This window comes from Somniosus microcephalus, chromosome 10, assembly GCF_052327205.1.
Source record: "Somniosus microcephalus isolate GS21.2 chromosome 10, FLI_Smic_1.0, whole genome shotgun sequence".
NCBI lineage: Eukaryota > Metazoa > Chordata > Chondrichthyes > Squaliformes > Somniosidae > Somniosus > Somniosus microcephalus.
Window position 1 is genome coordinate 185,758,728 of NC_140996.1, and position 288,358 is coordinate 186,047,085.

The 288,358-nt window shown below is 47.7% G+C and overlaps 1 protein-coding gene across 1 annotated transcript; it reads left to right on the forward strand.

Moving 5' to 3' along the window:
• Positions 1 to 9,713: 9,713 nt before the first annotated feature.
• Positions 9,714 to 230,031, forward strand: LOC147111927 (relaxin receptor 1-like). Its single transcript, XM_085998301.1, has 19 exons — positions 9,714 to 9,872; positions 13,850 to 13,925; positions 20,276 to 20,422; positions 29,399 to 29,476; positions 37,836 to 37,941; positions 70,534 to 70,605; positions 83,885 to 83,956; positions 107,065 to 107,136; positions 108,020 to 108,091; positions 109,647 to 109,721; positions 109,897 to 109,968; positions 116,352 to 116,423; positions 152,295 to 152,366; positions 152,470 to 152,541; positions 154,387 to 154,458; positions 163,569 to 163,798; positions 166,577 to 166,987; positions 205,015 to 205,233; positions 228,997 to 230,031. The coding sequence occupies exons 1-19, from the start codon at positions 9,714 to 9,716 to the stop codon at positions 229,242 to 229,244; spliced, it is 2,397 nt and encodes a 798-aa protein (XP_085854427.1). The 3' UTR covers positions 229,245 to 230,031.
• Positions 230,032 to 288,358: the final 58,327 nt, after the last annotated feature.

A 288,358-nucleotide genomic window follows, 5' to 3' on the forward strand; every position in this document is an offset into this window, starting at 1 on the left:
TTGCTGGAATACCTCTTTAGCTTCGTCCAATATTCTGGACAACCGTTCAGGTTTGACATCTTCCTTTCCGGAATCTACCGTCATTGTGTTTAGTGAATGCCAGTCTATCTTTATTTTCCTGATCCACTCCCGTCCCAGAAGTGGTGGACCTCCCTTGGGCAGCACATACATGTCCACCCCTTGGTGATCTTTGTCCTTGTATCTCACCTTGACTTTTATCTTTCCGATGGGGTATACTTTGTGCCCCGTGTATGTCTGCAATACTATCTCCGTATACCGTAGGGGAATATGTTTGAATAACTTTTTGTAATCTTGCTTATTCATGACCGTCAACGCCAATCCGGTGTCCACTTCCATCTTCACTTGGACTTTTGCAATCTGTAGTGTGACCCAGATAGTTTGTCGGTCAGCTTCTTTACTCACATTGTGAATCCTCAGACTACCCAGTTCCTTGCTGTTGGAGTCTGAGTCCGAATTCTGTTCATCTGGACTCTTCCCAGTCACCTTATGTACCTTTCTGTACTTCTTCTGCGGTGACTTAATATTGCTGGTCTTCTTTCCTGACCGGCATACCTTAGCTATGTGACCAAGCTTGCCAAATTTTCTACATTCCTGGTTTTTAAACCAGCATTGGTTCTGGTCGTGTGTTCTCTTCCCACAACGATAACATTTCATTGTACCCGAAGTCATTTGATCCACACTGAGTACCGCTGTCTTCCGCTGCATTTCCACCGTGCCTCTCGCTGCGGCTTCGTGCGATGCTGCAATAAGGACAGCCTTATCAAGTGTAAGATCGTTCTCTTCGAGCAGTCGTTTTTGTGTTCCTTCCTTCGACATCCCGCACACGAACTTGTCTCTCAGTGCCTCTGTCAGATTTACCCCAAACTGACAGTATTTTGTTAGCCTACGCAGTTCAACCAGGTACTCCGCGTTGCTTTCCTCTTTTCGTTGCGTTCTCACGTAAAATTTAGATCGTTCCGCTAACATCAGCGGTGCGGGGTTAAAATGATCCTTCAGGACAGCAACAATATTAGCGAAAGACTGATCCGCCGGTTTAGCTGGTGATAGAAGATGCTTCAATAACCCGTATGTCTTCGCACCCATTGAGTTTAGTAAGGTTAGAGCTTTGTCATAATTTGCTATCTTATTGACCTTACAATATATCTCGATGCGTTCTACATACGTGGCCCATTCTTCCACATCGGAATCGAAACCGTTGATGTTACTACGCTTAGGCATCTTCACACTCTTCCTGAGAAACAACAACGAAATATTTCTTTAACTTTTTTTTTTCCAAAATGGCGGTTTCCCGTGCTTGTCTTCTTCCCCGCCTACTGGCGGCTTCCCGCGTTTCTTCCCCTGGTGGGAGGGGTAAGCTTTTCCCTCGGGCGACGACCGCTGGCTTTCGGGGTTCGCAGCCTGCGCGTCGGCTTCAGTGCGTTCCTTGTTCCCTTTTCTCGGCAGGGCAACTGGCGCTGGGTACAACCCGTTGACGGCGAACAGTTTCAGCCACTGGGCTGGATCTCGCTCAGTCTCCCTCGCTCGGGCTCTGTCTCTCCCGCTCGCTCGGGCTCTGTCTCTCCCTCAGCGGCTTCCAATCGCGCCTCCCAGCCCTCTTGCAGTCCGGTGCTTTCCTCCCCGGCTGCGGCTGAGTTCTCCGCGATTTATTTATTTTTATATCTTCCCGCGCCTTACGATCCCGGTCGCAGCACTTCGTGGCCTCGGTCGCTGCCCGGCCTTTTTCACTCCACTCGCGCCTCCCAGCCCTCTCGCAGTCCGGTGCTTTCCTCCCCGGCTGCGGCTGAGTTCACCGCGGTTTATTTATTTTTATATCTTCCCGCGCCTTACGATCCCGGTCACAGCGCCTCGTGGCCTCGGTAGCTGCCCGGCCTTTTTCACCGGTCGCGGTCTAGCTGTCTCACGACGCCGTTGCGTCTCCCAGCCCGCTTGTACCGCGGCTTCCGTGCTCCACGCTGCCCCAGTCTCAGCGCCTCTGGGCCCGACTTCTGTCCGGCTCCTTTCCCCCGACCGTGGTCGAGTTCACCGCCCTTATCCTCCGTTTATTTATTTTTTTTATTTTCCCTTTACTCACAGTCACCGTGGCCGACTTGCTTCTCGTGCTGATCGGCTCACTCACCACCGTGGCAGAAGGGACAATCAGTGCCTGTTGCTGATGGAAGGCTTCGTGTCTGAATTCTTCCTTCTTCCTTGCTCTGCAGACTCGAGTTTTCTCTCAGCAGAACGACGAGGGCGGGTGCCTCTTCTCGACGCTCGTTAACTGCTTCGGAAGTATTGTTGCCGCAGGGTAAGATCGAACTCGTCGCCACTGTAAAGTCTGTAGGTATTATGGCGAATTAATACACAGACTACAAGAGTAACTTTAACAGGACTTTACTATTCGAAGGTCAGGGCGAATCTGCCCAATAAATCCTGACACAGCACTTATATACCGGTGTGGTCACCGTCGGTATTACAGTATACAGCAGCCAAGATAAAGTAGTGCCACACCTAAAATAGTTCTCTTAAAGGTGGACGGTTACATACAATAGTTCCCTTAAAGGTAGAACAGTTACATACACTACACTCTGGTTTTTTATTCCCCCACTGCTACCTTGCTCTATTGCCTTCTCTGCTGACATTTTTATTTTTTGCTCTCTTGAAACCTCCCCCCCACTAATTAGTTTAAAGCCCTCTCTACAGCCCTAGTTATTCGATTTGCCAGGATTCTAGTCCCAGCACTGGCCAAGTGAAGTCCGTCCCAACGGAACAGCTCTCTCCTGTCCCTGTACTGGTGCCAGTGTCCCAAGAAGCAAAACCCATTTCTCCCACACCAGTCTTTGAGCCACGCATTTAACTCTGATTTTATTTACCCTAGCCAAATTTGCTCGTGGCTCAGGTAGTAATCCAGAGGTTATTACCCTAGTGGTTCTGTTTTTTAATTTGGCCCCTAGCTGCTCATACTCCCTCAGCAGAACCTCTTTCCTTGTCCTATCTATGTCATTGGTACCAACATGGACCACGACAACTGGATCCTCCCCCTCCCACTCCAAGTTTCTCTCCAGCCCAGAGGAGATGTCCTTAACCCTGGCACCGGGCAGGCAACACAGCCTTTGGGACTCTCGCTCTTGGCTGCAAAGAACCCTATCTATCCCCCTAATGATACTATCCCCTACCACTACAACATTTCTTTTTACTCCCCCCACTTGAATGGCCCCTCGTTCCACGGTGCTGTGGCCAGGTTGCTCATCCTCTCTGCAGTCCCCACTCCCATCCCCACAGGGAGTAAGAGCCTCGAACCTGTTGGACAAGAGCAGGGACTGCGGCGCCTCCAACACTACCTCCTGGATCCCCGTACCTGCCTCACTCATAGTCACACCCTCCTGTCCCTGACCACGGACTACATCTGAATTAGTTAATCTAATTGGTGTGACTACTTCCTGGAACACAGAGTCCAGGTAACTTTCCCCCTCCCTGATGTGTCGCAGTGTTTGGAGCTCGGACTCCAGCTCATCAACATGGAGCCGGAGTTCCTCGAGCAGCCAACACTTACTGCAAATGTGATCACCGTGAACATCAATGGTGTCCACCAGCTCCCACATATTGCAGCAGTAACACATCACCTGCTCTGCCATTCTATGTAATTAATTAAATTTATTATTATTATTTTTAAATGATATATTTAAGGGCCCTGGTTTACAAACTGTCCTGCTACACCACAGAGACCTTAAAAACTATAAACCACAGAGTTAAAGTTTTAAAAAAGAGAGAAATATTCCCAACCAATCACTTACCTGCTTTGTGGTGACGTCACACCTCGATTACTTTTTACTTCTCTCCCTCTGAGATTGGAGATTGGTACGCTCTGAGGCCTACCCGCACCTCGGGCTTACCTTTTATAGGTCGCTGCCGCTCGGATTCCCGCCGCTGCCGCTCTGAGTCCTACCCGTGCCTCGGGCTTACCTTTTATAGGTCGCTGCCGCTCGGATTCCCGCCGCTGCCGCTCTGAATCCTACCCGCGCCTCGGGCTTACCTTTTATAGGTCGCTGCCGCTCGGATTCCCGCCGCTGCCGCTCTGAGGCCTACCCGCGCCTCGGGCTTACCTTTTATAGGTCGCTGCCGCTCGGATTCCTGCCGCTGCCGCTCTGAGGCCTACCCGCGCCTCGGGCTTACCTTTTATAGGTCGCTGCCGCTCGGATTCCCGCCGCTGCCGCTCTGAGGCCTACCCGCGCCTCGGGCTTACCTTTTATAGGTCGCTGCCGCTCGGATTCCCGCCGCTGCCACTCTGAGGCCTACCCATGCCTCGGGCTTACCTTTTATAGGTCGCTGCCGCTCGGATTCCCGCCGCTGCCGCTCTGAGGCCTACCCGCGCCTCAGGCGTACCTTTTATAGGTCGCTGCCGCTCGGAGGCCTACCCGCGCCTCGGGCTTACCTTTTATAGGTTGCTGCCGCTCAGATTCCCGCCGCTGCCTCTCTGAGATTTGTCCTGCTTTTTGTGAACAGGACATACCTGGGCAGTTTTCCACATTGTCAGGTAGATGCCAGTGTTGTAGCTGTACTGGACAGTTTGGCTAGAGGCGCGGCTAGTTCTGGAGCACAAGTCTTCAGTATGACAGCTGGGATGTAGTCAGGGCCCATAGCCTTTGCTGTATCCAGTGCGTTCAGCTGTTTCTTGATATCGCGTGGAGTGAATCGAATTGGCTGAAGACTGGCTTCTGTGATGGTGGGGACCTCAGGAGGAGTCCGAGATGGATCATCAACTCAACACTTCTGGCTGAAGATGGTTGCAAACGTTTCAGCCTTGCCTTTTGCACTCGTGTGCTGGGCTCCTCCATCATTGAGAATGGGGGGTGTTCATGGAGCCTGCTCCTCCCTTTAGTTGTTTAATTGTCCAACACCATTCACGACTGGATATGGCAGGACTGCAGAGCTTTGCTCTGATCCATTGGTTGTGGGATCGTTTGGCTCTGTCTATAGCATGCTGCTTCCTCTGTTTATTATGCATGTAATCCTGTGTTGCAGCTTCCCCAGGTGGGCACCTCATTTGTAGGTAAGCTCCCCTGGTGCTGCTCCTGGCATGCTCTTCTGCACACCTCATTGAACCAGGGTTGGTCTCCTGGCTTGATGGTAATGGTAGAGTGAGGGATATGCCGGGCCATGAGGTTACAGATTGTGGTGGGATACAATTCTGCTGCTGCTGATGGCCCACCGCGCCTCATGGTGCCCAGTTTTGAGCTGCTAGATCTGTTCTGAATCTATCCCATTTAGCACGGTGGTAGTGCCACACAACACGATGGAGGGTGTCAAGACTGTGTGGTGGTCACTGCTACCAACACTGTCATGGACAGATGCATCAGCGACAGCTAGATTGGTGAGGACGAGGTCAAATATGTTTGGTTAGTAGTGGTGCTACTGAGCCACTCTTGGTGATAAGACATTGAAGTCCCCCACCCAGAGTACATTCTGTGCCCTTGCTACCCTCAGTGCTTCTTCCAAGTGGTGTTCCATGGAGGAGTACTGATTCATCAGCTGAGGGAGGGCAGTAGGTGTTAACCAGCAGGAGCTTTCCTTGCCCATGCTTGACCTGAAGCCATGAAACTTCATGGGGTCCGGAGTCAATGTTGAGAACTCCCAGGGCCATTCCCTCCCAACTGTATACCACTGTGCAACCACCTCTGGTGGGACAGGACATACCCAGGGATGGCGATGGAGGAGTCTGGGACGTTGGCTGAAAGGTATGATTCTGTGAGTATGACTGTCCGGCTGTTGCTTGACTTGTCTGTGAGACAGCTCTCCCAATTTTAGCACAAGTCCCCAGATGTTAGTGAGGAGGACTTTGCAGGGTCGACTGGGTTGGGTGTGCTTTGTCATGTCCGAAGCCGGTGCCGAGGTCGACCGTCCAGCTTTATTCTTATTATTGTTGTTTTTCTGGAGTGGTTTGGTACAACTGAGTGGCTTGCTCAGAGGGCAGTTAAGAGTCAACCTGTGGGTCTGGAGTCACCTATAGACTAGACCAGGTAAGGCTGGCAGATTTCCTTCCCTAAAGGACATTAGCTTTTACAACAATCTGGTAGTTTCATGGTCACCATTACTGATACTGATACTAGCTTTTTATTCCAGGTTTATTTAATTAACCAAATTTAAATTCCCCAGCTGCTGTGGTGGGATTTGAACTCACATCTCTGGATCATTAGTTCAGGCCTATTGGATTATTAGTTCAGTAACATAACCACTATACTACCATCCATAGCTATAGCTATCTGTCCTCAAACTGCAGCTCTTTCAGGGAGCTGGCCAAACTGTTGATGCTTGGCCACTCCATGTCTGAGGATCCCTAACTTGCTTAAATAATTTCCAATTTATTCCGATCTTGGATTTTTCTGTGACAAAGATTACTTTTATCTCTAACATCTTGTGCTGTATCTTTAGCTGTTGGATTTTTCATGGCGTCTTATTTGTCCTAACAGTTTGACTCCATCTTGTCAATCTGCTAGGAGTGAAAGAAGCTTGTCTTCTTGGTTCTTTGATAGTTGGCACTGTTTTTGTAGGAGGTGTAAATAACACATTGCAGCATGTTGAACACCAGGAAATTGAATACTTGGACTTCTCTGTGTATGCTCGTCATATGGAAACATTTTATTAGGATTTCATCCCTTGGCTGTACACAGAAGGAGTCTCCAGATCAGCCACTTTCTTAATTTTCAGCATTAGTAGTTCTGCATCTCTTGAGTGCAATGTAAAGGGTGATTTGACGTGTATAAGTTGTAGTGCACTCTTATCTTGCTAAGTTTAATGTATTCTAATCCATTGGCTTTCCTAAGCCTCCAGCTTAATTCCAATAAAATAGTGAAGGTTCCAGCAGGCAGTGCATGCAAGTCCATGTTTTTATCTCACCACCCTTGTGACAGTCGACATTTTGAAGAGTTTTCCCCAGGGTTCTGCCCACCCTGCCACCATTGGTTGTTGTTGCTGTCACAAATGCATTCACAGGTCTGATCATGAGTTAAGTCACTGGAGTCTGCTACAGAATGGAATGTGTACAATGAGGTCATTCTTATAAAGAAAGTACTTGCTATCATCGTGATTATAACATATAGGCTGAAGTTGTGACATTATAATCCTGTTAAACCTAAGTCATGTCAGTGAGAGCAGGCAGCTTCAGAATTTTGGTTAGAATTTTCCAATTGATCGTGAATAACAGATTCTATCTAGGTAATTTCAAGGTAATCAAAAATCAGTTATGCATGTGGCTCAGTCACACTACAATGTTCAGAAAATTGCAGAGAAAATTGCTTTTACTTCTCTCTCAAAGTTCTTCTAAGGGTATAAAATAACACTGTCAAAAATGAGTACACCAAAAGGACATGATTAAGCCAATCTTCTTCTGCTTAGGCAGTCCCTTGGAACCGAGGATGACTTGCTTCCACATTAAAAATGAGTTCGCAGGTGACTGATAAGTCCAATGCGGGACCTACAGTCTCTGTCACAGGTGGGGCAGACGGTGGTTGACGGCTTTCCCGGATGCTTCTCCTCCACTTTGTGAGGTCTTGGGCCAGGGATTCCCAGGTGTCGGTGGGGAGGTTACACCTTTTCAAGGAGGCTTTGAGGGTGTCCTTGAAGCATTTCCTCTGCCCACCTGGGGCTCTCTTGCCGTGCCGGAGCTCCAAGTAGAGCGCTTGTTTTGGGAGTCTCGTATCGGGCATGCGGACGATGTGACCCATCCATCGGAGCTGATCGAGCGTGGTCAAAGCTTCAATGCTGGGGATGTTGGCCTGAGCAAGAACACTGACGTTGGTGCGCCTATCCTGCCATGGTCCATGTCTCTGAGGCATACAGCAGGGCGGGTATCACTGCTGCTCTGTAGACCATGACCTTAGTGCCAGGTTTGAGGTCCTGGTCTTCAAACACTCTCTTCCTCAGGCGACCGAAGGCTGCACTGGCACACTGAAGGTGGTGTTGGACTTCGTCGTCGACATCTGCCCTTGTTGACAGTAGGCTCCCAAGGTATGGAAAGTGGTCCACGTTGTCCAAGGCCTTGTCATGGATTTTGATAATCGGGGGGCAGTACTGTGTGGCGGGGGCAGGTTGGTAAAGGACCTTTGTCTTACGGATGTTTAGTGTAAGGCCCATGCTCTCATACGCTTCAATGAATGTGTTGACGATGGTTTGGAGTTCGACCTCCGAGTGAGCGCAGATGCAAGCGTCGTCTGCATACTGTAATTCGATGACAGAGGATGGGACGACCTTGGATCTGGACTGGAGGCGACGGAGGTTGAACAGTTTCCCGTTTGTTCTGTAAATTAGCTCCACTCCAGCGGGGAGCTTACTGAGGGTGAGATGGAGCATTGCAGCAAGGAAGATCAAGAAGAGCGTTGGTGCAATGACACAGCCTTGCTTGACCCCGGTTCGTACGTGAATTGGGTCTGTGGTGGAACCGTTGGTCAGGATCACAGCTTGCATGTTGTCGTGAAGCAGGCAGAGGATGCTGACAAACTTTTGAGGGCAGCCGAATTTGAGGAGGACACTCCATAATCCCTCATGATTGACAGTGTCGAAGGCCTTTGTCAGATCAAAGAAGGCCATGTACAGCGGTTGGCGCTGTTCCCTGCATTTCTCTTGTAATTGACGTGCAGTGAAGATCATGTCCATTGTGCCCCTTAGTGGGCGGAATCCGCATTGCGACTCTGGGAGGAACTCTTCGGCCACTGGGAGAAGGCGATTGAGGAGGATTCTTGCGATGACTTTCCCTGTGGCAGACAGCAGGGAAACTCCTCTGTAATTACCGCAATCGAATTAAGCCAATACATTGTCTGAAACTCCAGGAGTACTTCTTGTCAATTCAAAATATACCTCTCATTTTATAAATTGCATACCATTATTGCTGAAAGTCATTAGCAGTGCTGTAGAAGAAATGTCATCTACTGTAAGAATCATAAGCAACCATTGAACGTTGACTGTTCAAGGACTTAACTGCCCCAAAATTCCCAAATTTAATTATAATATCCACTTAAGTTGCTATTGGTCCCTGACCCAATAAGTCATAGTTACTATATTGAGGATTCTGATTTTGTACTTTTCTTTTATAGTCTCTCTATTTGTTACATTTATTGTAATATACATGCAGTAGTAATGATTGCTTTTAGTAGTTGAAGGAATATTGTGCATAATGATGTACTTTTTTCAGATTTTGCACCTCGTTTCAACACCCAAGTGGTCAAGTACATAATAAGCTAGAATTAGGGTAGGTGACTCATTTTAACAAAGGGTTCGCATAGCTGAGCAATATATATCAAGTTCATTCCCACCCTGTGCTGTGTTAAAGGGAATGTTTTAGATAAATTAATCCTCAGTTTCATTATTCCAAATGGTTTTACTAGTGATTCATTAAATTGGACATTTTGCACTACTGAAATCATTATAACTTACAAATCTGTGTTGGAGCAAAGATCGATGCATGCATATAGATATGACTCAAACCAGCGACTAAATCGGGAATTCATTTGTCTCAGTAACTTGTCTTCTGAAACTATAGGTGATGTAGGTAATGTCTCGGCAGTGTGCTTTGGGACTAGGTAGTTATCATGGCCGATAAAACTCAGTGTGGGAAGTTTTGCCAGCCAAACTGATCTGCAGATGTGAAGTACAAATTTAATTGTGTTTGTCAAATGCTGTTCCTGTGACAGTTATCTTGTGTGCACAGATGGGTAGATTTTGACATGGTTGGCCGCCCATTCCAGTGGCGAGGTGACCCCTGTGATTTTGAGGCTATAGCCTCATTTAAATTCACCAAACGAGCTGCGGGGCGCCAATCGGGCATCCCGATGCAGCTTGCCAGTTTGAACACTGGAAATTGGGCTGGATCTACCACTAGCAAGGTAAGTTGCGGGGTGGGGGAGGTTGCAATCATGAAGGGTGGGCATCTCAGGGCAGCAGCAGCACAAATTGGCCCAGTAATTCCGGGCACAACGCGTGAGTAAGGACGGGGTACTCACGCGTGTGCCTGGAGGAATTGCCGGTTTTCAGCATGCACAGTGCATGCGCTGAAAACCGGCATTTCCTGTCCTCTAACCCAAGGGGTTAAGAGGCTGAACGCGTGCGCGGTATCGGGCAGCGCGTGCGACTTGGATTTCCTTTATTTTTAGAGAGTTGCGCGTGTGTAAAGGCCTCCAGTATTTACGCATTGAAAAACCACACGTAAGTACTTAGTTTTACAGGTAAGTGGTCACAGACACAGAATCACAGAAACCCCACAGTGCAGATAGAGGCCATTTCGGCCCATCGAGCCTGCACCGACACATATCCCACCCGATCCCCGTAACCCCTACACCAACACATATCCCACCCTATCCCCGTAACCCCACGTATTTAATCCCCCTAACACTAAGGGTCAATTTATCATAGCCAATCATCCTAACCCGCACATCTTTGGACTGTGGGAGGAAACCGGAGCACCCGGAGAAAACCCACGCAAACACGGGGAGAATGTGCAAACTCCACACAGACAGTCACCCGAGGCCGGATTCGAACCCGGGTCCCCGGCGCTGGGAGGCAACAGTGCTAACCATTATGCCACCGTGCTATTATACAATTGAGACATTTTTTTTCCCCAGGTTTGTTATTTTTAAAGAATTTACAGTAAGGTAAGTTTAGTTTTAGCCCCGATTTTTTATAAATTTTTTTTTTTCAAATTTTAAAATTATTGTTTAAAATAGTTTTTCAGAGTTCTTTATGGTTCATTTAAGTAGTGCAATGTTTTTTTTAATTTTCTTTCAGGTTTAAGTAGTGGTTTGGGGCCAGGAGTCATAGAGTCATAGAGTCATAGGCCTAGAAATTGAGTTGGCGCCGCGCCAGGGCTTTAGCGCCGGAAATTTAGCGCCGGCGCTAAGTCCCCCTGCGCGCGCCAAAAATTCAGTAGCGCCGCGCCCAGACGGCTGCCGGCGCTACTGGCGGGCGTGAGCACCTCCCAATGGGCGCTGACTGCCGCATTGCGGCGCTAATCCGGCGCTGCGGGACCCGATGCGGTGCGGCAGGCTGGGGAAGTGCAGGCCTCCTCCTTCAGTTAAGGAGGAGCTGCCTGCACCCGCCCGCTGTCCGTTCAAATATTGAAAAAAATGAGCCCGGCACCTCGGACAAGTGCCGGGCTTGCAGGCCAGACGCATCTGTTCCGCGGGGGGGGGAGGTGGAGGAGTCCGGGGAGGGAGGTGCGGGCAGGCGGCCGGCGGGAAAGCGGCCGGCCGCCGCGCGACCTTAATGCGCCGGCGCTAACTCGGGGAAGACTCGGTTGAAAAAATCTTAGTTGCGGCTGCCACGGGCGAGGCAGCCGCAACTCAATTTCGGCGCTGGGGCCCGTCACCACGGCAACCGGGACGCTGCGCACACCGATGACGTCATCGGTGCCGGCGCAGCGCAACCGGTGTAACGCCGACGGAAGGGCCCCACTGAATTTTCAAACTGGCCATAACTGCGGCGCTAGGCCCTCCAGCGCCCCAAATGGGGCGCTAAGCCTACTGAATTTTCAGCCCATAGAGTTTTTACAGCACAGAAAGAGGCCCTTCGGCCCATCGTGTCTGCGCCGCCCATCCATCCCTGTCCAGTCTAATCCCATTTTCCAGCATTTGGTCCATAGCCTTGTATGCAATGGCATTTCAAGTGCTCATCCAAATGCTTCTTGAATGTTGTGAGGGTTCCTGCCTCTACCACCCTTTCAGGCATTGAGTTCCACATTCCAACCACCCTCTGGGTGAAAAAGTTCCTCCTCAAATCCCCTCTAAATCTCCTGCCCCTTACCCTGAATCTATGCCCCCTTGTTATTGACCCCCCTACTAAGGGGAAAAGTTCCTCTTTATCTACCCTATCTATGCCCCTCATCATTTTGTACACCTCAATCAGGTCCCCCCTCAGCCTTCTCTGCTCCAAGGAAAACAACCCCAGCCTGTCCAGCCTCTCTTCATAGCTGAGGCGCTCCATCCCAGGTAACATCCTGGTGAATCTTCTCTGCACCCTCTCCAAAGCAATCACATCCTTCCTATAGTGAGGCGACCAGAACTGCACACAGTACTCCAGCTGTGGCCTCACCAGCGTTTTGTACAGCTCCATCATAACCTTCCTGCTCTTATATTCTATGCCTCGGCTAATGAAGGCAAGTATCCCATATGCCTTTTTAACCACCTTATCTACCTGCTCCGCTGCCTTCAGGGATCTATGTACATGTACACCAAGGTCCCTCTGACCCTCTGTACTTCCTAGGGTCCTACCACTCATTGTGTATTCCCTTGCCTTATTTGTCCGTCCAAAATGCATCACCTCGCACTTTTCAGGGTTAAATTCCATTAGCCACTTTTCCGCCCATCTGACCAACCTGTTTATATCATCCTGTAGCCGGAGGCTTTCCTCCTCGCAATTTACCACCCCACCAATTTTCGTGTCATCTGCGAACTTACTGATCATACCTTTTACATTCTCATCCAAATCATTTATGTAGATCACGAACAACAAGGGACCCAGCACCGATCCCTGAGGTACCCCACTGGACACAGGCTTCCAGTCACAAAAGCAACCTTCAACCATCACCCTCTGCCTCCTGCCACTCAGCCAGTTTAGGATCCAACGCGCCAAGGCACCCTGGATCCCATGGGCTCTTACCTTCTTAACCAGTCTCCTATGCGGGACTTTGTCAAAAGCTTTACTGAAGTCCATGTAAACCACATCCACAGCATTTCCCTCATCCACCCCACTAGTCACCCCCTCGAAAAATTCGATCAGATTTGTCAGACATGATTTACCCTTGACAAAGCCATGCTGACTATCCCCGATTAATCCTTGCCTCTCCAAGTGGAGATTAATTTTGTCCCTCAGAATTTTTTCCAATAATTTCCCCACCACAGATGTTAGACTCACTGGCCTGTAATTCCCTGGTTTATCCCTGCTACCCTTCTTGAATAATGGTACTATGTTAGCTGTTCTCCAGTCCTCTGGTACATCCCCTGTGGCCAGAGAGGTTCTGAAAATTAGTGTCAGAGCCCCTGCAATCTCCTCCTTTGCCTCCCACAGCAGCCTGGGATACATCTCGTCCGGGCCTGGGGATTTATCCACTTTTTGGCCTGCTAAAACCGCTAGCACCTCCTCCCTCTCGATGCTAATATGTTCAAGTATGTCACAGTCCCCTTGCCCGATTTCTATGTCTGCATCGTCTTTCTCCATAGTGAACACAGATGCAAAAAATTCATTTAAAACCCCACCTACATCCTCTGGCTCTACAAGTTTTCATGAGTTTGACAGCTCTTACTGTCAAACTCATGAATGAACTTTTGCAACCTCCCATTGGTTGCCCTGTGCTCACGTGATCCCAGCCAGCTCATCGCACTAAGTATGCCGCTGGGTCACGCACGCATAGCGCGGCAGGACCTCAAGCGGGCCAGTGAGAGGAAATGCAATGCGGGCCAGAATTAAAATATCAGCGCGCCGGGTAAGTGAACATCGGGGGCTTGCACGCGCGGCAAGCTCCCGATCCTAATTTCAGGGCCATTATTTTTGTGGGCCTTGGAGAAGCACTTTAGAGGGCCTCTTCTCTTCCATCACCCATGGAACTGATCAGAGCTTGCTGCATTAGTAACTACAAGAGATAAGTCATTTTTATGGCAGGATGGTCATGCCTTCAAAATGAATTCTTCCATAAATACAGAAAAATGCATTGCATTAAAATGGATGATAGAAATATGCAGTCATTGGCATATTAAGTGTGATATTTAGACAATACTTAAGAACATTCATTGTTTATGAAATCTTTTTAGTGTTTATCATGTACTTGCATTTACCTTGGAAAATAAATGACATTTTTCTTGTGTTTTGACAGTCTTTCACCTTGATAAATTATAAAAACTGTGAATACTGGAAAATGGGGCATTTTCCACTTCTGTCTCTCAAGAACAGTATAAAAGTAGTTCCACGCCAGGTGTAGCACAGCTAGATGCAGAGTAAAGCTCTCATTACTCTATTCCAGTAGCATGACATAACATCAATATTGGAGCACCTCCTACCGCACCACAGCAACATTTCCATTTCTCACATTATTAGCTCCGTTGCCTTTTTTATGTTGCAACTGGTGTGAAACTGAAGCACTGAGATTAGTTCCTTCATCGTCGCTGGGTCAAAATCCTGGAACTTTCCACCCCCCTCCCCTCCCTAACAGCACTGTGGGAGTACCTTCACCACACGGACTGCAGCAGCTCAAGAAGATGGCTCACCACCACCTTCTCAAGGGCAACTAGGGATGGGCAATAAGTGCTGGCCTTGCCAGCGATGCCCACATCCCATGAACAAATTTTAAAAAAAGTCTCTGGCTGGTTTCACACCTGAAGCATACTGTTAGACTGACACTGGTTCTAGTCCAGTTCTTTTCACTTATCTTGAATGCTGTGACATGGACATTGTGTTGCAGTGCCTCAAGATGTACAGTCTAACTGCACTATTACACTAATGGTTCTTTACAGCCAGTAGGGAAGCAGAGACTTTCATCAGTATGAGTTGCTTTGGAACATGGATCACAGATGGAAGGATAGGGTTCTAACCTCATAGGAACAGGAGTTGGCCATTCAACCCCTTGAGCCTGTTTCACCATTCAGTTAGACCATGGCTGATCTGTATCTTAACTCCATTTACCCACCTTAGTTCCATAACCCTTAATACCCTTGCCTAACAAAAATCTATCACTTAATTTTGAAATTTGCAATTGACCTATCCTCAACAGCTTTTTTGGGAGAGACTTCCATATTTTCACTAACATTTGTGTGAAGAAGTGCTTCCTGACACCCCTGAATGGCCTAGCCTCAAGGTTATGCCCCCTTGTTCTGGATTCCCTCACCAGAGGAAATAGTTTCTCTCTCTATCTAACCTATCAATTCCTTTAATTATCTTAAACACCTCAATTAGATCACACCTTAAATATATTCAGGCCTAGAAATTCAGTATCGCCACATTTGGGGCGCTACAGTCGAGCGTGCGCTAAATTTAGCACCTGGTGCAACTTAGTGCCACCTTCAGCGAAATTGAGTTGCATCGCCCCAAGAGGTTGTTGCTGCGCTAAAGCAGGTGGTGCACGACTATCCTAAGGCGCTAAGCCGGCGAGCCGAGGCGCTACCACCGAGGGCGGGCGCAGCGCAGGTGCGGCGAGTTATCGATTGCAGGCAGACACGCTGGCGCCGGTCACCTTTTAAAGGGGGAGGGCCGATTTGGCTTGCAGCCACACCCTGCACATTGGAGCCCTGATTCTAGGCCTGGACAGACCTGCTGCGACATCGTTAGGCCTACGACCATGGAGAGGGCCAGGGAGCGAGCGCAGCGCTTCAGTGAGGGGGCCCTGAAGGTTCTGGTTGGCGCAGTGGAGCGCAGGCGACCTATCCTCTTTCCTGACAGTGGCAGCAGGCCGCTGCCCAACGAATATAGAAAAGCTTGGAGGGAGGTGGCACACAGAGTGACCTTCAGCAGCATGGTACCCAGGACCCCAACGCAATGCAGGAAGAAGTTCAACGACCTCACTCGGGTTGTCAGGGTGAGTACCCTTTCCAGTATCCTCTTCATCCCTGCATGTGCACCTCACTTTATGGCCAAAGGGTCCTGAAAGCCCCAATGCCCAGCCCTCATCCAACACCTATGGGCCTCTCATGAAACTCACATGCACATTCACCACTTTACACACTGTAAGGGCTAATCGACCATGGGAGGCAGTGCAGCCAAGATCAGGGCTTGACACTGTCAGGGCTATTCGACCATGGGAGGCAGTGCAGCCAAGATCAGGGATTCACACTGTCAGGGCTATTCGACCATGGGAGGCAGTGCAGCCAAGATCAGGGCTTGACACTGTCGGGGCTATTCGACCATGGGAGGCAGTGCAGCCAAGATCAGGGCTTGACACTGTCAGGGCTATTCGACCATGGGAGGCAGTGCAGCCAAGATCAGGGCTTCACATTGTCAGGGCTATTTGACCATGGGAGGCAGTGCAGCCAAGATCAGGGCTTCACACTGTCAGGGCTATTCCACCATGGGAGGCAGTGCAGGCAAGATCAGGGCTTCACACTGTACTCAGAGCCTGTCCTTTCTCTTGCAGGGCAAGCTGGCCCACAATAGGAGGCAGCAGCAATGGACCGGGGGAGGCCGTCCTGAACTTAAAGACCTCGGCGATCTGGAGCAGCGCGTGGAACGGATTATGTCAGGCCGGCTGATTGGCCCCATCACCACTGGAGATGCCGACCCCATTCTGGACAGCAATGGTAAGGTCATCACCTTTTTGACCTCTTTCCGCTTGTGCCTCACACCAGCATCCTTTGCCTCTATCGAACCAATACAGTGCATTGCAGCACTCATGCCTCCCTCGCTGCCGCCCTGTCCTCACGCTAAAGCAACTCTTGTACCTCCCTGCTTTCAGATGCTGATTCGCCAGGTGAGGAGGCGGGCCCTCAAGCTGCCACTGTGAGTGAATTGGAAGGCGAGGAGGAGGAAGAGGAAGCCGGAACATCAGTGCCACCCTCAGCCGAGGCAGCCCATGGCCATGATGGGGACACGTCTTCCCTGGAGGGGAGCAGGGGGGAAGGGTCTGAGGAGGGCGAAGCTCCGGGGCCCAGCGGGCTGCAGCAACATGGGGGGGGGGTAGGGAAGCTCGGCGGCCTTCTCCCCGGAGGGAGAGTGTGGCCTCTAGCCCTGCTACAGTGAGCGCAGAAGAGGTGCGGCTCCTTGCTGAAATGGGCGCCCAGGCGGCGCGCAGGCACACTGAGCTCATGGCTGCAGTGGCAAGGATGCCTGACTCCATAGAGTCACTGGCAAGGAGTGTACAGGAATTCGGGGCAGCACAGGCAAGGAGTCTGCAGGACTTTGGGGCAGCACAGGTAAGGGAGTCAGCAGGACGTCGGTGCAGCACAGGCAAGGAGTCTGCAGGACTTCGGTGCAGCACAGGCAAGGAGTCTGCAGGACTTTGTGCAGCACATGCGGCTTCCAGCCAAGTGCTTAGTCGTGCCATGCAGTCACTGGCTGCTCTGATGCAGACACAGATCAGGGCCACACGAGCACTAACTGCTGCCACCCTCACTGGATCGGGCAGGATTCGCTGGGGTCCTCGCCGCGCCACAGCAGGCCAGCAGTCTGTGCTTCAGCAGATTGCTGCATGTGCTTCAGTGCTGCCCCGTGCGACTGCCAGTGTCTCATCCGACCAGGGAGTGCCTGTGCTCTGTCAGGTTGGCAGCACTCCTGCTGCCAACATTGTCACTCCTCCACTGCAGCTGCCACCACCCGTAGGACAGACTGCTGCCGCCCAAGCAGAGTTGGAGCAGTCAGCAGCTGCGCCCTCCAGGCCCAGAGCTGGTCCAGGCCGTCCCCAAGGGCATCTGCTGACTCACTATCTGACCCTCAACAGCCTTCCCCCAGCCTTGCTGCAGCCATTGGGGTCCCATTGCGGAGGAGCTGCAGGGCGGGAAGGGGCCAATCTCGCAAGCGAGGCAGATCACCCTCGCAGGCCAAAAAGTAGGAGGTGAGGCAAAATGCTGTGTTTTTTTTTGTGAAGGCCGAGGATCATGGTCATTTTTGTTTAACTCTTTTGTTCATTGTCTCCAGGTTGTGAGAGCCAGTTATGTGTCTGACTGTTTTTTGGGGGTTTCTCTGTATTTGTTTGTCATGCGGGAAGGGCACAGAGTTTGTTAAATAAATAATTGTCTTTATTCAGATTGTGCATGTTTGCACTTTGAACTATTTGTTGCCTTGACCGGCTCAGGGTTTGCGGAGCGGGTCCATTCATGTTCTTTCAATGGCACAAGCCATTCCCTGAGAGGGGGCCTAGAACCGACTTGCAATAAGCCGCTGACGGATGGCCCTTGTACTTTATGCCTCCCTCCCATCTTGGTGCTCCTCCTCCTCCTCCTCCTCTGGTGGTCCTCCAATGTCTGCTGGCAGTGGCTGAGTCCTGAGGATAGTCAGGTTGTGCAGCATGCAGCACACTACAACGAAATGGGAGACTCGCTCAGGCGAGTACTGAAGGGCTCCCCCGGAATGGTCCAGACAGCAGAACCGTTGCTTTAGCGCGCCGATTGTGTGCTCAATTATGTTCCTGGTCGCTTGATGGCTGTCATTGTATCGCTCTTCAGCAGGGGTGCTGGGCGCACGGAGCGGGGTCATCAGCCAGGTGCACAAAGGATAGCCCTTGTCCCCGAGAAGCCAGCCTCCTGGGTGAGCCGGGGCTTCAAAAATGTCTGCCACAGAAATCTGGCGCAGGATGAAGGCGTCGTGGCTGCTGCCTGGAAAGCGGGCATTGACAGCTAGTATCAGCTGCCTGTGGTCACACACTAACTGCACGTTCAACAAATGAAACCCCTTCCGGTTGCGGTAATCCTCGGCATTCTCTAGATGCACCCGCAAAGCCACATGCGTGCAGTCAACGGCGCCCTGGACCATGGGGAAGCCCGCTATTCTTGCAAATCCGATTGCACGCTCCTGCTGCTTGTCCAGGGTCATGGGGTAGGAAATGTACTGACGTCTCCTTTTGAAGAGGGCATTCGTGACCTGGCAGATGCAGCAATGCACCGCAAACTGGGAGACATTGGCAATGTCCCCAGTAGCGGATTGGAAGGAGCCGGTGGCATAGAAGTTGAGAGCCACTGTCACCTTCACTGCCACCGACAGAGACGTCCTGCTCCTCAGCTGAGACTGCAGATCTCTCTGAAGCAGGTGGCAGATCTCAGTGACCACCTCCCTTCTGAATCAAAGCCTCCGAATGCACTGCTCTTCAGACATGTTGAGGTAGGAGAAGTGCTGGCGGTATACCCTGGGAGGGTAAGGCCGTCTGTGCCGACGCCTGTTGGCCCTCCTCCATCTGGCCATGATTGGTACTCTCCCTCGGCGTCTCTGAGCCCTCTCAATGCAATGGAGAAACCCAACGTTTCCACCCATTGCAGCAGCCATTATATGTGGCCACTCAAGGCTATGCACTGAAAAATCAATCCCATTGCAAAGCTCTGGGCTGAAGCCAGAAGTACCTGTGCGAGCGCTGAGTCAAAGCAGAAAGCTCTCTCCCTTTGTCTCTCTGCAAATCTCTCTCTCTCTCACACAGAAGGAGTGGTCCAAAATGGCTACCACAAAGAATGCAGGAAGAGCCCCCTTTAAATAGTGCCCCCCCCAGCCCCACAGCGACTGGGAACCATTCCACTCAACCAGTCGCTGGGAGCACCAGGTGGAAAGAAGGGGGGCGCCACTGAAGTTCCGGTTCGGGGCGCACCAAGGGCGTTGCACCATGAAATGACGTCAGGATCTGCGCGCGCAGCTGAGCGGGCGTTGCGGTTTTGCGCCGCCACTAAATGTTCACTCAAGTTCGCGAGAGGCGCAGATCGCGCCGCGCCCGGGCGCTAGCCGCGCCCGGGCGCTAGCCGCTTCGCGCCCCACTTATCGCCCTCTTAAGGCGCTAGTGGCTGGCGCTACCAACTGAATTTCTCGGCCTTATAGTTCAGAATAAATTAGAAACAAAACTGATCAAATTACAATTTTACTATAGACGCCTGTATTTTTAAAAATATTGACCATTTTTCTTTTAAGAAGTTGAGAAGTGCAAAACTGGAGATTTTTTTTTTAAAAGGATGGTACGTATATTTTTGGGGATTTTCTTCCAAATCTGTTAATGTGGGCTTCTCCAATTGCTCAGTAAAGTGATGCAGAGCAAAGTGTGATACTGAGCCTCATTCATGAATTTACGTTTGCTGAACTAACTGATCTCAGCTGGGGCAATATTAGGGTACTGCCATTTTCCTTGGAATCCTCAGGGCAGAGAGAAAAGAAAAAAACAGGCAGTGCTCCTGCTCGTAACTGCTATTCTGTAACCGAAATAGAAAAATGTGTTTGTGTGTGTTGAAGCCTGTGAGGAGAGTATCTGGCTTGACTGTGATGACTACTGTAAATGAATAGTCTCATACTTGCTATCTAGGCTCACACATGAACCCCAGCAACCCTCAAGTGAGGAGAACAGAAACTGGGAGAAAATTGAAAAAAGAAAAGAAAATGTTTAAATCATTTTGTGTTTTCAAGTGGATTTGTATCAATTTAAAGAGTTGACACTTATCAAACAGTTAGTTCCTTTTAGTATCGGCTTGTGATCTTTGCATTTTGAGATCTTGGCTGGCTTATTCATTTGCTGAAATGCTATTCATATTTCAATCATTTGTAACTCGCTCTTGAAAGTGAGAGAATTTTCACGAGTGGCTCTTTAAGTAAAAACAATTTGTGTTTTATTCTCTCTCTTTTTCCTTTTTAGAACTTGTAATGACAGAAATTATCTCTCAGAATCCTGGTTGCGCAATTGGATTTTTCCCATGTGGCAATCTCTCAGTATGTATACCACAGTCATCGCATTGCAATAAAATTAAAGACTGTGAAAATGGAGCTGATGAGGAGGATTGTGGTAATGTACTTTTTATCATCTGAAATGGAGTAATATGTCAGACTGTCATTTATATTGCATATAATTCTGGTTTGAGAAGATGCATTGTTGGAACAATTATTATAATCTGACATGTTGTTACATGTTTTTTTAATTAGATCTGCTTATTCAGTGGAAATTGCCAATGCTGCGAAGTTGCATGGTTATGAAATTGTGACTACAAAGTAGTAGATTTACCCAGCATAGGATAAATATGGTACTTTTTTGTCCCGTCCCCCCATGAATTTGAATAGATGCAGAACATTTTGTGAAGTCAGCATTAGTGAGTTATCTTTAACTATTATGCCCCTTCATTTTTTAAAACAGGATTTCTGAACATAGTTTTGTCCACACACTCTATTTCATAACATTAATTACATTAATATTAAATAGCTTTAAAATCTTGTCCATTATCTCCAGCATTTTAGACTGATTTTCAATTGTTATTGGAAAATAAGCTTCTACTGGGGCTCAGAATTGATTCCAGAGGGAATGGTAACTGCCATGCTACATCACCAGAGGTGATTCCCTGCGCAGCATTGTTAACTTAAAAAATATATATTTTGCAGTCAACAAATGTTATTTGACCAATGTATGCTAGTAAAAATTATTTTCAGAAATGGAGGTGAAATACACATGGGGGGAGGGGGAACAATTAAACGTAGTTTACTATATTATAGGTCATGTATTGGTGTATTTTAGATTGCACATCTGCACTGAAAGATTTTTGAAGTCTTCCAATGTACCCCTACACAATGGCCCAGAAATTCCAGAACGGGGCTTGCAGCGCGTGCAAGCCCCGTATTTACACTTACCCCGCGCTACTGCCGATCAGCTCCAGGGACGCCTGGAATTGGTGTTTCCAGAAGAAGAATCCCGGGCAGCGTATGACGTCACGCCGCCCAGGAGTGCAGCCAGCGCGAAGTCAGGAGCGTGCAGTACAAGTGAGACACGCCCCTTGAGGTCTCAGTTTCACTGGACATGCCCCCAATGTTTCTGTCAAGCTGCTAACCATTTTTACATGCAAAGCAGCAGTTTAAATAGGTTTTTGGAAGTTTTTTGAAGATTTTGGTAACTTTCATAAACTTTTTAAAATGTTTACATTATTTTGAGTAATCTGAAGTAGTTTTAAAGAGAATTAAAGCAATTTAAAGACTTTTAAAAGCCCTAAAAGAATTTTTTTAATTCCATTTATTTATTTAGCAATGTCGTCGTCATACGTGTCTTCACACTGTTCCCTTTGGGGAACTGTATGAAGTGGTGGAAGGATTTATGGCCATGATTAACGCTCATTCCGTGACCGTAACCATCTTTGAACCAGCCATTAGGGCGGTTAGTCCTATGGCGGGAGGGTTTTACGGGCTCCCACAAGCTATACAAGGAGGGGGGGCCACCCACACCCACGGACGCAAATATCCCACTGGATGTCAACCCAGAATTTAGAGCCGGAGCTCCGACTCCACTTGCCGGGACTGTCTGGAACGGGGTTCGAAACCCTACCCTGATCTGGCCCAGCGGCGGGGATCCTACCGCTATGACAAAGGCCCAATCCAATTAGCAACGTGAAATGGCAGCATAGGGCTCCAGTCACGGGGAGGGAAAAGGCGCAGGAAACGTATGGGTGTCACCTTTTGTGCGGAGTGGGCCTTTTGCATAGCAGTAAGCATCCCCGCCGCTGGGCCAGAAGGAGTAGGGTTTTGAACCCCACTCCAGACAGTCCCAGCAAGTGGAGTCGGAGCTCCAACTTTAAATTCTGGGTGGACATCCAGCGGGATGCTTGCGTCCGTGGGTGTTGGTGGCCCCCCCCCGCTCAGATGGGTTGTGGGAGCCCGTAAAACCCGCCCGCCATAGGACTAACCACCCTAATGGCTGGTTCAAAGATGGTTACGGTCACGGAATGAGCGTTAATCACAGCCATAAATCCTTCCACCACTTCATACAGTTCCCCAAAGGGAACAGTGTGAGGATACGTACGATGATGACCTCTTGCGCAATGCACCTCCTTGGACCCTCAGTCGCAGATGCGAGGGGGCAAGTTGTGCAATTGTTAAATTTTTTATTTTATTGACATGTAAAATGTTGGCCCAGTAATTCCCTTCCAAATGCGCTAGTACGGTCGGGGAACTTACGCATCTGGCCGGATGAAATGCCGGTTTTCAGCATGCACAGTGCATGTGGGGAAAACCGGCATTTCCTGTCCTCTGAACGAAGGGGTTCAGAGGCAGAACGCGTGCGACTGCACAGGCAGCGCGTGCGCAGTATAATTCGCCGCTTTCATTAATGCTTTCAGTGAGGTCCAGTCATTACAACTTACATATGAAAAAAGCATGGGTACAGTTGCTCCAGAGGCTGCGGAGGAAGATACTTCTTATCGTGGAGCTTCTGAAAGTATGTATGTCTGTATATATTCCTTTGCGTGTTATGTATATATTCCTTTACTTATGTGTATGAATGTATTATTTAATTATGACTTTCAGAGAAAGTAACTTATTGGAAAATCATAATTAAAAATATACATTCATACACATTAGTAAAGGAATATAAAACATACATACATATACGTAAAGGAATATATGTGGACATACATACATAACTCATTCTCACATTCCATTCACACAGCCACAATTGCTCCTTCTACCTACCGTTCTGAAAACCCGTTTAAAAAAAAAAAATTAAAGTTTAAAACTTAGTTAAAATTTCTTAAAATAACTTCCCTCCCTTTCCCAAACCTAAATATTGCATTTCATAAGCTCCTCCATAAAATATATCTCCTTCCCCAGCCAATGAACAACTTTACACTTGCTTTTTTTAAGTGCAAGTTCTAGGGACTTACCCTCACTGAATCCATCAGTGAAATCTACAAAGTTCACTGCGCAAGCGCTGCCTGTGCAGTCGCACGCGCTGTGAATAGACCTCGGGTCTGGAAATGCCGGCGTTCCCCGCATGCGCTGTTCCTGCTGAACGCCGGCATTTCCAATGGCCAGATGCGTGAGTGACCCGACCGTACTCACGCTTCTGGCCTGGAATTTCTGGCCCATTGTCTGATGTTCATTCCCCTTGACATTGTGCATAACTCAGCGGAGCTGAGCTCTACAGATCTGACCATGTACATTTGATTGCTGAGCAAGGGACATCAAATATGGACACTATGCCGATGGTTTTCTAATACTCATTGGCCCCACTATCAACATGGAGCCTTGCAAACTTAACTTTTAGGTGTCAGCGTAGAAAAATCTGAAAGTGTGAGCTCACCTCCTAATCTGTGCCTGTGCTGAAATAGCTGGTGCAGCTGTAGTGGTGCTGCTACAATCGATCTCAAAGCCGTGGATATAAAGGGAGGAAAAGAATCATCTAGGTTTTCCACTTCTCTTAACTATCCAATGACCTCTACCAGAAGCACATATGAGTGAGCATTGGGTGAGCACAGGATCGGGGCCACCTATGTGGTGCTCAACTATTGAACACTCACTGTCCAGGCTAATGTGAAAAATTGGAAGTCGAGCAAGGTTGAAAGGGACTGGTGACGCCTGTGGAACCATACCCCAGGGCAGACACATGGGAGTAGGACTACTGCTCAGGTGGAGGATAAACACCAACACGCACTGGTTCGGCTGAAAAAACTACGTCCATGTTGTAATTTCTATGTATCTAATAAGTCAGTCACTGCAGGAGAGGAAGGAAGAAAGGTGGAAAATACTGACGGGGGTGGCGGGGTGGCGGGGGGGTGGAAAGAGGAAAGAATAAAGTTGCCAGTTTAATTTATTCTTCTGATACACTCACTGGGACAGTCAAACTGAATTCTTTCATCCAAGTACTTACAGCAAAAACTGCCCCAAACTAGGGTACGTGAAAGGAGCGCATGGAATTACAATGGTGCATATTGATGTAAGGCAAAACTATAGTGGATCAGTGATTTATATTATATATTTTTATTAGTAACTTATCTTCCATGATTCTAAAGGCTTAAGAAAATCAAATCTGAGAAAGGACTTTAATTCCATTGAAACTCACCCCTCTACGATATTGGCTCAACCATCACTGTTATGTATTGTGTGTTCTCCTCCCACCTGTGGTGGCGCTGTCACAGCAGATAAATGGTTGGGTGTTCTCTTGGTTAAGTTTAGCTCTCTTTGTTCGGAACTCTCCAGAACTTCCCTTTCCCTTCGAATAAAGCACTTCATGTTTGAATCTCTGAGTTCTGAGTTCTAATTGTGTCTAGGTAAAAAAGGTACCGACACAACAAAGTGGCGATGAGGAGCGGATGAATCTGCGTACGTTACGGGTGCAGTGAGTAAACAGAAATATAAATTTGAAACGTGAGATGGCTACTATATTAGGAAACATCGGTGATTTTGATGAAAATGTGGAGCAATGGAGCGCTTATACGGAACGTTTTGACTATCTTGTCTTGGCGAATGCGGTGGCAAACGAAAAGGTCGTGCCTACCTTTTTGAGTGTAATGGGACGGAAGACATTCAATTTACTTCGCAGCCTTGTGCAGCCAGATAAGCCAGGAACTAAAACATATAAGCAACTAGTGGAAATTCTTGGAGCACATTTTTCACCAAAACCTCTGGTTATTGCTGAGAGATTTAGATTTCACAAACAGAATCAAGAGGAGGGGGAATCAGTGACGATGTTTATTGCTGCTTTAAAAAGGCTGTCGGAACACTGACAGTTCAAGGAGGTGCTGAATGACACCATTAGAGACAGACTTGTGTGTGGTCTGCAAAGTGCAGCCACACAGAAGCGCCTTCTTACTGAGGACAACCTTACTCTTGAAAAGGCCATTGAAGTTAGTGTCTCCATGGAGATGGTGGAAAAGGAGGCTCACCAGTTGAGTTCAACAGGGAGAGTTCACAAGGTGTCGTCTGAGCCTAAAGGTGCGCGGAACGGCACATGTTACCATTGTGGGAAAACGGGCCATCACGCTAATGACTGCTGGTGTACGGAGCTGGAATGCTGAAATTGTGGCAAAAAGGGTCACATTGAACGTGCCTGTAGAGGTAAAAAAAGAACAGACAGAGCTGGGAAGCATGGAAGCAAAATGTCTGTATTTGGACAAGAGAGGAAAAAGAGTGTTCATTCAGTGTAGTATGATGGAACAAGCAAAACAGAGGGGAGCGACACCTCTGAGGAGGAAGAGGTGCACATACTGACGGTTGCAGGTGGTTCAAATGGCTACTGGGTGTCACCACTGGTGGAGGGACAATCAGTGCGTATGGAGGTGGACACAGGCGCGGCTGTGTCCCTTGTTTCAGACACTGTCTACAAAAAAATGCTAAAGCATCTTACCCTTCAGCCAACAGACATTGTGCTAAAGACGTATACTGGCGAACCTGTGGCCATGAGAGGCGCCATTGAGGTGACAGTTAAATTGAATGGACAGACTGCAAAACTGCCACTATATGTGGTAAAGGGAAATTACTCATCGCTACGGGGACATGCGTGGCTAGAGAAAATCACACTGGACTGGCCTGCAGTCCGCATGATGTCAAAAGGGGAGTCAGGTCTGACTGCAGTGTTAAACAAACATGCAGAACTCTTCAATGGGGAACTTGGGAGCATGAAAAAGATCAGCGTGAGACTGGACATTAAACCTGACAGCAAGCCGAAGTTTCACAAAGCCCGACCTGTACCCTATGCAATTAGGCCAAAAGTTGAGGCTAACTTGGAGGCCTTAGTTGAGAATGGAGTCCTGGAGCCTGTGAGCGTGAGCAAATGGGCCACACCCATTGTTCCTGTCCTGAAAAAGGAGGGATCTGTTCAAATCTGCGGGGATTTTAAAGTGACTATTAACCCGGTGCTGTCTGCGGAACAGTACCCTCTTCCCCTCATTGATGATCTTTTTAGGGGCCTGGCCGGAGGGCAAAAGTTCAGCAAAATAGACTTATGCCAGGCTTATCTACAAATGCATGTCGATGACAAATCAAAGGAGCTGCTGACAATTGTGACACACAAGGGGCTATACAGGTAATGCCGCCTTCCGTTTGGAATTACGTCGGCCCCCGCTCTATTCCAAAGGGCAATGGATCAGATTTTGAGTGGACTGCCAGGAGTCCAGTACTACCTGGACGACATCCTTGTCACTGGGACAAATGAGGAGGATCATCTTCTGAACTTGGATGCGACACTACAATGACTGAAAGAGTACGGACTCAGAGTTCGTAAAGACAAATGTGAATTCTTTCAGTCTTCAGTTGAGTACCTGGGGCATGTGATTGACGCTACTGGCCTGCATAAGGCGCCGTCAAAGGTCAAGGCGATCGTGGAGGCCCCAGCACCCCAGAATGTGAGCCAGTTACGTTCATTTCTGGGGCTACTTTACTATGGGAAGTTTATTCCAGACTTAGCAACATTGCTGAAGCCGTTACATCAGTTGCTATGTCAAGGCAAAACATGGAAATGGACTGAACTGTGCAACGAAGCCTTCGCCCAAAAAAAGAAAGCATTGCTGAAATCGGAGGTCCTGACACACTTCGACCCAAAGCTACCCGTGCAGCTAGCATGTGATGCATCACCATATGGTGTGGGAGCAGTCATATCCCACATCATGCCTTCGGGTGAAGAGAAACCTATCGCCTTCGCATCACGCACCTTCAACAAGGCCGAGAGTAACTATGCGCAGATCGAGCGGGAGGCCTTGGGAATCGTTTTTGGAATTCGAAAATTTCATCAGTACCTGTTTGGGAGAAGGTTCACACTCCTGATGGACCACCGTCCATTGACTTCAATCTTCGGGCCCCACACTGGAATTCCATCTCTCGCTGCAAGCAGGATGCAAAGGTGGGCTTTACTGTTGTCAGGACACACATACGACATCAAATATCGCAAATTAGACTTGCACGGCAACGCAGACGGTCTCTTGAGGCTACCCTTGCCTGTTACTCCCCCAGAGCCTCATCAGATAGGCATCTTCTACTTTAGACAAGTGGAGGGAGCACCTGTCACTGCAGTTCAGGTGCGAAGGTACACCCGCAATGATCCAGTCCTGTCTGAGGTAATGGACGATGTAATTCGAGGGAGAGCTATAGGAGATTCTCCTAGTTTGAAACCTTACATTTCAAAAAGAAACGAGCTCTCCATCCAGGCAGGTTGTCTTCTTTGTGGACGCCGTGTCATCATTCCGCCACCTCTGAGGGAACCTATACTGCAACAACTTCATACAGGCCACAGTGGGATGGTTCAGATGAAGGAAATGGCAAGAAGCTACTTCTGGTGGCCAGGTCTCGATGGGAATATTGAGGAGAAAGCCAAAACATGTTCCCCATGTCAAAGGGTCCGGAATGTTCCACAGCTGGCAACCCTACACCCCTGGGATTGGCCTGCAGAAGTGTGGCAGCGAGTACATGTGGACTTCGCCGGTCCTTTTGTAGAGAAGATGTTTATGGTGGTTGTGGACGCTCGTAGCAAGTGGCCGGAGGTCGCTGTGATGAGGTCTACCACGGCAGAGAAAACAATTGAGAAACTTGGTGAGATGTTCAGCCGTTATGGCTCACCGGAACAACTCGTAAGTGACAACGGTCCACAATTTGTATCACAGGAGTTTGCAACCTTCCTGCATGTGAATGGTGTCCAACACATCAGATCTGCGCCCTATCATCCCTCTACTAACGGCCAGGCAGAAAGGTTCGTGCAAACTTTGAAGCACGCCTTGAAGGCATCGCAAGGTCAGGGCTCAATCCACCAATGTCTGAACAGCTTCCTGTTGTCCTACAGGAACGAGCCGCATGCCACAACCAAAACTTCCCCCGCTTCGCTCATGATGAAGAGGCAGTTGCGGACAAGTTTTGACTTACTCAAACCTCCAAGGGCAGAGCAGGTTGTCCATCATCAACAACAAGCTCAAGTTGAAAAGAGAGAGAAAAGAGCCAAGGAGAGACGGTTTCATCCGGGAGAGCACGTCCTAGCTCGAAACTACAACACTGGACCGAAATGGGTTCCTGCTATGGTGATCGCGCAGACAGGCCCTGTGTCTTACATGGTTGAGACTGCTGAGGACGTCGTCTGGAGAAGGCACACAGATCAACTGTTGCTAGGAGCAGAGACAGCCACAGAGGCTCCAACGGCTGGTTGGCCTGAACTGTTTCCGGATGATACCGCAAACCAGCATCCTTTGCCACAGTGCTCTTCTCCAACACAGGAAGTCAAAGAGACTGTTCCACCTGTGCAAACTCCTGACTTTCAACTGACACAGGCACCTTCTCCCTCTAGGCCTGTGTCAATGCCTACTGCTGTGGAAGCCAGCGATGACCGCCGGTATCCTGTCAGAGAGCGGCGGCCTCCAAGACGCTTAGATCTGTAGGCTTAGCGACTTACCCACAAGACTGGGGCAGAATAAACCCCTGGGTAAAGTCAGGGGTTGAGGCAGTCTACCTCTACCCTAGGTTAGTTGAGTGCATTGAAAGTAACTTACCTGTTGAGGAATAATGTGGACCTTCCATTTAAGAGGGGAGGAATATGTTATGTATTGTGTGTTCTCCTCCCACCTGTGCTGGCGCTGTCACAGCAGATAAATGGTTGGGTTCTCTTGGTTAAGTTTAGCTCTCTTTGTTCGGAACTCTCCAGAACTTCCCTTTCCCTTCGAATAAAGCACTTCATGTTTGAATCTCTGAGTTCTGAGTTCTAATTGTGTCTAGGTAAAAAAGGTACCGACACAACAATCACGACCTTTAATTGTACTTAGAATTACCCTATTAGTTTTTTGCCTCTTCTTACCTTGTTTGGTAATTATCCATAAATTTAAGCAAAATTTTTTTCCTGGTATACTTGCCACTAATTTCCATTTCTGTCCTCTAGTCAAATGCTCTTTGCTTACTTTGAAGTAATCAAATGATCACTTGTTATTTTAATTTTGATTTTAATCCTGGGATGACAAGCCTTGTGTTACTATATCAGTTTTAAGTACATTTTGTGTCTAAAATTTATTGAAATGTGCTTTGCTATCTTTTCTTTCAGATGATAATACTGGCTGGTCAGATATGTTTGAAATCATCTTTAGTTCAACTCGCAATGAAAACATATCAGAAGATTGCTGTAAGTGATTTAGTCTCAAACTCCTGAGGGGAGAAATTCGGTTGGTAGCGCCAGCGATTAGCGCCTAAAGAGACCGAGAAGTGGGGCGTTAACCAACTAGCGCCCGGGCGCAGCGAACCCTGCGCCTCTTGCCATATTGAGTGGGCTTTTAGTGCCAGCACTAAATTTCTAGTGCCGGCTTGCGGGCGCAGGCAAATCATGACATCATTTCAGTGTGCAACGCCTTTCTGGCGCCCCAGACCGGAAATTCAGTGGCGCTCCCCTCCGTTCCGCCTGGCGCTAATAAAGACTGCTTACCTGGAACGTTCCCCAGTCGCTCTCGGGCTGGGGGGGCGCTCTTTAAAGGGGACTGCTCTGGTATAAAAGCGGCAGCCATTTCAGGAGCACAACTTTTTCGAGACTTTCACAGAGTTGCTGAGCTGCACTCTGAGAGCCATTGCACCAGTGAGCCAGCGCTGGCCAGAGGAACTTCAGCCTTCTGACCATCACCTTGCTGCTGGTGAGCATTTACAACATTAAAAATTTCTTGTGCACTATTATTATGGGGGCTGCATTGGAGGGGAATGTCCTGCTGCTGAACCATCTGGAAAGGGCACAGAGACGCAGGGAGAGAGGGACAGGAATGGCCAGACGGAGGAGGGCCAACAGACGTCGCCACACCAGACCTTACGCTGCCAGGGTTTTCCGACAGCAATTCTCTTACTTGAACATGTCAGAGGAGCAGTGTCTTAGAAGGCTGCACTTCAGAAAGGAGGTAGTGACTGAGCTGTGCCACCTGCTTCAGCCAGATCTGCAGCCTCAGATAAGGTGCAGGACCTCTCTGTCGGTGGCTGCCAAGATGACTGTTGTCCTGAATTTCTATGCGAGCGGCTCCTTTCAGGCCGCAACTGGGGACATCGCCAACATATCGCAGTTTGCGGTGCATTGCTGCATCCGTCAAGTAACAGATTCCCTATTTAAAAGGAGGCGGCAGTATATCTCCTTCCCTATGACACTGGAGAAGCAGCGGGAGCGCGCAGAGGGCTTCACAGCAATAACGGACTTCCCCATGGTGCAGGGCACCATTGGCTGCACGCACGTGGCTTTGCGGGCGCCTGTTTTGAATCCGGAGGAGTTCCGCAACCGCAATTCATTCCTTGAATGTTCAGCTGGTCTGTGACCACCGACAGCTGATCCTCGCAGTCAATGCGCAGTTCCCAGGCAGCAGCCACGACGCCTCCATCCTGCGCCAGACTTCAGTTGCAGACCTATTCGAGGCCCCGGCTCACCCAGGAGGCTGGCTTCTCGGTGACAAGGGCTATCCTCTGTGCCCATGGCTGATGACCCCGCTCCGTTCGCCCAGCACCCCTGCTGAAGAGCGCTACAATGCGAGCCATCAGGCGACGAGGAACATTGTGGAGCACACAATCGGTGTGCTGAAGCAGCGGTTCCGCTGTCTGGACCATTCCGGAGGCGCCTTGCAGTACTCACCAGAGCGAGTCTCCCACTTCGTGGTTGTCTGTTGCATGCTGCATAACCTCGCCATCCTACGCACCCAGCCAATGCCACCAGACATTGAAGCACCAGCGGAGGAGGAGGAGGAGGAGGAGGAGGAGGACCAAGACAGGAGGGAGGTACAAACTGGAAGGGCCATCCGTCAGAGGCTGATAACAAGCCGCTTCTAGGCCCCTCTCATGGAATGCTTGATGCCATTCGAAGAGCAGGAATGGAACCGTTCGGATAACCCAAAGCCTATGAAGGGCAGTATGAATGTAAATAGCAGACATGGCCAATGTAAATAAAAAAAGTTGTTTATTTTGCAAAATGTGCTTCCTTCCAACATGACAAAGCAATGGCAACAGAAAGCAAAACTAACACACTAACGCATAAGTGCCTCGCACACCCGGGAGACTATCCAAAACATTACTAACATTCAGACCAGCATCCACGGCCTTGATTTCTAGACGTCTCAGCAGCACCTTCTACTCTTTCCCCCTCGATGGTGATCTACTTCTCTTGCGAGATCGGCCCCTTCCCTCACTGCAGCTCCTCCGTAATGGGACCCCAGTGGCTGCATCAAGGCTCAGGGAGGCCTGCTGGCTGTCCGAAAGCGCAGATGCCCCTGAGGGACGTCCTGGACGACCTCTGGCCTTGGAGGGCCCGGATGCTGACTGCTCCAACTGTGCATGGGTGGAAGCAGTCTGCCCTGCAGGTGGTGGCAGCTGCAGTGGAGACGTGCCAGCGGTGGCATCAGGAATGCTGACATCCTGAGAGATGACAGCAGCTCCCTGGTCAGCCGACACACTGGCACTCTGACGGGGCAGCACCGCAGCATGCGCACCAATCGGCTGGTCCACAGATTGATGCCCTGCTGTGGTGCTGCAAGGGCCCCAGGTAATTCTGCCTGATCCAGCGAGGGTGGCAGCAGTCATTGGTCGCGTGGCCTCAATATGCGTCTGCATGAGACCAGCGAGTGACTGCGTGGCAGCACTCAGCACTTGCGTGGCAGGTGCCAGTGCTTCGGTGACGCCCTGGACAGTCCTTTCCAGTGCTTCGGTGAAGGCCGGGACAGTCCTTTCCACTGCTTCGGTGAAGCCCTGGACAGTCCTTTCCAGTGATGACCCGATGCCGTGGACAGTCTTTTCAAGTGCTGCCCCGAAGTCCTGGACAGTCCTTTCCAGTGCTGCCCCAAAGTCCTGCGCACTCCTTGCCTGTGCTGCCCCGAAGTCCTGCGCACTCCTTGCCTGTGCTGCCCCGAAGTCTTGGACACTCCTTGCCAGTGTCTCGATGGATTCAGGCATCCTTGCCACTGCAGCCATGAGCTCAGTGTGCCTGAGCCGAGCCTGGGCGCTCATTTCTGCGAGGGAACGCACCTCTTCTGCACCCTGTGCAGCAGTACTCGCGGCCTGACTCGCCCTCCGGGGAGACGGCCCCCGAGCTTCCCTACCCCCCTTGCGTTGCTGCAGCCCGCTGGGTCCTGGAGGTGGTTCCTCCTCCGAGCTATCCCCCCCGATCCCCTCCAGGGAAGTACTATCCCCAGTCTGCAGATGGGCTGGCTCGCCTGAGGGTGGAATGGATGGTCCGGCTTCCTCCTGCTCGTCGCCTCCGGAGTTAGTGGCAGTGGCAGCTTGAGGGCCCGGCTCCCGAGCTGGTGATGCAGCATCTGAAAGCAGGGAGGTTGAAGAGTCGCTTTAGCGAAAGGACAGGGTGGCAGCAAGGGATGCATGAGTGCTGCAATGCTCTGACATGGGTCCAGAGTGAAAAAGCATGCTGGTGGGGGGAACAAATGGAAGGAGAGAGTTGAAAAAGGTGATGACCTTACCATCGCTGTGCACAATGGGGTCGGCAGCTCCAGTGGTGACAGAACCACTCATCCGGCCTCCAACAATCTGGTGGACTCGTTCCTGCAGGTCCGTCAGTGTCTGCAGCTGAGGAGGGCCTCCTCCAGTACGAAGCTGCTCCCTCTGGTTCCTGGCCAGCTTGGCCTGCAGGAGAAAGGATGGGAAGTGATGAAACATGCTGGCCTGAGCTGACATCACATGCCCCCCATGGTAGAATAGCCCTTACATTATGCATTGAGCTGACTGTGCGTGTGTGTTTCCAGAAAGGGCCATGGGTGCTGGCTGACAGATGGCCATTGGGGCTTCGCGCACCCTCTGGCCATAATGTCAGTTGCAGATGGAGGGATGAAGAAGATTGCGAAAAAGGCACTCACCCTAACGACCCGAGTGAGGTCATTGAACTTCTTCCTGCATTGCACAGGAGTCCTGGGCACCATGCTGCTTGAGGTGACTCTTTGACAAACTTCCCTCCAAGCCCTGCAGTACTCGCTCTGATGAGGCCTCCTGCCATTGTCGGGGTACAGCACAGCTCGCCGGCGCTCCACTTCGCCAACCAAAGCATCCAATGCCCCATCGGTAAAGCGCTCCGCTCTCTGCCTCACCCTCTCCATCTGTTCAAAGTTTGGAATGCCACAGAAAGCACAGCGCCGATTTTGAGGCCTACAAGGCGCAGAGTGTGGCTGCTGATCCTAATTGTTCCGCCCCTTTAAGAGCTGGCCGGCACCAGCATGTCTCGGGGTAATCGATTATTGACAGCACCTGCGCTGCGCCGGGCCGCCGACATATTGAGTAGCGCCGCCGGGTTAGCGCCTTAAGACTCCCGTGCAGCGCCTGAATCAACACCGCAATCACCTATAGGGGCGCAGCAACCCAATATCGCTCGAGGTGGCGATAAGTTGCGCCTGGCGATAAAATTTGCGCAGCGCCAATTCTAGCGCCCCAAATGGGGCTATACCCAATTTCTCCCCCGTTTAAAAAATGTTTATCTGTTCTTTGTTTTTTTTAAAAACCTGATAAAACTAGAACCTTATTTTAGACATTAGAGGATTAAAATTCTGGCAACGCCATTGCAGTGCCAGAAGTGCAGCGGGCTGGAATTTCCATTTACCACTTCCACCTTTACTTAACCCCATCGCTGGGGATGGGATCCTTTAAATATTTGGGCAGGCACCCACATATGTAGCGATGCGACGGAGGTGCCTAGCCTACTGAGACAATGCACTGAGTGACATTCTGCCACTCCAAGAGGGAAAGCAAGAGGCCATTTGGGCTGAAGAGAAGATAAAGTAAATTAAGTTCTTGAGCGGTGACATTTCATGCAGAGGGATCGATTGCTGTTTTACCTTTATGTTACTTTGGGGCCACCTTAAGGCTCACATGGGTCTCACTGAGCCTACTGAGGGCACTTCAGGTGGAATTCCCAGGGTAGCCTGGCAACGAGGTAATGTGGCAAGAATTCCACCTGACATTGGCCCAGTAATTCCTGTCACAACGCGTGAGTACGGACGGGGTACTCACGCGTGTGCCAGGAGGAATTGCCGGTTTTCAGCATGCACAGCGCATGCGCTGAAAACCGGCATTTCCTGTCCTCTGACCCAAGGGGTTAAGAGGCTGAACGCATGCGCGGTATTGGGCAGCGCGTGCGACTTGGATTTCCTGTATTTTTACAGATTTGCGCATGTGTAAAGGGCTCCGGTTTTTACGCATTGAAAAACCACACGTAAGTACTTAGTTTTACAGGTAAGTGGTCTTTTAGTACAATTTAGAATTTTTTTTCCACAGGTTTATTATTTTTAAAGAATCTACAGTAAGGTGAGTTTAGTTTTAGACCCTATTTTTTTTAAATTAATTTTTTTCAAAAATTTGATTAATTGTTTAAAATAGTTTTTTTTAAGTTGTTCATAGTTAATTTAATTATTGGGATGCTTTTTAAAATTTTATTTAAAGTTTAAGTAGTGTTTTGGGGTGCCATACTTTTCATGAGTTTGACAGTCTTTACTATCAAACTTATGAATGAAGTTTCCCCTCCCCTGATTGGCTGAACAGTGCTCACCTGATCCCAGCCGGCACATCGCACTAACTACGCCGCTGGGTCAGGTTAGCACAGCGCGCCGAGATCAGAACCGGGCCACTTACAGGAAATCCACTGCGGGCCAGGTTTCAGATGTCGGCGCGCCGGGTAAGTGCACATCGGGGGCTTGCACGCGCGGCAAGCCCCCGACAGGAATTACTGGGCCAATATGTTTGGTAAGCACTTTCCTAAGTCTAATTTTTGTTTTGTAAGACAATCTTGTTTATAAGGCCCTCCCATAGAGCTCTATGTATCCTCAATTTCATTAAGAAAAGAATGGAGCAGTATACTGACGAGAAAAGATCTGTCTACACACTAATCCAAGGGCATCATTTTCCTCTCAATTGCCACCAGGTTTCTGCTATATCTTGTTAATTTTGAGAGGCTTGGAAGAGCATTAATGCTCCTTCTGACCCTTTTACACATTTTTTCTTGTAATTTTTCCACTCCTTTCCCCCCCCCCGCCCTTTCCTTTTGTTTCACTCTCACACCTGGCAGCTATCTCTTGCCCTGCCAGTACACTTTACATCTAACCTCAGCCTATTACCATCTCGTCTAGCTCTTTTGTTTCTTTCACTTCTTTTGTCTGATCGCAGCCCTGCCTTCGATCTGTTTTCTTTTCAGTTTTGAAGAAGGGTTCGACCCGAAACGTCAACTCAAATTTCTTTCCACGGATGTTGCCTGACCTGCTGAGTTTTTCCAGCATTTTCTGTTGTTATTTCGGATTTCCAACATCTGCAGTATTTTGCTATCTTGTTAATTCATTCTGCTCAAACCATGTATAAGTACACCTTTATCCTTACTATAATTGGGAATTAATATGGGATGGGGAGGGGTTACTGTAGTGAAGAGTTGCCTATTTCAATTGTTTTGCATACATCTGGAAGTAAGATTTTAAAAACCTGTTATACCTATGATTGTTTTAGGTAGCTATTGTAATAGGATTTGGTGGGGTTAAGAAGTCCAATTCTAGCTTTAGATTGAGTGGAGGCAAGTTTCAGGTGACCGATTCCACTGGGGAGTTGGCAGGCAGTGCAAGCCCACTGTCTGTCTGATGGAATCTATCCAAGGCCCAACTAACTTTCATGGTCGAGCCTCATTTCCATATTGTCAGCAAGTTGCTTGTGCATTTTGAGCAGCTCGCTGATCAAAGCTGGATGAAAATCTGGCACCTCCAGCATGGAGCCCATTGGTAAAGGTAGGTGAACAAGGTGAAGGCGATCTTGGGGGATGGCTGAGGATGGGTGGCCATCACAGAGGTTGAATTTTGAGAGGCTTGGAAGAGCATTAATGCTTCTTCTGACACCTTAAAATAAAAAATCACTTTTCAACCTTAAGCATACTTGGCTTTTGAGCATTTTGCAGCTAGTTAGGCCACTTATTGTCTGGTATCACTGGTTGGAGCATGTGCGATGCACTCTCCGCAATTGGTATGTCAAAATACAACTGGCATCGGATTCCAATTTAGTAACAACAACTTGCATTTACATAGCACCTTTTTAATGTAGTAAAACGTCCCAAGGAGCTTCACAGGAGTGTGATCAGACAAAAATTGTCACTGAGCCAAAGAAGGAGAGATTAGGACCAGTGACTAAAAGCTTGGTCAAGAGGTAAGTTTTAAGACAGCTGAAGGCATGGTCAACGGTGGTGCAAAGGAAATGGGGGATACAAAAGAAGCCAGAATTGGAGGAATGCAGAGGTCACGGAGGGTTGAGGCTGGAGGGGGGTGAGGTCATGGAGGAACCAACCCCTTCCCCGGGGTGTCTTCCTCTCTTTTCTATCTCCTTCCCTCACTCTCTCCTTCCCTCTCTCTCTCTCTCTCTCTCTCCTTCCCCCTCTCTCTCTCTCCTTCCCCCTCTCTCTCTCTCCTTCCCCCTCCCTCTCTCTCTCTCCTTCCCTCTCCTTCTCTCCTTCCCCCTCTCTCACTCTCTCCTTCCCCCTCTCTCTCTCTCTCCTTCCCCCCTCTCTCTCTCCTTCCCCCTCTCTCTCCTTCCCCCCTCTCTCTCTCCTTCCCTCTCTTTCTCCTTCCCTCTCTCTCTCTCTCTCTCCTTCCCTCTCTCTCTCCTTCTCTCTCTCTCTCCTTCCCCCCTCTCTCTCTTTCCCCCTCTCTCTCTCTCCTTCCCCCTCTCTCCTTCCCCCTCCCTCTCTCTCCTTCCCTCTCTCTCTCTCCTTCCCCCTCTCTCTCTCTCTCTCTCCTTCCCCCCTCTCTCTCTCTCCTTCCCTCTCTCCTTCCCTCTCTCTCTCCTTCCCTCTCTCTCTCTCTCTCCTTCCCTCTCTCTCTCCTTCCCCCCCTCTCTCTCTCTCTCTCTCTCTCCTTCCCTCCCTCTCTCTCTCTCCTTCCCCCCTCTCTCTCTCTCCTTCCCCCCCCTCTCTCTCTCTCTTTCCTTCCCCCTCTCTCTCTCTCTCTCATTAATGTCAATGATAACATTGCAAAATTATAATTCTGCTTGCTACCTCCAAATTCACATAGAAGGAAAACTGTAAAACCTGGAGTATATGGCTACTGGCAATCCCCATTAACAAAAAACGAAGTTAAACAACCACCTCCTGGGTGCTTAGCAAGAGTTCTTCAATCCCAACAGTTTTATAAACATGGCAGAGGGTTCTTCAGTTCCCTCTGCAACGCCGGGTACTCCAGCTAGTATTAAATAAAGCTACTGCCTGTTTTAAGTGGGAGCTCTGGCTGCCCATTTCAAGGTCCGCTCGAAAATCAAGTCCAGTGGGTCTTAGGAGACCAATTGATGGATGTCTTTAAAAAAAAAATTGCTGAATGCCCTGACTTTCAGTGTGAAGAGGGCAGTAGGCAGGCGAAAATCACCCCCAAGTTTTAGTTTAAATTGGACCAGACTGAATGTCAAAACTCTAGTCAGCTTTTTAGGTCTTAATATTAGAATACAGAGAAGAAACTGTACAAAAGTTATTGAACTCTTTTGCGTATGATCAGATATGATACGTACTTGTTTTACAGTACTTCAGCACTACCCACAGAAGTGTGAATGCCAGGAAACAGAAGTGGAATGTGTAGATGTGAACCTACGCCACGTGCCAGAGGTTTCAGTAAATGTGACCTTGCTGTAAGTCAATCCATTATTTTCTTTATTACATTGTGCAGGTATGTCTTTTAGTTTCAATGGAAAACCCTTTATGTACGTTACAACACTTAAAATGTGGGATAGCCATCTATAAAATATTAAAAATAGTGGCTTCATACAGAATCCCTTTAACAGTTTTATATAAAAGAAACATTAATATCAGTTTACAGAATTCTGAAAGAGAACAAACTTTCATAACATTGTAAGAATATAGATATGTTTTTACTTTATTCTCTGTCCTCGGGCTATTGCATTGTTCCAATGAAGCTCAACGTAAGCTCGAGGAACAGCACCTCATCTTTCGATTGGGCACTTTGCAGCCTACCCGGACTCAACATTGAGTTCAACAATTTCAGATAATTATCCCTGCCCCCATTTTTCATGCAGTATGATTTTTGCCATTCCCATTTGCAACATTTTATCTTTCCTGCCTCTTACAAAAGTACAGGATGTTCTTTCTATTTCTTCCTCCCCTCCTAACCCCCGCCCCCCCCCCCCCTCTGTCTCTGTACCTGCTTAATATCTGTTACATCTCCAGCTTTTTCCAGTTCTGATGAAGGGTCCCAGACCTGAAACGTTAACTCTGTTTCTCTCTCCACGGATGCTGCCTGGCCTGCTGAGTATTTCCAGCATTTTCTGTTGTTATTTCAGATTTCCAGCATCTGCAGTATTTTGCAATTATATTATAGTAATGTAGAAAGAATTGGTTTAAACAGTGATCTAAAAAATCCTGTCTTTTCCCCTCCATGATGCTGATAACATTGGAGAAGGATGAATTTCAGCACCGAGGACATTGTACTATAAAGATAGGGACATATAGGGCTGGATTTTGCCAATGGGGAGCTTTTGGAGGCGGGACTCCCACTTGTCGGGTTTTAGTCCCGCCTCCATCAACTTCTGGCCAACCCACGCTATTTTCCCTTGAATGACCTTGTTAAGCCCACCCAGCGGGCTTAGCAGGCCAATTAAGGGAAAGCCGGTTACAGATTTTTGACAGATGAATTTTCATCGTTTGACAACTCTGTGAAGCTGTCAAACACTGACATTCTCTGTAGTTTGATGAGTTCTTGAATTCAAGACTCATCAAACCTCTTTATTTAGCAGAAATTAGATGGTTGCCGCATTGGAGAATGCAGCGGCCATCTGTCATCTCTGCCACGGAGGTGCGAGATTCTCCAGATACCCAACTCTTGAAGCCTGCAGGAAGAAACAAAGGTAAGTAAACTTTTACTAAAACTTTCCACTTACCTCATATACTCACCTCTCCACACTTGCACCCATCACTTACCTCCACAGTGCACTTCTGCACCCCTCCGACCCCCGCAGACCCACTGCTCTACTCGGTGACCCTGGCGGGGTTCAGAGCCTTTGGGAAGCCCACACTTGTTTGGGCAAAATGGGGATAATCCTCTTATCTGCCTGTTAATCCCCTTCCCGCCTCCAAGGAGACAGGACCCGGCGCGGGTCGGCTACCCGCCTCCTGGCAAGATGGCACGGAGGCGGGTTGGGGGCGGGTTTGGCACCCGCCCCCAGATTCTGCCATTTTCCCGGCAGTCCTGCCTCAATACCCGCCTCCCCAGGGCTGGCATGATCGCACCCATAGTTATTCAATAAGTAAGCTAGGTGGATATTATTGAGCTTAAAGGGTTGTTAAGATTGAAACACATCAGAGTAATTAATTAGATTGAAAGGATGTTTTTAAGCAAAATGATGGGGCAGCTGAGAACTGTTGCCTACAATTCCTGTGGCATGTGCAAACTCCAGGATGCTTCATGTGTGCAGGAAGTGCCTCCAGTTGCTCAGTGGCTGGAGTACCTGCAGGACATACAGGAGGCTGAGAATTTCCTGGAGTGCATGTTGCGGGAATCCTGAGCGGCAGAGCGGGGCTATAAAAAGCCCCAGAGACCAGGTAAGGCCTCACAGCGTCGGCGGGAATCCTGAGCGGCAGAGCGGGGCTATAAAAATCCCCAGAGACCAGGTAAGGCCTCACAGCATCGGCGGGAATCCTGAGCGGCAGAGCGGGGCTATAAAAGTCCCCAGAGACCAGGTAAGGCCTCACAGCGTCGGCGGGAATCCTGAGCGGCAGAGCGGGGCTATAAAAGTCCCAGAGACCAGGTAAGGCCTCACAGCGTCGGCGGGAATCCTGAGCGGCAGAGCGGGATATAAAAGTCCCAGAGACCAGGTAAGGCCTCACAGCGTCGGCTGTAATCCTGAGCGGCAGAGCGGGGTATAAAAGTCCCAGAGACCAGGTAAGGCCTCACAGCGTCGGCGGGAATCCTGAGTGGCAGAGCGGGGCTATAAAAGTCCCAGAGACCAGGTAAGGCCTCACAGCGTCGGCGGGAATCCTGAGCGGCAGAGCGGGGCTATAAAAAGCCCCAGAGACCAGGTAAGGCCTCAGTGTGTCGGCGGGAAACCTGAGCGGCAGAGCGGGGCTATAAAAGTCCCAGAGACCAGGTAAGGCCTCACAGCGTCGGCGGGAATTCACCGGCAGCAGCGGGGCTATAAAAAGTCCCAGAGACCAGGTAAGGCCTCACAGCGTCGGCGGGAATCCTGAGTGGCAGAGCGGGGCTATAAAAGTCCCAGAGACCAGGTAAGGCCTCACAGCGTCGGCGGGAATCCTGAGCGGCAGAGCGGGGCTATAAAAAGCCCCAGAGACCAGGTAAGGCCTCAGTGTGTCGGCGGGAAACCTGAGCGGCAGAGCGGGGCTATAAAAGTCCCAGAGACCAGGTAAGGCCTCACAGCGTCGGCGGGAATTCACCGGCAGCAGCGGGGCTATAAAAAGCCCCAGAGACCAGGTAAGGCCTCACAGCGTCGGCGGGAATCCTGAGCGGCAGAGCGGGGCTATAAAAGTCCCCAGAGACCAGGTAAGGCCTCACAGCATCGGCGGGAATCCTGAGCGGCAGAGCGGGGCTATAAAAGTCCCCAGAGACCAGGTAAGGCCTCACAGCGTCGGCGGGAATCCTGAGCGGCAGAGCGGGGCTATAAAAGTCCCAGAGACCAGGTAAGGCCTCACAGCATCGGCGGGAATCCTGAGCGGCAGAGCGGGATATAAAAGTCCCAGAGACCAGGTAAGGCCTCACAGCGTCGGCTGTAATCCTGAGCGGCAGAGCGGGGTATAAAAGTCCCAGAGACCAGGTAAGGCCTCACAGCGTCGGCGGGAATCCTGAGTGGCAGAGCGGGGCTATAAAAGTCCCAGAGACCAGGTAAGGCCTCACAGCGTCGGCGGGAATTCACCGGCAGCAGCGGGGCTGTAAAAGGCCCCAGAGACCAGGTAAGGCCTCACAGCGTCGGCGGGAATCCTGAGTGGCAGAGCGGGGCTATAAAAGTCCCAGAGACCAGGTAAGGTTTACCAGTCTCCAGTCTGGAAGGAGAGAGGTAAAAAGTAATCCAAGTGTGACGTCACCAGAAAGCGGGTAAGTGATTGGTTGGTAAGTATTTCTCCCTTTTAAGCTTAAATCTCTTTGGTTTATAGTTTCTAAGGTGTGATATTCACCATCTAGAATCGGGGCAGAGGATATTTAAGAATAATATCAATAAATTTAATTAATTACATAGAATGGGAGATCAGGCGATGTGTTGCTGCTGCAATATGTGGGAGCTGGTGAACACCATTGATGCTCACGGTGATCACATTTGCAGTAAGTGTTGGCTGCTCGAGGAATTCCGGCTCCGTGTTGAAGAGCTGGAGTCCGAGCTTCAAATACTGAGACACATCAGGGAGGGGAAGAGTTACCTGGACTCTGTGTATCACGAGGTAGTCACACCAATTGGATTAATTAATGCAGATGTAGTCCGTGGCCAGGGTCAGGATGGTGTGACTAGAAGTGAGGCAGGTATGGGGATCCAGGAGGTAGTGTTGGAGGAGCCGCAGCCCTTGCACTTGTCCAACAGGTTCGAGGCTCTTACTCCCTGTGTGGACAGGAGCAGGGACTGCAGGGAGGATGAGCAACCTGGCCACAGCACCGTGGAGCAGGGGGCCATTCAAGTGGGGGGAGTTAAAAGAAATGTTGTAGTGGTAGGGGATAGTATCGTTAGGGGGATAGATAGAGTTCTTTGCAGCCAAGAGCGAGAGTCCCGAAGGCTGTGTTGCCTACCCGGTGCCAGGGTTAAGGACATCTCCTCTGGGCTGGAGAGAAACTTAGAGTGGGAGGGGGAGGATCCAGTTGTCATGGTCCATGTTGGTACCAATGACATAGATAGGACAAGGAAGGAGGATCTGCTGAGGGAGTTTGAGCAGCTAGGGGCCAAATTAAAAAGCAGAACCACAAGGGTAATAATCTCTGGATTATTACCTGAGCCACGAGCGAATTTGGCTAGGACAAATAAAATTAGAGAGTTAAATGCGTGGCTCAAAGACTGGTGTGGGAGAAATGGGTTTTGCTTCCTGGGACACTGGCACCAGTACTGGGGCAGGAGGGAGCTGTTCCGTCGGGACGGGCTTCACTTGGCCAGTGCTGGGACTAGAGTCCTGGCGGATCATATAACTAGGGCTGTAGAGAGGGCTTTAAACTAACTAGTGGGGGGGAGGTTCCTAGAGAGCAAATAATAAAAATGACAACAGAGAAGGTCATAGACTTAGGTAGCAGTGGGGAAATTAAAAACCAGAGCGTGTCAGGAAGGGGCAGAAGGTATGGAGTAAAAGGTAAAGTAATAAAAAGGGCAAAAGCAGGAACTAAGTGTCACAAAACATCTTTGAAAGTTCTCTATCTGAATACACGTAACATTCGTAACAAAATAGACGAATTAATGGCACAAATAACTACATATGGGTATGATCTTGTGGCCATTACAGAAACATGGCTGCAGGGTGACAATGCCTGGGAATTAAACATACCAGGTTATTTAACGATCAGGAAGGACAGGCAGGAAGGAAGGGGAGGTGGGGTGGCTATGTTAATAAAGGAAGGAATCACTGTAATACAGAGAAATGATATTGGGTCAAAAGATTTGGATAATGAAACAGTTTGGGTGGAGGTAAGGAATAATAAGGGGAAAAAAACACAAGTGGGCGTAGTCTATAGGCCTCCGAACAGTGGCAACTCTGTTGGACAGAGTATCAATCAGGAAATAGTTGAGGCTTGTAATAAGGGAACATCTATAATTATGGGGGATTTTAACTATCATATTAATTGGACAAATCAAATTGGGCAGGGCTGCCTTGAGGATGAGTTCATTGAGTGTATTAGGGATGGGTTTCTTGAGCAGTATGTAACTGAACCGACCAGGGGGCAAGCAACCTTAGATCTGGTCTTGTGAAACGAGACGGGATTAATTAAAAATGTCCTAGTAAAGGATCCCCTTGGAATGAGTGACCATAACATGGTTGAATTCCATATTCAATTAGAGGGTGAGAAGGTTGGATCTCAAACAAGCATGCTAAGCTTGAATAAAGGAGACTATGAAGGTATGAGAGCGGAATTGAGTAGAGTGGATTGGGAAAATAGATTAAAGGGTAAGACGATACATGATCAGTGGTGTACATTTAAGGAGTTATTTTACAACTTCCAAAAAATATATGTTCCACTGAGAAGAAAAGGGTGTAAAAGAAAAGACAGCCATCCGTGGCTAAGTAAAGAAATTAAGGATAGTATTCGACTAAAAACAAGGGCATATAAGGTAGCCAAATCTAGTGGGAGGATAGAGGATTGGGAAAACTTTAAAAGACAGCAAAAAATAACAAAAAGACTGATTAAGAAAGGGAAGATAGATTATGAAAGTAAATTAGCAAAAAATATAAAAACAGATAGTAAGAGTTTTTATAGTTATATAAAAAGAAAAAGGGTGGCTAAAGTAATTGTTGGTCCCTTAGAGGATGAGACCGGGAAATTAATGGTGTGAAATATGGAGATGGCAATAACACTGAATGAATATTTTACATCAGTCTTTACAGTAGAAGACACTAAGAATAGCCCAACACTGGACAAACAGGGGGCTAAAGGGGGGGAGGAGCTAAACACGATCAAAATCACTAAGGAAGTGGTACTCGGTAAAATAATGGGACTCAAGGCGGATAAATCACCTGGACCTGATGACTTACATCCTAGCGTCTTGAGGGAAGTGGCGGTAGGGATTATGGATGCATTGGTAATAATTTTCCAAAACTCCCTGGACTCGGCAAAGGTCCCGGCAGACTGGAAAACTGCAAATGTAACACCCTTATTTAAAAAGGGCAGTAGACAGAAGGCTGGAAACTATAGACCGGTTAGCCTAACATCTGTGGTAGGTAAAATTTTGGAGTCCATTATTAAGGAGACAGTAACAGGACATTTGGATAATCATAATTTAATAGGACAAAGTCAGCATGGTTTTATGAAGGGGAAGTCATGTTTGACAAATTTGCTGGAGTTCTTTGAGGAAGTAACATATAGGGTGGATAAAGGGGAACCAGTGGACGTAGTGTATTTAGACTTCCAAAAGGCATTTGACAAGGTGCGCCACACAAAAGATTATTGCTTAAGATAAAAAATCACGGGATTGGGGGTAATATTCTGGCATGGATAGAGGATTGCCTATCTAACAGAAGGCAGAGAGTTGGGATAAATGGTTCATTCTCAGACTGGCAATCAGTAACTAGTGGTGTTCCGCAGGGGTCAGTGTTGGGTCCCCAACTCTTTACAATCTATATTAATGATTTGGAGGAGGGGACCGAGTGTAACATATCAAAGTTTGCAGATGATACTAAGATGGGAGGGAAAGTAGTGAGTGAGGAGGACATAAAAAACCTGCAAGGGGACATAGACAGGCTAATAAGTGGGCAGAGATTTGGCAGATGGAATACAATACTGGAAAGTGTGAGGTTATGCACTTTGGCAGGAAAAATCGTAGAGCAAGTTATTATCTTAATGGCAAGAAACTAGAAAGTACTGAAGTACAAAGGGATCTGGGGGTCCTGGTGCACGAAACTCAAAAGGTTAGTATGCAGGTACAGCAAGTGATTAAGAAGGCCAATGGAATGTTGGCTTTCATTGCTAGGGGGATAGAATATAAAAATAGGGAGGTATTGCTTCAGTTGTACAAGGTATTGGTGAGACCGCACCTGGAATACTGCGTACAGTTTTGGTGTCCATACTTAAGAAAGGACATACTTGCTCTCAAGTCAGTACAAAGAAGGTTCACTCGGTTAATCCCGGGGATGAGGGGATGGACATATGAGGAGAGGTTGAGTAGATTGGGACTCTACTCATTGGAGTTCAGAAGAATGAGAGGCGATCTTATTGAAACATATAAGATTGTGAAGGGGTTGGATCGGGTGGAAGCAGGGAAGATGTTCTTGATGATGAGTGAAACTAGAACTAGGGGGCATAGTCTTAGAATAAGGGGCTGCTCTTTCAAAACTGAGATGAGGAGGAACTACTTCACTCAGAGGGTGGTTGGTCCATGGAATATGCTGCCCCAAAAAGCTGTAGAAGCTACATCATTACATAAATTTAAAACAGAAATAGACAGTTTCCTAGAAGTAAAGGGAATTAAAGGTTACGGGGAGCGGGCAGGAATTTGGACATGAGTCTAGGTTCGGATCGGTCATGGCCCTGTGGGTAGCGGAGCGGGCCCAGGGGCCGTGTAGCCTGATCCTGCTCCTATTTCGTGTGTCTAATTCTGTTAGATTCAGGAGATGGTTCTGTGATAGTGGATTGGCGGTTAGGATCAGATCAGCCATGATCTTATTGAATGGCGGAGCAGGCTCGAGGGGCCGATTGGCCTACTCCTGCTCCTATTTCTTATGTTCTTATGTATGTTCTTATGTAGGAAGTGGTCACCTCGCAGCTACAGAGAGTTCAGAAGGATAGTAAGTGGGTGGCCACCTGGCAGGGTAGGAAGAGGCAGGCAAGACAGGAATCCTCTGGGAATGTGGCATTCTCAAACCAGTTATCAGCGCTGAATACCAGTGAGGGTGATGATACCTTGGGCGGAGTGCAGTCTATAGCACATCCACGGCACTGTGGGGCAAATGACTGCACTTGGGGGTACAGCAAAGTTTAGAAATACAGTGGTCATAGGGGATTTGATAGTAAGGGGGAATAGACAAGCGGTTCTCCAACCAGCGACATGAGTCTGGCACAATGTGTTGCCTCCCTGGTGCCTGGGTAAAGGACATCACTGAGAGGGTGCAGAACATTTTGAAGGGGGAAGGGGAACAGCCAGAAGTCGTGGTCCATGTGGGAGGGCATGACATAGGAAGGAAAAGGGTTGAAGGCCTGCAGTCAGAATTTCAGGAGCTAGGGAGGAAGTTTAAAAAGCAGAACCTCAAAGGTAGTAATCTCTGGATTATGGAATCATAGAAAAATTATGACACAGAAGGAGGCTGTAAAGTCTGTGGGTTGTGCAGTTAATAAATACACAGACTTCAGAAGTAACAAACAAACAGGTCTTTACTATTCGAAGGTCCGGGCGAATCTGCCCCAGCAATCCTGCTACAACACTTATATACTGGTGTGGTCACTATCGGTATTACAGTATACAGAAGCCAAACAAATAGTGCCACACCTAAAGTAGTTCCCTTAAAGGTGAACGGTTACATTCAATAGTTCCCTTAAAGATAGACGGGTACATACACTACAATCCTCCCTTTTTAGCTTATTACTTACAGAGTCCCCGTTAAACATACATATCTTCAACTTCCTATAAAACAAATTACAGATATAATCTCGGTGGAGTCAATGTCATATAAAACAATTTACAAATATAATCTCGGTGGAAACAGTTCACAGGTTCAGTCTCTGCGGAAACAGTTCATAGATTCAGTCTCTGATCTTGACTCGTTCCGAACAACATTTCTTTGGTGTAGCCGGTTCACCTGGCTAGCGTGACTCCTCCATAGCCTTTTTCTTGACGTAACAGCTTGAACTTTCGTCCTGTTGAACTAGCAGTGCGGACTTTTACAACCAACTGGCTGTCTTGACATTTTCCAGTTTTTCAACTAATTTAGCTCCTTTCGTAATGTCCCGCCTGGAATGGTAGAAGTGCTAATATTTTAGACAGTTATTATCTTCTGCTTCTTCTTTTTCTTTTCTGCCTTTTTGAAACTCTCGGAGCTCCTTTCTCGGCTGCCAGCTGTAGCACCACCAACTCTCTATGTTCCTTAGACCTTAAGTGCTTCATCCGGATTTCAGCACTTTGAGAGTTTTCATCACAAGCTGGGCAGACCACATCCTCGTAATATTCAGTGTCACTCAACAGGTCATGGTAATATTCGGGTTCGTCCTGAGTTAGGCCAGCGAGAGAGACTTCTTCTTCCTCCTCACCCGTCTGGACGTTAGCTGACGGTGGTTCCTTCCCTAAACATCTTTCTTGAAAAGCCTTCTTCATGCATTCATATTCATCCCGCTCTTCCTGGGTTATCTGCCATTCCTTCACGACGGACCTCATTTGTGAGTTCAATACCTTCCCTTCCATCGGTAATTGCGTTATCAGGCTATTTAACCCTTCTACTGAAGTAACGGTTTCCACATTCTTCTGTTCACCCTGACGTGATTCAACGTACTTTTGGCATCCTTGTAAAATTTGTGTTGCCACCTCAGCTATCTCCGTGACTTTTGAGAGCTCCGAACTCGTTCCCCCTGAAGATTGAAGCTCGTGTTCAGATTGTTCCCCTTGCAGAGTCTTGTCCTTCAGCATATGAAGGAGTTGGCTGACCGTTAACTCTTCCCTGGGAACACGGTGGATCAGAGTCTTCTCCATTTCATCCACCTCTTTCTCCAATACTTCCACCTTACGTTCCTCTTGAACTTTGGCTTTCAGCGCTCGGAAAAGTTGCGCCCTGATGCTCTCTAGTTCATGTTCAGGGACCATTCTTACAGTGTCCTGTTCTTCCACTGAAAGGATTCCCAGTTGAATCTGTTCTTCAAGTTGTTGAACCTCGGTCATTGCCGCCTCATATTTGTCTTGGGTGTCCTTCAATGTTTTTATAAGTTCTTGGACATCCTGTCTTTCATGCTCTGCCATGATTTTCACCTCTAATTTCTCATCTATGGATGGAACTTCTACCGATGAGTCTGTCTTGGCCTTGAGCTCATCAAGAATTTCCTGCAGCCTTTGGACTTCTTGCTCATGTTCAACCTTTAGTTGTTCATATGCTTCTACTGAAACTAGCTTTTCGGAGGCTGCCGAGTTAACCCCCTCCAGAATTGTAGCCTGGGCCTGTTCATACTGTTCTTTCAACTTCTCACACTCTGCTTGTAAGAAGTCGTAGAGAAGAACTGGAATAAAATCCTGGCTCCCTGAAGATTCCTCTTCCTTTGGTTCGTTCTGTAAATATTCCAGTTCCTGAACAGCATCAGGGGAATGTGATTGGTATTTGACCACGATGGCTCTATGGTCGCTCTCTGCTTGAGCTAGCTGTCTCTGTAGTCTTTCCAGGTTCTCCCATTCGGTGTCCCAGAACTTTTCCATATTTTTCATCTCTTGTACGAGACGGTCACTCAACTGTTCTAATTGTTGTCGTACTTTGACATAAGTTTGCGTCCGAGCTCGGTGTTCTTCCGTCATGGATGAATCCTTTGCTTGAACAGGCTCAGAATTCTCTGTCAACCTGGAGTTCTGCTCTGCAGCTTTATTCTTCTTGGTACCATAAGTCCTTCTGCATGTCTTCGTTTTCTTTCCCATCGTCGGCAAGTCCCTTTTAGCCTTGTCTTCCATATTCGACTTGGTCTTATCATCATCCATTTCAGAATCTGAGCTAATAGCTTGCACCGAGTCCTCCCTCATTATGGCTTTTAGGTAATGCCATTCCATGTCTATTTTCTTAATCCACTCCCGTCCTAGAAGTGGTGGTCCTCCCTCAGGTAATACGTACAAGTTCATTCTTGGGTGTTCTTTACCCCTATCTCTCACCTTGACTCTTATTTTCCCCATGGGGTATACGTTATGCCCCGTGTATGTCTGTAATACGAACTTGGTATTTCTTAAAGGTATGTGAGAGAATAGCCGGTGGTAGTCCCTTCGGTTGATGACTGATAGAGCTGATCCAGTGTCCAGCTCCATTCTTACTTGGACTCCAGCTATTTTTAGTATGACCCAGATGGTCTGTAGATCCGTTTCTTTACCCACATTGTGGATTCTCAGACTACCCAGCTCCTGGTTGTTTGGGTCTGAGTCTGAATTCTGTTCGTCTGAACTCTTCTCAGCCACCTTGTGTACCTTGTTGTACTTTTCTTGTGGTGGCTTCCTTTGATTATTGGTCTTTCTCCCGGACCAGCATACCTTCGTGATGTGACCCAGTTTGCCACATTTCCTACACTCTTGGTTCTTAAACCAGCATTGATTCTGGTCATGCGTTGTCTTCCCACAACGGTAGCATTTTGTTGTGCTTGAAGTAATTTGGTCCACCCCGAGTGCCGCCGCCTTTAGTTGCATTTCCGCGTTCCTTTCGCTGCGGCTTCATGCGATGCAGCTATAAGGACAGCCCTGTCCAGTGTGAGGTCGTTCTCTTCCAGTAGTCGCTTCTGCGTCCCTTCTTTGGACAATCCGCATACGAACTTGTCCCGCAGCGCTTCTGTCAGATTCCCTCCGAACTGGCAGTATTTCGCTAGCCTACGCAGTTCGACCAAGTATTCCGCATTGCTTTCGTCTTTCCTCTGCGTTCTTGCGTAGAATTTGAATCGTTCAGCCAGCATCAACGGTGTGGGGTTCAAGTGGTCCTTCAGCACAGCCACAATCTCTTCGAATGTCTGATCCGCTGGTTTATTTGGTGCTATTAGATGCTTCAAGAGCCCGTATGTTTTTGCCCCCATCGAGTTTAGCAATGTTATCGCCTTGTCGTCTTCCTCTATTTTGTTGGCTTCGCAATAGATCTCTATGCATTCCACGTACGTGGCCCAGTCTTCTATTTCAGAATTAAAGTCGTTAATATTCCCTCGCTTAGGCATCTTTCTTCCCTTGGGAGCAGCACCAGTATTTCTTTAAGTATTCTTATTTATTTGTTTGTTTCTAAGATGGCGGTTTTCCCGCGAAATCGGCGGTTTCCCGCTCTTTCCTTCTCGCCCCGCCCACTTCAATGGCGGTTTCCCGCTCCTGGCGTCTTCTCCGCCTAATGGCGGCTTCCCGCGTTTCTTCCCGGTGGAAGGGGTACGCTTCCCCACAGCGGACAGGTTCAGCCGCTGGCTGGCTTCCGCACAGCTCCCCTTACTCGGCTATGTCTTTTCCTCCCGCCCGCACGTCTCTACCGGCGCTGGGTACACCCCGTTAACGGAGGACAGTTCAGCCGCTGGACTGGCTCTCGCGCAGTCTCTCTCTCCGTACCCGGCTCTGTCGCTCTCTCACCCGCACGTTCGGTGCTACCGGCCCTGGGTACCCCGCTGGTGGAGGACAGCTCAGCCGCTGGACTGGCTCTCGCGCAGTCTCTCTCCCCTTGCTCGGCTCTGTCTCTCTCTCCCACCCGCACGGTTCCTGTTCGCCTCCCAGCCCTCTCGCAGACCGGTGTTTCCCTCCCCGGCTGCGGCTGGGTTTCTCTTCCCGCGCCTCCTCACAGTCTCAGCGCTTCGTGGCTGCAGTCGCTGCCCGGTTTTCCCGCCGATCGAGGTCCGACTGTCTCACGACGCCTTTGGACCCGACTTTCTGACCGGCTCTGTTCCCCCTCGACCGTGGTCGAGTGCACAGCCCTTATCCTCCGGATATTCTCTACACCTTCCCCTACTCACAGTCTCCGCGGCCGCCTTGTTTCCAGCTGATCGGCTCACTCCGCACCGTGGTAGAAGGGTAGTCAGTGCCTGTTGTAGATGGAAGCTTTTATTGCTAAAGTCTTCCTCCTTCCTCCTGCTGCAGCCTCGTGTTTTCTTTCAGCAGCACGACGAGGGCGGTTGCCTCTCTTCGACGCTCTTCTTGCTTTGGTAATCTTGCCGCAGGGTACGATCGGACTCGGCGCCACTGTAAAGTCTGTGGGTTGTGCAGTTAATAAATACACAGACTTCAGAAGTAACAAACAAACAGGTCTTTACTATTCGAAGGTCCGGGCGAATCTGCCCCAGCAATCCTGCTACAACACTTATATACTGGTGTGGTCACTATCGGTATTACAGTATACAGAAGCCAAACAAATAGTGCCACACCTAAAGTAGTTCCCTTAAAGGTGAACGGTTTCATTCAATAGTTCCCTTAAAGATAGACGGGTACATACACTACAGAGGCCATTCAGCCCATTGTGTCTGTGTTGGTTGGAAAAGAGCTACTTATCCTAATCCCACCTTCCAGCACTAGGTCCGTAGCGCTATAGGTTACGGCTCTTCAAGTGCACATCCAAGTACTTTTTAAATGTGATGAGGGTTTCTGCCTCTACCACCCATTCAGGCAGTGAGTTTAGGAGCTAGGGAGGAGCTGTAATTTACATTGGGGAAGGGGAGAAGTTGTAATTTACAGTGGGGAGGGGCAGGACAACTTGAGAAGGCTGTTTTCTTTTACAAAAGCATATGGGATTCTTGATTTATTAATAGAAGAATAAAGTACAAAAGCAAGGAAGTAATGCTAAACCTTGATAAATCACTGGTTAGGCCTCAGCTGGAGTATTGTGGGCACCACACTTTAGAAAGGATGTCAAGGCCTTGGAGAGGGTGCAGAAGAGATTCACTAGAATGGTTTCAGGGATGAGGGACTTCAGTCAGTTTCCTTAGAGCAGAGAAGGTTAAGAAGATATTTGATAGACTTGTTCAAAATCACGAATGGTTTTTATAGAGTAAATAAAGGGAAACTGTTTCCACTGGCAGGAGGGTCAGTAACTAGAGGACACAGATTTAAGGTGATTGGTGAAACAACCAGAGGCGACATGAGGAAACATTATTTTACACAGTTGTTTTGATCTGGAATGCACTGTCTGAAAGAGTGGTGGAAGCAGATTCAATAGTAACATTCAAAAGAGATTTGGATAAATACTTGAAAGGGAAAAAAAATTACAGGGCTATGGGGAAAGAGCAGAGGAGTGGGATTAATTGAATAGCTCTACCAAAGAGCCGGCACAGGTACAATGGGCCAACCGGCCTTTTTCTGTGCTGTATCATTCTATGTTTTTGTGATTTCACATAGGCTTTTAAAACACAGGCTTTTCATCACAGCAAGGGGTAGTGTAAGAAAAGGAGATTGCTGCAATATATTGCTATAGAACATGTATCAAAGGTTGTTTAGAACAAAGCTATAGCTCGGAGAAAGCAATGATAGAGAGTAAGATGAAGCAGATGTCAGGTTGAGAATACAAGTGAGAACCAGGCTGAATATAGAAAGTTCAGAGGGGAAGTGAAAAAGGAAATAAGAGGGACAAAGAGAGAGTAAGAAAATAGATTGGCAGCTAACAGCTGGGAATCCAAAAGTCTTCTCTAGGCCTATAAATAGTAAACGGGCGGTAAGAGATGGGGTGGGACCAATTAATGACCAAAATGGAGACCTACGCATGGAGGCAAAGAATCTCTCCCATTCTGCCGCCCGCAGATGCATCACGCAGGTTTCCGATGCCCTCTTTGCCAAGTCCGCCAATTACATCCACTTTTCCACTGCTGAAGCAAGTGTTACCGAGCAGACGCTAGGCTTTGTCAATCTGGCTGGCTTCCCACTGGTGCAGGGCGTCATCGACTGCACCTATGTGGCCATCAGGGCACCCCTTCAGAACCCAGCAGTATTTGTCAACTGCAAGGGCTTCCACTCCCTTAACGTGCAGCTGGTGCGCAACATGCAGCTGGTGTGAAACCATAGGAAGAGCATTATGCATGTGTGCCAAGTTCCCTGGCAGCTGCCATGACTCTTACATCCTGCGCCAGTCCACTGTCCCTCAGCTCTTTGCACCGCCAAATGAACTTTCCGGCTGGCTCCTTGGGGACAAGAGTTGTCCCCTAAAGACATGGCTAATGACACCGTTGAGGAGGCCATCAAACGAGTCTGAGGAGTGTTACAATCAAAGCCACATTTCCACCAGAAGTGTCATAGAGCAAACAATAGGGTTACTCAAAATGCGCTTCACATACCTGGACAGATCTGGTGGAGCCCTTCAGTACGCACCAGCCAGGGTCTTGAGAATCATTGTTGTCTACTGTGCCCTGCATCCTCGCTGGATGAGGAACAAGGTGCAGAGCGCACAGCCTCTGAGGAGGAGAAGGAGCAGAATGAGGTTCCAGATGAGGAAGACCTGGGGGAGGCAGCTGACCCATTGCGACCAGCATGCGAGCACACTGTTGCCCGTGATGCCAGGGATGGCCTGATCAATGCCAGATTCACCTAACTTTATGCTGCACAGACATGTGGCTGCCACATGCACATGAAGGTTGGCATGATCCCACTTCAACACCATAGAGTATCTCTACAATGAACTGTGCATTCCTTGCACTGTCACCACCATTGCTGGGCATAAAAGGCGCCCTTACCCTTCACTGTGCCACTTCAAATTGTGAGCACACATATGGCAACGAATTCAAATATTCACAAAACATTACTTTATTACAACAAAATAAAAGAACAGAAACTTAACATTCATTTAGAGCAAAACACCCAAGTGACTACCCTTGTGACTATTTATGTGGGAGCTTTCTTTTACGCGTGCTTCTATGTGGTGCTACCCCTGTGGCTTCAGCAGATGTAGAGGCAAGCCTGCTCAGTTCCCTGCTGCACCTGCTTAGACGACTTTGGTGGTCGTCCTCTGGGTTTTGGAACCTGTGAGGCCCCACCAAATTCTGCTCCTCCTGCGGTTCGGTAGGGGCAGACTCGGCCATCACTGTTTGGGGAGGCATCTGGGGCTCTGACCGAGGGGTTGGCAAGGGGGTGGTAGTTTGAGCGCCTGGATGGGAGCCCCTACTTCCATGTCCCATCCCACCATCATCCCTCTCATGGGCCACCCGAACTTCTCTGCTAGCGAATAGCGGAAGAGCACCTTGCTGCACATCCGTGCGTCCATGAGGACCCATGTCTGTACTGACATTCCTCATAACAAGGATGTCCATGAACCTTTGGTTCCTCTCCTCGATAGATGCCCATCTATCCTCCATAGCTGACCATCTATTTAGAAGTGTTACCATGTTCTCCTGAGTCTGGCGATTTATGTCCTCCATGGAGGTTGCCATCCTTTCCAATGGTGATACCTACAGTTGCCAGTGCGTGCATTGCTCATATTTGAGATGGACTCCTCCATTCTCTGCACACTCACAGCCACCATGGTTGCTAGCCCAGTCAGAGCCTCCTGCACTTGTTCCTGAAGCTCCAGGACCACTCTCTTCCTGGATGGCCCACGAGGCTCAGCGTCTACATGCAGCTGAGCAGAGCTTGGAGCATCCTGTGGCCTCCGATGAGGACTCTCCACTGCTGTCCCTGTCTCCACCATCTGCTCTTGCTCACTTGTGACTTGTGATACACCAGGTGACAACACTACTCTATCTCGCATAGCACCCACCAAGGTGTGTGTCTCTGCGCTGGTGCAGGGTGTGCTCACTTCTGCGGACGCTGCTCCCCCAGAGGCTAGAGGATCTTCTGAGGAGTCCTCCTGCTCTTCCTCCTGGACAGTAGGGAGGGGGCCTCTGGATGGTCCTGTGGGAGAGTAAAGACATGAGTTAGATATGTGATATGTAGATTGCAGGCACATCCCATTATGCGCATGATGAGCATTCAATTTCTATTGACATCAGATCCCATGAATGCCAAATAAGATGTATAGTAATCTGGGATGTTATGATTAAGGCTATCCACCAGGTGGTGCTGTAGCTAGTGCTGCTGCTAGCTAAGGTCAGGGGGTTGCTTCCTGTCAAGGTCAGCAAAGGTGGAATGCCAGGATGCAGGATGCAGGCCTGTATGTTTGCTACGCAGTTGTTAATAAAGTATACAGGCTAATTCTAATATCTCGCCTCTTTGAGTTCTTGTTTCACTACATGGATTTATCACAAGATGGATGGAGAATAATTCTCTCACCAGGTTGTTCTACTGAGCCCCTCTCTCTGTCCCCCACTTCAAGCTGGTCAACTGCTCCTGCAATGTCGAGAGCTGCCTCCTCAGCGTGGGTGAGCTGAGCCAACGATGGTGGTCCTCCTCCTGTTCTCTCCCTCTCCCTCTTATTGTGGGCTCTTTTTTCTTGCAATGAGGGAAAGAAGAGTAGATTTAGTGAGAGTGATGGATTGAGTGTAAAGAATGGATAGGATAGATGTTTAGAGGGAGACTATGATGAAATGGGGTGCCAATACCAAGTTGCCTCCTTTTGAGTTGTAAGTTGTTGTCATTGCATAACATTGAGGGTGAGTGTGAGGGGTGCATAGTAAGATGGGGATGTGATTCTGTACATAGGGAGAGAGGGATGGGTGATGGTGCAAGGGATGTTGGGGTGAGTTAGGATGTGCAGGAGTAGGGTTGGCAATGCAGAGTGATGGGGATGTGATGACAGGCACAGCAGAATTAAGGTAAGATTGCTTTTATACTCACTTTTCCTGAAGGCAGGAGATCATTGAACCTCTTCCTACATTGGACCCAGGTGCGAGTAAACACACACCTTGCATTAACCTCCTCAGCTATTTGCAGCCAGACTGCCTTTGTCTGCTGAGGTTTCCTCCTTCCATCCCCAAGAAATAGAACTGTGATGAAATATATGCCTTCATCAGCCCCTGTGTTTTACCTGCTTTGTATTGTGTGAACCGCCCCCTTTTGTTCCTATTGTGTGTATTGGCTACGCCCCTGTCTTTTGCCATATAAAGGTCTCAAGAGCTGCATGAGTCATTTCTACCAGACGAACCCGATGTGGAAAGACCTGCAATGCTGCAATGTTCTTAGTGATTAAAAGCCTTTAGTTGAATCCTTTAAACTCCTTGGGCCAGAAATTCAGTGGGCTTTGCGCCCAGTTACCGCCCAAAGAGGGCTTCTGCGCCAGTAGAGGAGTTTGCGCTGATACTCAGCGCTGCGGTAATGGCGGCGGTAGCCGGTAGCGCTGCGCCGGCACCGATGACGTCATCGGTGTGCGCAGTGCCCCGGTTCCGCCCCGCTACCGGCCTGACCCCCATATTTAGTTGCGGCCGCCTCTTCCGCAGCGGCCGCAAACAACGATGTGAAGACCGGGCCGTGCTGCAGCCTTAGTGGCGCTAGTTAAGGCGGAGGTGCGGCCGGCCGCTTTTTCGGCGGCCGCCTGCCCGCACCTCCTTCCCCGGCCTCCTCCACCCCCCCCCTGCGGCATTGCCGGCTGCTTTCCGGGAGCCCGGCACTTCTCCGTGGTGCCGGGCTCATTTGCCGGCACTAGCAAGCGGCGATCTCCGAGTTGCAGGCACCTCCCCCTTAAGAGAAGGAGGAGGCCTGCAGTACCGCAGCCTGCCGCTCCGCAGCGGGTGGCGCTGCGGCACCTACAGCGCTGAAATTCAGTTTCAGCGCCCCAAGCGGGGGCGGGCACACCCTGGAATAGCGCCCGGTTCCGACTTGGGGCGCAAAAACTGAATTTCTGACGGGCGCAACTGGCTCCGCGCGCAGCGCTAACTTTTGGGCGCTAGCCAGCTGGCGGGGCCAAAGTGAATTTCTAGCCCCTTGTCTTTGAGTTATTGAAGGCACATCAATTTTAATCACTAAAACACCAAGATGGATCGACTCCTGAAACCAGAGCACTTGGATCTGGACCCCCATGCCTCAGACGCAGCCACACAGTTCGGACACTGGTTCCAATGCTTCGAATTTTTCATTGCAAACTCATCCACCACCATAGCAGCCGCAACCGCCACCGGAGACGTGAAACTGGGAATCCTGCGAAACTGGGTGAGCCATCGGGTCTCCCCTCTCATCCAAGATGCCACCAGCTACGGGGATGCCTGCACCATTCTGAAGGCCCACTACGTGCGGCCAATAAACGAGGTGTACGCCAGGCATCTTCTGACTACTCGCACGCAGCGGCATGGTGAGTCACTAGAGGACTTTATGCTAAGCCTAAAAGTACTGGGCAGAGACTGTAACTGTAAGGCTGTGTCTGCCATCGTGTACACGGAGGAGCTGATCCAAGACTCCTTTATTGCGGGCCTCAGTTCTAATTACATTCGGCAGAAACTGTTTGAAAAGGAGGGACTGGACTTAAAACAGGCTATGGGTATAGCGCGATCGCTGGATATGGCCCAGAGGAACTCTGAATCCTGTTCCTCAGGCCACGCGGCCCACTCCGCCTCGTGCGCACTGTGGGGGCCGCCATCTTGGAAGCCATCTTCACCTCCCAGGTCTCAGGCCAGCCCAGCCCCATCGGAGCCCCAGCCTCCACCCAGGAGCCCCACTACTGCCGCGATGCATCGGGGCCCGAAATGCTACTTCTGCGGCCAGGACAAACACTCCAGGCATCTGTGCCCAGCGAAGGGCACCACCTGTTTTAAATGCGGGAAGAAAGGACATTTCAGCAAAGTCTGCAGAGGGAACCCCGCCTCCAACTCCACCACCGCCGCGTTCGCGCCGTGGGGGCGGCCATCTTGGATGCCACCTTGTCCACCCTCATGGAGTCCACCATCTTGCCCCGACTACACGGACCTCCGGGACCCACTGGTGGCCTCGATCACAGTGGATCAATCCAGGCCGCATCCGTTGTCTAAATCGATGATGGACATAGAGGTAAACGGGAACAAGGTTAAATGCTTGATTGACTGCGGGAGCACCGAGAGCTTTATTCATCCTAGCCTGGTAAAACGACTTTCACTAACGATAGTCCCCACACAGGGCAAAATCGCCATGGCTGATAAGACTCATACCTCAAAAATTACAGGTTTCTGCGCGGTTATGTTGTCGGTAAAAGGCACTGATTACAGAGATTTTAAACTATTGATAATGCCAGATCTCTGTGTGAGCGTGATCTTGGGTCTGGACTTCCAGTGCCACCACCAAAGTATCACGCTTACCTACGGTGGGTCCCAGCCGCCCCTCACAGTGTGCAGTCTGGCTACCCTGAAGGTCAAGCCGCCCTCTCTGTTCGCCAACCTCGCACCCAACTGTCGACCCATAGCGACCAAGAGTAGGCGGTACAGCTGGGAGGATAGACGGTTCATTGCGTCGGAAGTAGAAAGACTCAAGCGGGAGGGTATCATCGAATGCAGTACCAGCCCGTGGCGCGCCCAGGTAGTAGTAGTTAAGGGTAGCGAAAAGAAGCGGATGGTGATAGATTATAGCCAGATGGTTAATCTATACACCCAGCTAGACGCCTACCCTCTGCCCCGCATAGCGGATATGGTTAACCAAATCGCGCAATACCGGGTGTTTTCCACCATCGACCTAAAATCGGCATACCACCAGCTCCCCATTAGGCCGGAGGACCGTCCATACACCGCCTTCGAGGCGAACGGACGCCTCTACCACTTCCTCAGAGTCCCCTTTGGGGTAACGAACGGGGTCTCGGTCTTCCAGCGGGAGATGGACCGCATGGTCGATGAGAACCAGTTAACAGCCACCTACCCATATCTAGACAACGTCACCATCTGTGGCCACGACCAGCAAGACCACGACTCGAACCTCACGAGATTTCTGAAAACCGCCCTCAGACTCAATCTCACCTACAACGAGGATAAGTGTGTCTTTAGCACCACGCGCCTCGGTATCCTGGGCTGCGTGGTGGAAAACGGGGAAATCGGTCCGGACCCCGACCGATTGCGCCCCCTACGGGAGCTACCCCTACCAAACACTCCCAAGGCCCTGAAAAGGTGCCTGGGGTTCTTCTCCTATTACGCCCAATGGGTCCCCAATTATTCCGACAAGGCCCGTTCCCCTCCTGAAATCAACGTCCTTCCCGCTCACGGCCGAGGCCCACGTCGCCTTCAACAGCATTAAACACGACATTGAGAAGGCCGCGCTGCAGGCAGTGGACGAAAACATCCCTTTCCAGGTCGAAAGCGATGTGTCCGACTTCGCTTTAGCAGCCACCCTCAACCAGGATGGGCGGCCCGTAGCCTTTTTCTCAAGAACCCTCCAAGGGCCCGAGATCAGGCACTCCTCGGTAGAGAAGGAGGCCCAGGCCATAGTGGAGGCAGTGCGGCACTGGAGGCACTACCTAGCCGGCAAACGCTTCACACTGCTTACCGACCAGCGGCCGGTAGCCTTCATGTTTAACAACAAACGAAGGGGGAAGATCAAGAACGACAAAATTCTCAGGTGGCGGATCGAACTCTCCACGTTTGAGTACGACATAATATATAGGCCGGGGGCCCTCAACGAATCCCCCGACGCCCTATCACGAGGGATGTGTGCCACCATCCAGGGGGACAGGCTACAGGGCCTCCACAATGGCCTCTGCCACCCGGGGGTCACCCGGCTATTCCACTTTATAAAATCCCATAACCTGCCCTATTCCATCGAGGAGGTCCGGTCTATGACCAGGGACTGCCGCACCTGTGCGGAATGCAAGCCCCGTTTTTTCAGGCCCGACCGAGCCCACCTGATCAAAGCTACACGGCCATTCGAGCGCCTGAGCTTAGATTTCAAGGGACCACTCCCCTCCACCGACCGCACTGTGTACTTTCTCAACATTGTGGACGAGTACTCCCGCTTCCCATTCGCCTACCCCTGCCCAGACATGACCAGTGCCACGGTCATCAAGTGCCTCGGCAACCTGTTTTGCACGTTCGGCATGCCTAACTACATCCACACTGACAGGGGGGCGTCATTCATGAGCGACGAACTGCGCCAATACCTGCTGTCGAAGGGGATAGCCACGAGTCGGACCACTAGTTATAACCCCCGGGGTAATGGGCAAGTGGAGAGGGAGAACACGACAGTGTGGAAGGCGGTCACCTTAGCACTGAGTTCTAAAGGCCTCCCCACCTCCCGCTGGCAAGAGGTCCTCCCAGACGTACTCCACTCGATAAGGTCGCTACTGTGTACTGCTACTAATGCCACTCCTCACGAGAAGATGTTTGTTTTTCCCCGCAAATCAACCTCAGGAGTGTCCCTACCCTCGTGGCTCTCCACCCCAGGGACAGTCCTATTACAAAAGCATGTGAGGGGCCACAAAACGGATCCACTCATGGAGGCAGTACACCTACTCCACGCAAACCCACAGTATGCGTACATCAAGCACGCCGACGGGCGTGAGGACACCGTGTCCATAAAGGACCTCACCTCGGCAGGAAGCGACGACGACCCATCACCACCACCCCCAGAAGAACCTCCACCATCCCCAGAGGTATCCTCACCACCCCCAGAAGTACCTGCAACACCCCCAGCACATGGGTATGCCCAGGAGGGCACCACGGACTCCCGGTCGGAACCCGCGGTACTGTTGCGATGTTGAGGAAGGACTATCACACCCCCGGACAGACTAAATCTGTAGAAGGGGTGAATGTGATTAAATATATGCCTTCATCAGCCCCTGTGTTTTACCTGCTTTGTATTGTGTGAACTGCCCCCTTTTGTTCCTATTGTGTGTATTGGCTACACCCCTGTCTTTTGCCATATAAAGGTCTCAAGAGCTGTATGAGTCATTTCTACCAGACGAACCCGATGTGGAAAGACCTGCAATGCTGCAATGTTCTTAGTGATAAAAAGCCTTTAGTTGAATCCTTTAAACTCCTTGTCTTTGAGTTATTGAAGGCACATCAAGAACCTCTCTGTGTCCTCTGACTCCAAGAACATGGAGGGAGTCATCATTGAATCGTGGAGCAGCCTTTGGTCTCTCTGCAGTCATTTCTCAAAGAAGCAGCATCGAATCAGAATGGAGAGCAAATGGGGACATGGCCCCCTTAAGTAGTCCGGCAATGAACTCGTCATCAGAGGACCGCAACAGACCCGCACCCTGTAATTGGGCCAGGTGACTCGCACAACGGGCTTAACAAGCCCAATCAACGCAAAATTGACAAGCCCAATCAACACAGAGTGGCTGGAACCGGGAGCGGGACCAGAACCGGCCAACTAGCTCTCCCGCTGCGAATCCGCCTCCACTGGGAAAATTCAGCCCTATGATCAGAAGTAACAGTATGCTGTGAGAAGACCTGAGGCCTCTGCTCTTTTTTCTGACAATCTGTTCGACAACTGGGTGGTCTTAAAACATCAGAGCGTGTTGCATCCAGCAGGAAGCAGATGATAAAGAAAATGGTATCGGAGAAGCAATGTTTTTACTTAGTTAGTGATACCTTTTGTGACCTTCAAGACAGGGTGGCATGAACAGGCTTGGAGATGCCATTTTCATGGTTACTAATTAGATCCTACGCACATGAGTGTTAAACGTAGGGCTGGCGTGTGCTGTTCTGTATAAGTATTTAAGATGAATGTTTTGTCAATAATAAATGAAGCAAATTATCAGGCATATTACTGTCTCAAGCTTTTTGAATCCTTTAAAAAGTTAAAGGAATTATCCAACAAATATTACTTCCATGCTCCCTCCCACAGACACGAACTCAAATAGTATAATATATTGCATTTCAAGACTGACCCATACACTATTTCTCCTGCACCCATATGCAAACTATGATTTTTTAAAAATCTTTGCATCTTTTTTGCTATAATTGTTTCCCACTGAAAACAATCAAAGAAAATTAGCTTAATGAATTGATTCACCTTGACCATGAGACCTTGTTCAGAAAAGTTACCTTTGTCTCTATTTTAATAGAACAGCCCTAATATGAACAATAGGCCGTAAATTGCTGGAGCGTGGCCTGTCAGTTAGACTTTTTTCTGCACCCTTCAGCTCAAAAATGTTTTGCTCCATAACTTGCTGGAACTGTGAGCTGATAAAGGCATAGCGAGGGCAACGGGGCACCTGGGACCTCTGAATGGTGGGTATTATGTAATGAGAAAGGATTAATTAGCAATCTTGTTGTGCAAGGCCACTTGGGGCAGAGCAATCATAATGTGATAGAATTCTTCATTAACATGGAGAGTGAAGTAGTTGACTCAGAGACTAGGGTCCTGAATTTAAATAAAGGAAACTACGATGGTATGAGGTGCGAGTTGGGTAGGATTGATTGGGTAGGATTGATTGGGGAATGTTACGCAAAAGGTTGACAGTGGATAGGCAATGGCAAACATTCAAAGATCGCATGGATGAACTACAGAATTTGTTCATCCCTGTTTGGCATAAAATAAAACAAAAAAGGTGACTCAACCGTGGCTAACAAGGGAAATTAGGGATAGCATAAGATCCAAGGAGAGGACATATAAATTGGCCAGAAAAAGCAGTAAACCTGAGGATTGGGAGCAATTTAGGATTCAGCAAAGGAGGACAAAGGGATTAATTAAGAGGGGGGAAATAGAGTATGAGAGTAAGCTTGTAGGAAACACAAAAACTGACTGTAAAAGCTTTTATAGATATGTGAAGAGAAAAAGATTGGTGAAGTCAAGCGTAGGTCCCTTGCAGTCAGAATCAGGGGAATTTATAATGGGGAGCAAAGAAATGGCAGACTAATTAAATACATACTTTGGTTCTGTCTTCACAAAGGAGGACACAAATAACCTCCCAGAGATGGCGGGGAACATAGGGTCTAATGAGAGGGAGGAACTGAATGAAATCAGTATTTGTAGGGAAATGGTGTTAGGGAAATTGATGGGATTGAAGGCCGATAAATCCCCAGGGCCTGATAATCTACATCCTAGGGTACTTAAGGAAGTGGCCCTAGAAATAGTAGATGTATTGCTGGTCATCTTCCAAAATGCTATAGACTCTGGAACAGTTCCCATGGATTGGAGGGTAGCTAATGTTACCCCACTATTCAAGAAAGGTGGTAGAGAGAAAACGGGGAAAGCCTGACATCGGTTGTGGGGAAAATGCTAGAGTCCATTATAAAAGATGTAATAGCAGAGCACTTGGAAAACGGTGACAGGATCGGACAAAGTCAACATGGATTTACAAAAGGTAAATCGTGCTTGACTAATCTACTGGAATTTTTTGAGGATGTAACTGGTAGAATAGATAAGGGAGAACCAGTGGATGTGGTGTATTTGGACTTTCAGAAGGCTTTTGATAAGGTCCCACCTAAGAGATTAGCGTGTAAAGTTAAGGCACATGGGATTGGGGGCAAGGTACTGACTTGGATAGAGAACTGATTGGTAGACAGGAAGCAAAGAGTTGGAATAAATGAGTCTTTTTCCGAGTGGCAGGCAGTGACTAGTGGGTACCGCAGGGATCGGTCCTAGGACCCCAGCTTTTCACAATATATATTAATGATCTAGACGAGGGAACTAGATGTCATATCTCCAAGTTTGCAGACGACACAAAGCTGGGTGGGCGTATGTGCTGTGAGGAGGATGCCGAGAAACTCCAGTATGATTTGGACAGGTTGGGTGATTGGGCAGATGCATGGCAGATGCAGTATAATGTGGATAAATGTGTGGTTATCCACTTTGGTGGCAAAAACAGGAAGGCAGATTATTATCTGAATGGCAATAGATTGGGAGAAGGGGAAGTGCAACAAGACCTGGGTGTCCTTGTGCACCAGTCACTGAAGGTAAGTATGCAGGTGCAGCAGGCGATTAAGAAGGCAAATGCTATGTTGGCCTTCGTAGCAAGAGGATTCGAGTACAGGAACAAGGATGTCTTGCTGCAGTTGTACAGGGCCTTGGTGAGACCACACCTTGAGTATTGTGTGCAGTTTTGGTCGCCCTATTTGAGGAAGGATGTTCTTGCCATGGAGGGAGTGTAGCGAAGATGCACCAGACTGATACCTGGGATGGCAGGAATGACGTATGAGGAGAGATTGGGTCGATTGGGCTTATACTCGCTGGCGTTTAGAAGAATGAGAGGGGATCTCATTGAAACTTATAAAATTCTAACAGGACTAGACAGACTAGATGCAGGAAGGATGTTCCCGATGGCGGGGGAGTCCAGAACCAGGGGTCACAGTCTAAGGATAAGGGGTAAGCAATTTATGACAGAGATGAGGAGGAATTTCTTCACCCAGAGGGTGGTGAACCTGTGGAATTCTCTACCAGAGAAGGCAGTTGAGGCCAATTCATTAAATATATTCAAGAAGGAGTTAGATATATTTCTTAAGGCTAAAGGGATCAAGGGATATGGGGAGAAGGCAGGGACAGGGTACTGAGTTTGGATGATCAGCCATGATCTCATTGAATGGCGGAGCAGGCTCCAGGGGCCGAATGGCCTACTCCTGCTTCTATCTTCTATGTTTCTATGTAACCAACAGTGTATCTCCCTAACTAATGAGATTAAAGGATTGAGAAAGAAACAGAGAAACAACTGAGAAGGCGGATGAATTAGAGCGAGTGAATTGGAGTCAAATCAGGTACAGAAATAGAGAGGGAAAGAAAGATTGAATTAAGAGAGAGAGAAAAAAGAGACAGGAAGGAAAAGTAAGAAAATAAAATTACATTCTTAAAATCTCTTGAGAACCATTTATCACCTGAAGTAATGAGACTCCACAGTTTAAATTGTTCAATTTCAGGGCCAGAGAGGTTGATTGGCATTGCCTTAATAATTATCATGTCATTAAAAAGGTACTTGTACTGTAAATTACCAGTCTTAACTTTCTGTGGTGAGTTTAATGGGCAATTAATGTGGAAATCTAGTAAGTTCTTAAAAATAATGGGGAGGCTAAGGATGAGATGTTGTTTGTGTGAAGCCCTTGGCTTGTATTACACCATCCCAAATATACAATAGGCTCCAACTTCCAATTTAAAATCTAATTGTAAAAATCTGTTCGGCCTATATGCCAGCAGGTTTCTGCCATGCCTCAGTGGCTAGAACTCCCGCCTCTGAGTCAGAATGTCGCGGGTTCAAGTCCCACTCCAGAGACCTGAGCACAACATCCAGGCTGACACTGCAGTGCAGTACTGAAGGAGTGCTGCCCTCTCAAGTTGACGTTAAAAGATGCCATGGCACTATTTTGCTGAAGGTTTCCCCGGTGTCCTGGCCAATATTTATCCCTCAACCAACGCACTAAAACAGATTATCTGGTCATTATCACGTTGTTGTTTGTGGGACCTTACTGTGCACAAATTGGCTGCCGTATTTCCTACATTACACCAGTGACTACACTTCAAAAGTACTTCATTGGCTGTAATGCACTTTGGGATGTTCTGAGGTCATGAAAGGTGTTCTAAAAAATGCAAGTTCTTTCTTTCTTCTGTCACAGATAACCACTTAAGTCAAATTAAAGCTGGCATGTAATACAATATAGCTGTAGGTTCTGTATTGTTATTTCTTGAACTTGGTGGCAATCCCTTGTAAACTTGCAAATTTGAAGCCATCATCTGGGCACCAGAAGAATATGCTTATCCAACAAGTGGAGATCAGAAATCACTAAAAGCTAGTGGACAGACACAAAAATTAATAGAAAAGACTAAATGAATGTTGGCCTTTATCTCAAGGGGGCTGGAATACAAATGGATGGAAGTTATGTTCTTTATATAAATCTCTTGTTCGATCCCATCTGGAGTACTGGGCATCACTTCAGGGAGGATCTATTGGCCTTGGAGGTGCAGCACAGTTTCACCAGAATGACACTGGGGTTAAAATGGTTGAATTACGAAGACAGGTTGTATAGACTAGGCTTGTATTCCCTCGAGTATAGAAGATTGAGAGATGATGTAATTGAGGTGTTTAAGATAATTAAAGGAATTGATAGGGTAGATATAGAGAAACTATTTCCTCCGGTGGCAGAGTCCCACTCCCAAAACAAAGGGCATAACCTTAAAATTAGAGCTAGGCCGTTCCGGGGTGATGTCAGGAAGCAATTCTTCACACAAAGGGTAATGGAAATCTGGAACTCGCTCTCCCCAGAAAGCTCTTGTGGCTGGGTCAATTGCAAATTTCAAAACTGAGATTGACAGATTTTTGTTCGGCAAGGGTATTAAGAGTTACAGAACCAAAGCGGGTAAATGGAGTTAAGTTACAGATCAGCCATGATCTAATTGAATGGCGGAACAGGCTTGAGGGGTGAATGGCCTATTCCTGTTCCTATGTTCCTAGAAATTAAAAGCTGCCTTTCATACAATGGGGCTAGTTTGTTTAAGCTATCTGCAACATGACTCCAATTCATCATTTATTCCATGTAACATTACTCTGATCATCATGTATTATATAACAGATTCAGTAACTGAATCCAGTTCTTTGTACTTCTTGCCTCAGTGCTTACTAGTGTGGGTTGCAAGGCAGGGGATAAATTCAGCTGAGAAGGTAGCTGAAAAGTACCAGACAATTCTATCATTTCTTGCCTCACTGGTTATAGATAAGGGGGGTAAATTTCACCTTCACTGACTGGGCGGTTTACCTGGCGGAGCAGATCGCCCATCGTTGTAGAACCCACTTGATTTTCATTCCATTGAATTCAATTTGAGTACAGGATCAAAACTGTTTGTAAATGTATAATATAAAATTCGAGTATATATTATACTAGCAACTTTAATGCACGTCAACTGCCAAATGACAATCTGCACTGGCAGATAGCTGCCACTCAGGGTTCACACATCAAGACTTACATTAAAGGACAATTGACACAACAGATTTTACAATAAATGTCTCAATTTTAACCCTAAAGAACCAGTCAATTTGGCCTCAATATTAACACCCCCCCCTCCCCCCACCACCACAACAGGCAGGAGAGGGTCAGGATGGGGAGGTGTTAAAGACTTAAATACGGGGAACACATCCCCAACAACCCACACCCACTGCCTTTTTTATGGCGGTGGATATCAGGGTGTCCAAGTGTCCCACCATGGAGAGGCTGGACATTTAATTAACGTATTTAAATGAGGCTCCCTCAGTGCAATTGGGAGCCCGATTTAAAATTCACTCATGAAAACCTGGCAGTGAATGTGAGGCAGGAACTCCTCCCCAGCCATGATCACCGACCTTCCTCCCCCTACCGATTGCCCAGGAACGTCCCCAAGGGTCCCTGTCTGCGGCCTCCTGCCGCTGGTGTTCCTTCCCAGCCGCCGGCCAGGCTGTCCATTTAGCTGGCTGCTGGGCAGGAAATGGAAGAAAAGGCAGTGAATGTGAGGCAGGAACTCCTCCCGAGCCATGATCACCGACCTTCCTCCCCCTACCGATTGCCCAGGAACGTCCCCAAAGGTCCCTGTCTGCGGCCTCCTGCCGCTGGTGTTCCTTCCCAGCCGCCGGCCAGGCTGTCCATTTAGCTGGCTGCTGGGCAGGAAATGGAAGAAAAGAATGACAATGAGGTCCTGCTGTTAAATTTGGCAGGACCTCCACGTCCCCAGCCTTGCCAGATTATTCGGCCATTTTCAGCCTACCCTGCAACTTCCCCACCTCCCTGGGCCTAGAAATTCGGTGGCGCCCCATTTGGGGCGCCAAGCTCACCTGGGCGCCGGAATTAATGCTGCGAATGGAGCCGCTTGCGCCCGCCGGAAATTCAGTTGGAGCGCCCCAAGAGGGACGCAGGGCGCTTCTCGAGGCGCCCCGCGTCCCTCTTGGGGCGCTGAAACTGAATATCGCAGCGCAACGTGCCACAGTGCCACACGCTGCGGCACGGCGCGCTGTGGTACTGCAGGCCTTCCTCCCCTTCTTAAAGGGGCGGGGCCTGCATCAGCGCGATGACCGATCGCGAGTGCCGGCAAAAGAGCCCGGCACCGAGGAGAAGTGCCGGGCTCTCGGGACACAGCCGGCACTGCCCGGGGGTCAGGAGGCCGGGGGCAGCGACGCAAGGAGGTGCTGGCAGGCGGCCACTGAAAAAAATGGCCGCCCCGCACCTCCACCTTAATTTGCGCCACTACCGCCACAGGTAGGCCCCGTGAACGGTCGCGATTTGCGACCGGCGCTACGGGGGGGGCGCGACCAAATATCGCGATCGGGGCGGGAGCGGGGCACTGCGCACACCGATGACGTCATCGGTGGCGGCGCAGCGCTACAGGCTAACACCGCCATTAGCGCCCCGCTAAATATCGCGGGAGGTGTGGCCAGTGGCACTAAAGCCACTGAGTGCCCTCTTTAGGCGCTAACTGGTGGCGCAGCCCACTGAATTTCTAGGCCCAGGACCTTTATTTCAGATATAGTTTAAGTTGATTGCCATGTTTTACCTATCTGAAAATGGATAATATATTGAGTAATTCTTTTCTAAAGTTTTTTTATCTGAAATGTCTTTTATTAACTGAAGTAAACTAATCCAAAGTTGAGTGTAACATTCTCCTCTTATCAAAAAGCAGTATTCTTTTTGGGATCACACCAACCATCTGACAGTGCACCCACTGAGGATAATTATATTTTACAGTTCCCGGTAAAAATGGTGATAAATCTGAAGTATGGTGCACAGCAAGTATTATGTTTTGGCCATCTGCTACCTCTGTAGTAGTCCTTTTGCTGCAAAATGTGGTGAGCAGAACATTTCTGAACTCTTCCAAGCATCAGTAGTGCACACCACAGAGCTAAAACTAGCTAGAGAAACAAAGGCCTTGAAATTACATTAGGTTGGGGGAACGGGTATAGATAATTAACATATCAGTTTCAAATTCTTATCTCTATCTTGGCAGGGGCGCTAACCTGTTTAAAATCAATGAGCGAATGCCTGCAGAGAGAGGAATTTCAGATGAATGCAAGCATTCATAAAAAGAGCATAATTGCAAGGCCACAGTTTTGCTGGAATTTTGTTGTATCTTTTAATTCCCTGAGTAAATTTCATTTTGCTACTCAAAAGATTTGGAAAGAATGTTTTTGTGACTTTCTCATTTCATGCAATAGAATAACAAAAATCACAAGATTCTCTGAATCAACCAAACACAGTTATATTCTAATATATCCATCTATCTATAATATATATAAGCAGTACAGTCGTATGCAGTTCCTGCCTGTAATGCTCTGTCATCACACTTATTTTACAGGCAGAACTTTCACTATCCTAACTCACCTGTAACTACACAAACTCAAGAAAATCTACCTGATCTGAAACTCAACCAAAGTGCTTTCAGCTGCCAATAAGTAAAATCTCTAGGTCCTGAATTTACATGGGAGTTCTCCTGATCTTCTGTCGTAACTTAAGGAGATTGGCAGAACCTCTGGAGGCTGAAAAGTTTATTCCATTTCTTTAGGGGTTCCACAGACCTCCTGTTAAAGTCACAGTGGGAGATCAGGATAATCCTTGCAGAAATTTGGAGCCCTAATGCCCAAACTAAAGTTTGTAACATTTTGAAAAATTACATACGAACATTTTTTTTTTAATTACAAAATTGTCTTTTTCGTGCCTTCAAGTACCTTGTAGTCTCATCAGGCATACCTCCCCAACAACTCACAAAAGTGGGGCTCATCTGAGGGTTCAGGCTGGGATTGGAGTTTGAAGAGCCCAAAGACTAGGCCCAAAAAAAAATGCTTCTTATTTGTGAAGTTATTCTGACACCAATTTCGGCCGGGTCACCAGCAGAGTTCAGCGGTGAGTGTGATCCCAACATAACTGGATCGCGTCCTCCTGAGAAAGTGTCGGGCCACTGACACCATTTCTATTCGAAGAGAGATGGCTGAGGAGATTTAAGAGGTTTTTAAAATTATGCAGTATCTTACTGCATAACTTTAAAATTAGGTAAATAGAGAAAGAATATTTCCTCTGGTTGGGAATCAGTATCAAGGAGTCATCAATTCAAAGTTATAAGAATAAGGAGACAGGTTAGAAGAAATTTCTTTGCACAATTATTAGAGCATTGAATGCTTTTCCATAGGGAGTGATTGAGGCAGGTACCATTGTATATTTTAAGGGATAAATGTTGAAAGCAGAGGAAGATGCATGGCTATGGGAAAAAGCAGGGCAGTGGGACTAGTTTTGGATTGCTCTGGCAAAGTATTGTCCTTTTCACACTGAGCTGATTGGCCTTCTGCTTTGCTGTTACCAACTGGTATCCTATTCTGTCAGACAAATTTTAATGGAGTTCTTTGAGGAAATAACTGAGTGTATTGATAAAGGAAATGCAGTGGATGTTGTGTATATGGCTTTTCAACAGGCATTCAATATGGTGCTGCATAGACAGGCTTATTGATTAAAATTAAGGGGCATTATAACAAAGAGAGTGTAGCAGCAGGGATAGGAAGATAACAGAGAGTAGTAGTTAATGGCTGTTTTTTGGACCGGAGAGATGGTGTCATCACAGATCAGAGTTGGGTTTATCTGTATCTATCTGTTTCTATCTCTTTTTTAATCTATCAAATCTATCTATATACAGTATCTCTATCAAATCTATCTAAGCATTTTTGTTGGAAATTTCCTTAGGGCTTCTCCCACTTTGCTGTCGTAACCCCAAGGAAATACCCAGCAATTATATCTGTGTGCACTTGCTGTCTGCATAACTTGACTTTCTGTTGTAATGTTTTGGCACACTTTATATCCGCTTTTTATAGATATATATGTTCACTGTCGTTAACGGTTTTGTTTATATAAACTTGCCATACCGTGTAATTGCACAATTTGGCCTGAAGATGGGGTATGGAGTAGATTTATGATCTGTCTGTCCCAGCTAGGGGGCCTCTACCCCTGGCCTTGCGACCCTCAACAGGTTAAGTGGCTGGTACATTCCTAGCTAAACTGCTGGGATCGCATCCCTGTGGATTTTCTGTGCTCATGTCTTACTTGGTTACTTGAACCTTTGGATTAATGTCATATGTTAAAGATTTCGTATATGTATTCCTTATGCACGTGCCATCGTTAATATATTATTATATTAACACATTTGCATGGCTAACCTGGTGAAAGAAATTTTATACCACACCAATTGCATTTTAAATATTAAAAGTACTTTTCTCCATAATAGGTCTCTGAAGAGCAATAAAATCAAAAATCTGCCTGCTGATGTTTTCATCATATACAATGACCTGGTGGAATTGTGAGTACATTTTCATTTTTTTGTCTATCAAGCATGACTTTCTTTTTATTTTCTTTAACTTCCAAGTTTTATTTATTCTTGTTTCCATGATATTGCTTAGTTTTTAATGTCTATATTGAGGTACTTTAAAGAAATAATTTTTATTTTATTTTTTAATGAGATTAACTGGTCACTATTATCAACTGTTTACAGATTGTCATAAGTATACTGTGGAAAGCCTTAGGGGCTAAAAGTTAGCGCCCCTGCGCCATAAATTCAGTGATAGCGCCCCAAGCAGGAAGCGGGGTGCTACTGGAAGCGCTCCCCCTCCTTCCTGGGCTGCTACAAGTGAATATCGCACAGTGAATAAAAAAGGGGAAGGGGACAGGTGCTGGCAGGCGGCCCAAAAAAATGGCTGCCTGACACCTGCCCTTTAACTTACGCCGCTGCAGCTGCAAAAGCGCCACCCTGACCCTGTCAGACATATCGTCCGGCGATAGGTATGGGGACGCAACTGAAGTTTGCAGCCGGGGCACGAGCGGGGCGCTGCACATGGTGATGATGTCATCGCCGGAGGCACAGCGCCACGGGATGCTACCGCCTCCGCTAACCTCCTGCTGAATTTCACGGGAGGCGTTAGCGGTGCCGCGCCCAGGTGCTACGGGCTTTATGCCCCGTTAGCGCCAAGCAACCCAATTTTTCCCCCTTTTTTATATTTCCTAAAAAAAATGAGAGAACTGAACAATTTTCCTTGGTTTTCTGATCTCTCTACGCCATGCACAATTTCCTGGCCAAACGTGTAGGCAAGTGAACTATTTCAAGCTTTCACCAAAACAAAACAAAGGCCTTTGTTTCACTAGAATTTGTACACCAAATTTACACCTGTAGTGGCATAAATTCAGCAGAAAATTCCCAGTATAAAGCACTTTCAGCAAAGTTAGTGACGGAGCGGGAGCAGCTCCAAGGAAATTCCAGGTCATAATCATTTGTTAGCAGGTGCATAAAAGTGGCTTTTGGTAACTTTCCCCTCCCTCACCAAGAAATATCTGACCTTTGCTCTGCACCTCCCTACAATGGCAAAATTATGATCATGAACTGGCATAGGGGCTGAATTGGGCCAGGTAGCGCCCATTTTATTAGATGCTATGCAGCCACATAAGACTCAAATTGGGTCCAAGATGTGCGCGCACTGTAATGTATATACCTTTATAAGGGGGGAACTATCTTTTACAGCTCATGTATACTGCAGTACCAGCAGTGACCACACCTGTATATAGCACTGAGTAGTAATCTGTACAGATCAGTTCCAGTGTGAGCCACGTTGAGTAAACACCTGTTGTACCGTTCTCCTGCAGTCTGTGTCTTATTATACACGGACACAACATTGGCGACAAGGCAAGTGCGAACCTACCTGCAACTCTGCATCACCTCCCGGGGATTCGTTCCTGGAGATCAGTGGATTGGAGGCTCGGGCGTCGACCACGGGCAACCGCCCAGTCATCCAGCAGAGACTCGAGAATTGCGGGGGAGGCTGTTGAGAGCCAGGCTTGGCTTTCCAGTCGAGGTGGTCCAGCGAAACGGGCTGGCAACAGGTAGTGCGCAGACCCTTCCCGGACAGCGGCGGGCTAGAGCCCGACCGAGCGGCACAGCAAAGGGCCGAGCAGCGTCGACAGGGGAGAGAGAGGGAGAGGGCAGAGCGCACAGGGCGCAGCCGGTGTTCAGGGGCCGAGCAGCGTCGAAGAGAGGGAGAGAGAGACGCGCAGAAAGCTGCGAGGCGCCGCCATTGCCACGAGGACCGCCGAGAGCGGCGTTGGCAGCAGCGCAGGAGAAGCACGCGAAACCTACAGGGCGCCGCCATTGCCACGAGAACTGCCGGGAGCGGTGTTGGCAGCAGCGGGGGAGGAAAGAAAGCGCAGGAGACGCCATTTTAAGCCATTGGGAGACGCCATTTTAAACCACACCCAAAATGCCGAAGAGTGGCAGTATCACCGCATTTGACAATGAAGTCGAAGATTGGACTACATATGCCGAACAAATAGAGGTATACTGCAAGGCAAATGAGGTGTCAGATGACAAGAAAGCGTCGGTATTGTTAAATTTAATGGGTGCAAAGACGTATGGTTTATTACGAAATCTAGTAACCCCAACGAAGCCAGTGGAAAAGAGTTTTGAAGACACAGTAACGATACTACAGGAACATTTAAACCCCACACCGCTGCTGATAGCAGAAAGATTCAAGTTTCACAAATGGAACCAGCATAAGGATGAAAGAAATGCTGATTATTTAACAGAACTGCGCAAACTATCGAAACACTGCCAGTTTGGAGCGGGACTGGCAGATACCTTAAAGGACAAGTTTGTGTGTGGGCTTCAAAGTGAAGGAACCCAGAAACGGCTTTTATCTGAAAAGGACCTTACGCTGGAAAAGGCTTTCAGCATTGCGGTATCATATGAAGCAGCAGCACGGGGCGCTGCAGAGATACAACAGAGACCGCAAGAATATGGCACAAACGAAATGTCATATGGAACAGAGAAGTGCTATCGCTGCGGCAGAACAACACACGACCAGAATGATTGCTGGTTCAAAGACAAAGTGTGCAGACAGTGTGGAAAAGTAGGACACATAGCACGAGTCTGCAGGTCGGGAAAGAAAACCAGCAATAAGAAACCTACCAAAGAAAAGTACAAGAAGGTACATAAGATGACGGAGAATAGTTCAGACGAACAAAAGAGTGATAACGACTGTGAAAGCAGGGAACTGAGTTGTCTGAAATTACATAATGTGATCACAACGGAGGATCACCGAACCATTTGGGTCACTCTCAAGAAAGCAGGAGTCCAGGTAAAGATGGAATTGGACACAGGATCAGCCCTAACAGTCATAAACCGACGGGACTACGAGAGGTTATTCTCACACATACCCTTGAGAGACACAAAAATTATTTTGAAGATGTACACGGGGCAAAAAGTCTACCCCAAAGGAAAAATAAGGGTGACCGTTATATATAACGGTAAGGAAACACCAAAACTACACCTGTATGTATTGCAAGATGGAGGACCACCATTACTGGGACGTGAATGGATCCGGAAAATACAACTGAATTGGCATTCCATACAGGCACTGACTGTGGCTGACAAAAAGGATGACGACGTCACACCTGGGCGACTGTCAAAGATCCTAACTGACGCGAAAGAACTGTTCCAGCAAGTACTCGGAACACTAAAAGGCATGACAGCGACGATTAAAATTGAAGAAAACGCAAGCCCAAAATTTTTTAAGGCCAGACCGTTACCTTATGCGATCCGCCCAGCCGTCGAAGCAGAGCTGGAGAGTCTGGAACATTCAGGTGTACTGTCCAAGGTAGACTGGAGCGAGTGGGCTACACCCATTGTCCCTGTGATGAAAAAGTCATTGAGCAGCACGCCTGGGGAACCAAGGAAGGTTCGCATCTGTGGGGACTTTAAGGTAACAGTGAACCCGGTCCTTCACACCGTACAATATCCACTTCCGCGGATTGAAGATATTTTCGCCTCACTATCTGGAGGGAAACGCTTCAATAAGATTGATCTGGCCCAGGCGTATCTGCAAATGGAGGTAGAAGAAGCATCAAAAAAATACCTCACAATCAACACCCATAAAGGTCTCTACCAATACAACTGGCTGGTATTCGGGGTAGCATCAGCTCCGGCTATTTGGCAGAGGGCAATGGAACAAGTCCTGCAAGGGATCCCAGGGACCCAGTGTTATTTGGACGACATCCTGGTCACGGGCGAAAATGACAGTGATCACCTTGCCAACCTGGAGCAGGTGCTCACTAGATTGCAGGAATATGGGCTCCGAGCTAACCGCCCCAAATGCGAGTTTTTTAGAAAACAGATCTCGTATTGTGGCCACGTTATCGATAAAGAGGGGTTACAGAAGTCCCCAGAGAAGATTGAGGCAGTAGTCAAGGCTCCAGCACCGGAAAATGTGTCACAACTGAGGTCGTTCCTCGGGCTGGTAAACTACTACCATTAGTTCTTGCCAAATTTGTCTACAATACTACACCCACTGAACACCCTACTGCAAACTGGGGTGCCATGGAAGTGGAGTGACGAATGTAGACGAGCTTTCCAGAAGAGCAAAACACTAATCACATCGAAAGAGCTATTGGCCCATTACAACCCAGCATTACCAATTCGGTTGGCATGTGATGCGTCACCCTACGGCATTGGAGCGGTGCTGTCGCACAAATTCTCGGACAGCTCAGAGAGGCCAATAGCCTTTGCGTCACGATCACTAACCTCAGCCGAGCGTAACTACGCTCAGATTGACAGGGAGGCCCTCAGCCTAGTGTGGGGAGTGAAAAAGTTCAATCACTATCTGCACGGGCAGAAATTCACCCTGCTGACTGATCACCAGCCTCTTGTATCCATTTTTAATCCGATGAAGGGTGTTCCGGTGATGACTGCGCAACGACGACAAAGATGGTCACTTTTTCTAGGGGCGCAGCACTATGAGATTGAATATAAGGGCACGAAACAGCATGGAAATGCTGATGGGCTATCACGCCTACCACTGCCTACTGCGGAGGAAGCACCAGCAGTGGATCCTGTCGAAATATTCCATTCGACTATAGTTGAATACCTACCGGTAACTAACGCTTGTATCGAAAAGGAAACCCTAAATGACCGGACACTGTCTCGGGTATATGATTTGACGGTGAAGGGATGGCCAGCACATGGCGACTCACTGTTGCCAGCATTCTCGACAAGGAGAGAACAGCTGTCAGTGTGCCGGGGGACCTTGATGTGTGGATCAAGAGTGGTAATTCCACCCAAGTTAAGGGATAGAGTGCTCAATGAGCTTCATGAGGGTCATCTGGGAGGGGTAAAAATGAAAAGCCTAGCCAGGGCTTATGTGTGGTGGCCGGGAATCGATAAACAAATCGAGGACCTGACCAAGAGTTGCTCAGGATGCCAGAAAGTCCAAAATGCACCACCACAGGCCCCTCTACACCCATGGGAGTGGCCCTCATCTCCATGGCAACGGGTGCATATTGATTTTGCTGGTCCATTCATGGACTCAATGTTTTTAATAGCCGTGGGTGCGCACTCGAAATGGCCTGAGGTCATCAAAATGTCCTCCACCACCACGGAGAAAACTATTGCAGTCCTACGGACCATTTTTGCCAGGAATGGCTTGCCAGAACAGATTTGCTCCGACAACAGACCACAGTTTGTGTCCGAAGAGTTCCGGAGGTTCTTGAAAAAGAATGGGGTAAGGCATTACACATCCGCCCCGTATCATCCAGCCACAAATGGATTGGCTGAGAGATTCGTACAAACCTTTAAGAAGGCAATAAAGGCTATGTACAATGACAACATTCCGCTGCACCACAAGGTGGACAATTTCCTGTTCGCCTACCGGAATGCAACACATGCAGTCACCAACCAGGCCCCAGCCATGATGTTCTTTAACCGAAGGTTAAGATCTCGCCTGGATTTGCTCAGACCAAATGTACGAAGAGATGTTGAGAGTAAGCAATTCCAACACATCCATGAGAAGCCAACAAGGAGCTTCACTGTAGGGCAACCAGTCTTGACCCGTGACTACCGAACAGAAAAATGGCAGCCAGGAACGATATGCACACGGCAGGGCTCACTAATGTACACAGTGGACGTTGGGGAGAGCATCGTGAGACGCCATGCTGACCAGATCCTAGAGTCACAGGAACAAGTCAACCCCATGCTTCGCCCATACGTACCTGGTGATGAACCCGACGTACAGGTTGCATCTACCCCAGAAACAGTAGCATCGGAAGCTGATGAACCAACCGACGACAGGGGGCCAGAATCGCCTCCGCACCAAGAGCAAGACACTCGGGAAAGGCGCTATCCAGAAAGGATCAGGAAGCCTCCCCAAAGACTGAATATATAAATAGACTATTTTCAGCTAATGTTGCATGTTAAAAGTGTTAATTGTAATTAGTTTGATATTTAATTGTTAAATGAGTGTTATGGTACTGTTAATCTAAAAGGGGAGGAATTGTAATGTATATACCTTTAAGGGGGGAACTATCTTTTACAGCTCATGTATACTGCAGTACCGGCAGTGACCACAGCTGTATATAGCACTGAGTAGTAATCTGTACAGATCAGTTCCAGTGTGAGCCACGTTGAGTAAACACCTGTTGTACCGTTCTCCTGCAGTCTGTGTCTTATTATACACAGACACAACACGCATGAACTTCCGACAGTAAGTGCGCAGGACGCCATCTTGGTAAAGGGGTTTGCGTACGTGCATGTCTACCGAGCACCGGCAACCTGCAGAGCAGGCAGATAATGGCACAAATCAGTGTGCAATGCTGATTTAGAGCCACTGCTGCCAATGTCGAACACCACACTCCAACCAACGCCCTGTCTAACCTCACACAGCTGAACACATCGTTAAACAGAATAAAGGGTCCCCCACCAGGGATTTAAAGGGATCATGAAGACTTACAGGTTAGTTGCTAGTAGATTTCTTCTGGATGCTGGTGCAATTGTATGCATTTTTGGAGGTTTCCTATACTTGGCTAAAGTTTGAATAGTCTACAGGGAGTGGTCAGTTTTAGATCCGTGGTTCAGTGGATAAATAATTACACGGATGCTGTACATGAACAAATAACAGGTCTTTACTGGAGGAGGGTAATCTCTAGACTGGGGTACAGAGGCATGCGCAGAGCTTATATACCGGTGTGGTCACTGCCGGTACTACAGTATACAGGAGCTGTAAAAAGTAGTTCTGACTTAAAGCACATACACTACAATTCCTCCCTTTTTAGATTAATAATACCCCCTTAATATTCAAAAGCAATTACATTTTTACATGTACATTCAATAACAAAAGTCCATTTATAGATTCAGTCTTTGGGGCGGCTTCCTGACCCTTTCGGGATAGCGCCTTTCCGGAGGTTCTTGTTCTTGGTGCAGAGGCGATTCTGACCCCCTTTCATCGGGTAGTTCATCGGGTTCCACTGCTACTGGGTTTGACGTAGATACTACCGTTATGTCGGGTTCATCCCCAGGTACTCGAGACATGGGGTTGACGCATTCCTGTGATGCTAAGATCTGATCGACGTGGCGTCTCACAATGTTCTTCCCGACATCCACTGTGTACATTAATGGCCCCTGCCTTGTACATATCGTTCCGGGTTGCCACTTCTCTGTTCGATAGTCCCGGGCCAAGACTGGTTGCCCTACTTTGAAGCTCCTTGTCGGCTTCTCGTTGATGTGCTGGAATTGTTTGTCCTCAACATTTCTTCGCACATTTGGTCTGAGCAAGTCCAGACGAGATCTCAACCTTCGGTTAAAGAACATCATGGCCGGGGTCTGGTTGGTAACTGCATGTGTCGCGTTTCGGTAGGCTAATAAGAAATTGTCCATCTTATGCTGTAGTGGAATTTCCTCATCGCACATGGCCTTTATCGCCTTCTTAAAGGTTTGTACGAACCTCTCAGCCAATCCATTGGTGGCTGGATGATACGGGGCGGATGTGTAATGCCTTACCCCATTCCTTTTCATGAATTTTTGGAACTCATCGGACACAAACTGTGGTCCATTATCAGAGCAGATCTGCTCTGGCAACCCGTTTCTGGCAAATATGGTCCGTAGGACTGCAATCGTTTTCTCTGCAGTGGTTGAAGACATCTTTATCACCTCAGGCCACTTTGAATGAGCATCCACTGCTATTAAGAACATTGAGTCCATGAATGGACCAGCGAAATCAATGTGCACCCGTTGCCATAGAGAGGAGGGCCACTCCCATGGGTGTAGAGGGGCATGTGGTGGTGCATTTTGGACCTTCTGGCATCCTAAGCAGCTCTTAGTTAGGTCTTCGATTTGTTGATCGATTCCCGGCCACCACACATAAGCCCTAGCTCGGCTTTTCATTTTCACTCCCCCCAGATGACCTTCATGTAGATCATTTAGCACTCTCTCCCTTAATTTGGGTGGAATCACCACTCTGGATCCACACATCACTGTCCCCTGGTATACTGACAGCTGTTCTCTTCTGGGTGAGAATGCTGGCAACAGTGAGTCGCCATGTGTTGGCCATCCCCTCACCGTCAATTCATATACCCGTGACAGCGTCGGATCATTGCGGGTCTCCTCTATATCCGCGTTTGTTACTGGCAATCGTTCAATTATCGACGAATAAAATATCTCGATCGGGTCCACTGCTGGTGCTTCCTCCACAGTAGGCAGTGGCAGGCGCGATAGCCCATCAGCGTTCCCATGCTGTCTCGTGCCTTTATATTCTATTTCATATTGATTCGCCCCTAGAAACAGGGACCATCTTTGTAACCGCTGTGCAGTCATTACTGGCACGCCCTTCTTAGGATTAAAGATGGAGACAAGTGGTTGGTGGTCAGTCAGCAAGGTGAACTTCTGTCCATGCAGATAGTGGTTGAATTTTTTTACTCCCCATACTAGGCTGAGGGCCTCCCTGTCAATCTGGGCGTAGTTGTGCTCGGCTGAGGTTAGTGACCGAGACGCAAAGGCTACTGGCCTCTCCAACCCGTCTGGGAATTTGTGCGACAGCACCGCTCCAATGCCGTAGGGTGATGCATCACATGCCAAACGAATTGGTAGTGCTGGGTTGAAATGGGCCAACACCTCTTTTGATGTGATCAATTCTTTACACTTCTGGAAAGCTCGTCTACGTTCATCATCCCACTTCCATGGTACCCCTGTTTGCAGTAGGGTGTTCAGCGGGTGTAATACCGTAGACAAATTTGGTAAGAACTTGTGGTAATAGTTTACCAGCCCGAGGAACGACCTCAGTTGTGACACATTTTCCGGTGCTGGACCCTTGACTACTGCCTCTATCTTGTCAGGGGACTTATGTAACCCCTCTTCATCGATGACGTGGCCGCAATACGAGATCTGTTTCTGGAAAAACTCGCACTTGTGGCGATTAGCTCGTAGCCCATATTCCTTTAATCTGGCGAGCACCTTCTCCAAGTTAGCGAGGTGATCACCGTCATTTTCGCCCGTGACCAAGATGTCGTCCAAATAACACTGGGTCCCTGGAATCCCTTGCAGGACCTGATCCATCACCCTTTGCCAGATAGCTGGAGCCGAGGCTACTCCAAACACCAGCCGGTTGTATTGATAGAGACCTTTATGGGTGTTGATCATAAGGTAATGTTTCGAAGCTTCTTCTACCTCCATTTGCAAGTACGCCTGGGCTAGATCTATTTTGGTGAAGCGTTTACCACCAGACAGCGAGGCGAAAATATCCTCAATTCGTGGAAGCAGATATTGCACCGTGTGAAGGACTGGGTTCACTGTCACCTTAAAATCCCCACAGCTGCCGACCTTCTTTGGTTCCCCAGGCGTATTACTCAACGACCTCTTCATTACAGGAACGATGGGTGTAGCCCACTCGCTCCAGTCCACTTTGGACAGTACTCCTGAACGTTCCAACCCTTCCAGCTCTGCTTCAACCGCTGGTCTGATCGCATAAGGCACTGGTCTGGCCTTCAGAAACTTTGGGCTTGCATTATCCTCTATTTTAATTGTTGCTGTTATTCCGTTTAGTGTTCCTAGTCCCTCCTGGAATACTTCTTTTGCGTCAGTTAGCATTTTTGACAGTCGTCCAGGTGTGACGTCGTCATCCTTTTTGGCCTCCACCTTCAGTGCCTGTATGGAATGCCAATCTAAATGTATCTTCCGGATCCATTCACGTCCTAGCAGTGGTGGTCCTCCATTTGGCAATACATATATATCCATTTTAGGTATTTCCTGACCTTTATATGTCACTTTCACCCTTATTTTTCCTTTGGGGTAGACTTTTTGCCCCGTATACGTCTTCAAGACAATCTCTGTAGCTTTCAAGGGTATGTGTGAAAATAGCCGCTTGTAGTCTCTTTGATTTATGACTGTTAGAGCTGATCCTGTGTCCAATTCCATTTCCACTTGGACTCCGTCTATCTTGAGTGTAACCCAGATAGTCTGGTGATCCTCCATTTCGGTTACATTATGTAGTTTCAGACAACCCAGCTCCTTGCTTCCGGAGTCTGTGTCACTTTTCTGTTCGTCTGAACCACTGTCCATCACCTGGTGTACCTTTTTGTACTTCTCCTGTGGAGATTTCTTACTGCTGGTTTTCTTCCCAGACCTGCAGACTCTTGCTATGTGTCCTGCTTTCCCACACTGTCTGCACACTTGGTCCTTGAACCAACAATCTTTCTGGTCATGTGTTGTTCTGCCGCAGCGATAGCACTTCCCTGTTCCATTGGTCATTCCGTTGGTGCCATATTCTTGCTGTCTCCGTTGTATCTCTGCAGCGCCCCTTGCGGCTGCTTCGTGTGATACTGCCATACTGAAAGCTTTGTCCAGCGTAAGGTCCTTTTCTGATAGAAGCCGTTTCTGGGTTCCTTCACTTTGTAGCCCACACACAAACTTGTCCCTTAACGTGTCTGCTAGTCCCGCTCCAAACTGGCAGTATTTCGATAGCTTGCGCAGTTCCGTTAGGTACTCAGCATTGCTTTCGTCTTTGTGTTGGTTCCTTTTATGGAACTTAAACCATTCTGCTATCAGCAGAGGTGTGGGGTTTAAGTGGTCCTGTAGGATTTCTACTATGCTTTCAAAATTCTTGTTTACCGGTTTCTCTGGGGTTATTAGATTTCGCAGTAACCCATAAGTTTTTGCACCCATGGAATTTAACAGAACCAGTGCTTTATTAGCATCTGGCACTTCATTCACCCTGCAGTACACCTCAATACGTTCCACATATGTCGCCCAATCTTCGACTTCATTGTCGAACGTAGAGATACTGCCACTCTTCGGCATCCTTGGTTGTGCATTAACTATCACCAATGGCGCCTCCCGCGCTTCCCCTTCTTCTCCGCTGGCACAAAATGGTGTCTCCCGCGCTTTCCTTCCTTCCCGCGCTCGCCCGTCTTCTCCGCTGCGGCTTCGCAAAATGGCGTCTCCTGCGCTCTTCCTTCTCCGCGGCTCAATGGCGTCTCCCGCACTCTCCCTGCTTCTCCGCGGCTCAATGGCGTCTCCCCTTGCTTCGCCCCGCAGACCCTGATCAGCCCGTGATCCCTGGCTGTGCTCTGCGCGTTCTTCTCTTGATATTTGTCGACGCCGCTCAGTCTAGAACCTGGCTGTTTCTTACCCTCTCTCTCTCCGGTTTGCAGTATTTTTCCTCAACGCCGCTCGGTGATCAACCCCCGGCTGCGCCCTGCTCTCTTCACCCTCTTTCTTACCCCGTCGACGCTGCCCGGCTCTCTCTCTCTGCCGTCGGTCGGCTCCAGCCGCCGCTGCTCGGGAAGGGTCTGCTCTGGACCTGTCGTCGGTCTCTTACTGCTCGTTGTGGCTGGGGAACCAAGCCCGGCTCTCCACAGCCTCCCCAGCGAAGTTGGATCGCTGCCTGACTGCTGGGCGGTTGCTCGCGTTCGACGCCCGTGTTCCTGGACTCGACTATTTTTTATGTTGCAGGTAGATTCGCATCAACACTCGTCGCTACTGTTAGATCCGTGGTTCAGTGGATAAATAATTACATGGATGCTGTACATGAACAAATAACAGGTCTTTACTGGAGGAGGGTAATCTCTAGACTGGGGTACAGAGGCATGCGCACAGCTTATATACCGGTGTGGTCGCTGCCGGCACTACAGTATACAGGAGCTGTAAAAAGTAGTTCTGACTTAAAGCACATACACTACAGTCAGGCTGGTCTAGCAGTACATTTTTTGTCATATAAAATCTTGTGCTGAAAGAAGTTGCTTCCAGATATGGGTGGCCTGGTAGGGCTTCCTCTGGGAATTGAACATGACTGGAAGAATTAAGAGAGGCCACACAGAGCAGGAAAAAAAGGAGGAGGAGGAAGGGGAGGGGAAGGGCCCTCAGCAAGAGGCCATACCTGCCAAGGGTCTTCAGGGAGCAATTTTCTTGCCTCAACTTCAGCGAGTACCAATGAATGAGATGTCTTCAGTTTACAAAAGATGTTGCGAGTGAAATCTGCCAACTGCTGCAGCCATAACTACCACCTCAAAGCCGATAAGGAGGCTCTTAAAATTAAGCTTTTTTTTTTAGGTGCAAGGGCATTAATAGGCACCTTTCAAAACCTTTTTACTTTACTAAGAAACTGACTACTGTATGCCAGTATAACTAGTAAATGGTTCTGCACAGTTTTTTTAAAGTCACTTTCAGTTATTTAAAATCAACAACAAAAACTTGTATTTATATAGCGCCTTTAACGTAGTAAAATGTCCCAAGGCGCTTCACAGGAGTATTATACGACGACAAATTTAACACCGAGCCACATAAGGAGAAATTAGGGCAGGTGACCAAAAGCTTGGTCAAAGAGGTAGGTTTTAAGGAACATCTTACAGGAGGAAAGAGAGGTAGAGAGGCAGAGAGGTTTAGGTGGGAATTCCAGAGCTTAGGGCCTAGGCAACAGAAGGCACGGCCACCAATGGTTAAGCGATTATAATCAGGGATGCTCACATACACAAATCTTTGAAGGTGGCAGGCAAATCACATGGGATCCTTGGCTTTATAAATAGAGGTATAGAGTACAAAAGTAAGGAAGTTATACAAAGCCTTTATAAATCACTGATGGGGCCTCAGCTAGAGTATTGTCAGGTTCTGGGCACCACACTTTTTAGGAAGCATCTCAAGGCCTTGGAGAGGGTGCAGAGGAGATTTACGAGAATGGTACCAGGGATGAGGGACTTCAGTTATGTGGAGAGATTAGAGAAGCTGGGATTGTTCTCTTTAGAGCAGAGAAGATTAAGGGGAGATTTAACATTGTATGGGGTTTTGATAGAGCACAGAGGGAGAAACTGTTTCCACTGGCAGGAGGGTCGGTAACCGGAGGACAGAGATTTAAGGTAATTGACAGAGGAACCAGAGGGAAGACACTTTATGTTGATATGTTCTGGAGTGTACTGCCAGAAAGGGCAGTAGAAGCAGATTTCATACTTTCAAAAGAGAATTGGATAAATACTTGAAGGGAAAAAAATTGCAGGGCTATGGGGAAAGAGCGAGGGAGTGAGGCTAATTGGATAGCTCTACCAAAGAGCTGGCGTCGGCACGATGGGTCGAACAGCCTTCCTCTGTACTGTATCATTCTATGATTCTATGAGACAGGTGAGATTTACCTTTTGGTCTCCTGAAGTAATGACAAATATAAATTTGAACACAAATATGCCCAAGTTGTTTTCTCTTTTCATGGATAGTACAAATTTGTAATGCCGAATATAATCTTTAACAATGTAACTAAGAAGACAGTTACAATCGTTATTTCATTGCCTTGCAGATATCTGCAGAATAACCGAATCAGATCCATCTCAAAAACTGCTTTTTGTGGACTTTACAAACTCAGACGATTGTAAGTAAACAGTTTATCCATACACAGTGACTTATTTTAATGCTTAGGGATAAGGCTAATAAATATTTGCATGCTTAAACATAAGCACAGGCTTAACATGATTTACTAAATAAAATGTAGCCAGGGCTGCAGTTTAATCCACAGTGTTTCCAGCGGTGATGCATGCTTGAAGAGAGTGTGTTGTCCTATCTCCAGCCCATACACTTTTTGAGCATGACCCCCTACTAGGAGCCTGGAATCCAGAATTTATCATTGTGGTAAGAATGAGTGGAACAGGCTCAGTTTGGATGTTCAGTTCAGCTAAAGATATCGAATTTGTGTTTTACTCACCCCAAATTAAATGATTATGGAGAAAGTTTATTTATTTTAAATTCTGTCTGGATGTGTGGTGGTGCAGCACATTATAATCCAACATACTCTCCCATAGTCTGGTTGAAGGGATAATTACAGTCCTAGCCCTTTTGGGCTACCCCAGAACAGGTGTATTCCCCAGACGTTCACCTTCAACTTAAGTTAGAGATAGCCGAATTCCATAAGACGCTTAAATGGGTCTAAAGGTTCAGGCTATCTCTCCCTAAAGGAAAGGAATGACTAAAGATGTTACCATCCTCGGGATAGTACTTTTAATAAGTTGAACTAGACTGTAACCTTCCGGATATTATGAGGGTCCGGAATATCCCCCAGATTTCTGCAGCTCCTTACAAAAGAGTGTACAGAATTTGTGGGTTCGCGAGTCTATACAGATTCACTCTTTGAGACAATTCTAAAAATATATAGTTTTATTTAAGAGCTGGCATTCAGTTAACATCTGTTGAATCGGTTGCAACATTAACAATTCAAAGTACAATTAGCTTACATTTCTTATTTCTCAGAGATCCTTATTCTCAAATCTTTACTTCGTTATATTTCTTATTTCTTACTTATTTCTAAATCCAGAACATTTCTTATTTCTTATTTCTAAATCCAGAACCTCCACCAAAAATCAATCACTTTGATATACCCGAGACTCATAGATAAAAACTTACAGAGATGCCTCTGGAAGGTTGAGAAATGCCCTGCCCGTTCAGCGTGTTCTGACGTTCTGTTAAAAAGGTCTTATTTTTATACCTTTTTGGCTTTGGTTTCTTCTTTGATGTTCTCTGCTGATGTCAGCTAATTGTCTTTATTGATACGTCTGTTTGAATGGTTTCTATGTTACTATCAATTCAACTATTGCATGCATAATTATTTCTCTACTTTTAGGTGTTCCAAAAAGTATCATTAAAACAATGACAGCTATGGTTTTTGTTTGATGTCATTCTTACCGAAGATTCTTCATTCATTTCTTAATATTGGCTTAACTGCTTTTTAGCAGACATTTTGACTCCGTTCTGCTTCAAGTTTAATACAAACACAATGCAATTGCTTGGTGTCATCTATTGAAGTTATATCTTCAAAGTCTTGTTGGTATGGTTTTTACTATATGTAAATCAAAACCACTTTAACTGTGTGTTTACTTGTTTTCTAGCTATCTCAATTGGTTGCATATTTAATCATGTTTCCTGTCATCCAAGTTTAACATAAAGCTGTCTCTCATCCTGCCAGTACACTTCACACCTAATCCGAGCCGTGTTTTGTCTCCACTGTCCTAGTACCATCTCGTCTGGTTTTGAATACCTCTTAATGTCTCTTTACTTCTTTTGTTCTATCGCAGCCCTGCCTTCGATCTATTTCATTTCCTTTCCAGTTTTGAAAAAGGGTTCACCCGAAACGTCGACTGTAATTTCTCTCCACGGATGTTGCCTGGCCTGCTGAGTTTTTCCAGCATTTTCTGTTGTTATTTAACATAAAACTATTTGACTAGCAGATGTTTCTTTACTTGATGTCATGTTTTCAAAGGCACATGCCTCTTTTAATGTTTGTATTTCTGTTTTATCTTGTTAGTTTTTCACACTTTAAACTGTGTCTCTCATTGTGTTCGTTGCAAACCATAGACCTTTCAGAACCACCAATGGTTTGCTTCAATCTTTCATTGTTTTAGAATATTTAACTAATTCCCATTTCAAAGCTTGTTTACAACTTTGTTATCAATTGATCTTTTCTCAGAAGCCTGTATTTCTGTTTACAGCCTTTCTGCTGAGACTTTTGTCTTTTAAACCCAATATGTCTTTTATTAATAATATTAGAAATCTGTTCATAGTATCGTGTATTTCTCTGAATCATGGCTATTCCTTCACATGGTAAGACACAGTATTCATTTGCACCCATGCTAATGTACAGCAGGACCAGGACAACTAAATGTCAGGTAACATTCATGCCCCTTAAGTGCCAGTCAATGACCACCTTCAACAAGAAAATGCCTAACCACGTCCCCCTGACCTTCAACAGCATCACCCGATTGAGTCTCCCATCATCAACATCTTGGGGGTCAACAACACTCAAGAAGCTCGACAGCATTCAGAACACAGCAGTTTACTTGATCAACACCCTTATCACTTGAGTCCTTATCCACACCCTCCATCGTTGCTGCACTGTGGCCGCAAGATATCCTGCGCCAAATTACCAAACTTACTTTGACAGTTCCTCCCTCTCCTATGACTTCCACCAGCAAGAAGGGCAAGAACAAAAGTGTCATGAGAACATTATCATTTCCACATTCCCCTCCAAGTCTCACACCATTCCTTCATCATCACTGAGTCAAAGTCTTGGAATCTCAAACTTAACATGACCGTAGAGGCACCACCATCACCACAACGACAGCAACAGTTCAATGTCTACCACCATCATTTCAGGGAAACTATAGATGGGCAGTTAATATGGCCTTATCTATGTCACCCACCTGCTAAGAAAGCTTTTTTTCTCCCATGCCATTTTCATGAGATCCCAACCTGCTTCCTTGATGCCCACATTACCCAACTCCTATACACTCAATTACCTTTTCAGTTCTTCATATTTGCCAAATTGTTAATGGCTCCTTTTGATAAGTCATCTTCCCTTCTTTTGAAAACTGCCTCTGCCATCACCACCTCCTCAATAAACCTGTCCATCCTCTCTAGTACCGCTCCATCACTAACCTTTTCCCAAAATCCTTGAACTTGCTACTCCCCAGCTCTGTGCCTATTTCCCCTAAAAATCCTGTTTAAATCTCTTGGGCAAGAAATTGGGCTCAGTAGCGCCCTTTTTTTGGGCGCTACAAGTACCCTTAGGTATCCAAAATGGAGTCATCCACCTGCATGCACGCACACTTCTGGTGCAAAGTGCGCTGGACTCCATCTTGGTGCAGGCGTTAGCGCGCATGCAGTAAATGTCTGTCAGGAAGTATGCAGAGCAGACAGATCATGACATCAATCAGCGCGCAACGCTGATTTGACGCCAGCACTGCCATTTTGCAGCTTAGCAGTCCAGCTGATGCCCTCTCTTAAGCTCGCACAGCTGAACACGTGTTAAGCAGCAGGAAGAACCCCCACCAGTGCTACTTAAAGGGATCATCAACTACTTAGTTAGTTGATGGTTGATTTATTTTTATGGTTGTTGCTACAATTCTACATGTTTTTGGTGTTTTCCATAGTTGTTTCAAGTTTCAAAATTCTACGGGGAGTGATGTGGCAGGTGCAGAAGTAGTTTTTGCTGACTTCAAGGCTTCTGCACAAACTATTGCTCCCAGACATGGGTGTACTAGTAGGCCTTCCTCTTGGAGAATGAGCAAAGGCCCCACAAAGTGCAGGACAAGCTGCTGGAAGAGGGAGGAGGAGGGGGAGAAGGACTCTCAGCAGGAGGCTATGGCCTAGAAATTCGGTTGTTTGCGCCAGCGGTTAGCGCCTAAAGAGACCGAGAATTGGGGCGTAACCTAATGTTGGGGCGGGCGCAATGAAGATAGCGACAACTCCCATATTGACTATACATTTAACGCCTGCGCCAAGTGTTTGCGCGCGCCCGCGAGCGCAAGCAGATCACGACGTCATTTCATTGTGCAACGCCTTTTCGGGGCGCCTGAGCGGATATTGGGTGGCGCCCGGAGCCTTTACGCCTAGCGCTATTAGTGACAGTTCAAAGGAGCGTTAGCAGGCCCTTCTCGGAGTCGGGGGGCGCTATTTAAAGGGGATAGCTCTAGTACAGAAGCTTCAGCCACTTGGCCTGTTCATTGCGATCGTTGGTGGAGAGAGTTGGTGAGCTACTGTGGAGCAGAGTTTTTGGAATTTAGCATTAGAGTACTTGGGACCCTCAAACCTGTCCGGAGCAGTTGGAGCACTAGACCTAACAGCCTTTTGACCAACTGGCATCAGAATGGGAGATGCTTTGGAGGGCCACGGCCTCATGGCCGAACACTATGAAGGGGCAGAGAGACGGCGGGAGAGAGGGCCGGGATTGGCCAGAAGGAGGAGGGGCAATGGAGGTCGGCCAATCCGAGGGCATGCTGCGAGGGTCTTTAGGCAGCAGGTGTCATACCTTGACATGTGTGCAAAGGCTCCAATTCGGGATGGACGTTGTTACTGAGCTGTACCACCTGCTTGCTGAGGATCTGCAGCCGCGTCTACGGTGCATGACCTCTCTGTCGGTGGCCGCTAAACTGACTGTTGGCCTCAATTTTTATGGCAACGGATCCTTTTAGTGAGCCATTGGGGACATCGCGAATATCTCTCAGGTTGCAGTCCACTGCTGCATCCGGCAAGTTACAGCTGCCCTTTATAGGCGAAGGTGTCAATTCATCACCTTCCCTCTGACCCTGGAGAAGCAGGCGGAGGAGGAGGAGGAGGAGGAGCATGCGGACGAGGAGGAGGAGGAGGAGGAGGAGGAAGATGGAAGGGCTCCTGAAAGTGGAAGGGCCATCCATCACAGGCTCATGAGGACTCGTATCGAGGCCCCTCTGGCGGAATGATGAGTGTCTTAACTGCTGTGCACTTTGGATGTTTCAAAGCCTCTGAAGGCCAGCATCACTGTAATTAGTCACGTACACCATAGCACATTTAAACTTCTCTTTATTGTCACAAAAGTCTTTCATTACAGCAAAACAACGTCATGTCAACAGAAACCATAACTAACAAAATAACAGTTAACTCTTCGGCAAAGCCGCCAAACTAAACAAACTATTCCCAACAATTCCAACAGGTGAGGGTCTCCTTGATTTTGGCCAAAGAAACATCTCAGCACCTCCCTCTACTGCTAGCCCCTTGATGGAGAACGACTTCTCTTTCGCACTCGGCCCCTTCCCTCCCTGCTGCTCCTACGTAATTGAACCCCAGTGGCGGGGTGAAGGCTGGGGGATGCCTGCTGACTGTCTGGAAGTGCAGAAGCCCCTGAGGGACGGCCTGGCCAACCTCTGGGCTTGGAGGGTGCGGACGCAGGATGCTTGATCTGAGCATGGCTGGAAGCAGTGTGCACTGCAGGTGGTGGCAGCTGCACTGCAGACGTGCCAGCGCTGGCATGTGGAATGGTCACCTGCCGAGAGAGGACACCTGCGCCATTGTCGGATGACACACTGGCTCTCTGAAGTGACCAGCTCGGCTCATCTACCACAATCGCATGCTCCACTGATTCCTGGCCTTGTATGGGACTGGAAGGGCCCGGGGTGATCCTAGCTGATGCAGATAGGGTGGCTGCAGTGAGAGTTTGCGTTGCCTCAATCTGTGTGTGAACGAGGCCGGCAAGTGACTGCGTGGCAGCAGTGAGGACCTGTGAGCCAGGTGCCAGTGCTTCGGAGAAGCCCTTGACAGTTCTTTCCATTGCTTCGGACAAGGCCGGTGCTGACCGCTCCACTGCCTCGGACAAGCCCTGCACAGACCTTTCCAGGGATTGTCCGAAGCCCTGAACAGTCCTTTCCATAGCGGCCTCGAAGCCCTGGACAGTCCTCTCCATTGTTGGCCCAAAGCCCTCGACAGACCTCTCCATTGTTGCCCCGAAGCCCTGGAGAGTCCTGTCCATTGTTGCCCCGAAGCCCTGGAGAGTCCTCTCCATTGCTGGCCCGAAGCCCTCGACAGACCTCTCCATTGTTGCCTCGAAGCCCTGGAGAGTCCTGTCCATTGTTGCCCCGAAGCCATGGAGAGTCCTCTCCATTGTTGCCCCGAAGTCCAACACACTCTTTGCCAGTGTATCTATTGACTGAGGCATCCTCCCCACTGCAGCCATCAGCTCAGTGTGCCTGAGCCGGGCCTGGGTGCTCATTTCAGCCAGGCGACGCACCTCCTCTGCACTCTGTGCAGCAGTCATCACTACCTGCCTTTCCCTCCGGGGAGACGGTGGCCAAACTTGCCTACCCCCCTTGCGTTGCTGCATGCCGCTTGGTCCGGCAACTGCCTGATCCTCAGAGCCCCCTCCCCTCCCCTCCAGGGAACTACTATCCCCAGTCTGTACATGTGTATGCTCCCCTGAGATTGGAATGGATGGTCCGGCTTCCTCCTGATCCTCGCCTCCGGAGGCACTGGCACTGGCAGCTTCAGCGCGTGGAGCCCCAGTTGGTGATGCATCATCTGAAAGCAGGGAGGTGGAAGAGTGGCTTTAGCAAAAGTACAGGTTGGCGGAAAGGCATGGCACATTGCGGCACACTGAGGAAGCATGCTGGCGGGGGGACCAAGTGGAAGGAGACAGCTGCAAAAGGTGAGAGCCTTACCCTCGCTGTCGAGAATGGGGTCGGCAACTGCAGTGGTAACAGGACCAGACAGACGTCCTCCAAGAATCTGGTGCACTCTCTCCTCGAGATCCGTGAGAGTGACCACTTGTGGAGGTCCGCCACCGGTTCGACGCTGCTCCTTTCGCATCGTCGCCAGCTTGGACTGCAGGGGAAAGAAGGGGAAGTTCTGTAACATGATGCCTTGAGAGATCATCTCATGCCCCCCATGGTGCAAGAGCCCTTACATGATGCCTTGAGAGATCATCTCATGCCCCCCATGGTGCAACAGCCCTTACATGATGCCTTGAGAGATCATCTCATGCCCCCCATGGTGCAAGAGCCCTTACATGATGCCTTGAGAGATCATCTCATGCCCCCCATGGTGCAAGGGCCCTTACATGTGGCCTTGAGTGAAATGTCCATGTGTGTGCCCAGAAAGGGCCATGGGTGCTTGCTGACAGATGGCCATTGGGGCATCATGGCAACAGGGTCCTCGAAGTTAGGTGCAGATGGAGGGAATCAGAAGTTTGCATAACCAACACTTACCCTAATGACCCGAGTGAGGTCATTGAATTTCTTCCTGCACTGAACAGTGGTCCTGGTCGCCATGCTGTTGGAGTTGACCCTCTGAGAAACCTCCTGTGGTAAACCACTGTTATACCTGCCTGTGTGCGTGTTTGTATTCCACTGTGTACATGTCTGTACATGCCTCGGCTGACTCCTCGCACGAGTCCAGGTATAAAGGTGACTGCTCCACAGTCCCTCTGTATTCTGGACTGGTCGACCACTCGAGGCACACCTTCATTCTCTTGTTAATAAAAGCCTGTTAGTTACTCGCTTAACCTCAGTCTTTTGAGTAATTGATAGCGCATCAATTTTATTAACAAGATTTTTTTATAATGGAAAAGATCCTCACACCAGCATGCCTGGACTTAGACCATCGGGAGGCGGATGCATCCACCAAGTTTGCTCACTGGCTTAAGTGCTTTGAAAGATTCCTGATCGCCTCCGCTGCAACGGTCAAATCGAATGAGGACAAACTGGATGTCCTGACCTCCAAAGTGAACCACCGAGCGTACTCGGTCATCCAGGACGCGACCTCGTACATGGCTGCTCTCAAGCTCCTCAAGGACCAGTACACGCGCCCAGTGAACGAGGTGTACGCCAGGCACCTCCTGGGGAGTCGTAAACAACAACCGGGGGAATCGACCAAGGAATACCTTCAGGCACTGTCTGTGCTTCGCCGGACCTGTGGTTGTAAGGATGTAAAGGCCGCCGTGTACACAGAGGAACTTATCCGGGACGCTTTTGTAGCGGGCCACAGGTCCAATTACACCCGACAGCGACTGTTGGAGCAGAGTGACCTCGACCTCAACAAGGCCTCTGAACTCGCACTATCATTGGACGCAGCCTACCGGGGCATGGATGCCTACTCCTCTGCACCGTGGACGCCGCGGGGAACGACAGCCTGGGACACGGTAGGACCGTCTCATAGCGCCGTGCCACCCCAGCCACATCCCAGCAACGGCCCAACTACTGCAGCAGTGTCCCAAGGCCAGAAATGCTACTTCTGTGGCCAGGCCAAACACCCCAGAGCGCGCTGCCCGGCGAAAAATGCGATCTGCTCGGGCTGCGGGAAGAAGGGACACTACGCCAGCATCTGCAGGGCCAAAGCCACCCCGAACACCAGCAGCGCCGCGTGTGGGCCATGCGGGCCGCCATCTTGGGCCTCCCCAGCCATGTGCGAACCACCGGAACAGCAGCCATTTTGGACGCCTCCAGCCACATGGGGATCATGGACGCCGCCATCTTGGATGCCAGCCGGGACGCAGCAGGCCCCCAACACCGCCTCATCTGATACCCGCAGCGACACACTGACCCCTACGCTGGCCTCCGTTACGCTGGACCAAGCGAGACCGCACCAACTGGCCCGGTCCACAATGGACATTAAGGTAAATGGTCACGAAACAACCTGCCTTTTTGACTCTGGGAGCACGGAGAGCTTCATCCACCCTGACACGGTGCGGCGTTGCTCTCTCCCAGTCCTGCCTGCACACCAGCGGATTTCTATGGCCTCCGAGTCCCAGTCGGCGGACATTGGCGGCTACTGCGTGGTGACACTCTTAGTAGATGGGACTGTGTACGATAATTTTAAACTTCTGGTCCTGCCCCACCTCTGCGCTGCCGTTCTACTGGGGTTAGATTTTCAGTGCCACCTTAAAAGTGTTACGATGGCGTACGGTGGACCCCTCCCCCCACTCACAGTCCGCAGCCAGCAGCTTCCAAATTGCCCGCCGCACACCAGGTGCAATCTCTCCACACTCAGAGTCACCCCCCCCCCTCACTGTTTGCTAACCTCACCCCCGACTGTAAGCCCATCGCCACAAAGAGCAGGCGATACAGTGCCGGGGACAGGGTTTTCATTAAAACCGAAGTGGAGCGGCTCCTGAAGGAGGGGATTATTGAGGGCAGCACCAGCCCCTGGCGAGCCCAGGTTGTGGTCGTTAAGACCGGCGAGAAGCAGTGCCTGGTCATCGACTACAGCCAGACAATAAGTTGCTACACCCTGCTGGACACTTACCCGCTCCCCCGCATAGCTGATATGGTCAACCAGATCGCGCAGTACCGCATCTTCTCGACCATTGACCTGAAATCAGCGTACCACCAGCTCCCTATCCGCCCTGAGGACCGCCAGTATACTGCCTTTGAGGCAAACGGCCGCCTCTATCACTTCCTTAGGGTTCCCTTTGGCGTCACCAACGGGGTCTCCGTCTTCCAAAGGGAGATGGACCGGATGGTCGATCAAAATGCGTTGCAGGCCACTTTCCCATATCTGGACAATGTGACCATCTGCGGCCATGACTTGCAGGACCATGACGCAAACCTCGAAAAATTCCTCTGCACCGCCCAACTCCTGAACCTGACGTATAACAAGGAGAAGTGCATATTCCGCACAAGCCGCCTCGCCATCCTTGGCTGTGTTGTGGAACACGGAGTCATCGGTCCCGACCCCGACCGGATGCATCCCCTTATGGAACCCCCTCTGCCACACTGCCTCAAGGCCCTGAAGAGGTGCCTAGGGTTTTTCTCCTATTACGCCCAGTGGGTCCCCTGCTATGCGGACAAGGCCCGTCCGCTGATCAAGTCCACCTCTTTTCCCTTGACGGCAGAGGCCCGCTTAGCCTTCCACCGTATCAAGGAAGACATTGCCAAAGCCACCATGCACGCAGTGGACGAATCCATCCCCTTCCAGGTGGAAAGCGACGCGTCCGACTTTGCCCTGGCCGCTACCCTTAATCAGGCGGGGAGACCCGTGGCCTTCTTTTCACAAACCCTCCAGGGCCCGGAGACCAGACACTCCGCTGTTGAGAAGGAGGCCCAGGCTATTGTGGAGGCTGTGCGTCATTGGAGGCACTACCTGGCCGGAAAACGATTTACCCTGCTCACTGACCAGCGTTCAGTTGCTTTTATGTTTAACAACAAGCAGAGGGGCAAAATCAAAAACGACAAGATCTTGAGGTGGAGAATCGAACTTTCCGCCTACAATTACGAGATCTTGTACCGGCCCGGGAAGTTCAATGAACCCCCAGATGCTCTATCGCGTGGCACCTGCGCCAGCGCGCAGATCGATAGACTGCGGGCCCTCCACAATGACCTCTGCCACCCGGGGGTCACCAGGTTCTTCCACTTCATCAAGGCCCGCAACCTGTCTTACTCCATTGAGGAGGTCAGGACTATGACAAGGAACTGCCAAGTCTGCGCTGAGTGCAAACCGCACTTTTATAGACCAGACAGGGCTCACCTGATAAAAGCCACTCGCCCCTTCGAGCGCCTGAGCGTTGATTTTAAAGGGCCTCTCCCCTCCTCCGACCGCAATGTGTACTTCCTCAACATTATTGATGAGTACTCCCGTTTCCCATTCGCCATCCCCTGCCCGGACATGACCAGTGCCACGGTCATTAAATGTCTGAACGACCTCTTCACCCTGTTCGGTTTCCCCAGCTATATCCATAGCGACCGGGGCTCATCATTTATGAGCGACGAACTCCATCAGTACCTGCTCGCTAGGGGTATTGCCACAAGCAGGACCACCAGTTACAACCCCCGGGGGAACGGACAGGTGGAAAGAGAGAATGCGACAGTTTGGAAGGCCGCCCTGCTAGCCTTAAAGTCTAGGGGCCTTCCGACCTCCCGCTGGCAGGATGTGCTCCCCGATGCGCTCCACTCTATTCGGTCACTGCTCTGCACTGCCACTAACGCCACCCCTCATGAGAAAATGTTTGTCTTCCCAAGGAAGTCCACATCGGGGACATCGCTACCGCCATGGCTGACGTCCCCAGGACCGGTCCTACTGAGAAGACACGTGAGGACCCATAAAACGGACCCCCTGGTCGAGAGGGTCGACCTCCTCCATGCCAACCCCCAGTATGCTTACATTGCGTACCCGGACGGGCGGGAGGACACAGTCTCCATACAAGACCTCGCACCCTCGGGGGCCCCAGTAACCCACTACCCACTACCACCCCCACCCCACGATCCAATATCCAACCCCAGCAGACGGCACGCCTGGGCCCCGCGACCCGCTAGACACCCACGAGGACTACACACCAGCGCCCCAGCCTACGCGGGACTCGACGCCGGAAGCTTCACTACCCCTGCCGTCGCCACGTCGATCACAGCGGCAGACAAGACCTCCGGAGAGACTCCAATACACAAACTTTTAATACACTTCACCCCGCCGGACTCATTTTTAAACAAGGGGTGAATGTGGTAAACCACTGTTATACCTGCCTGTGTGTGTGTTTGTATTCCACTGTGTACATGTCTGTACATGCCTCGGCTGACTCCTCGCACGAGTCCAGGTATAAAGGTGACTGCTCCACAGTCCCTCTGTATTCTGGACTGGTCGACCACTCGAGGCACACCTTCATTTTCTTGTTAATAAAAGCCTGTTAGTTACTCGCTTAACCTCAGTCTTTTGAGTAATTGATAGCGCATCACCTCCCTCCAAGATCGCCGGTAAGCCTTTTGATTCAGCCTCTTGCCATTGTCAGGATACAGAACATCTCAACGGCGCTCAACTGCAGACACCAACTGGTCCAGAGCCTCAGTGCTGAAGCGCTCTGCTCTCTGTCTCACCTTCTCCATCCTCACCAAGTTTCCTGCGCCAGAGAAGGGCGAGCGCCGATTCTGAGGCCTACAGGGCATTGAGTGTAGCAGCTCAGGCTGACTGACCCACCCCTTTAAGAGCCGGCCGGCGCCTGGAAGTCTCGTGGTCTCCGGTAATTGAGATCACCTGCGCTGCGCCCGTCCACGCCGATATTGGGTAGCGCCTGAATTTTTGCGCCTTAGGAGCCCCGTGCAATGTCTGAGTTTGCGCCTCAATCCCCTTTGGGGGCGATGCAACCTAATATCTCGCCAGGCAGCGATAAGTTTCATCTGGCTATAAACATTGCGCAGCGCCAGTTCTAACGCCTCAAGCGGGGCTATACCCAATTTCACAGAATCACACAGAATCACAGAATCCCCACAGTGCAGATAGAGGCCATTTTGGCCCATCAAGCCTATATTCGCCCAGGGTGTTCAGGGAGTAATTTTCCTACCTGAACTTCAGCGACAACCAATGTGTGAGATGTCTGCGCTTTACTAAGGAGGTCCTCACTGAAATCTGCCAACTGCTGCAGCCACAACTCCAACCACAGAGCAGAGCAAGGACTGCATTGTCAGTGACTGTGAAGGTGACCGTGGTGATGAACTTCTATGCATCTAGCTCCTTCCAGGCTGGAGCTGGAGATATTTGCAACATCTCACAGTTTGCCATCCACTGTTGCATAAGGGAGGTCACTGAGGCTCTCTATTCAAAGAGAGCTAATTTCATTTAATTCTCTCCTGCCAGAGACGAGCAGGTAGAGTGAGGGTTTGCTAGGAATGCAGGCTTCCTCATGATGCAGGGTGCCATTGACTGCACGCACATTGCTTTGCAGGTGCGGCATGTCAAGTCTGCCATGTACCGGAACTGAAAGTGATTTCACTCCCTCAACATGCAGCTGGTGTGTGACCATAGGCAGCGCATCATGCAGGTCAATGCCTGGCATCCTGGAGCAGTCATGATGCATTCATTCTGCGGCAGCCTGCTGTGCCCACTGTATTTCAGCCACTACAGCAAACCAAAGGGTGGCTATTGGGCAACAAGGGCTATCCGCTGATGACATGACTCATGACTCTGGTTCCCAACCCACGCACACATGCGCAGCATGCATACAATGAGAACCAGGTAAGGTTCTAGGTAGAAGATCAGCCATGATATTATTGAATGGCAGAGCAGGCTCAAAGGCCCGAATGGCCTACTCCTGCTCCTATTTCTTATGTTCTTATGTTCTTATTAACCATGCTGCCACAAGAAATGTGACAGAGCAGACCATTGGCGTGCTGAAGCAACAATTCCATTGCCTGGAGCGCTGGAGCGCTCTGAAAGAGCCCTGCAGTACTCAGTACTGAGCGGGTCTCAAGATCTGCGGTGGTATGTTGCATGCTGCACAACCTTGCAATCATGAGGGGACGGCCCTTGCCACCATCTATCAGGTGAGAAGCTGGGGAGTGGGGAGCAGGAACATGAGGAACAGGAGGACATGGAAGATGACGAAGAGGAAGGGAGGCAGCAACCTATACAGCTCCTTTCTGCCAGTACGTAAAGAACTAATTCAAATACGATACCAGTAACCACAACCCCAATTCCCCATTCATCAACAGTCTCACACTCCATACCTTCCCTCTGTCACTGACCATCACATCGTCCTCTTGACCACAATACAAAAATAAAAGCCATCACAAAATAAACATTCCAAATAAAATTTATAAATGAAATCATGCCATATTGCTTACAAACATAAACTAATCACCCTTGTGCATTTACTTAGTGCTTGTCTTCCATGTGTCTTTGCCTGTCCTACTGCTCCTACAAAGTACTACCCCAGTGGCTGGTGGAAGACTGCTGACTTTCAGTGGAGGAGACTGCAGGTGGCCTTGGAGGACAACCTCGAGCAGTTCTGCGCCTAGAAGGTGTGGCTTCAGACTGCACCATCTTGGCATGGGCAGCAGCAGTCTGGGCTGGCTGACCGACCGGCAATAGCAAGAGCATTGGTGGAGTGGCAAAGGGGGGAGGACGAATGCTGTCATCCTGAGAGAGGACAGCAGGGTCCTGCTCCTTGGAGCCACTGCCACTGCCCTGAGCAATCCTAGTAATCTTTTGGAGGACCAATTGTTGGACTGCTGTGACACCCTGCAAGCCCCTTTGAACACTGATATCTGCACCCATGATGGCAGCAGTCTGAACTTGCATGGCAGCAAGCTAAGCTTGCATGAGAGCAGTCTGAGCTTGCATGGCAACAAGCTGACCTTGCCTGACTTCAGTCTGAGCTTCCACTGCAACACTCAGACTTTTAGTGGAAGCTTGTGCTGCAGTGGAAACTGAGACATCGGCCATCAGACACTGCATCATGGTTGGGTCCACAAGTGTACTAATGGAGTTGGCCACCACTTCCATGCTGGAAAGGATGGGCTCCAAGCTCTGTACAAAGTCCTGTGCCAAGTTGGTGCTGAACTCGTCCTTGCTCCTTGACATTGAATGCACCCTCTCTGGCAGGCTTCCCAATGCACCAAGCATTTTGTTGTGTATAGCTATCCGCTTTCTTCTGTATCCTGCCCCATCGAAGTCTTCATTTGAGTTCTCTGCAGCAGAACTAGTTTGCGACCTCACCCTCCGACGAGCCGGCACCAGAGTTATCCTTGCCCCCTGCCCTGGCTGTGGCGCATTCGTGTACCACATGCAGATTCCGCCTCTAATCTATATTTTAAGATACGCGCAGTGTCTGTATTTGAGCTTGTGGCTGCAAGTGTGAAATCAAGTGTGTCTTCATCATCACTCTCTTCTTGCTGTTCCTCCACAGCCTGGCCAGATTGTACTTCTTGGGTATCTGAAAGGAAAAATGCACAAGGGTAAGGTTGTAGTGAGGGGAGGGGGCGGGAAGTAAGAGGTGCATACTTACACCATCTGCTGCTTGTAAGTCAGAAGAGATTGTGGGATGAGGAGGAAGTGGGATGTGAGGAGGATTAGGTATGAGGATACTGTCTTCAATGGTTTCAGCCCTGCTGCTGGCCATGGCCTCAGTAATGGCCCTTCCAATAAAAGCCAGCACTGTCTCCTCCATGGGGGTTAGAGCATGCAAGCGCGCCTGTCCCTCTCTGGTTAGTTCCTGCTGCCTTTGGTTGTGTGCGACCTTCTTCTACAAGAGAGAGGGAAATGTGTCAGTGAATGTCATGCAATATGTTTGGATGATGTGGCTGTCATGGTGGAATAGTGTGTGCAAGCTGTGAGATGTGGGTGTGAGGCTTGCAACAGTGCTAAGTGTGTGAGTGTGAGGAGAAGCAGATGCATGTTAGGTATGAGTCCTGATTGATAGAGAGTGCTGGTAGGTGAGTGACTGGATATGGTGATTTGAGTAGTGCCTGAGCCTAGTAGTGCATTTGATATGATATGGCATTTGAAGATGCATTCACTGACCTATCAATCAGGGTGATGCACTATCAACAACACCAAAGACTACGAGTTGAACTTATACGAAGTAGGCTTTTATTGACTAAGAACTGGAGCATGCCTCTGCTAGTGGATCCATCCTAAGAGCTCCCGGGGGAAGGGTGGTGAGTCACCTTTATACCTGGGCTTAGGGGTGGAGCCAGGGGCGGAGACATGCCCGGGCCTGTACAGATTTAACAGTGGTTTACCACATTCACCCCTCGTTTAAAAGAGAGTCCGGCGGGGTGAAGTGTTTCAAAAGTTCGTATACGAAAGTCTCTCCGGGGGTCTTGTCTGCCGTAATGATCTTCGTGGTGCCGGTTGCGGCGGTTCTTTGCCCGCGGCCGCTTCTCGCGTGGGGCGGAGCACTGGCGTGTCGTCCTCTCGGGGTAGGGATGGCACCGGCATGTCGTCAGTTCGTGGTAGACACCCCGGTGGTGCGTCGTGGGTAGTGGTGGTGGGTGGAGGTAGTGGATGGTGATCGATGGTGTTTCGGGTGGTACCTGAGGGTGCGAGGTCTCGAATTGAGACTGTGTCCTCCCGCCCGTCAGGATACGCCACGTAGGCGTACTGTGGGTTGGCGTGGAGGAGGTGAACCTTTTCGACCAGGGGTTCCGTCTTATGGCTCCTCACATGTTTCCTGAGCAGGACGGGTCCCGGAGACGTCAGCCATGGCGGTAGTGATGTCCCCGAGGTGGATTTCCTGGGGAAGACGAACATCTTCTCATGAGGGGTGGCATTTGTGGCAGTACAGAGCAGTGATCGTATGGAGTGGAGCGCATTGGGGAGGACATCTTGCCAGCGGGAGATTGGGAGGCCCTTGGATTTTAGGGCGAGCATGGCGGTCTTCCACACCGTTGCGTTCTCCCTCTCTACCTGTCCGTTACCCCGGGGGTTGTAGCTGGTAGTCCTGCTCGTGGCTATGCCCTTCTCGAGCAGGTACTGACGCAGCTCGTCGCTCATGAATGACGAGCCCCTGTCGCTGTGGATGTAATTGGGGAAGCCAAATATGGCGAACAGGCCGTTGAGGCACCTGATGACTGTGGCGCTGGTCATGTCCGGGCAGGGGATGGCGAAGGGGAAACGGGAGTACTCGTCAATAATATTGAGGAAGTACGTGTTGCGGTCAGAGGAGGGAAGGGGCCCCTTGAAATCGACGCTGAGGTGTTCGAAGGGGCGGGTGGCTTTAATCAGGTGTGCCCTGTCTGGCCTATAAAAATGCGGTTTGCATTCGGCGCAGACCTGGCAGTTCCTGGTCATGGTCCTGACCTCCTCGATGGAGTAAGGCAGGTTGCGAGCTTTAATAAAATGGAAGAACCTGGTGACCCCCGGGTGGCAGAGATCATTGTGGAGGGTCCGTAGCCTATCGACTTGTGCGTTGGCACATGTCCCACGGGATAGGGCGTCTGGGGGCTCATTAAGTTTCCCAGGCCGGTATAAGATATCGTAGTTGTAGGTAGATAACTCGATCCTCCACCGCAATATCTTATCATTTTTGATTTTCCCCCTTTATCTGTTGTTAAACATAAATGCTACTGACCGTTGGTCAGTGAGCAGGGTGAAACGCTTACCGGCCAGGTAATGCCTCCAGTGCCGTACAGCCTCCACTATCGCCTGGGCCTCCTTCTCGACTGAGGAGTGTCGAATTTCGGGGCCCTGGAGGGTCCGTGAAAAGAAGGCCACGGGTCTCCCCGCCAGGTTAAGGGTTGCGGCTAGGGCGAAGTCGGATGCATCGCTCTCCACTTGGATAGGGATGGACTCATCCACTGCGTGCATTGTGGCCTTCGCAATGTCCTCTTTTATGAGGGTGAAGGCCGCACGGGCCTCTGCCGTCAGGGAGAAGGAGGTTGACTTGATGAGGGGCCGGGCTTTGTCCGCATAGTTGGGCACCCACTGGGCGTAGTAAGAGAAGAACCCTAGGCATCTCTTCAGGGCATTTTGGCAGTGGGGGAGGTGTAGTTCCAGGAGGGGGCGCATTCGGTCGGGGTCGGGGCCGATGACTCCGTTTTCCACCATGCAGCCAAGAATAGCGAGGCGCGTGGTGCGGAACATACATTTTTCTCTGTTGTATGTCAGATTCAGCCGTTGGGCCGTACGGAGGAATTTTTCTAGGTTGGCGTCGTGGTCATGCCGGTCATGGCCGCAGATGGTGACGTTGTCTAGATAGGGGAAGATGGCCTGCAGCGCGTTCTGGTCAACCATCCGGTCCATCTCCCTTTGGAAGTCCGAGACCCCGTTGGTGACGCCGAAGGGGACTCGGAGGAAGTGGTAGAGGCGACCGTCGGCCTCAAAGGCCGTGTACTGGCGGTCCTCAGGCCTGATGGGGAGCTGGTGGTATGCCAACTTCAGATCAATCATCGAGAATACCCGGTATTGTGCTATCTGGTTGACCATGTCAGATATGCGGGGAAGTGGGTATGCGTCTAATTGCGTGTATCGATTGATCGCCTGGCTGTAATCAATAACCAGGCGCTGTTTTTCACCGGTCTTCACTACCACCACTTGGGCTCGCCATGGGCTGGTGCTGCCCTCGATAATCCCTTCCCTCAGGAGTCTTTCTACTTCTGATTTAATAAAGCTCCTATCCCCGGCACTGTACCGCCTGCTTTTAGTAGCAATTGGCTTGCAGTCTTTGGCGAGGTTAGCGAACAACGGGGGGGGTTTGACCTTCAGGGTGGACAGGCTGCATACTTTGCGCGGCGCCGTGTTTAAATTCTGCCGTCTGCAGACTGTAAGTGGGGGCAGGGGCCCGCCATATGCCATCGTGATGCTCTCCAGATGGCACTGGAAGTCTAATCCTAGCAGTACGGGAGCGCAGAGCTGTGGCAGGATGAGGAATTTAAAATCTCTGTACTCCACGCCGTTCACTGTCAGAGTCGCTACACAGTAGCCGCCGCCGTCTGCCGTATGGGACTTTGAGGCCATAAAGACCTGGTGGCATGTGGGCATAACCGATAGGGAGTAGCGTCGCACCGTGTCGGGGTGGATGAAGCTCTCCGTGCTTCCGCAGTCGAAAAGGCAATTTGTGGCATGGCCATTTACCTTTACGTTCATCATGGACCTGGCTAGTTGATGGGGCCTAGATTGGTCCAGGGTGATGGAGGCCATCGTCGAGGTCGGTGGGTCACTGTAGTATTCGCCCGCGCCGGGGGCCTGGTCTCGAAATGGTGTCCAAGATGGCGGCTCCCCCGCGGCTGGTGGTGCCCAAAATGGCGGCCCGCATGGCTCACACGTGGTTGGTGGGGTCCAAAATGGCGGCCTGCACGGTTCACACGCGGCGCTGCTGGAATTGGGGGTCGATTTCGCCCTGCACACTCTCGCGTAGTGGCCTTTCTTGCCGCATTTGGAGCAGGTCGCGTCCTTTGCTGGGCATTGCTGTCTGGGGTGCTTGGCCTGGCCGCAGAAGTAGCATTTCTGGCCTCTGGTCATTGCAGCTGTAGTTGGGCTGCTGGCGGCTTGTGGCCTTACCGGATCCCAAGATGGCTGCTCCCGTGACATCCACGTGGCCATCCGGTCAGGGGGGTAGGCGTCCATGTTCTGGAGGGCCACGTCTAACGAGTTAGCGAGGGCCACCGTCTTCTGCAGGTCGAGCCCCCTCTGTTCCAGCAGCCTCTGCTGAGTATAGTTGGACCTGATGCCGGCTACGTAGGCGTCTCGGGTCAGGTCTTCCGTGCATTCCTTGGCCGTCACCGCTTTGCAATTACAGGCCCGGCCGAGGACTCCCAGTGCCAGTAAATATTCGGCGCCCGATTCCCCGGGGCGCTGTTTTCGGGTAGCCAGGAGGTGTCTGGCGTAGACCTCGTTAACAGGCCTCACGTATTGTTCCTTTAGCGTCGCGATGGCGGCCGCGTAAGTTGTGGCGTCTCGGATGATCGAGTAGACTCGGTGGCTCACCCGTGAGTTCAAGACAAGCCGTTTCGCGTCATCTGTAGTGACGGTAGTGCTGGAGGCCTCCAGGAAGGCTTCGAAACAGCTCAGCCAGTGTTCAAAGTTATTGGCTGCATCTGCTGCTTGAGGGTCCAGGTCTAAACGTTCCGCCTTCAAGATTTGCTCCATGTCGAAAATTTAGTCAATAAAATTGATGCACTATCAGCAACACCAAAGACTACGAGTTGAACTTATACGAAGTAGGCTTTTATTGACTAAGAACTGGAGCATGCCTCTGCTAGTGGATCCATCCTAAGAGCTCCCGGGGGAAGGGTGGTGAGTCACCGTTTTACCCGGGCTTAGGGGTGGAGCCAGGGGCGGAGACATGCCCGGACCTGTACAGAGTTAACAGTGGTTTACCACACAGGGCTCATACCTAACATGCATATGTTTCACCTCACCGTTACACATTTAGCACTGTTGCAAGCCTCACACCCAGATTCACTGACTTTGACCACTCGGGTGAGGTCATTGAACATCTTGCGGCAGTGCATCCAGGTCCTCAGGAGTAGACTCCTGGCATTGATATCCATGGCTATATGCTCCCACTGCCTTTTCAACGTGTGTCTGTAGGGCCTCCTGGCCCCTTGTGGATACAGGACATCTTTCCTCCTTTCCACCTCCTCCACCAAGACCTCCAGTGCAGCATCGGAAAACCTGGGTGCCTGCTCTCTCCCATGTTCAGCCATTCTTCTGTCTTTCAAACAGAGGACTTTCACACAGGACTCCCAGCACCTGCTCCAGCCACAATGCATCTCCCCTTTTAGGAGGTGCAGGCTAGCTTTACGTAGTGCAGGCTAGCTTTAAGTAGTGCTCACAAGTATCGATTTTTAGGCCCCCTGCTGATTCGTGCAGCCAATCAACAGTGCGTTCAGCGCTGGCTGCACGCAGCAATCATGCAAATGAGCAGGCAGCATGAATTTGCAGTCAGCAGCAAAGCAAGGGTGCTTGCCGCTGGTCTCGAAGACAGCTGCCCACCTGTGGCAAGGAGTTTGCCTTTTTCAATGTTCAAGTGATTTCAGCGCTCTGTAGTGGGAATCCCTAGTGCAATACTGCTGTGATGTCAACAGGTTGTCTAAGCACCCAATCATATTGCAGAATTCTCACAGACAGGAAACCAGGAAATGAGCAGCTGCTTTTATCCGGACGTTTAAAAAATGTTAGAGGGAAAAAGAGATTGGGTCTCTTACGTGGGGATAAGGTAGAACCTGAAATATCATTGTGATATCCAAGTGGTAAGGTCCGAAACTGAGATAAGCGAGATCTTAAGGAACAAAACCCAACTGTTTATTACACGGTGTAGCAGAGAGACATAGCTCTTACAGGCTGCAAGCAAAACACAGTATTTCTAACTGCACGATGCAAGATGGAGGATTCCCCTCTGAGTCATACCCATAATGCAATGCCACATTACCATACTAACTGGTGTACCAGGACATTACCTTAAACACTGGTGAATATGATCCCTTAATTTTTGGCTCCATCTGATGGATAACTTAAACATTACATCCCAGATTACTATAATCATGAACAAACTTTAAAAATACATTTTATTTCCCATCCTACACTCTTCAATCCTCTGACTCTGGCCTTCTGTACAACCCCTTCCTCTCACCCCACTGTTGTTGATCAAGTTTTCAGCCACCTCAGCCCTAGTCTCTGGAACTCCCTCCTAAACCTGCTCTTTTTAAAACCCATCTTTTTGATCAAGCTCTACTCATCTCTCCTAACTCTCCCACCATAGCTCAGCATCTGTTTGCTTTAATTTTTGCTTTCTACAAAGCACCTTTGGATGTTTTTCGACCTAGATGTATTATATAAATGCAAGTTGTTATTGCTGAGCTGGCCCAGCAATTTAAATGGCTGAACTTTTAATTTTCAATCAAAAGGGGATAAACTTGAGTCTCATGGTTGTCTCACACTTTAACTCATTTATACTTGCTGAATGGACATTGCTAGTTCTCAGCTAGGACCTTCTACATGGAAAACCACTGCCATTGTGGGTGCCATAGTAGGTGGCAGGGAAAATCCAAAACATCAGTTGCTTCACTTGAATTATGCCTTTTGTTGAAGGATCAGAGTAATGCATTGATTGGTGATCTAGGATAAATAAAGAATTAAAACTATTCTGTCCCTCTCTCTTTATGTAGAACTGCCTGCTGGTCAGTCAAAATGATCACTTTTTATAGTTTGATGTGTTTGTACATGTACATTCAACAAGATATAGAGTAGCAGATACTTGACTGAACAAAGTAGGGTTGTAGGCTGGGGCAAGATGCTATATTTAGAACGTAGATGGAAAAAGAGAAGCAACAATTGTAGTTCTGATAAAATAAAGCGAAGAAAGAAGGGTTGCGACACAGAGTGAAGTTGAAATCAGATGTGATCACCTATCAAACCATAAGCTTTTACTGGTCCAAAAAAAATGTTTTGCATCTGAAACCAATGGTTACTGCTGATAGTGAAGGAAAGTGAAAACATCACCCAGAGCAGAGTTGGAATTGGATTTTCTTCTCTCTTCCAAATTGCAGGACAAATTAAGGCTTGAGTCCCACTTCAAAAGGGACAAGAGTTTAGAAGATTTTTGTCCTAATATGTTTGGAATGGTGGTAACACTTATAATGAGTTAGCTTTAATAGCACTTAATGACAGTGAGGGTGATGATTGCTGAGAGCTTTTGTCCCCACATATACTATCTAATGAAACACCAACAGCAACATTGAGCCCTACGAGTGTCCAGCAGGAACTGGTATGCAGGCGGTGGCCTGGTATCACTTACCTTTATGGGATAGCAAGTCTGCTGTTACCCCAAAACTAGCCTCTTTCATTCCTAAAATATCTCAAATAAACTTCAGCATTTTTGGCTCCATCTATTCTGTTTTGTTAGTTATCTTTAAAATAATTGCTAACAGTTTATAATATTTATATTTCTTTGGACAAAGAGTGTCTCTATTGCAGTTTCCTTTGCCTCCTTAGTAAACTTAAAAGGAATATATTTTTCTTTAGGATAGTAGTCAATTAATGACATGTTATTCATCAAGTTCCCCAAGTGTTGCATCTTGCAACACAATGCAATTTAACAATGGGGGCGATTTCGCCAATGGGGGTGCGTTGGAGGTGGGACTGCTGCTTGGTGGGTCGATGTCCCACCTCTATCGATTTGTGGCCAACCCACTCTATTTTCCCATGATCAACCTTGTTAAGTCCACCTAGCGGGCTTAGCAGGCCAATTAAGGGAAGGCCAGTTACAGAGAACGTCAACGTTTGACAGCTCTGCGAAGCTGTCAAACACTGACATTTTCTGTAGTTTGATGAGTTCTTGAATTCAAGGCCTCATCAAACCTCTTTCTTTTGCAGAAATGAGATGGTTGTTGCATTGGAGAATGCAACGGCCATCTGTCATCTCTACCGCGGAGATGCGAGACTCTCCGCATACCCAACTCTTGAAGCCTGCAGGAAGAAACAAAGGTAAGTAAACTTTTTCTAACAATTTCCACTTACCTCACATACTCACCTCTCCACACTTGCACCCATCACTTACCTTCATAGTGCACTTTTGCATCCCTCCGACCCCCGCAGACCCACTACTCACCTCGATGACCCTGGCGTTATTCGTAGCCTTTGGGAAACCCGCACTTGTGTGGGTAAAATGAGGATAATCCTCTTATCTGCCTGTTAACTACCTGTTAACAGGCAGTTAAGTGGCAGTAATCCCCTTCCCGCCTCCAAGGAGACGGGACCCGGCGCGGGTCGGCTACCCGCCTCCTGGCAAGATGGCACGGAGGCAGGTTGGGGGCAGGTTGGGCAAATTCTGCCATTTTCCCGGCAGTCCCGCCTCCATACCCGCCTCCCCAGGGCTGGCAAGATCGCGCCCCATATGTGTTTAGGATGTTTTGTTGTCTTTCATATTTGTTGTAGTCATTTAATATTATCTCCAAATTTTTAATATTTACAGATTTACTGCAAATAATTACAATGGTCTTGTTCGCAAGGCTAGTTAATTGCACATTAGCTTTTGTTTTCTAGGTACATCAGTCAGAATCAAATCACCATTCTGAAGCCAAGAACATTTCAAGATCTTCATAAGCTGGAAATTTTGTATGTATCAACCATTCCTGTAGTACTTCTCTACTGCTGCAGTGTAGTATCATCATTTTTACAATATATGGCTTGATCCTTTCCAATCTATTTTAAATAACTACTTTTGAGGCACTTTTTAATTTACAAGATGTTTTGTATACTAACTAAATGCTTATTAGGATAAACATTTCCTTTTAAATGGAGCTTTCACTACAGGGTAGATTTTATGGATGTGCACTCCTGGTGTGAATCTTTTATCACCAGGAGCCAACATCAGGAAATCACAGGTGTATTTCCCATCCCTTTAATTGTTTTAAATTAATGGACAAAAAACTGGGGAGACAAACCTCTTCACCTGATTTTCCTCTATACACTGCACCCAACAGTTCACTATGCCCAATGCAGGAACAGGAAATTCTGCCGCATGGCACTCACTGTTGCCTCTAACCAGCCCTGAAATGCTTTATGCATCCTACAATACTTGATTATAGCCACAGTAAGGGAGATGGGGAGACCAAAACTAGGGGGGCCAAAAATATAAGATAGTCACTAATAAATCCAATAGGGAATTCAGGCAAAACTTCATTACCTCGTGAATGGTTAGAATGTGGAACTCGCTACCATAAGGAGTATTTGAGGTGAATAGCATAGATGCATTTACGTGGAAGCTAAATAAACACATGAGGGAGAAAGGAATAGAAGGTTATGCTGATAGAATTACATGAAGAGGGGTGGGCGGAGACTCGTGCGGAGCATAAACACTGGCATGGACCAGTTGGGCCGATTGGCCTGTTTCTGAGCTGTACATTCTATGTAATTCTATGTAATGGGCAGCTTAATAAAACCTAATTTTTGCATATTTCGCTTTTCTTGCTGAAATACTGTAATTTGATTTTTTCAGATTTCTTGATGACAACCTAATATCAAAAATCTCACCACGATTATTTATTGGACTAAAGTCTTTGTTTGTTTTGTAAGTACTTTTTTTTATTCTTCCAATTTAGTAAATATTTTGAGGGTTTTCTTTATGAAGAATGTGAATTTATTGCAGTTTGTGTTTTGGAGCTCTTGGCATTCACTCTTTTTTTCAAAGGTATTCAGATGGTTGTCACTGATGTACTAATGTCATTGTTCTGAATAAGTATTTTAACATTTCTGTGTTGTATATAGTGTGCACTGCAGATTGCATAAGTATATAAGATGTATATAACTCACATAAAAGAAATGCATTGAACTCAATACTGCTGATTAGACATTTTGCTCATTCTCTTGGAATAACTTATTCTGCTGTTACTGCCTTTACATGACATGCACGCTACTGTGCCTACCAAATAAGTATTCAAACATACCGTCCAACCTTTTGAGAAGTGGGCAGTTACCTCTCTCTCCTGCTTGCCTTTGCAACCATGACCAGGGCAAAGCAGTATCATCTGGGATTCAACAATACCGCTTTCTTCCTCCAATCACAACCTGCCTCAGGAAACCACATTGGAGGCCTGAAGCCAGCAATTTGAAGTTTGTGCATACATCAGCCAATTTGTTTCTCCTCTGTTGCAACCCCCCCTCCCATTCCTGTTGCAACACCCAATCCTTCTGTATAGGCATATTATGCACCAAAATTAGCAGGCATAGTTGATGTTTATGCAAACATGCCAAACTATAAAACTAGCAAAAGCTGGCACAGCCTCCCAACAAATTATAAATCAAAGATAGCCCTGATAATAAAACTATGATGAGCAGTGTAAATTAAGCTGAAGATATAACTAATATTCCTTCACTTTATTGGAAGAATAAAACAACATAACTTAATAGAATTATCTAGAAATTACAACATGAAAACAGGCCATTTGACCCAACCAGTCCGTGTTAATGTTTGTCCTCCATGCAAGCAGTAGTCGAATTCCATATGCCTGCCTTGTTCCCATATCCGTTTATCCTTTTTTCCTTCAACCACCAACTAACCTATTGTTAAATGTTGACATGGTCTTTGCTAATATCAGTAGTGCATTCCCCAGTCTCACAACCCTCTGCGCAAAAGTGTTTCTCCTGCTCCCCTTTCTAAATCATTTACATTTAATCTTGTAACTTTGTCCCCTCATTAATCAACCCTGCAACTACTGGAAACAGTCTGGGGCAGAAATTGGACCTTGATGCGCCCATTTTATGGGTGTAAAATGGATGCAATGAGGGCCAATTTCAGGGACCAATTTTCCGTACCCAGGAGAGGCATGGAAGACATCCGACCCAATATTGGGTCAGGCCATTTTTTCAGGCGTCGCTGGCGGCCACCTAAAACAAGCGTTAGGCCCCTTACATATATAACTGGGAAATTGAAGATGGCAGAATTAATATTAATGATGCTCTGTGTGCAGCACCCATTTCAGGCCCGAAAACGAGGATGGGTCGAATGGCTTTCCTCATCTGCATTTGTGATCTTGTGCTTCTTTGTTCTGCAAGTGAGTGACAAGTGGGAGAAGGTTTAGTTTCCTAGCTCAGCGTACTGTAGTAAATCTGTTTTTTTTTTCTAGATCCATGGTTAACAATTTACTGGAAAAACTGCCAAAGAGAACGATATGCACTGAAATCCCAAGCGTGTATTGGCTGTGAGTGAATACATTTTCTACTTGTTTATAAAGTTAATGAGTATTTTTCATTCTGATGTAACTTATTTCTTCAGCTATTAGTATTTACTATTGATTTTTTAAATACTTATTATGGCCCAATTCATCCTATTATGTCTGTGCACAAATTTATTTTGATACCAATTGTTTTTTTTAGGGATTTTGACAGTAATCGCATCAAGTCTTTAGGTTATTCAACTTTCCTGAGATGTGATAAACTGATTGTGCTGTAAGTATATTCATGCAGCCAAATCTATTTCTAAGATAAAGACAATGGGAGAAGCCCACAAAATAGTAAAGTCTATTCTTCCACATTGTTATCTGTTGACACAATCACAGGGATTAGGATGTGGACTCTGAGGGGGAGAAATTGAGTATAGCCCCGTTGGGGGCGCTAACCTCGCCAGGGCGCTAAAAGTAGCACCCTGGAAACATTCGCGCCCCCACACCGGAAATTGGCCGTTTGCACACCAAAGCGAAGTGCGGCGCTACTGGAGGCACCCCACATCCCTCTTGGGGCGCTGCGAGTGGCGCTGTGGCATGTCACGCTGCGGTATTGCAGGCCTTCCTCCCCTTCTTAAAGGGGAGGGGCCTTGTGAAGCGCGATCTGGGGCCCAGCTGGGCCCCCGAGGATCGGGAGTGCAGGCAAAAGAGCCCGGCACCGAAGAGAAGTGCCGGGCTCTTGGAGCGCAGCCGGCACTCCGCGGTGGTGGGTTCAGGAGGCTGGGGATGGGAGCGCAGGCAGGTGCTGGCAGGCGGCCAACAACAGAAATGGCCGCTCCGCACCTCGCCTTTAATTTGCATCTCCCCGGCCGCAGGTAGGCCCCTCTGACCCCGTCAAACATAGCGTCCGGCAGTAAATCGGGGGTCGCTGCCGAATATCGCGGCCGGGGCGCTGCGCACGCCGATGACGTCATCGGCAGCGGCGCAGCGCTAACAGTTAGCGCCACCACTAACGTCCCACAGAATTTAGCGGGAGGCGTGGGCAGTGCCGCGCCCGGACGCTAGTTGGCTTGCGCCCCACTTAGTGCCCTCTTAAGGCGCTAATGGGTGGCGCAACCAACCGAATTTTTCCCCCTGAGAGTTCACTATCACAGCCATTGATTTATGGTGGCTGAATAATTCAAATTCATTTTTATTACATGGGGTTCTGGGATTTTTAACCAGTGTTTTTGGGGTTGCATTCTGCAATTTTGTCCATCCATAATTTGGTGTATTGGCTTATCCTGACTAAATAAATCAAATGCTATCTTTATTACACAGGACTGTGGGATTTTATGGAAACTTATCTGGTGTTTTGAGGATCATATTCCATTCATTTTTCAGTGAAAACTGCAAGTCAGTGTCTTTGAACATAATCCATGGTATTTTACAATTATATCTGATGGAGGAGGGCGTATAATTCTGTCAACTTTTTTGAGATTGTTCAATCTATGGTTTTAGAGGGCAGTGACCTCCTCCTGTTCTACTATTTCAATATTGCAGCGATCACACCCATTTTGACGTTCCTGAAAGGGGTGGTAGCAGTTAAATGCAAAGATATAGTGCAGAAGTTTGAGGATGGTAGTTTATATGCCAATCCACAGATTGCAGCATAAAAAATTTAAATTAACAAATAAATACAAAATCTGACAAGTAGAATTTTGTAATGAAAAGTCATTTTATTCCCTCATGATCCCAGAGGCGCAGCAACTCTCGGGTATCTCAAGAGACTACCCATTCTTGTGTGGCTGCATATTATGGGGTAGATTTTCAAGACTTTTCCTGGCATAGAACTGGTTCTGCAATGTGGCTTAAGAGCATTAAAAGAAAATGCTGCTAAATCTCTCACTTCAATCTATCCTGCCAGGTAAGGGAGTCATGTGATTTAGGAGTGGTTGCTCTTAGGCTGAGATGTACTCTTGTTCTTTGCAATACCTGCCTTGTTTCCCACATAGATTTCCTTTTATTTTCATTGTGTTTCTTACCCATTTTGTATATCCCACCTGGTTAGGAAATGTGGTGGTGTCGGAATAACCTTGGTGAGTTGCTGCAATGCATTCTATAGATAATACATACTGCAGCCACACTGCCCCAGTGGTGATGGAGGTGGGTATTGAATTCAGTGTCAGGGACATTAATCATGAGAACTGTTCTGTCCTGGATGGTGTCAAGCTCTGGATGAGTAGTGAGTATTCCATCACACTCCTGACTTCAGCTGAATAGATTGTAATAAGGATTTGAGGCATCAGGATGTGAGCCATTCACTGTAGAGTACCCAGCATCTGCCCTACTCTTGTAGCCACAGTGTTGATATGGCTGGTCCAATAAGCTCTGGTCAGTGGTGACCGCCACCCCACTGTTGAAGGTCAGAAGGTGATTGGGCTTTCTTGTTGAAGATGGTCATTGTTTGGAACTTGTATGACACAAATGTTACCTGACAGCACTGTGGGAGTACTTTCACCACACGGACTGCAGCAGTTCAAGAAGGCGGCTCACCACCACCTTCTCAAGGGCAATTAGGGATGGGCAATAAATGCTGGCCTTGCCAGCGACGCCCACATCCCATAAACGTGTTAAAAAAAACTTGCTCAAGCCTGGATGCTGTCCCAAGTCTTGCTGTAGGTTGGTATGGGCTGTCTCATTATCAGAGGAATTGTAAATGGAGGTGAACTCTGTGGCATTGTCAGCGAATAAGCCCAACACATAACCTTATTCCTCCCTGAGGGAAGGTCACTGATGAAATAGCTGAAGGTGGTTAGTCCAAGGACACTTCCATGAGGAACTCCTGCAATTATGTCCTGGAGCTGTGATAATTGACCTCTAACAACCATGACCATCTTCTGATGTATAAAGTACGGTTCCTCACCAAGTGCTTCTTGGTGCCATACTCGGTCAAATGTTGCCTTGAGGGTAGCTAATCCCACCTCTTATCTGGGATACAGCTCTTGTGTCCATGTCTGTATCAAGGTTGTAATGAGGTCAGGAGCTGAGTGGTACTGGCAGAACCCAAACTGCATATTAGTGAGCAGGTTATTATGGAGTAGGTGTTGCTGGATGGTATCATTGATGACCCCCTCCATCACTTTTTACTGATGGTTAAGAAAATGCTGATCGGGCGGTAATTCTCAGGTTAGATTTAGAAACATAGAAACATAGAAGATAGGAGCAGGAGTAGGCCATTCGGCCCCTCGAGCCTGCTCCGCCATTTAATGAGATCATGGCAGATCATCCAAATTCAGTACCCTGTCCCTGCTTTCTCCCCATATCCCTTGATCCCGTTAGCCTTAAGAAATATATCTAACTCCTTCTTGAATATATTTAATAAATTGGACTCAACTGCCTTTTCTGGTAAAGAATTCCACAGGTTCACCACTCTGTATATTCAAGAAGGAGCTAGATATATTTCTTAACGCTAAGGGGATCAAGGGATATGGGGAGAAATCAGGGACAGGGTACTGAATTTGGATGATCAGCTATGATCGCATTGAATGGCGGAGCAGGCTTGAGGGGCCGAATGGCCTGCTCCTGCTCCTATCTTATATGTTTCTATGTTTCTCTGGGTGAAAAAGCTCCTCCTCATCTCTGTCCTAAATGGCTTACCCCTTATCTTTAGACTGTGACCTCTGGTTCTGGACTCCCCCGCCATTGGGAACATCCTTCCTGCATCTAGTCTGTCTAGTCCTGTTAGAATTTTATAAGTTTCAATGAGATCCCCTCTCATTCTTCTAAACTCCAGCAAATATAAGCCCAATCGACCCAATCTCTCCTCATACGTCATTCCTGCCATCCCAGGTATCAGTCTGGTGAATTTTCGCTGCACTCCCTCCATGGCAAGGACATCCTTCCTCAGATAAGGCAACCAAAACTGCACACAATGCTCAAGGTGTGGTCTCACCAAGGCCCTGTACAACTGCAGCAAGACATCCTTGCTTCTGTACGCGAATCCTCTCGCTATGAAGGCCAACATACCATTTGCCTTCTTAACCGCCTGCTGCACCTGCATGCTTACCTTCAGCGACTGGTGCACAAGGACACCCAGGTCTCGTTGCACTTCCCCTTCTCCCAATCTATTGCCATTCAGATAATAATCTGCCTTCTTGTTTTTGCCACCAAAGTGGATAACCTCACATTTATCCACATTATACTGCATCTGCCATGCATCTGCCCAATCACCCAACCTGTCCAAATCATACTGGAGTTTCTCTGCATCCTCCTCACAGCACACATGCCCCCCCAGCTTTGTGTCGTCTGCAAACTTGGAGATACTACATCTAGTTCCCTCATCTAGATCATGAATATATATTGTGAATAGCTGGGGTCCTAGCACCGATCCCTGCGGTACCCCACTAGTCACTGCCTGTCACTCGGAAAAAGACTCGTTTATTCCAACTCTTTGCTTCCTGTCTGCCAACCAGTTCTCTATCCAAGTCAGTACCTTGTCCCCAATCCCATGTGCTTTAACTTTACACGCTAATCTCTTATGCGGGATCTTATCGAAAGCCTTCTGAAAGTCCAAATACACTACATCCACTGGTTCTCCCTTATCTATTCTACCAGTTACATCCTCAAAAAGTTCCAGTAGATTAATCAAGCACAATTTACCTTTTGTAAATACATGTTGACTTTGTCCGATCTTGTCACTGTTTTCCAAGTGCTCTGCTATTACATCTTTTATAATGGACTCCAGCATTTTCCCCACTACCGATGTCAGGCTTACCGGTTTATAATTCCCCATTTTCTCTCTACCACCTTTTTTAAATAGAGGGGTTACATTAGCTACCCTCCAATCCATGGGAACTGTGCCAGAGTCTATAGAATTTTGGAAGATGACCAGCAATGCATCTACTATTTCTAGGGCCACTTCCTTAAGTACCCTAGGATGTAGATTATCAGGCACTGGGGATTTATCGGCCTTCAATCCCGTCAATTTCCCTAACACCATTTCCCTACAAATACTGATTTCATTCAGTTCCTCCCTCTCATTAGACCCTATGTTCCCCGACATCTCTGGGAGGTTATTTGTGTCCTCCTTTGTGAAGACAGAACCAAAGTATGTATTTAATTGGTCAGCCATTTCTTTGTTCCCCATTATAAATTCCCCTGATTCTGACTGCAAGGGACCTATGCTTGACTTCACCAATCTTTTTCTCTTAACATATCATAATCACGTATTTTGTGGATAGGACATACCTGGGCAATCTTATGCCTTGTCAGCCAGATGCCAGTGTCATAGCTGTGCTGGAATGGTGTAGTTGGGGGAGCAGGTATTCAGCAGTACAGCCAGGATGTTGTTGGGGTCTTTGCTGTGTCTAATGCACTCAGTCACTTCTTAAATCTCATGGCGTGAACAGAATTGGCTGCACATTAGTGGTGGGGACCTTGGGAGGAGGGTAAGTAGGATCATCCACACGGCATTTTTGGCTTAAGTCACTTGCAAATACTTCATCCTTGTCTCTTGTACTCACATGCTAGGCTGCAGCATAGTTGAAGATGGGGATATTCATGGAGTCTTCAGCTCCTGTTAGTTGCCTGAAAGTCCACTACCATTCTCAATTGTAGAGCTTGAAAGCTTTATTCTGATCTTTTGATTATGGAACCACTTAGCACTCTCTAGCCTGCTGTTTTTAGTGTTTGGCATGCAGGTAGTCCTGTGTTATAGCTCCACTAGGTCACTCCTACCAGTCCTTTCATGGACAGACATGTCTGCAACAGGTAGGTTGGTGAGGATTAGGGGAAGTGGGCTACTTTCTCATGTTGGTTCCTCACCACCTGACACAGGCCTATTCTGATGGCTATGTCCTTTTAGGATTTGGTCAGTGGTGGCACTAACAAGCTACTCTTGATGGTGACATTAAAGTCCCCCATCCTTAATATATTTTATGCTCTTGCTTCCTGCAGGTGTTCTCAGTGTGGATGAGTACTGAATCATCAGTTGAGGGGGTGTGGTGAGTGGAAATCGGCAAGAGGCCTAACGAGGGTAGAAAATGGGAGGCTGGCCAGGAGAGCATTGGAATAGTTGAGTCTTCAGGTGACAGACATGGATGGAGGGTTTCAGCGGAAGATGGGCTTAGGCAGGTCTGGATATTGTGCAGGTGGAAATAGGTGTTTTTTGTGATGAAGAGCATATGGGGTCGGAAGCTCAGCGTGAAGTTGAATACGGCGCCAAGGTAGGGTAAGCTTTTGAAATATACTTGCCTGAACCTGAATGTGGAGCTGGAAGGAGCCCCACATTTAAAGAACGCGGCCATGACTTTGCACCACCCCCACCCCGCCCCCCTCCCCACCAGCTGCCACTGCTCTCTCCGGCACAGCTTCTGATCTCCCCCTGCAGTCCCCGAGCTCTCTTCCCGCCCTCCGATCATCACCGTCCCCCCGGCAGAGAGGATTAGGGAGGAAAATTCGAGAGCTGAGGGCCTGAATATCTAATGGCACGGCCGCTAATGGTGGCCAAAGGGCGTGGGGGGTGCACAAGAGGGCAAAATTGGACAACAAAGAACTTGAATGTCTGAAATAACTCTATTGTGCATGAAGGTTTAAGCCTATAATAATTGCAGGAAACACTAGAGTTTAAAGACAATCATACCAATTTGATTATGTAGAAACACATTTGTGATTTTTTTTCTTTGGCAGGTACATTCAGCGGAATGAAATTACTACCATTTCAGAAAAGACATTTGCTCCACTACATAATTTGATAGAATTGTAAGTCTGCATGCTTTCTAATATCATCTATGCAACTTTGCTTTATATATGAAAGCTTCTGACTTTTGAAATACTAGCTGAAGTGTCTAGATTTTACTCTTGGTGATAATGCCAGCATGCTTTTTATTTATCAAAGCAATAAAAAGACTTTTCCACTTCAGTAAAATGATTCACCCTAGGTTATAAGGTGATGGGTAGAATTGGATAAACAGGAATGGGTGAGCAGTCATTTAGCAAAACAATGCTATTTTTATTGCTTTCTTTTCTCTCATTACCATTACATTTCTGACCTAAATATCACCTGCGATGGTAAATGAATAGTTCAATTTGGCCAACATCAGAAGAAAATGGGCCAAATGGTATGTAAGCACAATTACTGCCAATGCGAGAAAATAAAAGAAGGAAAGACTTGCATTTATACAGCACCTTCCATGGCCACTAGGCATCCCAAAGTGCTTTACAGCCAATGAAGTACTTTTGAAGTGCAGTCACTGTTGTAATGTAGGAATCTAGCATTGGGTCTCAAAACTGTTCACCTTTAAATATACCAGAGATTTGATTAATTTTGAAGTACAGCCTAGTTCTTGAGCATTTTTAATCTCTGCAGGAGATTTATCTGTCAGTTGCTTGTCATCTTTGTAACTTAAAGGCTTTTGGTCAGCTTACACAAAGCCATATATAAAGATTTCAGTCACCATTGTGTAGTAGGAAACTCTCTTTTTACCGGCACCTAAATAACCAGAAATCTCTCTTAACCGGCAAAATTCAGGAGTAGGTTCAGGTAAGTTTTACTTCATATTAGTGGCCGTGTAACCGGGGTTCCTGTATCTGTGGCCGTGTAACCAGGGTTCCTGCACCTGTTGCCATGCAACAGGGATGCCTGGATCTGTGGCCGTGTATGGGGCTCTCGTACCTTAGTAAGTATACCTCTCTGTAATCTGGACTTTTTGATCAACCGGCACCACGCTGGTCCCGTCAGTGCCGGATAAAAAATAGTTTCCTGTAATAAGGATTTAATTTCCTATTGTTGTCTACTCTTAATTTGGTACCAATTGTCTAAAATCCTGGTGTTTCCAAAATCTGAATCTATGCTTAGAAAATAAGCTCTTCAAATATTTGTGTATAAACACTTAATGAATGTATAAGAACATAAGAAATAGGAGCAGGAGTAGGCCCTACGGCCCCTCCAGCCTGCTCCGCTATTCAATAAGATCATGGCTGAACTTTTACATCAACTCCACATTCACGCCTTATCCCCATATCCCTTGATTCCCTTAGTACCCAAAAATCGCCTTTTACTGCTATTTTTATGGAGGCGCTAACTCATTTAAAGGGGTTAACAAATCTTTTAAAATGGAAATATGAATGTGCAAAACATTTAAATAGTAAAGGCCCGATTTAAACCCTGCCCATCTGGCAGAAAGGAAGCAGGCGTATGATTAAAATGATGGTCACGTGCTTCCCGATGTGTCCCCAATGTGCTCCCGCCTGCTGTCATTTTAACCACACAGGTTTTTTTGATTCAAGAGAGGTACTGCCACAGGCAGGTGACAGCCTTGTAAATATATTTAAATTGAGTTCCTATGATGCAGTTCGGACCCTGACGCCATTTTAACTAAAACCGGGGAAGTAATGTCCAGTGCCTGACCCCCCAGTGAAACCTCAGTTTCATAAGAACATAAGAACATAAGAAATAGGAGCAGGAGTAGGCCATTCTGCCCCTCGAGCCTACTCTGCCATTCAGTAAAGTCATGGCTGATCTTCTACCTCAACTACACTTTCCTGAACTATCCCCATATCCCTTGATTCCCCTAATATCCAAAAATATATCGATCTCTGTCTTAAATATACTCAACAACTGTGTTATGAATCTTATGATCCATGAAGAAAGACTCATGAAATAACACTGGACGGCCAGCTGGTGGCGCCGTCTAAGGAGTATAAATAGTCGGGCGTGGGCCCAGCTTGCCAGGGACATTTTGTAAACAGGAACTAGTGAAGTACAACTAGACCGCCATGTTTTGAAACAAGTTGATTAAAGCCTTGCTTTATGCTCAAACCAAGTGCGCAGTGAGTTTTATTACGTCAATTTAATCAACTTGATATCGACTCCACGCTCTGGGTGATTTCGGGAACAGCCAGCTACGACTCGAACCGTAGAAGGGAACTCAGACAAGTAATCGATCCATCATGGAGAAACTACTCAGACCTGCCCGTCTCAACCTGGACCCGAATTTACTTACAGCTGCTAAGGTATGGAAACACTGGTATCGTACCTTTAGCAACTTCCTTGAGGAGTGTGGTGAGAATGTTCCTAATAAGTTACGAATGCTTGCTAATTATGTATCCCCTCATGTGTTTGACTATATCGAAGACTGTGTAGACTATGACGCCGCTATCCAAATACTACAGCAGCTATATGTCAAGTCCCCAAACGAAATTTTTGCTCGGCATCTACTGGCCACAACTCGACAACAACCTGGGGAATCACTTGACGAATTCCTTCAGAAACTTCACAGGCTCAGCAAGGATTGTAATCTTAAAGCTGTTACAGCTGAGCAGTACCAGGAGGAGTTAATTCATGATTCCTTTATTAATGGGATTGCGTCTCCCTTCATACGTCAGCGTCTGTTGGAGAATAAAACCCTCAAGTTACAGGCTGCCTATGACCAGGCATGTTCTCTGGATTTAGCAAAGAGGAATGCAGATACCTATCTTTCACCACGTACACGGGCTGCCGCTATCACTTTTAGTGACTCCTTCGATAGGCCTCAGGCAGAAGCCCTCACGGATGATGACTCCAACCTGGCTGATGACAACCCTGCCCTAGCGGCATGTTGGCAATCTGGAAGGAAGTGTTTCTTCTGTGGAGGTGCGTTCCATTATTAGAAATTTTGTCCTGCTCGTAATGCAACCTGCAATCATTGCAGCAAGAAAGGTCACTTTTCTAAGGTATGCCAGTCAAGAGCCTCTGTTAATAAGAAAATCCACTTTTCTAAGGTATACCGGTCGAGAGCTCCTATTAGTTTTACAGCTGCTATCTATGAAACTGCTCCTCCCCCAAGAACCACTACTAAGGTTACAGTTGTCAAGGGTAAAACTGCCCCTCCTCCCAACACAGCTGTTTTTCCCCAAAGTCTGTCCCATGCAGCCACGAAGGTTTCGGTAAATGGACACATTCTGAGCACACTAATCGACTCATGCAGCTCTGACAGCTTCATTAGTGAGCGGGCTGTCAGTAAGTTAAAACTGCGTATTTACCCCTCGGACAGGGAAATTGCAATGGCTCTGACAACACTGACCACCAATTCTTCCGGCTTTTGTCTTGCCGACCTTATTCTCAATGGCCGCACTTATTTCTCCACCCGGCTCGGGGTGCTCAAAAACCTATACAGTGATGTGCTCCTGGGACAGGATTTCCAGAAACAACACAAAAGACTCACTTTCGAGTTTGGAGGGTCAAAGCCGGAGCTTACTATTTCCAAAGTACTGTTTTGTGCGCTTTCGGCGGCTTTGCGCGACGAACCCTCCTTGTTTGCCAATCTTTCCCCCCGATGTAAGCCCATAGCCGCTAAATCACGACGTTTCAGCCAAGATGATCGATCCTTTATCGAGGCAGAAATCTCTCGCCTTCTAGCTGATGGTATCATTGAGCCATGTTCATCTCCCTGGCGGGCTCAAGTCATCGTTGTTAAAAATCCTTTGAAGCAACACAAGAAACGTCTTTGCATCGATTACTCGCAAACTATTAACCAGTATACCGACTGGATGCCTACCTACTACCACGCATCAATGACATGGTCAATAACCTTGCCAACTACAAGGTATTTTCAACTTTTGATTTAAAGAGCACATACCATCAAGTACCGTTAAAGGACTCTGACAAAAAGTATATGGCCTTTGAGGCCAATGGTCGGCTTTACCAGTTTTGTTGCCTTCCATTTGGGGTCACCAATGGGGTGGCCGTCTTTCAACGGGCAATGGATAGCCTAGTCAAACAGGAGAACTTAACGGACACTTTTCCATACCTAGATAATATCACCATTGCTGGTCATGATCAAAAGGAGCATGATGCCAACCTCTAGAAATTTTTTGACGTTCTCCGTCGTCGCAACTTAACCTTAAATGAGTCCAAATCTGTGAAATCAGTACCATCAGTCAACATCCTTGGCTACTGGGTGGGCAACGGTGTCATCAAACTGGACCCGGAGCGACTTCGTCCGCTTCAGGATCTCCCTCCCCCTAGGAATCTTGGCCCTCTTCATCGGGCACTCGGCATGTTCGCCTATTATGCGAAGTGGATACCCCACTTCTCCGACAAGATCCAGCCCCTGCTTCACGCGAAGTCATTTCCGTTGGAGGCAACGGCTATTTCAGCTTTCAACCTCCTCAAGCGATAACTGGAAAAAGCCACGCTTCGCTCCATTGATGAAAATCTCCCTTTCGTGGTCGAATGCGATGCATCGGAGGTGGCGATCTCGGCTACCTTGAATCAAGGTGGTCGACCTGTTGCATTTCTGTCCAGAACTTTGCAGGGTACCGAGCTCCATTATCTTCCTGTCGAGAAGGAGGCTACGGCCATCATCGAAGCTGTATGTCAATGGAGTCATTTTCTCGCTCGTCGCCATTTCACATTTATAACCGATCAGTGCTCCGTGGCCTTTATGCTGGATAACCAGAAACGCACTAAGATCAAGAATAACAAAATACAACTCTGGAGGATGGAATTGGCCGCCTTTGGATACACCATACATTATCGACCTGGCAAAGAGAATGTGGCCCCAGATACCCTCACGCAGGCATTCTGCTCTTCTATGTCAACTTCGACTCTTGCGGATCTTCACACTGACTTATGCCATCCTGGCGTTACCCATATGCTGCACTTTGTGTGATCTAAAAATCTCCCATTTTCTACGGAAGATATGAAAAGAACATGCTCCTCCTGTAGAATTTGTGTGGAATTAAAACCGCAATTCTTCCGTCCATCGGATGGCTCGCTCATACATGCTATGCAGCCTATGCAGCGACTCAGCATTGACTTTAAAGGGCCATTGCATTCCGCAACACGAAACACTTACTTACTTACTATGGTGGACGAATATTCACGCTTTCCCTTTGCTTTCCCCTGTCCCAATATGCTTACTTCCACAGTGATCAAATGCCTCGATCAAGTCTTTTCCCTTTGCGGTACGGCCAATTTCATCCACTCTGATCGGGGTCCCTCCTTCATGTCAAGCGAACTCAAAAGTTATCTTTCCCAACGGGGAATCGCCACAAGTAAAACGACACCGTATCATCCCATCAGTAGCAGACAGGTTGAGAGATACAACGCTATCATTTGGAACGCTGTTCGTCTTGCACTGAGGTCACGCAACCTACCAGACCAGCAGTGGGAAACTGTGCTCCCTGACGTGTTGCATTCCATCAGGTCTCTTCTTTCCACGTCCACCAACGTCACGCGTCACAAGCGATTCTTCAGGTTCCAGCGTTGCTCCACACATGGGATGTCTCTACCATCATGGTTGGCAGCTCCCGGCCCCGTGCTGCTCCGAAGATTCGTCCGATCTGCCAAAAACGATCCCCTCATCGACGAGGTGGAGTTAATGGACGTTAATCCCACTTACACGCACGTGCGGTACCCTGATGGCCGGGAGTCCACCGTTTCGCTCAGAGATCTGTCTCCCTGTCCAACCGGTCCCACGGACCCAAATGATAGAGGGTACCACGGTAATGATGCCGACACTCTGCGCACCTTTGAAGATGACGCCCTACCTGGGACATCAAGAGACCTGCCGGCTACTCCACCGGATCAACTCAGGGAGCTGAGCGCTCCCCATGGGATGGCCACCCGAAGCCAGGACGCCAGTGAATTCCCGGCTATCAAACAAAATGAAGCCAGCTCTGCGCCTGTGGGGACCCGCACCCGGAGTCATGATCTCCCCAGTCTCCCTCGGGTCAATCAAGGCGACACGGGCCCTGTCGACCTACCAGTACGGATCAAGCGACCCAGGGACCCAGACACGGTCTGGGAAGACGTGCCTTCTAGCCACAAGCGAAGAGCTAAAAGACTGCAGCTATTCGTGGTCTGGCTAATCCGTTAAAAGGAAGTCATCGGACTTCCAAATCATTAGGGAGGAAGAATGTTATGAATCTTATGATCCATGAAGAAAGTCTCATGAAATAACACTGGACGGCCAGCTGGTGGCGTCGTCCAAGGAGTATAAATACTCGGGCGTGGGCCCAGCTTGCCCAGGACATTGTGTAAACAGGAACTAGTGAAAGATAACTAGACCTCCATGTTTTGAAACAAGTTGATTATACTCAAACCAAGTGCGTAGTGAGTTTTATTACGTCAGACTGATCCTCCACAGCCCTCTGGGGTAGAGAATTCCAAAGAGTCACCACCCTCTGAGAACAAATTTCTCCTCATCTCAGTCCTAAATGGCCGACCCCTTATTCTGAGACTGTGACCCCTGGTCCTAGACTCCCCAGTCAAGGGAAACATCCTCCCAGCATCTACCCTCTCAAGCTCTGTAAGAATTTTGTATGTTTCAATGAGATCACCTCTCATTCTTCTAAACTCTAGAGAATATAGGCCTAGTCTACTCAATCTCTCTTCATAGGCCAATCCCCCATCCCAGGAATCAGTCTCGTGAACCTTCTTTGCACTCCCTCTATAGCAAGTATATCCTTCCTTAGGTAAGGAGACCAAAACTGTACACAATATTCCAGGGGGGAGAAATTCGGTATCGCCCCGTTTGGGGTGCAATTATCGGCCGGGCGCAAAATTTAGCGCCTGGCTCTAATTATCGCCTCCGACTGCAAACTTGGCTTCTTTCACCCTTGGAGGTGATTGGTGCGCTAAATCAAGCACTACACACCTCTCTTAAGGCACTAACGCTGAGGAGCGAGGCATTACCTCAGAGCGCTGGCGAAGCTCATGTGATGTCAGTCAGCAATGGAACACAGACACACTGGCGCCGGCCAGTTCTTAAAGGGGAGGGTCGATCTTGCTCTCCATCCACACCCTGCTCATTGCAGCCTTGAATCTTGGCCTGGAGAGACCTGTACATCAATTCTGCTGGAAAGAACAATGGAGGGGCCCAGGGAAAGAGCTCAGAGTGCAGCCCCCATAGTCTCTTCTAAATCGATGCAAGGAAGGTCAAATCAAAATGAACCTGCAAAGTGCTGCTCAGTACCCAAAACTCCTTCACACAGCGTTGAATTTCTCCAGAAGTCTCTCTCTCTCTCAGAATGCGTGGTGCAAAAATGCCGCCGACAAAAAAAGGCAGAAAGCGGTCACCTTTATATAGCGTTCCCCCAGTACCTTCCCGACTGCAAAATGCTCCCCTCAACCTGTCATTGCTAGCGGCAGGCGGTAAGGCAGGGAGCAACACTCAATATCCGGTCTGGGGCGTTGCACGCTTGACTGACGTCACGATCTGCGGGCGCAGGAGATCGTGGCGGTAGTGTTTAGCGCCGCCGCAAAATGTCTGGTCAATTTCGCGAGCAGCACAAGTATCGCCGCACCCGGGCGCTAGTTGCTTTGCATCCCATTAGCACCCTCTTAGGGTGCTAACGGGAGGCGCAAAGCAACTGAATTTTTCCCCCAAGATGTGGTCTCACCAGGGCCCTATACAATTGCAATAAGACGTCTTTACTCTTACAGTCAAATCCTCTTGTAATAAAGGCCAACATACCATTTGCTTTCCTAATTGCTTGCTGTACCTGCATGTTAACTTTCAGTGATTTGTGTATAAGGACACCCAGGTCCCTCTGAACACCAACATTTACCAATCTCTCACCATTTAAAAAATACTCTGCTTTTCTATTTTCCTACCAAAGTGGATAACTTCACATTTCTCCATATTATATTCCAATTGCCATGTTCTTACCCACTTACTTAGCCTGTCTATATCCCCTTGAAGCCTCTTTGCATCCTCCTCACAACTTACATTCCCACTTAGCTTTGTATCATCAGCAAACTTGGATATATTACAGTTGGTCCCCTCATCCAAATCATTGATATAGATTGTGAATAGCTGAGGCCCAAGTACTGATCCTTGCGGTACCCCACTAGTTACAGCATGCCAACCCGAAAATGACCCGCTTATTCCTACTCTCTGTTTTCTGTCTGTTAACCATACCTCAAACAATGCTAGTATATTACCCCCAATCCCATGAGCCCTAATTTTGTTTAATAACCTCTGTGTGGCACCTTATCAAATGCCTTCTGAAAATCCAAATACACCACATCCATGGTTCCCTCTTACCTAATCTGCTAGTTACAACCTCAAAAAACTCTTAACATATTTGTCAAACATGGTTTCCCTTTCATAAATCCGTGTTGACTCTGCCCAATCCTATTATTATTTTCTAAGTGCCCTGTTACCACGTCCTTAATAATAGATTCTAGCATTTTCCCTACTACTGATGTCAGGCTAACTGGTCTGTAGTTCTCCATTTTCTCTCTCCAGCCTTACTTAAATAGTGGGGTTACATTTGCTACCTTCCAATCCATGGGAACCGTTCTAGAATCTATAGAATTTTAGAAAATGACAACCAATGCATCCACTATCTCTATAGCCACCTCTTTTTTAAAACCCTAGGATGTAGGCCATTAGATCCAGGGGATTTATTCGCTTTCAGTCCCATTAATTTCTCCAGTACAGTTTTTTTACTAATACTAATTTCTTTCAGTTCCTCATTCTTGCTAGACCCTTGGTTCTCCACTATTTTCAGGAGGTTTTTTGCGTCTTATTCCATGAAGGCAGACACAAATGGCTTGATTTTAATGGACCTCAGAGGGCGGGTTTGGAGGCAGGTCGGCAGTGAAAATCGGAAAAAATGCCGGTTGGCTGCGAACCCACCTCCAACCCACTCCCACTGTAAGATTTGGATCACAGGTCACACATAGATTACCCAAAGAGTCTTAGGAGTTGTAAGGCTTTTTATTAAAGAGCTAGGCCTAGAAATTCAGTCTGGACACTTTTGGGGCGCTAAAGTCGGGCGTTCGCTAAAGTTAGCGCCCGCCGGAAAGTGTAGGCCACATCGCCGAAATTCAGTAGAGTTGGCCAAGAGTTTGGCCGAGCGCTGAAACTGGCGTTGCAATGCTCTCTTCAGGCGCTAAGCCGGCGATGCGGCCTGATAACGCCGAGGCCGGGCGCAGCGCAGGTGCGGTCATGTTTTGATTGACAGCAGACACCCTGACGCCGGCCAGCTCTTAAAGGGGGAAGGGTCGACTTTGACTGCTGCCACGCCCTGCATACTGGAGCCCTGCAGCTAGGCCTCAACACTGCTGGTGGGCCAAAATAGCGCCTGGAGCCATGGAGAGGGCCCGTGAACGAGCGCAGCGCTTCTCAGAGCATGCTCTGAGGGTGCTGATTAATGGTGTCGAAAACAAAAGAGAGATCTTGTGCCCGGACAGTGGCAAGAAGGCTCCCAGGAGCCAGTACAGGAAAGCCTGGAGGAAAATCGCCCGCAGGGTGTCATCCACCTGCGATGTCCCCAGGAGTGCGGACCAATGCCGCAAGAAGTACAACGACCTCACTCGGATGGTGAAGGTGAGTACCCTTTCCAGTGTCCTCCTCATCCTTGCATGTGCACCTCACATTATGGGCAAAGGGACCTCAAAGGACTAATGGGCAGCCCTCCTCCCGCAGCAATGGCACTGGCATGATCATCAATAGCACTTTCTGCACTTACCACACTGGCCAAGCTATTCGACCATGGGAGGCAGTGCACACAGCAACAGGGCACCACACTGGCCAAGCTATTCGACCATGGGAGGCAGTGCACACAGCAACAGGGCACCACACTGTACTTAGAGGCCGTCCTTTCTCTTGCAGGCCAAGCTGGCGCGGAATTTGAGGAGCCAGTCTGCCACCGGGGGAGGCCGTCCCCAGTACCAGGCGCTCAGTGAGCTGGAGGAGAGCGTGGCTCGACTCATGCGTGCCCGGGTGACTGGCCCTGTTGCGATCGGAGATGCGGACCCTGTACTGGGACCCACTGGTAAGGACATGACCGGTTGGACCTCTGTCATTGCCCTTGCGCTTCAGATCTACATCCTTTCGCACTGACCGACAAATGCGCATAATGCCACCACTCAGGCCTCCCTCGCTGACGCCCTGTCCTCACTCTAAAGCTACTCTTGTGCCTTCCTGCTTTCAGCTGGTGAGGAGGAGGTGGTCCCTGAAGCTCAGAGTGCCAGGCCCTTGGAGGAGGAGGACGACGAGGACCAGGAGGAAGGCGGCACATCGGGGGAACCCTCATCCGCGCCAGGGGATGGCAATGGAGGGGAGATGTCTGGCCTGCAGGAGAGCCAGGGGGAAGTGTTGCAGGGGAGGGCAGATCCTGGGCCCAGTGGGCTCGAGGCACGCGGGAAGGGTCCGGCAGCACGCCGGCCTTCTCCCCAGAGGGGGGAGGTGTTGCAGGGGAGGGCCAGCTGCTTCACAGAGATCTGCGTCCACAGCTGATGTGCAGGACGTCTCTCTCGGTGGAAGTGAAGGTCACGGTGGCTCTGAACTTTTATGCAAGCGGCTCCTTCCAAGCCGCTGCTGGGGACATAGCGAACATCTCCCAGTTCGCCGCGCATCGCTGCATCCGGCAGGTCACCGATGCACTTTTCGCGAGGAGACACCAATTCATCTCCTTCCCCATGACCCGACAGAGGCAGGAGCAGCGTGCAGTCGGATTTGCCAGGATTGCGCGCTTCCCCATGGTGCAGGGCGCCATTGACTGCACGCATGTGGCTATGCGGGCACCTATCCACAATGCCGAGGATTACCGCAACCGGAAGGGCTACCATTCCTTAAATGTACAGCTGGTGTGTGACCACAGGCAGCGCATCCTAGCTGTCAATGCCCGCTTCCCAGGAAGCAGCCACGATGCATTTATCCTGCGCCAGACTACTGTGGCTGACATGTTCGAGGCACAGCCTCCACCAAGGGGATGGCTTATCGGGGACAAGGGCTACCCTTTGTGTACATGGCTCATGACCCCGCTCCGCGCGCCCAGGACCCCAGCGGAGGAGGCATACAACGAAAGCCATCAAGCCACAAGGAACATCATAGAGCAAACGATAGGCGTCCTCAAGCAACGGTTCCGCTGCCTGGATCGTTCCGGCGGATCTCTACAGTATTCGCCGGATAGAGTCTCCCAGTTCGTCGTCGTGTGCTGCATGCTGCACAACCTGGCTATCCGCAGGACTCAGGCACTGCCACCTGACATTGCACCACCACCTCAGGAGGACGAGCAGGAGGACCATCAGGAGGAGGAGGAGGAGGAGGAGTACCAGCCCAGGAGGGAGCCACAAGGTCCAAGGGCCGTCCGCCGGGGGCTTACTGATCGACACTTCTAGGCCCCCCTGTCAGGGAATGGGCTGTGGCAATGAACGCACCTGAAGGCAGCCGCACCGCAAGCCCTCAGCCGGTTAACGCAACAACCACTTGAAACCTGAGACGTGGACATGCTGAATAAATAAAAAGCTTTATTTCACAAACTCAGGGCCCTTCCCACATGAAACAGAAAAACAGACAAGACCCCCAAAAAACAGTCAAAAACATCTGTCACTCCCAAAACCTGGGGAGGACTAACAAAACTTGCCCATCCAAATGGCCTTCATCATCGGCCTTACAAAAATAAGCCCCCCCTCCACAACACAAACACCCCCATAAAAACAAAAAATGCCTTGATCCTCGGACTTACCAAAATAATGCCCCCCCAGAACACAAGCCCCCCAATATAAAAAAAACCGCTATCACCACACTCTAATGGGTGCGCCGAGAGGGCGAGTCCTTAGACAGGCTTCTCTGGCCCCTGCCCGACCTGCTGCTCCGCCTCAACCTGGGCCCTGCACGTGTGGCAAGGCTGGGGGAAGGCTCATGAGGGCCACAATGCGTGTCGGCGGATGCCCTTGGGGGTCGGCCTAGACGAGGCCTGGCCCGGGAGGGGCCGGCTGCTGACTGCTGCAGCTGTGGCTGGCCAGCATCAGTCTCAGCAGCAGCTCGTCGCACCTTGGCTGGGGGAGTGGCAGTGTCGGCTGCACCAATGGGGGCAAGCTGGCTGATGGCAGGCACGCGCTGCTCGCCAGAGACACTGGCACTCGGCCAGGCTGGCAGTGCAGCAAGCACAGCAATCTGGTGGAGGCCAGACCGCTGTGCTGCAGCAGGGCGGCGGGTGCCCTGGCGATGCTTCCGCGCCACAGCGAGTGTGGCAGAAGTGAGTGCCTGAACTGCCCTGGTATGTGCCCGCATCAGCTCTGCCAGTGTCTGGACGGCACCACTCATCTCGCGAGTCGCGTCCTGGGCTGCCGCGAGTTGCTGGACACCCCTGTCATGCGCTGCCGCGAGTTGTTCGACCCCCCTGGCCTGTGATTCCCCGAAAGCGACCACACTATGAGCCAGGGACTCAATGGCCTGAGGCATCTGTTGCACAACCCCCATGAACTCCTGGTGGCGCCGCTCAGACGCCGCCGACATCTCATCGAGGAGGCGCACCTCCTGGGCGAGGACCATCTCCGGACTGGAGGGCGGACTCTCCCTCTGGGGAGAAGGCCGCCGAGCTGGCCGACCCTTCCCGCGTGCCTCGAGCCCACTGGGCCCAGGATCTGCCCTCCCCTGCAACACCTCCCCCCTCTGGGGAGAAGGCCGGCGTGCTGCCGGACCCTTCCCGCGTGCCTCGAGCCCACTGGGCCCAGGATCTGCCCTCCCCTGCAACACTTCCCCCTGGCTCTCCTGCAGGCCAGACGTCTCCCCTCCATTGCCATCCCCTGGCGCGGATGAGGGTTCCCCCGATGTGCCGCCTTCCTCCTGGTCCTCGTCGTCCTCCTCCTCCAAGGGCCTGGCACTCTGAGCTTCAGGGACCACCTCCTCCTCACCAGCTGAAAGCAGGAAGGCACAAGAGTAGCTTTAGAGTGAGGACAGGGCGTCAGCGAGGGAGGCCTGAGTGGTGGCATTATGCGCATTTGTCGGTCAGTGCGAAAGGATGTAGATCTGAAGCGCAAGGGCAATGACGGAGGTCCAACCGGTCATGTCCTTACCAGTGGGTCCCAGTACAGGGTCCGCATCTCCGATCGCAACAGGGCCAGTCACCCGGGCACGCATGAGTCGAGCCACGCTCTCCTCCAGCTCACTGAGCGGCTGGTACTGGGGACGGCCTCCCCCGGTGGCAGACTGGCTCCTTAAATTCCGCGCCAGCTTGGCCTGCAAGAGAAAGGACGGCCTCTAAGTACAGTGTGGTGCCCTGTTGCTGTGTGCACTGCCTCCCATGGTCGAATAGCTTGGCCAGTGTGGTGCCCTGTTGCTGTGTGCACTGCCTCCCATGGTCGAATAGCTTGGCCAGTGTGGTAAGTGCAGAAAGTGCTATTGATGATCATGCCAGTGCCATTGCTGCGGGAGGAGGGCTGCCCATTAGTCCTTTGAGGTCCCTTTGCCCATAATGTGAGGTGCACATGCAAGGATGAGGAGGACACTGGAAAGGGTACTCACCTTCACCATCCGAGTGAGGTCGTTGTACTTCTTGCGGCATTGGTCCGCACTCCTGGGGACATCGCAGGTGGATGACACCCTGCGGGCGATTTTCCTCCAGGCTTTCCTGTACTGGCTCCTGGGAGCCTTCTTGCCACTGTCCGGGCACAAGATCTCTCTTTTGTTTTCGACACCATTAATCAGCACCCTCAGAGCATGCTCTGAGAAGCGCTGCGCTCGTTCACGGGCCCTCTCCATGGCTCCAGGCGCTATTTTGGCCCACCAGCATTGTTGAGGCCTAGCTGCAGGGCTCCAGTATGCAGGGCGTGGCAGCAGTCAAAGTCGACCCTTCCCCCTTTAAGAGCTGGCCGGCGTCAGGGTGTCTGCTGTCAATCAAAACATGACCGCACCTGCGCTGCGCCCGGCCTCGGCGTTATCAGGCCGCATCGTCGGCTTAGCGCCTGAAGAGAGCATTGCAACGCCAGTTTCAGCGCTCGGCCAAACTCTTGGCCAACTCTACTGAATTTCGGCGATGTGGCCTACACTTTCCGGCGGGCGCTAACTTTAGCGAACGCCTGACTTTAGCGCCCCAAAAGTGTCCAGACTGAATTTCTAGGCCTACATGTCATTAAGTTAAGTATAATAGACATACAACCCGTGACAGTAGCAAGCGATCTACGACTCCCGAAGCAGAATGCCACGACCGGACGGACGGGCGGTTAGATGCTCGATGAGACAGCGTGGAGGTCTCAGGTCAGCAGATCTCTGCAGCCTGTAGTAGCAGTCACTCGAGCTGTTAGGCCGTCAGCCAGCATTGATTCACCTCAGAGGCTAAACTTGATCAAGGTGTTACATAGAAACATAGAAACATAGAAACTAGGAGCAGGAGTAGGCCATTCGGCCCTTCGAGCCTGCTCCGCCATTCAACGAGATCATGGCTGATCATCCAAACCCTAGCACCCGGTCCCTACACCGACAGCCATCCCACCCAAGCCCTATCCCCGTAACCCCGTAACCCCTCATATTTAATCCCCCCTAACACTAAGGGCCAATTTTTATCATGGCCAATCAACCTAACCCGCACATCTTTGGACTGTGGGAGGAAACCGGAGCACCCGGAGGAAACCCACGCAAACACGGGGAGAATGTGCAAACTCCACACAGACAGTCACCTGAGGCCGGATTTGAACCCGGGTCCCTGGCGCTGTGAGGCAACAGTGCTAACCACTATGCCACCGTGCATAAGCCAGCATTGATTTCCACCTCGAGGAACCTTCGCCCCTAGCTGTCTGTTTTCCTCTCTCAGTCATCTGTTTTTATACCTTATTTCGATGGGCTGGTGGATATCTGGTGTCAATCATTTTTACCCATCCCATTGTCCAATTACAAGGGAGAGGCTACCTATGACAGCCCCCTCCCAACCTCATAAGGTCATTTTCCTCCTTATCTCTGTTCTAAAGGTCTTGTTGCCCTCTCGTCGACAGCTTGTTTATCTTACAGCTCCTTTCTGCATCCCTTATCAGGCCTAGCTATGCCCACTTGAAGGACTGTTTTTGTGTTCTGACCTCGTAATTCAGCTCTCTGTACAACACTTTTCCTGACATGACTGGAATCTTTCTGTCATCAACTTAGGCAAACTGCTGATTTAGGGAACCCGTAACAGAATATTATTTCATTCAATCCACGATTTTTTACTCCACGCTAATTTCGTAAGTGTCAGGTCAGCCACTCCCAAACTGACCCGACAGCAAATGGCGGGACAGGCAGTTAACAGCCTGTTAACTGCCTTGCTAATCCTATTTTAACCTGCAATTCCGATTTTGGTGTTTTTAGCTCCTGTTTCCCGTCTTCCGAGAAACACGCCAGCTGCATTGAGTCGAGTGTCTCAAGGACATGATTTGTTATCAATTGCTGCAGCCGCTTAAAAGTGCTCCTGTAACATGGCTGACATTCAAATGCCACAACTTTATTGTTGGAGGTTTGGGATAAGATTTTACAACACTACTGACCTTGTGACCATTCAAACTGACAGCCATCTGCAGTGTGATCTGATTTGAATAATCTCAGGCCATTTTTACTGTGCGCTTCCAAGCTTCTTGCCTCAATTGAAATCTATAGCAATGGTATGGGAACCATTTATATCCTCTCATCCTGGTCGTCAGATTTGGAGGAAGAGCAGCCGCAGCAGCACCACAACCAGCCACAACAGCAGCACCAACACCAGGAGCGTCAACCTCCTCCTCACCCACCTGATGCTGCACAGGGCGGAGGGCATCAGTGCAGGGCTGCACCTCGCCACAGGAAATACTCCCAACACATGGTTTACAGGCAGAGGATCAGCTTCCTCAGCATGACTGAACAGCAGTGCCAAAGGAGGCTGAGACTTTCAAGAGACGTAGTCGCTGACATCTGCGCAATGCTGCACCAACACCTGGAGCCCAGAGGAGTGGGTGGACACTCCTTACCAGTGGCTGTCAAAGTCACTACCACACTCAACTTCTTTGCTTCGGGCTCCTTCCAGGGATCAGCTGGAGACATCAGCGGCATCTCCCAGTCAGCCGCACACACCTGCATCACGCAGGTCACTGATGCCCTCTTTGCAAAGGCCCACAATTACATACACTTCTCCACGGATGACCCAAGTGTGACCGTGTGTGCGGTTGGCTTTGCCAGTATGGCAGGCTTGCCAATGGTGCAGGCTGTCATAGACTGCGCACATGTAGCCATTAGGGCCCCCTATCACAACCCAGCTGTATTTGTCAACCACAAGGGATTCCACTCCTTGAACGTCCAGCTGGTGTGTAACCACAGGAAGATCATCGTGCACATTTGCGCTAAGTACCCTGGCAGTTGCCATGACACCTTCATCCTGCACCAGTTTACCGTGCCTCAGCTCTTCCATCTGCCAACCCAACTTTGCGGATGGCTACTTGGCAACAAGGGCTATCCCCTGAAAAAATGGCTTATGACATCAATGAGGAGGCCAACAAACGAGGCTGAGGAGCGTTATAATGTGAGTCACTTATCCACCAGAAGCATCATCGAGCAAACCATCGGCTTGCTCAAAATGCGCTTCTGATGCCTGGACAGATCTGGTGGAGCCCTGCAGTATGCATCAGCTAGGGTGTCCAGAATCATCGTGGTCTGCTGTGCCCTGCACACATCGCACAGCAGCGTGGCTTAGTGCTGCCAGACGAACAAGTGGCTCAGCGCACACACTTCTAGGACAAGGAGGACGACGAGGAGCACGTGACCACATTGCTGGCTGTCTGGCAAGGGAAGCACTCATCCATGCCAGATTCGCATAAGCTTATGCGTCAAACACAAGCGGCTGGCAGATGGAGATGAATATAAGGCCGACATTCTCAAAACCTCATGCATCATCTGTCCAATAAACAGTGGTGTCCGCTCACTCTCACCACCATCATTATAAATGGAATTAGCCCTGAGCCCTCACTCTTGAACTTCCATTTCCCAGAACACATAGGCCAGAATGTCAACTCTTTGCCATCACATTTGTTTAATTACATCACAAAAGGATGACTCTCGATATTTAACAAAACTATAAAACACCCTTGTGACTACCCTTGTGACTATTAGTGCTTTACTTCCGATTACGCGTGCTCTTATGTGGTGCTTCCCCTGTGGCTTCAGCAGATATAGAGGCAACTTGCTCACTTTGGTGCTGCGCCTGCTTAGACGCCTTTGGCGGGCGTCCTCTGGGATTGGGAGCCTATAAGAGCTTCTCCACAGTCCACTCTTCCTGTGGCTGTGCAGGGGCCGAGACGCCCATCTCAGTTGGGTGAGGAAACTGGGGCTCTGACCGAGGGCTCCGCAGTGGCATGGTCGTGTGAGCGCTTGGAGAGGAGCCCACATTTCCTTGTTGTTTGCCGCCAACATCCCTCTCATGGGTCACCCGCACTTCACTGCTAGCAAGTGGCTGGAGCGCAACCTGCTGCACCTCAGTGGGGCCATGTCACAGTACTGACAGTCCTCATAATGGGGACATCCATGTACCTTTGGTGTCTATCCTCAATAGATGCCCATCTATCCTCCATAGCAGACCATCTATTTAGAATATTGCTCTATTGAGTGTGGCGACTTATGTCCTCCAAGGAGGTTGCCACCCTCTCCATGGTGGCACGTTCATGCGCCATTGCCTCCACAAAGGCAGTGCTCATGTTAGAGATGGGCTCCTCCATTCTCTCCACAGTCGCAGTTACCCTAAATACAAACCCTGTCAGAGACTCCTGTACTTGTTCCTGGAGTTCCAGCACCACTCTCTTTCTGGATGTCCCCAGAGGCACAGCGTCTACATGCAGCTGAGCTGAGCTAGGAATGTTCTGCGACCTCCGACGAGGACTCTCCACTGCTGTCGCTGTCTCCAGCATCTGCTGATGCTCACTTGTGAGCTGTGATACACCAGGTGACAACACTACTCTATGTCACGAATGACCCAGCGAGGAGTGCGTATCTGTGCTGGTGCTGGGTGCGCTCAGTCCTGGTGACGCTGCTCCCTCAGAGGCTCCAGCTTCCTCTGGGGATTCGTCTGGCTCTTCCTCCTGGACAGTGGTGGGGGGGGGGGCGTGGGGCTCTCGATGTTCCCGTGGGAGAGTAAAGGCATGAGTTAGACATCAGATTTGGAATTAGCAGACACATCCTATTGTGCAGATATTCAGAAGTAAATCTCTATGAGCAAGATATGCCATTGCAGTCAATCAGGAATTGTAAAAGCGAGGGATGAAAATGCATTCTGTCACCGGCTTCTTCTAGTGCACCCGTCTCTCCGTCCCCCACTTCCAGCTCCTCGCCACCTCCCAAGATGTCGCGAGCAGCCTCCTCAGCGTGAGTTAATGTGGCGTGTGATGGTGTGCTCCTCCTGTCTTGGCTCTCTCCCTCTTATTGTGGGCTATATTTTCCTGCAAGGAGGGACACAAGTGGAGTCTCAGCGAGAGTGATGGAGTGAGTGTGAAGAATCCGTAAGGTAGAATCTTAGAGGGAGGCCAGGATGGAGTAAGGTGGCAAGAGGAAGGAGCCTCCCTGTGTATTGTTAGTTGTTGTCATTGCATACTAGTGAGAGCAAGTGTGAGGGCTACATAGCAGGATGTTGAAGTGATTCAGTACAGAGAGAGAGATAGAAAGGTAAGGGTGCAAGGGAAGTAAGGCTAAACTAGGATGTGGAGGAGCAGGCTGACAATGCAGAGTGCTGGTGATGAGAAGAGAAGGGAAGCAGGGTGAAGGTAAGTGTGATGTGAAACTCATTTTTGATGTTCGGACAAGATCATTGAAGCGTTTGCAGCACTGGCGCCACACAGCGACCTTGCGCTGACCTCCTCAGCTATCTCCAGCCAGGCTACCTTCGTCTGTTGAGGAGGCTTCCTACGGCCATCGGCAGGGAACAGAATGTCCCTGTGCCCTCTTACTCCCTCTACAAGAGCTTGCAGGGAGTTGTCATTGAATCTAGGAACAGCCTTCTTCCCTGTGGTAGCACTCATGGTGAGCCTGGCCCTTTCCAGCAGCAGCAGCAATGAGAAATGAGAGGCTGAGGCTACATGGAGCCCTTAAAAACAAGTGCAGCAGAGACCTCATCAGCGCAGACCAACAGACCCGCTACAACTCATTGCAGCAGGCAGCGCGCCGACGAGACTAATTGAACCAATTAACTCAAAATGGGAAACCGGGAGCATCTGAAACCGGCAGTGGGTCCAAAACCTGCCCACCAGGCAACCCGACTCCATCCCGCCTCCTCCATTAAAATCGAGCCCAAAGTATTTGTTTAATTTCACTGCCATTTCCTTATTCCCCATTATAATTTCTCCTGTCTCAGCCTGTAAGGGACCCATGTTTATTTTCGCTAATCTTGCCTTTTTACATACCTATAGAAGCTTTTACAGTCTGTTTTTGTGTCTCTCGCAAGTTTACTCTCATATTCTATTTTCCCTTTCTTTATCAAATTTCTGGTCCTCCTTTGCTGAATTCTAAAATCCTCCCAATCCTGAGGCTTATTACTCTTTTTGGCAACATTATAAGCCTCTTCCTTTGATCTAATACTATCTTTAACTTCTCTTGTTAGCCACGGTTGGACCATTTTTCCTGTGGGGTTTTTGTGTCTTAAAGGAATGTATATTTGTTGTAATTTATGTATTAATTCTTTAAAAGCTAGCCGTTGCTTGTCTACTGTCATACCTTTTAATGTAGTTTCTCAATCTACCTTAGCCAACTCACCCCTCTACCTACATAGTTTGCTTTGTTTAAATTTAAGACACTAGTTTTGGATTTAACTAAATCACTTTCAAACTCAATATAAAATTCTATCATATTATGGTCACTCTTCCCTAAAGGCCCCTTTACTACAAGGTTATTAATTAACCCTTTCTCATTGCACAATACTAGATCTAAAATAGCCTGTTCCCTAGTTGGTTCCTCAACATGCTCATCTAGAAAACTATCTTGTACACATTCCATGAACTCGTCCTCCACACTATTACTGCAAACTTGGTTTGCTCAGCCTATATGTAGATTAAAGTCCCCCATGATTACTGTATTACCCTTGTAAGAAGTCACACAACACCAGGTTATAGTCCAACAGCTTTATTTGAAATCACAAGCTTTCGGAGCGCTGCTCCCTCTTCAGGTGAAGTGGAGAAATGCATAAAGACACAGCTTATATAGTCAGAGAATCATGTCAGATGTTTACAGGTAACCTTTCCAACTGCCATTTATCACATCTCGGCAGAGAGATAATCACAGCAGTCAAAGGTGTGAATGGTGTCCAAACAGGTCAGTCAGGGAAACATTACATCAAAGAACAATGAGGTGGGGTCACAAGGGGTCAAATATTGCAGATGCTGGGGTCTGTATGAAAAACAAAAAACAGACAAAAAACATTTTTTTTTTGGCTGGAAATCACAGCAGGTCCGGCCGCATCTGTGTAGAGAGAACAAGCCAATGTCGACTCGAGTCTGGATGACCCTGCATCAATTCGCACCCCAATATGCAAACATCTTCATGCACAAGTTCGAGCAAGACTTCTTCGCTGCACAGGATCTCCAACCAACGCTATACACCAGATACATCGACGACATTTTCTTCCTATGGACCCACGGCGAAGAATCACTGAAAAGACTACACGATAACATCAACAAGTTCCATCCCACCATCAAACTCACCATGGACTACTCCTCAGAATCAGTCTCATTCCCGGACACACGAATCTCCATCAAAGACGGACACCTCAGCACTTCACTCTACCGCAAGCCCACGGACAACCTCACGATGCTTCACTTCTCCAGCTTCCACCCTAACCACGTTAAAGAAGCCATCCCCTGTGGACAAGCCCTGCGAATACACAGGATCTGCTCAGACGAGGAGGAACGCGATGGACACCTACAGACACTGAAAGACGCCCTTGTAAGAACGGGATATAACGCTCGACTCGTCGATCGACAGTTCCAACGGGCCACAGCGAAAAATCGCATAGACCTCCTCAGAAGACAAACACGGGACACAACCAACAGAGTACCCTTCGTCGTCCAGTACTTCCCCGGAGCGGAGAAACTACGCCATGTTCTTCGCAGCCTTCAACATGTCATCGATGACGACGAACACCTCGCTAAGGCCATCCCCACGCCTCCACTACTCGCTTTCAAACAGCCACCTAACCTCAAACAGACCATCGTTCGCAGCAAATTACCCAGCCTTCAGGAGAACAGCGACCACGACACCACACAACCCTACCACAGCAACCTCTGCAAGACATGCCAGATCATCAACACAGATACCATCATCACACGTGAGGACACCACCCACCAGGTACATGGTACATACTCATGTGACTCGGCCAACGTTGTCTACCTCATACGATGCAGGAAAGGATGCCCCGGAGCATGGTACATCGGCGAGACCATGCAGACACTGCGACAACGGATGAACGGATACCGCACAACAATCACCAGGCAGGAGTGTTCCCTCCCAGTCGGGGAACACTTCAGCAGTCAAGGACATTCAGCCTCCGATCTTCGGGTAAGCATTCTCCAAGGTGGCCTTCGAGACACACGACAACGCAAAATCGTCAAGCAGAAACTGATAGCCAAGTTCCGCACCCATGAGGACGGCCTCAACCGAGATCTTGGGTTCATGTCACGCTACATGTAACCCCTCCTGATGCAGGGTCATCCAGACTCGAGTCGACATTGGCTTGTTCTCTCTACACAGATGCGGCCGGACCTGCTGTGATTTCCAGCCAAAAAAAAATGTTTTTTGTCTGTTTTTTTGTTTTTCATACAGACCCCAGCATCTGCAATATTTGACCCCTTGTGACCCCACCTCATTGTTCTTTGATGTAATGTTTCCCTGACTGACCTGTTTGGACACCATTCACACCTTTGACTGCTGTGATTATCTCTCTGCCGAGGTGTGATAAATGGCAGTTGGAAAGGTTACCTGTAAACATCTGACATGATTCTCTGACTATATAAGCTGTGTCTTTATGCATTTCTCCACTTCACCTGAAGAAGGAGCAGCGCTCCGAAAGATTGTGATTTCAAATAAAGCTGTTGGATTATAACCTGGTGTTGTGTGACTTCTTACATTTGTCCACCCCAGCCCAACTCCGATATCTCCACACCATGTATTACCCTTGTTACATGTGCCTCTAATTTCCTGATTTATACTCTGCCCTACTTTAAACTACTGTTTGGGGGCCTCTAAACCACTCCCACCAATGTTTTCTGCCTCTTGCTGTTTCTTAGCTCCACCCAAACTGATTCTACCTCTTGATTTTCAGAGCTAAGATCCTTTCTCTCTGTGATGAAATATTCCATTCATCACTCATCAGTATTTCTCTGCCTGTGACTGTGGTTGGTTTCAGTTTCATTTCCATTGTATTGTACTGTGTGTAGGGCTCCGCCCATACCTGGCTCCTATGTAAGCTGGCCCAGCCTGCAGCACATCCAGTACGGCAGACCTCTGGATGGAAGATACATTCTCCTCTGTGTGTTACCTTCTAAGTCAATAAAAGCCTTGTTTTGTTTCGCTAACATCGAGTCTCGGATTTATTGAGGCACATCAATTTTATTGACTTAATTTTCAACACAATGGATCAACTCTTGAAACCCGAACGTTTGGATTTGGACCAGCATGCTTCGGACGCATCGGCACGCTTCGGACACTGGTTTATGTGTATGGAATTCTTCCTGGACAATTCCGCAGCCGTCAAAGACGCTACGGACGCTGCGAGTATGAAACTCGGAATTCTGCGGAATTGGGTAAGCCACCGGGTTTACCCCCTCATCCAAGATGCCGACACGTACCCGGCCGCCTGCGACATCTTAAAGGCGCATTACCAGCAGCCTACGAATGAGGTGTATGCTAGGCATCTGCTCGCTACTCGCGCACAGCGACCTGGGGAATCGGTGGAGGAGTTCCTAGGCACCCTGAAAACGCTTGGCAAAGACTGCAAGTGCCAAGATGTAAAAGCCGCAGTGTACACTGACGAGTTTGTTCGCGATGCCTTTATCACAGGCCTCAGCTCCACTTACATCCGGCAGAGACTGCTGGAAAAAACGGGATTGGACCTGAAACAGGCTGCGGACACAGCACGATCCCTGGATGTGGCCCAGAGAAACTCGGACGCCTACCCTTCAGCCCGCGCCGTCCACGCCGCCACGTGTGCACCAAGGGCGCCGCCATCTTGGAAGGCATCTTCCCCGCCCGGCAGCCCAACACCGTCGGGGCCCCGCTCTCCCCTCAGAAGCCCTACGACAGCCGCAACGCGTCGGGGACCCAACTGCTACTTCTGCGGGCAGCCGAAGCACACCAGAAACCTGTGCCCGGCGAAAGGCACCACCTGCTTTAAGTGCGGTAAGAAGGGGCACTTCGGGAAGGTGTGCAGAGGGAACCCCGCCGGAAAACCCGCCACCGCCGCGTGTGCGCCGTGGGAGCGGCCATCTTGGACGCCATCTTGCCCGACCTCGTGGGGTCCGCCATCTTGTGAGCAGACAGCGTGGATGCCATCTTGTCTCGATCAGGGCCCTACAGTGGCATCGGTCACAGTGGACCAGACCAGGCCGCACCCGCTATCCAAATCAATGGTGGACATCGAGGTAAACGGGTGCAGGGTTAAATGTTTAATTGACAGTGGAAGCACGGAGAGTTTTATCCACCCTGAACTGGTACAACAACTCTCCCTAAAGGTGGTCCCTACTCGGGGTACCATCTCTATGGCTGATAAAACCCAGACATCGACCATTATGGGTTACTGCACGGTACAATTGTCCGTTAACGGAACTGTATACGATAATTTTAAAGTATTAATCATGAAGAATCTATGTGCGAGCGTGATCTTGGGCCTGGATTTCCAGTGCTACCACCAAAGCATCACGCTCAATTACGGTGGGTCCCAGCCGCCCCTCACAGTGTGCGGTCTGGCTACCCTGAAGGTAAAGCCGCCTTCGCTATTCGCGAACCTTACCCCTAACTGCCGGCCAATAGCGACCAAAAGCAGGAGGTACAGCTGGGAGGACAGGCGGTTTATCGCGACCGAGGTAGACAGGCTCCTGAAAGAGCGCATTATTGAACGCAGCAATAGCCCGTGGCGCGCCCAAGTGGTGGTGGTAAGGGGTAGCGAGAAGAAATGGATGGTGATCGACTATAGCCAAACGATCAACAGGTACACCCAACTAGACGCCTACCCGCTACCCCGCATATCAGAAATGGTGAACCAAATCGCCCAATACCGGGTGTTCTCCACCATCGACCTCAAGTCAGCGTACCACCAGCTCCCTATCAGACTAGAGGACCGCCCGTACACCGCCTTCGAGGCGAACGGACGCCTCTACCAATTCCTCAGAGTCCCCTTTGGGGTGACGAATGGGGTCTCGGTCTTCCAGAGGGAGATGGACCGCATGGTCGATGACCACCACTTGCAGGCAACCTTCCCCTACCTCGACAACGTCACCATCTGCGGTCACAACCAGCAGGATCACGACTCGAACCTCGAGAGGTTCCTGAAAACCGCACAAAAACTCAACCTCACCTACAACGAGGACAAGTGCGTTTACAACACCACGCGCCTCTGCATACTAGGCAGCGTGGTGGAGAATGGGGAAATCGGACCAGACCCCGACCGATTGCGCCCCCTACGGGAGCTGCCCCTGCCCAACACTCCCAAAGCCCTGAAAAGGTGCCTGGGGTTATTTTCTTATTATTCCCAATGGGTCTCCAACTACTCCGACAAAGCCCGCCCCCTCTTGAAAGCATCCTCTTTTCCGCTCTCTGCTGAGGCCCATGCCGCCTTCAAAAGCATTAAGCAGGATATTGAGCGGGCCACGCTACAGGCAGTGGACGAGAACACTCCCTTTCAAGTGGAAAGTGATGCGTCTGACTTTGCCTTGGCGGCCACCCTCAACCAGGCGGGGCAGCCCGTAGCTTTCTTCTCGAGGACCCTCCAAGGGCCCGAGATCAGACACTCCTCCGTAGAAAAGGAGGCCCAAGCCATCGTGGAGGCAGTGCGCCACTGGCGCCACTACCTAGCCGGCAAACGCTTCACCCTTCTTACCGACCAGCGGTCGGTAGCGTTTATGTTCAATAATAAACAGAGGGGGAAGATTAAAAATGATAAGATTCTTAGGTGGCGGATCGAGCTCTCCACCTTCGATTATGACATCATTTATCGGCCAGGGGTCCTTAACGAATCCCCCGACGCCCTCTCACGAGGGATGTGTGCCAGCGCCACCGGGGATCGGCTACAGACCCTCCACAATGACCTCTGCCACCCAGGGGTCACGCGGCTGTTCCACTTCATAAAGTCCCGCAACTTACCCTACTCGATTGAGGAAGTTCGGTCCCTGACCAGGAACTGTCACACTTGCGCTGAGTGCAAGCCTCGGTTCTACCGCCCAGATAGAGCCCACTTAATCAAAGCTACACGGCCCTTTGAGTGGCTCAGCTTAGATTTCAAGGGCCCCCTCCCATCCATCGACCGCAATGTTTACTTCCTGAACATTGTGGACGAATACTCTCGTTTCCCATTCGCCTTCCCCTGCCCAGACATGACCAGCGCCACGGTCATTAAATGCCTCAACAGCCTGTTCTGCCTGTTCGGTATGCCGAGCTACATCCATACGGATAGGGGGGCGTCCTTCATGAGTGAAGAGCTACGCCAGTACATGCTGTCCAGGGGGATCGCCATGAGCCGTACCACCAGCTACAACCCCCGGGGTAACGGTCAAGTGGAGCGAGAGAACGGGACAGTATGGAAAGCAGTCACTCTAGCTCTAGGGACCAAAGGCCTCCCTATCTCCCGCTGGCAGGAAGTCCTCCCAGATGTGCTCCATTCGATACGGTCGCTATTGTGTACTGCCACTAATGCCATGCCTCACGAGCGAATGTTTGTCTTTCCCCGGAAATCCACCTCAGGCGTATCCATGCCGTCATGGCTCTCCACCCCAGGTCCGGTATTCGTGCGAAGGCATGTGAGGGGCCACAAGACGGACCCTCTCGTGGAGTCAGTGCACCTACTCCACGCCAACCCCCAATACGCGTATGTCCGGCACGCCGACGGAAGGGAGGACACCGTGTCCATAAAAGACGTCGCCCCAGCCGGTAACGACAACAACCATGACAACAGCAGCAACAACGACCACAGCAACTCTTACCCACCCACTACTCTTTCATCACCCCCGGAAGAACATCGACCAACGGTACCCCCACCAACTACCCCTTCAACAACCCTGGCGGCACCCCCGGCAGAGACCCAGGAGGCCACCGGGGACACCCAGCCGTCACCCGCGGCACCACAACAGCCACGTCGGTCGCAGAGGACTATCAAACCCCCGAACAGACTAAATCTATAGAAGGGGTGAATGTGATGAAATATTCCATTCATCACTCATCAGTATTTCTCTGCCTGTGACTGTGGTTGGTTTCAGTTTCATTTCCATTGTATTGTACTGTGTGTAGGGCTCCGCCCATACCTGGCTCCTATGTAAGCTGCCCCAGCCTGCAGCACATCCAGTACGACAGACCTCTGGATGGAAGATACATTCTCCTCTGTGTGTTACCTTCTAAGTCAATAAAAGCCTTGTTTTGTTTCGCTAACATCGAGTCTCGGATTTATTGAGGCACATCACTCTTGACTGTCTTTATCCCATCCTTTATTATCAGGGCTACCCCTCCTCCTTTTCCATTTTGCTTATCTCTTCTAAAAGTAAAGTATCCTGGACTATTTAGTTCCCAACATTGGCCACTTTGCAACTCCGAAATGGCTATTAGATCAAACCTATTAATTTCTATCTGAGCTATTAATTCATCTATTTTGTTGCGAATTCTTCACGCAATCAAATATAGTGCCTTTAGCTTTGACTTTTTTCTATTTTTCCCTGATGTCACCTTAGTCACTGATGCCTTATTACCTTTGTTACTCTCTCTGTCCCTTCCTGAATGACCCTGCTTATTTTTACCCAAAAGTCTACTCTGCTCTAGAGCCTTGACATTTCTCTTGCTGCTTTTAAATTTATCTTTCCTGAATCGCCGCCCCCCCCCCCACCCGCCCCGCCAACCCCCACCCCCCACCTTCATTAGTTTAAAGCCTTGCCTACTGCCCTAGTTATTCGGCTTGCCAGGACATTGGTCCCAGACCGGTTTAAGTGGAGCCTGTCTCATCGGAACAGCTCCCTCTTTCCCCAGTACTGGTGCCAGTGCCCCATGAACAGGGGGATTGTGATATACTTGAACAAATTAATATTGAGAGGGAGGAGGTACTAGCAGTTTTAGCGGGCTTAAAAGTGGATAAATCCCCAGGCCCGATGGGATGTATCCCAAGCTGCTGTGTGAGGCAAGGGAGGAGATTGCAGGGGCTCTGACACAAGTTTTCAGAACCTCTCTGGCCACAGGGGATGTGCCAGAGGACTGGAGAACAGCTAATGTAGTACCATTGTTCAAGAAGGGTAGTAGGGATAAACCAGGGAATTACAGGCCAGTGAGCCTAACATCAGTGGTAGGGAAATTATTGGAAAAAATTCTGAGGGACAGAATTAGTCTCCACTTGGAGAGGCAGGGATTAATCAGGGATAGTCAGCATGGCTTTGTCAGGGGGAGATCATGTCTGACCAACTTGATTGAATTTTTCAAGGGGGTAACTAGGTGTGTGGATGACGGTATGTAGTCTACATGGACTTCAGTAAGGCTTTTGACAAAGTCCCACATGGGAGACTGGTGAAGACGGTAAGAGCCCATGGGATCCAGGGCAATTTGGCACATTGGATCCAAAATTGGCTTAGTGGCAGAAGGCAGAAGGTGATAGTCGAGTACTTTTCCTTCCCTTTTATAAACCTTTATAAGTTGGTAAGTTCAATTAAATAGAGGTGTGATATTCATCATCTAGAATTGGGGCAGAGGGTATTTAAAAATAATAATAAATTTAATTAATTACATAGAATGGGAGAGCAGGTGATGTGTTACTGCTGCAATATGTGGGAGCTGGTGGACACCATTGATTTTAACAGTGATCACATTTGCAGTAAGTGCTGGCTGCTCGAGGAACTCCGGCTCCGTGTTGATGAGCTGGAGTCCAAGCTTCAAACACTGCGACACATCAGGGAGGGGGAGAGTTACCTGGACTCTGTGTTCCAGGAAGTAGTCACACCAATTAGATTAACTAATTCAGATGTAGTCCGTGGTCAGGGACAGGAGGGTGTGACTATGAGTGAGGCAGGTACGGGGATCCAGGAGGTAGTGTTGGAGGAGCCGCAGCCCTTGCTCTTGTCCAACAGGTTCGAGGCTCTTACTCCCTGTGGGGACGGGAACGGGGACTACAGGGAGGGTGAGCAACCTGGCCACAGCACCGTGGAACGAGGGGCCATTCAAGTGGGGGGAGTAAAAAGAAATGTTGTAGTGGTAGGGGATAGTATCATTAGGGGGATAGATAGGGTTCTTTGCAGCCGAGAGCAAGAGTCCCGAAGGTTGTGTTGCCTGCCCGGTGCCAGGGTTAAGGACATCTCCTCTGGGCTGGAGAGAAACTTGGAGTGGGAGGGGGAGGATCCAGTTGTCGTGGTCCATGTTGGTACCAACGACATAGATAGGACAAGGAAAGAGGTTCTGCTAAGGGAGTATGAGCAGCTAGGGGCCAAATTAAAAAGCAGAACCACAAGAGTAATAATCTCTGGATTACTACCTGAGCCACGAGCAAATTTGGCTAGGGTAAATAAAATCAGAGAGTTAAATGCGTGGCTCAAAGACTGGTGTGGGAGAAATGGGTTTTGCTTCTTGGGACACTGGCAGCAGTACTGGGACGGGAGAGAGCTGTTCCATTGGGACAGACTTCACTTGGCCAGTGCTGGGACTAGAGTCCTGGCGAATCGAATAACTAGGGCTGTAGAGAGGGCGTTAAACTAATTAGTGGGGGGGAGGTTTCAAGAGAGCGAAAAATAAAAATGTCAGCGGAAAAGGCAATAAAGCAAGGTAGCAGTGGGAGAATTAAAAACCAGAGCATGTCAGGAAGGGACAGAATATATAAAGATAAAGGTAAAGTAGTAAAGGGGGTAAAAGCAGGAATAAATTGTAACAAAACATATTTAAAAGTTCTTTATCTGAATGCACGCAGCATTCATAACAAAATAGACGAGTTGACGGTACAAATAACTACACGTGTATGATCTGGTGGCCATTACAGAAACATGGCTGTAAGGTGACCATGACTGGGAACTAAACATCCAGGGGTATTTGACTATTAGGAAGGACAGACAGAAAGGAAAGGGAAGTGGGGTGACTATGTTAATAAAGGATGGAATCACTGCAATAGTGAGAAATGAAATTGGGTCAAAGGATCAGGAGAGTGAAACAGTTTGGGTGGAGATAAGGAATAATAAGGGGAAAAAGTCACTGGTGGGCATAGTCTATAGGCCTCCTAGCAGTTGCAACTCTGTTGGTCGGAGTATAAATCAGGAAATAGTTCGGGCTTGTAATAAGGGAACAGCTATAATCATGGGAGATTTTAACTTTCATATTGACTGGACAAATCAAATTGGGCAGGGCAGCCTTGAGGAAGAGTTCATAGAGTGCATTAGGGACGGGTTCCTTGAGCAGTGTGTTACTGAACCAACCAGGGGGCAGGCAATCTTAGATCTGGTCCTGTGTAATGAGACAGGATTAATAAAAAATGACCTAGTAAAGGATCCCCTTGGAATGAGTGACCATAACATGGTTGAATTCCAAATTCAGTTGGAGGGTGAGAGAGTTGGATCTCAAACCAGCGTACTAAGTTTAAATAAAGGAGACTATGAAGGTATGAGAGCAGAGTTGACTAAAGTGGACTGGGAAAATAGATTAAGGTGTAAGATGGTACATGAGCAGTGGAGTACATTCAAGGAGATATTTCACAACTTTCAAGAAAAATATATCCCACTGAGGAAAAAGGGGCGTAAAAGAAAAGACAACCATCCGTGGCTAAGTAAAGTAATAAAGGATAGTATCCGACTGAAAACAAGGGCATATAAAGTAGCCAAATCTAGTGGGAGGATAGAAGATTGGGAAGCATTTAAAAGCCAGCAAACAATAACTAAAAGATTAATTAAGAAAGGGAAGATAGATTATGAAAGTAAACTAGCAAAAAAATATAAAAACAGATAGCAAGAGTTTCTACAGTTATATAAAAAGAAAAAGGGTGGCTAAAGTGAATGTTGGTCCCTTAGAGGACGAGACCGGGAAATTAGTAGTGGGGAACATGGAGATGGCAAAACGCTGAACAAATATTTTGTATCAGTCTTTATAGTAGAGGACACTAAAAATATCCCAACACTGGACAAACAGGGGGCTATAGGGGGGGAGGAGCTAAACACGATTAAAATCACTAAGGAGATGGTACTCGGTAAGATAATGGGACTTAAGGTGGATAAATCCCCTGGACCTGATGGCTTACATCCTAGGGTCTTGAGAGAAGTAGCGGTAGGGATTGTGGATGCATTGGTGGTAATTTTCCAAAACTCCCTGGATTCAGGAAAGGTCCCAGCAGATTGGAAAACTGCTAATGTAACGCCCTTATTTAAAAAGGGAGGTAGACAAAAGGCTGGAAACTATAGACCAGTTAGCCTAACATCTGTGGTTGGTAAAATGTTGGAGTCCATTATTAAGGAAGCAGTAACAGGACATTTGGATAAGCATAATTTAATCAGACAGAGTCAGCATGGTTTTATGAAGGGGAAGTCATGTTTGACAAATTTGCTCGAATTCTTTGAGGACGTAACAAACAGGGTGGATAAAGGGGAACCAGTGGATGTGGTGTATTTGGACTTCCAAAAGGCATTTGACAAGGCGCCACACAAAAGATTACTGCACAAGATAAAAAATCACGAGATTGGGGGTAATATACTGGCATGGGTATCTAACAGAAAACAGAGAGTTGGGATAAATGGTTCATTCTCGGGTTGGCAATCAGTAACTAGTGGTGTTCCGCAGGGGTCAGTGCGGGGACGCCAACTCTTTACAATCTATATTAATGATTTGGAGGAGGGGACCAAGTGCAACATATCCAAGTTTGCCAACGATACAAAGATGGGAGGGAAAGCAGTGAGTGAGGAGGACATAAAAAACCTGCAAAAGGACATACACAGGCTAAGTGAGTGGTCAGAAATTTGGCAGATGGAATATAATGTTGGCAAGTGTGAGGTTATGCACTTTGGCAGAAAAAATCAAAGAGCAAGTTATTATCTAAATGGAGAGAAACTGCAAAGTGCTACAGTACAAAGGGATCTGGGGGTCCTGGTGCATGAAACACAGAAGGTTAGTATGCAGGTACAGCAGGTGATCAGGAAGGCCAATGGAATCTTGGCTTTTATTGCAAGGGGGATGAAGTATAAAAGCAGGGAAGTCTTGCTTCAGTTATACAGGGTACTGGTGAGGCCACACCTGGAATACTGCGTACAGTTTTGGTTTCCATATTTAAGAAAAGATATACTTGCTCTCGAGGCAGTTCAGAGAAGGTTCACTCGGCTGGGAGGATGTTTCCACTGATGGGTGAGACTAGAACTAGGGGGCATAATCTTAGAATAAGGGGCTGCCCTTTCAAAACTGAGATGAGGAGAAACTTCTTCACTCAGAGGGTAGTAAATCTATGGAATTTGCTACCTCAGAGAGCTGTGGAAGCTACGACATTAAATAAATTTAAAACGGAGATAGACAGTTTCCTAGCTGATAAGGGAATTAGGGGTTACGGGGAGCAGGCAGGGAAGTGGACGTGAGTCTAGGTTCGGATCAGCCATGATCCTATTGAATGGCGGAGCAGGCCCGATGGGCCATATGGCCTACTCCTTCTCCTACTTCTTATGTTCTTATGTTCTTATGTTCTTATGTCGAAGGTTGTTTTTGTGACTGGAAGCCTGTGTCCAGTGGTGTATCGCAGGGATCGGTGCTGGATCCTTTGCTGTTTGTAGTGTACATTAATGATTTAGATATGAATGTAGGAGGTATGATCAGTAAGTTCGCAGATGACACGAAAATTGGTGGAGTGGTAAATAGCGAGGAGGGAAGCCTCAGGCTACAGGATGATATAGACGGGATGGTTAGATGGGCAGAACAGTGGCAAATGGAATTTAACCCTGAAAAATGTGAGGTGATGCATTTTGGGAGTACAAACAAGGCAAGGGAATACACAATGAATAGTCGGATCCTAGGAAGGATAGAGGATCAGAGAGACCTTGGTGTGCATGTACGTAGATCCCTGAAGGCAGCAGGACAGGTAGATAAGGTGGATAAAAAAGCATATGGGATACTTGCCTTCATTAGCCGAGGCATAGAATATAAGAGCAGGGAGGTTATGATGGAGCTGTACGAAATGCTAGTTAGGCCACAGCTGGCACACAATACTGTGTGCCGTTCTGGTCGCCACACTATAGGAGGGATGTGATTGCATTGGAGAGGGTGCAGAGGAGATTCACCAGGATGTTACCTGGGCTGGAGCGCTTCAGCTATGAAGAGAGACTGGACATGCTGGGGTTGTTTTCTTTAGAGCAGAGAAGGCTGAGGGGGGACCTGATTGAGGTGTACAAAATTATGAGGGGCATAGATAGGGTAGATAGAAAGGAACTTTTCCCCTTAGTAGAGGGGTCAATTACCAGGGGGCATAGTTTCAAGGTATGGGGCAGGAGGTTTAGAGGTGATTTGAGGAAAAACTTTTTCACCCAGAGGGTAGTTGGAATCTGGAACTCACTGCCTGAAAGGGTGGTAGAAGCAGGAACCCTCACAACTTTCAAGAAGCATTTAGATGAGCACTTGAAACGCCATAGCATACAAGGCTACGGACCAAGTGCTGGAAAATGGGATTAGAATAGACAGGGCTTGATGGCCGGCGTGGACACGATGGGCCGAAGGACCTCTTTCTGTGCTGTATAACTCTATGACTCTATGACTAACTGAAACCCCATCCTCCCACACCACTCTTTAAGCCATGCATTTAAATCTCTAATCTGTTTGTCCTTATGCCAATTTTCGTGTGGCTCAGGTAACAATCCAGAGATTATTATCTTATTATCTTTGAGTTTCTGCTTTTTAATTTGGATCCTAGCTCCTCAAACTCCCTCAGCAGAACCTCATTCCTAGCTACTCAAACTCCCTCAGCAGAACCAGAACCTATGTCGTTGGTTCCTACGTGGACCACGACAACTGGATCTTGCCCCTCCAACTCCAAGTTCTTCTCCAGCTGCAAGGAGATAGCCTTAACCCTGGCACCGGGCAGGCAACATGGCCATCGGTACTTCCTGTCATGGCTGCAGAGAACAGTATCTGTCCCCCTGACTATACTGTCGCCTACCACTACCACATTCCTTTTTGCTCCCCCCACTTGAAAGGCCATCTGTACCACAGTGCCATGGTCAGTTTGCCCATCCTTCCTGCAGTCCTTGTTCTCATCCATACAGGCAGCTAGTACCCCTCATACCTGTTCGATAAGGTCAAGGGCCGAGGCTCCTCCATCACTATATCCTGGGTCCCCATACCTTCCTGACTCGCAGTCATCCCCTCCTGTCCCTGACCATTGACTAACTCTAAAGCATTGCTTAACCTAAGGGGTGTGACTGCCTACTGGACAGATTTGTCGGATTTTAGTCCTGCCTCCATCAACTTCTGGCCAACCCACGCTATTTTCCCTTGATTGACCAGCCAGCTTAGCAGGCCAATTAAGGGAAAACCGGTTGCAGAGAACGTCAACGTATGACGTTTCATCTGTCAAAAAATGTTGACAGATGAATTGTCATCGTTTGACAGCTCTGTAAAGCTGTCAAATAGTGACATTCTCTGTAGCTTGATGAGGTCTTGAAGATCTCATCAAACATCTTTCTTTTGCAGAAATGAGATGGTTGTTGCATTGGAGAATGCAACGGCCATCTGTCATCTCCAACGCAGAGGTGCGAGACTCTCCGCATACCCACCGACTGAAACCTGCAGGAAGAAACAAAGGTAAGTACACTTTTACTAACACTTTGCACTTACCTCAGTTACTCACCTCTCCACACTTGCACCCATCACTTACCTTCACACCACACTTTTGCTCCCCCTCGACCCCCGCAGACCCACTGCTCGCCTCGGTGACCTGGCAGGTTTCGGAGCCTTCTGGAAGCCCGCACTTGTGAGGGCAAAAAGGGGATAATCCTATTTTCTGCCTGTTAACTACCTGTTAACAGGCAGTTAATTGGCTTTAATCCCTTCCCGCCTCCAAGGAGATGGGACCCGGCGCAGGGTCGGCTACCCACCTCCTGGCAAGATGGCACGGAGGCGGGTTGGGGACGGGTTGGGCACCCGCCCCCAAATTCTGCCATTTTCCCGGCAGTCTTGCCTCCATACTCGCCTCCCCAGGGCTGGCAAGATCGCGCCCAAAGTGTCCAGGCAATTCTCCCCTTCCCTGATACATTGCAATTTCTGCAGCTTGGACTCCAGCTCAACAACTCTGAGCCAAAGTTCCCTGCAGGCACTTACTGCAGATGTGGTTATTCAGGCTCAAATTGGTTTCCACCAACTCCCACATGCTGCAGTTACGACACACCACCTGCATTGCCATCTCTATCCTTATTTTATTTATATAATTAGTTACTGTATTTATTCAAATGATTTTTTACTTTTAATTTTTAGTTTTAATTAGTTAATTTAGTTTGTTATTAATTCAATAAAGTTATAGTAGTTAATACTCTCCCAGTTCTGAATTTAATCCATGTACCTAACCTAGAGAGCAAAAGGGCTGTATTACTCACCAACCAATCACCTACCTGCTGTCCTGTGACATCACTCCTTGTTTTTTTATTTTTTTAAGTCGCTGCTGAGCTCCCTTTAAGTTGCTACCGCTCCCGCTCACATCCACGCTGTGTCCTGGGCCTTCTCCGGTGCTCCCTTTAAGCTGCCGCCACTCTCGCTCAGATCCACGCTGTGTCCTGGGCGAGATCCTATGATCCACTCACCTGCAGCGGAGTGCCCCTTATATATAGCCACTGAAGCTATATATAAGGGGCACTCCGCTGCAGGTAAGTGGATCATAGGATCTTTTTGCTGTCAGGTTTTCCAGGAGAGTTTCCAGCTACCAGATAACTTCTTTCCCACCAATTTGACTGTATCACCCTCAGCAAGTTTTCCACGCTCGTTATGGCTGCAATTATAACTGGTTTCTTTTGGGTGGAGGAACACTTGGCAACCAGCACCAGCTGTGCCCAACAGAAGACAACAGGTGAAAGGGGGCTGTTTGTTGGAGTCCATACCCAGCACACAGAGTGTACTGCTTCCTGCAAAAGGACCTGCTGGATGAAGAGGCATGCTTTACCAGGCATGGGCAGCAAATGCCGGCCTTACCGGCAATGCACACATCCTGAGAATGAAAATAAAAATTGTATATACAAATAAATAATCTAAAGATAGTAGAAGGTTTCACTGCTGGTGCCCTCCAACACTGACCACCCCCACTGTAGTTTGCAGGATTATTAGCAACCATTTTGGTTTGCTAACATTGCCTGGGCACTAAATTTAGTGCGGGCCAATTTTGCAGGCGGGCTGAAAACAGGGCGCTGCCACACCTGCGCAGCGGAGCGGGGTACTACCGGTTACCGCTGCCGTTAGACTCCCACTGAATTTAGCGGGAGTCATTAGCAGCGCTGCGCCCGGGTGCAAATACTCCAAATTTCTAGCCCAAAGTGTTTTATATACAGAAAAAGGAAGTGCAGCTCAGTTATCTTTGGAATTGATTTAGATGGTTTCATTTGGCCTAATATCTGAACCATTGATTTCTTTTGTTGATGCTAAACCTTCAATGTTAATAATTTTGCTTCCAATGTACAAATAATTTTTTAAGTTTTATTGTCCTATGAAGTTACTGTGCTTTGCTGAATAAGCAATATAACCAACAATTTTATGATCACTCATTTTGTATTTTTCTCAGGGAATTGGCATCAAACAAGATTCAGGAACTACCCAAACATCTTTTCAAAAATGTTAAGTTACTGATAAAATTGTAAGCAAAACCAGTTAATGTTACCATAATTGATGCATTATTACTTAATATAATTTGCATTTTGTATCTCTATAATAAAAATAATCATATTAACTTCTTTCAGGAATATATCCGACAATCCCCTCAAGTTTATTCATCTCGATCAGTTTGACGCTCTTAACCAACTTCAATCTCTGTAAGTTAATTGTAAAATTTAGATTAATATAAGCTACTGTTTTTGTGGAATTAAATAAAATGTTATACATCATCTCTAAGATGTAGCTCATAATCTAATCAGTTATTTAGTTTTACCCTGGTCCACTCCTCAATCACCCCTAACAGCCCTTCCCCTTCCCAGGGCACCTACCTGTGCAAGTGCAGGAGATGCAACACATGCCTTTTACCTCCTCCCTTCCCACTGTCCAGGGTCCTAAACACCCTTTCCAGGTGAAACAGCGATTTACTTGTACTTCTTGCAATTTAATATACTGTATTTGCTGCTCACGATGCGGTCTCCTCTACATTGGGGAGACCAAATGCAGATTGGGCGACCGCTTTGCGGAACACCTCCTTTCAGCCCGTAAGGGTGACCCTGAGCTTCCAGTCGCCTGTTACTTTAATTCTCCGCTTCACTCCCACTCTGATCTCTCTGTCCTCGGCCTATTACATTGTTCCAATGAAGCTCAACGTAAGCTCGAGGAACAGCACCTCATCTTTCGAATAGGCACTTTACAGCATTCTGGACTCAACATTGAGTTCAACAATTTCAAACTATAACCCCTGCCCCTATTTTTCATGCTGTATGATTTTGCCATTCCCATTTGCAACATTTTATCTTTCCTGCCTCTTATATAAGCACAGTATGTTCCTTCAATTCCTTCCTCCCCTCCTACCCCCCCCGCACCCCCCCCCCCCACCGTCTCTGCACCTGCTTAATATCTGTTACATCTCCAGCTTTTTCCAGTTCTGATGAAGGGTCCCAGACCTGAAACGTTAACTCTGTTTCTCTCTCCACGAATGCTGCCTGGCCTGCTGAATATTTCCAGCATTTTCTGTTGTTATTTTGATTTAATTTTATATAGTTTGGCTTGAGTTCATCACATGGACAAAATAGTTTTTGAGATCAAACAAGTGGGCAACTACATATTTCATATTGAAAGAAAAAGGGGGAAAAATTCAGTTGTTTGCGCCTCCCGTTAGCGCCTTAAGGGGGCGCTAATTGGGGCGCAAAACAACTAGCGCCCGGGTGCGGCGATGTTTGCGCCGCTCACGAAATTAACTAGACATTTTGCGGCGGCGCTAAACACTACCGTCATGATCTCCTGCGCCAGCAGATCGTGACATCAGTCGAGTGCGCAACGCCCCGTTAGCGCCCCCGACCAGATATTGAGTGGCGCCCCCTGCCTTACCGCCTGCCGCTAGCAATGACAGGTTGAGGGGAGCGTTTTGCTGTCAGAAAGGGACTGGGGGAGCGCTATTTAAAGGCGACCGCTTCCTGCCTTTTTTTGTCGGTGATATTTTTGCACCACGCATTCTGAGAGAGAGAGAGATACTTCTGAAAAGATTCAACGCTGTGTGAAGGAATTTTGAGTACTGAGCAGCACTTTGCAGGTTCATTTTGATTTGCCCTTCCTTGCTTCGCCAGCGCTCTGAGGTAGCACCTCGCTCCTCGGCCTTTGCGCCTTAAGACAGGTGTGAAACGCCTGATTCAGCGTTCCAATCACCTCCAGGGGCGATAAAAGACAAGTTTGCCGTCGGAGGCGATAATTAGCGCCAGGCGCTAAACTTTGCACATGGCCAATAATGGCGTCCCAAATGGGGTGATACTGAATTTTTCCCCCAAAGTACTGTTCATGTGTGTCATGAGACTTTACTGTTCGAAAAGAAGTTCGGTATATCTTCATGCATGTTTTATTTAATAAAATGCATTTGGAAAACCACAATAAATGAATAAGTTCCTAGCATTTTTCTGTTTTTTACTTAAGGATCTATCTTACTGTTTAACTTGAGGTTAATTGTTGTTTTCATTTTTCTTTAACAGCGGTATTGAAGGAATAGAAATTACAAACATAGAAAGCAGAATGTTCAAACCTATGACAAACTTAGAACATATGTAAGTGCAGAGCTGAAGATTCACCACATTGTATCTTTTTACATTAAATACTGATGTATTTAGCTATCATTAAATATGCATTAGAAAGTAATAATGCTTTGATATGAGTTGAAAGTATTTGTTGAGATTTGTGTAGAATGATTCATCCAACTGTTTGCAAATCTATTTCTGAAGAAAAAAACAGAATTTGGTGCACTGATGGGCTTTGAGAAATGGAGCTACAAATGCAATAGATGGGACAAAGGAGGCACACCATGCTGCCAACACATTAACCCCACACAAGCTGAGATTGGGATAAAGGAAGGGGGCAAAACAAGCCCCCACACCCAGTGAGTTATACTGGCTTAATACAAAAGGAAATTATTCCATAGCCAATCCTGCATTACCAGTGACAATGAAGGTCAACACTGCCCTCAACCATTATACCACAAGGCATCCACAGGGGATATCACAAGAGTCAGTCACTTCGCTGGTTTGGCTTTTGGACACCTGACACGTTCTTTTTTTCACAAGAAATAATGGTAGATTGCAAGATATATTTGGGGAAATTTTGATGAAGCTTGCTGGCAGAAATGGGATGGTAGCACCCCAAAAATTGCAGGGAAGTACTTACAGCCTAGATTTTGTCGCTGCAGTGGCTGTTGCTATTTTTCTGGGGTCCTTGAAATAAGTGGACTGGGCAAGCATAGCTAATTTAGGTATTGAAATAGGTGGACTGCAGCAAACGTAGGTCATTTAGGTATTTAAATTGGGGTCCTATTATGTTAATAGAACCCCAATGCCATTTTAGGACTCAACTGTGTGGCGCATGCTCTGCCCAGTATAAGCTGACAGTCCAGCTGAAGAGGAGCCCAAAGGTAAGTACTTATTTATATTTGTAGGGCCAGGATTTATATTTGTAGGTCCAGAAACAATAATGCTCCCCTGAACTCCACAAAAATAACCTGTGCTGTTGCCCCACCACCTTTCCACCGTCCGCCCCACCTCCCGCCGCCCCCGCAGCCCCACCCCCCACACCTCACCCCCTAAGTTATCTTTTTCTGGGCCCGGAGGCAGGCCTGGTTTCCTGATATTGTGGTGGCCTAGAGCCAGCGGGCTGTCCCAGGTCACTGATTTTTCTTCCATTGTCCTCAAAATGTACCAGGCCTCTACCGATCTGCCACCTAAAATCCGCTCAGACCAAAGATCTACCTCATTAAAATTAATTAATTTTAAGCTTTTGCTTGAGATGTATTTGATTAATTTGTTTTGCCATGCATTATCTCCTTCTGCATTGTGAGCTCCGTTTTGTGAGCCTGTGTGCACTACTCTGGGGAGTAGCGATGTTGCATGTCTGCATAATTGACTAGTGAGCTACAAGAGATACTGCAAATGTAAGAACATAAGAAATAGGAGCAGGAGTAGGCCATTCAGTCCTTCAAGCCTGTTCTGCTATTCAATAAGATCATTGCTGATCTTCTACCTCACACTCCACCGTCCCGCACTATTCCAATATCCCTTGATTTCCTTAATATCCAAAAATCTATCGATCTCTATCTTGAATATACTCAACAACTGAGCATCCACAGCTGTCTGGGGTAGAGAATTCCAAAGATTCACAATCCTCTGAGTGAAGAAATTTCTCCTCGTCTCAGTCCTAAATGGCCACCCCCTTATTCTGAAACTGTGGCCCCTAGTTCTAGACTCCCCAGCCAGGGGAAACATCCTCCCAGCATCTACCCTCTCAAGCCCTGTAAGAATGTTATGTTTCAATGAGATCACCTCTCATTCTTCTAAATTCTAGGGAATATAGGCCTACTCTACACAATCTCTCCTCATAGGATAATCCCCCCCATCCCAGCAATCAGTCTGTTGAAACTTCATTGCACTCCCTCTAAGGCAAGTATATTCTTCCTGAGGTAAAAAGACCAAAACTGTACACAGTACTCCAGGTGTGGTCTCGCCAAAGCCCTATATAATTGCAGTAAGACTTCTTTACTCTTATATTCCATTCCTTTTGTAATAAAAGGCTAACATACCATTTGCTTTCCTAGTTACATGCTGTACCGGCATGTTAACTTTCAGTGATTCATGTAAAGAACACCCAGGTCCCTCTGAATACCAACATTTCCCAATTTCCAAACCTGCTATCTGTATCTGTGATGAAGCCTGACAGATCAGTGCTGGGGTATCCTTTGCTGGGGGCTCATTGCGTTCAGAAGCAGTGCCTACTTGTCATTGTGCATGTTGTCAGCTGCTCATGTGTTACTCTGTGCATGGCACTGCTCAAGGGCATATTCACATGATCCTCACTGGGCATAAAACAAATGGCATCAATAAGGGCTTGGGATCACACTTTCATGTAACAGTTGAAGCTGGCTATAATTGTCTCTTGGAGTTTGGTCCTCAACATTTTCATAATAGTATTGGGAGCATTAAAGAGAACTGCTGCTACTTTGTTTATGGCCTGCATAACTGATAATGGGACTTAAGGCGGATAAATCCCCTGGACCGGATGGCTTACATCCTAGGGTCTTGAGAGAAGTAGCGGTAGGGATTGCGGATGCATTGGTGGTAATTTTCCAAAACTCCCTGGATTCAGGAAAGGTCCCAGCAGATTGGAAAACTGCTAATGTAACGCCCTTATTTAAAAAGGGAGGTAGACAAAAGGCTGGAAACTATAGACCAGTTAGCCTAACATCTGTGGTTGGTAAAATGTTGGAGTCCATTATTAAGGAAGCAGTAACAGGACATTTGGATAAGCATAATTTAATCGGACAGAGTCAGCATGGTTTTATGAAGGGGAAGTCATGTTTGACAAATTTGCTCGAATTCTTTGAGGACATAACAAACAGGGTGGATAAAGGGGAACCAGTGGATGTGGTGTATTTGGACTTCCAAAAGGCATTTGACAAGGTGCCACACAAAAGATTACTGCACAAGATAAAAAATCACGGGATTGGGGGTAATATACTGGCATGGGTGGAAGATTGGCTATCTAACAGAAAACAGAGAGTTGGGATAAATGGTTCATTCTCGGGTTGGCAATCAGTAACTAGTGGTGTTCCGCAGGGGTCAGTGCGGGGACCCCAACTCATTACAATCTATATTAACAATTTGGGGGAGGGGACCAAGTGCAACATATCCAAGTTTGCCAACGATACAAAGATGGGAGGGAAAGCAGTGAGTGAGGAGAACATAAAAAACCTGCAAAAGGACATAGACAGGCTAAGTGAGTGGGCAGAAATTTGGCAGATGGAATATAATGTTGGAAAGTGTGAGGTTATGCACTTTGGCAGAAAAAATCAAAGAGCAAGTTATTATCTAAATGGAGAGAAACTGCAAAGTGCTACAGTACAAAGGGATCTGGGGGTCCTGGTGCATGAAACGCAGAAGGATAGTATGCAGGTACAGCAGGTGATCAGGAAGGCCAATGGAATAAGAACATAAGAACATAAGAAATAGGAGCAGGAGTAGGCCAATCGGCCCCTCGAGCCTGCTCCACCATTCAATAAGATCATGGCTGATCTGATCCTAACCTCAAATCTTCTATCACTCTGCATCCACCCGAACCCATGTGATCTCCCGGGAGAGGCAAAAAACCAGATAAAGACCCAATGGCCAATTTGGGAGAAAAAAATCTGGGAAATTCCTCTCCGACCCATCTAGGCGATCGAAATTCTTCCAGGAGATCACTCTGTCCCTATATTTTCTACAGTACTTACCTTCTGTAAAGGCGATCTCCACCCCAGCCAGGAACAGGAATAAAACCATCTCCTGAAATCTAACAGAATTAGAACACAGTAGGAGCAGAACAAGGCTACACGGCCCCTGGGCCCACTCCACTACCCACAGGGCCATGACCATTCCGAACCCAGACTCATGTCCAATTTCCTGCCCGCTCCCCGTAACCCTTAGTTCCCTTTACTTCTAGGAAACTATCTATTTCTGTTTTAAATTTATTTAATGATGTAGCTTCCACAGCTTTCTGGGGCAGCAAATTCCACAAACCTACCACCCTCTGAGTGAAGAAGTTTCTCCTCATCTCAGTTTTGAATGAGCAGCCCCTTATTTTAAGATTATGCCCCCTAGTTCTAGTTTCACCCATCATTGGGAACATCCTCACCGCATCCACCCGATCAAGCCCCTTCACAATCTTATATGTTTCAATAAGATCGCCTCTCATTCTTCTGAACTCCAATGAGTAGAGTCCCAATCTACTCAACCTCTCCTCATATGTCCATCCCCTCATCCCCGGGATTAACCGAGTGAACCTTCTTTGTACTGACTCGAGAGCAAGTATGTCTTTTCTTAAGTATGGACACCAAAACTGTATGCAGTATTCCAGGTGTGGCCTCACCAATACCTTGTACAACTGCAGCAATACCTCCCTGTTTTTATATTCCAACCCCCTAGCAATAAAAGCCAACATTCCATTGGCCTTCTTAATCACTTGCTGCACCTGCATACTAACTTTTTGAGTTTCGTGCACCAGGACCCCCAGATCCCTTTGTACTACAGTACTTTCCAGTTTCTTGCCATTAAGATAATAACTTGCTCTATGATTTTTCCTGCCAAAGTGCATAACCTCACACTTTCCAGTATTGTATTCCATCTGCCAAATCTCTGCCCACTTACTTAGCCTGTCTATGTCCCTTTGCAGGTTTTTTATGTCCTCCTCACTCACTACTTTCCGTCCCATCTTTGTATCATCTGCAAATCTTGGCTTTTATTGCAAGGTGGATGGAGTATAGAAGCAGGGAAGTCTTGCTTCAGTTATACAGGGTACTGGTGAGGCCACACCTGGAATACTGCGTACAGTTTTGGTTTCCATAGTTAAGAAAAGGTATACTTGCTCTCGAGGCAGTTCAGAGAAGGTTCACTCGGTTGATTCCGGAGATGAGGGGGTTGACTTATGAGGAAAGGTTGAGTAGGTTGGGCCTCTACTCATTGGAATTCAGAAGAATGAGAGGCGATCTTATCGAAACATATAAGATTGTGAGGGGGCTTTATCGGGTGGACGCGGGGAGGATGTTTCCACTGATGGGTGAGACTAGAACTAGGGGGCATAATCTTAGAATAAGGGGCTGCCCTTTCAAAACTGAGATGAGGAGAAACTTCTTCACTCAGAGGGTAGTAAATCTATGGAATTTGCTACCTCAGAGAGCTGTGGAAGCTGCGACATTAAATAAATTTAAAACGGAGATAGACAGTTTCCTAGCTGATAAGGGAATTAGGGGTTACGGGGAGCGGGCAGGGAAGTGGACGTGAGTCTAGGTTCGGATCAGCCATGATCCTATTGAATGGCGGAGCAGGCCCGAAGGGCCGTATGGCCTACTCCTGCTCCTACTTCTTATGTTCTTATGTTTATCTCCACTACAGATGTTAATAGTGTTGTCACATGCTCAATAATAGAGGACATTGCAGATAATTATTGGTTAACTCTAACCATACTTTCTTCTAGGGCCACATGCTGCGGCATGTTGCGCCGCGGTATTGCAGGCCTTCCTCCCCTTCTTAAAGGAGAGGGGCCTTGCGCAGTGTGAGCCAGAGCCCAGCTGGGCCCCCGGGGATCGGGAGTGCCGGACTTTTTGAGCGCAGCCGACACTCCGCGGGGGGAGCGGTTCAGGAGGCCAGGGACAAGAGCGCAGGCAGGTGCTGGCAGGCAGCCAGCAACAAAATTGGCCGCCCCGCACCTCATCTTTAAATAGTGCCTCCCTGGCCGCAGGTAGGCCCCCCTGACCCTGTCGAACATAGCGTCCAGCAGTAAGTCAGGGGGCACTCCCGAAGATCGCGGGTGGGGTACGAGTGGGGCGCTGCGCACGGCGATGACGTCATCGCCAGTGGCGCAGCGCCATAGGACGCTCCTGGTTAGCACTGCCGCTAACCTCCCACTGAATTTCGCGGGAGATGTGGGCGGTGAAACGCCCAGGTGCTAGTTGCTTTGTGCCCCATCAGCGCCCTCTTAAGGCTTTAATGGGAGGCGCAAAGCAACCAAATTTTTATCCCCTGGGCCTAGAAATTCGGTGGGCTGCGCCACCAGTTAGCACCTAAAGAGGGCACTCAGTGGCTTTAGCGCCACTGGCCGCGCCTCCCGCGATATTTAGCTGGGGCGCTAATGGCGGCGTTAACCTGTTGCGCTGCACCGCCTTCAATTACGTCATCGGTGTGCGCAGCGCCCCGCTACCGCCCCGATCTCGATATTTGGCAGCGACCGCCTCTGTAGCACCGTTCGCAAATGGCGCCTGGTTCACGGGGCCATCCTGTGGCGGCAGTGGCGCAAATTAAGGTGGAGGTGTGGAGCGGCCGTTTTTTCCGGCGGTCGCCTGCCAGCACCTCCGTCCCCGGCCTCCTGATCGCCCCCCGCGGCATTGCCGGCTGTTTTCCGAGAGTCCGGCACTTCTCCTCGGTGCCGGGCTCTTTTGCCGGCACTCGCGATCTCCGATCGCGCTGGTGCAGGCCCCTCCCCCTTAAGAATGGGAGGAAGGCCTGCAGTACCGCAGCGCGCCATGCCTGTGGCACTGCGGCACGTTGCGCTGCGATATTCAGTTTCAGCGCCTAAGAGGGGCGTGGAGCGCCTCGAGCCTCACCCCGTGTCCCTCTTGGGGTGCTCAAGCTGAATTTCCGGCGGTCGCTACTGCTCCAAACGCTGCGCTAAATCCGGCGCCCAGGCGAGCTTGGTGCCCCGTTTGTGGCTCCACCCAATTTCTCCCCCCTAATGTTTTAAGTATGGAGGCAAATAACTGTGGAACACTGTCTTGTGCTCTAACAGCCTCTGTTGAAAAGTATGCCCATCAAATTCTATATACCATACAACTCATGATTTACACTCAGCATGATGGACCTTTTTCCCTCTGCCTGTTGATTTCTCATCAACCTCCACCACCATTTCATCACAAATGCTTGGTTCCTAACTCTATGTTTCCTCCTCAAAGTTATTACCTTCTCTCATAGTGTATTTATCTGTGCTGGTGGCTGCCTCAAATAAGGATGGTAATTGTTGGTGCTCAGCTGAGTGGTGTTCTTTGAATGCATATGACCATCTTTTGGATCTCCTTGCTCTATGAAGAAAGGAAATTGCATATTATAAGGACATAAAAACATTTTTGTCTTAAGATTTAGCTTGGTGTTGGTTCTTCAATTCTGTCACAGTACATATGAAATTAAAAACCAACTTCACCCACATTAAAATATTCAAGCTCATTCTAGGAACATAGGAACAGGAGTAGGCCATTCAGCCCTCATGTCTGTTCTACCGTTCAGTCAGATCATGGCTGATATGTACCTCAAATCCATTTACTTGCCATTGCTCCATAACCCTTGATATCTTTACCTAACAAAAATCTATCGATTTCAGTCTTAATAGTAGGTTCTCTGTTCATTCCCTGTCCAATTTGCAAAATTTTACTTTGAAATTGCCCCAAGCGAAAACACTCTCAAGGCTCACCTATGAACATAGTCTGAAACTTGGAAGAAAATTTTTTTTGAGTAAGAAAGGGGTAAAAGAAACCTAAAAATGTAATGAACACATTTATTCATCTGAATTATTCATTGTCATTACATGTACTATTATGTAGATCTGCACAGTATATAATATAGTACATACAAGTAGTTTTGTGCACCACTCCAATCTCCACAGTCCAGATGCCTTCCAGACTCACGTCTGAGTAAACCAACTACAGTACTGCTTTCTTGAATTGCATTAATTAGTTAAATTCAGAGAGACAACCATGTTGTGCTTGTTTCTTATTTGCAAGTTCTGCTTTAAAAATGAGCAGTGGGGATCAAGGCAGCAGTTGGGAATTTCCTCAGGCGTTCTCCCAATTGGCCACCATAGCTTCGGTGAAACTCTGTTTACACATCTATCTACAGTTTCCACCTGTCTTCCTCCAAAATGATAGTGGCTGATTAGGAGAACCCCCAAGGAAATTCCTTGCAAAAGATATTTAGCCGATGGAAATTCCTTCCTGCGGTACATTCTTTCCCATCATTGATTGTGTAATATAAACTGCATTACCATGCTAGTTTCAATTATGCTACCTTGCTTGTTACATCCTTGCTGTGTCAATGCAGCATTTTTGCTTAGTCTTTAACAAATATTACTTCCTTTATGTCCTTATGTCCTGTGCTGCTACTTTATACTAACAGGTCAACTCAACACTCTCAATGCTGAGCTGTATTCAAAGGAAAAATCCTTTAGGGGGGAAAAATTCAGTTGTTTGCGCCTCCCGTTAGTGCCTTAAGAGGGTGCTAATGGGACGCAAAGCAACTAGCGCCCGGGCACGGCAATGTTTGCGCCGCTCGCAAAATGAACTAGACATTTTGCGGAAGTGCTAAACACTACCGCCACGCTCTCCTGCGCCAGCAGATCGTGATGTCAGTCGAGCGTGCAACGCCCCGGTAGCGCCCCGGACCGGATATTGAGTGGCGCCCCCTGCCTTACCGTCTGCCGCTAGCAATGTCATGTTGAGGGGAGCGTTTTGCAGTCAGAAAGGGACTAGGGGAGCGCTATTTAAAGGCGACCGCTTCCTGCCTTTTTTTGTTGGTGACATTTTTGCACCACACATTCTGAGAGAGAGAGAGAGAGAGAGAGAGAGAGACTTCTGGAGAGATTCAACGCTGTGTGAAGGAGTTTTGGGTACTGAGCAGCACTTTGCAGGTTCATTTTGATTTGCCTTTCCTTGCTTCGCCAGCGCTCTGAGGTAGCGCCTCGCTCCTCGGTCTTTGCGCCTTAAGACAGGTGTGAAGCGCCTGATTTAGCACTCCAATCACCTCCAGGGGCGATAAAAGCCAAGTTTGCCTTTGGAGGCAATAATTAGCGCCAAGCGCTAAACTTTGCGCACGGCCGATAATGGTGCCACAAAAGGGGCGATACTGAATTTTTCCCCCTTAGTGTTAAAAAGGAAAAACTAGATATTGACCATTGTGTTTGATTGATGCTTTGCATTCAGGCAGGAGTAAAAAAAACAAATTTGAAACTTTGGAGGCTTACTATGGTTTCCACAGAAATTTTAATACCACTTCATAGACTCAATGTACAATGCCTTTTCTGACAAGATGTGCAATAATGTAACAGCTAATAGTGGACATACTTATTACTGTAATGTCGTTTGTGCTATTTTTCTTCACAGATACTTCAATAAATTTCAGTACTGTGCATATTCTCCTCACGTACGCAGTTGTAAACCAAATACAGATGGCATATCTTCCTTTGAAGACTTACTAGCAAACATCATCCTTAGAGTATTTGTCTGGGTCATAGCTTGTCTCACTTGCTTTGGAAACATTTTCGTCATTTTTATGAGGTCACTTATTAGAGCTGAAAACAAACTTCATGCTATGTCCATAAAAATTTTGTGCTGTAAGTATCATTTCGTTTTGAAGTTTTAACTGCCTTGTAAAAAAAAAACCGGTAAAGCTTTTACTCTTGCAGATCTGTCACATTATCCCCCCATCTGTCAGTTAGTAACACTGGGCCTGAAATTCTGGTCATTCTGGCACACTTCTACTACAACTCCAGTGGAAGTGTGGTGGAAAGGGCCAAAAAAGATTAGGACCTGGAAACACTAGTATCCATGCGGCTTTATAAAAGGTGGAACCTCTGTTCACCTTTACAAGGGCACCCATGTCAGAGGGGGCAGAGGTGTGGCTGGCGGCGAGGACTCTACATTGGGAGTTCCTGCATCCTTGACCTTACATGGACTTGGAATAACTTTGGAGGCTGGTAGACCATGTGCAAAGAGGAATACCGGCCATTTGAAGGGTGCAAATGGGGACCATTATGGGCATCCAGGCCAAGAAGTGGGCCGGATCCACGAGGAGCTTAAAACTTTTTTTCGGATAATGCCATCTTAGATTAGGTAATGAGTAATGAGCCTGAAATAGTCAATAATCTAATGGTAAGGGAGCACCTAGCTAACAGTGACCATACTTTGATAGAATTCGATATTAGGTTTGAGAGGGAGAAGGGTGAGTCATTAACCAAGGATTTAAATTTAGGTAAGGCTGACTTTGGAGGGATGAGGCAGCAATTGACCACAATAGATTGGGCAGAACTATTAATGGATAAAACTACGGATGAACAGTGGGAGGTATTCAAAATAGTATTTGGTAGAATACAAGACCTGTAAATACCCCTAAAGGGCTCTAATTGTGTAATTAAATAACCTTGGTCAACAAGGGAAGTGAGAGATAGTATAAAACTAAAAGAAAGGGACCAAAGGCAAAGAACAGTAGAGATCCCACGGACTGAGAGAGATATAAAGAACAGCAAAGGGATACAAAGAAAGTGGTAAGAGCTGCAAAAAGGGAATACAAGAAAAAGCTTGTGAGGGATATTAAAGACAACACTAAAGGTTTTTACAAATATATTAAGAGAAAGAGGGTGGCTAAGAGTAATGTGGCCCCTTAATAAGACGCAGATAATATTGTAATTGGAAATCAGGAAATGGCAGACTTACTAAATAGTTATTTTGTATCGGTCTTCACAATAGAGGATCTGGATAAAGTATCAGGGATAAAACGAAAAATAAAAATAAATCAAGGGGGGAACTAACAAGATTCAATATAAGTTTTAAAAAATGGTGATTGAGAAACTCTTGAGATTAAAGATGGACAAATCTCCAGGATCTGATGGTTTCCACCCCAGTGTATTAAAAGAAGTAAGTGAGAAAATTGTTGATGATGTTTTAGTCATGATCTTCCAAAACACTCTCGATTCAGGAATTGTCCCCTTGGATTGGAAAACTGCCAATGCCACTCCATTTTATAAGAAGGGTAGGAGAGATAAACTAGGAAATTCTAGGACTATTAGTCCAATGTCCGTTGTGAGGAAGTTACTAGAATCTGTTATTAGAGACAGAGTGATTGAGCAATTGGCCAAATATGAGTCATGGATTTGAAAAGAGCAAGTCATGTCTAACGAACTTAGTTGAAGTTTTTGAGGAGGTAACTAATGTGGTAGGTAAGGGAGTGTCTATGGATGTTATTTATATTGACTTCTCAAAGGCATTCAACAAGGTCCCACATAAGAGACTGTTAACAAAAATGAAAGTGCATGGAATTGGAGGCAACCTATTGGTGGCCCTTGGAGTTTCAGGGTCACTGTTAGTTTTTATCAAATGACAGTAATCACACCACGTAAAACAACTTTAAAGCTCTGATATTTAATTTGATCTATTTGTTTTATTCAAAATTTAAAAGATACAGAAGACTGGATGGTGTAGTTGGTTAGTATACTGACCTTTCACCTCTACGATCGGTTTCAAATGCTGCACAGACTGATAAGACAGAGGTCTCCTCTGTCTGCTCACTCCTAAGCAGAATGAGTCTGGAAATAGCAATCCAATTCATAGTGAACTTAGGCCCACTTGCCAAAACTGCCATTAAACTGGAAGTCTTGCTCAGAGAAATTACATGGATAGAAATGGAACTGTCTCATTAGGAAATAAGGGCTTGTTTTCTGAAGACCTGTCATCAATTACAGAAATTAACATAAAAGGCAAATGGAGAAATATTGGGACAAAAATTCTTACTTTAAAAAAGAAATGACCAAAATGCCTGTTTTTTTTTGTCAAGATTAACAACTACTAATTAAATTATTTGTATGTTTTGCTATGTGCAATTTCCGACAATGCAATCCATTAGCAGCAACTAAAAACTACAGTTATGCTTCAATATTTTTCAAAGCACTTAATCAATATACTTGTCAGGAAATCTCTTAATCTAGTCATGGAATGAGACATTTTTGCAAAGAATGGCTCTATCAACAGCAAATCTGGGTATGCCCCCTCCTACCTCATTGCCATGGGAGCCTTTATCCTGTGCCTATAGTAAGTGCAGGCACTTCATCTCTCTCTTCCTTGGGAAACCCAATTAATCCTGGAGCAATTTAAGGGGGTGGGGTGACAGGAGCAGACCCAGCATCACCAGTCTCCAAACTTTTTTCTGTGCTTTGTGCTCAGGGAACAAGTGTTCTCAGAGACACAGGTGACCAGCCCAAAATACCTAGAGGACTGATAGATAATGAAAATTTGTACAATTCCTCTCTTTTTACTAAAGTTTGTAACTGATGATATTGATACAAAATACAAATATCTCCTATTTAGAAGATGTATGTCTCCCCTTTTTTGTATACAAGGTGCTGATTGCCTGATGGGAGTATATCTATTCTTTGTTGGAATTTTCGATGTCAAGTATCGTGGGGAGTACAACAAACACGCACAGCTATGGATGGAAAGTGTCCAGTGTCGAATGATAGGATTTCTGGCCATGCTTTCTACTGAAGTCTCAGTTCTGTTATTGACTTACCTGAGTCTGGAGAAGTATATTGTCATAGTCTTCCCATTCAATAACATCAAACCAGGAAAGCATCAGACTTTGATAATACTCATTACCATTTGGCTTATTGGATTTATTATTGCTATAATTCCACTCTGGAATGAAGACACATTTGGGAATTATTATGGAAGAAATGGAGTTTGCTTTCCTCTTCATACAGACCAAATTGAAAATGACGCTGCAAAAGGCTATTCTATTGGAATATTCCTTGGTATGAATTTATAAATAATTAATTATAAATTTTATTGTCTGGACAGGGCAAGTAGAAATATTACAGCAGGCAAAAATGTACAAGACACAAGTAAAGCAAAGATTCTCAAACATGGTTAACAGTTGCATCTGACAAATCCATTGTTGGGGCAACAAGCTATATATCATTAGATAGTAAGGAGAGGTGAGGTACTCCCAGGCAAGAACCTCTTTGGCCTGCAAACTGACTTTAGAGCTAGCACTGCAGTGCAATACTGAGGGAATGCTGCATTGTCAGAGGTATCATCTTTTGGCTGAGACATTAAACCAAGGCCCTGTCTGCCCTTTCAGGTGGACATAAAATATATTGTGGCACTATTGGAAGACGAGCAGGTGAGTTCTCCTGGTATCCTGGCCAACATTTATCCCTCAAACAACATCACTAAAACTGATTATCTAGTCATTTATCTCATTGCTGTTTGTGGGACCTTGCTGTGCACAAATTGGCTGTTGTATTTGTCTATAGTACAACAGTGACTACACTTCATTGGGTGTGAAGCATTTTGGGATATCCTCAAGGTGTGAAAGACACTATAAAAATGCAAGTTCTTTCTTTCTTAACATGAAAACACATGAGCCCTGAAATTACACTGTGGAATACAAGTATATAAAGCCTTAAAGTATTCATCTGAAAATTCTCTCCCAACTATTTTAGCAGAGACATTAAAATAAGCTTTCATTAAATAGCAGATGAAGGAATTTCAGATGAAAACATTAAAGCATTCGGACACAGTTAAATTTGACTCTAAATTTGTTTTCCTGATGGTTTTCAAATTCTGTCAAAATGATGTCATGACTGTGATGTAAATCTAGCTACTCTCACCAGAATAAATTTCTAATAATATAGTTCTTATAGCATGATATGCTAATATTTCTGCATTTCCCACTAGGAGACTCAAGCTTGAAACCAATTATCATGTTTTAGCTTCCTGTGGAGGACAATTTCATCGTGTAATCAAGGGAGGGAGAGAAAACTACAGTGGTTCCATCCCAAATGGCTCCATCACTGCTGTTCATGGTGGGTCAAACAAGGAGCAGTATTCAACAACATCTGCGGAAATATTTATGAGATGGACCATCCCGCATTCTTAATCAAAAACCCGCATTTTTGATCAAAAAAGATAATGTATGTGGTGAGGGAGAGCGGGAACTGGGGAGAGGGATGAAAACGTGCAAACAACAATAGACTTGATGTCACAGATTTGGCAATTTGTCAGGTTCAAGCCCCACTTTAGAACTTGGGCACGTAACCTAGGGGTACTGCATTGTCAAAGGTGCTGTCTTTCAAACGAGACATTAAACTGAGATCCTTCCGCCTGTTGAGTTGGAATTACAGAGCATGGAATTCTTTTTATTACATTTGCCCCTCAACTAAATTGACTGCCACATTAACCAACATAAAAGCAGTAACTTCACTTCAAAAAGTAATTTATTTGAAGTGGTTTGAGATGTACATCAGAGACATAAGACACTAGACATAAAATGCTAGAATCCATTATAAAAGATGTAATAGCAGAGCACTTGGAAAAGAGTGACAGGATCGGACAAAGTCAACATGGATTTACAAAAGGTAAATTGTGCTTGACTAATCTACTGGAATTTTTTGAGGATGTAACTGGTAGAATAGATAAGGGAGAACCAGTGGATGTGGTGTATTTGGACTTTCAGAAGGCTTTCGATAAGGTCCTGCATAAGAGATTAGCATGTAAAGTTAAGGCACATGGGATTGGGGGCAAGGTACTGACTTGGACAGAGAACTGGTTGGCAGACAGGAAGCAAAGAGTTGGAATAAACGGGTCTTTTTCCGAGTGGCAGGCAGTGACTAGTGGGGTACCGCAGGGATCGGTCCTAGGACCCCAGCTATTCATTCACAATATATATTAATGATCTAGACGAGGGAACTAGATGTAATATCTCCAAGTTTGCAGATGACACAAAGCTGGGTGGGCGTGTGTGCTGTGAGGAGGATGCCGAGAAACTCCAGTATGATTTGGACAGGCTGGGAGATTGGGCAGATGCATGGCAGATGCAGTATAATGTGGATAAATGCGAGGTTATCCACTTTGGTGGCAAAAACAGGAAGGCAGATTATTATCTGAACGGCAATAGATTGGGAGAAGGGGAAGTGCAACAAGACCTGGGTGTCCTTGTGCACTAGTCGCTGAAGGTAAGCATGCAGGTGCAGCAGGCGGTTAAGAAGGCAAATGCTATGTTGGCCTTCGTAGCGAGAGGGTTCGAGTACAGGAACAAGTTTGTCTTGCTGCAGTTGTACAGGGCCTTGGTGAGAAAACACCTTGAGTATTGTGTGCAGTTTTGGTCGCCTTATCTGAGGAAGGATGTTCTTGCCATGGAGGGAGTGCAGCGAAGATTCACCAGACTGATACCTGGGATGGCAGGAATGACATATGAGGAGAGATTGGGTCGATTTGGCTTATACTCGCTGGAATTTAGAAGAATGAGAGGGGATCTCATTGAAACTTATAAAATACTAACAGGACTAGACAGACGAGGTGCAGGAAGGATGTTTCCGATGCCAGGGGAGTCCAGAACCAGGGGTCACAGTCTAAGGATAAGGGGTAGGCCATTTAGGACAGAGATGAGGAGGAATTTCTTCACCCAGAGAGTGGTGAACCTGTGGAATTCTCTACCACAGAAGGCAGTTGAGGCCAATTCATTAAATATATTCAAGAAGGAGTTAGATGTATTTCTTAAGGCTAAAGGGATCAAGGGATATGGGGAGAAGGCAGGGACAGGGTACTGAGCTTGGTTGATCCGCCATGATCTCATTGAATGGCGGAGCAGGCTCGAGGGGCCGAATGGCCTACTCCTGCTCCTATCTTCTATGTTTCTATGACACTCTGACCTAGAAATCCCCCGGTGTAGCGCCAGCCATTGAGGCCAGTTTTGTTGAAAAAATGGCGGCCGCCTCGCTTCCAGCACATGACATGGCGGCCGCCATTTTGGTGAGGGCCATAGTGCTGCCGTTGACAGCACAGGCCTCTCAAATATAACTAAGCAGATTGTGACGTCAATCGGCATGCAACGCCTGAGTTAATGCCATGACTGCTATTTTGGACATTCTCGCACGCCATAACGCCCTGTCATAACTACGCACAGAGAATCGTGTGTGGATCAGCCCTGCAGAGACACTTTCAGCACTTCTTAAATGGACACACACATCTTTCAGGTAAGTTTTGATTTCAGCTTTGTTATATTTTATTGAAGTAATGGATTTGACCAATACATTTAAAAAGTTATTAAAGTGTGCAGGGAGTGCTGCTGGATGCTTGCAAGGCTTTGGATGGTAAAGGAGGGTCTCTGAGAAGACAGAAAATGATGGAAACACTCAGCAGGTCAGGCAGCATCCATGGAGAGAGAAAGAGAGTTAATGTTTCAGGTCGAGATGCTGGCAGCCGTGCTGAGTATTTCCAGCATTTTCTGCTTTTATTTCAGATTTCCAGCATCCGCAGTATTTTGCCTCATAGAAAACTACTTGCTCACAGTCCTGGGCACATGACGATGAAGCAGAGGCAGCAAAGGGGGCAAGCAGCTCACAGAGGGAAGAGGAGGAAGCAGAAGAGGAGGAAACAGAAGGAAGGATGCAACCCAGATAGACCCTTGCTGGCCGGGATATCCAGGTTGAAATCATCCACCTGCGGCACCAGTGACCACAACCCCAAATCCCCTTTCTACGTTAGTCCCACACCTTACCTTCCCTCTGTTACTGACCATCACAGCATCCTCTTGGCCATAATGCTGAAATAAAAGCTACCACAAAGCAAACTTTCCAATCCAACTTTATACATCTATCGATCCAATATGACATCAAGAAATCAACTAATCACCTTTGTGCATTCCCTTAGTGACTGTCTTGTGTGTGCCTTTGCTTATGCTCTCTCAGTGGCTGCAGCATGGCTGGTGGAAGGCTGTTGACTTTCAATGGGGTACACTGCAGATGGCCTTGCAGGATGACCTCAAGGAGCTGGTGGCTGGGAGTGTGACATCGAGTGACAGTGTTTCTTTTTCATCTTCTTCACTCTCCTCTCCCTCTTCTTGGTCAACCACTGTCTGGGCAGGTTGGATTTCTTGGGTGTCTGAAATGAGGAAGGCACAAGTGTAGGGTTGTGGTGAGGGGAGGGTGGGAAAGCAAGAGCTGCATGCTGACACTATGCACAGCTTGTACATCAGAAGATATTGTGGGATGTGAGAAGGAGGATAACATATGAGGATACCAGCATCTTGTATTCTTTCAGCCCTGCCGCTGGCCAAGGGCTCAGCCATGCCCCTGCCAAGAATGGCCAGCACTGTCTCCTCCAAGGGGGTGAGGTGAAGCTAGGAATGTGAGGTGTGCCTTGTGTTTGGTAGGTGAGTGATGGGCGGGTGGGTTGGGGGGGGGAAGGGAGCAGTGTGTGAGGCTAGTGGTGCAGTTGGTAGGAGACAGCTTTTGAAGTTACATTCACTGACCTTGACCACTGGTCTAAGGTGATGAAACTTCTTTGGGCATTGGAGCCAGGTCCTGGGGGCGACACTGCTGGCAGTGATGGCCTCGGTGATCTGGTCCCACATCTTTCTTTCTGAAGGGCCTCCTGGCCCCCTGTGGGTAGAGGACCTCTCTTCCAGTGATGACTCCCTGCACAAAGCTGGAGTACTGCATGCGAAACCCTGGGTATGCCTACCCTGGCTTGTGTGAGCCATTTGTGCTAGTACTGAAGCACTTTTACCATAGTTTTAGTTGCAGAAGGCAGTTCCGCTTTAAGAGCTGAAGACTGCCATTTGGAAATTATTTTTAATGTTTATTTTTTAATCAGTAGGCAGTTGAGCTCTAAGGGCTATTTTTAAATGATTTTTATTTTTTTCATTTTAGAAGGCAGTTCCCCTTTAAGGGCTTGAGACTGCTTTCTAAAATGACAGGCTAGCTTTAAGACAACGCTGCCTCGCTTAAGGGACGCTACGGCCACGCTACATTGAGCCTCCTGCTGAGCGTACCACCCAAAACATCACATTGCATGTAGGTTCTGTGCTCCAATCATTTCAATCATCAGGCAGCATGAAAATAATGGTGCTGCCTGCGCTGTTTTTACTGACGGGAGTTAATCTCGCCCCACGGTGGCACTGGCTGTTTTCCCTGTGTTAGCAAATTTTTAGGCCTCTGTAAACACAAGTCTTTCTTTGTCGTAAATTTTTCTAAAACATTTGTCAGTTAAGATCAGCCACTGTTAGTAAGAAAGACATGTCAATTTGTAAAGAAATATTCTGAATCCTAATGTGATTCAAGATAGCATATTAAAATGACAATCATTACAATACTGTCTTAACAGTTGAATTTTTTACCTTTAAGAGTAGCATGTACCTTTTAATGTAGCCAAATAATGACTATAGCTATCATCTTATTTCTACCATCTTATCGATAGTAAACTTCTTCTTCTTATCGTGTCCACGGACAGTCTATACATAGCCCAGCCAGAACTGGACACATTTTTGCGCCTTGTTGTTGGATTCGGCAAGATCTGCAACAGTGCAGGGTTCCTCTAACGATGGGCATTGCAGGAGATGTTGCATAGTCTGTGCCTCAGTTCCATATTCACAAGTTGTCGGGCTGGTTGAATATCCCCATTTGCTTAGTGACACCTTTGAGCAACCTACACCGGTCCTAAGTCTGTTAAGGCACTTCCAGATTGCCCAGTTGCAATTAGCTCCTGGAGGAAGGCTTCCATCAGGTAAAATTTCCATCGCTGGGGGTTATTCAAGACTGGCGATGCGGGCTTCAGATGAGGTTGATTGTAATGGAACAACACTGTTCATGAAGCTCTTCCTTGACTTTAGGCGGCTGGGTGTAGGTGTATGACAATGCAGAGGGTGCCTCTCATCTGATGGTTGACGGAGTCGCTCTTTCTTGCTGGCTACCGTTCTTCTTATATCAGGGGGAGCGATACCCGCCAGGATATATAGGCTGTTGGTGTTTGTTGGTTTTAAGCAACCTGTGATAAATTGGCAGCTTGCATTCAGAACGGCATCCATCTTCTTGGCATGAGTAGACCTTTCCCATGCAGGGCAGGCGTATTTAGCAGTGGAATAGCAAAGAGCAAGTGCACTGGTTCGCAATGTTTTCGGGCTTGCTCCCGATCTTGTGTTAGTGAGCTTATTCAGGATGTTGTTTCGTGCGCTCACTTTTGCCTTTGTCTTCTCGATGTGGTTCTTGAAGGTGAGGCATCGGTCAAGGGTGACTCCTAAGTAGATAGGGTGCTCGCAATGCGTCAGTGTTGCTCCACACCAGGTTACTTTCAACTGGCATTTGGCTTCACGGTTTCTGAGGTGGAATGCACAAACTTGCGTCTTTGATGGGTTTGCGCGAAGGTGGTTTTCTTCATAGTAGGATTTTAGTCCCTCCAAGGCCTCAGAAAGCATTTTCTCCATGGTGTTAAAATCAGTGCTTTGGGCAGTGACACATAAGTCATCAGCATATATAAAACGGCGTGTGACACCGTCTATAGGTTGGTCATTCGTGTAGATGTTGTACAGCAGCGGTGCAAGCACACTTCCCTGAGGAAGACCATTCTTCTGAATACACCACCTGCTGCGCTTCCCACCTAGTTCAACATAGAACCGGCAATTCTGAAGCATGCTTTCTAACAGCTCTGTTAAGTGAATGTCTTTTGTCATCTCTAGAATCTTGCAGAGGAGACGTCTATGGTTCACTGTATCGTATGCTGCTGACAGGTCTACAAAAACAGCACCTGTTACCATCCATTGCTCAAAACCATCTTCGATGTGTTGTGTGAGGTTGAGCAGTTGGCTTGTTGTTGATTTGCCGGGGCGGAAACCTGCTTGCTCTGGAATGATCTTCTCATCTACAGTTGGTGCTATCCTATTGAGTATCAGGCGTTCAAACAGCTTATAGGTGTGGCAAAGCAGTGAAATTGGCCGAAAACTCTTAGGATCTGAGGGATCTTTTCCAGGCTTTAATAGTGCTATTACATGTGCCTTCTGCCAGATATTAGGTGGCTTGTGTGTTGCCAGACAGTGGTTGAACAATTGTAGGAGCCACTTCTTTGCTTGCTGTCCAAAATGCTTTATCTGCTCCGTTGCTATGTTGTCAAGACCAATTGCTTTCCCGTGTTTTAGATTAGATGTATCAGTTTCCAGCTCTTCCATGGTGAATGGTCTAGTGAAGCCAGGATCATCGCTGTACTTCTTCCTATCTAGTTGTGCTCTTGGTTGTTTCTTGTTGATTTTTCCATTTAGGAGCAACTGGTGTGCAACTTGGTTAGCAGACACATTTGGATGTTGGGCAGCTTTCTTGGGATCACCTCCAAGTTTGCGTATGAGAGACCATGCCTTCTTGCTGTTTTTTGTAAGATCTGTTGTCTCTATCAAGGTGTTCCAGGTGTTTTGACATTCTTGAGAGATACTTAACATCACCCTCTCACCGGTAGATATTGTTTCCTCTGAGAAGGGGTCAGATTCAAACATTGAGACATACTCCCAGTAGAGTTCAGCATTCTCCTTGGTGAGACCAGCAATGTAGTGTACTCTGCAACCTCGGGGGATCTTCCTTCTAGCTGTTTTTTGGACAGCTTTTGCAAAGAGGTTGTAGTGCTCAGGTAGTGGTTTAATACGTTTAACCTTGCGGTCAAGTGCTCGTGTGAAACCGTTCCAATCGGCCTTCTTGAAGTTGAAGCGCCTTTTGAATGGTATGACGGTTGGTAACACTGCTGCATTTACCTGGATACCAATAGGACGGTGTTGTGTCTGTGGTATTGGGTCTGTGACAAGCTTCTTGCAGAGGCCAGCGATGTCGTTGCTGGCAATGGCAAGATCTGGATTATATCTACACTTCCAGCGGGCACTGTGGAAGGAGGCTGGCAATTTAGGATCATGGATGAGACTAAGCTGGTTAGCGTCCATCCATTCTTCGACTGCTTCTCCATCGTTGCTAGTCTCCTTGTACCCCCATTGGGTACTGTGGCTATTAAAGTCTCCAATGATGATCTGTGGTTTATTGTGCAGGTTGGGTACAGGGTTAGAGAAGCTGAAATCTGTGCCAGGTGGCTTGTACACTGAGGTCACTCCTACTTTGCTCAGCTCTACGGTTAGAATTTCGATGTTGTCCTCCTCTGTTTTAGAAGTGGCTTCTACAACTGAACCAGCTCTAACAAATACAGCACTGCCATATTGTCGATGAGGTCTTTCAATAGCCAGGACCATTCCTGGTATTTTTGGGCAGTTGTTCTCACTTCCTCTATGTGTCTCCTGCAGGCAGAGGACATCACACTCCAACTCATTGCATAACGTAGCGAGGATGTTTTGTTTAGCTATAGAGAACCCTTCAACATTAGCAGATATAACAGTCAATGCCGGTCTTGAAAAAGACCCGTGTTTCTGACATCGACGACTACTTCCGTCTTCAGGCATCATGTTGGTACTTGATCAAATTAGCGGTACGAAATCGATGTATACATTACTTGCTGTGCGTGGTGGTGGTAGAATTGGTTGAAACAGGGCCGCGACGTGAACGCTTCTACCTTGACCCCATCGATAGTAAACAACTCTGATAAAGTGCTCACTTTTAACTCATGTATGCATTTCAATATCTACTCTTCATTCATAGAGAAATATTAAATATTATTTAATGCAACTACAACACTTAGCAAAATACTGTAAATTTTGATTTGTGATTATTCTGACAAAGATGAAACATTTTTGCCTAGCCTTTGGCAGTTGTTTCATTAATTCAATCACATTACATAAGGATTTGAAATTCAGCTACATTCAGAATCATGTCCCCAGCCTAAATCAATACAAATGATTTGCAGACAGTTTGGTTGTCTTCGAGGTTGTTGGCTTGGGAAAAGGAGCCAAGCCATACATTCAAACACAAACAAATGTGTGACTTGTTCACTTGTGTTTATGACTGGAAGCTCCTTTTCAATTTAACTACGAACATACAAAAATGATGGACAGGGAAAAGACCAGCTGGTCCATTAAACCTGTCCCAATCAGTCTCAAGCATCATGATCCCCCAATACTGCCCACCAACCAGCAGCCATGTAATCTGCTGGGAGATAAAAAAGATAAAAAAACCATAGGCCAATTCAGGGGACAAAAGAATTCTGAGAAACTTCTCTCCGACCCCCAAAATCGATCAAAACGAGTTCCAAGAGACCACAGTGACCACAAGGCACATTACCCAACATCCTTTTGTACGCAGTGATACCAGCCTCATCTGGGAGCTTGTCCAGCTCCATTTTAAAGCATGGATTGAGGGATGGTTAATGGACAGAAAACAGGGAGTAGGAATAAATGGGTTATTTTGGGTTGGCAGGCTGTAACTAGTGAGGTACCGCAACGATCAGTGGTTGGGCCTCAGCTATTCACAATCTATATCAATGATTTGGATGAGGGGACCATATATAATATATCCAACTTTGCTGATGATACAAAGCTGGGTGGGAATGTAAGTTGTAAGGAGGACGCAAGGAGGCTTCAAGGGGATATAGACAGGCTAAGTGAGTGGGCAATGTTATGTTCATTAATAACTAGACATTCTTATTATGAACACAGCTAGCTTTTGCTAGACACTTTATTGAGCACATGTGGACCGGTACAGTATCTGTAGAGGCTTCCATCTTGACTGCTGCCTTGTGGGTAGCCTAGCCTCATGGGTAATGTAGTCTTAATATATATATAGCTGGGTAGTGTAGTTTTATACATACAGCTACATACAGCTCTACTGCTCCACCTAGTGTCCACCACAGAATGACATGTTATTGATCACTACATCCCCCTTTCTTTGGAGGTTTAACAAAATCAATATCAATCAACTTTCAAGAAAACAATAAAGATAATATCAGTAACACTTTTGTTAGTGCTCTATAAACATAAACATTTTTAAAACAGTCAACACATTTTCAAAGCTTTACATTGTACTCAAAGATTAAGTCTATCAGGCTCTTTTACTTCATGTGTGGATCTTCTCAACACGGGTAAGTCTGATGTGTCTTCATGAGATTGTTCTGGCGGTGAATGACAAGATGCAGTTGCGGCATTGTCATCAATCTGCTCTTGTATAGATCGAGGTCTCCTTGCGATCTTTGCTTGGAGAGAGTTTCAGTGTTTCCTTCACTCTTCATGCCATAACTCTCAATGTAGTCAATGCACTCTCGAAAAACTGCTGGCAGCTGGATCCCATCATACAGCATAGTCCTCTCAGCAGCCTCGGCTAATGGAACACCAAAGATTGGCCTGAGGGAAGAAGGAATATCCACTGGAACTGCTTCCTGCTCTGGTGCAGGCTTCTTCTTTTTCTTTTTCTCTTTCCACTGCTTAACAACATCTGTTGCGGTTATATCTTTGGACTTTTTCTCCTTGTGTTTTTCCTCTTTGTGCTTTTCTTCCTTTGGCTTCTCTTTGACCTTAAAGTCTTTTTCTTTCTTCTTGGAGAAACTAGGCTTTTTGAAGACATGGATACCCTTTGGCCTTTTCATCCTTGATGGGCTCTCTGCTTCATCAACTGAGTCATCTGGTCTGCTTATGGCACAGTTTATACGGTAAACTCTTTTGACCAGTTTTAAGTCCTCACAAGCTTTGTCACCTAATAGTGAATCAAGTCTTTCAGCCACAACAGAAAACATGAGATGATGCACTTTGTCTTTGACTGTCACTTTAAGTCTGCATACACCTAAGCTATCTATTTTCTGTCCATTATAGTCCTTCAGTAGTACTGACTTTTTCTGTATTTTGGGCTTTTCTTTCATATTGTTAATGTCACTCATACTGATTAAGTTTGCTTTTGCCCCAGTGTCCAGTTTCAATGTAACTAATGCTCCATTCATCTGCAGTGGGATCATCCATTTGTCCTCTTTTACTGCATTAACTTTATGTTCAGCATTGTCTATTTCTGAGGGCTGCACATTTTCTGTATCTTTTTTGATATCGTCACATGACACCATTCCTACAAAAAATGTCTCACTTAAATCAGTGTCCTCAATCACATTAACTTGTTGCCCTTTCGTTGTTTTTACTTTTGAAAAGCATTGTTTGGCAAAGTGATTCTTTCCACTACACTTTGTGCACATTTTTCCAAACGCTGGGCATTGTCTTAACTGGTGTTTGTAACCACAGCGTTTACAATTAAAAATGTCATCCTCCGATTGCTTTTCATTTCTGTTCTGCCCACGTTTCTTCCCCTTGTAGGACACAGCACTGACAGCAGCACTTACTACAATCGCATCATTATTGATTTCACTGAAAGTCTTCGCATGCTTTTGAGCTAGCTCGCTGGCTTTGCATATTGTCACAGCATTTTCCAATGTTAGTTCGGTTTCTCTCAACAGACGTTCCTTGACTTTTTTATCATGAATACCAAACACAATCTGGTCACGAATCATGGATGCTTTGAGCTCAGAGAAATTACATGTCTGTGCTTTCAGTTTCAGATCAGTTATAAAGCTATCAAAAGTCTCATTTTGTTGCTGTGTCCGAGAACGGAAGATGTATCTTTCATACGTCTCATTCTTTTTGGGAGAGCAATGTGCATCAAATTTTTTTAGCACATCTTCTAATTTTCCTCTGTTCTCCTCTGGATTAAATACAAATGTATTAAATACCTCTATCACCTGTGGGCCTGCAACCGTGAGCAGCAACGCTATCTTCCTTGCGTCTGGCTTCGTACCGAATCCGATGGCTGTAATGTAGAGTTCGAATTGCTGTTTAAAAGTCTGCCAATTGTAGTCGATTTTTTCTGTGAGATTCAAACGCTCTGGTGGCTTCAAATTCTCCATGTCGCTTTTCACAATTTTCAGCAGATCTTCACCACCCTGGTACCATGTTATGTTCATTAATAACTAGACATTCTTATTATGAACACAGCTAGCTTTTGCTAGTTACTTTTATTGAGCACATGTGGACCGGTACAGTATCTGTAGAGGCTTCCATCTTGACCTTGTGGGTAGCCTAGCCTCATGGGTAATGTAGTCTTAATATATATATAGCTGGGTAGTGTAGTTTTATACATACAGCTATATACAGCTCTACTGCTCCACCTAGTGTCCACCACAGAATGACATGTTATTGATCACTACAGGCAAGAACATGGCAAATGGAATATAATGTGGAGAAATGTGAAGTTATCCACTTTGGTAGGAAAAATAGAAAAGCAGGGTATTTTTTAAATGGTGAGAGATTGGGAAATATTGGTGTTCAGAGGAATTTGGTTGTCCTTGTACACAAATCACTGAAAGTTAACATGCAGGTACAGCAAGCAATTAGGAAAGCAAATGGTATGTTGGCCTTCATTACAAGAGGATTTGAGTATAAGAGTAAAGACATCTTATTGCAATTGTATAGGGCTCTGGTGAGACCACACCTGGAGTATTGTGTACAATTTTGGTCTCCTTATCTAAGGAAGGATATACTTGCCATAGAGGGAATGCAATGAAGGTTCACCAGAGTGATTCCTGGGATGGGGGGATTGTCCTATGAGGAGAGATTGAGTAGCCTAGTCCTATATTCTCTGGAGTTTAGAAGAATGAGAGGTGATCTCATTGAAACATACAAAGTTCTTACAAGGCTTAAGAGAGTAGATGCAGGGAGGATGTTTTCCCTGGCTGAGGAGTCTCGAACCAGGGGTCACAGTCTCAGAATAAGGGGTTGGTCATTTAGGACTGAGATGAGGAGAAATTTCTTCACTCAGAGGGTGGTGAATGTTTGGAATTCTCTATCCGAGAGGGCTGTGGAGACTCAGTCGTTGAGTATATACAAGACAGAGATCGATAGATTTTTGAATATTAAGGGAATCAAGGGATATGGGGATAGTGCAGGAAAGTGGTGATGAGGTAGAAGATCAGCCATGATCTTATTGAATGGCAGAGCAGGCTCGAAGGGCCAAATGGTCTACTCCTGCTCCTATTTCTTATGTTCTTATTGTCTTGTTTTGCACACTTTGTACAAAAATAATAAATTGCAGGACAACGGAGTATTACAGTTTAAACTCTTTTAATGAAGCATCAGGTCTGTAAGCTTTCTCAATCAATACAGCACCGTGTGGACAAGATGGAGTCAGGACCCTGGGTCCTCCAAAACAATAGCAGTCCTTATAGATGCCTGCAGGCCAATGACAACTCAGCATATGATCACATGTGAATATAATAGGTATTCCTTACAGATGCCTGCGGGCCAATGATAAATCAATATGCAAATGTTACATCCCCTTTTAAAAGAAAAATGTTATGCATTACTTTTGAACCTTCTACATAATGTTCTCAGTAGCATCAACATATAAGTAAACTCAACATTTAACTAGCACTGAAAACATCTCAACGTTTCAATAATGATGTACAGTTATATTTTTTTAGGGCAGCGATCCGCCTACACCCTTTGGCAGTTCACAAGTCAAGGATAACTCTAGGCTTGACCTCTCGTCCCGACCTTGTGTGGTATGGAACTGATCCTCTCATCAGAATGATGGTGTTGTTCCTTGGTGTTCAGGAGGTGCCTGCGATTGCGGCAGTACACCTGTCCTTCTGGGGTGCGGACATGATACGATCGCTCAGTGTCAGCTGGCTGGATGATGACTGCTGGCTTCCAGTAGTCATGCTCCTGGATTCTGATGGATTCTCCATTGTGCAGTGGTGGCAGTAGTCTAGCTGACCTGTCATAGTATCTCTTTTGGTGTTGCTGTCTCTGTACACGTTTTGCATGCACTTGCTTGCAGCTGACGACCTGCCAGGGCCTGACTGGGATACGGTGAGGTATCATGGGCTCTTTGACATTTGATGGGCGGCGTTCTAGACAAATGGAACATTTTCCGACAATGTCCTCAATGTGTTTGCACATTCCGGGCCAAAACATAATGTCACGTGCTCTTTGTTTGCATTTTTCCATGCATGAATTTTTGTCAACATCTCTTCTCTGAGACTGGTAGGAATGATGATTTTCTCCCCTTTGAAGATGATTCCGTTGATTTGTGACAGTTCATCTCTGTGGTTCCAGAATTCAGATATGCTCTGAGGGCATTTCCTCCTTTCCTCAGGCCATCCTTCATGTATGATTTTGCTCAGCAGTGTGAGTTGTGCATCTTTCTCTGTTTCTGCTCGGATCTCCTTCAGTTTTGAGTCACTCACAGGTAAGCTGTTGTACACCATGTGCACCTGCACATCCATGCCTTCACTGAGGCTGCTGTCCTGGTAGCTAAGAGACTTTCTGGAGAGCGTGTCTGCGACAGGAATGTCTTTGCCTGGATGGTGAATGATTCAGAAATCACACAGAAACCCCACAGTGCAGATAGAGGCCATTTCGGCCCATCGAGCCTGCACCGACACATATCCCACCCGATCCCCGTAACCCCACGTATTTAATCCCCCTAACACTAAGGGTCAATTTATCATAGCCAATCATCCTAACCCGCACATCTTTGGGCTGTGGGAGGAAACCGGAGCACCCGGAGGAAACCCACGCAAACACGGGGAGAATGTGCAAACTCCACACAGTCACCCGAGGCCGGATTCGAACCCGGGTCCCTGACGCTGTGAGGCAACAGTGCTAACCACTATGCCACCGTGCTGCCCCATCATTCTCTGTAGACAAAGGATCATTCTCTGTAGCCTTGGTGGGGCTGCGGCTCGTGGTTTCCTCATGATTGACTCGAGGAGCTTGTGGTCGGATTCCACAATGACTTGTCGGCCATAGACGTATTGGTGGAAATGCTTACATCCAAACAGAATTGCATATAGCTCTTTCTCAATTTGAGCATAGTTGATTTCACTGTCTGTGAGAGATCTGGAAGCGTAGCCGATGGGCTTTCCTTCTTGCAGTAATACTGCGCCTAGTCCGTACTTTGACGCGTCCACTTGTAGTCTGAGCTCTTTGTTGGGGTCGAAGTAGGCAAGAACTGGTCCTGGTTCTCTGGTGATTAGGTCTTTCATTTTCTGAAATGCTGTGTCATGTTGTTTGTCCCATAGGAATTCATTGGATTGTTTGAGCAACTGACGCATGGGTGCGTTGATTTCGGAGAGGCTCGGGGCAAACTTGGCTAAGTAGTTAACCATGCCTAGTACTGTCTCTAGCTCTGCGCGGTTCTTCGGCGGCTCCATCTTCTTGATGGCGGAGATTTTCTCTGGATCCGGCTTAATGCCATCAGTTGAGAGGCGATGCCCGAAATAACTGATCTTGGTGGATCCGATTATGCTTTTCTCGGGGTTGAGCCGGATGCCTTTCTCCTGTGATCTTTGTAGCATCGCATGGAGGTTCCTGTCATGTTCCTCTCTATTCCTGCCATAGATGAGGATGTCGTCTACGATTGTGACTACTCCATCGAGGCCTTCATAGGTTTCATCGATCTTCTGCTGGAATTCATCCTGAGCTAAGATAAGACCAAATGGTAAATGCAGAAATCGGTAGCGTCCAAATGGTGTGTTGAATGTTGTTAGCATAGATGACTCTTCCGTGAGCTTGATATTCCAGTATCCTGATCATGCGTCCATTACACTGAAGTAACGTGCTCCCACTAGCTTGGGTGTGATGTCATCTAGCGTTGGTAGATGGTAGTGAGGGCGCTTGATAGCTTTGTTCAAATCTCTGGGGTCGAGACAGACTCTGAGCTTGCCTGTACGTGGTTTCTCAACCACTACTAACGCGTTGACCCACTCTGTCGGTTCTGTTTCCCGGACGATGATTTTTGTATTCTCCATGCGCTGCAGCTCCTCCTTCAGGCGACTACATAGAGCAAGGGGTATCCTTCTCGGTGGGCAAACCATAGGGGTTGCTGCTGGGTCAAGGTGAATAGTGCATTCACCTGGGAATAGTCCGATTCCTTTGAAAACATCAGCAAACTCCTCCATGACTGACTGCTTCTCAACTGGTGCTGTCAATGATAGCATTAGCTTGACGAGGTCCATGTCTAAACATGCCTTTAGACCTGGCACTGGAGGTGCTTGAGTGTCAATAATGTAAAAGTCCAGCATCATGTCACTTTCTTTGTAAAAGGCACATGCGTGATGAAATGCAAGTACAATGAGCTGCTCACCCCCATAGCCGGTCAGTCTGCGTGAGGAGGGCTATAGCTCACACTCATCCTTCAAGCTGTGATACTCAGAGGAATTACGTTAACCTGAGATCCAGTGTCTAGTTTAAACTTAAGCTCTTTGCCCTGTTTTCCTATCTCAATATCGGCATAGGCTTGCTCAGTCCCTGAAATCTGTTTTTTCTGTGAGACAGAATCAATAAACAGTTCCTCTGCATTTGGCTCTCTATCTGGCATTTGGCTGTCACTCACTGTGTGTACTGCTTTTCCGAAAACAGTCTTGCAAACTTTAGCAAAGTGGTTCCGTTTACCACATTTAGTATATTGCCTTCCTTTGGCAGGGCAGTACTCCTTTTCTCCATGCCAGTTGTTTCCACAATATCCACAGTTTTTGAAGCGTTTTACGTCTGTGTCGCCCATTTTTAGAACTCTCGCTGTTCTTTCTGTTCTGAAACACGCTCTCTGGGCAGTGTTCTTTGGTGTGTGTCTATTAACTGCGTGCACTGTCTGTTCACTCGAGCTGCTTGTGGCACCGGTTATGGTTTTCAACTGTGTTTGGGCTATCTCGTGCGATCTAGCTAAGTCATAGCTTTGTCCAGCGTTAGCCCGGACCCAACATTCAAAAGTTTCTATCTCACGTTAGCTGAATGTATTCCAAACGTGATGCGGTCTCTGACCATCTCATCTTTATCTGCATATACACGGTCTTTTACCAGCAGTTTTAACTCAGTCACGAACTGTTCAAATAACTCACTAGCTCCTTGTACTTTCTCCTGAAACTTGTACCTAGCGAATATCGTATTTGTCTTGGGCATCACATATGATTCAAAACGGTCAAAATAACTTTTCAGTACCTTTGCTTCATCCGCGGTGAGAGACCATGTGTTAAAAAAGTCTCTCCCTTTTTCTCCGATCTACAGGAGTAGGTAGCTGCATCTTGCTTCCTCCCCTTTGCTTTTCAGTGGACCCAAGAACATCAATTCCACGTGTTGCTTGAACTTGCACCATTCTCTATGTAAGTTCAAAGATCCCCAATTCATTCGAGGTAAGGGAGCTCCAACGATGTCCATTTCAAATCCCTGTTCTGACACCATGTCTTGTTTTGCACACTTTGTACAAAAATAATAAATTGCAGGACAACGGAGTATTACAGTTTAAACTCTTTTAATGAAGCATCAGGTCTGTAAGCTTTCTCAATCAATACAGCACCGTGTGGACAAGATGGAGTCAGGACCCTGGGTCCTCCAAAACAATAGCAGTCCTTACAGATGCCTGCAGGCCATTGACAACTCAGCATGTGATCACGTAAATATAATAGGTATTCCTTACAGATGCCTGCGGGCCAATGATAAATCAATATGCAAATGTTACACTTATGACCCCCAAAAATGATCAAAACAAGTTCCAGGAGACCACAGTGACCACAGGGTACATCACCCAACATCCCATTACCTTTTGTACGCAGTGATATCAGTTTCACCTGGGAGCTTGTCCAGCTCCCTTTTGAACACACAGTGAACCTACACTCATTGCATCAGCTGGCAACTTGTTTCAGAGGTCGATGATCCTCTATGATAAGAAAAACCTACTGACATCTAACTTAATTGTATGCTTATGTAACTTGTATGCATGTCCTCTGGATCTCCCTAACCTGGTTCTCCCTAACCTATCTACTTCAAATAGCCTTCATCATTTTAAATACCCCTATAAAATCTCCCCAAAATCTATGCTTTTCTACAGTAAAAAGACCCAGCTCACTAAGCCTTTATAACGAAAGAATGTTTAAACTCATTGTCAATCTAGTGCCACCGCTCTGAACTTTTTCCAAAGCTTCTATATCACTTGTTATTTGAATAACTGTTAACTGACAGTTATTTAAATTCATGAAGCTCCAGCAACTGTTTTGGGGTTATTAATTAGCGTGTGCTATCCAAGTGCAAGAGAGTCGACAAATCAAGCCAGTTAGCTCCAGTGGTAGGTAAGAATATACACTTTATAAAATATAATTTGATATGAGATTCTGAATCATTTTATTATTTTCTTTATTTTGAAGAATTAGTAGTCTCATGTCTACTTCAAATGTATATTAGTGTTATTTATTCACTTGATCATCTATTGTACAATAAATGTGTTTGGTAAATGAGCCAGAATCAAAGGGCTCAATTTTGCCAGGCCCGAGGAGGCGGGATTGGAGGCGTGTGAGGTGTTAAAATCGCAAAAACTGGCGGACGGGCCCGATCCCGCCTCCATCCCGCCTCCGAGCAATTTTCCCACCTGCGAGATTTCTGACCCCGTCTCCATCCCACCTCCAAGAGGTGGAATAGACCCTTAAGGCCCTTAACAACCAGTTAAGTGCCACTATAATCCCATTTTGAGAGGCCTTTCTGAATTTAACACTTTTCCCACGTGCTGCACGCCTCCTCTGAAACACGCCAATGAAATCTGGCGGCAGCACAAGTGGATTGCTTACTAACAGCTGCAGCTCCACCATTAAAAAGGAGTTTTCACTAATCTTCATTTGCAGGTAGCAGAACTTTGTTGTCTCAGGTCTGGGGGAACTTTTAACAGGCCTGCTCATTGTTGTGGAAGTTTGGAGCCTGACACCCATCTCCAGTGTGACCTCCTGGGAAACCCCTCTCCCCACCTTGAATGAGCGCTTCCTCAACTGAGGTATATACCAGAAGAATGGGAACCATTTATTTCCTTTCCTGGACATCAGATTCAGACGAAGACCAGCCGCGGCAGCAGCAGAACTCTAATCAACAGCAGCACCAACTGCAGGAGCAACAGCAGGAGCTCCAAGCTGCTGCTCACCCACCTGAAGCTGCACAGGCCAGAAGGCGACAGCGCGCGACCACATTGCTGCCCGGGATGCAAGGGATGCACTCATCTTGGCCAGATTTGCTTAGCCTGCACAATCAAACACTTTTGCCTCGCACATTCTTATCAGACCATCGACAATCACCAAGAACCTGCGGATTCCTATCACTCTGACCACCATACTGGCAATTGCAAGTTGCCCTAAGCCCTCAATGTGGAAGTCCCATTTGTGATATTACACACGCCACAACTGCAACAGTTTGCCATCAGAATTTTTTATGACATTAAGCAAGTGATAGCATTTTAAAAATAAAAACACAACATTACACCCAAGTGACTACCCTTGTGACTACTTGTGCATTATCTTCCTCTTACACGTGCTCCTACGTGGTGCTTCCCCTGTGGCTTCAGCAGATGTGGAGGCCCCTTGCTCACTTTCTTGCTGCTCCTGTCTCGACACCTTTGGCGGGCGTCCTCTGGGGTTGCGAACCTGTGAGGGCTCAGCAACAGTCTGCTGCTCCTGCGGCTGTGCAGGGGCTGAGACGCCGATCTCAGTTGGGTGGGGACTCTGGTGGGACTCTGACCGAGGGCTCTGCAGTGGCATTGTCATGTGAGCGATTGGAGAGGAGCCCCCACTTCCTTGTTGTATGCCACCAACATCCCTCTCATGAGTCAGCCCCACTTCAGAGCTAGCAAGTGGCTTGACAGCACCTTGCTGCAATTCAGGGGGGCCATGAGGACCCGTTTCTGTACTGGAAGTCCTACTCCCGAGGACTTGCCTGAAGGTCTGGTTTGTTTACTCAATAGCTGACCATTGCTCCTCAAGAGATGTCAGTCTATTCTGAACAATGACCATTGTAGTGTATGTAACCTGTACCACCTTAAGAGGATACCTTAAGGTGATGGACTACTTTCTGATGGCTCCTGTACATTGTAGTACCGGTGGTGACCACACCGGTATATAAGCCCTGTGGAGCAAAGTGTATTTCAGTTCAGCCCTGACCCTCAGTTACTAAAGACCTGTTTAAGTATTCTGTAGTCTGTGTCCAGTTATTCAGCATAACTACATTTGAAAGCACAGACTCAACAGTGGCGACGAGTCTGATCGTACCTAGCGGCAGTTTTGCATCCAAGGAAGCTTCGTCCTCAGAACGGGCGTCGAAAAGGGACATCCGCCCTCAACATCCTGCTGAGCACTGCATCGCACGGGAGGCCATCGGGAACCCGGGTTGGTTTGCTGGCCACGAAGTCCACCATCAGCAACAGGCAGTGATCATCCCTTCTACGACAGCGGCGGGTAAGCCCGATCGAGCGGCACGGAGGGGAAGTCGGCCGAGTTGTCAGTGGAAGAAGGGGAGGGAAAATGAAGAAAAGGGCGGAGAACACGACCGCAGCCGGTGTCAGGGGCCGGACTGCAATCGGGGCAGAGACGCGCAGCAACTAGAAAAGCGTTGATGTCCACGAGGACCGCGGGAGCGGCGGGGAACAAGACCAGCAGCGTCGGGGGAAATAAAGGACCGCTGGGAGGCGAGAACAGCAACAGCACGGTAATCGCCATTGTTAGTCGGCGGCGGAAGAAGACAAGCGCGGGAAAAGCCGCCAAGCGCGGGAAGCCGCCATTTTGAAAAATAAAATAAAATAAAGGAAACTCAACAAGGATGCCAAAAATGGGTAACATCACTGCTTTTGATAGCGATGTGGAAGATTGGGCCACTTATGTGGAATGCGTTGAAGTTTACTGTACAGCGAATGAGGTACCGGTGGATAAGAAAGCACTAACCCTATTAAACTCGATGGGTGCGAAGACGTACGGGTTATTAAGGCACCTTGTAACACCAGATAAACTGGTAGGAAAGAGTTTTGCGGATATTGTTACTATCCTACAAGAGCATTTAAACCCCATGCCGCTGCTGATAGCGGAACGATTTAAATTTTACAAAAGAATTCAACTTAAAGAGGAAAGCAACGCTGAATTCTTAATCGAACTGCGCAAGTTATCAAAGTACTGTCAGTTCGGTACAGGACTAGCAGACGCTCTGAGAGATAAGTTTGTGTGTGGGCTACTAAGGGAAGGAACCCAGAAGCGACTGCTAGAGGAAAAGGATCTTACGCTGGACAAAGCTTTCAGCATTGAAGCATCGCACGAGGCAGCAGCACGAGGCACTGCAGAAATGCAGCAAAGGCCATTGGAATTCAGCACCAATGAAATGGCATTGGGCGCAGTAAAGTGCTATCGTTGCGGAAGGACAACGCATGACCAGAACCACTGCTGGTTCAAAGATAAAGAACGCAGGCAATGTGGCAAACGTGGTCACATAGCGAGAGTATGCCGGTCAGGAAAGAAGACCAGCAGCAAAAAGTCGCCACAGGAGAAGTACAAAAAAGTACACAAGGTGACAGAGAACAGTTCGGATGAACAGAAGACGGATTCAGACTCCAGCAGTAAGGAACTGGGTTGTCTAAAAATACATAATGTGGGTAACACAGCAGACCACCAAACTATCTGGGTCATGCTTCGGATAGCAGGAGTCCAAGTGAAGATGGAATTGGACACTGGATCGGCATTGACAGTCATGAATAAGCAAGATTACAAAAGGTTATTCTCACACATTCCCCTGAGGGATACGGAGATTGTATTGAAAACATACACGGGGCAAAGAGTATACCCCATCGGAAAGATAAAGGTAAAGGTGGTCTACAATGGTAAAGAAAGTCAGGAAATGGACTTGTATGTGTTACCTGAGGGAGGTCCGCCACTACTGGGACGGGAATGGATCCAGAGAATAAATGTGGACTGGCATTCCTTACAAGCACTAACTGTAGATTCCTGTAAAGAGGACGACGTCAAACCTAAACGACTGTCCAAAATATTGGACGATGCTAAGGAGGTGTTCCAACAGGGACTGGGAACACTGAAAGGAATTACGGCAAACATCAAGGCTGAAGAACATGCAAACCCAAAATTTTTCAAAGCCAGAGCGGTACCTTTTGCGATACGACCTGCTGTGGAAGCAGAGCTGGAAGGGCTAGAACGTTCAGGAGTACTGTCAAAGGTGGACTGGAGCGAATGGGCCACACCCATTGTTCCCGTCATGAAGCGTTCGTTGAGCAACAAGCCGGGGGAACCTGGGAAGGTTCGCATCTGTGGCGATTTCAAGATCACTGTTAATCCGGTTCTTCACACGGTGCAATATCTGCTTCCGCGGATTGAGGCTATCTTCGCTTCGCTTTCTGGCGGGAAACACTTCACCAAGATAGACCTGGCGCAGGCGTACCTACAGATGGAAGTTGATGAAGCGTCACGTCAGTATCTCACGATCAACACACATAAGGGCTTATATCGGTATAATAGACTGGTTTTTGGAGTGGCATCGGCTCCAGCGATTTGGCAAAGGGCCATGGAGCAGGTATTGCAGGGAATTCCAGGCAATCAATGCTACCTGGACGACATTCTGATTACAGGAGATGATGATAAGGAACACCTCGCGAATTTGGAGCAGGTGCTCACCAGATTGAAAGAATATGGACTCAGAGTTAATCGCCAGAAATGTGAGTTCTTTCAGAAGCGAATCTCGTACTGCGGCCACGTCATTGACCAGGAGGGGCTTCATAAGTCACCTGACAAGATCGAAGCTGTTGTGAAAGCTCCTGCTCCAGGAAATGTATCCCAGTTGAGGTCGTTCCTTGGGTTGATTAACTATTACCACAAGTTTCTTCCAAATTTATCCACGGTGTTACACCCGCTGAACGCTCTTTTGCAAATGGGAGTACCATGGAAGTGGAGCGAGGACTGTAAGCGGGCTTTTCAAAAAAGCAAGGCACTGATCACCTCTAAGGAAGTGTTGGCTCACTTTAACCCAACGCTGCCTATTCGCTTAGCTTGTGATGCTTCTCCATATGGTATCGGGGCAGTGCTCTCACATAAGTTGCCAAATGGCTTGGAAAGACCAGTCGCGTTCACATCCAGATCATTGACCTCCGCAGAGCGCAACTATGCTCAGATAGATAGGGAGGCTCTCAGCCTCGTGTGGGGAGTTAAGAAATTTAACCATTACCTGCAAGGCCAAAAGTTTACGCTGCTGACAGATCACCAGCCGTTGGTTTCCATTTTTAACCCTAAGAAGGGTGTTCCGGTTATGACGGTGCAGAGGCTTCAGAGATGGTCCCTTTTCCTAGGGGCACATCAATATGATATAGAATTCAAAGGTACAAAGCAACATGGTAATGCTGATGGGCTGTCGCGCCTGCCACTACCTACAGCGGAAGAGGCACCGGCAGTTGACCCTGTCGAGATATTTCACTCGACCATCATCGAATGCTTACCAGTCACCAATGCGAGTATTGAGAGAGAGACCTGAAATGACCCGACACTGTCTCGGGTCTACGATTTAACAGTGAAGGGATAGCCAGCACATGGCGAACCACTGTTACCTGCATTCTCAGCCAGACGAGAACAGCTGTCCGTCTGTCAAGGAACATTGATGTATGGAACAAGGGTGATTATTCCTCCTAAATTAAGGGAGAGAGTTCTGAAGGAACTGCATGAAGGTCATCTGGGGGGAGTCAAGATGAAAAGCCTTGCTAGGGCTTATGTGTGGTGGCCAGGTATCGACAAACAAATAGAGGATCTGACTAAAAGCTGCTCAGGGTGCCAAAAAGTTCAAAACGCACCTCCAATTGCACCACTGCATCCGTGTGAATGGCCTTCAACCCCATGGCAACGTGTGCATATCGACTTTGCAGGTCCATTCATGGATTCCATGTTTTTGATAGCGGTAGACACACATTCTAAATGGCCAGAAGTGATTAAGATGTCGACCACTACCTCTGAAAAGACGATCGCAGTTCTAAGAACCATATTTGCAAGGAATGGGTTGCCGGAACAAATATGTTCAGACAACGGACCACAATTCGTGTCAGAAGAATTCCAGAAATTCATGAAAAAGAATGGGGTGAAACACTATACATCTGCCCCATATCATCCGGCTACCAATGGGTTGGCCGAGAGATTTGTACAAACGTTCAAAAAGGCGATAAAGGCCATGAGCGAAGACCATATTCCACTACAGCACAAGGTGGACAACATATCGAAACGCCACGCATGCAGTGACAAATCAAAGCCCTGCCATAATGTTCTATAACAGGAGGTTGCGGTCCCGGTTGGATTTGTTAAAACCCAATGTGCGTAGGGAAGTCGAAAACAAGCAATTCCAGCACGTAAATAACAAGGCCACTCGGAGTTTCAAAATAGGACAACCAGTGTTGGCCAGGGACTATAGGAATGATAAATGGCAATCCGGAACAATTCGTGCCCGACAAGGACCCTTGATGTACACGGTAGACGTTGGTGAGAACGTAATACGACATCATGCTGACCAACTTGTGGAATCGAGAACAAGGGTCGACCCCATGTCTACGGCAGAGACACCAGTTGAAGAAGTTATTGAGCCTGTAGCATCTACCGCAGACTCGAACGTACATGATGATGTTCAATCCATAGGAGATCAAATGGATGAGTCACCCCAGCAACGAGAACCAGAGACCCCTGAAAAGCGTTATCCGGCCCGGATCAGGAGGCCTCCTCAGAGACTGAATCTTTGAACAGTTTTGTGTGAAAGTTGTATATATGTTATCCATGTTATGTTTAAATTGGGGTGTACACTGTTAAGCTAAAAGGGGAGGAATTGTAGTGTATGTAACCTGTACCACCTTAAGAGGATACCTTAAGGTGATGGACTACTTTCTGATGGCTCCTGTACATTGTAGTACCGGTGGTGACCACACCGGTATATAAACCCTGTGGAGCAAAGTGTATTTCAGTTCAGCCCTGACCCTCAGTTACTAAAGACCTGTTTAAGTATTCTGTAGTCTGTGTCCAGTTATTCAGCATAACTACATTTGAAAGCACAGACTCAACAACCATGTTTCACGACCCTGGTGACTAAGCTCCTCCATGGCCATAGCCATCCTCTCCTCTACGGTAGCCATCCTTTCCACGGAGGTTGCCATCCTTTCCGTGGTGATGCATTCATGCGCCGACTCCTCCATAAAGGCTCTGCTCATGTTAGTGATGGACTCCTCCATTCGCTCCACACTGGCAGCGACCCTGGAGACAAAACCTGCCAGAGACTCCTGCACCTCTTCCTGGAGTTCCAGCACCGCTCTTCTTCTGGATGGACCCGGAGGCAAAGGGTTGACATGCAGCTGAGCCGAGCTGGCAGAGTCCTGCGCCCTCCGACTAGTACTCTCCACTGCTGTCCCTGTCTCCACTATCTGCTGATGCTCACTTGTGATCTGTGATACACCAGGTGACAACACTACTCTATCTCGCCAAGGTCCCACCGAGGTGTGAGTGTCTGCGCTGGTGCTGGGTGCGCTGAATCCTGCTGACGCTGCGTCCTCAGAGGCTGCAGCCTGGATAGTGGGGACGGGGGCTTTCGATGGTCCAGTGGAGGAGTAAAGGAAAGAGTCAGAGATGTGAGGCCAAGGTTACATGCACATTGAATATTGCAGATGATCAAAAGTCAATCTGTTAGAGCATCAGAATCATTATCAGTGACTCATGCAATGTCAATGAGAGATGATAAACTATTCTGTCACCAGCTTGCTCTGATGCACCCGTCTGTCCTCCTCCACTCCCATGATCTCCAGGGCCGCCTCCTCCGAGGTGGTGAGCTGGGCTACTGAGGGTGGCCCTCCTCCTGTCCTCGCTCTTTCTCTCTTATTGTGAGCTCTCTTTTCCTGCAATGAGGGAGACAAGTGGAGTTTGAGTGAGAATGAAGGAGTGAGTGTAGAGATTCCATATCATTGATGGTTAGAAGGAGACAAATATGGAGTGAGGTAGCAAGACCAAGGGCCCTCCCTGTGTGTTGTAAGTTGTTTTCATAGCATCACAGCGATAGGGAGCGTGAGGGCTGCATAGTCGAATAGTTAGGTGAATGTGACCATAGAGAGAGAGGGAATGGGTAAGGGTGCAGGGATGTCAGTATCAAGTGGGATATGGAGGAAGAGGTTGTCAAAGCTGGGTGCTGGTGAGGAGAGGCAATGGGTCATGAAACCTCTTCCTGCACTGCAGCCAGGTTCTGCGGCACATAGACAAAGAGTTGACCTCCTGGGCCACTTGCATCAACACATCTTTCATCTGCTGGGGAGGCTTCTTCCTCCCTGAGGAAGGGAAGAGCAACTCCTTATTTCCTCTTGCTCCCTACACCAGAGCTTGCAGGGCAGCGTCATTAAACCTTCGTGCAGACTTTGGCCTACTGCTGGACATATTGGCTGGAGGAATCTATCACAGCAAAGGGCATAAGGTTTGCAGTCTGCAGAAGAAGCAAGACTGCTTGCAGGCCTTAAATCCACCAGCACTGATGACGTCATCGGAGGCGACTTTCAGGGTGGAAAGACTAAGTGGGCCAGGGGTTCCCACACGCTGGAAATCAATTGCCCAATTAGGTGAAAATCGCATATTTTTCCCACATCAAATTGGAGTCGGGTGGCTAACACGAAAAGCAGCTGACACGCCCCCAGCCCATCCCAATGGCAAAATCGAGCGCAAAGTCTGTTGATACTATTATTCTGCTATTTTCAAAGATGAGTAGAATTCTGCAGAAACACAAGATAGATCAAATTCTACTAAAAACTTACCTATATATCAGAGCCAGTGAAGGTACCTATGATGCCATAGGGAACTAACTGGTCGAGTTTAACTTTTGGGAGACTAATTGGTAGTGCATGCCAGCAGCCTGCCCATTCTGGCAGAGAAGAGATCAGAGCCATTTTGAGGCTCAGGCCTCATTTAAATGGCACCAGCAAGTTGTTTGCCTCAATTGGGCATCCTGATGCAGCACGCTGGAATCAGATGGCCAAATATTGAGCAGCTCAGAGGCTGCTGCACTTGCAGCAAGCTAAGTCAGGGGAAGTGTTGAGATTGCAGGGTGGCTGGTGGGGGCGGTGGGGGATAGGTACCCAGTACAGCATCGACCACAATATTTTGTGGGTCCAGGAACTGGTGGACTCCCACCTTGAATTTTGGGTGAGTAGACTAATTTTCCTGACTACGATGAGATACATCTACATGTTGGTGTAATTAATGTCTTCACTGCTGAGGTGGTAATCTGACGGAATGGATCAACCATCCTTTAAAGAATCCACCCAATTCTCATTCGAGCGCGTGATCCGCTCTGCTAGATTACTGCCCAGGTGGTGAAGATAAACATCTACCCTATTGATTTTGGTGCAATTCTGTTTAATATTGATTGATTTATGAAGATATAATCAAAATAAATGGGATAGATACTTCCATTTTACCAAAAATGAGCTAGCTGTGTGCGTTAGAAAACTAATATATCTAGTCTGATGTAGCTCCAGGCAAATCTATACATCTACCCTCCACTTGTTATATATCCATATATAAATATAAATACACTGTATGATGTGTCATATGACAAGGAATTTTCTGGCAGTTCTATCTGATTAAAGCAAAATAAATTATACTGTTCCTTCTTGGATCTAAAGAAGGGACATCTGAGTGACCATGAAATGCTATGACCCTACATTCTTTAGTTGGTTTAGTCAGCAGGTCTTTCATATTGAAATCACGTAACTTAAAATGACATGGGCCCAGAAATTCCGTTCGCAGCCCTCCTGCGATTTGGAAAAATCTCTGCCTGGACCGGAGGGCTCCCGGGAGGCGCAGAGTTCCATTGCTGTGCCTCTTCAAACTGCCGGTGTACAGGGCACGCATATCCCAGGGGCGCAGGTAGTTCACAGCGTCCCTGCGATCACGTAGGCCATGGGGAGCCAATCAGAGTAGGGAATCTCCATTCATAGATTTGACAGGAAGACTTGTGCCTACTTTTACAGGCGCAAGAATTGTAAGTGTTTCCTGCGGGCGGAGGGTCTCCAAAAAACGGAACCCCACCAACCCTCCCCGCCCCCCGCAGAGGCCCTGCACCCAGCTTTCTTGACAGACCGGAAATGCCGGTTTCCAGCGCATGCACAGTGCATGCCTGAAACCAGCATTTCTGATGTCCCTACAGGTGAGTACACAGCGCGTACTCACCCGTAGGAATCGGAATTTCTACCTTGTTGTGTCTGTGTATAATAAGACACAGACTGCAGGAGAACGGTACAACAGGTCTTTACTCAACGTGGCTCACACTGGAACTGATCTGTACAGATTACTACTCAGTGCTATATACAGGTGTGGTCACTGCCAGTATTGCAGTATACATGAGCTGTAAAAGATAGTTCCCCCCTTAAAGGTATATACATTACAATTCCTCCCCTTTTAGATTAAGAGTACCATAACACTCATTCAACAATTAAATATCAAACTAATTACAATTAACACTTTTAACATGCAACATTAGCTGAAAATAGTCTATTTATATATTCAGTCTTTGGGGAGGCTTCCTGATCCTTTCTGGATAGCGCCTTTCCCGAGTGTCTTGCTCTTGGTGCGGAGGCGATTCTGGCCCCCTGTCGTCAGTTGGTTCATCAGCTTCCGATGCTACTGTTTCTGGGGTAGATGCGACCTGTACGTCGGGTTCATCACCAGGTACGTATGGGCGAGGCATGGGGTTGACTTGTTCCTGTGACTCTAGGATCTGGTCAGCATGGCGTCTCACGATGCTCTCCCCAACATTAGTGGGCCCTGCTGTGTGCATATCGTTCCTGGCTGCCATTTTTCTGTTCGGTAGTCGCGGGCCAAGACTGATTGCCCTACATTGAAGCTCCTTGTTGGCTTCTCATGGATGTGCTGGAATTGCTTACTCTCAACATCTCTTCGTACGTTTGGTTTGAGCAAATCCAGGCGAGATCTTAACCTTCGGTTAAAGAACATCATGGCTGGGGCCTGGTTGGTGACTGCATGTGTCGCATTCCGGTAGGCAAACAGGAAATTGTCCACCTTGTGCTGCAGCAGAATGTTGTCATTGTACATAGCCTTTATTGCCTTCTTAAAGGTTTGTACGAACCTCTCAGCCAATCCATTTGTGGTTGGATGATACGGGGCGGATGTGTAATGCATTACCCCATTCTTTTTCAAGAACCTCCGGAACTCTTCGGACACAAACCGTGGTCCGTTGTCGGAGCAAATCTGTTCTGGCAAGCCATTCCTGGCAAAAATGGTCCATAGGACTGCAATAGTTTTCTCCGTGGTGGTGGAGGACATTTTGATGACATCAGGCCATTTCGAGTGCGCATCCACGGCTATTAAAAACATTGAGTCCATGAATGGACCAGCAAAATCAATATGCACCCATTGCCATGGAGATGAGGGCCACTCCCATGGGTGTAGAGGGGCCTGTGGTGGTGCATTTTGGACTTTCTGGCATCCTGAGCAGCTCTTGGTCAGGTCCTCGATTTGTTTATCGATTCCCGGCCACCACACATAAGCCCTGGCTAGGCTTTTCATTTTTACCCCTCCCAGATGACCCTCATGAAGCTCATTGAGCACTCTATCCCTTAACTTGGGTGGAATTACCACTCTTGATCCACACATCAAGGTCCCCCGGCACACTGACAGCTGTTCTCTCCTTGTCGAGAATGCTGGCAAAAGTGAGTCGCCATGTGCTGGCCATCCCTTCACCGTCAAATCATATACCCGAGACAGTGTCGGGTCATTTTGGGTTTCCTTTTCCATACAAGCGTTAGTTACCGGTAGGTATTCAACTATAGTCGAATGGAATATTTCGACAGGATCCACTGCTGGTGCTTCCTCCGCAGTAGGCAGTGGCAGGCATGATAGCCCATCAGCATTTCCATGCTGTTTCGTGCCCTTATATTCAATCTCATAGTGGTGCGCCCCTAGAAAAAGTGACCATCTTTGTAGTCATTGCGCAGTCATCACCGGAACGCCCTTCTTCGGATTAAAAATGGAGACAAGAGGCTGGTGATCAGTCAGCAAGGTGAATTTCTGCCCGTGCAGATAGTGATTGAACTTTTTCACTCCCCAAACTAGGCTGAGGGCCTCCCTGTCAATCTGGGCATAGTTACGCTCAGCTGAGGTTAGTGATTGTGACGCAAAGGCTATTGGCCTCTCTGAGCCGTCCGAGAATTTGTGCAACAGCACCGCTCCAATGCCGTAGGGTGACGTATCACATGCCAACCGAATTGGTAATGCTGGGTTGTAATGGGCCAATACCTCTTTCGATGTGATTAGTGTTTTGCTCTTCTGGAAAGCTCGTCTACATTCGTCACTCCACTTCCATGGCACCCCAGTTTGCAGTAGGGTGTTCAGTGGGTGTAGTATTGTAGGCAAATTTGGCAAGAACTTATGGTAGTAGTTTACCAGCCCGAGGAACGACCTCAGTTGTGACACATTTTCCGGTGCTGGAGCCTTAACTACTGCCTCAATCTTCTCTGGGGACTTATGTAACCCCTCTTTATCGATAACGTGGCCACAGTACGAGATCTGTTTTCTAAAAAATTCGCATTTGGGGCGGTTAGCTCGGAGCCCATATTCCTGCTATCTAGTGAGCACCTGCTCCAGGTTGGCAAGCTGATCACTGTCATTTTTGCCCGTGACCAGGATGTCATCCAAATAACACTGGGTCCCTGGGATCCCTTGCAGGACTTGTTCCATTGCCCTCTGCCAAATAGCCGGAGCTGATGCTACCCCGAATACCAGCCGGTTGTATTGGTAGAGACCTTTATGGGTGTTGATTGTGAGGTATTTTTTTGATGCTTCTTCTACCTCCATTTGCAGATACGCCTGGGCCAGATCAATCTTAGTGAAGCATTTCCCTCCAGATAGTGAGGCGAAAATATCTTCAATCCGCGGAAGTGGATATTGTACGGTGTGAAGGACCGGGTTCACTGTTACCTTAAAGTCCCCACAGATGCGAACCTTCCTTGGTTCTCCAGGCGTGTTGCTCAATGACTTTTTCATCACAGGGACGATGGGTGTAGCCCATTCGCTCCAGTCTACCTTGGACAGTACACCTGAACGTTCCAGACTCTCCAGCTCTGCTTCGACAGCTGGGGGGATCACATAAGGTACTGGTCTGGCTTTAAAAAATTTTGGGCTTGCATTTTCTTCAATTTTAATCGTCGCTGTCATGCCTTTTAGTGTTCCGAGTCCTTGCTGGAACACTTCTTTCGCGTCAGTTAGGATCTTTGACAGTCGCCCAGGTGTGACGTCGTCATCCTTTTTGTCAGCCCACAGTCAGTGCCTGTATGGAATGCCAATCCAGTTGTATTTTCCGGATCCATTCACGTCCCAGTAATGGTGGTCCTCCATCTTATAATACATACAGGTCTAGTTTTGGTGTTTCCTTACCGTTATATATAACGGTCACCCTTATTTTTCCTTTGGGGTAGACTTTTTGTCCCGTGTACATCTTCAAAATAATTTTTGTGTCTCTCAAGGGTATGTGTGAGAATAGCCGCTCGTAGTCCCGTCGGTTTATGACTGTTAGGGCTGATCCTGTGTCCAATTCCATCTTTACCTGGACTCCTGCTATCTTGAGAGTGACCCAAATGGTTCGGTGATCCTCCATTGTGATCACATTATGTAGTTTCAGACAACTCAGTTCCCTGCTTTCGGAGTTGTTATCACTCTTTTGTTCATCTGAACTATTCTCCGTCATCTTATGTACCTTCTTGTACTTTTCTTTGGTAGGTTTCTTATTGCTGGTTTTCTTTCCCGACCTGCAGACTCGTGCTATGTGTCCTACTTTTCCACACTGTCTGCACACTTTGTCTTTGAACCAGCAATCATTCTGGTCGTGTGTTGTTCTGCCGCAGCGATAGCACTTCTCTGTTCCATATGACATTTCGTTTGTGCCATATTCTTGCGGTCTCTGTTGTATCTCTGCAGCGCCCCGTGCTGCTGCTTCATATGATACCGCAATGCTGAAAGCCTTTTCCAGCGTAAGGTCCTTTTCAGATAAAAGCCGTTTCTGGGTTCCTTCACTTTGAAGCCCACACACAAACTTGTCCCTTAAGGTATCTGCCAGTCCCGCTCCAAACTGGCAGTGTTTCGATAGTTTGCGCAGTTCTGTTAAATAATCAGCATTGCTTTCATCCTTATGCTGGTTCTGTTTGTGAAACTTGAATCTTTCTGCTATCAGCAGCGGTGTGGGGTTTAAATGTTCCTTTAGTATCGTTACTATGTCTTCAAAACTCTTTTCCATTGGCTTCGTTGGGGTTACTAGATTTCGTAATAAACCATACGTCTTTGCACCCATTAAATTTAACAATTCCGACGCTTTCTTGTCATCTGACACCTCATTTGCCTTGCAGTATACCTCTATTCGTTCGACATATGTAGTCCAAACTTCGACTTCATTGTCAAATGCGGTGATACTGCCACTCTTCGGCATTTTGGGTGTGGTTTAAAATGGCGTCTCCCAATGGCTTAAAATGGTGTCTCCCCCACTTTCCTTCCTCCCCCGCTGCTGCCAACGCCGCTCCCGGCGGTTCTCGTGGTAATGGCGGCGCCCTGTAGGTTTCGCGCGCTTCTCCTGCACTGCTACCAATGCCGCTCTCGGCGGTCCTTGTGGCAATGGCGGCGCCCTGTAGGTTTCGCGCGCTTCTCCTGCGCTGCTGCCAACGCCGCTCTCGGCGGTCCTCGTGGCAATGGCGGCGCCTTGTAGGTTTCGCGCGCTTCTCCTGCGCTGCTGCCAACGCCGCTCTCAGCGGTCCTCATGGCAATGGCGGTGCCTCGTGGGTTTCTGCACATCTCTCTCTCCCTCTCTTCGACGCTGCTCGGCCCCTGAACACCAGCTGCGCCCTGTGCGCTCTGCCCTCTCTCTCTCTCCCCCGTCGACGCTGCTCGGCCCTTTGCTGTGCCGCTCGGTCGGGCTCTAACCCGCCGCTGTCCGGGAAGGGTCTGCGCACTACCTGTTGCCAGCCCATTTCGCTGGACCACCTCGACTGGAAAGCCAAGCCTGGCTCTCGACAGCCTCCCCCGCAATTCTCGAGTCTCTGCTGGATGACTGGGCGGTTGCCCGTGGTCGACGCCCGAGTCTCTGGCCTTGACCTCCAATCCACTGATCTCCAGGAACGAATCCCTGGGAGGTGATGCAGAGTTGCAGGTAGGTTCGAACTTGCCTTGTCGCCAATGTTGTGTCTGTGTATAATAAGACACAGACTGCAGGAGAACGGTACAACAGGTGTTTACTCAACGTGGCTCACACTGGAACTGATCTGTACAGATTACTACTCAGTGCTATATACAGGTGTGGTCACTGCTGGTACTGCAGTATACATGAGCTGTAAAAGATAGTTCCCCCCTTAAAGGTATATACATTACAATTCTCATGATTTTTTTTAAAGGAAATCTTTCTAATGCCATAAATCAGACCTATGGAGCTGATTATTTGCATTGGTGTGTGGCTTCACAGTAGAGCAATTAAAAAGAAATAAGCTTGTTTGTAGAGACACACGTCATAAATTGGACATTTATAATTGCATACAATCTAATTGTTTGTTGCTGAATCACTCCTGTTATATTTTACATTGCCAAAATAAGTAATTGATTGCATTAGTTCAGTAATAGCATCCCTAGAGTAATAAGACTTATTTTGATACTGGAATTCTATGCACACCAAACTAGATCCAGGCCATGCTATTGCAGGAAGTGTTATGCATTGGTTAGGTGCTTCCCCATCTATCCATATCTTACAGTTGTGGGCATTTCCTGTCACACTTTTGTGTCAACTTTTTCCTATTATAAATTCCAACTTTCCTATTATAAATTCCAATGTCCACATTTAATATGGGTTTTGCCTCTGTAAACTAATCATTCTGACTGTGCAATCTGGCTACTGGGCTCCCGTATATCACTAAAAATGCTTTCTGAAAATATTTTCATAGCCATCTGTTTTCTCAGTAACTGAATTTCTAATAGAAAAAGATTGTGCATTTTTATACCATCTTTCACAAAGTACTTTTGAAGTGTAGTCATTGCTGTATTGTAGGGAGCCACAACAGCCAATTTTCACACAGCAAGGTCCCACAAACAACAATAAGATAAATGACCAGATAATCTCTTTTTAGTGGTGCTGGTTGAGGGACAGATTTTGGCCAGGACGCCAGGAAAACTCCCCTACTTTTCTTTCAATAATCCCATGGGATCTTTTACATCTACCTGAAAGGACAGATGGGGCCCTGGTTTAACGTCTCATCCAAAATATAAGGGTTTAAAATAAGTTTTCAAATTTAAAAAAAAATTAAAATAACATATTTCACAATAACATGATTACATTTATGCATTTGTGACTTTTAATACCTTCATTAAGTTTGTTATTTGAAGGCCTCAGCTTCTCCCAAACGTCTGGGCTTGGAGTTTATATTTTTGCCCTAACCTGTGATTGATTCTGTGAGCCGAGTTTGGATTTTGTAATCTGAACATGTGAAGTGCACCTAATTTCCCAGGATGCTTCAATACCATTCAGTCAGTTCTACTGATGGAATAATTTTCTTTCTTAATTTCTGGAACTTTCCAGTAGTTTTCCTTCCAATAATTTTGAAAAACAAGAGGACAAATCTGAAAAGCTTAATTGAGGTAGAATTTATATTATTTAAAGAGACTATGGGGTAGATTTTCCCGAACCTGTCGGGAAGAAGGCGGGACTTCCCCTTTCGGGTTTTTGACTCGCCTACTTCGACGTCCAGCCAATCCGCGTGATTTTCCCTTGATTGACCTTGTTGAGCCCACCCAGCGGGCTCAGCAGGCCAATTAAGGGCCACCCGGCAACAGGTGACGTCACAGACTGCAATTTCATCTGTCAAGAGTTTTTGGCAGATGAAACATCAGCGTTTCACAGCTGTATGAAGCTGTGAAACACTGACAGTCTGAGTTCTACCATGAGTCATTCTGCACAGACTCAGTTAGAACTCACACCAACACTCAAAGCTGAAGGCTGTCACAGATCGCAGCCATTCAGCTTTAAGTTCCGGGTGAGTAATGGGCTCCCGACGGTTACAGGAAGAAAGGCTGTAAAGGTAAGTACAGGTAAGTAAAAGTTCTTTACACACTTTAGACACACCAAACACACTTACCTTTGCACTCATGCACCCATCACTCACCTGAGCACCGACATCGCGACCCCTCCAACTCCTTCAACCCGACGGCCCGCCTGCTCTAACCTGGCGTGGTTTGGAGCCGTCGGGAAACCCACACGATACCCCTCAAAATAGGGATCAGGCTAAAAACTGCCTGTTAACTACCTGTTAACAGGCAGTTAATTGGCACTAATCCCTTCCCGCCTGGTTTCAGCGGGTCCCAGTGCGGGGCGGGTACCCGTCGCCCCTGAAACTTATGTGGGGCGGGGTTTTGGGCGGGATGGTGTCGGGACCCCCAAATTCGGGATTTTCCCCCCCCCACACGCCTGAAACCCCGCCTGACGGCTCCACGAAAATCTAGCCCATGTCTGTGTGAGAAACTGAGGGGAAAAATGAGTGTATTAATTTACACACCTGCTGTAGCTTTCCTTTTCTGTTCCACAAACTTCAGAAAATGTACTAAGCTGAGAAAGAAAGACTTGCATTTATATAGTGCCTTTCACAGCCTCAGGACGTCCCAAAACGCTTTACAGCCAATGAAGTGTTTCTGAAGTGTAGTCACTGTTGTAATGTAGGAAAGAGCAACGGAGGTGAGACAGAGGGGTGGGACAGAATACTTGATCGGGCCAATGTTCAATTTTTTTTTTAAGTTACATTTTGAAGCCAACTAATTATCTCTACCTGTTTTTGTTGACAATCAGTAAAGGTTAATGTTAATAGTTTATACCTGTGAGACAGAAGTTTTCATTTCTAACACATAAAAGACAGGGTAAGAGAGATAGAGACACAAATTGAGAGGAAGCCATCAGGCAGTTTATTTTCTCATTCTAATTTGATTTTTTAAAGTTGAATTTTCAAAGAAACAAAAACTCATTGTGGGGAAACAGATAGGGAGGATAGAAGGGAAAGTGAGGGAGTGAAGATCAACAGAGCAAGAAAGTTGAAAGAGAGGAGGTTGAAGTAGGGAGTGGGGGTTGAGACAGAGAAGTATTGAATTTTGAAAGCAAATAAAACCTCGTAGAGAAACAGGAAGAGATGATGGGAGGGGCAGGGGAAGAGAAGAGTGATGGCGCTCTGGCCTCTCACTACCTGCTGTTTGTAGGAGTGAGTGGAATGGAGGGAGTGTGGATGGCGGGTTAAAGCTGAGGTGACTGGATAGTGAGGTAAGCAGGAGGGGATAATACAGGGTAGTTCTTAAAAATAGGGGTAGTTATCAATGGTTGGAAGTGAGAGGATAGTAAGAAGGTGAAGGGGTAGAGAATGTGATGAGATGGATGGTGGAGATGCACAAGCAATTGGGGGAGGGGATGGTAAAGGAGCCCCATATTGTCTTGTATCTTCTTGCTGTTCCCTTAGGATTAACAGTCTGACAGGCCACGAAGTTAACACTCATTCCATGGCCATAACCACCTTTATACCAGCCGGTAGGGTGGTTAGTCCAATACGGCGGGTGAGTTTTATGGGCTACCAAAACCCACATGATGACGGGGTGGGGGGCAACCCACACCCCCACCGGACGCGAGTATTCCACTGAATGTCAACCCAGAATTCGAAGCCGGAGCTCCGACTCCACTCGCCGGGACTGTCTGGAATGAGGTTCGAACCCTGCACTTTCCTGGCCCAGAGGCAGGAATGCTACCACTGCGCCAAAGGCTCACTTCCATAAGGGAGCCTACGAGGCCCATATTTTCCCCGCCACCCTCACCCCAAATGTAGCTTGCAGCCATTGATGGCTTCTTTCCCCATTTACCACCCTCCATCTCCCACTCAAAAAACAAAGAAAAGAAAGAAGCAGACAAGAATAGAAAGAGAAGCAAACGGAAATTAAAGAGAGAGAAGCATGAAAGAAAGAGGCAGAAGAGGTGACAGAGAGAAGGCATTAGAGACAGGTCAAAAAGTGACAATATTCTCTAACTTTTCATGTGCAGTGCAATGAGCGATTAATTAGTAATATATAAAAAAAGTTACGTCTGCACGCATTACCTACCAAATTTTTCCATTATAAATCCCTATGTTCTTATAATGGGAATTGCCTATGTAACCTTTTCATGCTGTAATTATACCTTCCTGCAGTACTGCCATCGGCAGGAGAGTACATTTACTGTGTGACAAGTTTATATAGATAGTTTCCATTACTAGTGTGGAGATTAGAATTTATAATGGAAATATAAAAATAAGGACAGAATATATGACTTTAAAATTGAGACTGAATGACACCTGCATATCCTGGTCCAATTACCCCCAGGCTTTAGGGGGAAAAATTGGGTTGATTTGTGCTTCTCATTAGCGCTCCTGGGGGTGCAAATCCCCTGGTGCCCGGGTGCGGCGCGGCTAACACATCCCGCAAAATTCAGCGGGAGGTTTGCGGCGGCGGTAGCGCCCTGTGGCGCTGTGCCATGTGCAGCGCCCCGACCGCAACTTTGGGTTGTGCCCCCATACCTATTGGTGGATGATATGTCCAACAGGGTCAGGGTGGTGCTTTTGCAGCCGCAGCGGCGCTACTTAAAGGGCAGGTGTCGGGCGGCCATTTTTTTGGGCCGACTGCCAGCACCTACCCCCTTCCCCTTTTTCCTTCGGGGTACCGGCCGCGATCGCTCAGCTCAGCACTCCTCTAGAGAGGGAGGCCTGCAATGACGCAGCGCTACGTGGTGACGCACCTGGCTCTGTTGCACGTAGCGCCACGAAATTCATTGGTAACACCCCAAGAAGGAGGGGGAGCGCTTCCAATAGTGCCCCGCCTCCTGCTTGGGGCACTACTACAGAATTTACGGGGCGCTAACGTTTTCGGGGCATTGGCGACGTTAGCGTTCCAAAGGGGGCACCACCGAATTTTTCCCCCTAATCCTACTTCACCTAAAAACTACACTAGGTCTTGATTTCTCATTAAAGCTACCTTTGGTTGATTTCTCACGTGTAACACCACAGATAAACTCACTGTTCCTGTGATCCTGGGTTGCTGTTAGATATATCCTAGTCGCTAGCTTTATCAGTAACATTAGAAAGGCCTTGCACTAGATCACCTGCTTATGTCTTGTATGCCCAGGGAGCAATAGATGGGAGAAAAATAAGTGAATAAATATAATCATCATTATTTCCTCAGATACCAACTTATGCGGCATTTCCTTTTTCTTTTCTGATAGGTTTGAATCTGATTGCCTTCGTCATAATTGTCTTCTCTTACACCAGCATGTTTTATTCCATTCACAAAACTGGAATCCAGACACCAGAAATGAAAAGACACATTCGAAGTGAAGTTGCAGTGGCTTACAGATTTTTCTTCATAGTGCTTTCTGATGCCCTCTGTTGGATTCCAATTTTTCTCTTAAAAGTCCTTTCATTGATTCAGGTGGAGATTCCAGGTATCTCTTACTGCTGTTACTGCTGCTTTCCCTTAAAGAGGCACAATATTTTGTTTGTTACAGAAAGATAGGTTGAGTTTCTTGATCACATATGTATTCATTTTGCTGCATTTGCCTACCCATATTTCTGGTTAATAGTTTTATTCCTGGAAGTTGACCAATACGTGTATAATTATATCTGCGCACTGCAACTGTGTCAACTTTCAGTGTTTCAGGTTTTCAAAAGGAAAAAGAAACAATATAATTAGTATGTTTCAATGGGGCTTTTAAAGAAAAAAATGAATTAGATTAGATTAGGTAGAAAAAAAGTTAAAACAAAAACTAAAAATAAAAAAGACAGATACAATGGCCGCGATTTTGCCGACCGAGGCGGCCGGGGTCAGTAGCGCGGTCCCAGCCCGCTGCCTGCTCTAGCCCACTCTTTCCAAGTGATTTTCCATTGATTGGGCTTGTTAAGCCCACCCAGCGAGGTTCCCGGCCAGTTAAAAGAAGCGGGTCTGATGACGTCATTTGATGACGCATCAGCAGCCAGTTTCCTTAAAGGGGCCATGCCCAAATTGTTTCTGCCACATGATGAGTGTGCAAAGAAGTGTTTGGTAGGGATGGTTTATGGTGTTGGTGTGGGGTGGTGCCAACCTGTCGTATCATGTGGCAGCCAGGGTTTACAGCATCAAGTGAAGTAAATCTGGCCATGGTGAGGTCATCCCTGGCATCCTGGGCAATAATGTGGCCGGGTGCTAATGCCCTGTGTCCTGTGCAGTACCAGCTGATTGCCGAGAAGGTTGGTGTTGTTGTTGGAGCTGCTGGTGTTGGGGCTGATCATGGTGGGATTCTGAGGACAAGGTGAGATTTTTTCAAGGGCACCAATGCTGATGGAATAGATGGCAGGTGAGGTTGAGATGACAGAAGCATAGGAACATAAGAATTTATAAAACTTACATGGCTTATATCACTGGGCTAGCAGGTTGTCTAAGGATTAACTGAAAATCCTCAGGATTTAACACAGCAGTAAACAATTGATCATCAATGGACTGAAACACCAACTAAGACAACAGTTAGGGCAGATACTAGCAACAGCTACATTTCTGATATTAAGCCTTTCATAAAAAGTGAGCTATATGTCACATTTAAATCATGGTTTAATACCACTGACAGTTATAGGTCAATGCATTTATGTCAGAACTTATGCATAGTAGTAAGAGTACAGTGAATATTTAGACCGTACTGTTGCTGCTGATAGATCATCAAAGAAACTCTGTACCCTCGCCATTAATTCCATTCCCCTCCCAGGTTGTCCCTAACTCTGCGCAACCTTGGCATTCTATTTAACCCTGAGCTGAGCATCTGACCGAAATCCTCTCCGTCACAAAGACCACCTTACTTCTACCTCCATAATATCGCCTGCCTCTGCCCCTGACTCACCTCATCTGCTGCTGAAAGTCTCATCCATGCCTTTGTCACCTCCAGGCTCAACGACTCCTGTCTAGCCTCCATCCTCAAAACTGTAAATCAGCTCATCTAAAACTCTGCTGCTTATATTCTATCCTGCACCAGGTTCCACTCACCCATAATTCATGACCTTGCTTACCTCCATTGGCTTCCAGTCCCCAACGCATCTAATTTAAAATTCTCATCTTTGTTTAACTCCCTTAATGACCTCATCCTCCTTATCTTTGTAACCCCCTCCAACCCTGGAACCCAAGAATTATCAGCTCCTCTGACGCTGCTCACTTGTGCAGAACCAGATTAAGAATTCTTGAGGCCCTGGGCACCAAGAACATTTGGGGCCACTCTGCACCCCTACCCCCTGCACAACCCCCGTCTGATCCATTAAAACACAAATGTGTAGCAAAATTCATGAATAGGCCTGTAAAATGTTCACACTGCATTAATAATAAAGCAAATCACATCACAAGATATTACACTTAAATGAAACTGCTTAATTTTACCGGTGGCCCCATATTTGCATAGTGCTCTTGGCAGCAGCATCATACTTATCTGTGCCCCATGGTTAGGCCTGTGCATTAATCCATCCTTGCTCTTGTGCATTCTCCTCCTCCCTTCACTCTATCATTTGTGGCCATACCATCAACCATCTAGGTCCCACACTCTTGAATACCCTCCCTAAACTGCTCCACCTCTCTATCTCTCCTCCTTTAGACCATCTTTAAAACCACTTCTTTGACAAAGCTTTTGGTCACCCCTCCTACTATCTCCTCCTTTGGCTCAGTACCACTTTTATCTGATTACGCCTCTGAAGTGCCCTGGAACGTTCTTCTACATTAAAGATACTGTATAAATGCAAGTTTTATTATTGTAAAGAAAGCCTCAAAAAACAGGGGGTTTTCTTACTTTTAAGAAAAAAGAGTTTAAAAGGACATCCAATAAGAGTTTTAAAAATTATGAAAGGTTTTCCGAGGGTGAATTTTTTTTTCCAAGAATCAGAATTGGTTGGCAAATCAGTAACAATGGATCATAAATTCAGAATTATCACCAGAAAAAGAAAGGGGGCAGTTGGAAGATTTTTCTTCCACCCAAAGGTGCTTAAAATATGAATGCTTTGCCACAGCAGGCGATTGAACCATAAACTTTGGTCTAAATTTTCTGGAGTGGGGCATTTGGCGGCGCACTCCATTTGTTAGATTTTTTTTCCTCACCCTTCAGCTCAAAAAATGTTTGCGCCACTAATTGCTGGAATTGCAAGCTGATAACGGCAAGCTCAAAGGGGCAACTGGGAACTTGGTGAACAATCAGACCAGCAGTCTTATCACCGTAACCAATGAGATTTAAGGATAGAGAAAGAAACAGAGGAATAACCGAGAAGGGAATAGGGCAAATTAGAGACAGAAAGAGAAATAAAGGGAAAGAAAGATTGGATTAAGAGAGAGAGAAAAAAGAGACAGAAAGGAAAAGTAAGAAAATAAATTACAAACCTCTAGGAACAACTTACTACCTGCAGGAATGAGACTCCACAGTTTCAATTGTTCCCTTTCTGGGCTGGAAAAGTTAAGTGGCATTGCAGGAACATAAATTAAAAGGATCCTTATGTCATTAAGTACCAGCCCTAACTTTCTGCGGCAAGTTTAATTTATTTTAACAGCGCAAATGCAGCAATTTCTTGAAACTGACAGCGAGCTTCCATTTTCGGGAGGCTAACGGTGGAGCGGCACAAAGCATCCAGCAATTTGTGGTGATTCACAACTCACGGCATATCTCTTCCTCACCACAAATTGCTGGGTTATTCACACACTAATAATGCCATGCGTATTAAACTTGCTGTTATTTTCCCAGCAAATTCTGGGTCTATAATATCCCCATTTAAAATGGAAGTAGGTTTGTATTTGCATTACAAGTGTTTACAACACAGAAGGAGGCCATTTCTCTTTTCAGGTCTGTGCCGGCTTCTTTGTTAGAGCAATCCAAAACTAATCACCACTGCCCGGCTTTTTCTCCATTGCCCCGTATCTTCCTGTGCTTCAAACATTTATCCACTTTTCTCTTAAGAGACACCATAGTCTCTGCCTCAACTGTGTGGCAAAACATTCCATGCTTCAACCACTCCCTGTGGAAAGAAACTTTGCCCAACCTCGTTTCTCACTTACAGTGACACCTTTAAATGCAGGACCCATTATCACTGACTCCGCAATCATTGTCTTTCCCTGCCCCGATACCTGGAAGACAACACACCATTTAGAACTCTCTGTTACGGCCTCAAAAGCACCTGTCTATGGAATCACAGAAACTCCTGGTATGTCTTCCCACATGTACTGACCACTCATCTGCTGCTGGGTGTTCTGCATGTTTCTCTTTTTGTTCTTCCATTACTCATTGCTGCTGCTGATTCAAGTTAATTGCAATGCCTTTGTCCATGACAATATTATGCAGTATCTATCATATGGTCAACTACTTTTGCCCACCTTCTCTGGAGCATATTGTAATGCACCCTCTGAATGATCTAGACATCTAAAGATTTGCTTGAGCAACTCATTGTTTCCTCAGTAAGAACATTTCGTCACATATATGAATCACTCTAAACTTCAAAAATAATCGTGCCTTTTAATCTGACACTGCTACTTATTGCATCAGTGTGCAGCAGTAGACGGCATAACAGTTGATTCACGTGATGTTCCCTGTGGAGGCCTGGAAACTTCTTGTGACATGTTTATTGAATGCAGTGGTAACTGCTACAGAAAAGGTTGCATTAAAAGTTGATTGCATTTATAGCTGGAAAATCGTGGGCAGTTCATGCCCAAATATCTGATATACGCTGTCAGTTGACAAGGCTCCCCTCTAACGGTACAAAAATCAGAAGACATCACAACTTTGTCACAATTACCATTATGTGGGTGATTTTGCCAATGGGGGCGCGTTGGAGGCGGGACTGCTGCTTGTTGGGTTTTAGTCCCGCCTCCATTGACTTGTGGCCAACCCACGCTATTTTCCCTTGATTGACCTTGTTAAGCCCGCCCAGCGGGCTTAGCAGGCCAATTAAGGGAAAGCCAGTGACAGAGAACGTCAGCCTATGACGTTTCATCTGTCAAAAATTTTTGACAGATGAATTGTCATCGTTTGACAGCTCTGTGAAGCTGTCAAACACTGACATTCTCTGTAGTTTGATGAGTCCTTGTATTCAAGATTCATCAAACCTATCGGCTGAGCAGAAATCAGATGGCTGTTGCATCGGAGAATGCAGCAGCCATCTGTCATCTCTGCCAGTGAGATGTGGGAGTCTCCAGTTCCTCAACTGTTCAAGCCTGCAGGAAGAAACAAAGGTAAGTAAACATTTTCTATCACTTTCCACTCACCTCACATACTTAACTCTCCACACTTGCACCCATCACTTACCTCCACAGCGCACTTTTGCGTCCCTCCGACCCCCGCAGACCCACTGCTTGCCTCGGTGACCCTGGCGGGGTTTCCCGACGTCGGGAAGCCTGCACCCCTGGTGGAAAAATGGGGATAATCCTCTTAACTGTTTGTTAACTACCTGTTAACAGGCTGTTAAGTGGCTGTAATTCCCTTCCCGCCTCCAGGAGATGGGACCCGGCGCGGGTCAGCTACCCACCTCCTGGGAAGATGGCATGGAGGCGGGTTGGGGGGCGGGATGGGTACCCGCCCCCAGATTCTGCCATTTTCCCAGCAGTCCTGCCTCCAAACCCACCTCCCCAGGGCTGGCAAAATTGCCCCATGGAGTCTGAGCCTCATCAAACACTGCCCATTCATGAAAAACTGCACTTTTCCCAATTAACCTTCTTCCTACAGTAGTTTGTGTTTGGTACGATTATTCTTTCATGAAGTCTCACTTTCAGGCCACTGTACACTTCCGATGGCAATACACATGCAGATAGTCTAAAAGGGGCATTTGACTCATTCTCCTGAAGGCCACGGATTAAAAAATCTATTGAAGTTACTATCTAATTGTTCAATTAACTCCAGCTCAGCAGATGACATATTTCCTAACTGGATGGGAAGGGAAAAAACAATCTGTGAACCCCCACCCCACCTCCCTCACTGACAACCAGTACATAAAAATTGGTTGCCTTATTCACAGTTACAAAGGGAAAAAATTAATCCGACTAGCTGGATACAAACCTGCAATGACATACTACTGTCATTAGCTGTCTGCACATTCTGTGCTCAGTGAGTGCTCCTGATCCAGTGTTAATATATGTTGATGATCTTGTTACAAATAGCAAATAGAGAAACCCTACCCCCAGTCATTATCATTTCACCCAGCTGAAATTTCCTCGTAATATATCATTAACAAGGCAATGTTCAATTTTGTCAGGTCTTTTTTAACCAGCAAAATACTCAAGCATTATTACCAGCAGCAAACACTGTTGCAGCATTTTACCTGGTTTTCTACCACTTTAAGCACATTAATCAATGGCTGTTAACTTTAACTTTCACACAGCAGAAAATATAGCTATAATGTGTTTTAATTAGAGGAAAAGACTGAGAGGAGACATATCCCATGTTTCTCAATTGCTGCAAAAATTGGATAATCTGAATTCAAGCAGGTTACTTAACTTGAATTATGAGCATGGAATTAATGGACACAAGTACAAAAAGACAAGCCTGAAATAAGACCTGTTCTTGGAAGGAATTGCATTTATATAGCACCTTACTGTGTCTTTCGGAAATGATCCAAAGCAGTTTACAAACAAAGTTGTGGATATATGAAATAAAATCCTAGCTAAACTAGTTAACGCTGTAAAACAAAAACAGAAATGCTGGAAACACTCAACAACAAAAACTTGCATTTATATAACACCTTTAACGTAGTAAAACATCCCAAGGCACTTCACAGGAGCATTATCAAACAAAATTTGACACCGAGCCACATAAGGAGATATTAGGGCAGATGCTTGGTCAAAGAGGTAGGCTTTAAGGAGCGTCTTAAAGGAGGAGAGAGAGGCAGAGAGGCGGAGAGATTTAGGGAGGGAATTCCAGAGCTTCGGGCCTTGGCAGCTGAAGTCACAGCCACCAATGGTGGAGCGATTAAAATCGGGGATGCGCAAAAGGCCAGAATTGGAGGAGCGGGAATATCTCAGAGGATTGTAGGGCTGGAGGATGTTACAGAGATAGTGAGGGATGAGGCCATGGAGGGATTTGAAAACAAGGATAAGAATTTTAAAATCAAGGCATTGCTTAACCAAGAACTAATGTAAGTCAGCGAACACAGAGGTGATGGATAAATGGGACTTGGTGCAAGTTAGGACACGGGCAGCAGAGTTTTGGATGACCTTACGTTTATGGTGGGTGGAAGAAGGGAGGCCGGCCAGGAATGCATTGGAATAGTCAAGTCTAGAGGTAACAAAGGCATGGATGAGGGTTTCAGCAGCAGGTGAGCTGAGGCAGGGGCGGAGTTGGGTGATATTATGGAGGTGGAAGTAGGCGGTCTTAGTGATGTCACGGATATGTGGTCGGAAGCTCGTCTCAAGATCAAATACGGCCCCACGGTTGCGAACAGTCTGGTTCACCCTCAGACAGTTGCCAGGGAGAGGGATGGAGCCGGTGGCTAGGGAGTGGAGTTTGTGGCAGGAACCAAAAACAATGGATTTGGTCTTCCCAATATTTAGTTAGAGAAAATTCCTGCTCATCCAGTACTGGATGTCGGACAAGCAGTCTGACAATTTAGAGTCAGTGGAGGGGTCGAGAGAGGTGGTGGTGAGGTAGAGCTGGGTGTCATCAGCGTACATGTGGAAACTGACGCTATGTTTTCAGATGATGTTGCCGAGGGGCAGCATGTAGATGAGAAATAGGAGGGGGCCAAGGAAAGATCCTTGGAGGACACCAGAGGTAAAGGTGCGGCAGCAGGAAGAGAAGCCATTACAGGTGATTCTCTGGCTACAACTGTATAGATAAGAATGGAATCAGGCAAGTGCAGTCCCACCCAGCTGGACGATGGTGGAGAGGCGTTGGAGGAGAATGGTGTGGTCAACCATGTCAAAGGCTGCAGACAAGTCAAGAAGGATGAGGAGGTATAGTTTACCTTTGTCATAGTCACATTGGATGTCATTTGTGCCTTTGATAAGTCAGCAGGTCAGACAGCATCTGTGGAGAGAGTAACAGAGTTAACATTTCAGGTCAATGACCTTTCATCAGAACTAGAAGATTTTAAAGCTGAACAGCTTTTAAGCAAGTGCAGACCCAGGGAAAAGGGCGGGGCAGGGTGTAGGAAAAGAACAAAAGTGAGAGATCTGTGATAGGGTGGAGAGCAGGAGTGATTAAATGGCAAAAGTGATGATGGCGCAAGACAAAATGAGGTAATAATGAGACAAGTATAAATGGTTACAGCAGAATAGCAGACGAGGATGGAAGCATGGAAAATCTTAGTTTTATGCTTGTAAAACAGGCCCGGTGTCAACCAGTATTTGGCCCAAGTTTCTCCAGTCTTTCCTCATAACTCAGGCTTCAACTATCTAGGCTGTAGCCTCTGAAATTCATTCATTAAACCTCTCCTTTACGACCCTCCTTAAAACCCACTTCTTTGACCAAGCATTTAGTCACCATTCCTAATATCTCCTTCTTTGGCTTGGTGTCCATTTTGTCTGATTATGTTTCTGTGAAGCACCTTGGGTGTTTTTCAATGATAAAAACAATATATAAATGCAAATAATAATAATGGTAGTAGTAACTGTTGTTGTTATTACTCAGACCCCTGACATTAGGGATCAACCTCTGCTGTTCTCTGCATTGTCTCCAGTGCTTGCATGTCTCTTCTTTCTTCGCGACTAGAACTGGACACAATATTCAAGGTATAGTCTGACCTGGCCACTATTCAGTTTGATCACTACTCTGACTTATATTCTGCTGTTTTGGCTATGTAATTCAATATCCGATTGACTTTATTGATTGCTGTTCTGCCTTGGTTGGACATGTTTAGCATTGAGTCTACTAAGACTTATAAATCTCTTTCAGCTCATCTTTAGCTATTTCAACAGCATTCATGGAGTACACGTGTCATCTATTTTTCTCCTATGTGTAGCACTGTACACTTGTCTGCATTACATGTCATTGCTATTGCACTGCCCACTTTTGTATCTTGCCGAACTCATTCTATAATTTCTAAGCTGCCTCTTCGAATTACACTGTCTCTCCTAGTTGGATATCATCTGCACATTTGACCACTTTGCACTGAGTTTGTAAGTCCAGATCATTTATGTAAATTAGAAACAGACCATATGTTCATATATACCATGCCAGGAAGATGCTATTTGTAGAATGACATGAAGGCCATCTTAAAGGGAATATTAAAAATAATATTCTGGCACTGTAGCTGATGTACCATTCAATCATTAGGATAGCCATATAATGACCATTCTTCCCGTATCTGCACAGCCAATGAGCCTGTAGAATTGAATGGATCTGTTTCTCTGCTCTACGTGGTTCATGCCATTTTTGATAAATTCAGAAAAGGCTAGCTGTCACTTGACAAATGCAGGCCCTAACAGCTCCCTGTTGATATTACATAGATCACACATGGCAAACTGGAAAGATCTGGAGCCATAAAAATTCAGCGCTGTTGTGACCTTCATCTGTACAAAGAACGCTCTATGGGCAGTTGACTGTGGCTTGAAGTGTTCCTTCACAATGTCACGCAGGTGGTGTATAGCTTCCTTGAAAAATTGCAAGTCTGCTGATGCACAGCTCATCAGAAAGGTCTTGGTACGACCTTTGCTGCTTTGGGTGGGGTAATAGTGAATAGGTTGCTGCTTTCTGCCATAATGCCTCACTCTGTAGCCTCTTGCCTCTGCTGTTCCTCTGCCTCCTCCATTATAATAGGGTACAGAGGTATGCCCATACCTGCTTCTCAGTTGTTCTAACAGTATTGAGAGGTTCAAGGGTCCAATATGTCTCTGGTGCAGAGAGATTGACAGTACTGTAGTAATGTATCGCACAGGTCTCAATGAGGAAATATTTTTAAGTATCGCTAGGAAACTCGCAAACAAACTGCAGAAATCCAGCAAAAAGATTGGGGATTCTTCGGTGCTCAAACTCCGCAGATACATCAAATTAAGATGACGGGGACTGTGCTATGCCTCTTACAGTATATCCAAACGTAAATCCATGCCAGTGTATTGGTGGCGTTAAAGCAGGAATCCCATGTCAGCTGTGTCATTAGATGGGGGAGGAGCTATGGAAAAGGGTTTGACAAGCAGATGGTGTGAGCAGCCAAAAAGAGCAAGGGATCTCACATGTAGTGCTTTTTAAGCATAAAAAGTAGCTGAAATCACTTGCACACAAATTTCCTTGTTAAAAATTGGCACTACAGCACTTGCACGCCATAGTTATGGCGATAAATATGAGAAAATTTCAGGCCTATATTTTTGAACTTCAGCTTTATTTTTACATACTATATAAGTTTCTGTGTTCTTTGTAAAATGTTTATATTCATCATTTCTTTATCCTAATCCTTTCTTTTCTTTGTATAAAAGTAGCAGATCTGCACCAAATTGGTACTCTATCCTTACATGGCTTAGAACCATAGGGGGTGATTTTCTGAATGGGAAGCTTCTGGAGGCGGGACTCCCACTTGTCGGGTTTCAGACCCGCCTCCATCAGCTTCTGGCCAACCAGTGGGATTTTCCCCTGATTGCCCTTGTTAAGCCCGCCCGGCGGGCTTAGCAGGCCAATTAGGGCGAAGGCAGTTGCAGAGCACGTCAACGTATGACGTGTCATCTGTCAAGAATTTTTGAAAGAAGAAATGTCATTGTTTGACAGCTCTGTGAAGCTGTCAAACACTGACATTCTGTGTAGTTTGATGAGTCTTTGGGCTCGATTTTGCCATTGGGGCAGGCTGGGAGCGTGTCAGGTGTTTTTCGAGTCCTGAACCCGACTCCAGTGTGATGTGGGAAAAAAGTGCGATTTTCCCCTAATTGGGCAATTAATTTCCAGCGTGTGGCCCAATTAGTCTTTCCATCCTGAAAGTCGCCTCCAATGATGTCATCAATGCTGCTGGATTTAAGGCCTGCAAGCAGCCTTGCTTCTTCTGGAGACTACAAACTTTATGCCCATTGCTGTGATCGCTTCATTCAGCAACTATGTCCAGCAGTAGGCCAAAGTGTGCTCCACAGTTCGATGACGCCACCCTGCAAGCTCTGGTGGAGGGAGCAAGAGCAAATAAAGAGGTGCTCTTCCCTTCCTCAGGGAGGAAGAAGCCTCCCCAGCAGACTAAAGCTGTGTGGATGCAAGTGGCCCAGGAGGTCAACTCTATGTCTATGTGCCGCAGAACCTGGCTGCAGTGCAGGAAGAGGTTTCATGACCTCCTGCTCACAGGAAAAGTGAGTATGACTTTCATATCACCCTCAATCTGATCCCCATCGCCTCTCCTCACCAGCACTCTGCTTTGACAACCTCTTCCCCCACATCCTACTTGACACTTACATCCCTGCACCCTTATCCATTCCCTCTATCTCTATGGTCACATTCACTTAACTATTCGACCATGCAGCCCTCACACGCTTTATCACTGTGATGCAATGACAACCTACAACACACAAGGAGGGCCTGTTGTCTCCTAAGTATCTATGCTATGGAATCTCTACACTCACTCCTTCATTCTCACTCAAACTCCACTTGTGTCCCTCATTGCAGGAAAAGAGAGCTCACAATAAGAGGGAAAGAGCAAGGACAGGAGGAGGGCCACCCTCAGTAGCCCAGCTCACCACCTCAGAGGAGGCGGCCCTGGAAATTGCCGGGATCGAGGAGGATTCCCAAGTGGGGAACGGACAGGCAGGCGCATCACAGCAAACTGGTGACAGAATAGTTTGGCATCTCTTTCATTGACATTGCATGAGTCACTGATAATGAATGTGATGCTCTAACAGATTGACTTATGATCATCTGCACTATTCAATGTGCATGTAACCTTGACCTCACATCTCTAACTCTTTCCTTTACTCCCCCACAGGACCATCGACAGCACCTGTCCCCACTGTCCAAGAGGAAGAGCCTGAACTTCCAGACTCCTCAGAGGAAGCTGCAACCTCTGAGGGCGCTGCGTCAGCAGAATTAAGCGCACAAATCACCAGCGCAGACACTCACACCTCGGTGGGACCTTCGGGACATAGAGTAGAGTTGTCACCTGGTGTATCACAGCTCACAAGTGAGCATCAGCAGATGGTGGAGACAGGGACAGCAGTGGAGAGTCCTCGTCGGTGGGCGCAGGATGCTCCCAGTTCGGCTCCGCTGCATGTCGGCCCTGTGCCTCCAGGTCCATCCAGAAGGAGAGCAGTGCTGGAACTCCAGGAACAGGTGCAGGAGTCTCTGGTAGGTTTTGTCTCCAGGGTCGCTGCGAGTGTGGAGCGAATGGAGGAGTCCATCGCTAACATGAGCAGAGCCTTTGTGGAGGCATTGGCGCATGAACGCATCACCACGGAAAGGATGGCAACCTCTCTGGAAAGGATGGCTACCTCCATGGTAAGGCTGGCTACTGTAGAGGAGAGGGTGGCTACGGTAGAGGAGAGGATGGCTACGTCCATGGAGGAGCTTAGGTGCCAGGGTATGGAAAACATGGTAATTGTTCAGAATAGACTGACATCTCTTAAGGAGCGATAGTTAGCTATTGAGCAAACAAACCAGACCTTCATGCAAGTCCTCGGGAGTAGGACTTCCAGTACAGAAATGGGTCCTCATGGCCCCCATGAAGTGCAGAAAAGTGCTGTCAAGCCACTTGCTAGCTCTGAAGTGGGGCTGACCCATGAGAGGGATGTTGGTGGCAGACAACAAGTAAGTGGGGGATCCTCTCCAAGCGCTCACACGACTATGCCACTGCAAAGCCCTCGGTCAGAGCCCCACCAGAGTCCGCACCCAACTGAGATCGGCGTCTCAACCCCTGCACAGCCACAGGAGCAGTAGACTGTTGCCGAGCCCTTACAGCTTCGCATCCCCAGAGGACGCCCGCCAAAGGTGTCGAGACAGGAGCAGCAAGAAAGTGAGCAAGGGGCCTCCACATCTGCTGAAGCCACAGGGGAAGCACCACGTAGGAGCACGTGTAAGAGGAAGATACTGCACAAGTAGTCACAAGGGTAGTCACTTGGGTGTAATGTTATATTTAATTTTGAAAAGACATCAGTTGGTTATTGTCATTAAAAATTCTGATGGCAAACTGTTGCAGTTGTGGCATGTGTCGTTTCGCTAATGGGACTTCCACATTGAGGGATTAGGATGACTTGCAATTGTTAGTATGGTGGTCAGAGTGATAGGAATCTGCAGGTTCTTGGCGATTGTCGATGGTCTGATAAGAAGATGCGAGGCAAAAGTATTTGATTGTGCAGGCTAAGCAAATCTGGCCAAGATGAGTGCGTGCCTTGCATCCTGGGCAGCAATGTGCTCGCATGCTGCTGCCACTGGTTGATGCGCCTCTGCAAGCTGTTTGTTGTTGCTCTCCTCCTCCTCCTCCTCCTTATCTGAGGAGGCTATGTGATGAGCCACTTGTTCCTCAGGCATCTGCAAGCCACAATGCTGTGCCGTGTTGTGAAGTGCACAGCAAACCATGACCATTCTGGAGATCCTGGCTGCTGAGTACTGCAGGGCTCCATCTGATCTATCAAAGCATCTGAAGCGCATCTTCAGCAAGCCGATGGTTTGCTCGATTATGGACCTGGTAGAAATGTGGCTGGAGTTGTAGCGCTCCTCAGCTTCGGTGGATGGGCTCCTCAACGACGTTATTAGCCACGTCTTCAGGGGATAGCCCTTGTCTCCAAGTAGCCATCCGAAAAATTGGTCTGGCGGACTGAAGAGCGGAGGCACACTAGACTGGCGCAGGATGAAGGAGTCATGGCAACTGCCAAGGTACTTGGCACAACCATGCAAAATTTCCTTCTTGTGGTCACACACCAGCTGTACGTTGAGGGAGTGGAAGACCTTGCGGTTGACAAAAATACCTGGATTGTGATGGGGTGCCTTAAGGGCCACATGTGTGCAGTCAGCGATGCCCTGCACCCTTGGAAAGCCTGCCAGATTGTCGAACCCAACCGCACGCACAGTTATACTGCCTTGATCCTTGGAGAAATTGATGTAATTGTGTGTGATGGCAAAGAGGGCATTGGTTACCTGCGTGATGCAAGTGTGTGCGGCCGCCTGGGAGACGCCACTGATGTCTGCTGCTGATCCCTGGAATGAGCCTGAAGCAAAAAAGTTGAGTGCGGTGGTGACTTTGACGGCCACTAGTAAGGGGTGTCCACCTGCTCCTCTGGGCTCCAGGTCTTGCTGCAGCATTGCACAGATGTCACCCACTACCTCTCGCAAAAGTCGGAGCCTCCTTTGGCACTGCTGCTCAGTCATGGTGAAAACTCCTTTTTAATGGTGGAGCTGCAGCTGTTAGTAAGCAATCCACTTGTGATGCTGCCAGGATTCACTGGCGAGTTCCAGAGGAGGTGTGCAGCACGTGGGAAAAGTGGGAAAATCAGAAAGGCCACTCAACATGGGATTATAGAGGCAATTAAGTGGTTGTTAAGGGCCTTAAGGGCCTATCCCGCCTCTTGGAGGCGAGATGGAAACGGGGTCAAAAAGCTCGCATGTGGGAAAATTGCTCGGAGGCGGGATGGAGGCGGGATCGGGCCCGCACGCCATTTTATGCGATTTTACCACCTCACACGCCGCCAATCCCGCCTCCTCGGGCCTGGCAAAATCGTGCCCCTTGTGTTCAGGACTCATCAAACCTTTCTACTTTGCAGAAATCAGCTGGCTGCTGGATCGGAGGATGCAGCAGCCAGTCTGTGATCTCTACAATGGAGATGTCGGGAACTCCGGCTCCACAGCAGCTGAAGGCTGTAGGTAGAAACAAAGATAAGTTAACATTTTCTAACACTTTACACTCACCTCACATACTTACCACTCCACACTTGCACCCATCACTCACTTCTACATCGCACTTTCAGTCCCCTCCGACCCCCGCAGACCCACTGCTCGCCCCCTACACCCTGGCGGGGTTCCCCCAGGTCGGGAAGCCTGCACTTCAGCACGAAAAATGGGGATAATCCTATTTTCTGCCTGTTAACAGGCAGTTAATAGGCTTTAATCCCTTCCTGCCTCCAAGGAGACGGGACCCAGGGCGGGACAGCTTCCCGCCTCCAGGCAAGAGTGCACGGAGGCGGGTTGGGGGCGGGTTTGCCACCTGCCCCCAAATTCTGCCACTTTCCCGGCAGTCCCGCCTCCATACCCGTCTCCTCGGGACTGAGAAAAGCGCCCCCATAAAATCATAAAATGGTTACAGCACAGAAAGAGGCCATTTGGCCCGTCGAGCCTATGCCAGCTCTCTGTAAGAGCACTTCAGCTAGTCCCACTCCCCTGCCCTTTCCCCATAACCCTGCACAGTTTTTTCCTACAAGTACTTCTCCAATTCCCTTTTGAAAGCAGTGATCGAGTATGCCTCCACCATCCTTTCAGGCAGTGCATTCCAGATCCTAACCACCCGCTGCGTAAAAGAGTTTTTCCTCATGTCACCTTTGGTTCTTCTGCCAATCACCTTAAATCTGTGTCCTCTGGTTCTCGACCCTTCCGCCAATGGGAACAGTTTCTCTCTATCTACTCTGTCTCGACCCTTCCTGATTTTCAACACCTCTATCAAATCTCCTCTCAACCTTCTCTGCTCTAAGGAGAACAACCCCAGCTTCTCTAGTCTTTCCACGTAATTGAAGTCCCTCATCCCTGGAACCATTCTTGTAAATCTTTTCTGCACCCTCTCTAAGGTCTTCACATCTTTCCTAAAGTGCGGTGCCCAGAATGGGACACAATACTCCAGTTGAGGCTGAATCAGTGTTTTATAAAGGTTCATCTTAACTTCCTTGCTTTTGTACTCTATGGGGGCGATTTTCCCACTGAAGGCGGGTTGGAGGCGGGTTTCCGTTTGGGTGGGTTCCAAACCCGCCCCCACTGATAGGTTTGAAAAAACTGCAATTAGCCAGTTGATTTCAGAGGTGTGGGTTGCCCTCGGTCAATTAGTGTTTTGGGATTGAAACTCGCCTCTGCTGACATCACTTTTCCAGCCTCATTTAAGGTCTGCTTGCTGCCTTGGATCATTCCACTGGATTTCTGTCGATGCTGCACCACCTGCAACATATTTTAAGAAACCACTATGTCCAATTCCAAGGCAAGGGCCTCCCCGAGGTTCTCGGATGAAGCGCTGCAAATGTTGGTTGAGGGGGTGAGGGCTAGCAGAGAGGAGCTCTTCCCCTCATCTGGGAGGAAGAGGCCGCCCAAAGATACCAAGGCTGTGTGGGTCCAGTTGGCAAGGGATATAACCTCCAGATCTGTGTGCAGATTGGGTGAATGTTTATGCGTATTGATGAAATGCCATCCCTGTTGGAAAGCATTAAAATTATTTGATGGCAAAATGTTGGCGTGATGGCATCTGTTCTTTCACCTTAGGCAGCTCCACATTGCGGGCTGCACAACACTTGCGTTGTCAGGTTGGTGGCCACAGTGAAAGGAGGCCAGAGAGTCATGTCCATTGTCTGTGATGTCTTAAGATGGAGCCAAGGACATAGAAACATAGATACATAGCAGATAGGAGCAGGAGTAGGCCATTCGGCCCCTCGAGCCTGTTCCACCATTTAATGAGATCATGGCTGATCATCCAAATTCAGTACCCTGTCCCTGCTTTCTCCCCATATCCCTTGATCCCTTTAGCCTTAAGAAATATACCTAACTCCTTCTTGAATATATTTAATAAGTTGGCCACTCTCTGGGTGAAGAAATTCCTCCTCATCTCTGTCGTAAATGACTTACCCCTTATCCTTAGACTGTGACCCCTGGTTCTGGACTCCCCTGCCATCGGGAACATCCTTCCTGCATCTAGTCTGTCTAGTCCTGTTAGAATTTTATAAGTTTCAATGAGATCCCCTCTCATTCTTCTAAACTCTAGCGAATATAAGCCTAATCGACCCAATCTCTCTTCATACGTCATTCCTGCCATACCCAGGTATCAGTGTGGTGAATCTTCGCTGTACTCCCTCCATGGCAAGAACATCCTTCCTCAGATAAGGCAACCAAAACTGCACACAATATTCAAGGTGTGGTCTCACCAAGGCCCTGTACAACTGCAGCAAGACATCCTTGCTCCTGTACTCGAATCCTCTCGCTATGAAGGCCAACATACCATTTGCCTTCTTAACCGCCTGCTGCACCTGCATGCTTACCTTCAGCGACGGGTGCACAAGGACACCCAGGTCTCATTGCACTTCCCCTTTTCCCAATCTATGTGCCAACCTATGCAATCTGGCCAGGATACGTACATCCCTTGCATCACGGGCAGCCATGTGCTCGCGTGCTGCCGCTGCTGCTGGTCGATAGTCCGGCGCTCGGTCCTCCTCCTGCTCCTCCTCCTCATTCTCCTCCTCATCCTCATCTGAGGAGGCTTGGAACTGAGCCACTTGCTCATCAGAAAGCTGCAAGCCATGACGCTGTGCCATGTTGTGCAGTAAACAACAGACCACGACCATGCTGGAGACCCTGTCTGCTGAATACTGCAGGGCTCCACCTGATCGGTCAAGGCATCGGAAGCGCATCTTCAACAGCCTAATGGTTTGCTCGATGATGGATCTGGTCGAAGTGTGGCTGGTGTTGTAGCGCTCTTCTGCCTTGTTAGCTGGCCTCCTGATCGGCGTCATTAACCACTTCTTCAAGGGGTAGCCTTTGTCACCAAGGAGCCATCCGTTAAGTTGGTGTGGCAGATTGAAAAGCGGAGGAACACTAGAGTTCCGCAGGATGAAAGAGTCATGGCAACTATCACAGAACTTGGTGCAAACATACAAAAACTCCTTCTTGTGGTTACACACCAGCTGTACGTTGAGGGAGTGGAAGCCCTTGTGGTTGACAAAGATAGCTGGGTTGTGATGGGGTGGCCTAAGAGCCACATGTGTACCATCTATGAAGCCCTGCACCATTGGCAAGCCTGCCATATTTGCAAAGCCAACTGAATGCGTGGTTATACTTGCTTGATCCCTTGAGAACTGGATGTAATTGTGCGCCTTTGCGAAAAGGGCATCGGTAACCTGCGTGATGCAACTGTGGGTGGCCGACTGGGAGATGCCGCTGATGTCTGCTGATGATCCCTGGAAGGAGCCTGAGGCAAAAAAGTTGAGTGCGGTGGTGACTTTGACAGGCACTGGTAAGGGGTATCCACCCGTTCCTCTGGGCACCAGGTGTTGGTGCAGCAATGCGCAGATGTCTCAGACAACCTCTTACGAAAGTCTCAGCCTCCTTTGGCACTGCTGCTCACTCATGTTGAGGTAGCTCATCCTCTGTCTGTAAACCCTCTGTTGGGGTTATCTCCTGCGGCAAGGTGCCTTGAGGCGCTGGTGCCTCCTGCCCTGTGCAGCATCAGGTGGCTGAGCAGGAGGTTGGGGCTCCTGTTGCTGTTGCTGCTGAGCTGCCTGGTTTTGCCATGGATGCTCCTCATCCGAATCTGATCTCCATGGTGAAAGGAAATGAATGGTTTCCATGCTGCTTGAAGATGCCTCTGTTGGGGAAGCGCTCATTCCAAGTGGGGAGAGGGTCTTCCAAGGAGGTCCCACAGTTGATAGATAGAAGCTGTAGCACCTCCGACATCGGTAGGCCTGCTAAAAGTGATGAAAGACCTTTTAAAGCAAAGTTCTGCCACCTGCAACTAATCCCTGATGAAAGCTCCGTTTTAATGGTGGAGTTGCAGCTGTGAGGAGGCCACCCACTTGTCAACCCACCAGGTTTAGCTAGCGTGGTTTAGGAGGGTCGTGGAACACGCTGAAAATGTGGAAAAATAATGAGGGCCTCTCTAATCCTATATCAAAATAGGATTAGAGAGGCCCTTAACTACTATTTAAGGCTCTTAACAACCTCTCTGGCCTGCTGGAGACGGGACCTTTTTGCACCCAGCAAAACCGCCTCCGGCAAAATTGCGTGGAGGTGAGTTGGAGGCAGGTTCTGAACCCGCACTCTCTTTTTTTGATTTTCCTGCCTTTCCCGCCTCCAAACCCACCTCCTCGGGGCTGGGAAAATCGCCCCACTTGCCTCTATTTATGAAGCCCAGGATCCTGTATGCTTTTTTAACTGCTTTCTCAACCTGCCCTGCCACCTTTAACGATTTGTACACATATACCCCCAGGTCTCTCTGTTCATGCACCCACTTTAGAATTGCACCCTTTAGTTTATATTGCCTCTCTTTGTTCTTCCTACCAAAATGTATCACTTTGCACTTTTCTGTGTTAAATTTAATCTGCCACGTGTCTGCCATTCCACCAGCCTGTCTATGTCCTCTTGAAGTCTATCATTAACCTCCTCTTTTCTGTCATCTGCAAATTTTGAAATTGTGCCCTGTACACCCAAGTCCAAGTCATTAATATATATAAAGAAAAGCAGTGATCCTAGTACCAACCCCTGGGGAGCACCACTGTATACCTTCCTCCAGTCCGATAAACAACCCTTCACCACTACTCTCTGTTTCCTGTCACTTAGCCAATTTCGTATCCATGCTGCCACTGTCTCTCTTATTCTATGGGCTTCAACTTTGTTGGCAAGCCTATTATGTGGCACTTTATCAAACGCCTTTTGGAAGTCCATGTGCACCACATCAACTGCATTGCCCTCATCAGCCTTTCTGTTTCCTCATTAAAAAATTCAGTCATGTTAGTTAAACATGATTTGCCTTTAACAAATCCATGCTGGCTTTCCTTAATTAATCCACACTTGTCCAAGTGACTGTTAATTTTATCCCTGATTATCATTTCTAAAAGCTTCCCCACTACTGAGGTTAAACTGACTGGCCTGTAATTGCTGGGTTTATCCTTACACCCTTTTTTGAAGAAGGGTGTAATATTTGCAATTCTCCAGTCCTCTGGCACCACCCCCGTATCTAAGGAGGATTGGAAGATTATGGCCAGTCCTTGCACAATTTCCACCTTTACTTCCCTCAGCATCCTAGGATGCATCCCATCTGGCCCTGGTGACTTATCTACTTTAAGTACAGCCAGCCTTTCTACCACCTCCTCTTTATTAATTTTTATCCCATCCAGTATCACAACTACCTCCTCTTTCACTATGACTTTGGCAGCATCTTCTTCCTTGATAAAGACAGATGCAGAAGAAGCTTTTGAAAAGTTTCTATGATTATCTAACCAATGTGACTCTAATGCTATCTTTTTATAATACAGTCCCCACCGCTTATAGCGGGGGTATTGTGCTAACTCAATTTACCCGTTATACGCATTGGACAGTTTATATAAATCTATATTGTTTATTTATAACCTTGTATAATACTTCAGATGAATAATTTTCTCACTTTTGTTTCTATGGCATCTAATAAAACTGAACATTAAGCTAAGAAGTCTTATGCAATGTTCACTTGTTACATGCAAATCTTGACATGTTCCTTTCTGTGTGAGTAAATGAGAGGAACTGAAGGAGTAAACTCTCGACATAGAATTATTTAAATCGAGAAGTACCGAAAGGGAATGTGGCTTTCGAATAATACCTTAGCATGTGAAGTTCTCTATTAGTAACTAACTAAAAAAAACTGAGGCTTGAAAGCTGACCCTGTTCACACATTTTTGAAGCACTATGTTCACAATTTCTTCAGACACCACATCTGTGCTGGATTTAAGCTCCATTCTTTTCAGGGTGTGGTTTTAAATCCCCCCGGTGACAGAATTTGTGATGGTGTTCACTTTGGCCTCTTGGTCAAAAATCTCTGAGATAGATAGATTTTTATTAGGTAAGGGTATCAAGGGATATGGAGCAAAGGTGGAGTCGAGGTGCAGATCAGCGTAGCTAGCCCGAGGAGCTGAATGGCCAACTCCTGTTTCTATGTTTCTCTGGATATCCCAAACGGCTTCACAACCAATTAGTTACTTTTGAAGTGTAGTCACTATTGTAATATAGAGAAACGCAGCAGCTAAATTGCACACAGCAAGGTCCCACAACCAGCAATGAGATAAATGACCAAGTATTCTGCTTTAATGATGTTGGTTGAGGTATAAATATTGGCCAGAACACATACCTTGCTCTGCTTTGAATAGTAGCACAGTACATCTGAGAGGGCAGACAGGGCCTTAATTTAACATCTCATCTGAAAGATAGCACCTCCAATACTGTAGCACTACTGCAGTAGTAGTCTTTCTCAGATCCAAAGTAGACGACCTCACATTTCCCCATATTGAAATCCATCCGCCAAAGTTTTGTCCACTGTCTTAGTCTGTCTATGTCCCTTTATAACTTCCTTTTCCCATCTATACAACTTATGGTGGATGTACAACTCTATTCCTTCATCCAAGTCATTAATATATATGATGTAAAGCTGAGGCCCCAATACAAATCCATGGGGAACACCACTTATCACATCCTGCCAATCAGAGAACAAATCCTTTATCCCTACTCTCTGACTCTTACCTCCCAACTGATAACCAATGTCTCAAGGTTATCTCCAATTCCATGCGCCCTCATTTTTGCTGCTATTCTATTGCGCTGAACCTTATCAAATGGCTTCTGGAAGTCCATATAGACAACATCCATAGGAACTCTCCTATCTACCATACTAGTGACCAGCTCAGAATATTCAATTAGATTAGTCAGATCCTTCACAAATCCATGCTGACTCTCTTTGATCAACTGATATTTGTCCAAGTGTTCAGTCAATCTGTCTCTGATGATAGATTCCAGTAACTTCCCCATAATTGATGTTAAACTGACAGGTCTGTAGGTAACCAGTTTCTCTCTCCTTCCCTTCTTAAATAATAAAATGACACTTGCAATTTTCCAATCCAAAGCCACCATTCCTGAATCTAGAGAGCTTTGGCTAATTTTGACTAATGCACCTGCAATTTCCTCACCTGTTTCTTTTAATACTCTGAGGTTCTGAAAGGCACAATATAAATGCAAGTTCTTTCTTTAAAAGTTAATGGCCTAGAAATTGGGTTGGTAGCGCCGGCGCTGAGCACCTAAAGAGACCTAGAATTGGGGCGAAGCGCTATGTTGGGGCGGACGCTATGAAGATAGCGCCAACTCGCTAAGTGTTTGCGCGCGCCCGCGAGCGCAAGCAGCTCATGACGTCATTTCAGTGTGCAACGCCTTTTAGGAGCGCCTGAGCGCATATTGGGTGGCGCCCGGAGCCTTAGCGCCCAGCGCTATTAGTGACAGTTCGAGGGAGGGCTAACAGGCCCTTCTCGGAGTAGGGGGGCGCTATTTAAAGGGGACAGCTCTACTGCAGAATCTTCTGCCACTTGGCCTGCTCATTGCGCTCACTGCTAGAGAGAGTTGGTGAGCTAATGTGGAGCGGAGTTCTGGGATTTGAGCTTTACAGTACTTGGTACCTTCAACCCTGTCCGAAGCACTTGCACCACTACACCTAAAAGCCTTTTGACCAACTGGCATCGGAATGGGAGCTTGTTTGGAGGGCGACGGACCTCATCTGCACTCTGTGCAGCAGTCATGACGACCTGCCTTGCCCTGCGGGGAGACGGTGGCCGAACTTGCCTATCCCCCCTGCGTTGCTCCATGCCACTTGGTCCGGCAACTGGTTCATCCTCAGAGCCACCCCCCCTCCCCTCCAGGGGACTACTATCCCCAGTCTGCAGATGTCTCCGCTCCCCGGATTCTGCAACGGCTAGTCCGGATTCCTCCTGGTCCTCGCCTCCGGTGGCACTGGCACTGGCAGCTTCAGCGCGTTGAGCCCGAGTTGGTGCTGCTTCATCTGAAAGTGGGAGGTGGAAGAGTGGCTTTAGCAAAAGGACAGGTTTGCTGAAAGGCATGCCAGATTGCGGCAAGGCTCTGACATGGCTGCACACTGAGGATGCATGCTGGCGGGGGGACCAAGTGGCAGGCAACAGGTGGAAAAGGTGAGAGTCTTACCCTCGCTGTCGGTAATGGGGTCGGCAGATGCAGTGGTAACTGGACCAGACAGACGTCCTCCAAGTATCTGGTGCACTCTCTCCTCCAGATCCATGAGAGTGACCACTTGTGCAGGTCCGCCACCGGTTCGACGCTGCTCCTTTCTAATCTGTGCCATCTTGGACTGCAGGGGAAAGAAGGGGAGGTTCTGTTACATGAGGCCTTGAGACCTCATCGCATGCCCCCCATGGTGCAAGAGCCCTTACATGAGGCCTTGAGACCTCATCGCATGCCCCCCATGGTGCAAGAGCCCTTACATGAGGCCTTGAGACATCTGTCCATGTGTGTGGCCAGAAAGGGCCATGGGTGCATACTGACAGATGGCCTTTGGCGCATCATTGCAGCAGGGTGCCCGAAGTCAGCTGCAGATGGAGGGAAGCACAAGTTTGGTAAACCATCACTCACCCTAACGATCCGTGTGAGGTTGTTGAATTTCTTCCTGCACTGAACAGGGGTCCTGGTCGCCATGCTGCTGGAATTCACCCTCACAGCAACCTCCCTCCAAGATCATCGATAAGCCTTCTGATTTGGCCTCTTGCCATTATCCGGATACAGGACCTCTCGACGGTGTTCAACTGCAGCCACCAAGTGGTCCAGAGCCTCAGTGCTGAAGCGCTCTGCTCTCTGCCTAACCTTCTCCATAATGCACAAGTTTCTAACGCCAGACAAGGGCGAGCGCCGAATCTGAGGCCTACAGGGCGTTGGGTGTTGAAGCTCAGTCTGACTGACCCGCCCCTTTAAGAGCCGGCCGGCGCCTGTAGGTCTCGTGCTTTCCCGTAATTGAGTTCACCTGCGCTGCGCCCGTCCGCGTCGATATTGAGTAGCGCCTGACCTTTTGCGCCTTAAGAGCACTGTGCAACGGCTGATTTAGCGCCTCAATCCCCTTTGGGGGCGATGCAACCCAATATCGCGCCAGGCGGCGATAAGTTTCGTCTGGCAATAAACTTTGCGCATCGCCAGTTCTAACGCCTCAAGCGGGGCTATACCCAATTTCTAGGCCACTAATTGTTACAAAGTGCACCAGAGTCACTTGCTGGTATAGAATGGTACTACTAAATATTAATTGAAATTCCAGTGCTACATCACTATGCAAATATGTCAACAAACTGATGAAAATTGTAATAGTTTTCTATGGTTGAATAAAAATCTATTTTTAAAGCAAGATTTCATTCATTTTATAGCCTTTTAATCAACATTTGGGTTTATTCAAAAAAATAAATACAATATTGGGTTGACTCTCTAAAGAAATTAGAAGATGGTCTGCAGCTTTTCTTTGCATCAATATTTGCAATATTCAGATCATTTTATTATATTTTCCTAAATAAAAGCAGTATTTCAGTCCATCAATATTGTTAAAAATATAAATGTATTCTTATTGGTGTTTTCTTGATTTTTCAGGAACAACTACATCATGGGTAGTTATATTCATACTCCCAATAAACAGTGCCTTGAACCCAATTCTCTATACACTCACAACCAGTTTCTTCAGAGAAAAGATGAAACAATTTCTGTGCAAACATCAACAAAGTAATGGAAATAACATGTCGACAGAGAGTTCTTCAAGACAGTCATCTTCATCAGTTAAACTTGGATTTTTAAAAAGGGTATCTGCCATAGAAAATGTAATGAATTCAAGACATCGCTGACACTGTGGAACATTCTTACCATCAAGTATGGAAGCACAGTTTACAAGGAAAGCACAGACTAGATTATTCAGGAGGTCACTGAATACAGTAATTGTTGCCTGTATTTTAAGAGTGTGCCTTCATTACTACAGTTCAAAACTTGCAGAATTTACAGAAGGCAGGTGTCTTTGGTAGTTATCTAGCAGTTACGACCTGAAAATGGTTTCTCGTAAAGCTTTAAATACAATGTTGCTGATTAGTATTATTCTCTTTTCTTCAATATAAAGAAAGAAGTTCTACAGAAGCAGCAAAAGAAAATGGAAATACTATTTTAACAAGAGTCATTTTAAATTCAATTTGACTGTTTTGTTATTTTGTGAATATCTTGTTTAAATGAGTAAGCAGTGAAAAGAATGGGAAGCCTTTGCTACAGTTATTCAATTGTGATATGTTGCTCCAAGCACAGTGTTTTATTTGTACCCTACAGAGCATCAACAGCTCTGAGGAATTAAAGGCTCTTTCAGCTAGCAGAAATAAACGCTAGTATTACATAATAAAGCCACCCAAATGTCTGGCATAACTTTCTGTTTGTAATATTAACCCTGCACTGCTAAAATAAACACTAATTTTCAACTAATTTTAATTCTGTTCACACTTTCCTTTTTTCATTATTCTCCAGGCTTTCCCATTCTTTCTTCTATTTACTTTATTTTTCCTTTATTTCTAATTTACCTCATTTTATCTATTCTGTGCCTTTTTATTCCTAAAAATAATACTTAAAATACCCACTTATCTAGTTTCCTTTATCTCTTGGGCTTCAATTTTACAGATGAGAACCAGAGGGAAAAAAGTAGCATCAGATTGGATGCAAAATATCCCTCATGGTTGTTTTGTTAGCCAATTGAGGCCTAGAAGATTGGCATGCTTGTGTGTAAAAGCATCAAATTAGGATGTACAACTATATCACAAGTTATTTCAGCTGTGGTGTAGCAATCTAATGGTTAAGAATTATAAACAATCCTAATGCAAGGATTTTTTTGAAAAAAGCATCCCAATTATCAAATGATTTCTGCATTTGCAATGTTTCTTTTCAAAGGGATATTGATCCCAAATTTTTGTGGGAGCTCTGCTGGTCTCTGCTTCAACTCTGGAGGAATGCAGTTGGAACACCCAGGAAAATGATGGAGACCCAGTTGTGTCAGGCCTCCATCATTTCCAGGAGTTTCCTCATGTATTGTAAGGAGTGAAATCTCTGTCCACCCCTTCTAAGGCAAATGACAGGCAGATGCTCACTAAGGTGGGAGTTCCTGCTCCTCAGACTCTAAGGTAACCTGACATAGTAGTACCAGCGTGATTGGAGGTGTACCGGCCTCCACAAGTGGCCCTATTGGTGGGGAAGTGGCCTGGAGCCACCCCGCCCCCCACCACCCCGCAACCCCCCACACCAGCAAAGAAACAGCAGGTCAGCTTTTGAAGATCAGCCCCCTAGCTCAACAGGTATTGGGGAACTTAAAGTCCATTTAAAAGGGGATATTGCAGCTTTAATGGTTTAATTTAAACTAGGAATTTGAACCATCCTCTCATCTGAACACACATTACCTGCAATAAACTATGCTTAAACATTATTGATGTAGTCAGTGCAGAAAAGTGAAAATAAGGTAGTTTGTTTCAGATAATATTCCAGTTCCATAATACACCAGCTGTCATGCAGAAAATTTATAATTACACAAAAATGCTGGATCTTGTCACAAGTCACTAGCATACAGAAGGGCTAGCATCATGAAGTTAAAAATGTTAGTGCATCGTTATTATTAATGGAGTTGTATTAATTATCATTATATATTGATACCGTAAAACAACAGTTTAATTTTGCATTACTGGAATTTCCAGATGTTTTCTGGTAAGCCCAGGGTGGATGTCTAATCTTACCTTTATTATAATTTTTATTATCTTAATCACTATTCAGCACAAAAAAATCTCTATCCAAGAGTGTTAAAGTATCGTGGCCTAGAAATTCAGTTGCGTTCGCCAGCCGTTAACGCCATAAGAGGGGTAGATTTCCAGCACTAGGCACTTAGCGCCCGGGCGCAGAACGAACTGCGCCTACGCCCAACTTCAGTTGTCATTTAGCGCCGGCGCAAAGTGTTTGCACCCGCTCAGCTGCGCGCGCAGCTTATGACGTCATTTCGTCGTGCAACGCTGTTTGTGCGCCCCAAACCGGAAATTCAGTGGCGCCCGCCCAATGTGGGCGTGGCGCTGTTAAGAACTGTGAAGTGGAATGCAACAGAGGCCCTGCGGGCCTCGGGGAGCGCTAATTAAAGGGCACTTACACTGACCTATAAAGCCCAGCCATTTTGCTGCAATGACTTTAGTGCTTTGGATTTCTGGACAGAGACCAAGGAACAGAGCTTACTGATTTGGGACAACATAGGAGAGGTATTTTTGGCTTCTGGCCAGAGCTTGGAAATTTGATTCATTGTGATTTCACTGTTTGCAAGTTTATTATGGGGGCTGTATGGGGTGGCAACCCTCAGTTGCAGCATTATGTGCGAAGGGCTCGCAGACGCTGTGTGAGAGGGCCAGCCATGCCTAGACGCAGAGGGGCCATCAGGTGTCAGCAACGTAGGCCTTACCCACTCAGGGAATACCGGCAGCAGGTGTCCTATCTCACCATGACTGCCGCGCAGTGTGTTAAGAGGCTGCGCTTCAGAAGGGAGGTGGTTGCAGAGATCTGCCAGCTGCTTCACAGAGATCTGCGTCCGCAGCTGATGTGCAGGACGTCTCTCTCGGTGGAAGTGAAGGTCACGGTGGCTCTGAACTTTTATGCAAGCGGCTCCTTCCAAGCCGCTGCTGGGGACATAGCGAACATCTCCCAGTTCGCCGCGCATCGCTGCATCCGGCAGGTCACCGATGCCCTTTTCGCGAGGAGACACCAATTCATCTCCTTCCCCATGACCCTAGAGAGGCAGGAGCAGTGTGCAGTCGGATTTGGCAGGATCGCGGACTTCCCCATGGTGCAGGGCGCCATTGACTGCACGCATGTGGCTATGCGGGCACCTATCGACAATGCTGAGGATTACCGCAACCGGAAGGGCTACCATTCCCTCAATGTACAGCTGGTGTGTGACCACAGGCAGCGCATCCTAGCTGTCAATGCCCGCTTTCCAGGAAGCAGCCACGATGCATTTATCCTGCGCCAGACTACTGTGGCTGACATGTTCGAGGCACAGCCTCCACCAAGGGGATGGCTTATTGGGGACAAGGGCTACCCTTTGTGTACATGGCTCATGACCCCGCTCAGGGCGCCCAGGACCCCTGCGGAGGAGGCATACAACGAAAGCCATCAAGCCACAAGGAACATCATAGAGCAAACGATTGGCGTCCTCAAGCAACGGTTCCGCTGCCTGGATCGCTCCGGCGGATCTCTACAGTATTCGCCGGATAGAGTCTCCCAGTTCGTCGTCGTTTGCTGCATGCTGCACAACCTGGCTATCCGCAGGACTCAGGCACTGCCACCTGACGTAGCACCACCACCTCAGGAGGACGCGCAGGAGGACCATGAGGAGGAGGAGGAGGAGGAGGAGTACCAGGCCAGGAGGGAGCCACAAGGTCCAAGGGCCGTCCGCCGGCGGCTTATTGAACAACACTTCTAGGCCCCCTGTCAGGGAATGGCTTGTGGCAATGAACGCACCTGAATGCAGCCGCTCCGCAAGCCCTCAGCCGCTTAACGCAACAACCACTGGAAACATGACACCTGGACAAGCTGAATAAATAAAAAGCTTTATTTAACAAACTCAGGGCCCTTCCCACATGAAATAGAAAAACAGACAACACCCCCCAAAAAACTGTGAAAAGAATATCTCACTCCCACAACCTGGGGAGGAATAACAAAACTTGCCCATCCAATTGGCCTTCATCCTTGGCCTTACCAAAAGAAGCCCCCCCACAACAGAACACAAGCACCCCCATATAAAAAACCATTGGCCTTCATCCTCGGCCTTACCAAAAGAAGGCCCCCCCACAACACAAACACCCCCATATAAAAAACACCGTTGCCACCGTACTCTACTGGGTGTGCCGAGAGGGCGAGTCCTTGTGCAGCCTTGTGCGGCCCCTGCCCGACCTGTTGCTCCGCCTCAACCTGGGCCCTGTGGGTGTTGCAAGGCTGGGGGAAGGCTCCTGAGGGGCAGAATGCGTGACGGCAGATGCCCTTGGGGGTCGGCCTAGACGAGGTCCGGCCCTGGAGGGGCCGGCTGCTGACTGCTGCAGCTGTGGCTGCGCAGCATCAGTCTTTGCAGCAGCTCGTCGCACCTTGGCTGGGGGAGTTGCAGTGGCGGCTGCAGCAATGGGGGCAAGCTGGCTGATGGCACGCGCTCGCTGTTCGCCAGAGACACTGGCACTCGGCCGGGCTGGCAGTGCAGCAAGCGCAGCAATCTGGTGGAGGCCAGACCGCTGTGCTGCAGCAGGGCGGCGGGTGCCCTGGCGATGCTTCCGCGACACAGTGAGTGTGGCAGAAGTGAGTGGCCGAACTGCCCTGGTCTGTGCCCGCATCAGATCAGTGAGTGTCTGCACGGCACCACTCATGAACTCGCGACTCGCGTCCTGCGCTGCCGCGAGTTGGTGGACACCCCTGTCCTGCGCTGCCGCGAGTTGGTGGACACCCCTGTCCTGTGCTGCCACGAGTTGCTCGACAACCCTGTCCTGTGCTGCCGCGAGTTGGTCAGCACCCCTGGCGTGTGCTGCCGCGAGTTGCTCAACACCCCTGGCCTGTGATTCCCCGAAAGCGGCCACACTATGAGCCAGGGACTCAATGGCCTGAGGCAACTGTCCCACAACCCCCATGGACTCCTTGTGGCGCCGCTCCGAATCCGCCGACATTTGATCAAGGAGGCGCACCTCCTGGGCGAGGTCCGTCTCCGGACTGGAGGCCGGACTCTCCCTCTGGGGAGAAGGCCGCCAAGCTGGCCGACCCTTCCCGCATGCCTGGACGCCACTGGGCCCAGCAACTGCCCTCCCCTGCAACACTTCCCCCCTCTGGGGAGAAGGCCGCCGTTCTGCCCGACCCTTCCCGCGTGCCTGGACGGCACTGGGCCCAGGAGCTACACCCCCCTGCAACACTTCCCCCTGGCTCTCCTCCAGGCAAGACGTGTCCCCTCCATTGCCATCCCCTGGCGCAGATGATGCTTCCCCCGATGTGCCGCCTTCCTGTTGGTCCTCGTCGTGCTCCTCTTCCGAGGGTCTGGCACTCTCTGCTTCAGGGACCTCCTCCTCACCAGCTGAAAGCAGGAAGGCACAAGAGTAGCTTTACAGTGAGGACAGGGCGTCAGCGAGGGAGGCATGAGTGGTGGCATTCAGCGCATTGGTCAGACAGTGGCAAAGGATGTAGATCTGATGCGCTAGGAGAACGAGAGAGGTCCAAACGGTCATGTCCTTACCATTGGGTCGCAGCACAGGGTCGGCATCTCCAGTGGCAACAAGGCCAACCACCCGGCCACGCATGAGTCGAGCCACGCTCTCCTCCAGCTCACTGAGCTCCTGGAACTGGGCACGGCCTCCCCCGGTGACATTCTGGCTCTTCAAATTCTGGGCCATCTTGGCCTGCAAGAGAAAGGACGGCCTCTAAGTACATTGTGGTGGCCTGTTGTTGTGTGCACTGCCTCCCATGGTGGAATAGCTTGGCCAGTGTGGTGGCCTGTTGTTGTGTGCAGTGCCTCCCATGGTGGAATAGCTTGGCCAGTGTGGTGGCCTGTTGTGTGCACTGCCTCCCATGGTGGAATAGCTTGGCCAGTGTGGTGCCCTGTTGTTGTGTGCACTGCCTCCCATGGTCGAATAGCTTGGCCAGTGTGTTAAGTGCAGAAAGTGCTATTGAGGATCATGCCAGTGCCATAGCTGCGGGAGGAGGGCTGGCCATTAGGCCTTTGAGGTCCCTTTGCCCATAATGTGAGGTGCACATGCAAGGATGAGGAGGACACTGGAAAGGGTACTCACCTTGACCATCCGAGTGAGGTCGTTGTACTTCTTGCGGCATTGGTCACCAGTCCTGGGGACATCGCTGTTGACTGACACCCTGTGGGCGATTTTCCTCCAGGCTTTCCTGTACTGCCTCCTGGGAGCCTTCTTGCCACTGTCCGGGCACAAGATCTCTTTGTACCTTTCCAACCCCCTAACCAGCACCCTCAAAGCATGCTGGGAGAAGCGCTGCGCTCGTTCACGGGCCTTCTCCTTGGCTTCAGGCGCTATTTGGGTCCACCAGCAGTGTTCAGGCCTAGCTGCAGGGCTCCACTATCCAGGGCGTGGCTGCAGACAAAGTCGACCCTTCCCCCTTTAAGAGCTGGCCGGCGTCAGGGTGTCTGCTGTCAATCAAAACATGACCGCACCTGCGCTGCGCCCGGCCTCGGCGTTATCAGTCCGCACCGCCGGCTTAGCGCCTGAAGATAGGAGTGCAACGCCAGTTTCAGCGCTCGCCCAAACTCTTGGCCAGATCTACTGAATTTCGGCGAAGTGACCTGCAGTTTCCGGTGGGCGCTAACTTTAGCGACCGCCCGACTTTACCGCCCCAAAAGTGGCTATACTGAATTTCTAGGCCCTTATTTTGTGTCACCCAGCAGAATGCACAATCATACTTTAGAATTCTTCCCTGATATTTTGATAATGTTACCCACACTTCAGTTCCTAATATTCTTTGACTGAAGCAGCTAAAACTGCCTTTGCTCCAATTAATCTGCCCTCCCTATATTTTTATTACTAAGGTGTCGTGAGAACAATTGTGAATTTTGTCTTAAATTATGCATGCTTGTACTGTACAACAGAAATGAAACTTGCTTTAATTAATGGACACTTTTGGAGAGATTTAACCAAGCAGCAAAATAGTTTATCAATTTGGCTGATTTACATGGGAAATTATTACTCAAACATTTTGAACTGAATGTGTATCTTAAAGTTAACTTATAAATACAGATGAATTGAAAAGCCATTTATTGTTGTCATCTTTGTTTTAATCCAGGTCAGTAATCATGCTGACACCAGAAATTACATGTAGCCATGCCAGGTTTTTGAGAACCATTATTTTAACTTCTTCGTACAAAATCTAGGCTAGCACTCTAATGCAGTGCTGAGGGAGTGGTGCACTGTCGAAGATGCAGTCTTTCGGATGAGATGTTAAACTGAGGCCCCATCTGCCCTCTCAGGTGGATATAAAAGATCTTATGGCACTATTCGAAGAAAAGCAGGGGAGTGCTCCCCAGTGTCTTGGACAATATTTATCCCTACAGCAACAACAGATTATCTGGTCATTATCACATTGCTGTTTGTGGGACCTTGCTATGAGCAAATTGGCTAACGTGTTTCCTACATTACAACAGTGACTACACTTCAAAAGTACTTCATTGGCTGTAAAGTGCTTTGGGACACCCTGAGGTCGTGAAAGGCGCGATATAAATCTAAAGTTCCTTCTTCTTTCTTTGTAGTAAATTATAATGAGTCAGATCACATAAATGTATTACTACAGCTATTTGGCTTATTTATTCAAAAAGGGTAAAGATTTTCAGATGTCATTATATATTAGAAAGGAGAAACAACTTCAGGATGTCCCAAAACACTTTACAGCCAATGAAGTACTCTTGAACTGTAGTCGCTGTTATAATGTAGACACATACAGCAATACAGGGGCTCATAGGGTTGAGGGTAATATCTTAGTATGGATAGAGAATTGGTTAACGAAGGAAAACAGAGAGTAGGGATAAAGGAGTCATTTTCCGGTTTTCAGGCTGTAACTAGTGGAGTGCCGCAAGGATCAGTGCTTGGGCCTCAGCTATTTACAATCTGTACGAATGACTTAGCTGAAGGGACCAAGTGCAATGTATCCAAGTTTTCTGACGATACAAAGCTAGGTGGGAAAGTAAGGGTGAAGAGGACACAAAGGGGGAGAAATTCAGTTGTTAGCGCCACCCGTTAGCGCCTTAAGAGGGCAATAAGTGGGGCGCTAACCAACTAGCGCCCGGGCGTGGCGATAACTGCGCCTCTCGCGAAATTGAACGGACATTTAGTGGCAGCGCTAAACCATACCGCCCGCTCTCCTGCGCACGCAGATCTTGACGTCATTCCAGAGTGCACCGCCCTTGGGGCGCCCCGGACCGGAAATTCAATGGCGCCCCCCCCCCTCCTTTCCGCCTGTCACTACCAACGACAGGTTGACTGGAACACTTCCCAGTCGCTGTGGGGCTGGGAGGGCGCTATTTAAAGGGGGCTCTTCCTGTCTTCTGTGTGGTAGCCATTTTTGGACCACTCGTTGTGAGAGAGAGAGAGAGAGATTTGCAGAGAGACAAAGGGAGAAAGAGAGACTTCTGCATTGAGTCAACGCTGTCTGAGGTAGTTTTGGCTTCTGACCATAACTTTGTAGTTGCTTTGCTTTTTCACCGGCATAACTTTGATTGCCCACATATTATGGGGGCTGCAATGGATGGGAACGTTGTGCTTCTCCATCACATTGAGAGGGCACAGAGACACAGAGAGAGTGGCAATCATGGCCAGACAGAGGAGGGCCAACAGGCATCGGTACAGGAGACCTTACCCTCCCAGGGTTTTTCAACAACAGTTCTCATACATCAATATGTCTGAGGAGCAGAGTTTGCGAAGGCTACGATTCAGCAAGGAGGTGGTCACTGAGCTCTGCCACCTCCTTCAGCCAGATCTGCAACCTCAACTGAGGAGCAGGACATCTCTGTCGGTGGCAGTGAAGATAACAGTGGCTCTCAACTTTTATGCCACCGGCTCCTTTCAATCTGCTACTGGGGACATTGCCAATATCTCCTAGTTAGCGGTGCATTGCTGCATCCGTCAAGTCACAAATGCCCTCTTTAAAAGGAGACGAGAGTACATCTCTTTCCCCATGACCCTGGACAAGCAGCAAGAGCGCGCAGCGGGCTTTGCAAGAATAGCGGGCTTCCCCATGGTGCAGGGCGCCATTGACTGCACCCATGTGGCTTTGCGGGCGCCGCAAGAGAATGCCGAGGATTTCCGCAACCAAAAAGACTTCCGTTCCTTGAACGTCCAGTTGGTCTGTGACCACAGACAGCTGATACTCGCTGTCAATGCCCACTTTCCAGGCAGCAGCCACGATGCCTTCATCCTGCGCCAGACTTCTGTAGCAGACCTTTTCGAGGCCCCGCCTCATCCAGGAGGCTGGCTTCTCGGGGACAAGGGCTATCCTCTGTGCACCTGGTTGATGATCCCGCTCCGTTCGCCCAGTACCCCTGCAGAAGAACGCTACAACGAGAGCCATCAAGCTACCAGGAACATCGTTGAGCACACAATCGGTGTGCTCAAGCAACGGTTCCGCTGTCTGGATCACTCTGGAGGAGCCCTGCAGTACTCGCCTGAGTGAGTCTCCCGCTTCGTTGTCGTGTGCTGCATGCGGCATAACCTGGCAATCCTCCGGACCCAGCCAATGCCACCGGGCCTTGGAGCACCAGCAGAAGAGGAGAAGGAGGAGCAGCAGCACCAAGACGGGAGGGAGGCACAAAGTGCAAGGGCCGTCCGTCAAAGGCTTATAGCAAGTCGCTTCTAGGCCCCCTCTGAGGGAATGGCTTCTGCCATTCAAAGAACCTGAATGGAACCATGCCGCAACCCCTAAGCCGGTCAAGGCAACAATGAGTGCAAAGAGCAAACATGTACATTTTGAATAAAGACAATTCTTTATTTACAAAACTATATCCTTCCCGCATGACAAAGTAATGGAAAGAAACATACAATGAAACAGTCAATCACATAACTGGCTCTCACAACCTGAAGACAATGTCCAAAACAGTAACAAAAATATGACCACGATCCTCGGCTTTCAATAAAACAATGAACAACATTTTGCCACACATTCTACTTTTTGCCCTTCGAGGGTGATCTGCTTCCCTTGCGAAATTGCCCCCTTCCCACCCTGCAGCTCCGCCGCACTGGGACCCCAGTGGCTGTAGCAAGGCTGGGGGAAGGCTGCTGAGTGTCAGAAACTGAGACTGCAGATGCCCTTGAGGGACGGCCTGGACCAGCCCTGGGCCTGGGGGGCCCGGCTGCTGACTGCTCCAACTCTGCATGGGCGGCAGCAGTCTGTCCTACAGGTGGTGGCAACTGCAGTGGAGAAGTGACAGTGCTGGCAGCAGGAATGCTGTCATCCTGAGAGAGGACAGCAACGCCCCGTTCGACCGACACACTGGCACTCCCACGGGGCAGCACTTCAGCATGCAGAGCAATCTGCGGGAGCACAGATTGCTGGCATGCTGCGGCGCGGGGAGGGCCCCGGGGAAACCTGCCCGATCCAGCAAGGGTGACATCAGTTAGTGCTCGCGTGGCCTCAATCTGCACCTGCATGAGACCAGCCACTGACTGCATTGCAGCACTTAGCATTTGCGTGGCAGACGCCTGTGCTGCACCGAAGTCCTGGATACTCCTTGCCAGTGACTCAATGGATTCAGGCATCCTTGCTACTGCAGCCATGAGCTCAGTGTGCCTTTGCTCCGCCTGGGCGCTCATTTCAGCGAGGAGCCGCACCTCTTCTGCGCTCACTGTAGCAGGACTCAAGGCCATACTCTCCCTCCGGGGAGAAGGCCCCCAAGCTTCCCTACCCCCCTCGCGTTGCTGCAGCCCGCTGGGTCCTGGAGCTTCACCCTCATCAGACCATTCCCCCCCCCGCTCCCCTCCAGGGAAGGCGTGTCCCCAGTATGGCCATGGGCTGCCTCGGTAGAGGGTTGCGCTGATGGTCCGGCTTCCTCTTCCTCCTCGCCTCCAGATTCACTCCCAGTGGCAGCTTGAGGGCCCGCCTCCTCACCTGGTGAATCAGCATCTGAAAGCAGGGAGGTACAAGAGTGGCTTTAGCGTGAGGACAGGGTAGCAGCAAGGGAGGCATGAGTGCAGCGATGTACTGATTTGGATCGAGAGTGTCAAAGGATGCTGTTGTGAGGAACAAGTGGAAGGAGAGAGGTCAAAAAGGTGATGACCTTACCATTGCTGGCCAGAACGCAGTTGGCGTCTCCAGTGGCGACGGGGCCAAGCATCCGGTTTGCCACAATCCGGTGGACTCGCTGCTCCAGATCGGTCAGGGCTTGAAGGTGAGGCCGGCCTCCCCCGGTCCATTGCTGCTGTCTCCTATTATGCACCAGCTTGCCCTGCAATAAAAAGGATGGGGTCTGAGTAAAGATGCAGCCATGATCTTGGCTGAAATGCCTCCCATGGTCGAATAGCCCTTACTGTGTGCATCCATGATCTTGGCTGAAATGCCTCCCATGGTCGAATAGCTCTTACTGTGTGCAGCCATGATCTTGGCTGAAATGCCTCCCATGGTCAAATAGCCCTTACTGTGTGCATCCATGATCTTGGCTGAAATGCCTCCCATGGTCGAATAGCCCTTACTGTGTGCAGCCATGATCTTGGCTGAAATGCCTCCCATGGTCGAATAGCCCTTCCTGTGTGCAGCCATGATCTTGGCTGAAATGCCTCCCATGGTTGAATATCCCTTACTGTATGCAAAGTACTGAATGTGCATGTGAGTTTCCTGAAAGGGCCATAGGTGTTGGAGGAGTGCTGGGCATTGGGGCTTTCAAGACCCTTTGGCCATAAAGCAAGGTCGAGATGGAGGGATGAAGAGGTTTCTGAAAAAGGCACTCACCCTGACGACCTGAGTGAGGTCGTTGAACTTCTTCCTGCATTGCACAGGGGTCCTAGGCACCATGCTGCTGGAGGTCACTCTGTGAGCCACCTCCCTCCAAGCTTTTCGGTACTCGCTGGGCAGAGGCCTCCTGCCACTCTCCGGGTACAGGAGAGATGGCCTGCACTCCACCGCACCAACCAGAGCCTCCAAGGCCCCCTCGCTGAAACGCTGCGCTCGCTCCCTGGCCCTCTCCATGGTCCTTGGCTGCAGGATTTGGCAACAGGTCTGTCCAGGCCGAGATTCAGGGCTCCGATGCGCAGGGTGCGGCTGCAAATCAAGATCGACCCTCCCCTTTAAGAGCTGACCGGCACCAGCATGTCTGTGTGCAATCGCTAACTGACAGCACCTGCGCTGCGCCCGCCCTCTGAGTTAGCGCCTCGCTCCTCCGGCTTAGCACCTTAAGACAGTCGTGCAGTGCCTGATTTAGCGCTGCAATCAGCTCCAGGGGCGAAACAGATCAATTTCGCAGTAGGTGGTGATAATTTGCGCCGGGCGCTAAACTTTGTGCCCGGCCGATAATTGCGCCCCAAATGGGACGATACCGAATTTCTCCCCCTTAGAGCCTGCAAAGGGATATAGACAGGTTAAGTGAATGGGCAATAAGGTGGCAGATGGAATATAATGTGGGGAAATGTGAGGTTATTCGCTTTGGTAGGAAGAATGGAAAAACAGAATATTTTTAAATGGTGAGAAAGTAGTAAATGTTGGTGTTCAGAGAGATTTAGGTGTCCTCATACAGGAAACACAGAAAGTTAGCATGCAGGTGCAGCAAGCAATTAGGAAGACAAATGGCATGTTGGCCTTTATTACAAGGACGTTGGAGTATAAGAGTAAGAAAGTCTTACTACAATTGTACAGGGTTTTGCTGAGGCCACACCTGGAGTACTGTGCGCAGTTTTGGTCTCCTTATCTGAGGATGGATATACTTGCATTAGAGGTGGTGCAACGAAGGTTCACTAGATTGATCCCTGGGATGAGAGGGTTATCCTATGAGGAGAGATTGAGTAGAATGGGTCTATACTCTGTGGAGTTTAGAAGAATGAGAGATGATCCCATTGAAACATGTAAGATTCTGAGGGGGATTGACAGAATAAATGCTGCGAGGTTGTTTCCCCTGGTTGGAGAGTCTAGGACTAGGGGGCATAGTTTCAGAATAGGGGGTCGACCATTTGAGACTGAGATGAGGGGGAATTTCTTCACTCAGAGGGTTGTGAATCTTTGGAATTCTCTACCTCAAAGGGCTGTGGATGTTGAGTCGTTGAGTATATTCAAGGCTGAGAGAGACAGATTTTTGGACTCTAGGCGAATCAAGGGATATGGGGATCAGGCGGGAAGGTGTTGAAGCCGAAGATCAACCATGATCCATATGGCCTACTGCTGCTCCTAATTCTTATGTTCTTATTTGTGCACAAACAGCAGTGAGATAATAACCAGGTAATCTATTTTTTTGTGATGTTGATTGAAGGATAAATATTGACCAGAACACCTCCCCTGCTGTTCTTCAAATAGCGCCATGAGACCTTTTATGTCCACCTGAGAGAGCACTCAGTTTAACGCCTCATCTGAAAGACAGCACAGTACAACACTCCCTTAGTACTAAACTGAAATATCAGACTAGATTATGTGCTCAAGTCTCTGGAATGGTACCTCAACCTGCAATCTTCTGAATCAGAGGTGAAAGTCCTACCACTGAGCCAAAACTGACACCTAGTGGAGCAATAGTGCTGTTTTCCACTGTGAGTTGGAGGGTGTGCAGTTTCATAATTGCGTGCACATTATACCATGCAACACAATAGCCCAGAAATTCTGTTCCCTATGGGTGTGTACGCGCTGTGTACTCACCCGTAGGGCCAACGGAAGTGCCGCTTTTAGGCATGCACTGCGCATGCGCTGGAAACCGAACTTCCGTTCTGTGAAGAAAGGGCTTGACAGGTCAAACGCCTACGCCGGATAGGCAGCGCGTATGGCTGAAACTTCCGTTTTTTTCACAGTTGCTTCAGTCCAGGTAAGTCGGAAACAGCTGCGCCTGGAAAATCAGGTGTACAGCCGGCAGCTCCTAGGCGCAAGGCCTGCTTTTACCAAGCTAAGATTTGAAGAAAGTTAAAAAAAAAAAATTTCCACTGATTTATCATTTTAAAATACTTTAAAGAAAGGTAAGTTTATCTTTAGCCCTGTTAAAAATTTTAATTATTTTTTTCAAAAATTTTAATTTTTGTTTAAAATAGTTAATTTATATAATTTAGTCATTTTAAAAATGTGATTTAAAAAAAAAATTATTTGTAGTTTTACTTATGTTTTGGGGCTGATCTCTATTCATATATTTGACAGGTCTTCCTGTCAAATCTATGAATGAAGATTCCCTGCTCTGATTGGCTCCCCATGGCCCACATGATCCCAGAGACGCTGCGAACTACATGCGCCTCTGGGATACGTGTGCCCTGCACACCGGCAGTTTGAAGAGGCACAGCAACGAAATTCTGCGCCTCCCAGGAGCCCTCCGGTCCAGGCGAAAAATTTTCCAAATCGCAGCCCTCCGCCCGCGGAAGGGCTGCAAACGGAAATTCTCGGCCTTGAAATTAATATTATTTGACAATATGAGCTTTGAGGTTTGTGATGTAAGAAACATGGTTTGACACATTTCTAAAGGGTGATTAATGGGAGTTCATCCAGAAATAATTTTCAGTTGATAACCCACAAATTCTATCTCTAACACATGGAAGAGTATGCGTACAGTAAGATTATGATTAAACAACACTTTTTTTTAATTCAAATTGGCCACTGGTTTTACCAGAGGTTGGGAGAATGAGGAGGAAAGTGTAGTACAGATGAAAAAATATGAATTTAATATTGGCAGGACTAATCTGAAGTGGTTTACACTGTAAGTTGTATTTCAATGATGTGTCCAACCCAGGATGTATACAGTGAAGAAATATCTTGGGTGTCCTTTTAACTTTTATCACCAGACGAAAAACAGGAGATAGTGAATCGGCCGCTTGCATTACACCTGCCCGATTTTCCTTTTCATTGACTTAAATAAAATAAAAAATCGGGCAGGGTGTAAATCGGGCAGCCAATTCACTATCACCTGTTTTTTGCCTGGTGATAAAAGTTAAAACTCACCTGACATCAGTGGTGTACCACAATATGTATTGCTAATAATATTTTACAAAATTTAATCTGATGGCAGGATATAATTGCCAAACTGTGATTAAATAATGGGACTGTCTGATGTGTTTAAAATGACTGCAGACAATGTAATATATTTATAAAAAGCGAGGCTTTGTATAGGCAGAGTAACTTGACTTGATTGCTTCACAAAATTTTCACAAAGAGAGAAGAAAGGATAGTTTATAAGACTTACCAAATATGGTTTTTGGGAGTGGAGATACTGATCATTGGAACTTCATCAGAAGTTAAACAGTAATGAGGTCGTGCATATGTGTGGCCCCAAAAGTATCATGAAGGAAGGACCAATAGAAATAAGCAAGCTCGAGGAAGGACGCAAAGGTCAGGCCCAAGGTGCCGGGGAGAGGATATGCCTCTGAGGGAAAAACTTGCTGGAACCATTTCCAACAGGACGTAAGTAAGTTTACTTGTCTTTTGTGAATTACTGAATTATTTAAACTTGTTATCCTCACCAAGAATAGAAGACTAACCATCAAGACCACAAGCCTGAGACAGTCTATTAAGGAGGTTAAACGTGGTGAGGCTACAACACAGGAATACACGTATCCTAAACAGCAGAAGCAGCATGTTATAGACATGAGCTAAGCAATCCAACAACCAACGGATCAGGTCAAAGGTCTGCAATCCTGCCACATCTAGCTGTGAATGCTGGTGGACAATTAAGCAACTAACAGGAGGAGGATTCTCCATGAACATCCCCATCCTCAATGATGGCAGAACCCAGCATGTTAGCACAAAAGACAAGGCTGATGTGTTTGCAACCATTTTCAGCCAGAAGTGCTGAGTGGATGATCCTTCTCGGCCTCCTCCTGAGGTCCCCAGCATCAAAGATTACAGTCTTCAGCCAATTCAATTTACATCAAGAAATGGCTGAGCACACTGGATACAACAAAGGCTATGGGCCCTGACAACATCCCGGCTGTCGTGCTGAAGACCTGTGCTCCAGAACTAGCCATGCTTCTAACCAACCTGTTCCAGTATAGCTACAACACTGGCATCTAACTGACAATGTGTAAAATTGCCCAGATATGTCCTATCCACAAAAAGCAGGACAAATCCAAACCAGCCAATTACTGCCCTATTAGCCTATTCTCAATCATCAGCAAAGTGATGTAAGGAGTCATCAACAGTAAGTGGCACTTACTCACCTGAAAGGATTTGCAAATTTCATGTCTCCCCCCAAAGATTTACTTTTGGTTTAGTAAATAAACCCTGGTTGGACTGAGTTTAAAATCCAGGGCTCAACAAGATGGCTGCGGTCAGCCTCATGGCCAAGGCCTGTAAGTTTCAGTTTGGACTCACAAACTTGGATTCCGATGACTGTGAGAAGGAACTTTCCAGAAACTCGAATGCAGACAGACCTTCTGCATTTATGCATGAGAAGCAAACCCAGTGGCATTCGGGCCTCTGATTAAAACCCATCAAGGTTGTTTACACAAACAATCAAGAGCAGGCAAGGCCTATTCAATATGTAATGGGACAAGCTTAGCTACTTCCAGACCTCCGTTAGAAAACATCGACACTATTTACAAAATGATCAACGGGGCATTCAGACTGGAATGGCCCCATCACGAAACCAGTTGGACAAAGGGGAACACTGATGAGACGTTTAAAACTGATTAACCGGCCATCCAGGTCGATGGGCCCAGATCGGTACCCTTTGTATGAGTTTTAACACGTCCAGATCAGACAAAGAAATGAGCTGATCTGGCAGGAGATAAGGGCTACCGGGAAGGGTATAACTAGTCCCTCGGGAAGCCATCTCTCTCTCTCTCTCTCTCTCCCTCCTCGGCTCCGGTGCCCTGCCATATCATCAACCCAGCGAGAAGATCGTCGACGAAGAGTCCATCCAGGGAAGTAGAATACCCGCAGTTACGTTTCAAACACTGGGGTATCTCTACTTTGGGCAGTGAAAACCTAAAACATCGGCAGGCAACAGGGCACGGAGCAGGCGTTTCAACATCCGAGACTGGTGAGCATCAATTTTCTGGCCCATCACAAGGCAACCTAGATAGGTGTAAAGGGTGGGAGTTAAAGGGGAATTGCTAAAGTGTCATTTTAGTCACTTTCGCTCGATGTGTCCATTTCTCCTCCCCCGTTAAGTGTAATTGTGTTGCATCCATAGTGATTTTTCTCTGTATAGTAATTGTTTCTCTATTTTAATAAACATTGGTTTTCTTTGCACCAAACCACTGGTCTCGTTTGTCTATATCGCTACTTGTAAATAAGTCCGGTGGTCAGAACCAAAGGGGAAGCGATTCGAACTGCACGGGGCTGGAGCAGCTCAGATACAACTGACTGGCCAGACACAAACCCCAAACCAAAACCCCCTACACACCGATAACCTGCTCACCGATGATCAGTTTGGGTTCTGCCAGGACCACTCGGCTCCAGACATCATTTCAGACTTGGTCCAAACATGGGCTAAAGAGCTGAATTGCAGAGGTGAGGTGTGAGTGACTGCCCTTGACATCAAGACAGCATTTGACTGAGTGTGGCACCAAGTAGCCCTCATAAAATTGATGTCAATACGGATCAGGGAGGAACCCCTCCAATGGCTAAGATCATATCTGGCACAAAGGAAGATGGTTATGGTTGTTGGATGCCAATCATCTCAGCCTCAGGACATCACTGCAGGAGTTCCTCAAGACAGCGTCCTATGCCCAACTATATTCAGCTGCTGCATCAATGACCTTCCCTTCATCATAAGATCAGAAGTGGGGCTGTTTGTTGATGATTGCACAGTATTTAGCTCCATTCACAACTCCTTAGATAATAAAGCAGTCTATGTCCGTATGCAGCAAGACCTGGACAACATCCACGCTCGGACTGATAAATGGCAAGTAACATTTGCGCCACACAAGTGTCAGACAATGGCCATCTCCAACAAGAGAGAATCTAACCACCTACCCTTTACATTCAATGCCGAATCCCTCACCATCAACATTCTGGTGATCACCATTGATCAGAAACTCAACTAGACCAGTCACATAAATGCCGTGGCTACTAGATCAGGTCAGAGGGTGGGTATTCTGCGGCGAAAGGCTTACCTCTTGATTCTCTAAACCCTCTCCACCACCTACCAGGCACAAATTAGGAATGCGATGGAATACTCTCCACTTGCCTGGATGGACAAGCCCGTGACCTCACCCGTAGAAGGACAGGGGCAGGAAGTGCATGAGAACACTATCATCTCCAAGTTCCTCTCCAAGTCACACACCTTCCTGACATAGATATATATCACCGTACCTTCATTGTTGCTGGGTCAAAATCCCTACCTAACAGTATTGTGAGAGCAACATCACAAAACGGAGTGCAGCGGTTCAAGAAGCAGGCCCACCAGAATCTTCTCAAGAGAAACTGGGGATAGGTAATAAATGCCAGCCTTGCCAGCGATACCCATATCCTGACAATGAATATTTTTAAAAATCCCAAGGGAGTGATGTTCACTCAATCTTACTTTCTATCTTCCCTTCCTGCAGATCTACCACATCAGCAAGCAGTTCAAGTGTATTGCAGCAAATAACTCGATCTAGACATTGGAGAATTAATACTTCCTTTTTACATAGGATGTGAAATTTGAAAAGTTCTTAGTGCAAGAAACCAGTGTCCACTTTGAAGAAATTATGGAATATTGTGAAATTATGGAATGCTGTGAAAAGCCCAGATGGCTGTAGTTTAAGGCATGTTTATATCATATACCTATATATACAATAGGGCAAGGAGACAACAAATAGAAAATTGGAAGCATTGGCTGCATTAACTAGTATAATAAAAAAAATATATATACCTGCACTGCATTATGGGAACAGTGAAGCAATAGTCAAAAAATGATCAATTCTGTGTATAAATGTAAGTTTGTTTGTTCATGCATATAATATGGAAAGAAAATAGATTTATTGCAGATTTTGATTTCCATGGAAATCGAAGTAGGGCATGATTTTTGACAAATTTTATTAGGGGGTTGTTGCAAATTTTATCATAAATAGCATCTGAAATACTATTCTCTGCAGAGACAGTTTTTGTGCTTTATCAATGAACTAAGGCAAACAAATCTCTCATCTGCTGATTAAGAGGGTTGGAACCAAGTAAGTTGCCAAGCAAACTAACATTGTCATTACAACACGGTGGCATAGTGGTTAGTACTGTTGCCTCACAGCGCCAGGGACCTGGGTTCGAATCCGGCCTCGGGTGACTGTCTGTGTGGAGTTTGTACATTCTCCCCGTGTTTGCGTGGGTTTGCTCCGGGTGCTCCGGTTTCCTCCCACAGTCCAAAGATGTGCAGGTTAGGTTGATTGGCTATGATAAATTGACCCTTAGTGTTAGGGGGATTAAATATGCGGGGATAGGGTGGGATATGTGTTGGTGTAGGGGTTACGGGGATCGGGTGGGATATGTGTCGGTGCAGGCTTGATGGGCCGAAATGGCCTCTATCTGCACTGTGGGGTTTCTGTGATTCTGTGAATGACTACATTTCAAAAAAGTACTTCAATGGCTGTAAAGCATTTTGGGGTGTCCTAAGGTTGCTATATAAATGCAAGTTCTTTCTTTCTACTATTTACATCTCCACTTTCAATGTTTGAATCTCCACATTATACTCTCTGAAGCCCAGAGAGCATGATTTATCCAAAGTTATTATCAACACTGCTCCTAACCAGTCTTGTTTCACCAGGTAAGGCATTCCATCTAATAGCTCATCTGAGAAATTATGAAACTTGTACAGAGCACAAATGAATTTGAAAGTCACTTATAATGTGGGGATTGAAATCAAAGCTCTGTGAATAGGAGCCATACTATCTGCCATTAAACTACAAGTTTCACTGAATAAATATAGATTCTACTATAATAAAAAATGATACTCCATATTGAGGCATTGTTACTGTTCTGATGTTTGATTCACTTTTTCTCTATTAGAAAATTAGCACTGTAATGATCAAAATATTAGTACAGGGAAATTAACACTAAATATTTTCTATCAACATATTGCACCATGAAATTATAAATTTGGTCACCATGCACTGCTTGAAAATTTATCACTGATAGCTTATTTTTTTCTTTTTTGGGTGCATTTCTTCTTCTAGGCTCGTTGGAAATATCTATTACTTCACAGTTCAATATGTAAGATCTTTAATCTGTGCTACACCTCACCTTTCGCAAGAAATACACACACGTGTGTGTGACAGAGAGAGAGTTAAGTGGTACGAATTTCCTGTGGTACACATATAATGGAAAAGGCACATACATGTAGTAATATATTTAGAAACATTTTTTGTTAAAACTTTTGCTCCAATATTTGTTCTTTCCATAATCCAACATTTTGTACATAGAATGAGTCTGCAATGTCTGTGAAGAAAGTGTTTATTTATCTTTGGTTTAATGTCCAGGAAGAAGCTCAGACTGCCACCATTCAATAGAGACTATAATATTGCTGCTACTATGGTTACGAGTCCCTTCAATCTACCAAGAAACTTCCCGGGGTCTGTGTTTGTATTTATTATTGGAATGGTAATCTGATTCTAGAAAATAGTTTCACAAATTCTTAAATATAACATTTGTACACACCCACTTGTGAAAGTTGTGACTTCAGTAAGAACATGAGTAACCTTTGACTCGTAATTCTGTTGTACAATCCTTGTAAACATAGAAGATAGAAGCAGGAGTAGGCCATTCAGCCCCTCGAGCCTGTTCCGCCATTCAATGCGATCATGGCTGATCATCCAAATTCAGTACCCGGTCCCTGCTTTCTCCCCATACCCCTTGATCCCTTTAGCCTTAAGAAATACAGGTAGACTATCCTTTATCCGAAAACCTCGGGACCAGCCGAGTTTCGGATAAAGGAGAATTTCGGATTTCGGAAGGTGGGTCGGCGGGGGTCCGCGGGGGGGTCGGCGGGGGTCGTGCGCACGACTTACGCTGATGCTCAGCGTAAGTCAGTCGGGGTCGGCGGGGGTCGGGGCCGGTGGGGTACGCGGGGGGGGTCGGCGGTTGTCAGTGCTGGCGGGGTCCGCGGGGGGGTCGGCTGTTGTCGGGGCTGGCGGGGTCCGCGGGGGGGGTCGGCGGTTGTCGGGGCTGGCGGGGTCCGCGGGGGGGTCGGCGGCTGGCGGGGTCCGCGGGGGGGTCGGCGGTTGTCGGGGCTGGCGGGGTCCGCGGGGGGGGGTCGGCGGTTGTCGGGGCTGGCGGGGTCCGCGGTTGTCGGGGCTGGCGGGGTCCGCGGGGGGGTCGGCGGTTGTCGGGGCCGGCGGGGTCCGCGGGGGGGTCGGCGGCTGGCGGGGTCGGCGGTTGTCGGGGCTGGCGGGGTCCGCGGGGGGGTCGGCGGTTGTCGGGGCTGGCGGGGTCGGCGGTTGTCGGGGCCGGCGGGTCCGCGGGGGGGGGGTCGGCGGTTGTCGGGGCCGGCGGGGGGGTCGGCGGCTGGCGGGGTCGGCGGTTGTCGGGGCTGGCGGGGTCCGCGGGGGGGTCGGCGGTTGTCGAGGCTGGCGGGGTCGGCGGTTGTCGGGGCCGGCGGGTCCACAGGGGGGGTCGGCGGTGTCGGGGCCGGCGGGGTCCGCGGGGGGGTCGGCGGTTGTCGGGGCCGGCGGGGTCCGCGGGGGGGGGTCGGCGGTTGTCGGGGCCGGCGGGGTCCGCGGGGGGGTCGGCGGTTGTCGGGGCTGGCGGGGTCGGCGGCTGGCGGTTGTCGGGGCTGGCGGGGTCGCCGGTTGTCGGGGCTGGCGGGGTCGGCGGTTGTCGGGGGGGTCGGCGGGGGGTCGTGCGCACGACTTACCCTTTATCTGAACTTCCGCAACCGGAACCCTCTAAAAACCGAAGGTTTTTTCGTTCAGCGTAAGTCGTACGCACGACTTACGCTGAACGAAAAAACCTTCGGTTTTTAGAGGGTTTCGGTTTTCGGAAGTCCGGATAAAGGGTAGTCTACCTGTATATCCAACTCCTTCTTGAATATATTTAATGTATTGGACTCTACTGCCTTCTGTGGTAGAGAATTCCACAGGTTCACCACTCTCTGGGTGAAGAAATTCCTCCTCATTTTTGTCCTAAAAGGCCTACCCCTTATCCTTAGACTGTGACCCCTGGTTCTGGACTCCCCGACCATCGGGAACATCCTTCCTGCATCTAGTCTGTCCAGTCCTGTCAGAATTTTATAAGTTTCAATGAGATCCCCTCTCATTCTTCTAAACTCCAGCGAGTACAAGCCCAATCGTCCCAATCTCTCCTCATATGTCATTCCTGCCATCCCAGGTATCAGCCTGGTGAATCTTCGCTGAACTCCTTCCATGGCAAGAACGTCCTTCCTCAGATAAGGCGACCAAAACTGCACACAATACTCAAGTTGTGGTCTCACCAAGGCCCTGTTCAACTGCAGCAAGACATCCTTGTTCCTGTACTCAAACCCTCTCGCTACGAAGGCCAACATACCATTTGCCTTCTTAACTGCCTGCTGCACCTACATGCTTACCTTCAGCAACTGGTGCACAAGGACACCCAGGTTTCGTTGCACTTCCCCTTCTCCCAATCTGTTCTTCTTCTTCTTCTTAGGCAGTCCCTCGGAACTGAGGATGACTTGCTTCCACATTAAAAATGAGCTCGCAGGTGGCTGATTAGTCCAATGCGGGACCTACAGTCTCTGTCACAGGTGGGGCAGACGGTGGTTGAAGGGGCGGGTGGGTGGGGTGCTTGGGTTGACGTGCGCTCCTTGCGCTGCTTGTGCTTGGCTTCCGCTTGCTCCCGACGAAGAGACTCGAGGTGTTCGACGCCTTCCCGGATGCTTCTCCTCCACTTTGTGCGGTCTTGGGCCAGGGATTCCCAGGTGTTGGTGGGGATGTTGCACTTTTTCAAGGAGGTTTTGAGGGTGACCTTGAAGCGTTTCCGCTGCCCACCTGGGGCTCTCGTGCCGTGCCGGAGCTCCGAGTAGAGCGCTTGTTTTGGGAGTCTCGTATCGGGCATGCGGACAATGTGACCCGTCCATCGGAGCTGATTGAGCGTGGTCAGAGCTTCGATGCTGGGGATGTTGGCCTGAGCAAGAACACTGACATTGGTGCGCCTATCCTGCCAATGGATTTGCAGGATCTTGCGGAGGCAGCGTTGGTGGTACTTCTCCAGTGCTTTGAGGTGCCTGCTGTACATGGTCCATGTCTCTGAGGCATACAGCAGGGCAGGTATCACTGCTGCCCTGTAGACCATGAGCGTAGTGCCGGGTTTGAGGTCCTGGTCTTCAAACACTCTCTTCCTCAGGCGACCGAAGGCTGCACTGGCACACTGAAGGCGGTGTTGGACTTCGTCGTCGACGTCTACCCTTGTTGACAGTAGGCTCCCGAGGTATGGAAAGTGGTCCACGTTGTCCGAGGCCTTGTCGTGGATTTTGATAATTGGGGGGCAGCACTGTGTGGTGGGGGCAGGTTGGTAGAGGACCTTTGTCTTACGGATGTTTAGTGTAAGGCCCATGCTCTCGTATGCTTCGGTGAAGGTGTTTACGATGGTTTGGAGTTCGACCTCCGAGTGAGCGCAGACGCAAGCATTGTCTGCATACTGTAATTCGATGAGAGGATGGGACGACCTTGGATCGGGACTGGAGGTGTCAGAGGTTGAACAGTTTCCCGTTTGTTCTGTAAATTAGCTCCACTCCAGTGGTGAGCTTACTGAGGGTGAGATGGAGCATTGCAGCAAGAAAGATTGAGAAGAGCGTTGGTGCGATGACACAGCCTTGTTTGACCCCAGTTCGTACGTGAATTGGGTCTGTGATGGAACCGTTGGTCAGGATCACGGCTTGCATGTCGTCGTGAAGCAGGCGGAGGATAGTGACAAACTTTTGAGGGCAGCCGAATTTGAGAAGGACACTCCATAATCCCTCACGGTTGACAGTGTTGGAGGCTTTTGTGAGATCAAAGAAGACCATGTATAGTGGTTGGTGCTGTTCCCTGCATTTCTCTTGTAATTGACGTGCGGTGAAGATCATGTCCATTGTGCCACTTAGTGGGCGGAATCCGCATTGCGACTCTGGGAGGAGCTCTTTGGCCACTGGGAGAAGGCGATTGAGGAGGATTCTTGCGATGACTTTCCCTGTCCCAATCTATTGCCATTCAGATAATAATCTGCCTTCCTGTTTTTGCCACCAAAGTGGATAACCTCACATTTATCCACGTTATATTGCATCTGCCATGCTTCTGCCCAATCACCCAACCTGTCCAAATCATACTGGAGTTTCTCGGCATCCTCCTCACAGCACACACGCCCACCCAGCTTTGTGTCATCTGCAAATTTGGAGATATTACATCTAGTTCCCTTGTCTAGATCATTAATATATATTGTGAATAGCTGGGGTCCAAGGACCGATCCCTGCGGTACCCCACTAGTCACTGCCTGCCACTCGGAAAAAGAGCCGTTTATTCCAACTCTTTGCTTTCTGTCTGCCAACCAGTTCACTGTCCAAGGCAGTACCTTGCCCCCAATCCCATGTGCCTTAACTTTACACGCTAATCTCTTATGCAGGACCTTATCGAAAGCCTTCTGAAAGTCCAAATACATCACATCCACTGGTTCTCCCTTATCTATTTTACTAGTTACATCCTCAAAAAATTCCAGTAGATTAGTCAAGCATGATTTACCTTTTGTAAATCCATGTTAACTTTGTCCGATCCTGTCACTGTTTTCCAAGTGCTCTGCTATTACATCTTTTATAATGGACTCTAGCATTTTCCCCACTACCGATGTCAGGCTTACCGGTCTGTAATTCCCCGTTTTCTCTCTACCACCTTTTTTGAATAGTGGGGTAACGTTAGATACCCTCTGTAGTATCCGTGTGTTAATGGAGACACGGAATGCAGGAGCTGGTTTAACAGGTGTTTACTGAACAAAGTCTGGAGGTGAACTAAAAGATACAAGACACTATACAGGCTTATATAGCCCGAGTGGCCACTACCAGCATTACAGTACACAGGGGCTCTTAAAGGCACATACACCACAATTCCTCCCCTTTTAGACAACCAGTACATAACATTTTAAGTAATCATTAATTAACATGTTTACAAGAACAATAATCTACACATTTGCTGCAGTTAATCAATTATAAGTCAGTCTCTCTGGAGGCTTCCTGACTCGGTCCAGATAACGCCTCGGTGGCGTAGTAGTTTTCGGTGGTGTAGTAGGTTCTTTTGGCAAGGTCGATTCAGCTTGAATGCCAGTGTCGGGTTCATCTGGTTCCAGTATCACCGGATCGGAGGTAGATACTATGGGTACCTCTGCTTCATCATTAGGCGTATAGAGTTGTGGTGTAGGTTGTCCCTTTTCGGATGACTCTATGATCTGGTCAGCATGGCGCCTTATTATGCTTTCTCCAATGTCCACGGTATACATCAGCGGTCCTAGTCGTGTGCAAATAGTTCCAGGCTGCCATTTCTCGGTACAGTAGTCCCAGGCCAAAACTTGTTGACCTATCTGGAAGGTTCTAGTTGGCCTTTCATTCATGCCTTGAAATTGCCGGTTCTCTACGTCCCTTCTGATGTTTGGCTTGATCAAATCCAGCCGGCATCTTAGTCTTCTATTGAAAAACATCATGGCGGGAGTTTGGTTTGTAACCACATGTGTTGCATTCCTGTATGCAAACAAGAAGTTATCTACCTTATGCTGTAGATTTATGTCTTCATTACCCATGGCCTTTATGGCCTTCTTGAAGGTCTGGACAAACCTTTCAGCCAATACATTGGTAGCGGGATGGTATGGGGCGGACGTGTAGTGCTTAACCCCATTGTTTTTTAAGAACTTCCTGAATTCTTCGGACACAAATTGCGGTCCATTATCAGAACAGATCGGTTCAGGCAGCCCATTCCTGGCAAATATGGTCCTTAATACTGTGATGGTTTTTTCCGTGGTGGTGGAGGACATCTTTATTACCTCCGGCCACTTGGAGTGTGCATCAACCGCGATTAAGAACATTGAGTCCATAAATGGACCAGCAAAGTCGATGTGTACCCTTTGCCATGGAGATGAGGGCCACTCCCATGGATGTAGAGGGGCTTGTGGTGGGGCGTTTTGGACCTTCTGGCATCCTAGACAGCCCTTGGTCATTTCTTCGATGTCTCCATCGATACCTGGCCACCACACAAACGCTCTGGCTAGGTTCTTCATTTTCACTCCACCCAGATGCCCCTTGTGAAGCTCCTTTAGCACTTTATCCTGGAGTTTGGGTGGAATCACCACTCTGGATCCACACATCAAGGTTCCTCGGCACACTGACAGCTGTTCTCTTCTTTGCGAGAATGCTGGCAACAGTGGTTCGCCATGTGCTGGCCATCCCTTCACCGTTAAATCGTAGACTCGTGAGAGAGTCGGGTCATTTCTTGTTTCCTTTTCAATGGTAGAATTTGTTACTGGTAGACATTCCACTATGGTTGAGTGGAACATCTCCACTGGGTCCACTGTAGGTGCCTCTTCTACCGTTGGCAACGGTAGACGCGATAAACCGTCAGCATTTCCATGCTGTTTTGATCCTTTGTATTCTATGTCATATTGATGTGCCCCTAGGAAAAGGGCCCACCTCTGTAGCCTTTGCGCTGTCATAATGGGCACGTCCTTTTTAGGGTTGAATATGGAGACGAGGGGTTGATGGTCAGTCAACAAGGTAAATTTTTGTCCGTGTAGGTAATGGTTGAATTTCTTCACTCCCCATACCAGGCTGAGTGCTTCCCTGTCGATCTGGGCATAGTTACGCTCAGCTGAGTTCAATGAGCGTGACGCAAAAGCTATCAGCCGCTCCGAGCCATCAGGGAATCTATGCGATAATACCGCTCCTACGCCGTAAGGGGATGCATCGCACGCCAGTCTGATTGGCAGTGATGGGTTGTAATGAGCCAAAACTTCCTTGGACATGATCAAGCCTTTGCATTTATCGAAGGCACGTTTACAGTCTTCGCTCCATTTCCAATTTACTCCCGTTTGTAGCAGTTCGTTCAGAGGGTGCAGAACAGTTGACAAGTTCGGTAAAAATTTATGATAGTAATTTTTCAATCCCAGGAATGACCTTAATTGTGAGACATTTTCAGGTGCTGGGGCTTTTATGATCGCTTCAATTTTTTCAGGTGACTTATGCAACCCTTCTTTGTTAATTATGTGGCCACAATATGATATTTGTTTCTGGAAAAATTCGCACTTGGGGCAATTTGCTCGTAGACCCCGTTCTCTCAGCCTAGTGAGCACCTGCTCCAAATTGGCAAGGTGCTCGTTGTCGTTTTCTCCTGTTACAAGGATGTCGTCCAGGTAGCATTGCATCCCCGGAATCCCTTGCAGGACTTGCTCCATAGCTCTTTGCCAGATAGCTGGAGCTGATGCTACTCCGAAAACCAGTCGATTGTACTGGTACAGGCCTTTGTGTGTGTTTATCGTGAGATACTTTTTAGAGGCCTCCTCAACCTCCATCTGTAGATATGCCTGTGCCAAGTCAATTTTGGTGAAACGTTTCCCTCCGGATAGTGAGGCGAAAATATCTTCTATCCTCGGAAGAGGATACTGTACCGTGTGAAGGACCGGGTTTACAGTCACCTTGAAGTCCCCACAGATGCGAATTTTTCTCTGTTCTTCAGCTTTATCATTATTCAACGTTTTCTTCATGACCGGGACGATGGGTGTTGCCCACTCGCTCCAATCTATCTCGGATAACACGCCTGCCTTTTCCAAATTCTCCAGCTCTGCCTCGACTGCTGGACGAATTGCGTATGGCACCGGCCTTGCCTTAAAAAACTTGGGAATTGCCGCATCTTCCACTTTTATTGAGGTGGTGACGCCTTTCAAGGTTCCTAGTTCCTGTTGAAACACTTCTTTGGCGTTGGCCAAGATGTCTTTTAATCATTCAGGTATGACGTCATCATCATTTTTTTTCTTACTGGTCACCGTCAGTGCCTGAATGGAGTGCCAGTCTAAACGTATCTTCCTGATCCATTCACATCCCAACAGCGGTGGACCACCATCTTGCAGAACGTATAAATACAACTTCTGTATTTCCTTGCCGTTGTATACAACAGGCACCCTTATTTTCCCTCTGGGGTATACTTTCTGCCCCGTATATGTTTTCAAGATAATGGATGTGTCTTTCAAAGGTATATGCGGAAATAGCCGCTCGTAATCCCGTCGACTTATGACGGTCAGAGCTGATCCTGTATCTAGCTCCATTTTAACTGGGGACCCCGCTATCGTGAGGGTAACCCAAATGGTCTGGTAATCTTCTTTGGCAATTACATTATGTAATTTGAGACAGCTTAGTCTCTTGTTTCCGGAGTCGCTATCGCTCTTCTGGTCTTCGGAGCTACTGTCCGTCATCATTTGTACCTTTCTGTACTTTTCCTTATTGATTTTTTTTTTGTCAGTGTATTTTTTGTTTCCAGATCGGCATACACGTGCAATGTGTCCCATCTTTCCGCATTACCTGCATGCTTTGTCCTTGAACCAGCAGTCCCTCTGGTCATGGGTGGATCTGCCGCAGCGATAACATCTTTCGAAACCCTGTGTCATTTCATGGGTGCCGAAGTCCTGTGGCTTTTGCTGTATCTCTGCAGCTCCTCTTGCTGCTGCTTCGTATGATACAGCCACACTGAAAGCCTTGTCCAGTGTTAAGTCTTTCTCAGAAAGTAGCCTTTTCTGTGTTCCTTCACTTAGGAGACCGCAGACGAATTTGTCTCGAACAGAATCTGCCAGTCCTGCCCCGAATTGGCAGTGCTTTGACAGCTTTCTTAATTCGGTGAGGTAATCAGCGTTACTTTCATTCTTGTGCTGATTCCTCCTGAAGAATTTGAATTGTTCCGCTATCAGCAGTGGTGTTGGGTTTAAGTGCTCCTGTAGGGTATCAACAATCTCTTTAAAATTCTTGTCCATCGGTTTGGCTGGAGTGATTAAGTTTCGTAACAGCCCGTATGTCCTTGCGCCCATTAGATTTAGAAGTACCGATGCCTTTTTATCATCCTCTATTTCATTCGCTGTGCAATATACCTCCACTCTTTCCACATATGTGGTCCAATCCTCTACATCACTATCGAAAGCAGTAATATTGCCAGTCTTAGGCATCCTGAAAAAAAATGGCGCCTCCCGCGCTTTCCTTTCTTCCCTGCCGAGAAAAAATGGTGTCTCCCCGCGCTTTCCCGCCGCTGCCGCTGCTGACAACGCTGTTCTCCGCGGTTTTTATTTATACAGATATTTTTAATAGTTGGAGACTCGTTCCCGCCGGACTCTCTGGGACTTTTCCCTCCCTCTGCTTGGTCCGAACGCCAACCTGCTTTGCAGCGCTGGCCGTCTCCCGAGTGCTCCACCCTCCGTCTCTGTTTGCCTCCGCCTTCGCTGCTCGGCCCCGCTGCAGAGCCAGCCGATCGAGCCCCAGCCCGCCACCCAGGAAGGATTATTGCAGTACCTGCCACCAGCCCGGCTAGCTGGTGAAACCAGAGTTATTTTTTTTTTTTCCGACCTTCGTCTGAGGAATCGATCTCCTTGAGGTGCTGCCGAATTGCAGGTAAGTCCGTTTCCAATTCGTCGCCACTGTTGTATCCGTGTGTTAATGGAGACACGGAATGCAGGAGCTGGTTTAACAGGTGTTTACTGAACAAAGTCTGGAGGTGAACTAAAAGATACAAGACACTATACAGGCTTGCTCTCGAGTCAGTACAAAGAAGGTTCACTCGGTTAATCCCGGGGATGACGGGGTGGTCATATGAGGAGACGTTGAGTAGATTGGGACTCTACTCATTGGAGTTCAGAAGAATGAGAGGCGATCTTATTGAAACATATAAGATTGTGAAGGGGTTGGATCGGGTGGATGCGGGGAAGATGTTCCCGATGATGGGTGAAACTAGAACTAGGGGGCATAGTCTTAGGATAAGGGGCTGCTCTTTCAAAACAGAGATGAGGAGAAACTTCTTCACTCAGAGGGTGGTAGGTTTGTGGAATTTGCTGCCCCAGAAAGCTGTGGAAGCTACATCATTAAATAAATTTAAAACAGAAATAGATAGTTTCCTAGAAGTAAAGGGAATTAAGGGTTACGGGGAGCGGGCAGGAAATTGGACATGAGTCTACGTTCGGAATGGTCATGGCCCTGTGGGTAGTGGAGTGGGCCCAGGGGCCGTGTAGCCTGGTTCTGCTCCTACTGTGTTCTAATTCTGTATTAGATTTCAGGAGATGGTTTTATTCCTGTCCCTGGCTGGGGTGGAGATCGCCTTTACAGAAGGTAAGTACTGTAGAAAATATAGGGACAGAGTGATCTCCTGGAAGAATTTCGATCGCCTAGATGGGTCGGAGAGGAATTTCCCAGATTTTTTTCTCCCAAATTGGCCATTGGGTCTTTTATCTGGTTTTTCGCCTCTCCCGGGAGATCACAAGGGTTCGGGTGGATGCAGAGTGATAGAAGATTTGAGATTAGGATCAGATCAGCCATGATCTTATTGAACGGTGGAGCAGGCTCAAGGGGCCGATTGGCCTACTCCTGCTCCTATTTCTTATGTTCTTATGTTCTTATATAGCCCGAGTGGCCACTACCGGCATTACAGTACACAGGGGCTCTTAAAGGCAGATACACCACACCCTCCAATCCATGGGTACTGTTCCAGTAAAGGGCAGTTTTAAAAGAGCTGATCAACTGACCCAGGTATAAAAGATAATTGTCAAAGAATGGAAATGTGAAATGAGAAAGAGAGGTGTGTTGGTAGATCTGTTAACCTTATTGCTTTGTTGAATGAGTTAAAATATGAGGTCCTGTGGACAGCATAAGTGAGTACAGCTGTACAAGAATACTGTTTGGAAAATTAAATTTCAAGTATGCCAATCTGATGTTATTGCTGTTATCACACCTATATTTTCGAGGATTTATTTTAAAAAATGTAAATGCTATTGTATTTTAAAATATGATTACTAGATACAGTGGCCTTTCACCTCGGAGACATGAGTTTGAATCCAGCCAGATTGGTGGAATAAAAAGGTCCTTTGTCTTGGCTTTAAGAGTATAACGTCAAAGGGATTTTGGGAATCCCCAATCCAGATCTTAGTGGACGTGGGCACACAAGACAAAATTGCCCTTAATTTGGAACTTAACTGGCACAAAATTGGCAGTCTCGTTCAGAGATGCCACATGTAGACTGGAAAATGAAAATTATTACTCGGGTGCAGTGCTGGATGTTCTTCTGGGACTGGGATTAAAGCATGTTATTAAATCAGAATAAAGGCAATTGACTTGATCAAAATGTGCTACTACTCGAAGTAATTGATACAATCGCTGAGTAATCAAAAATGGGAAAGTATTTCGGTTTGCAAGGCTTAACCTTGGTGAGCAGAAAGTCTATTAACTTTTAAAAAAAAATATCCTCAATATGGGGACGGGGGGGGCGGGGGTCCTAAAAAGCGTGTGCGCTCTGTATGATTAAAACAGAAGCTCTTGTATGGATTTCTCAGTAACTTGGCTTGAAGAATCGTGCTGATGGATTTCCGCACACCTGAAAGCAGCCTGTCGAGCCCAAAGTTTGCTACAGTCATTCTATACCTTACAAACATCAGATTGCCGTTACAACAGGATATCCCAGCAGTGGTAATGTACACTTCGGTGGAAAGGAAACCATGCTTCGCGGGCTTTAGGACCTAGGAGGAACGTTTGTCTTGGCGCGACTGGCTGAAAGACGGCGACAACAATTAAAACGCGAAGGCGGAAACTATTCGCTATTAACCATTCAAGTGAAAGACGAAGTTTTCAATAGCCAATGAATGGAGCGAGTAGGCGGTCACTCCGCTATCAGGTTAAGTTGCGGGGAGAGTTGGGAGTCTCGGTGGTAGCTGTGGGGACCGCAGCAGCTGGAGTGCAAGCAGTGACAGGTAACGGTCTGCGCGAGACTCAACGATGGTGACAGTTGGGAACAACGGCCAAACGGTATGGAACTACATCTTACTGTGTCTCGCACAAATAAACTGCCAGTAAATCTTTATTTATATATAGAAATATTCAATGTTTAGTCGAACATTTCTCTTATCCTGTTTACTATTTTTGGGAGGAAAGGTTTATAATCAACGCACATTTTTTTTTATCAGTTTATAGTTTTGTGGGAACAATTAGATCATTTACCACTCTGATAAATTCCCGAGAGAGAGAGAGCGCTTATAGTCGGTTCTCCTGTTATCTTGTCCCAATTCATTGTTTTAAATCTCAAGTGTTCAGATGGGATTTTCGTTTCCCATATTATCCTCTTCCCTCACCTCCCCGCTCCAAAAAAGAAAAAAACGAGGATAAAGCTGTTCATGAATAATAAATATTGCTTTCATCCTCTGTGGTTACATTATTTAATTAAAATATATTATTGAACAGTTTTAGCGCTCTGTTCTTTGCAGTTTACTTTTTTCATTAACAGAAACATGTCTATTAAGTAAGTGTGAACAAAAAACAATTTCGATCGAATTCTTAATGATTTCTGAGCATGTTATTTCTTATAATATTAAAGATGCTCGGTAAAGTTGATTTTGACAGTTGTTTTGTTCCGTTTTTGCTTCTTCCCTACACTTTTCTGGCATTGAGCTCCAAATTGCTTTTCTGGTGCTTAATTAATTTCCTTATAGTTGTGCATTGCCACTAGAATAAAGAATGAAAAATGAAAGTGCACTTGATGCAGAGATAATAATTGTTAAAACAGAGTTTTAAAAGGATTACAGGAACTTGTTAGCGGCAGCAAGAACTTTTAGTTAGTGAAAACTAGAGGTATTTGCCGAATTCAAATTTTTTTATAGCTGTGAAGCGCTTTGGGATGTTCCAAGTTCATGAAAGGTGCCATATCAATTCAAGTTCTTTCTTCTATATAAATTGCTTAATGGGCCAGATTTTGCTGTCAAAATAACAGTGAGGCTAATGGTACTGACCGTTATTTATGCACCAGTGGTGCAGCAACTTCAGGCATGGAGCAGATGCGCATTTAAATGTCAATATGCAAAAGTTGCTGTCCGAAATGCGCCACTCCATTAGTTTCGCAAAAACTGCATTTTGTTATCTGCCTCACCATTGATGAGCATTGAATGTCGTGAAGTTGCTGTATTTGCGCGGTAGATATGAACTAAACTCGCCACAGAAAGTTAAGTCTTGTTATTTCAAGTGTAAGTATCTCTTTAACGATGTGATAAGTGTTAATTACTGCCAACCTGGGGAAGCTGCAATACAGGATTACATGCATGCTAAAAAGCGGAAGCAGCATACTATAGACAGGGCTAAGGGATCCCACAATCAACGGATCAGAACAAAGCTCTGCAGTCCTGCCACATCCAGTCGGAATGGTGGTAGACCATTAAACAACTAGAGTTATACAGCACAGAAAGGCACTTCGGCCCATTGTGTCCACGCCGGCCATCAAGCCCTATCTATTCTAATCCCATTTTCCAGTACTTGGTCTGTAGCCTTGTATGCTATGGTGTTTCAAGTGCTCATCTAAATGCTTCTTGAATGTTGTGAGGGTTCCTGTCTCTAGCACCCTTTCAGGCAGTGAGTTCCAGATTCCAGCCATCCTCTGGGTGAAAAAGGTTTTCCTCAAATCCCCTCTAAACCTCCTGCCCCTTACCTTGAAACTATGCGCCCTGGTTATTGACCCCTCTACTAAGGGGTAAAGTTCCTTTCTATCTACCCTATCTATGCCCCTCATAATTTTGTACACCTCAATCAGGTCCCCCCTCAGCCCTCTCTGCTCTAAGGAAAACAACCCCAGCCTGTCCAGTCTCTGTTCATAGCTGAAGCGCTCCAGCCCAGGTAACATCCTGGTGAATCTCCTCTGCACCCTCTCCAATGCAATCACATCCTATAGTGTGGTGACCAGAACTGCACACAGTATTCTAGCTGTGGCCTAACTAGTGTTTTGTACAGCTCAATCATAACCTCCCTGCTCTTATATTCTATGCCTTGGCTAATGAAGGCAAGTATCCCATATGCCTTTTTAACCACCTTATCTACCTGTCCTGCTGCCTTCAGGGATCTATGTACATGCACAGCAAGGTCCCTCTGATCCTTTGTCCTTCCTAGGGTCCTACCATTCATTGTGTATTCCCTTGCCACGTTAGTCTTCCTAAAATGCATCACCTCACACTTTTCAGGATTAAATTCCATTTGCCACTGTTCTGCCCATCTAACCAACCCATCTATATCGTCCTGTAGCCTGAGGCTTCCCTCCTCACTATTTACCACTCCATCAATTTTCGTGTCATCTGCTAACTTACTGATCATACCTCCTACATTCATATCTAAATCATTAATGTACACAACAAACAGCAAGGGACCCAGCACCGATCCCTGCGGTACACCACTGGACACAGGCTTCCAGTCACAAAAACAACCTTCGACCATCACCCTCTGCCTCCTGCCACTAAGCCAATTTTGGATCCAATGTGCCAAATTGCCCTGAATCTCATGGGCTCTTACCTTCTTGACTAGTCTCCCATGTGGGACTTTGTCAAAAGCCTTACTGAAGTCCATGTAGACTACATCAACTGCACTACCCTCATCCACACACCTAATCATCCCCTCGAAAAATTCAATCAAATTGGTCAGACATGATCTCCCGCTGACAAAGCCATGCTGACTATCCCTGATTAATCCCTGCCTCTCCAAGTGGCGACTAATTCTGTCCCTCAGAATTTTTTCCAATAATTTCCCTACCACTGATGTTAGGCTCACTGGTCTGTAATTCCCTGGTTTATCCCTACTACCCTTCTAGAACAATGGTACTATGTTAGCTGTTCTCCAGTCCTCTGGCACCTCCCCTGTGGCCAGAGAGGTTCTGAAAATTTGTGTCAGAGCTCCTGCAATCTCCTCCCTTGCCTCACACAGCAGCCTGGGATACATCCCATCAGGGCCTGGGGATTTATCCACTTTTAAGCCCACTAAAACCACTGGTACCTCCTCCCTCTCAATACTAATTTGTTCAAGTATATCACAATCCCCCTGCCTGATTTCTATGCCTACATCGTCCTTCTCCATAGTGAACACAGATGCAAAGTATTCATTTAAAACCTCACCTACATCTTCACACAGATTGCCACTTTGGTCCCTAATGGGCCCTACTCTTTCCCTGGTTATCCTCTTGCCCTTAATATACTTATAAAGCACCTTGGGATTTTTTTATTTTGCCCGCCAGTGTTTTTTCATGCTCCCTCTTCGCTCTCCTAATTTCTTTTTTATGTACCCCCTGCACTTTCTATTCCCCTCTGGGGCTTCCACTGTTTTTAGTCCTTTGTATCTGCCAAAAGCCTCCCTTTTTTCCCTAATCCATTCTTGTATATCCCTTGACATCCAGGGTTCCCTGGGTTTGTTGGTCCCACCCTTGACCTTTTACAGGAACATGTTGGCGTTATACTCTCTCTATTTCCTTTCTGATAGACTCCCACTGCTCTGATGTGGATTTTCCTACAAGTAGTTGATCCCAGTCCACTTTGGCCAGATCCTGCCTTATCATATTAAAATTGGCCTTCCCCCCAATTTAGAACCTTTATTTCCGGTCCATCTTTGTCCTTTTCCATGATTACCTTAAATCTCACCGAATTATGGTCACTGTCACCAAAATTTTCTCCTACTGACACTTTTACCACTTGCCTGGCTACATTCCCTAGAATTAGGTCCAGTACCGCCCCCTCTCTTGTAGGACTTTCTACATGCTGGCTCAAAAAGCTCTCTTGGATGCACTTTAAGAATTCCGCACCCTCTAAGCCTTTCACGCTCTGACTATCCTAGTTAATATTGGGGAAGTTGAAATCCCCTACTATTATTACCCTATTATTTCTACACTTCTCTGAGATTTGCCTACATATCTGTTCCTCTATCTCCCCCTGACTGTTTGGGGGCCTACAGTACACTCCCAGCAAAGTGCTTGCCCCCTTTTTGTTTTTAAGTTCTACCCATATGGCCTCATTATAGGAACCTGCTAAGATATCACCCCTCCTTACAGCAGTAATTGACTCCTTGATTAATATTGCGACACCCCCTCCTTTTACACCCCCCTCTATATTGGAATATTGAGCTGCCAGTCCTGCCCCTCCCTCAACCATGTCTCTGTGATAGCAACAATATCATACTCCCATGTGTCCATCAACATCTTCAATTGATCTGCCTTACTCGCAAGACTCCTTGCATTAAAATAAATGTCATCCAACCTTGCCATAATCCCTTGTGCTGTTACATATTTGCTCTGCCTTCCAGGCTGACTTGTTTTTTCCTCTATATTTGGCTGTGCATCACCCCATACTATAGCTCCACTCCATATCCCATCCCCCTGCCAAGTTAGTTTAAACACCACTGCCACCAACCCTCCCCCACCGCCAGCCCCCCCCCACAGTACTAGCAAATCTCTCCGCAAGGATGTTGGTTCAGGTGCAACCCATCCAACTTGTACAGGTTCCACCTTCCCCAGAAGCAGACCCAGTGATCCAGAAAAATAAAGCCTTCACTCCTGCACCAACTCTTTAGCCACGCATTCATCCGCTCTATCCTCCTATTCCTATACTCACTAGCATGTGGCACCAGGAGTAATCCAGAGATTACAACCTTTGAGGTCCTGCTTTTTAATCTGCTACCTAGCTCCCTAAATTCTTGTTGCAGGACCACATCCCTCTTTCTACCCATGTCATTGGTACCAATCTGAACCATGACCTCTGACTGTTCGCCCTCCCCCTTCAGAATGCCCTGCAGCCGTTCAGTGACATCCTTGACCCTGGCACCAGGGAGGCAACATACCATCCTGGTGTCACATCTGCGACCACAGAAACATCTATCTGTTCCCCTTACAATAGAATCCCCTATCACTTGCTTTCCCACTCTTTTTTCCTCCCCTCCTATGCAGCTGAGCCACTCATAGTGCCACAGACTTGGCTCTTGCTGCATTTCCCTGCGAAACCATCTCCCCCATCAGTATCCAAAACGGAAAATCTGTTGGAGAGGGAGATGGACTCCTGCACTACCTTCCTAGTTCTTTTACTCTGTCTGGCGGTCACCCATTTCCTGTCTGCCTGTGCACTCTTTACCTGCGATGTGACCACCTCATTAAACATGCTATCCACGAAGATCTCAACTTTGCGGATGCTCCACAGTGACTCCAGCCGCAGCTCCAGCTCCAAAACATGGATTTCGAGTAGCTGCAGCTGGAGACACTTCCTGCACATGTGTTTGCCCTGGACACCTAAAGTGTCCCTGACTTCCCACATAGCACAGGAGGAGCACTCCATGCAGCCGAGCTGCTCTGCCATGTCCTACCCTTAATTTACTCCCTTTACTTCCTTTAAATTAAAGAATATTAAATACACTAGGGACCTTGCTTCCCTTTAAACACTACTTACTCTAAACTAGAGACCTTACTTTGACTTTAATGACTGGACTGTAGAAATACTGATCAGGTCCTACTTACCAATCAGCTCCTTCCCTGGTTGTGACGTCACGTTAGTGGTTTCGCAGTTGTTGTTGTTTGACAGCTCCCGCTTTCGGACTCTCCTTGGTGTAAAGCAAGAACCAATTTCCAACTCGCAGCACTCTGTTTAAACCACACTAAGTTTGCTTTGTTTAGATTTAAGAGCCTAGTTTCAGACTTAACTAAATCACTTTCAAACTCAATATAAAATTCTATCGTATTATGGTCACTCTTCCGTAAAGGTCCCTTTACTACAAGGTTATTAATTAACCCTTTCTCATTGCACAATACGAGATCTAAAATAGCCTGTTCTGTAGTTGGTTCCTCAACATGCTGATCTAGAAAACTATCTTGTAAACATTCCCATGAGCTTGTCCTCCTCACTATTACTGCAAATTTGGTTTGCCCAGTCTATATGTAGATTAAAGTCCCCCATGATTACTGTATTACCCTTGTTACATGTGCCTCTAATTTAATGCTTTATACTCTGCCCTACATTACAACCACTGTTTGGGGGCCTATAAACAACTCCCACCAATGTTTTCTGCCCCTTGCTGTTTCTTCGCTCCACCCAAACTGATTCTACTTCTTGATTTTCGGAGCAAAACTCCTTTCTCTCGACTGTCTTTATCCCATCCTTTATTAACAGGGCTACCCCTCCTCCTTTTCCATTTTGCCTATCTCTTCTAAAAGTAAAGTATCCTGGAATATTTAGTTCCCAACCTTGGCCACTTTGCAACCGCGTCTCCATAATAGCTATTAGATCAAACCTATTAATTTCGATCTGCGCTATTAATTCATCTATTTTGTTGCGAATGCTTCACGCATTCAGATATAGTGCCTTCAGCTTTGACTTTTTTCTATTTTTCCCTAGTGTCACCTTAGTCCTATTACCTTTGTTTCTCCATCCCTTCCTGACCCACTCTACTTATTTTTACCCAAAACTCTGCTCTGCGCTAGAGCCTTGACATTTCCCTTGATGCTTTTAAATTTACTCTTTCCTGAATCCTCCCATTACCACTCCTCCACCCCTTCATTAGTTTAAAGCCCTGCCTGATGCCCTAGTTATTCGATTCGCCAGGACATTGGTTCCAGAGGACCCAACTACTGTTAATATAGGGAAAATGTAGTGTTTCAACTGTAAATAGTTAACTGGATTAATAAGTAACCTTTTGGCAGGAAATATGCTTTATGCTCTTACTTCATTTTGTAATTTCTTGCCCTATGCTCACTAACACTTGTGGTTGGCAGAATGGCATGCACACCAATCTCGCCATTGCTAACTTACTCCAAAATTTCTTGGCTTTCTAATTAGAATATGCCACAGTGAGCATCGTGGCAAATCAGAAGCGGCACAGATAATGTTTGCTACAGTTCATTCAGTGATGGTACTAAATCTTACAATGTGATTGTAACTCGAGGGGAAGAAATTAGTGGATTTAATGTAAGTTTAAAAAATGGTAATTGTGAAAGTAATGGAACTTAAAATAGACAAATCTCAAGGACTCAATGGTTTCCATGCCAGGATATTTCAAGAAATAGGTGAGGAAATTGCAGATGTGTTGGTCATAATTTTCCAAAGCTCTTGAGATTCAGGAATTGTGCCTTGGATGGCAAAATTGCTAATGTCACTCCTTTTATTTAAGAAGGGAGGGAGAAACCAAGTAACTACAAACCTGTCAGTTTAACATCAATTGTAGGGAAGTTGCACAAGTATAGCTGATCAGAGAGTTAGCATGGATTTGTGAAAGGTAGGTCAGGTCTGACTAATGTAGCTGAATTTTTGAGGAGGTCACTAGCATGGTAGATAGGGGATTGTCTACAGATGTTCTTTATATGGGCTTCCAGAAAGCATTTGGTAAGGTTCTGCACAACAGATTATTAGCAAAAATTAATATTGTAGGTAAACTTGTGACATGGGTCAGTAATTGGCTGGGAGATAGGAGACCGAGAGTAGGGATAAAGGGTTCGTTCTGATTGCCGGGATGTTACAAGTGGCATTCCCCAGGGATCTGTACTGGAGCCTCAGCTTTTCAACATATATATATTAATAACTTGGATGAAGGACTAGAGAGTTGTACATCCAGCTTTGCAGAGGACACTAGTTAGGAGGCAAAGTAAGTTGTGTGGCTAGCCATGAGGGGGAAGTTACAAAGGCCACCTAAGTGCGTGGGCAAAACTATAGCAGATGGAGTTCAATATGGGGAAGTGTGAGTTCATCCACTTTGGATCTGAGAAAGACAAATCAGAATATTTTCTTAATGGTGAGAGACTAGGAGCTGTGTTTGATAAAGCTCCTGTGAATGTCATTGGGATGTTTTATTGTGTTAAGGGCACTATAAAAATGCAAGTTGTTGTTGTTGAGCAAAAGGATTTCGGTCTCCACAAACACAAATCACTAAAGTTATCTCTTTGCAGCAGATTAGCCTTTAATATTTCTTAATGTATTTTATCAAGTCATTCTGCCTTGATAATTTTGCTAAAATTCATTTCTGGGTTTTGGCAACAGTCTAATCTTCTTTGCAGTTTTTCTGTAAAACTGTGACCAAACCAAAGGCCACGTTCTGGGCTCTAAAGCCAATCCATGTTAACTGCACAATTTAAAATCAGTGTATGCAAATTTGATGAAGCAATAAACTGAAAAATGTACTTTAAAAAGGCAATACATTAAACTGCATCATTGTGCTTAATAAATTTCAGCACGGAGTTGTCTGCCTTGTGAACACCTTTCAAACCCTGTAATCTCAGTAATAAATGGCCATTAACTAGATGAGTTATGATCATGGCTATTTATTAGGCTAATGTCACTCGTGTCTCTAATAGCCGTCATGCAGCTAATTGGGACTGCACTCACCTGGTTCCATTCTATTCTATCTAATCATAGCCAGAGAATCACCTGCAATGGCTTCTCTTCCCGATCCGGCATCATTACCTCTGGTGTCCCCCAACGATCTATCCTTGGTCTCCTCCTATTTCTCATCTACATGCTGCCCCTCGGCAACCTCATCCGAAAACACAGCGTCAGTTTCCACGTGTATGCTGACGACACCCAGCTCTACCTCACTACCACTTTTCTCGACCTCTCTGCTGTCTCTAAATTGTCAGACTGCTGGTCCGACACCCAGTACTGGATGAGCAGAAATTTCCTCCAACTAAATATTGGGAAGACCGAAGCCACTGTCTTCGGTCCCTGCCACAAACTCTGTTCCTTAACCACCAACTCCATCTATCTCCCAGGCATTTGTCTGAGGCTGAGGCTGAACCAGACTGTTCACGACCTTGCTGTCATATTTGACCCTGAAATGAGCTTCCGACCACACATCCGCGGCACAACTAAGACCATCTATTTCCACCTCCGTAACATTGCTTGACTCCACCCCTGTCTCAGCTCATCTGCTGCTGAAACCCTCATCCATGCCTTTGTTACCTCTAGACTTGACTATTCCAACACACTCCTGGCCGGCCTCCCACGTTCTACCCTACGTAAACTTGAGGTCATCCAAAACTCTGCTGGCCATGACCTAACTTGCACCAAGTCCCGTTCAACCATCACCCCTGTGCTCTCTGATCTACATTGGCTCCCGGTTAAGCAACGCCTCAATTTTAAAATTCTCATCCTTGTGTTCAAATCCCTCCATGGCCTCGCCCCTCCCAATCTCTGTAATCTCCTCCAGCCCCACAACCCCCCGAGACATCTGCGCTCCTCTAATTCTGACCTCTTGAGCATCCCTTATTTTAATCGCTCAACCATTGGCGGCCGTCTTTCTGCTGCCAAGGCCCTGAGCTCTGGAATTCCCATCCTAAACCCCTCAACCTCTCTTTTCTCCTTTAAAGACGCTCCTTAAAACCTACCTCTTTGATCAAACTTTTGGTCATCTGTCCTAATTTCTCCTTATGTGGCTCGGTGTCATTTTGTTTTATAACACTCCTGTGAAGAAGCGCCTTGGGATGTTTTACTACATCCAAAGATGTGCGGGTTAGGTTGATTGGCTATGATAAATTGACCCTTAGTATTAGGGGGATTAAATACGTGGGGTTATGGGGATAGGGTGGGATATGTGTTGGTGTAGGGGTTACGGGGATCGGGTGGGATATGTGTCGGTGCAGGCTCGATGGGCCGAAATGGCCTCTATCTGCACTGTGGGGTTTCTGTGATTCTGTGATCTGTGAAAAGCGCTATATAAATACTACTTGTTGTTGTAAATACAAGTTGTTATGCTACAATTAATTCTGTCACCTCAAATCAATGCATGAATTATTTTCCTCAAATAAATTATTGAAAACAAATTAGAATGTTGCTTTTGCTGGTATTGTTTCCTTGCGGGTGCATTGTTCAGGTTAATTTTAATTCATTGTGTAATCAAATTCAAGGACATCCTCATGTATGTACAAAAAATAATAACCATAGTCAATGAAACAATAATTCTAACACTTAGGAAATGCTATGAGTGTAAAACCTAATGAAGTTAAACAAATGGCTCTTTTTTTAACAAAGCCGATTGAATCCGACATCTGGGTTTCCCGACCAATTAACTAGAGCGGGTCTGATGGCGTCACGGATGACTCGACTTCAGCTGAGATATTTAAAGGAGCAATGAACATATGCCACTTGAAGGCTGGTGGAGGTGGAAGCCAGATTGTGACAGAGGGGAATTGTTTGTGCTATAACACTTTGACAATACTAAATCCTTAATTATATAGAGTCAAAGGCAGAAAGCAGCCCCCAGATTTAGTGATGTCTCCTTGGAGATATTACTCCAAGGAGTGAGTGCCTGCAGGGACATACTGTTGATGGGAGGAAGAGGACAATGGCGCTGACCAAAACTGCATGGCTGGAGATAGCGGAAGAAGTGAGCAGCAAGAGTGTTGTTCAAAGGACATGGACCCAGTATAGAAAATGTTTTAACGACTTCGAGGTCAGGAAAGGTGAGTACAATGCCACATTGCCCTACATCCTGATGTGTGTGTCACCCCAACCCCCTCATCCTGCCTTCCCAATCCTACTCCTGCATATCACTCCTCACACCAACCTACCTTGCAGGTGCACCCATCTCTCACTGTCTATGCACTTACTCACATCCCCATCTGACCATCCACCACTGGCACTCACCCTCATCTTAATGCAATGTTATGCCTCTCCCTCATAGTCACTCTCAACAGATGTTGCCCATCCACTCATTCCATCACTCTCACTCAAAGGTCTCTTGTTTCCCTCCTTGCAGGAGAAGAGAGCAGAGAACACCCAGGAGAGGCAGCGATCCTTTGGTGACCCAGCAGTAACCACACTGTTGGCTTCAGCAGAGGAGGAAGCCCTGGAACTGTGCGGCATTGCAGAGCTGCTGGCGGTGGGAGATGGAGAGAAGGGACCTGCCAGCTACCTGGTGACAGAATTAAATATCATACAGCCACGTGGCATACAGCCAGAGGAGGAAGACAACTCCTCAGAGGAGGTCGCAGACTCTGAGGGTACACCGTTACATGACCCATGCACAGCAAGCACCAGCGCAGATACACACACGTTGGTTGGTCCAGTAAGAGAGAAAGTAATGTTGTCACCTGATGTCTCTCAGATCACATGAGCAAGAGCAGATGGTGGAGACAAGGACAGCAGTGGAGAGTTCTCCTCAGAGGACATGGATGCTCTAAGCAGCATTCAGCTGGACAAAGATGCTGAACCTCGGGGGGGCCGTTTGACAAAGCGGATAATTCTTGAGCAACAGAAAGTGCAGGAGGCTCTGGCAGCTTTTCCAGCCACGATGTGCTCGATTTTAGGGAGAATGGAGGAGCACGGTGTCGCAGGCCATGGCTATGATGTGTTCCTCTATGGAAAGAGTGGCTACCTGCATGGAGCTTGAAATGCGCCAGTCAAACGAGTGCATGCTTGCTGTGAACAACAGCTTGCAGACTCTAATTGCAGTCATATCCCGGATGGATAGCAACCTAGAGTTGGCCCTTCATCGCCCTACTGATGTGCAGCAAAGTGCTCTCCAGCTCCTTGCTAGCAGGGAAGTGCGGGAGGGATCATGGTGAGCGGGGACATGGAAGTGGGGGCTCTGCTAAAAGCACTCGCACTTCTCCTCTGTTGCCCACCCCCCCCCCCCCCCCCCCGGTCAGAGCCCCACATACTGCCTCGTATGTCATTGGCCAAGTCTGCCCCTGCACAGATGCAGGAAGAGCAGTCTTTGGCGGGGCCCTCCTAGGCTCCAAAACCCAGAGGACACCTGCAAAAGTGTCTAAGCAGTCAAAGCAGGGAAGTGAGCAGCCTGCCTCTACCTCTGCTGAAGTCACAGGGGTTGCACATTGTAGGAGTTGTAGAAAGAGAAAGAAGTCTCCATTGTAGATGCACAAGGGTATGAACGTGGGTGTTATAAAATGTTAGATGGTTAAGTTTCTGTTGAAGTTATGAGCCACGTAAAATTATTTCTCTGCACCACTTTCCCATCTTGTCCACTTTTGCCTGCTGCCTGGCAAGTAGCCTTGTCAGTTAGTGACTCATAAGACATTACTTAACCTTGAGCAATCAGTGTGTGTGACAGGAATGGTTTGGTCATTTTAGGACTGCTTTGTAGTGGTGGGGTTTGCAGGGGAAGTTGGTTCAGCATCTGGGTGCCATATGGGTGCACAGGTGCAACTTAACTAAATCGTACCAAAATGAGGCCATCCCGGGCCTCCCAGGCAGCAATATGTGCCACTGCTGGTGCCATGTCCACTTCAGGCTGCACATCCTCCGAAGAGGCTCTGCGCCTTGCTCCTCCTGCAGCTCCAATCCTGACTGCTGCGCTCCGTTGTGCAGCGAGCAGCATATGATGATCATTCTGGAAACCCTGGCTGGTGCATACTGAAGGGCTCCTCCAGATCTGTCCAGGTATATAGAGTCATAACAGCACAGAAGGAGGCCATTTGGACCATCGAGTCTCTGCCGGCTCTCTCTAGAGCAATCCAGTCAGTCCCATTCCCCCGCTCTATCTCCATAGCCCTGCAAGTTTATTTCCCTCAAGTGCCTATCCAGTCTCCCCTTGAAAACATTGAGTGTCTCCGCTTCCACCACTTCCGTCTGCAGCGAATTCCAGGTTATCACCACTCGCTGTGTAAAAAAAGGTTTTCCTTTCAATCCCCCTGTATCTCTTGCCCAAAACCTTAAATTGGTGTCCCCTAGTCCTTGTACCATCAATTAGTGGGAACAGCCTTTCCCTGTCTAGCCTATCTAAAACCTGTCATAATCTTGTACACCTCTATCAAATCACTCTTCAACCTCCTTTACTCTAATGAAAACAAATCCAGCTTCTCCAACCTGTCCTTGTAGCGAAGATCCCCCCTCCCCAGAACCATTCTGGTAAATCTCCTCTGTACCCTCTCAAGTGCCTTCACATCCTTCCTAAAGTGTGGTGACCAGAACTGGATGCAATACTCCAGTTGTGGCCTAACCAGCACTTTATAAAGGTTCAGCATAACTTCTCTACTTTTGTACTCAATACCTCTATTTATGAAGCCCAAGATTCCATATGCTTCATTAACCACTCTCTCAATATGTCCTGCCACCTCCAGGGACCTATGCACAGTACAGGAAACTTTTTTTTTTATCCGGGACCGACGTGGTGCCGGTTCATCAAAAATTCCGGATAACCGAGCGCTGTAGTAAAAGATACGGAGAGCTGAGAGCTCCATATAAAGCAACAAACCCTGTTGCTTAGCAACAGGTTCAGAACAATGGCCACAAGTTCCAAGCGTCTCTGTAGCTTAGCAACAGCTGCAGCCACACCCTTGCACAGCAACAAATCAAGGAAGGCAAGTCCAATATGAGGTAAAACTTACCTGAACCTACTCCTGAATTTTGCCGGTTAACCGAGATTTCCGGTTATTTAGGTGCCGGTAAATCGAAAGTTTCCTGTAACTCCCAGGTCCCAAAAAATACTCCCCAGCTACTCACCAATCAGCTCTTTCCTTCTATTTAATAGGCTATTAACTAACTTAGCAGAAATAAACTTTAAAAAAATATTCACACTCACCAGCTACTCACCAATCAGTTCCTTCCCTTGTGCCGATGTCACTTTTTTACTCTGACGTCACTTTGACGTGAAGCGCATTTTCAGCATCCCGATTGCTTTCTCTATTACACATCTCATCATCTGGTTATGATTGTAACGCTTTTTGGTCTCATTGCTTGGCCTCCCCAAGGGTGTCATCAGCCACTTCAGTGGATACTGGTTGGAGGTGCGAAGAGCTGAAGGGCAGGGGTTGGGGTGGTGGATGGCACAGGATGAATGAATCAGGACAACTCACTGGGAATCTGGCACACACATGCATGATTACCTTTGTGTGGTTGCAGACAGTCTGCACATTGATGGAGTACAGTTCACGAACAATCCTGGGTGATCTGTGGGGGTGCCTTGATGGGCACATGGGTGTAGTCAATGATGCCCTGCACCTGTGGGAAGCCAGCAAGAGCTCTGTCACACTGGCTTCATCAGTGGCAAAGTATACATAAGTGCCTGACTTGTCAAACATAGTATTGGCCACCTACCTGGGTGATGCATTTGTGGGCGGCCGACTGAGATCCTGCAAATGTCTCCTGTAGATCCCTGGAAGGAGCCTGAGGTGAAGAAGTTGAGGGTGATGGTGACTTTGACAGCCACTGGTAGCACGTGTCCAGTTGGCAGCAGGTCTTCTTCCAGCAGGCTACAAATGTCTGCCATGACCTGACGTGAAACCCTGAGCCTCCTGAGGCACTGGTGTTCAGTCATGTTCAGGAAGCTGATCCTCTGCCTACATACCCTGTGTTGGGGGTATTGCCTCCTGCAAGGTTCACCTTGTGCTCATCCCCTCTCTCCTGTGGAGCAGCAGGTCAGTGAAGAGAAGGCTGCTGCTGGTGTTGTTGCTGCTGGGGCTCATCTTGGTCTGAATCTGAGGTCCAAGGTGAAACACTATAAGCGGCACCCATGCTGATCTGATAGATGCCAGGTAAAGTGGAGATCACAGGCACAATCCTCCAATGTAGTGAGAGTGACTTCCAATGTAGTGAGAGATTCCAAAAGTTGTAGAAATCACCTGCAAACTCCTGAAAGCAAACTCTCAGCGCGACTGGTGTCAGCAAGAGCCTTTCCCTTAGGCAAGGAAGCAGGTGTAAGGTGTAAGTATTTGTGATTTTTTTCCCTCAATTGTCAATTGCTCAACTCCCACAATGGCCGCGGTGCTCTTGCCTTGCTTTCATTGGCGAGGTTCAACAAGCCCAAGAATCCCGTGGACAGCCAGTAAAAGCTGCAACATCAGGTTAAAATCGCTGTTAATAGCCTCTTAACGAGCTCTAAACTGCTTTAATTAGGTCACAAGCCTCTCCCGAGCAGGTCTCTGTAGCGCTGACTAATGCGCCCGAGTTAAAGGTGGAAGCCGGCGGGTTGAAGCCAGCTTCTTGACGCGCTGTCAATTTCAGCGCTTTTAACTGCCTACCCGCACACTTCAAAGTAAAAATTCAGCACGTTGTGTTTTGTGGCCTAGTTAACAGCAGTCATCTTGGATTCAGAAGGGAAAGATACTGCCTAACCAAGCTTCTTGACTTATTTGAGGAAGTGACAACCCAAATAGACTGTGATAAACCCTATGAAGTGCTGTACCATGACTTTCAAAAAGCTTTTGATAACATTCCACCTGTAGTGTATGTGCCTTTAAGGCAGAACTACTTTTGCAGCTCCTGTATACTGTAGTACCGGCAGTGACCACACCGGTATATAAGCTTTGCGCATGCCTCTGTACCCCCAGTCTAGAGACTACCCTCCTCCAGTAAAGACCTGTTATTTGTTAATGTACAGCATCCGTGTGATTATTCAATAATAGCATATCCACTGAACCACGGATCCAACAGTGGCGACGAGTGTCAATTCGAATCTACCTGCAACATAAAAAAAAAAAATAGTCAAGGCCAGGAACACGGGCGTCGACCACGAGCATCCGCCCAGCAGTCAGGCAGAGATCCAACTTCGCAGGGGAGGCTGTGGAGAGCCGGGCTTGGTTCCCCAGCCACAACGAGCAGTAAGAGACCGACGACAGGTCCAGCGCAGACCCTTCCCAAGCAGCGGCGGCTGGAGCCGACCGACGGCGGAGAGAGAGCCGAGCAGCATCGACGGGGTAAGACAGAGGGTGAAGAGCGCAGGGCGCAGCCAGGGTGTGAACACCGAGCGGCGTCGAGGAAAATAAAACAAACCGGAGAGAGAAAGGGTAGGAAACAGCCGGGTTCTAGACTGAGCGGCGTCAAAAAATATAAAAAGAAGAACGCGCAGAGCACAGCCAGTGCTCACGGGCTGAACCGGGTCCGCGGGGCAAAGGAAGGGTAGATGCCATTGAGCCGCGGAGAAGAAGGAAGAGCACGGGAGGCGCCATTGAGCCGCGGAGAAGGAAGAGCGCGGGAGAAGCCGCAGCGGAGCAGAAGGGCGAGCGCGGGAAGGAAGGAAAGCGCGGGAGACGCCATTTTGTGCCAGCGGAGAAGAAGGGGAAGCGCGGGAGGCGCCATTTGTGATGGTTAACGCACACCCAAGGATGCCGAAGAGTGGCAGTATCTTTACGTTCGACAATGAAGTCGAAGATTGGGCGACATATGTGGAACGTATTGAGGTGTACTGCAGGGCGAATGAAGTGCCAGATGCTAATAAAGCACTGGTTCTGTTAAATTCCATGGGTGCAAATACTTATGGGTTACTGCGAAATCTAATAACCCCAGAGAAGCCGGTAAACAAGAATTTTGAAAGCATAGTAGAAATCCTACAGGACCACTTAAACCCCACACCGCTGCTGATAGCAGAACGATTTAAGTTCCATAAAAGGAACTAACACAAAGACGAAAGCAATGCTGAGTACCTAACGGAACTGCGCAAGCTATCGAAACACCGCCAGTTTGGAGCGGGACTAGCAGACACGTTAAGGGACAAGTTTGTGTGTGGGCTACAAAGTGAAGGAACCCAGAACGGCTTCTATCAGAAAAGGACCTTACGCTGGACAAAGCTTTCAGTATGGCAGTATCACACGAAGCAGCCGCAAGGGGCGCTGCAGAGATACAACGGAGACAGCAAGAATATGGCACCAACGAAATGTCCTGTGGAACAGGGAAGTGCTATCGCTGCGGCAGAACAACACATGACCAGAAAGATTGTTGGTTCAAGGACCAAGTGTGCAGACAGTGTGGGAAAGCAGGACACATAGCAAGAGTCTGCAGGTCTGGGAAGAAAACCAACAGTAAGAAATCTCCACAGGAGAAGTACAAAAAGGTACACCAGGTGATGGACAGTGGTTCAGACGAACAGAAAAGTGACACAGACTCCGGAAGCAAGGAGCTGGGTTGTCTGAAACTACATAAGGTAACCGAAATGGAGGATCACCAGACTATCTGGGTTACACTCAAGATAGACGGAGTCCAAGTGGAAATGGAATTGGACACAGGGTCAGCTCTAACAGTCATAAATCAAAGGGACTACAAGCGGCTATTTTCACACAAAGCCTTGAAAGCTACAGAGATTGTCTTGAAGATGTATACGGGGCAAAAAGTCTACCCCAAAGGAAAAATAAGGGTGAAAGTGACATATAAAGGTCAGGATATATATGTATTGCCAAATGGAGGACCACCACTGCTAGGACGTGAATGGATCCGGAAGATACAATTAGATTGGCATTCCATACAGGCACTGAAGGTTGAGGCCAAAAAGGATGACGACGTCACACCTGGACGACTGTCAAAAATGCTAACTGACGCAAAAGAAGTGTTCCAGGAGGGACTAGGAACACTAAAAGGAATAACAGCAACGATTAAAATAGAGGAAAATGCAAGCCCAAAGTTTCTGAAGGCCAGACCAGTGCCTTATACGATCAGACCAGCTGTTGAAGCAGAACTGGAAGGGTTGGAATGTTCAGGAGTACTGTCCAAAGTGGACTGGAGCGAGTGGGCTACACCCATCATTCCTGTAATGAAGAGGTCGTTGAGTAATACGCCTGGGGAACCAAAGAAGGTCCGCATATGTGGGGATTTTAAGGTGACAGTGAACCCAGTCCTTCACACGGTGCAATATCCGCTTCCACGAATTGAGGATATTTTCGCCTCGCTATCTGGAGGTAAACGCTTCACCAAAATTGATCTAGCCCAGGCGTACTTGCAAATGGAGGTAGAAGAAGCTTCGAAACATTACCTTATGATCAACACCCATAAAGGTCTCTATCAATACAACCGGCTGGTGTTTGGAGTAGCCTCGGCTCCGGCTATCTGGCAAAGGGCAATGGATCAGGTCCTGCAAGGGATTCCAGGGACCCAGTGTTATTTGGACGACATCTTGGTCACGGGCGAAAATGACGGTGATCACCTCGCCAACTTGGAGAAGGTGCTCACCAGATTAAAGGAGTATGGGCTACGAGCTAATCGCCACAAGTGCGAGTTTTTCCAGAAACAGATCTCGTATTGTGGCCACGTCAGCGATGAAGAGGGGTTACATAAGGCCCCAGACAAGATTGAGGCAGCAGTCAAGGCTCCAGCACCGGAAAATGTGTCGCAACTGAGGTCGTTCCTCGGGCTGGTAAACTACTACCACAAGTTCTTACCAAATTTGTCTACGGTATTACACCCGCTGAACACCCTACTGCAAACAGAAGTGGGATGACGAACGTAGACGAGCTTTCCAGAAGTGTAAAGAATTGATCACATCAAAAGAGGTGTTGGCCCATTTCAACCCAGCACTGCCAATTCGTTTGGTATGTGATGCATCCCCCTACGGTAGTGGAGCGGTGCTGTCGCATAAATTCCCAGACGGGTTGGAGAGGCCAGTAGCCTTTGCGTCTCGGTCACTAACCTCAGCCGAGCGCAACTACGCCCAGATTGACAGGGAGACCCTCAGCCTAGTATGGGGAGTAAAAAAATTCAACCATTATCTGCATGGGCAGAAGTTCACCTTGCTGACTGACCACCAACCACTTGTCTCCATCTTTAATCCTAAGAAGGGCGTTCCAGTGATGACTGCACAGCGGTTACAAAGATGGTCCCTGTTTCTAGGGGCGAATCAATATGAAATAGAATATAAAGGCACGAAACAGCATAGGAACGCTGATGGGCTATCGCGCCTGCCACTGCCTACTGTGGAGGAAGCACCAGCAGTGGACCCTATCGAGATATTTTATTCGTCAATAATTGAACGATTGCCAGTAACAAGCGCGGATATAGAGAAGGAGACCCGCAATGATCCGACGCTGTCACGGGTATATGAATTGACGGTGAGGGGATGGCCAACACATGGCGATTCACTGTTGCCAGCATTCTCATCCAGAAGAGAACAGCTGTCAGTATGCCAGGGGACAGTGATGTGTGGATCCAGAGTGGTGATTCCACCCAAGTTAAGGGAGAGAGTGCTAAATGAGCTACACGAAGGTCATCTGGGGGGAGTGAAAATGAAAAGCCTTGCTAGGGCTTGTGTGGTGGCCGGGAATCGATCAACAAATCGAAGACCTAACTAAGAGCTGCTTAGGATGCCAGAAGGTCCAAAATGCACCACCACATGCCCCTCTACACCCATGGGAGTGGCCCTCCTCTCCATGGCAACGGGTGCATATTGATTTCGCTGGTCCATTCATGGACTCAATGTTCTTAATAGCAGTGGATGCTCATTCAAAGTGGCCTGAGGTGATAAAAATGTCTTCAACCACTACAGAGAAAACGATTGCAGTCCTACGGACCATATTTGCCAGAAACGGTTTGCCAGAGCAGATTTGCTCTGATAATGGACCACAGTTTGTGTCCGACGAGTTCCAAAAATTCATGAAAAGGAATGGGGTAAGGCATGACACATCCACCCCGTATCATCCAGCCGCAAATGGATTGGCTGAGAGGTTCGTACAAACCTTTAAGAAGGCGATAAAGGCCATGTGCGATGATTAAATTCCACTACAGCATAAGATGGACAATTTCTTATTAGCCTACCGAAATGTGACACATGCAGTTACCAACCAGACCCCGGCCATGATGTTCTTTAACCGAAGGTTGAGATCTCGTCTGGACTTGCTCAGACCAAATGTGTGAAGAAATGTTGAGGACAAACAATTCCAGCACATCAACGAGAAGCCGACAAGGAGCTTCAATGTAGGGCAACCAGTCTTGGCCCGTGACTATCGAACAGAGAAGTGGCAACCCGGAACGATATGTACAAGGCAGGGGCCATTAATGTACACAGTGGATGTCGGGGAGAACATTGTGAGACGCCACGTCGATCAGATCTTAGCGTCACAGGAACGCGTCAACCCCATGTATCGAGTACCTGGGGATTAACCTGACATACCGGTAGCATCTACTTCAGACCCAGTAGCAGTGGAACCCGATGAACTACCCGATGAAAAGGGGTCAGAATCGCCTCTGCACCAAGAACAAGAACCTCTGGAAAGGCGCTATCCCGAAAGGGTCAGGAAGCCGCCCCAAAGACTGAATCTATGAATGGACTTTTGTTGTTTAATGTACATGTTGAAATGTTAATTGTTATTTGAATATTAGGGGTATTACTAATCTAAAAGGGGAGGAATTGTAGTGTATGTGCCTTTTAAGGCAGAACTACTTTTGCAGCTCCTGTATACTGTAGTACTGGCAGTGACCACACCTGTATATAAGCTTTGCGCATGCCCCTGTACCCCCAGTCTAGAGACTACCCTCCTCCAGTAAAGACCTGTTATTTGTTAATGTACAGCATCCGTGTGATTATTCAATAATAGCATATCCACTGAACCATGGATCGAACACCACCTGAGGCTGTAAATTAGACTCAAAGCTGTGGGGATTCAGGGTAAATCCTGGGAATGGATAAGAAACTGGCTGAAGAGTAGGTACGACATGTAATCGTTAGAGGAGTTATGTTGCAGCAGGGGAAGTATTGCGTGGCATCTCTCGGGGCTCATTGCTCGGACCACTATTGTCTCTAAGTTGCATAAATGACCTGGATTCAGAGACTCAATGCAAAACAGTCAAATTTGCAGATGATACCACGCTCTAAGGGGCAGTGAAATTAAAGGAGTAAGCTCAAATTACAGAAGGAGTTGCACAAAATATGTAAATGAGCAGAACAATGACAGGTGAAATTTGATGCAAGCAAGTGTCAAGTGCTACACTAAAGAAAGAAGAATAGATGATATGCATACCTCATGAATAGTGTTGAAATAGCCATGAATAAAGCTGAAAGAGACCCAGGAATATTAGTAGATTTGACAGTAAACACGTCCAAACAATGCAGAGCAATAATCAACAAAGCTAATAGAATATTACACTACATAGCCAAAACAGTAGAATATAAGCCTGATAACTTTATAGTGCTATGGTCAAATTACACCTTGAATATTGTATTCTGAGTTATGATAACCTGGACAGGAGACATCGGCGAGGTAATCTTAGAGGTATGTAATATTATTAAAGGTATAGAAAAGAGTAACAGAACATGGTAGATGGAATATAATGTGGAGAAATGTGAAGTTATCCACTTTGCTACAAAAAATAGAAAAGCAGATTTTTTTTAAATGGTGAGAGATTGGGAAATGTTGGTATTCAGAGGGACCTGGATGTTCTTGTATACGAATCACCAAAAGTTAACATTCTGGTACAGCAAGCAACTAGGAAAGCAAATGGTATGTTAGCCTTTTATTACAAAGGAATTGGAATATAAGAGTAAAGAAATCTTACTGCAATTATATAGGGCCTTGGTGAGACCACACCTGGAGTACTGTGTACAGTTTTGGTCTCTTTACCTAAGGATGAATATACTTGCCTTAGAGGGAGTGCAATGAAGTTTCACCAGATTGATTCCTAGCATGGGGGGATTATCCTGAGGAGAGATTGTGTAGAGTAGGCCTATATTCCCTAGAATTTAGAAAAATGAGAGGTGATCTCATTCAAACATATAAAATTCTTACAAGGCTTAACAGGGTAGATGCTGGGAGGATGTTTGCCCTGGCTGGGGAGTTTAGAACTAGCGGGTCAAAGGGCAGGATTTTCATTGGGCCGTGGAGGCGGGATTGGAGGCGTGTGGGGGGTTAAAATCTCTAAATCGGGGGCACGAACCCATCCCACCTCCATGCCAGTTTCAAAGGAAGCGGATACCCGACCTGTGCTGGGACCCGCCTCCCCAAGGCGGGAAGGGGATTCGTGCCAATTAACTGCCTGTTAACAGGTGGTTAACAGGCAGTTTTTAGCCTAATCCCTATTTTTATTGCTGAAGTGTGGGATTCCCAATGGCTCCAAACCACGCCAAGTTAGCGAGGCGGGCCGTAGGGCTGAAGGGCTTGGAGGTTTCGAGATGTCCGGTGTTCAGGTGAGTGATGGGTGCATGAGTTCAGAGGTAAGTGTGTTTGGTGTATGTAAAGTGTTTAAAGAAGTTTTACTTACATTTACTTACCTTTATAGCCTTCCTTCCTTCAGGTCTCGGGAGTCCCTCATCTCACCGGCACAGAAAGCAGAATGGCCGCGAGCTGTCAAAAGTTGCAGCATTCAGCTTTCTGTTCTGGAGAGATCTCTAAATCAGCCTGAGAGGAAGGAATTAACTTGGAGTACAGATTGTCAGTGTTTGACAGCTTCAAACAGCTTTTGACAGATGAAATGTCAATCTGTGACGTCGCCTGTTGCCAGGTGGCCCTTAATTGGCCTGCTGAGCCCGTTGGGTGGGCTCAACAAGGTCAATCAAGTGAAAATCGCGTGGGTTGGTCACAACTCGATGGAGGCAGGACTACAACCCCGAAAGTTGTAGTCCCGCCTCCTACACGCCTCCTCAATCAAAATCTAGCCCAAAGTCTCAGAATAAGGGGTCGGCCATTTAGGACTGAGATGAGGAGAAATTTCTTCACTGAGGGTGGTGAATCTTTGGAATTCTCTACCCCAGAGGGCTGTGGAGGCTCAGTCATTGAGTATATTAAAGACAGAGATCGATAGACTTTTGGATATTAAGGGAATCGAGGGATATGGGGAGAGTGCGAGAAGGTGGAGTTGAGGTAGAAGATCAGCCGTGATCTTATTGAATGGTGGAACAGGCTCGAAGGGCTGAATGGCCTACTCCTGCTCCTATTTCTTATGTACTTACATCATGCACAACTGCACAGATGCAAATAATGGACTCTGTCACAATCACCCCCAGACCTAGGAGGGCATTTTGCACATCTCTAAGTGGCTTCATGAAACATTCATGCTTAGGTGAAAGGATTATTACTCGTCCCAGATCAAGCGTATTCCTCAGACGTTCACTTTCAACTAAAGTTTGAGGTAGCCGAATCCTAAAGACACTTAATTGGGTCTAAAGGTCCGGACTATCTCTCCCTAAAGGAAAGGAACAACCTGAAAATGTTACCGTCCTCCAGATAGCACTTTTAATAAGTTTAGCTAGATTGTAACGTACAGGATATTATGAGGGTCCGGAAAACTCCCCCAGAATTCTGCAACTCCTCACCAAAGAGTGTACAGGGATTGAGTTCACAAGTTTGATACAGAAGTATTATGTGAGACAATTCTAAAAATATATAGATTTATTAAAGAACCAACATATAATTTACAGTTGGTGAGTCAATCACAACATTAACAGTTCCAAAAAGAGAAAGCTTTACAATTCTATTAGCAGAGAACCTACTCTCAAATCTTAATTTTGCTACAGTTTTACAGTTCTTAAAGTTTATTCAGGATATCCACCAAAATCAAATACAGTACCTTGATCCCCGAGGTACAAAGAGTTGTAGACTTAGAGCTAGCCCTGAAGCCAAGAATCGCATTTCAGAGTTCAATATTTATACCCTTTTTCCAGTGGTACTTCCTTTTAAGGTTTTCTGCTGATGTAAGCTAATTATCTCTAGTCATTTTTCTGCTGACCCTTGCAGTTCTTAGTCACCTCAGCTGGTAGCAGTACAGAACTATGGGGGAAAAATTCAGTATTGCCCCGTTTGGGGCGCCATTATCGGCCGTGCGCAAAATTTAGCGCCTGGTGCTAATTATCGCCTCCGACGGCAAACTTGGCTTTTATCGCCCCTGGAGATGATTGGAGTGCTAAATCAGGCACTACACACGTCTCAAGGCACTACACACACCTCGGAGCGTGGGCGCAGCGCAGGTGCTGTCAGTTACCAATTGAACACAGACACACTGGCGCTGGTCAGTTCTTAAAGGGGGGGTCGATCTTGCTCTCCAGCCACACCCTGCTCATTGCAGCCTTGAATCTCGGCCTGGACAGACCTGTGCCTAAATCTTCCAGCCAAGGACTATGGAGAGCTACCTGGACTACACTTCCTCCCACCCCGCCTCTTGTAAGGACTCTATTCTATTCTTCCAGTTTCTCCGTCTCCACCGCATCTGCTCCAACGATGCCACCTTCCACACCAGTGCTTCCGACATGTCTTCCTTTTTCCTCAACCGAGGATTCCCCTCTACCGTGGTTGACACGACCCTCGACCGTGTCCGTTCTATCTCCTGCACTTCTGCCCTCACCCCTGCCCCTCCCTCCCGGAACCACGATAGGGTTCCCCTTGTCCTCACCTTTCACCCCACCAGCCTTCACATTCAACGGATCATCCTCCGCCATTTCCGCCACCTCCAAAGTGATCCCACCACCAAACACATCTTCCCCTCCCCTCCCCTTTCAGCATTCCGTAGGGACCGCTCCCTCCGAGACACCCTAGTCCACTCCTCTATCACCCCCAGCACCCCTTCCCCTTCGCCTGGCACCTTCCCGTGCAAGCGCAGGAGATGTAACACCTGCCCTTATACCTCCCCCCCTTCCCACTGTCCAGGGCTCCAAACACCCCTTCCAGGTGAAACAGCGATTTACTTGTACTTCTTGCAATCTAGTATACTGTATTCACTGCTCACGATGCGGTCTCCTCTACACTGGGGAGACCAAACGCAGATTGGGTGACTGCTTTCCGTTCAGTCCGTAAGGGTGACCCCGAGCTCCTGGTCGCCTGTCATTTTAATTCACCGCCCCATTCCCACTCGGACCTCACCGTCCTTGGCCTCTTGCATTGTTCCACGGAAGCTCAACGTAAACTCGAGGAACAGCACCTCATCTTCCGATTAGGCACTTTACATCCTTCCGGACTCCATATAGAGTTCAACAATTTCAGATCATAACCTCGGCCCCTATTACATTTTTACTTATTTTTTATCCACACCTTTGTTTTGGTTTTTCCCTTTTCTCTCTCCCACATGGCAGCTGTTTCCCATTCTGCCAGCGCATTTCACACCTAATCTAGAGCTGTCTTTTGTCTTCACTAGTCCTATCACCATCTCGTCTCGTTTTGAAAACCTCTTAATGTCTCTTCTCTTTTGTTCTCTCCCAGCCCGGCCTCTTAATCTATTTCATTCCCTGTGCCTCTTTAGTCTTGACAAAGGGTTTTGACCCGAAACGTTGACTCTAATTTCTCTCCACGGATGTTGCCTGGCCTGCTGAGTTTTTCCAACATTTTCTGTTGTTATTTTGGATTTCCAGCATCTGCAGTATTTTGCTATCTGACTATGGAGAGGGCCAGGGAGTGAGCACAGTGCTTCAGCGAGCGGGCCTTGGAGGCTCTGGTTGGCGTGGTGGAGCGCAGAAGATCTATACTGTACCCAGAGAGTGGCAGGAGGCCTTTGCCATGCGAGTATAGAAGAGTGTGGAGGGAGGTGTCTCAGAGCGTCTCCTCAAGGAGTATGGTGCCCAGGACCCATATCTAATGCAGAAAAAAGTTCAATGACCTCACTCGGGTCGTCAGGGTGAGTGGCTTTTTTTCAAAACCTCTCCATCCCTCCATCTCAACCTTGCTCTATGGCCACAGGGTCTTAAAAGCCCCAATGCCCAACACTCATCCAACACCTATGGCCCTTTCATCAAACACACATGCACATTCCACACTTTGCATACAGTAAGGGCTATTCAACTATGGGAGGCACATCAGGCAAGACCATGGCTGTATATTGTAAGGGCTAATCAACAATGGGAGGCACATCAGGCAAGACCATGGCTGTATATTTACTCAGTGATGCACCATCAATTACTCAAAAGACTGAGGTTAAGCGAGTAACAACCAGGCTTTTATTAACTAAAGAATGAAGGTCTAGTCTCGAGTGGTCGACCCGTCCAGAATACTAAGGGACTGGGAGGTAGTCACTTATATACCTGGAATAGTGGGAGGAGTCAGCTGAGGCATGTCCAGACCTGTACCTAGTGGAATACACATACACATACAGACAGGTATAACAGTGGTTTACCACATTCACCCCTTGTTTAAAAATGAGTCCGGTGGGGTGAAGTGTATTTAAAAGTTCGTGTATTGGAGTCTCTCCGGAGGTCTTGTCTGCCGCTGTGTTCGACGTGGCGATGGCAGGGGTGGTGCAGCTTCCGGCGTCGCGTCCCGTGTAGGCTGGGGCACTGGAGTGTAGTCCTCGTGGGTGACGGTCCAAGGCGAGCCGGCTGCTGGGGTTGGATATCGGGTCGTGGGGGGGGGGGTGGTAATGGGTAGTGGGTTACAGCGGTCCCCGAGGGTGTCGTGGGGGAGGGTGGTAATGGGTAGTGGGTTACAGCGGTCCCCGAGGGTGCGAGGTCTCGTATGGAGACTGTGTCCTCCCGCCCGTCCGGGTACGCAATGTAAGCGTACTGGGGGTTGGCGTGGAGGAGGTCGACCCTCTCGACCAGGGGGTCCGTTTTATTGGTCCTCATGTGTCTTCTCAGTAGTACCGGCCCTGGGGACGTCAGCCATGGCGGTAACTCCCGATGTGGACTTCCTTGGGAAGACAAACATTTTCTCGTGAGGGGTGGCATTGGTGGCAGTGCAGAGCAGTGACTGAATCGAGTGGAGCGCATCGGGGAGCACCTCCTGCCAGCGGGAGGTCGGAAGGCCCCTAGACTTTAAGGCTAGTAGGGCGGCCTTCCAAACTGTTGCATTCTCTCTTTCCACCTGTCCGTTCCCCCGGGGGTTGTAACTGGTGGTCCTGCTTGTGGCTATACCCCTAGCGAGCAGGTACTGGCGGAGTTCGTCGCTCATAAACGATGAGCCCCGGTCGCTATGGATATAGCTGGGGAAACCGAACAGGGTGAAGAGGCTGTTCAGACATTTAATGACCGTGGCACTGGTCATGTCCGGGCAGGGGATAGCGAACGGGAAACGGGAGTACTCGTCAATGATGTTGAGGAAGTACACATTGCGGTCGGAGGAGGGGAGAGGCCCTTTAAAATCGACGCTCAGGCGTTCGAAAGGGCGAGTGGCTTTTATCAGGTGGGCTCTGTCTGGTCTATAAAAGTGCGGTTTGCACTCAGCGCAGACTTGGCAGTTCTTGGTCATGGTCCTGACCTCCTCAATGGAGTAAGGCAGGTTTCAGGCCTTGATGAAGTGGAAGAACCTGGTGACCCCCGGGTGGCAGAGGTCATTGTGGAGGGCCCTCAGCCTATCGATCTGCGTGCTGGCGCAGGTGCCACGCGATAGGGCATCTGGGGATTCATTGAGCTTCCCAGGCCGGTACAAGATCTCGTAATTGTAGGTGGAAAGTTCGATTCTCCACCTCAAGATCTTGTCATTTTTGATTTTGCCCCTCTGCTTGTTGTTGAACATAAAAGCAACTGAACGCTGGTCAGTGAGCAGGGTAAATCGTTTTCCGGCCAGGTAGTGCCTCCAATGACGCACAGCCTCCACAATAGCCTGGGCCTCCTTCTCGACCGCGGAGTGTCTGGTCTCCGGGCCCTGGAGGGTTCGTGAGAAGAATGCCACAGGTCTCCCCGCCTGATTAAGGGTGGCAGCCAGAGCGAAGTCGGACGCATCGCTTTCCACCTGGAAGGGGATGGATTCGTCCACTGCATGCATGGTGGCTTTGGCAATGTCCTCCTTGATACGGTGGAAGGCCGAGCGGGCCTCTGCCATCAGGGGAAAAGAGGTGGATTTGATCAGCGGACGGGCTT

Coding starts and splice junctions, on each gene's coding strand:
- LOC147111927 (XM_085998301.1), top strand. CDS start 9,714: ATGGTTGGCCGCCCATTCCAGTGGCGAGGTGACCCCTGTGATTTTGAG. Junction 9,873..13,849: donor CTGGATCTACCACTAGCAAG/GTAAGTTGCGGG, acceptor GTGTTTTGACAG/TCTTTCACCTTGATAAATTA. Junction 109,969..116,351: donor TGTGATAAACTGATTGTGCT/GTAAGTATATTC, acceptor TTTCTTTGGCAG/GTACATTCAGCGGAATGAAA.